The 247,555-nt window shown below is 47.4% G+C and overlaps 3 protein-coding genes, 1 long non-coding RNA gene, 2 other non-coding genes and 1 pseudogene across 14 annotated transcripts; 4 read left to right on the plus strand and 3 right to left on the minus strand.

The window, feature by feature from the left end:
- Window positions 1-7,066: 7,066 nt before the first annotated feature.
- RBM6 (RNA binding motif protein 6) lies at window positions 7,067-119,984 on the minus strand. Of its 4 annotated transcripts, none has more exons than XM_038771620.1 (21): window positions 119,960-119,984; window positions 108,568-108,681; window positions 103,812-105,135; window positions 98,889-98,978; window positions 95,664-95,733; window positions 65,920-65,993; window positions 35,296-35,370; window positions 34,175-34,235; window positions 33,034-33,327; window positions 26,703-26,863; window positions 25,084-25,181; window positions 20,770-20,812; window positions 20,497-20,581; window positions 15,140-15,225; window positions 14,027-14,179; window positions 11,403-11,486; window positions 10,727-10,990; window positions 9,914-9,988; window positions 9,483-9,580; window positions 8,315-8,435; window positions 7,067-7,308 (listed from the first exon to the last, which is right to left on the minus strand). In XM_038771620.1, the coding sequence occupies exons 2-21, from the start codon at window positions 108,609-108,611 to the stop codon at window positions 7,183-7,185; spliced, it is 3,426 nt and encodes a 1,141-aa protein (XP_038627548.1). In that variant the 5' UTR covers window positions 108,612-108,681; window positions 119,960-119,984; the 3' UTR covers window positions 7,067-7,182. The 4 variants fall into 4 exon arrangements, with proteins under 4 accessions (XP_038627548.1, XP_038627547.1, XP_038627546.1 ...); XM_038771619.1 differs by lacking the exon at window positions 119,960-119,984 and adding an exon at window positions 118,904-118,953 and having other exon boundaries at window positions 33,034-33,321; XM_038771618.1 differs by lacking the exon at window positions 119,960-119,984 and adding an exon at window positions 118,904-118,953.
- On the plus strand, window positions 64,132-66,737 carry LOC119949787. Its single transcript, XR_005457313.1, has 3 exons — window positions 64,132-64,206; window positions 65,334-65,492; window positions 66,573-66,737. It is a non-coding gene; the product is annotated as an uncharacterized LOC119949787 (long non-coding RNA).
- On the minus strand, window positions 72,487-76,269 carry LOC119949786 (annotated as a pseudogene).
- An 11,295-nt stretch (window positions 119,985-131,279) lies between the features above and the next one.
- Window positions 131,280-142,942, plus strand: MON1A (MON1 homolog A, secretory trafficking associated). The gene is made up of 6 exons (XM_038773029.1): window positions 131,280-131,447; window positions 135,612-135,758; window positions 137,584-138,027; window positions 139,081-139,846; window positions 141,743-141,890; window positions 142,577-142,942. Exons 2-6 carry the CDS (start codon window positions 135,629-135,631, stop codon window positions 142,715-142,717), a joined length of 1,629 nt encoding a protein of 542 aa, XP_038628957.1. The 5' UTR covers window positions 131,280-131,447; window positions 135,612-135,628; the 3' UTR covers window positions 142,718-142,942.
- Window positions 142,943-154,926: 11,984 nt separating this feature from the next.
- Window positions 154,927-185,080, plus strand: MST1R (macrophage stimulating 1 receptor). 6 transcript variants are annotated; one of them, XM_038740607.1, is made up of 21 exons: window positions 154,927-154,984; window positions 157,863-159,194; window positions 173,334-173,522; window positions 174,162-174,287; window positions 174,520-174,690; window positions 175,113-175,273; window positions 176,279-176,447; window positions 177,204-177,340; window positions 177,876-178,037; window positions 178,407-178,500; window positions 178,960-179,190; window positions 179,489-179,635; window positions 180,132-180,297; window positions 180,809-180,907; window positions 181,029-181,235; window positions 181,472-181,552; window positions 181,925-182,106; window positions 182,727-182,836; window positions 183,346-183,511; window positions 184,107-184,243; window positions 184,505-185,080. In XM_038740607.1, the coding sequence occupies exons 2-21, from the start codon at window positions 157,959-157,961 to the stop codon at window positions 184,776-184,778; spliced, it is 4,245 nt and encodes a 1,414-aa protein (XP_038596535.1). In that variant the 5' UTR covers window positions 154,927-154,984; window positions 157,863-157,958; the 3' UTR covers window positions 184,779-185,080. The 6 variants fall into 6 exon arrangements, with proteins under 6 accessions (XP_038596535.1, XP_038596537.1, XP_038596538.1 ...); XM_038740609.1 differs by having other exon boundaries at window positions 174,162-174,242; XM_038740608.1 differs by having other exon boundaries at window positions 154,955-155,009.
- On the plus strand, window positions 155,521-155,658 carry LOC119920549. Its single transcript, XR_005448286.1, has one exon. It is a non-coding gene; the product is annotated as a small nucleolar RNA SNORA7 (small nucleolar RNA).
- Window positions 185,081-197,001: 11,921 nt separating the features above from the next.
- Window positions 197,002-197,139, minus strand: LOC119920692. Its single transcript, XR_005448421.1, has one exon. It is a non-coding gene; the product is annotated as a small nucleolar RNA SNORA7 (small nucleolar RNA).
- Window positions 197,140-247,555: the final 50,416 nt, after the last annotated feature.

The following is a 247,555-nucleotide window of genomic DNA, read 5'->3' on the forward strand; positions in this document are numbered from 1 at the left end:
CTGTAAAATATGTGTATCGGGCGGGAGGGGAGAAGGGTTAAATACCTGTTCTCCCTCCTATTTAGACTGTGAGCCCCATGTAGGATAGGAGCTGTGTCCCATCTGATTACCTTGTAACCACTCCAGCACTTTGTAGTGCTTGGCATGTAATAAGTGCTTAACAAATTATATTATTGTTATTACTGGCATGTGTGACTATATGTATAGCATGCAAGAGCCTAAAAAGAACTCTTTCCACTACACTCAGGACAGATCAGGTCCACAGTGGGGTAGTCTGACCATTATAGCGAGAGAGTTCAGCTAGATATCAGGAAGAATTTTTTTGACCACGTACGTGACTAAACATCAGTACAGGTTATCTTAGAGAAGTTGCAGATCCTTCAACACTGGAGAGCTTTTAAAAAAAACTATGTAACCGCTTAACATGACTAGTCTTGGCAGCCCTGGAGGCCAGGTACAGATAGACTAGTTAGCCTTTTGAAGTCCTCTGTGGTTCAATGGCTATGAAATCTAGTTGGAAATGTGGACTTATTTTGTGCACCAGACCCTTTTCTCTGTATTTGCATTTTCCCCTGAGGGAGTCATAGGAGGGATACCGACTTTTCATTTGGGGCCTAAAGACAAACAGTTGGCTTGGTGTTGGAGTGGGAGGGTGGTACGAAGTGTCCCGGCCTATTCCACCGTAAAAGTTTAAAATCCACCGCAGAAGCTTGAAACGTCCTGTTCCCTTGCAACCAAGGGCATCTAACAGTATCCCCCGGGGGAATGATTGGAAGATTCACAGACTATTGCTCCTTCCCCTGCTCTACCATTTTCCCCCATTCCCATTAGGCTGCTGTTCAGTTTGTGCATCTTCCCAGGCTAGCAGTTAAAAGTGGCTATCATAATCCTCATCAAATTACAGATTTCTAGAGCCGGAAGGTACAGTGCCCAGCCCCCTTGCCAGGTAATGTCTAAACCATTCAGATTGTGAGCTCGTTGTGGGTAGGGAATGTCACTGGTTATTGTTGTATCGTACTTGCCCAAGGGCTTAGTACAGTGCTCTGCACACAGTAAGCACTTAATAAATGATTGAATGAATGAATGATGCTCAATTAGATGACTGTATTACCATTACAAAGGCCTATTTCTGTATGTAACTTTGTACAGTACTTCCCAAGTGCTTAGTACAGTGCTGTGCACACAGTAAGCGCTCAATAAATACGATTGAATGAATGAATACAGTAATAATAATAATTTTGGTATTTGTTAAGCACTTACTATGTGCAAAGCACTGTTCTAAGCACTGGGGAGGATACAAGGCGATCAGGTTGTCCCATATGGGGCTCACAATCTTAACCCCATTTTACAGATGATGTAACTGAGGCACGGAGAAGTTGTGACTTGCCCAAAGTCACACGCTGACAAGCGGCGGAGCCGGGATTTGAACCCATGACCCAGTACCAATGAGATGCCTGACTTTTGATAGTTGCATTTTTTTTCATTACTAACATCTCATCTAGTAGCCACTTTAACCATCCAAGTAGTCTCCCTCCCACCTCTTACCTTCTCCTTCCCACCTACCACTCTGTTCAACATTTTCAACAAATAGTCTCAGGTCAAGTTCATAAACTTCTGCAGTTGCCATATTTTTACCCCAGCTCTGCGCTCATCCTTTCTTTCCTTCATATCACTTGCATGTGTCTGTAAAATCTGTGGATAAATATCTACAAGTCTAAGTAGGTAGGTGTGAGTGGGTTTATAGCTGAAGAAACGACTGAGTAAATGAGTTCTATAAATGAAGGGGTTGCATTGGTGTAGTGGATAGGGCACAGGTCTGGGAGTCAGAAGGTCATGGGTTCTAATCCTGCCTCAGCCACTTGTCTGCTGTGTGGCCTTGTCACTTCACTTCTCTGTGCCTCAGTTACCTCATCCGTAAAATGGGGATGAAGAATGTGAGCCCTGTGTGGGACATGGATTGTGTCCACCTGGATTTGCTTGTATCCACCCCAGCGCTTAGTAAAGTGCCTGGCACATAGTAAGCACTTAACAAATACCATTATTATTATTCTTGCCAAACCTTATTTTAAGGAAAACTCATATTATGCACCCACAAGTGTGTCCAACTGTGTCTTCCATCACAGATGGATGGATGTTACTGGAAGAACGTTCCCTAATTTCACAATAGCATTCTATCCAAAATGCAGAGTGAGAACATGTATGGAACCCATTTCCTATGTAGGGTTTTGGTGATCGGGACAGAGTTTTTAAATTTGTTCCCTCCCTATTCCCCCATGGAATGGGGTGACCTGGGCAGGGACTCCATTCATTTGGTCATATTTATTAAGTGCTTACTACTTCTAGACTGGGAGCTCGTTGTTGGGTAGGGACCGTCTCTATATGTTGCCAACTTGTACTTCCCAAGCACTTAGTACAGTGCTCTGCACACAGTAAGTGCTCAATAAATACAATTGAATGAATGAATGTGCTGACCACTGTACTAAGCGCTTGGGAAAGTGCAATACAACAAGAAACAGTGACATTCTCTGCCCACAACGAGGTTCACCAATGGAGGGATTCAGGACCATAATGAGAGCCCCCCTTTTCCTCTGCTCTTCCTCCCCTCCCCAATGCCCCAACTCCCTCCCTCTGCTCTACCCCCTCCCCGCCCCATAGCACTTGTGTACATATTTACTATTCTATTTTAATGGTGTACATATCTATAATTCTATTTATTTACATTGATGCTATTGATGCCTGTTTACTTGTTTTGATGTCTGTCTCCCCCCTTCTAGACTGTGAGCCCATTGTTGAGTAGGGATTGTCTCTATATGTTGCCGAATTGTACTTTCCAAGCGCTTAGTACAGTGCTCTGCACACAGTAAGCGCTCAATAAACACGATTGAATGAATGAAAGCATCTAGGCAAGCTCCAGGTAACCCAGAGATGATTTCTTTTTTATCAGGGGCAGGTGCCCTAGAGTGGGGGTGGTTCCAGCACTGACTCTAACTCCCACCTCTTGGGTCTCACGCCTACAGTGAGGGAGTGCCAGTCTCCCTGAGGGGAGGCCCAGGGCCTACTTCTCATCTTCCCACTTCCTTCATCTCGAGTGGCCGTTTAGGTTTTTTCATTTATAATTGTGCTCTTTCCCTTTGAATTATTCCAAGATTGTGAGCCCCCCAGGGGGATCATGTCTGACTCCTACCTGTGTATTTCTCCCAGCACTCACTACACTGAGTAATAATTATGGTATTTGTTAAGCTCTTACTATGTGCCAGGCATAGTACTGGGGTAGATGCAAGCAAATCGGGTTGGTTATAGTCCCTGTCCCATGTGGGACACATAGTCTCAATCCTCATTTTACAGGTGAGATCAGTGAGGCACAGAAAAGTGAAGTGACTTGCCTGAGGTCACACAGCAGACAAGTGGTGGAGCTGGGATTAGAACCCATGAGCTTCTGACTCCCAGGCCCATGCTCTTTCCACGCTGCCATGCTGCTGCTCTAAATAATAATAATATTTATTATGGTATTTGTTAAGCGCTCACTATGTGCCGGGCACCGGGGTGGATACAGGCCGATCGGATTGGACACAGTCCCTATCCCGCATAGGGATCACAGTCTTACTCCCCATTTTACAGATGAGGTAACTGAGGCACAGAGAAGTCAAGTGACTTGCCTAAGGTCACAAAGCAGACAAGTGGTACTACTGCTACCATTACCCATCCTGCACAACACCATCAGGAACAAGGACAGGGCAGTTGTGGCTAGTGCCAGGGCTCAGAATCCCCGTGACCAGGGTCCTGGAAGAATTAAAGACCGGACAGCAGAGGCAGTATTTACAAATGGAATAATCCATGTAACTGAATGTGCTATTGAATAATATGAACACACATTGCTTTGGATGCATAGAGATAAGTATGTAAATACCAAATTGGAGTGCTGGGAACTAATCAGGAAGGAGGGATTTTAGGAGGGCACTGAATTTGGGGAGCACCACGGTCCGTTGGATCCCTCCTTCTGCCCTTCCCCCTCCCCACAGCACTTGTATATATTTGTACATATTTATTGCTCTATTTTATTAATGTGTATATATCTATAATTCTGTTTATTTTGATGGTTTTGACACCTGTCTACTTGTTTTGTTTTATTGTCTGTCTCCCTCTTCTAGACTGTGAGCCCGTTGTTGGGTAGGGACTGTCTCTATATGTTGCCAATTTGTACTTCCCGAGCTCTTAGTACAGTGCTCTGCACACAGTAAGCACTCAATAAATACGATTGAATGAATTTGGGGAGGGAGAGAGTTCCGGGCTGGGGGAACAGGATGAGTGAAGAGATGAAGTAGTGGGAGGAGAGAGCAGAGATGTAAGATTCAGCGAGTCACGAGCAGGACAGTGAGCATGAGTTTTTGCTTGCCGCAGTGGGTTTGGAGGAGTGAGGAGATGTGTGCCGAGCAGTGTTCCAAGATGATCAGTGTGGTAGCGTGTGGTATAAATGGGAGAGGGGAGAGGCTAGAGGCAAGGGAGACCAGTGATGCAGTAATCTAGTCCTGATATGTCAACAGCTTGGATCAAGGTGGTAGCAGCCTGGGTGGAGTGGAAGGGTGGGATCTGGGAGCTATTATGTAGGAAATAACAGCAGGACTTGGCAATAGATTGAATGACGCTGAGAAGTCCGGGATAATTTGAGGTTGCAAACTTCTGGGACAGAGAAGATGGTGTGTTGTTGACTGAGATGGGAAAGTTAAGAGAAGGGATGTATTTAGTGGGAAGGGGAGAGAATATGTCTATTGCTACTGCAGTTGGAGGCACAGGGTTGACTGTGTGAATTGCCCCCAAGTAGTCAGTTCCTGTGAATCAAAGGTACTGTGATTCAAATCCTATTCCCTTGGCCTCACAGCTACCTGAAGCTTTAGAGAATGGAGGATTCTTTCTTCACCGCTGAAGTCACAACATAAGAGGTTCAACTAGCCCAATATTCTGTCTCTTTTTTTATGGTATTTGTTAAGCGCTTGCTATGTGCCTGTCATGGTACTAAGCGCTGGGGTAGATACATGCTAATCAGGATGGACACAGTCCACGTCCCACACAGGGCTCACATTAGTAGCCTCCATTTTACGGATGAGGTAACAGACACAGAGAAGTGACTTGCCCAAGGTCACACAGTGGAAAAAGGCAGAGCCGGGATCAGAACTCAGATCCTTCTGACTCCCAGCCCATGCTGTATCCACTAGGCCATGCTGCTTCTCTGGCAGTAGCACCAAAGACTCTTGGAAGAAGTGTGGTAAGTAGCCCTTCTTGATGTCAATCTTCCTAGTTAGGAATGTACCTTCCAACATCCTTGACTTTTTCCTCTAATCACCGAATATGGATTGGCATTTAGAAGCATGTTTGCTTTGGCTTATACAGTCTGCCCTCTTTGCACTACCATAAAAGCTGATTTCTATATGTTGTTAAGCGTCTGCATGAGATCAGTTTGAAAACTGAACTGAAAATATCCCCCACAAAAAGGAATCAACGTCTCGAAAGGGCAAAGGGAGCTATTTTTGGTGATCATCCCTAGATGCTACTTTACACAGGCACAGTTAAGACAGCTATCGCAAGAGTTGAAACACCATGAATGAACATTGACAGACTTTTCATTCAATTTAAGAAGTGAAAAAGCCACCTGGGAAGGAAGGCTTGTGTCCCACTCTTTCTTCCACCAATCCGGTAAAATGAAATTTGTTTCAGAAGTGGAAATCAATAAACAGCTTTCTAGGGCCTCCATAGGCATTTAGCAATGAAATGACAAACCTCCCTACCATTACTGCCATCTAGGAATGCAGAGAGTAGTTAGGGCCCAAGCCAGTCCACCTGTAGGCACCCTTACCAGCAAAATAACTGTCAGAGTTACAAGACTGACTAGGAAATTAAACAAATCACTAGACCAACAAAGTACATGTGCACCTGGTAGACCCTCTTTTAAAATTATTAATATTATTATTATTATCTGTTAAGCATTTACTATGTGTCAAGCACCATTCTTAATGCAGGGGTAACTCCAAGTTAATCTGGCTGGGCACAGTCCCAGTCCCACATGGGGCACATAGTCTAAGTAGGAGGGAGAACAGGTATTGAATCCCCATTGTACAGATGGGAAAACTGAGGCACAGAGAAGTTATGTGACTTGCAGAGCTGGGATTAGAACTCAGGTCCTTTGATTCCCAGGCTGGTGTTCTTTCCACTCAGCTATGCTACTTCACTCTGCTTTTTATTATTATTTTTAATAATAATAATAATGGTATTTGTTAAAGACAATTGAGAAAGAGACCTGGACCCTGATCTCAAGGAGCTTACAGTCTGTCGAGAAAGACAGATATGGTGATGATGATGGCATTTGTTAAGCTCTTTCTATGAGCCAAGCACTGTTCTATGCACTGGGGTAGATACATGGTAATCAGGTTGTCCCATGTGGGGCTTACAGTCTTAATCCCCATTTTACAGATGAGGTAACTGAGGCACAGAGAAGTTAAGTGGCTTGCCCAAGGTCACACAGCAGACAGGTGGCAGAGCCAGGATTAGAACACACGTCCTCTGACTCCCAAGCCCGGGCTCTTTCCACTAAGCCACACTGCTTCAGGCTGCTGCTCTTTCTGCCGAATGACTGCCATCTGTAGTCATCAGAGTGCAGATTAACCTCAGGCAGCTGTGGTAGTGGCACAGGCACAGTCCAGTTGGTTTAGACAGGGTTAAAAGTAGTCTAGGCTATAGAAGACAACCCCAGTTGACAGCTTCCCAAAAAAGCTGGAAACTACTGGATAAAACAGCTGAAAATGAGAAGGTCACAGGACAGCATAGCCATCTCTCTAGAGCTGAAGTTTCATGGGGAAGGAACATCATCAGCAGAGAACTTTTTTGAGGAAGTTGCCTTTTCCCTTTGGGGTGGCCACTGAACCCCAGGGAGGACTGAGGTCCAGGAGGTGGCAGATTTCTGAGGTATGAACCACCTGGGAATAAGAAATATCCTCTCTCACCACCCCCCACCAATCCTTTTCACTTGGCATCCATCTTTTGGGGTCTTTCGGGGAAATTACAAATAGAATAAAAATCACATTGAAAAAAAACTTTTATTTAAAAAAGTTCTAGCAGCAAGAACAGTAACAAAACCAAAGGAGAAACAGACAGACAAAGAATGTGATGCCCTGGGGAACTCCTCTCCATTCTCTAATCGAGTTCCTTATAACGAGCAAACATGACTCTCCTCACAGCATCACGGTATGTCTCATTTGACTGCCTCTTGCTGGTTTTACCTTGGGTTCCTGCACCAGTCCCCTTTGTTCGGCTTTGAGCCTGAAAAAGCAGAAAAGAAAGCAGTGGCAGTTAACCCAGCACATCTGTGGCCCTGGACAGGCCCCCAAGACAGGAGAAAGTCAGTTATTTGAACTAATCAAGGCTAACTCAGATCATCCAAAGTTCGGATAAGCAGATTCAATTGGATTGGGCTATCTGGACAGTCAATGTACCCCATATGGTCTGTTTATCCAAATGGTTCTTTGAGTGCCCTGGCTAAGCCTCCACAGCCACAAGATTTGTGGACATTTGGAATCACAGAAAACCCAGAGTGAAAATAAAATTCACAATACAAATCTTGATTTGTGAAGCCCAAAGGATGATGCTGGGGAGAGGGTTAGAACTTTTGGAAGAACGGTCAAGGATTAGTGAATATTTGGTCCTTAAAATAAGTTAGTGTAGAGGAAACTTTTGGATGCCTAACTCAATTTAAGGTCCTTTTCAAATGTTTATCCCAGTTTTCCCTCTCTTTATGTCCTACAGGTAAAAACAGCATTGCCTTTATAACACCCTCCACCACATCCATTTTTCCACTAATAATAATAGTAATAGTAGTAATAATAATAATGATTGTGGTATTTGTTAAGTGTTTACTACATGCTAAGCACTGGGGTAGGTACAAGATAATCAGGTTGGACTCACCTGAGGCTCAGAGTCAAAGGAGGAGGAAAAACAGGTATTCATGCTCCATTTCATAAGTGAGAAAACTTTGTCCCTGAGTAACAGACTATCCCAACTTCACTCCTAGCCCCGATTTCTCTCCTCCCTTCGCATTCCCACCTCCAGGTTCAGAAAGTTCCCAGCAAAACTCAGAGGAATCCCGAGCCTCCTTTTCGAAAAACACTGTTCTAATATAACAAGGTGAGCAATTTTTGCCCTCTTGCTTCCCAAACCAGCAGAGAAGGAGCACAGTTAAAAGATCAGATTCATTAGTCCTCGAGAGCTAGAGTAAGCTGATCCCCAAAGACTCCTTTTACCATCCCAAACAATTTAGGGGAGACTTCACCTCTTCTGGTGAGACCAGACCCTGCTGACTGCTTCCCAGGCCTGATCCCTTTCTCCAACCTGGGGATTGCAGCACTCCTTCTCCCTTGTTGTTGCCTTCAAATCCTGGAGATTTAGGGTAACTGCAAAAGAAATGGTTCAATTTTACAGTCCCAGAGAGCTTTTATGTTCACATTGACCTTCACAGTTCAAAATGCCACGGTAAAGATGAATGAACAATTTCTATATCTATGCCAACAGTAAAGTCTCATCATGCTTGGTCGGTGTTGGGCTCAGGTCAGGCCCCAGGATTTCAACGGGGACTGGAATCTACTGTCAGTCAATCGATCAATCAACTGTATTTGTTGAGTACACACTGATATCTAGGGGTCAACCTTCAAAGGGCAGGTCCTTTATGCTAACTCGGAGTTATTGATCCACTGCCAGACGTGGCCACATGCGTGTGTGTACACACACACACACACACACACACACACACACACGTAAATACGTACTTACGTAATCACAGCTCGTGAAAAGCTAAGAATCTGATGTTACTCTAACCTGGAATGTCAAACCCACGCTGTGCCTCACTAGGGTCGGGGGAAACAATAATCTTAAGAACCTTGTGCTTTTGATGTCAAAAATCTTCAAACAAAAGAGAAAACATGGTAGAATGCCAGATTCATAGCCCGAAACCCTGTGTTTTTATACTCAGTTCCACCACTGACTCACTATATGAGCTTGTGCATAGCCATCTTCTTATGACTGAATTTTTTCCCCTGAAAACTGGCCACTCTTCCTTGTAGCTAGAGAGCATAGATCAAGCATTCAGAATTTCCTGGCTGCAAGGAATACAGAGGGCTGCCCTTGGACCTTTTCTTTCTCCAGTTCCAGAGAGAAGAGCAGTAAAATTATTATAAAGATGGGTAAGCACTTCAAAAAACTCAAATCACCCAAACCACTTCCCTTGCAAACCTATTCTCTGCGTAATGTCAAATAGAGAGAGGGGAAGCTTTAGGCTAAAGGAGCAAAGACGAATCACCCCAGCTGCCTGTCTCACAAGCCACCTTACATACTTCTAGTTCCCTATGTGCATAAAAAAACCCACATCCTACTCAGGATGGGAGAGAAGACAAAATAATATCAGATCTCAAAGCCCTAAATGCAGGGGAGGGTCACCGGCTCACCTGTCAAAGTCTCTGGAGTGTTTCATTCGCTTTCTCTCTGGAGAATCTGGAGAATACAGCTTCTCTCTGCGGTCATTTCCTTTTTCTTTAAATTTCCCCTGTTGGAGGCCAAAAAAAGAAAACTTGAGTCATTCCCCTACCCAGAGAGACCACTGGAGAAGGATTCTCTCACTTTTCCCCTTTTGAATCTCTCAAGGAATTTTCCCACATCAGCAAACAAACCTAGCCAGGCAGACCTGGGTTGAATTTCCTCCTACCTGTCCCGGCCAGGCCCAGGTGGCCAGTGTGAGACCTCAAGTTTAACTGAACCAGAAATGAGCACATCTGATGCATAAACTTAGAATAGTCTTTGTTTTGCAGAAGTCCTCCCCTCAGTTCCTTTCTGAGGACCTAGTAATGGTATTGATATGACTCTGTTCCCATGTGCTCACCTCCCTCTCTCTCCTCTCCAAATATGCCAGCTCCTGCTCAGACTGCTTTATCTTGCGGTGGATCTCCAGGTTTTGCTGCAAAGAAATAAAAATTAATTCTGAGCGAATGGATACTTCCTGGAGTACAAGTTTACAGGAGAGTTGTTCCTAGAGAACTTCTTAGGGTTACTGTCATTTGGCTGTGTTATTCCGACTAAACTGCAAGCCCTGGGATTTTTCCATGTGTGGCACAGCCACGCAGCTTAGAGGAAACGGGGATTGGGAAGTTTGACTTCCAACACACGTGGCATAGTGGATAGAGCACGGGTCTGGGAGTAAGAAGGACACGGATTCTAATCCCGGCTCCGCCATTTGTCTGCTGCATGATCTTGGGCAAGTCACTTAACTTCTCTGTGCCTAAGTCACCTCAGCTGTAAAATGAGGATTGAGACTGTGAGCCCCACGTGGGACAGGTACTGTGTCCAATGCAATTTGCTTGTATCCACCCCAGTGCTTAGTACAGTGCCTGGCACACAGGAAGCGCTTACCAAGTACCAGAATTATTACTATTAACAACACAGTCTCAAGTTTCTAGCATAGGCTGGTGGAGGAGTCTGGAGAGGCAAAATGATTCAGAGTGTAAAGTCACCAACTTGCCGACTGGGGGCACCCTAGTGGAACACTTGGCTCCTGGCATCCGGGAAGCCACTGAACAGAGATCACTTCACAACTCTGTACCTCTTTTTCCACACCAGCTGCGTCTTTCCCAGCGGAATACCTCCCAACCATGCCAGTGCCAGCAGGATGGGCTCCTGAGGCCAAATGCCTTCCTACCTTGTGCAAGTCTGAGAGCTGCTGGTGTTTGATCAGGACTTCCTTATTAGGAAACTGCCTTCTGCACAGTAGGCAGGCCAACTTGTTCCAATCAGTCAGTTTGTCCTCCTCCTTCTCTTTCTTGGCCAGATCTTCACGGTGCATTGACTGCACGGGGCGAGTTTGTGGCTGGGGAGGTGGTGGTTCCTCTTCTTCCTCCTCCTCATAGTCACTGTCGCCTCCGTACTCACCCAGCAAGCCTATCAGAGGGTTCACCACCTTGGGCTGTGAGAAAAATGATAGGGGGAATAATCAGGCTTAACTCCCAGCCTGGTTTACTTGAGAACCCTTTTACTGTCTGTCTGTCTCATTTCCCGGCTCCCTCCCTCCTTAGGAGCTGGTGGAAAGGTTTGGTTGCCATGGAGATAAATGCAGGCATTTGGCAGTAGAGACACAGTCAATTAAAAAAAAAAAATGGGACACGAAGAAAATCAGGGCAACGTGTCCATATACCACCCTCCTGCCTGTTCAATGATTCAGAGCTTTAAGCCTCCAATTTTGGACAGGGCAAGTTGAGTCAGGAAGGCTAAAGTCCAGACTCATCACACTGTGGAATTTTCCTTTCCTTCATTAAAAATGGCCAAAGGATACATGGAAAGGGCAAGGCTTTCCTAAAAGATACGGGATTAAATCTTACCGGGGGTGAGCTTTCTTCCTTCTTCACAGTGGGAGGTAGTGGTTTCTTGAAAACATCTTCCACAGGAGCCTCAGTGAAAGCTTCCTGAAAATGCCAAAAACCCCAGAGTTAAGTCCTTGGCGGTAACCATCTTGCGTGAAAGGTCTCTTGAGAAATGAATTGATAATTTGCTTAGGGATAACCTAGAAATTACATCCTGAGAAAAATGAGGACTTTCAACAACCACTTATAGGAAGCAAGCATTATTGGATGAATGAAAAGGAACGTGTAATCAGTCAATCATGCAATCAATCACTGGTATTTATTGAGTGCTTACTGTGTGCAGAGAATTGCACTAAGTGCAATATAACAGAGTTGGTAGACCTGTTCCCTGCCCACAACTAGCTTATAGTCTAGAGGACGAGCTTAGGGTCTAGAATCTACCTAACACAACAGGGAGGAACCAAGCAGACGGGAGCTTGGGGGTGAGAAAAAAAACTGTAAAGAAAGCCCAGCCTGCAGAAAACAATCGTTGTCTAAAACAGAGATTTTTTTCAATTGGGTAAAAGTATGCAGGGAGTACATCCATTGTGTTGCAGCAGCAGCATCTCTTGCTACAGTTCAACTGCTTCTTGCTAGGCTCTCGAAAGAGGTGAGAATTCTTGGGAGTCCAGCAAGAAGCAGAGTAGCGGCAACTGGAGCAAGTCAGTCAATCGCATTTACTGAGCACTTACTGTGTGCACAGCACTGTAATAAGCGCTTGGGAGAGTACAATACAACAATAAAGACACATTCCCCAGCCACAACAAGCTTGCAGTCTAAAGGGGGAGACAGGCATCAATATAAATGAATAAATAAATTACAGATATGTACATAAATGCTGTAGGGCTGGGAGGGAGGATAAATAAAGGGAGTGATGCAGAAGGGAATGGGAGAAGAGGAAATGAGGGCTTAATCAGGGAAGGCCTCTAGTAGGAGATGGGCCTTCAGTAAAGCTTTGAAGAGGGGGGAGTCATTGCCTTTTGGATAGGAGGAGGGAGAGCGTTCCAGGTCAGAGGCAGGATACTGGTGAGAGGTTGGCGGCGAGATAGACGAGAGCAAGTGAGAACAGAAACCGTTCCTCTTGCTTCTGCCGATTCCCCAGGAATTGGTGCCCAACAAGAAACAGCCCCACAATCCTGGAAGCCCGAACTCTGGGGAAATGGCAGTGACACCATCAGCAGCAGCAAGAAGCAGAAATTTCCTTTTACATCTGCAGTTGTTCTACAACTTGGGCTCTGACTCTGCTGAGTAGTCTTCTGGGTGTGAGAGAAGAGGCGTTTTTTTCTGGTGAACCCTGAGATAGTATCTAAAAATGCTTGAAAATTCTTGGGCTACAATAAGAGGTGTTCTACAGTCAATAGCTGGCCTTGCAAAGTTATGTCTGATTGCCAAATTGCAAATGATATTTAAGAACATAAGCAATGCCACATGCCATGTCAGAACCACGGTCTCCCCGCCAGCCTAGTATTCAGTCTCTGACAGTGGCCAACCAGATGCTGGGAAGAACTGGGTGATGGTTACCTGCCTTGACATCCATCTTAACAGTTATGAATCAATTAACCATTTACATTAATTAAGGAAATTGCTGACAAGCAATCAAACGTTAAGGAGAAGAATTAGATAAAATGATTCATCAGGGCGTATTTAATCCCATGAGAACCAAGGATTGGGCTCATTTGGTGCAAATGCAAAAAATGAGTCAATGAACACAAGACAGCGGACCTTCCTTGTGATTGGCTATTATTTTGCACCACTCCCCCACTAGACTAATTTTAGCAGCCACCTCTGAGTAGAAGCAAGGCAGGTCCATCAGGCACAAAGCAAGGGCCAAATAGGAGGCAGCTACAAGAATCTTCCCCACCAATTTTATGTACTGAAATCTCCCAAGCATTTAGCCGAGTGTTCTTCTCACAGAGCATGCTCAATAAATACCACTGAGTGATTGATTGGGAAAGCATTATTCCTCTAGATAATGATCATGATAATAATAATAATTGTAGCATTTGTTAAGTGCTTACTATGTGCCACTGGGGTGGACACAGGAAAATTAAATTAGACACAGTCCCTTTCCCACCTAGGGCTCACAGCATTAATCCCCATGTCCCAGCTGAGGTAGCTGAGGCACAGAGATGTTAAGTAACTTTCCCAAGGTCACACAGCAGACAAGCAGCAGTTAGAACCCAAGTCCTTCTGACTCCCAGGCCCATGATCTATCCACTGGACCACACTGCCTCTCTAAGACTAGCTGTGGGCAGAGAATGTGTCTATTAACTCTGGTACACGGTACTCTCTCCCAAGAGCTTAGTACAGTGCTCTGCACACAGTAACCGTTCAATAAATATGATCGATTGGGTTCCAATCCCAGATCCTCCATTTTAGGACTCCTGATCAAGTCACATTTCTTTGTTCCTGTTTCCCCAACATAAAAATGGAGTGACTAATATCTGCCATTGGAGTGGAGAAGAAAGACGCTGGGAAATGCAAGTCCAAAGGACGACACTACGTCCCACTCAAGTGATCCAGGTCTGACTTGTTTCCACCCACATTCCTATCAAACTGCTATCATTTTGACCGCAGAACAGCGAACCTACCCAGCTTCTTACCTTAGCAGATGTGTTTTTGCCTCTTTCTTTTCTCTCTCTGCTTTCCCTTTTGGACACATCTTTCTTTTCACTGGCCTTTCCCTGGCTAATGTGTTTCTTCCCTTTGCTCTCTATCCCAGGGAACTCCGGTTCCTGGGGCAAATAGACTTCTTGCTGAAAGGTAATTTGAAACAGATTAGTCTCGGACATTTCTCCAAAACTGGGGTCCAAAGACAAAAGCTTCATTTAGTTCATCAGATGGCATTTCCCTGTCACACTTGCCACGCGGCAGTCCCATTAATATCATTTACTAATCAAATCCAGGCACGCAGTGCCCAAAGAATGCCTACGAACCTTTGGGCACCTCAACCACCGCCTGCGTTTCTCAAATTGGAGCTTCTTGGCCTGCAATCCCAAAAGGGTGGTTTCTTCAGATATATAATGGTCACCACCACTCAATGATCACTATACAACTAAGAGGCTACTCGAACCTAAGAAAACATGGGATTTTTCACGAATGGGTCAGCCGGAAGAGAGTTAGACGAGCAGACTGGGATTCACAAAGCTTGTTCTCAAATCCCAGCTTTTCTCACCCAAGCTATTGCAAGGGAAGTCTTAATCCCTGCAGGAGCCGGGGATGGGTACAATGTACACAGACCCACACAGTATGATTAGGAGTTCTGGGGGCTAGCCAACCCCTGATGCCACAGAAGACCATGGCAATGGAACCCTAGCTTTAGAACTGATCAAATATTGGAGAGCCGTGGCAGCTATTATAAGGACTTTTGCCTGCAGCAATGAGGAGTAGAAGTCTTCTTCCCCAACAAGAACTGTCTATGAACTAACAACTGCTACCTAGGCTAGTTTAATTTGCAATTTCTTTTTGTCGTAACTTTACATTTATTCTCTTCGTCTTCCGCCTCCTAGATTGTGAGCCCAATGTTGGACAAGGGGATGCTGGAGCTAATAAACTGCATTTACTGAGAACAGAACTCATCGTATAGTAAGTGTTAAGTTCCATTACTGCTACTATTACTTCAGTGCTACCAGGGAGTTTTTCCAAATGGCAAGTTCACCAGGCTGCCCATTAAAAAATAGAAATAAACAATATAGCCGAGGAAAAAATAGACTTACCTGTGTTTTAGGGTCATAATATGTTCCCGCTAATGGGTCATAATAGTAACCAGTGGCAGAATCATATATGTAACAGTCAGATGAAGCTAAAAAGAGAGAAGCCAGAGTAAACATCAGCTACTCTTATATGTAACTTTTAAAGCAGACTCCCAAGAAGAAAACTTTAAGAAAATGTACATAAGCATTTGTGGGGCTGAGGGTGGGGTGGATACCCAGTGCCCCAAGAGGGCAGATCCAAGCACATAGACGATGCAGAAAGAAGAGGGAATCAGGGAAAAGAGGGCTTCATCTGGGAAGGCCTCTTGGGAATAATGTCTCAGTGCTCAATCCAAAACGTGAAATGACAACACACATTATGGCATAACCGACTAACTTTTCTCCCTTTGGCTGGGCAGCCAAGCTTAGTCCTAGAGGGACTTAATTCTCCAGGAGGCAGAATCCTGTGCTAACACAAAGGTTAAGAAAAGCAATTTTGGAAACAACTTCCCATCTCTTTTCTCTTTAGATGGAATCCTACTCTCAACAATGCCTTTCATCCAAGCCTAGAAAAAAGGCAGCTAAGACCTAAACTCTGTTTTTAGAATTGAAGGTTCACGAGGAGAAAGATCCTGACCAATTCTCCATTTCCAATGAGGTCCAAAGCAGAAAGAAAAGTGCTTAACTAAAGCTGACTTCTCTGTGCCTGTTTCCTCACCTGTAAAATGGGGGTTAAGACTGTGAGCGCCATGTGGGACAGGGGCTGTGTCCTCCTTGATTGGTTTGTATCATCCCCAGTGTTTAGTACAGTGCCTGGCACATAGTAAGTGCTTAGCAACTACCATTAAAAAAAAAGATAGCACCTGATCCGCAAGATACGAGATGCTAATGATCTTGTATCTACTCCTTTCTCCACTAAGCCCTCACTTCCCTATTCACCCTCCCTTGTTTCCCTATGCACCTGGGTGTGTACGCTTTAGGCATTTTGATATTTACCCCTCTCACAGCCCCACGGCACTTATCCACCTGCGATTTATTTTAATATCAGCCTCCCCCAGTCTATTCCGTAAGCTCCTTGCGGGCAGACATCCTGTCCAGTAACTCTAATGTATTGCATTCTCCCAAGAACTTTAAATACAGTGCTCTGCACACAGTAAGCACTCGATAAATAGCACTGATAGACTGGTTGTACTGTTGTGATCCTAGGATCCTGACAAAAGGGCCAATTATGGAAGCCTCCTCTGTGGATTGTGTTTCAAATTAAGAAGAATGCATGACCACTGATGCCAAAACTGAGGTAATCCAGAGCTAGTCAGCAACTACCAAACTAAAGACTTTTACATAGCTCTAAAGGAACCCATGGATCTTTCACCACAACACTTCTGAAGAATGTAGATGGTTCCACCCTCATCAAGGAAAAGAAAAGAATGTATAGAACATATCAGAGATCTCCTAAATTGCCAAGAGGAGGCTATGTAGTCCTGGCTCCAATTGAGTCATAAAGAAAAATCAAGACCCTGGAAATGGCATTCCTGGTGAGTGTTTCAAGTAGGAAGAGGCTGCTTTTCGATATGTGGAGCAATCCTGAGGAATGTCACATGATTCCAAATCACCACCTTCAAGCAGCTAGGTGAGCAAGTTATCTGCAATTCATTGCATTCTTTTATTGGTAGTTTCCTTACTAAAGTCCTTCTGAACTGGCAACTTGTGCAACTTACTCAACTGGGTACTCTAAGAATTTTAAGTTGGCTTCAGGCCACAACATGGAGCAGCAGACATGATCTTGACCATTCAGCCAGGATAGGAAAAATTCAGGGAAAAACATTCACATCTCTGAACTAAAAGACCTTACAAAAATATGACGCCTCAAACACCTCCAATCAATCAATCAATTATATTTATTGAGCACTTACTGTGTGCACAGTACTGTACTAAGCACTTGGAAGAGTATGATATAACAGAGTTGGGAGACGCTTTCCCTGCCGATGATCATCAAGCAGAAACTCCTGACCGTTGGCTTTATAGCACACAGTCAGCTCCCTCTTACCTATCCTCGTTCCTTTCTCTCTCCAATCCAGTCCACAAACTTCACTTTTCTAACACCCACTTTTCTCACGCCAACCTGCTAACCGTACCACGCTCTCATCTCTCTCGCCGTCGACCCCGCCTCCTCCCTGGAACTACGTCTGCTTCATATCCAACAGACCACTACTCTCCCCATCTTCAAATCCCTACTATAAAATCATATCTCAGCCTTCTCCGACTAACCTCTCATCTCCCCCGGCTATTTGCCCTCCCTTCTGTGTCACCTATGCATTTGGGTCCCTTAAGCACTTTTATATTCACCCCGTCCCCAACCCCACAGCACTTATATCCTTATACTCTGTGCTTCCTCTACCTGTAACAGTTTAAACAGCTGTTTCTCCTACCAAACTGTAAGCTTCTCAAAAGCTACCAACTCTACTGTACTCTCCCAAGTGCTTAGTAGAGTGCTCTGAACACAGCAAGAGCTCAATAAACCCCGGACTGACCGACTGATTAATTGCAGTACTTGAACGCATTATCCAAAGTCACTGAGATGGTCATCCAGGAGCTTCTTTATTTGGACGACAGTGCTCTGGAATTACATACACAAAAAAGCATGAACCCTATTGCAGAATCAGCATGTATTATGAGGAATACTGACAAAGACTTTCACTAACAGAACCCAAAGTTGTTGAAAATTCTGTTACCTGATAGTATGCTGAGCAATGACCCACTGCTTGAGAAAAGAGGTGAGAAACTGAATTAAGAAAGCCAGAGAAGCAGCATGGCCCAGCAGAAAGACCATGGGCTTGGGAGTTAGAGGACCTGGGTTCTAATCCTGACTCTGCCTCTGTCCTGAAGCGTGACCCTGGGCAAGTCACTTCACTTTTCTGTGCCTCAGTTTTCTCATCTGTAAAATGAGGATGAATTACCAGTTCTTCCTCCCCTTTAGTCTGTGAGCCCCATGAGGAACAGGGACTGTGTCTGCCCTGGTGATCTTGTATCTATCTAGTGCTTAGTACAGTGCTTGGCACAAATATCATCATCATCATGTCTTTTTGGGAGCACCCAATTTTCTTTATGACTGCATCTTTGATCTGAGAGATAATCCATCCAGTTCCCTCGAATAACAGTGGCACTGTATCACTAACAATGCAGCAATCTACCAGCGCAGAGTAACACTTCTATGGGCAGACAGGTGTGGACAGGTAACCCTACAATCCTAGATGGTGAGCTGAAGAGGGGCAACCACTAGCAAGATGGAAAACAGATGGGCCAGAAGAACAATCAGAAGTATAGCCTCAAGCAAGCAATGAGGCTCAACCGAAGGGGAAAAAAATAAAATAAAATCTGCCCAGCCGGGTGCTTTTGCTGCAGAAAAAGCCAAAAGAAACCATTGCCGGCAAATCTATCAACATGACAAATTTGTTGCCCCAACCCGCCAGCTCCAGAGAGGAGGGAGAACCCAGGGTGATTGAGCAGCACCTCCCCACCTTCCCGAAGGTACAAAGGTAAGCCAGAAGCAGTCCATTATTAACACTGTCTTTTTGTGGACTCTTGTGAAAGGACAGTAGCAGGAGACAAAGTTCGCATGCAGTGATTAAAAAGGAAGCAACCCTCTTTAAGCAAAAGTGTTTGATCATAAATGAGGTGAGGGGGCCCCCAACAGACTGCAAATATTGGCTCTACCTCCAGACCAAAGGGCAGTTTTCCCACAAAGTACAGTGGGGGCAGGATTGCTGAACACCCCCTGGGCTTTCCAACCACACTCCCACCCTTGATTTACAATGCTGTCAGCAAGGCCATGTTTGACTACGAAGGTCAATGACACACACCCCCTAGGGCTGGTCTCCATGTAATCTGGAGCCCTCTCTCCAGAGAAAACAAACAGCTCAGCAACCCCTCCTGAGTCCTTTTCCTCACTTCCTCTTCCACTCTTCCTACTTTAATTGCTGTGACCTCTCTTTGCCCTGGAACTCAGTTGAGCCTCCAGAGCCAACTAGACTGTTAGCCTCTTGGATGGGATGGAAAATGAGCAGGCACCTGTCTCCTAGGAAATTGACTTGAGAGGGGCCAACTCTGACATTAATGACTTTAGTTCCCTACTGGCCTTGGCTGTAAAAAGGTCCAACATCCTTCTTCAGGCAGGCTCTACATCCTGCCTTCCAGGCCAGCGTTCCTACTCCTAATTCTATTTTTCTACTTTCAGGAATCCCGAAAAGAGGTTAGGAAGGATGTTCTTAAAAATAGCTACCCACCCATTTCCAAGGACCTTTCAGTTCACTACTAAGCTCATCTTGAGTAGTATACCCTTTATTTTACCCCTAGTAATTTTCTAAACAGTCAGGAAAAAGGATTAGATCACATCTCTCTTTGGAGGAATTCCACCACTATAGTTCTTGCTCTAAGGCTGCTCGCTCCCCTTCTGAGACGGAAGTGATTCCAAAATGTGCACTGTGCTGGAAAACATACCTACTTATCCCCCCAACTCTGCCAATCTTTTATGGATCTGGGGGCGGACGGTGCTTCACTATGTATTTCTATAACAAGGCATTGTGTAAATACTTAGTTTTATCCCAGAAGCAATGAAGTAACTTCCCTGCTGGCTTGGAAACTATTTCAACCCTGGCAGAAAGTTGTGAGAAACCTAAGATTCTGTCGTAGAATGGATGCTACTGAAGGGCCAAAACTCAGAATTCTGTACAAAATCAAAAGCACTGTGGATACTAAAGTGTACCTTTATAAACAGGATGATGAAGGCCATTATTTCTTGCTTGGCCTTGATTTCTCTCTTCCCAATAAAATGCCATCAAGACTACTTGTTTCGGTAAGATTCTCTATTTTGAAGCCCACTAGTCATTCATTCCTTTGGTGTGACCCAGAACAATCTCTACCCTCCAGTCCTGCTCTCCCTTCTTCCCTGCACCTTCAAGCATCAAGAGCTGGATTTCACTTCCCACCAATTTTCAACAAATAATAATAACTGTGGTATTTGTTAAGTGCCTACTATGTACCACTCTTCTGTACTAAGCAGTGGGATAGAGACGAGATAATCAAGTGGGACAAAGTTACTGTCCCACATGGGGCTCACAAGCCGAGGGGGAACGGATATTAAATATGCATTTTACAGATGAGGAAACTGAGGCACCGAGAAGTTAAGAGACTTGCCCAAAGTCACACAGTAGGCAATGGCAGAGCCAGGATTAGAACTCAAGTCCCCGACTCCCAGGCCCGTGCTCCTCCCATTAGACCACGCTGCTTCTCTACGCGAAGACTGGCCGCTTGCCAAAGGTGCCTGCTGAAGAAAACAAGAGTACCGTACATCATTAGAAAGGCAAGTGAGTGGTTTCCCTTACATTGCTGTCCATGTTGGTTTGTGCATGAAGACCAGTCCGAGTTTCTGCTGCCGCCTGCCTTTCTGTCTCGAAAATACCTTTTACCCTGTAACAAAGGGGTCATGAACAATTCAGAGTTGAAAAGCAGAATGCCTGATAGTTACTGAATTTCACCAAGTGTCAGCTGCACTCAGGGAAGAACTAAAGATCACCAAGCTCTTTCAACCAAGAGCTAGGAAGACCAAATTTTATAGGGCATCCTCTGTTCCTAAGGGAACAGGGACTCCAGCCTACCTGGTTGTAGTGTGTGCTGTCCGAGTGATCGCTAGAATCATTTCTATGAAAGAAAGAAGAAAATGTGTTAAGGTTACGCCGTTCCCCTCCCCTTTACATTATTTCGACCAATTGACCCTTAAATAGGGATTCAATTCCAAGGTACTTTTCATCCTTCACAGCTTCCTGTTGTACTGGACTTCCTTTTCACTCTGTAGATATGGAAATTAAAACACAGGGTGAAGGGAGCATTATAAAGGTGGCAGGGACAAGCTGCATCCCTTTGGTGCCTCTTGGAGGCTTGGTAAGCCCCGGGTCCCCTGGTGAAAATCACTGGCACAAAGCTGAGCAAATGTGAGTTTCAGCAGCACTGATTCAACAGCTTGGGAGTTACAGAGTAGAAGTTGGGATGTAGAGGGAGAAACCAGGCGTCAGGTCAAGGGAGAGCCTTAAAATAAAACACGAGGACTTTTTGTCTTAAGCTAGTTCAGGGGGTAGGGCGTATGTTTTGTTTTGTTCTCTGTCTCCCCCTTCTAGACTGTGAGCCCACTGTTGGGTAGGGACTGTCTCTATATGTTGCCAACTTGTACTTCCCAAGCATTTAGTACAGTGCTCTGCACATAGTAAGCGCTCAATAAATACAATTGAATGAATGAATGGAATGGGTTCCAAATGGCATTTTATGAAGAGTATATAATAATAATAATAATTATGGTATTAAGCGCTTACTGTGTGTCGGGCACTGTACTAAGTGCTTGGGTAGATACAAGCAAATCTTGGACACAGTCCCCGTCCCCTGTGGGGCTCACAGTCTCAATCCCCATTTTACAGATGAGGTCCCTGAGGCACAGAGAAGTGAAGTAACTTGCCCAAGGTCACACAGAAGACAAGTGGCGGAGCTGTGATTAGAACCCAGGTCCTTCTGCCTCCCAGGCCTATGCTCTATCCACTATGCCATGCTGTTCCTCATATGGGTAGCTAAATGCAGCGTAAACCACAGAAAGGCGAGGCTTAAAGCAGGGAGACTGGTAAGGAGGTTGTTACAGTTATTCAACAGGAGGCATGAACCAGGGTGGTAGTATTAAGGATGGGTATGAAAGAATTAACCCCAGAAACACTACAGAGGAAGAACTGGCAGGATTTAGAGCCAAACTGAAGGTGAGCACTTATGAGGTTGGGAGTTTCTGGGACCGAGTTGTTGCTTTGTTTTTTTTTTATGGTATTTGTTACATACTTACTATGTGCCAGGCACTGTTCTAAGTGCTGGGGTAGATACAAGCTAATTAAGTTGGACACAGTCCCTGTCCCACATGGGGCTCTCAGTCTTAATCCCCATTTTGCGAGAAGCAGCATGGCGCAGTGGATTTGAGCAAGGGCCTAGGAGTCAGAAGGTCATGGGTTCTAATCACAGCTCCTCCACTTGTCTGCTGTGTGACCTTGGGAAAGTCACTTCACTTCTCTGGGCCTCAGTTACCTCCTCTGTAAAATGGGAATTGAGACTGAGCCCCACATGGGATAGGGACTGTGTCCAACCCGATCTGCTTGTATTCCCCACCCCCAGCGCTTAGTACAGTGCCTGGCACATAGTTAAGCACTTAACAAATATTATTATTATTATTATTTTAGAGATGAGGTAACTGAGGCTCAGAGAAGTGAAGTGACTTGCCCAAGGTCACCCAGCAGACAAGTGGCGGAGCTGGAATTAGAACCCAGGTCCTTCTGACTCCCAGGCCCGTGTTCTATCCATTAGGCCAGGCTGCTTCTCACTAAGCTGCCTTGAGTTGTGGAGAGTGATGGGAAAATTAGGAAGAAAAGGTTAAGAGGAAAGATGAGAAATTCAGTTTTTGACATAATTAAAATGCCCAGTGGCTCCTTCAGGCATCAATACTCTCTATAGAGACATGAGGCGAAATGGGACTGTAATGCCAGTGAGAGGCCACGGCTGATGATGCAGATTTGGGAATCAACTGTCCAGAGGTGGTCGCTGAAATCAAGTGAGTGGACGAGCTACTTGAGAAGTGGGACAGGGTGCAGAGAGGAGAGAACCTAGAATTGAGCTTTGTGGGACACACAAGAGTTAAAAGGTGAGGAGAGGACAAAGCACCAGCAAAGGAAACCGAGACCCAGACATGGGAGGAAATAAGAAGAGAACCAGGAGAGCATTGGGTCAGCAAAGCCAAATTCAGGGATTGTTCTAGGAGAAGGGGATGGTAAACAGTGCCAAAGGCAGGTGAGTGGTCAAGGAAGATTGGGAAAGAGTAGAATCCATTAGATTTAACCAGAAGAAATTAACTGGCTATCTATGAGAGTGCAGTCTCAGGAGGGTAAAAGAGGGCAAAATAAAGGGGGTCAAAGAGGGAGTTGGTAGAGAGAAAGTGGACGCAGGGGACTTATACGGGCATGGCCTGGCGGAAGGAACTCAGGCCTGAAAGTCAGAGGACCTGTGTTCTATTCCCAGCTCTGCCACTTGTTTGCTGTGTGACTTTGGGCAAGTCACTTAACTTCTCTGTGCTTCAGTTTCTTCAGATGTAAAATGTAAAATTCAATACCTGTTCTCCCTCTTACTTAGACTGTGAGCTCCATGTGGAACTGGGCCTGCGTTCAACCTGATTAACTTATATCTACCCCAGTACTTAGAACAGTACTTGACACCTAGTAAGTGCTTAAAAAAAATGCCATAATAGCAATAACAACAAAATACAGTCCCCTCGGTGAGTTTACATGGGAATAGGAAGACAGCTGGAGGCTGGGGGGGGGCGGGGGGAGGTATCAAAGGATGGCTTTTTCAGTATTGGGGTGGGGGTGGGGAAGAGCACTGGGCTTATGTGATGGCAGAGAGGAAGGAGCCAGAGGAGAGTGAGAGCATCTAGTTTGAAGATGTGAGAGGGGATGGAGTCCACGGAAGAGGGATCAGATTTGAAAAGATGTTGGGAGACAGTAGAGAAGGAGGAGAATAGAAGCAGTGTGGCTCAGTGGAAAGAGCCCGGGCTTTGGAGTTAGAGGTCATGGGTTCGAATCCCAGCTCTGCCACATGTCTGCTGTGTGACCTTGGGCAAGTCACTTAACTTCTCTGAGCCTCAGTTATCTCATCTGTAAAATGAGGATGAAGACTGTGAGCCCCATGTGGGACCACCTGATCACCTTGTATCCTCCCCAGCACTTAGAACAGTGCTTTGCACATAGTAAGTGCTTAACAAATGCCATCATTATTATTATTATTAGAATAAAAACATGGGAGCAGCATAATCGTGAGGAAAATTATAGGGACCACTGGGGAAGTTCGTGTCTGAGGGCCACAATCTGGAAAGATCCCTTCCCTTAGACCTCAAGTCACTTGATGGAATTTCCGGCATTCCCTGACCAATTCCCTATCTTCCTGGTTGTGCCACCCCATCAACCACCTTAGCATTTATGAATAGTTGCTATGTTTTGTTTCCTCATGCTTTTTTCATTATTTATATCAATTCTGTTACTGTTTCAATAATGATGTGGGCAATTTGCATCCATTTATGGCACCGATTAAATTAATAATAATAATAATGATGGCATTTATTAAGCGCTACTATGTGCAAAGCACTGTTCTAAGCACTGGGGAGGTTACAAGGTGATCAGGTTGTCCCACAGGGGGCTTACAGTCTTAATCCCCATTTTACAGATGAGGGAACTGAGGCACAGAGAAGTGAAGTGACTTGCCCAAAGTCACACAGCTGACAGTTGGCAGAGGCGGGATTTGAACCCATGACCTCTGACTCCAAAGCCCTGGCTCTTTCCATTGAGCCACGCTGCTTCTTCTTGGAGGCATGGCCTACACCTTTTATTTTAGCCCGTGTTCCCTAAGAACTTAGTACAGTGCACTGCCCAGAGTTAGCGCACAATACTTGCTGTTGATGAGGATGTAATGGAACATGGTCTTTTCTCAGAATCTCACATGGTCAGTCAATTCCTTCTTCAGAGAGGGTGCACAGTTATGTATCTTGTGATTATAAAGTCTGACTGGGTGCCAGGACTCCTGGGTTCATTCCAGGCTCCCACAGCATCACTGTATAATCTGTGTTTCAGTTCTCCTATCTGTACAATGCTCTCTAATTTCCTGTGGGGCCTCGTGAGCCCTTCAATCAATCAAGCCACTGCTACTACTGTACTAAGGAAAAAAAAATTGAATATGAAAGGCAGAAAAACAGCAAGCTCAGAAAAGGAAGGAGAACTAGAACCAGGATCGATGGCAGCACAGAGTAACACCCAGCCTCGGGGGCCTTTCTGATTCCTTCCATTCCTCTTCTGCGCTTCCCCTTCTCCACCCCTCCCCTCCCCACCCCCCTATGTCTCTCATGTTACCTTCGTTTCCCTGTGGCAAGATTCACAGCCACCAGTTTCCCATCAATGCTGAATGGGGGATCCAGGTTCTGCAGGATCTTCACTACACGAAGAGCCTCCTGGTGAGAAATAGATGCATTTTGATCTCACAAAAGAAGAATCAATCAATCAATAATCTATACTGTGTGCAAAGCACTGGACTAAGCAGTTGAAAAAGTGTGCTAGAACAGGGCTGATAGACATGATCCCTGCCCACAAGGAGAAGAAGCCATGGTTTCAGAATGTAGAGAGGCTTGGATTTTCCAATAAAAGTGGGAAAATTTAGAGTAAAAAGTATTTTTTCCAAATGAATTTAAAGTTTTGGTGCCCAATTTAAAGTGGAAGAATATCAAAAGTTCTTCAACGAAGCTTAAACCTTCAAAAAAATCAAGTGACCACTGATCTAACTGGGGGTTATATTCCACATTTTGCCCTTACCTTTTATTTTTTTTAATTGTATTGTTAAGTATTTACTATGTGCCAGGGACTGCACTATGTTTGGGGTAGATACAAAGTAATCAGGTTGGACCACGGTCCCTGTCCCACTTGGGACTCACAGTCTCAATCCCCATTTTACAGATGAGGTAACTGAGGCACAGGGAAGTTACGTGACTTATCCCAGGTCACAGAGCAGACAAGTGGCAGAGCTAGGATTAGAACCTAGGTCTTTTTCAGTTCAAATTCTTGGGCTTCATTGGAACCTGGGGGCTGCGGTCTTAAGGAATTTGATATTTGCCCCACCCTCAAACTCAGAGCACGTATGTACATTCCTTTAAATTATGTATTATAAATTATTTATTTATTTTAATGTCTGTCTCCCCTGCTAAACTGTAAGCTCGTTATGGGCAGAAAACGTGCCTGCTAATTCTGCTGTATTGTACTCTCTGAAGCACTTCATACAGTGCTCTGTACATGGTAAGCACTCAATAAACACCACTGATTGACTGATTAAGGAAACTTCACTCTGAGCTCTTGTCTATAGAGCATTTCACAACTCTTGAGCAAAAAGATCCATTTTTTTCTTTCAACTTTTTAATTACATTACTCTCCAAAGGGGCCTACTGCTAATCATTCAGAAAAAATAATCAACCACACCTCATAACCCATCCTGGAGTGAACTAGTCAAGCACAGACCATTTAAACTTAAAATGAAAGGTATGTGTCAAAGGTCTCTTGCCCCTCATTGAAATAATTATGATTATACACCATGTAATGAAAGCCTTTTATATTTAACAAAGCGCCCTTCTTGGGAATCACTCCAAACACCATACAAACACTGCTACTAACATCCAGAGACATATATGGGGAATGGAGAAAATTCAGGCAGGACAGAGTGGTGACTTCTGCCCTAGATCACAAATTGAGACAATGGAGGAAACAGCTCAAAACTCAGCAGTCTCATCTTCTAGGGCTACAATCTATAGTTAGTGAACCATGAAACCAAAATCCAACAAACAGAAAAAGAACTAGAACAGCTTGAATAGGCTCCAAATCCCAGAAGTCTTTCAAGTGCTTTCTGTGGCAGTCCCTCTTCCCCTCCCCAACTTTATCCCCTCATCCTCCCCTCTCCCCCGCATTTACCCAGAGATGAGATAACTCACGGAATGAGAATCCAAGTCAATGAAGCCATAGGTATGGCCCATGGGGCCTGTTCTGTTCTTGATGATGCGGACATTGGCTGTAGAGAGGCGCACGTAGGGTTCTAACACTTCGACAATTACCTCAGGTGGAGTGGAGCGATAAATGCGTTTCAGCATGATTGCTGAGTCAATCCATGCAAAGGGAGGGAGTGGGAATGGGACAAGGAGAGAAGAGAGATGACATTATGGCATCTTAAGACTCTAGTTGTACCACAAGTCCCCCTTATTTATTCCTTATATGCCATCTGTGCCTTGGTTTCCTCACTTTTAAAATGGGAATTCAGTACCTGGTCTCCCCATTGTGAACCCCATGGGGGATAGTGACTATTTCTGCCCTAATCATCTTGGTATCTACCCTGGTGCTTAGTACAGTGTGCAGCACCTAGTAAGTGCTTAACCAATACCACAATTATTAATTATCATTATTAGTTCAAACATTCCTATTCTTGGCATATCCACAGTCCCCTCCCTTCAGTTAGTTAGGACTCCTCTTGAAGTCAGGAAGCTTCCTGAGGTTGTACCCCAAAGTGTTTTCAGAATCTCATGTGACCCCCCTATACATTTATCATTTATCTAGTATAAAAACTTTCCTTAACAATATAAGCAGGCAGAATATAAATAACAGGTAGCATAAGCAAACCTAGATATAACCTATAGTCTCCAGGAGTGACTCCCGGAGTGATCACTGGGCTTGTCAGCAATCCCCTGGGGAACAGATTACAGTTAAATAGTAACCCTTTCTTCAACAGTGTTTGTGAAAATCAGATGAACAACTTAGTTTGTGAGGCACAGAAAGTTAAGGGACTTGCCCAAGGTCACACAGCAGGCAAATAGCAGAGCTGGGATTAGAACCCAGGTCCTCTGACTCCAAAGCCCAGGCTTGTTCTACTAGGCCATGCTGCTTCTCAATGCTAATATAAATGCTATAAATGTTATAAATGCTCTATATCTAAAGGGCCTATCAGAGGAAAGGAGTTGAACATGCTAAAATGTTCTAAGATCAAAAGTAAAAGGTGGAGTAGAAGTGCAGATCAGTTTGAAAAATAAAATTAATCCATGTTATTTACTGAGCATTTACTGTGTGCAAAGCAATGTACTAAATGCTTGGGAACATATGATACAATAGAGATGACATGATCCTGGCCCACAAGGAGGTTACAGTATACAGAGAGCACACAGTCTACAGCGAACTTATAGTTTACATTACCTGATGGTTGTTTTCTTCGGAATAAAATGAATTTAAAAGTACGCTTTGGCATTAACCTGAACAAACATATGGCATACCCAGCCACAGTTTAGGAAGTGGTATATGATTTCCATGTGATTTATAGGGTTGGCTTGTGTTACAAAGACTTTATAGGTTTGATAAAATCTTATTGATTGGCTTGTATTCTGCATGAATTTGCTGCTTTCTTCCAAGAGATTAAATATAATAATAATAATAATAATAATAATAATGGCATTTGTTAAGCGCTATGTGCAAAGCACTGTTCTAAGTGCTGGGGGGGGATACAAGATGATCAGGTTGTCCCACGTGGGGCTCACAGTCTTAATCCCCATTTTACAGGTGAGGTAACTGAGGCTCAGAGAAGTTAAGTGACTTGCCCAAGGTCACACAGCAGACATGTGGCAGAGTCGGAATTCCAACCCATGACCTCTGACTCCCAAGCCTGGCTCCTTCCACTGAGCCACGCTGCTTCTCTGACCATTTCATATCAGACTGTACGCTCGTTGTGGGCAGTTTTGTTTTGTTGTCTGTCTCCCCCTTCTAGACTGTGAGCCCATTGTCAGGTAGGGACTGTCTCTATATGTTGCTGATTTGTACTTCCCAAAGCGCTTATTACAGTGCTCTGCACACAGTAAGCGCTCAATAAATATGATTTATACCCTACCCAACAACGGGCTCACAGTCTAGAAGGGGAAAGACAGACAACAAAACAAAACATGTAGACAGGTGTCAAAATCGTCAGAACAAATAGAATTAAAGCTATATGCACATCATTAACAAAATAAAATAGAATAGTAAATATGTACAAGTAAAATAGAGTAATAAATCTGTACAAATATATACAAGTGCTGTCAGGAGGGGAAGGAGGTAGGGCAGGGGGAATGGGGAGGAGGAGAGGAAAAAGGGGGCTAAGTCTGGGAAGGCCTCCTGGAGGAGGTGAGCTCTCAATAGGGGTTTGAAGGGAGGAAGAGAGCTAGCTTGGCGGATGTGTGGAGGGAGGGCATTCCAGGCCAGGGGAAGGACGTGGGCTGGGGGTCGATGGCGGGACAGGGGAGAACGAGGTACAGCGAGGAGGTTAGCGGCAGAGGAGCAGAGGGTGTGGGCTGGGCTGTAGAAGGAAAGAAGGGAGGTGATGTAGGAGGGGGCGAGGTGATGGAAAGCTTTCAAGCTTAAGAGAAGCAGAAGGAAAAACAAATTCAACTGGTAAGAGCAAGAGTAAAAAAAATGAATAAATAAGTGAAATAAATAAATCTATATTTATACACATATGGGCTAAAGATGGGATTTCAGGGGGGCTTTGAAGATGGAGGGGCGGGGAATTCCAGGCTGGGAGAACAGTGTAAGGGGATGGTGATGGGAATGTCAGAGGATGGTTACCTGAAGAAGAACAAGGAGAGTGAGCTGGGGAGTAGCAGGTAAAGATAGCAGATATATAAGAAGGATGCATGGAGGAAATGGGCAGTCACTTGTGGTTTCTTGATGAGTGAGAGACATGGAAAGTGTCTTGTGTGCAAGTTGATATTTTAGAAAGATAAATCATGAAGAAAACACACTGAAGCGGTGTGAGGTTGAAGACACAAAGCCCGGTGAGGAGGCTGATTTAGTAGTGTATTTGAGAGATGTGAAAAGAGCTTTAACCAAGAAAAAAGCCACTTGGGTGGAGAGGAAAGGGGTAAATCCAGAAAATATCAAGGAGGAAAAATCAACAGGATTCAGCAACAGATTGAATGTAAGCGTTAAAAGACAGAGAGAAATCAAATATGACACAACACCGTGAACTTCTGGGAGCGTGACGATAGTTTTGTTGACTGCGATTGGAAAGTAAGAAGTAGGGATTTTAGGAGGGGAGAACGGTTCCATCGTGGCCATGTTGAATTTGAGGTGCCAGTGGGACATCCATGTGGAGATGGCCAGGAGGTAATGGAAATGAGAGTTTATTTTGTATTAATTTGCTATGTATTTAAGAGATTATAAATTTGCTGTTCCATCAAGCTGCTAATATTGATACATATAATACACTGAATGAAATTCCTAGGGGCCCTCTGCACACCAATCTGATATGGTCATACGGCCAGCACAATTCATGGTTAAGTCATAGTCATTGCCAGAATCCCCTTTCGCCTGGTGTTTCGCTCTCTGTGACTGTGGCCAGATTATTTCCCAACAAACTATCCACAAACCTTGGCTTCACTGACACTGTCCTCTCCTGGTTCTCCTACCAATCTCTAGACTGTAAGCTCATTATGGGCAGGGAACGTGTCTGCTAATTGTTATTTTGTACTCTCCCAAGCATTTAATACAGTGCTCCGCACATGGTAAGCACTCAGTAAATACCATTGATCCATTGATCTCTTTGGCTGCTCATTCTCAGTCTATTTCATGGGCTCCTCCTCTGTCTCCCACCCCCTAACTCTGGGAGTTCCTCAAGGTTCAGCTCTGGGTCCCTTTCTATTCTTCATCTACACCCACTCCCTTGGAGATCTCATTCACTCCCATGACTTTACCAGCCATCTCTATGCAGATGACTCCCAAATCTACCTCTTCAGCTCTGATCTTTCTCCTTTTCTGCAGTCTGGTATTTTCTCCTCATTTCAGGACAGCTCTACTTGGATGTCTCCGCCAACAATGCAAACTTAACATGTCCAAAACAGAACTCATCTTCCCTCCAAAACCCTGTCTTCCCCGTCTTTCCCATCACTATAGACAACACCACTATCTTCCCTGTCTCACAAGACAATAACCTCAGCATTATTTCAACTCATCTCTCCCATTCAACCCACAGACTAAATCTGATACCAAGTCTTGTCAGTTCTACCTTCACAACATTGCTAATAATCCATTTTCCCTCTCCACCCAAACTATGTTGATTGAATCACTTATCCTATCCCCACCTTAACTACTGCATCAGCCTCCTCGCTGACCTCCCAGCCTCCTTCTCTCATTCATTCATTCATTCATTCAATCGTATTTATTGAGCGCTTACTGTGTGCAGAGCACTGTACTAAGTGCTTGGGAAGTACAAGTTGGCAACATATAGAGACGGTCCCTACCCAACAGCGGGCTCACAGTCTAGAAGGGGGGATAGACAAAAAAAAAACATATTAACAAAATAAAATAAATAGAATAGTAAATATGTGCAAGTAAAATAGAGTAATAAATCTGTACAAACATATATACAGGTGCTGTTTATACAGGGGAGGGGAAGGAGGTAGGGCGGGAGGGATGGGGAGGGGGAGAGGAAGAAGGGGGCTCTGTCTGGGAAGGCCTCCTGGAGGAGGTGAGCTCTCAGTAGGGCTTTGAAGGGAGGAAGAGAGCTAGCTTGGCAGATGTGTGGAGGGAGGGCATTCCAGGCCAGGGGGAGGACGTGGGCCGGGGGTCGACGGCGGGACAGGCGAGAACGAGGCACAGTGAGGTGGTTAGCGGCAGAGGAGCGGAGGGTGTGGGCTGGGCTGTAGAAGGAAAGAAGGAAGGTGAGGTAGGAGAGGGCAAGGTGATGGACAGCCTTGAAGCCGAGAGTGAGGAGTTTTTGCCTGATGCATAGGTTGATTGGTAGCCACTGGAGATTTTTGAGGAGGGGAGTAACGTGCCCAGAGCGTTTCTGCACAAAGATGATCCGGGCAGCAGCATGAAGTATAGATTGAAGTGGGGAGAGACAGGAGGATGGGAGATCAGAGGAGGCTGATTCAGTAATCCAGTCGGGATAGGATGAGAGATTGAACCAGCAGGGTAGCGGTTTGGATGGAGAGGAAAGGGCGGATCTTGGCGATGTTGCGGAGGTGAGACTGGCAGGTTTTGGTAATGGATTGGATGTGAGGGGTGAACAAGAGAGCGGAGTCAAGGGTGACACCAAGGTTGTGGGCTTCTTTCCTTACTCCAGTCCATACTTCACTCTGCCGCATGGATCATTTTCCTAAAAAAAGTTCAATCCATGTCTCCCCACTCCTCAAAAACTTCCAGTGGTTGCCCATCCACCACTGCATCAAACAGAAACTCCTCACCATTGGTTTTAAAGCACTCAGCCATCTCGCCCCCCTCCTATCTTCTCCCACTGATTTTCTGCTACAATCCAGCCGACTCACTTTTCTCCTCTAATGCCAACCTACCTCCATCTCATCTAACTGGCTGACGACCCCTTGCCCACATCCTTTCTCAGGCATGGAACTCACCCCTCCTTCATATCTGACAGACCACCTCTCTCTGCATCATCAAAGCCATATTAAAATCACATCTTCTCCAAGAGGCCTTCCCTGACTAAGCCCTAATTTTCACTACTCCCTCTCTCTTCTGCATTGCCTATTCACTTTCCTATGTACTCTTTCACCCCACCCTCGGTCTCACATATGTACATAATTTATTTTAATGTCTGTTTCCCTCTCTAGACAGTAAGCTCCTTGAGAGCAGGGAATGTGTCTACTAACTCTGTTGCACTGTACTCTTCCAAGAGCTTAGCACGGAATGGAGGCTCTAGAAGCCATATCATTCATTCATTCATTCAATCGTATTTATTGAGTGCTTACTGTGTGCACAGCACTGTACTAAGCGCTTGGGAAGTACAAGTTGGCAACATATAGAGACGGTCCCGACCCAACAGTGGGCTCACAGTCTAGAGGGAGGAATGGGATCAACAGGAGTATCAACGGGAGGAGTCTTCTAGACTGTGAGCCCATTGTTGGGTAGGGATTGTCTCTATTGCCAAATTATACTTTCCAAGCGTGTAGTACAGTGCTCTGCACGCAGTAAGCGCTCAATAAATACGATTAAATGAATGAATGAATGAAGGAGGGAAGGTATAATTATATCCTTTACCTCTAGCCCAGACCAAAATTGTAACTCACCCAAGAAGAGGCTTGGGGTCCTCACTGTTGGGTGTCAGGAGGGAAGTTGGAGAGGGAATGGGCTGGCCTCCCTAAAACCATGGGCAGGGGAAAAACCTGTTGTTCTTCCAGCCTGTTGCCTGCTCCTGGGAAGAAGGACCCCCTACAAGCTTTTTAAAGATTGGTCCAAAGCACATCTGACTATACCTTACCTACCTTTAAGGAAATACATTTCCAACACTTTGCTTACTTTTGCTTTCCCCTTCTTGGTACGTTTCTCCAGACCACTGATCTTTCTCCATGTCCTTTCTTGGGGGAGCATCACACACTTCCCTTCGGGAAGGGTATTTCTCGGGGTCCCTCCTTGGCTCTTGACTTGGGAGTCTCTCCCTTCCTTCCTCTCGCTTTCTTGTCTCCAGTTCCTTATCAGCTGGCCCCTGTGGTTGGTTCTGTTGCTGTGGTGCTGACGGTTGAGCTGGTGGCTTGAGGGGCTCAGGGAGATCTGCCAACTCTTGCTGAGGCTTGGGTGCCTTGGACTCTGTAACTGGGAAAAAGACATGGAATGAGACGTCGTGAAATCCATCTCAGGGACACCCAATCTGGTTTTCTTCCCATCTTCCCAGAAATTCTGAGCTTGAAAAATTTCAGATCTGAATAGTTTCCTTATTGAACGTTTGCACTTAGTATCTAGAGAATAATTACCTAAAGACTAGAGAGCTAGTAAAGGAACCCACCATAATTCTGTAGAGGTCAGAATAACCAACTCATTTGGTCAATATGCCTACTCTTTCGGAATAGAGTCAACTACTCTCTCTTCGAATGAGGATATTGGTTCTATTCTCTGGATTCAAGTACTACAGCAATTCACTGGCCGGGAGAGCTGGCCCCACTCTCTGATCTCTCACTGCTGGCTAATGGGATCCCTGGGTACAGAACTGTTCCTTTTATGTATTTCCTTAATCCTCCTCAGCCTCTAAACACTTCAACTACAGGTTTGGGAGAGCTTTTTGCAGAGTTTACTACCAAGCCCCTCTCACTACGAAAGTGACCAATAACCAAAACAACTTGTTCTGTGAACTGCACGTTTATTTTTCTACAGCACTTTCAAATTATTGATCTCATTTTACCCCCACAACATCTGGGGGCTAGGGAGAAGGCAGGCATTATTCCCCTTATTAAAAAGGATTATAAAGCACAGAGAGACAGCAATTAAAAGGTTCCTTGCCCTCTCTTGCCACCCTGGGGCCAAATCATAACAACATCTTCACCATTGTCATTCAATGACAGGACAGACTCAGTGGTACCTGCCAATCAGTGCTCCCCCATTCTGATGCTAGAAAAGGCTCCAAATTGTTTACATCCAAAACAGAAATACAAAGAAAAACCCTCACCCTCTCTTGGGAACTTGCAGTATGAACAGGATGCTCTGTATCCCACAGTACTGACTTTACACTGTAAGGGAAGTAAGAGTGGATGGAGAACATTTATAAATTAAGACACTGTAAGAGGTTTTTGCACATCAAAACATTAACAGTTGCAGATCCATAAGAAAAGTAGACCCTAAACAACTATTAATTTCCTAAAACTGAGAGGTCTACATGGCCCCAAAGGGTAGATACTGATAATCCACAAATTGAACTTTTGGGGCTTGTTTTTTTTCCCCTGTGGAAATTATTAAGCATTTGCCCCGAACCCAAGCATTGTACTAAACACTGGAGTCGATGCTAGATAATCAGATTAGACCCAGTAGAACCTTCTGCGTCGTTCTGACTTGCTCCCTTTATTCATCCCCCCTCCGAGTTCCACAGCACTTATGTACATATCTGAAATTTATGTATTTATATTAATGTCTGTCTCCCCCTCTAAGACTGTAAGCTCGTTGTGGGCAGGGAATGTGTCTGTTTATTGTTATATTGTATTTTCCCAAGCACTTAGTACAGTGCTCTGCACACAGTAAGCACACAATAAATACAATTGACTGACTGATTAACATCCTAGCTACATCCAGTTACCTTGCAATATGTTTCTGGAGTCTTAAAAGGATCACAAAATCCATCTCCCCACCCCCTCAAGACATATCACTAATCACCTCTGTGCCTTCAGTGAAATTAGTTTCTACCATATTCCTTCTCAGGGGATTGTTAAATGGCCTGCAAAATGATTTACCAAGACACAGGAGCCTCAAAGTTGTTCAGTGAGCAGGGGGAGCTGGGAGCGGGGGAATGGGTTGGGCAGATCTTCAGGGTCAAAAGACAAACTAAGAACTGAGCAGAAAAGAAGCCTTAATGCCCTTCTCATCCACTGAAATGCCTCTATATGGTTGGGATAAAACAGACTTTGTGGAGGGAAGGGAAAGCTTTACCCCGGTCCCATCTGTGGAACCTGACCTCGGCCCTTTCCCCAGAGATAAGATTAAGGAACCCACCCCTAATCATGACATGAGCACTCCTTCATCCAGCCCATCCCTTCATACCTGCAAAAACAAGGCGGGAAAGAATCTCTTGGTACATACCCGTTTGCAATGCCAGAAATCTGGGCTTGGCGAATATTCTAGGGATACTTCTTTGTCACAGATCACTAGAGTTCCCTGTTAAGACAAAAGGATAAGTCATCAATATAAGACGCCATGGGAAAATGAAAAAAGGGACAGAGAGGCCCAGAAGCCCCTTCTGTAAGAAAGAAGGCTCCTGGTTTGGAGACCAGCAGAAAAGGCTATTTGATCTAGGGCCCTTGGCTTCATGGTTGTGTAGGCTTAAAGGAGGGGAACAAGGGCACGCCCAGTCCCTTGAAAGGGAAGAGCACAATAAAACTCTTCAGCGTGCATTTTTCCATCTTGAAGTCTGTGCTGGGACAGAATCTTCCAAAATGTTCTGATTTAATTACCTTCTGAATTTCCTAAATGGCTCCATGAACATCACAGTGCTTGAGCAGAATAGCACAATGCTGTGAGCAAGAAGCTAAGCGTTTCCCCTGGGGCGACCAGGGGTACAGACAAGAGGCTGTGTCAGTTACCAATGTCATCGATCCCTCCCCATCCCTGGCTAACCGGTATCCATATTGCGGGACCTAATTTGGTACAACAAGCACATGGCATGAGCACGAAGGAGAGGATCAAAGCTGTGGGCAAGAAGCACAGATGAACTGAAACCACAAGGGGTTTCAGCAGAAAGAAATGCCTGGGGCTCCTGCTGGCCCAGGTCAATCCAAGGTCTGGTCAGTCATGCAGAAGTATGAGTGCAGTCTAACTCTATGCTGGTTAAGTCCTTAACAGGGTGTATGGCTAAAAAATTCCCTTTCTTAGCCCCTTGGGATGTCAGGCTTTCTGTTCCATGTATGGAGAAAACAAATTCCACCTCTCCATTCCAGGGAGAGATACCCCTCAATGAAACTGTTGCTTTCATTACTGAAGTTGCGCAGGTGGATCATTAACCTCTGAAGGGCAGGTGTCCTTGGGCCTCAAAGAGTACTGCTGGGCATCGGCAGAGACACGGCATTTTAGCTTTCATTAGGAGAAACTAAAATTTGTTTCCAAGTCTCGATTGGGTATTTGTCAGTGGAGTGGATTGTCTCCTCACTCCTAAGGCAAAAGCAGCCGGCCTCGATTCAGGCAAGGCACAGAATGTCATCACTGTCATCCTGAAACAGGAAACAGGATCCCATACTTTACATTCCCTAAAATCTTGCAGAGCAATCACCATTCCAGTCCTCCAGGAATCAGAGAACTGAGTTGTTCCTGTGGGGGAAAAACAAAAACACAAAAAAACCCACCTTCTGCAGGCACAGGACCACCTGGCCTCCAAGTCCCCAAGGAAACATAGCCAGCCCAGGGCAAAGCAAGCAGAGGTCTGTATCTCTTGCTCTGGCCAACTGCTGACTTTTCCAGGCCTGACCAACTGGGAGAGAGCTGGAGCCACATGGCTAGGCCTCAAGAAGCAGTTAGAAGTCAGAAAGCAAACAGGAGCTCAAGGTATTTTATCTCATGTGGCCCCAAACCACACCTCAGGATAATCTAGGGCTCAGATGAGAGGAAAAGGGGTCTAGTGAGGGGGGTGGTCTTCCTAAGGTCACAATGCTAGGAGGTCAGTGCACTCAAAAAAGAGTCACTGAGTTGGGAGGGTCCTCAAGCCCATCATCGCACAGGCTACTCTTGAAGAGGGACATTCCACAACCTCCCTTAGTTACCTGTTCCCATGTTTAACAGGTCAAAGTTTTTCCTTTGGCAGAATCCAGAAGGCCGAGGCCAATGTTTTATCTGTTAAATCACACTGCTTTAGAAATACTACTACTACTACTACTACTAATAATAATAATGACAATTTGTTAAACACTCATTATGTATCAAGTACTATACTAAACGCCGGGGTAGATACAACAAAATCAGGCAGGATGCAGTCCCTGTCCCACATGGGGCTCACAGTCTAAGGAGGGAGAACAGGTATTGAATTCCCATTTCGCAGATGAGGAAATGGAGGAAATGACTTGCCCAAGGTCACACAGCAGGTACAATAGTGCTGGTGAGAGGGGAAGGCAAGTCAGTTCAAGATCCTGAGAGACTATGGGCCTCTAGCAAAGAAGGCTGTTGATACACTTCACAGCATTACCAAGCCAAGTTTCTCATGATCAGCACCAATGCTCAGGGGTTTTGAAGCAAGGCCAGGACACCTGCACCTGAAAGAAAAATTTCCCCACAACAGGTACACTCTAAATGAAAACAGTCATGGTTTAGGATTCACTTCAAATACTTTTTGCTTGAGAATATTTCCCAATCCATTACAGGATGAACTTTCATCATTCATTAGACATGATTGAGATTTAGTTCAAAGCAGCACATTAGAACCACATTCTATTTTCTTTAAACCTGACCCTGCACAGAGTTCCCAGCTTGTGGCAGTCACACAGGTACTGCTGACTGGCAGAAGTCCTCCCCAGCTAACAAATAAGGTGGCTGCAAATGGTGGCAGGTCCTTTCTGAGGCACTCTCAGGAGTCCCAAGAAAATGCAGTCTATGCCTCCCCAGTTAGAATGTGAGTTCCCTGTGGGCAGGGAATGTGCTATGTGCTTCTGTTTCTCTCTCAAGTGTTTAGACTAGACTGTAAGCTCCCTTCTTAACTTCTCTGTGCCTCAGTTACTTCAACTGTAAAATGGGGATTAAGACTGTGAGCCCCATGTGGGACAACCTGCTTACCTTGTATCTACCCTGGTACTTAGAACAGTGCTTGGCACATAGTAAGTGCTTAACAAATATCACAATTATTATTATTCTATAGACCATGAACTCGTTGTGGTCTGGGAATGTGTCTACCAACCCTGGTGTCTTGTACTCTCTCAAGCGCTTAGCATATCGCTTAGTACAGAGCACTGCACTCAGTTGGCACAATGAATACCATCACTACTCCTATTACTACTCGTAAGTGAGAACTGCCAGGAATTTGAGCTCTTTGGATTCCCAAATCCTTAACTCACCACACGGTGGGCCTTAAACTCATGCTCTCTATTTCCAACATAAAATATGGAAAAGGAGGTGTCAACTTAACATATGGCTTAATTGGGATTCTCTTGCCAGTTGGAAAATTATTCAAACTCCAATGTTACCATGTCAAATAACTAGGCCCATTAAAGGAACTGCTTTGGTTTGGCATCTTTCAGGTTCACTGTAGGGTGAGTGACAGTGGGCTAGGGCTATCAGGTTAGGATGTTAGTACTGGTCTTGAGGGGAGAAAGGTGACAAGTTTATTTCTATCCAACTAATGGGGAAACAAGATTCCAGAAACACTATGTGATTTTGTCTAAAGGCTCAGAAAAAATAAGTTGCAGAATCAAGTCTTGGGCCCTAAATTTCAGATTCCCAGGCCTAAGCCTTCCGATGCCATAAACTACACATAGATATTGACATAAATTTTCCAAAAGTGGATTTGAACATTTTTCACATTCACCCTATTCATCCATAAGCAGGTCTGTTCAAGATTTTCAGTCTTAATTCGACTGGGCAGCATATACAATCTTTCAGCCATTAACAAAAGGCTGACATCTCCAGCAATTACCTGTGACTTCTTCAAGTTCTAACCGAACGCTCTGTGAAGATAACAGCCTCAGATATCCCACATGCATGCCAAAATGCAATGGCTGACAAACAATGAGATCACACTATATGAGTGATGCATTCTCACTCTGCGTGAGACACAGTATTTGATGAGCAAAAGCAAGGGACGCTGCTTCAGCAGGTCCTGAAAATTTTCCATTTGCTTGTTACTCATTTGACAGAGTCACACTCAATTTCTGTCTGGAGGAACTTTACATCTAAGACAGGGAGGCTAACTGATGTTGCAGAAGAGATAAAGAGGGGAAAAGGGGAAATGGGTGATGGGGAGAGGAAAGGACAGATTGTAAAATCAGTAGAGAGAGAACTGCATTGATTTGGGATCTCTGCACTGTAGAAGCAGAACAATGTTATCAAACCTCAATAGCTTGAGAAAACAGGGGACTTTCACTGAGGAATTAATGTCTAATCTGGGTCCATTAGACTCGAGAAACATTAATATTCGAGCTGCTTTCCCCATCACCCTGGAGACAGTTTTCTCAACAAGATGGGCATGCGGCATTCTATTTTTAAAATGTGTTTTATAAAACCGGGTATTATTAGTAACCACAATAATAATGGTGGGATTTGTTCAGCGCTTACTGTGGGCCAAGCACTGTACTAAACGCTGAAGCACATCATAGGATAATCAGGTCAGACACCATCCCTGCCCCAAATAGGGCTCACAAGCTATGTCTAAGGCCACCTGGGAGATTTGCATTGTCACCTGGTAAGCATACAAATTACAGAACTTCCTTCTGAATTCAAGTATTCAGAACTAAAGAGGACAGGCCAGCTAAAAATCGGATAACCGGCCACCCTAGACATGGCCTACTGAGGGCTTGCAATGTGTCCATGAAGCAGATAGACACACAGGGAATGAAATATAGGGTAACGTCAATATGAAACAACAGTTCCCCCAGATCACCACGACAAAGGACCATGCCCCTGGAGGGAATAGGCTTCAGCTTCTTCACCAACTCCAATACAAGACCCATCCCTGCTTCAATCCACCATAACCCTTTCAGGATCAGGGCTGGGTGCTTCAGTGGTGGACGGTATCATGGTGGGGTTTAAAAAACATCAGGCTTCATATAAATCCTTGGGTCTTTTTAACTCACCCTCAATTATAATTCTAAACCAAAGCCCTGGTTGTCTTGGAACCCACCTGCCTCCTGCTGCAGTGTAGACCCATAACTACAGATTGGCTTACTCTGTATCATAATCTGCCGTAGATTGGAATTCTCATCTTAAATTTGGTCTGCAGCCGTTTCTTTGGGGAAAATTGGATGTTACCATTTTCACTTGCATAATTCCCCCCGTCCCTCCAATTTTTGAGGCAATATAAGATCATTTTGCTAAGCAGCGATAATGGCACACACCAGAGTACGAAGAGGAGTAGGGTCAGAACGCCGATGGATACAGGCTTGTGCAGCATGAGTTCCTTTGAAACATGTTCACATGTGCTGGGGTAGGAAGAGCACTAGGATCAGAGGATCGTGGATTCAGGCCATGGACTGTTCGAACTCCAGGGTAGGAGAAGAGCCACAAGAAGGTATAGATACAGGTGTGCCAAGACACGCAAATTCAGGGTGGGGGCTACTGTAATTCACTGAGTGCCTACTGTACACAGCACTTAGAGAGTGCAATAGAAAAGTCGCAGTCTCCAGTGCCCGCTTACCTTTCTCTTTCTTCCTCCTTTTCCCCTTCTTTTTCTTTCTGCTCCCCTTATTGCTAGACTTGATTTCCTGAGTAATAACCCCTCCTCGCCCCGTAACTGGGTTGCAAAAATTATCCCAAAAAGTGGGGCGGTTATTACGGTAATTGACCGATGAGATTCACTGCCAAATACCAGGACAGAATGGTTCTAAGAAAGGGAACTGTAATCATTACAGTGCGATGAGTGCAAAATCTTTTGTCTATTAACTGTTAAGATGCAATTCCATCATTTAAAAAAAAAATTCTCTCTGGAAAGGGCTATTCTGAATAACAGGAAAAACACCAGCCAAGAAAGCCGTTAAAGTTATAAGCCACAATACATTCGAAAAACAGCACAGCTGAGTTTATAACAATGACTCTGCAGTACTTGTACTGAACCTTGAAAACTTAGCACTTTTCCTTGAGGGCCTAAACACTGAAAATACCCAGTAATAGTCCATTCCCTTTCACCTAAGAATCTCAAAGTTCTGTTGAAGACAGGTGTTAATGTGGTGAGTTCCCTTCTCTTCAGCTTGTGCGAATGATTGCAGACTTTCCTTTTAGAAAGGCCTCCTGATGCTACCTTCTGAAAATGGAGGAATTAAGACTTGCCAAAACCTCAAACCAAGAAAATGTCCAGCCTTATAATGACTGGAGAAAATGTCACTGGATATCTTTATTCAGGATCTAAGGAGATAAAAAGAAGCATGGGTCTGGGAGTCGAGAGACCCAGATTTGTCCCAGCTTTACCACTGGCTTGGGCAAGTCTCTTAACCTCTCTGAGCCTCAGTTTCTTTATTTGTAAAATGGGGATGAAATAGATTAGGCACCTTAATTTGGTAATTTTGTATTTTACCTAAAGCCAATCAGATTCAGAGCTAGGAATTGACTGCCAGTTACCCATCTTGACCCTAGGCACCTTAATTTGGTAATTTTGTATTTTACCTAATGCCAATCAGATTCAGAGCTAGGAATTGACTGCCAGTTGCCCATCTTGACCCATCAGCTTTAAGGCACGTAGTCGACTCTCTCCTCTCTATTTACCCTCGCTCTTCTCCGGCTACCCCCCGAGCTGATATACTTTGCTCCCTGATCAACCCCTCATCTCCCCAGCCTTATTTCCTGTCCCTTCCTGCCACTTTGATATTTCCATGTCCCTTAAGCACTTGGTTACTCAAACCTACTGAAGAACTTATGTACATATCTCTGTACTTCAATGCTTCTTCCTACACAATTTCTTTTAGTATGCATCTCCCCCACTACAATGTAAACTGCTTGAGGGCAGGGATCATATCTACTAACTCTACTGTACTCTTCAAAACACTGAGTCCACTGACCTGCACGGAATAAGCACTCACACACTACTGATTGGTATCTACTAATTCTGGTGTACTCTTCCACGTGCTTGGCACCGTGCTGTAAAGAGACAGTCCTCTATAAATGCTGTTGACTGACTGAAAAAAATCTTATGTCTAACACATACACTAATGCACCCTTGCTAGAGTGTAAACTTCTTAGCAGTGTAGCCTCATGCACAGAACACAAGCCTGGGAGTCAGAGGACCTGGGTTCTAATTCTGACCCTGCTGTATGAACTTGGCCAAATCATTTCACTTCTCTGTGCCTCAGTTTCCTCATCTGAGGAATTAAGATGCTGAGCCCCATGTGGGATAGGGAATGTGTTGTGTCCAACCCGATTGTCTTGTATCTACCCCAGCCCTTAGTACAGTGTCTGGCACATAGTATGCGCTTAACAAACACCACAGTTATTATTATTATTACTGGGGCAGGGATCATGTCTACCAACTGTCCTGCCCTAAGCACTTAGTACAGTGCTCTGAACAAAGTGCTCAATGAATACTACTGGTTGACTGCACACAACTCTGTTCCTTCTACCATGTCGCTTGAGTGGGAAAGAGAGGAAAGGAACACAGAACAGTGTCTTGTGCTTCTGTTGTACTTCCCAAGCCCTTAATACTGCACTGCAATTCAGTAGGCACTCAGTAAATACCACTACCACTACAATGTCACTGAACCGTCGCTCAATCAGATCGCAAAAGCCAAGTGAAATGGGAATGTGAAGCCTTTGATTAGCAGTCATCTTATATCTAACCCAGCGCTTTGAACAGTACTTGACACACAGTAAGCACTTACCAAATACCCTAATTATCATTTGGTGGGGAGATCTTTTCTGCCTCCTGCATCAACGACAGGATTGAGTCGAGGTCAGCCTCTTCTCAACATATATTCAGCTAAAACGATTGTCCTGGAAATGTACTAAAGATGGACGGTCCAGGTCATGTTCAGGGCCGTGAGGACACGTAACAGGTGAGGCTCCGGATGTTTAAGAACTAGGACAGATCACTGTTGACCACAAGCTTACCATGAGGAGCTGTAGCAGCTCCAAAAGAGCCTGGAATACTGGGAAAAATCAGACACTTCAACTCCATTTCAGCATCACATCTTGTAGGTATTTTGTGACCACCTGGTGAGGGAAGTATTTGGAAATGATCTAGCTTGAGGTACAGAGTAAAGAAGTCTCACAGAGTGTCTGCTTCAGAGTCAGGATAAAAACATGATCTTAGTTCTCAAACTGGGGTCTACAGACAGCAGAGATCCCCGAGAATCAGGGAAGAAATGGGAGAGGTGGCCTAACAAAAAAGAAAATCATTCAAATCAACGAAGACCTTGTGGATTTAATAGACTCTTTTGAAGCTTTCCCTGTCATGGGACAACTGTGCCTACTAGTACTTGCTGAAATTTTGAAAGGCAGCAGCAAGTAGAAAGCTAATAATAATAATCATTATGGTATTTATTACACACTACACTATGTGCAAAAAACTGTACCAAACACTGGGGTAGATACAAGATAATCAGGTTGGACATAGTCTCTGGCTCACATGGATCTCATGGTCTAAGGGGGAGGAAAAACAGGTATTTGAACCCCATTTTACTGATGAGAAAACCGAGGCACAGAAGTCAAATACTTGCCCAAGGTCACACAGAAGGCGAGTGGCGAAGCTGGAATTAGAACCTAGGTCGTCCTCTGACTCCCACATTCCTTTCTTTGTTCCTTTTCCTTATACGCTCCCAACATATTGGAATTGGACTGTGCACTGGGTATGTTACCCTTGCCCTCCTCAGGCTTGGGCTTCGGGGCACAGAGATGAGCCACAGGGAGTCTCTAACATGGAGCCCCATCCATAGAGCCTTTGCTGCTGTGAGGCATCCCTGGGCTGCCTGGTGGTTTTTCCCTCTGCTCCTTCCCCTCCCTGGCTCCAAACGGTGGGTTGGGTTGAGCGCCATGGCGTGGGGAGGGCGATTCAAGCCGCACTGTTGCCCTCGCACTCTGAAGTGGCCCCTCAGCGCAGAGATGGCTCCGACCTGCTGACATCGCCCCTCTTCTCCTCCGTCCCCTTTTGTCTGCAGCACCCGCCGAGGGCCCGAGCCACTGCCGCTTTGGAGCGTCTCCGCGGGACTCAGCAGGTGCCTCCATGCCCGCACCCAGTGCCTCCCACCCCCTACCAGTCTCAGGGCCCGGCTCCGCTGTCTGATGGCTCCAGCGGCTAAGGATCGGCGCCCCTTCCCACACGCACACCCCCACACCAAAGGTGTCACTGCAAGTGCCCCAGTCCCAGAGTGCAGACTGCAGCGGTTTAGGACAACTCCAACCCTCACCCTATCACAGTTTGGGATTAATTTAGCACCCCATGTCTCTCCAATGCTTTGGTATTTTGGGGGTGCCTCCTGATCACCCACCCCCTGGCCAACTGACTCCAAGATGGCGGATCGGGCCACGAGGCGGAGTTCAAAGGACTTTCGGGGGGAGGGACTGAGAGGGAGAACGAGGGATGCCACCTTCCGTTCAACTGCCAATAGAGAAGCCTTGGAACCCAACGGACAGCATGGGGAGGATTTTTCCCATGAGGGTTTTTTCTGGTGGGATCATCTTCGGAAGGGACAAAGGGAGCTGACTGGGTCAGAGGGGGGCGGGATTATGCAAATGAAAGGACATAGTAAAACCCCGCCAATTTAAGCGGCCCGCACTTACAATCAATCAATCAATCAATTGTATTTATTGAGCACTTACTGTGTGCAGAGCACTGTACTAAGCGCTTGGGAAGTACAAGTTGGCACTGCAAGGAGACACTCAGCACCTGGATCTGCAGTCGTGCGCTGTGGTCTGTGTTCTCTACGCTACACCTCACAGGGAGTGGCAGCGGAGTAGCATGACCCCCGGAGTTGAAATACTTTAAAAGGAACTCCCTTTATTCTCCCAAAGATGAGCTGCGGGGTGGACACTTGGTCCCTGCCACTGCTCCTGGTCCAGAAGACCCCCTCTGTCGCCCAACTCCCACCCCCAACTAGAGATTAGATCACACTGGTTTAGGAGATGGTGGTACAACTGTAAATAAAGCTAGAACTGGCTCTTCTACTGTTAGGATGTTCTACTGTTGATGATTAACCGGGGGATAACAGAAATGCACATAAGGCACAGGCCGTGAACAGGAAACACAGACTAAAAGGGAAAAGTAGAGGCACTACAGAGATGATGGACGGGGGAGATGTCTGTCACTTCAAGGAGTTTGGGAGGAAAGTGGAAAGGGCATAAATGGAGAGCACAGCCAACAAAAGGAATGAAAACCAGGGTAATGAGAACAGAGAAGCAACCGGGAGATGGCTATAAAGCCAGTTCTCTAGCATCTGTTTTCACTTCATGTTTTGGACCAATCAATTGTACTTAATGAGCATTACAAAGGGGAACAGCACTGTACTAAGCACTTGGGAGAGTACACTATAACAGAGTTAGTAGCTGTGTTTGTTCCCTGCCCACAATGAACTTACAGTCTAGAGGAACGGGCTGTAAGGGACAGAACTCTGTTGGGGAGTTTCTGAAGACAAAAACCTTCTCAATAAACGCACAAGTGGCCCGACCTGTCATAAAGCATCTATGCCCCCTTTCCAGGATGCATGCCGAGGAGACCATGAGGGGAAGTTATTTGGACGATCGATCTTGGGGGCAGGTCCGGCCCACTGTGGCTTAAGACTCAGACAAATGGGACCTGGATAGACAGGGAAGGAAGAAGCATAGTCCTTGTTCATACACTGGTGGTTCTAGAAGAACTGACATGTGCTGTGGTAGAACTCAACCCAGAAACCCCAAGAGCTCATGCAAAATGCAGCAGGATGCTTTTACTGGTAGAACCCAACCGGACTGCATTACATCAATACCCTATTGTAATTGTGTCGACTTCTGATCCAATAAAAGGAACCAATTTCTTCCATAAGTTTCTGTGGGTATGGTACCAATGCTCCTGAGCAACAGGCTAACAACCTACACTCCTTTGTTGGTCACCAACTGCCTGATGCTTTATGCACCTAGAGGGAGAGTAGTAACTGAGGTCAGAATTTCCCAAGGCAAAATTTTATTCATTCATACAACTGTATTTATTAAGTGCTTACTGTGTGCAGAGCACTGTACTAAGCACCTGGGAGAGCACAACAATAAACAAAATTTCAAGACTCTACTGTTCTCTAGCCCCTTGTAAATTCCCTCTGGGCCTAGGTACTAGTTAAACTGCAGAGCTTGTTTCTGGCCTTTGAATCAGTCTTGGTTGACTCTAAAGATTAGCTCTCCTTTAGACCCTTAACACCTATCCTTCTTAGTAAAACAGCCTGTTTGTCAAAGCATCAAGGTTGCCTGGTAGGAGGAGCTATACAAATTCCTATGACCAAAAAGAGAACAAGGCCCTTAAAACGTCAAGCAGGGCTTGGGAAAATTCAAAGGACTTCTGCTAGTTCCTCCTGCCTAAATTAATATATTATGAAGCTAGAGACCGAAGAAGACGTGCATTAGTTTACCAGAGACTTGGACAAGAATCCTTGTGATTAGAATATGCATGTTTTAATGTACCTCCAGCAGCAACAGGCAAAGGGCCAGAGATACCAGAGACTATGCCAGTTGCGAAAAAGGAGAGACCCATATCTGGGGAGAAGAGAGACAGAACTTACAGCACATTAGGGGAGGCCTGTCTTCCAGGCTGGAAACTGGGATGTGAAAATCCTGACAGGCAAGGTTTTTTCAGGTCCCTCTGTAGGTTAGTTACAGAAACATACCCAAGAACCAACCTATGGAATCTCATTAATAGTTCAAGGAGAACAATGAAAGCCACATGACGTCAATTGAGTACTGCATGTGGTAGATGGAACAAGCTCTCAGCAGCAGAGAGTGAAAGAGGAAAGAGCTTCCGAAGAGACTGTACAAAAACCAATAAAATGTGGTTTCTATCTGTATAGCATGGCTAGACTTCAGGCATTCTACTTTGGAAAGAAAATGGATATGCTCCGTATGGGTTTTAGAATCCTTTTCAACCGCTTTTGTGGTCCAAACCCTCACCCAGTCTTCAATAAGTGGGTACCTATTTCAACCTCGGGGGCAGGGAAAGAACCTGAGGTCAAAGCTGTTTTTCCTGTCCACCTTCTGCCTGGGGGGTGGGGGCGGCTATGGGCAAGCACTATGATGTCCCTTTCCCAGCACCACCTATACAAACCCAGAAAAGCAAACAGATTTCAAAGTGATGCAGGAAAGGGCTGGAGGAAGGGGAAAGTGGACAGAGAGAAGGAGCAAACACAGCCGCCCCCCCAACCCCCCCCCCCAAATAAAAAACTAAAGGGTCTCTGCCAGAGAAGCAATGTAGCCTTGTGGGAAGAGCCCAGGCCTGGGAGCTAAGGAGACCTGGGTTCTAATCCCATATCGCCCACTTGACTGCTGTGTGACCTTGGGCAAGTCACTCAACTTCTCTGGGCCTCAGTTCCCTTATCTGCATAATGGGATTCAAATCAATGTTTGTCTTGCCTCCCAATTAGACTGTGAGCTCCATGTGGGACAAGGACTACGCCTGACCTGATTATCTTGTATCTACCACAGAACTTAGTCCAGTATTTGACACGTAGTAAGTGCTTAACAGATAACGCTATTATTATTATCGTTATTAGGTGCTATTGAAGGATTTGCCTGAGACCTCAGCCCTGTCCTGTACCTCAAACAACACAAATAAGTTATTTTGGGGTTTTCACATCTGAAAGAAACTCCAGGCAATGGCACTCAGTTCTTAGCCTGAATACTGAAACACAACAGATTTTGAGACAAGAATATTGAAATTATCTGGTACTCTCAAGCTTTATTTAGGAATCTCAAGCCATGGCCTTTATAGGGATTTTTTTTTTGTCTTTTATGGACATCTTTGAAAAACTGTCTATTCTTAGCAATCCAGTCAACATGCCTTTATCGAGGAAGCCTCCATAGTACAGTGATCTGCACACAGTAAGCACTCAATGAATACGATTGAATGAATGAATGATTATTTTTAATGGCATCTGCTAAGTGTTTACTATGTGGCAGGCACTGTACTAAGCGCTGGGGTAGATATAAACTAATTAGGTTGGACACAGTCCATGTCCATCATGAGTGTTTACAGCCTTAATCCTCACTTTACAGATGAGGTAACTGAGACACAGAGAAGTTAAGTGACTTGCCCAAGACCACAGAGGAGACAAATGGCAGAGCCAGAATTAGAATCCAGATCCTTCTGACTCCCAGGACTGTGCTCTATCCACTAGACCATGCTGCTTCTCCATAATGGAAGGAAAAGGCATTCACAAAATGTGACTTAACTATTGGAAGCAGCATGGCTCAGTGGAAAGAGCCCGGGCTTGGGAGTCAGAGGTCGTGGGTTCTAATCCTGATAACCTTGTGTCTACCCCAGTGCTTAGAACAGTGCTTGGCACATAGTAAGTGCTTAACAAATACCATCATAAGAAGCAGCGTGGCTTAGTGGCAAGAGCACGGGCTTGGGAGTCAGAGGTCATGGGTTCTAATCCTGGCTCCACCACTTGTCAGCTGTGTGACTTTGGGCAAGTCACTTAACTTCACTGTGCCTCAGTTACCTCATCTGTAAAATGGGGATTAAGACTGTGAGCCCCACACGGGACAACCTGATAACCTTGTAACTCCCCCAGCGCTTAGGACAGTGCCTGGCGCATAGTAAGTACTTAACAAATACCATAATTATTATTATTATTAGAAATGTGTCCATCAAGGTAAGCTCTCTCTGACTATTGTCAAGGTACACTCTCTCTGACTGTTGCTGTTCATTTGGATCTAAGAAGTATCTAATCAAACTGTGATGGCTAGGTGGAATTGGACATTGATTCAAAATGTATTGATTTAGCATTCATCTGTTGACAAAGAAAACAAAACATCTCTGATTTCTCTGAAGGAATATATGGCTAAGATTTCTGCACCACACTACATCTGTGCTGTGCATTTGCAATAACCAGGGTATATTTTTCTTAATTTAACAGTCCTTGGTCTTCAAAAGTCCTTTGCAAGCAAGGGCCAGTGTTGCTTAACGGAAAGAGCACGGGCTTGGGAGTCATGGTTCATGGGTTCTAATCCCGGCTCCACCACTTGTCAGCTGTGTGACACTGGGCAAGTCACTTAACTTCTCTGTGCCTCAGTTCCCTCATCGGTACAATGGGGATTAAGACTGTGAGCTCCACGTGGGCCAACCTGATTACCTTGTATCTCCCCCAGCGCTTAGAACAATGCTTGGCACATAGTAAGCACTTAACAAATACCATCATCATCATCACCATGTTTGACTTCTCTGTGGCAATACTAAATCCAGATCATCTAACTTTTCTGACTGATCAAAGGCTGCAAAGGCTCCTCGGAATATAGAGGAAACCTGAAGGCAGGAAGAAATGCGAGAATGTAGAGAAGGAGAGGTCAGGGCTGGAGAGGTAGATTTGGGAATCATTCTGTGTAGAGATGATAATTGAAGCCAGGGCAGTGAATGAGTACATGCTTTGGGGGAATTAATATTACCAGTGACTAAAGAACAACCTCATCTTGTTCAGTTAATGGTGGTGGAGGAAGTTAAGCGGAATAATCACCAGAGTTAAAAATGGCCAGGGCACCAGCTTGAACAGTTTTGTCATAAACCATAGCCCTTCCCACAGACGGTGTGTGGACTTTGTGTCTTAGGCAGATCATGGCCAAAGTATCAGGACTATACTGTTAAAGATCATTTACCCCTTACAGATTTCCTGGAACAGCTTCCCAAATTCCAGCTTGATATATTTTTGTGATATCCAATAGGATTTCAGTGTATAGGGAGTGGGGCAGTTATTTGTGAATTTGTGCATTTTGAGATCTTCAGAGCAAAGGCACTATATGAGTCTAAAACTGTTGCTAATTTTATTTGAAATATGAGAAGTATTCACACATTCAAATTCAATCTGGTGCTCGGAGAGCATCAAGGCTCATTAAAGCTCACAAACCCAGGAACAGATTGAGGTGACAATCAAGCATGTTAAGACTCTTCGTCCTTCTACCGCAGAAAAATAACACGATAGAAGCTGGAGAGAGCTTCATCCTACAATTCCTTCTAAGCCCACATCATTGTTAACTTTTTTAAAGTACCAGCTGTGATATCTAGAATCATTCAACTTCATAAAAATTATCCCCTGCTTCATAAGAAAATAGTAAGCTGCTTTGGGAAGCAACAGAATAATTTTCCCTCAGTTTGGAAGTTCACATCTACCCTGTTTTTATGCCGGGCAGGATGAGAATAATTGGCCAGTGGCTAGGATGCTATTTTCAAACTTATTTCTCACCCAAATTTGTCTCAGGAAGTAATGTGGAACAGACTCTTCACTCAAGAATTGCATAGGCTATTCTGAGTCTGAGCTAGTCAAGCTCAAAAACAAACAGCAAAATTAAAAAATGAAGCAACGTTTTAAAACAGATTTGCATATAAAACAAAACAGTTGAGGGGATTTTTGTTTGTTTGTTTTCAGGCAGTCTATCCCCTAGGCTCCACAATCTATTTAGCACAAAGGTTTTGGATATAAAAAAAAACTATTTTGGGACCAGCATAAATGATTACTGATCCCATGTGGCTCTCTGCAAGCCTGTTCTTAAAACAAAGCAAGCTGAGACGAGATTTCATCCCAAGCTTCAAACATTTCAGAAAAGGTTCATCTGTAGACCAAAAATGCACATTAAAATTTCACACTCCCTTCTGGCAAGGCTGGTGTCAGGATGTTCATATGGGAAGCCCTTCCTGAAATGCACCTGTAGGTCTTCTCTAGGGGTTCTTAGGTATGTCCAATCAATCGTATTTATTGAGTACTTACTGCACTTGCAGAACACTGTACTAAGCACTTGGGAGAGTGCAATATAAAAGCTGTTAGACATGTTCCCTGCCCATGAGCTAACAATCTAGAGGGGGGATAGAGACATTAATATAAACAAATAACTTGCAGATATATACATTAGTGCTGCAGGGCTGAGGGAGGGGTGAAGAAAGGATACAAATCCAAAAGCAAAGGCAACACAGAAGGGAGCGGGAAAAGAGAAAATGAGGGCCTAGTTGGGGAAAGCCTCTTGGAGATGTGCTTTTAATATGGCTTTGAAGGTGGGGAGCGTGATCGCCTGTCAGATACGAAGAGGAAGGGCGTCCCAGGCCAGAGGCAGGACGTGGATGAGAGGTCAGCAGCTAGATAGACAAGATCGAGCTACAGCGAGTAGCTTGGCATTAGTGGAGCGAAGTGTGCGGGCTGGGCTGTAGTGGGAAATCATGGAGGTAAGGTAGGAGGGGGCAAGGTGATTGAGTGCTTTAAAGCCGATGGTACGGAGTTTCTGTTTGATGCGGTGGTGGATGGGCCACCACTAGAGGTTCCTGAGGAGTGGGGAAAAAAGGACTGAATGTATTTGTAGAGAAAATGACCCGGACAGCAGAGTGAAGTATGGACTGGAGTGGAGAGAGGCAGGAGTCAGGAAGGTGAGAAGGAAGCTGATGCAGTAATCAAGGTGGGATAGGACAATTGCTTGGATTAACATGACAGCAGTTTGGATGGAGAGGAAAGAACTGATTTTAAGTGATGTTGTGAAGATGTAATTGACAGGATTTGGTGACAGACAAAATACATGGGTTGAATGAAAACGATGAGTTGAGGACAATGGCAAGGTTACAGATTTGTGAGATGGGGAGGATGGGGGTGCTGTCTACAGTGATGGACTTAGCGCTTAGTACAATGCTCTGCACACAGTAAGCGCTCAATAAATACGATTGAATGAATGAAAAGCCAGGGGGAGGACAGGGTTCAGATGGGAAGATAAGAATTTCTGGTTCGGACATGTCCAATATAACCTTTTATTGGGACCACACACAAGTTATCGATTTACATCTTTGTTAAATCTAGTGCCCATAACCAGACCCTTTGACTCAGGATTTCTTCAGAAATGAGAAGCCCAGGACCATTTTATACAATCTGACAACATAACCAATATGGAGGGCTGTTAGGGAGAGTGTGACTACCCTTAAATATATTCCTCGTAGGGAGTGGTTTGGAGTGAAGACATTTCTTCACGTAATGATGACTGTGCCTGGGACTATGATGACAGGGACTGTGTCTGCTCTAATTGTATTGTATTTACAATTAAGAAAGGGTACAATTAAGAAAAGGAGCTAGAAAGTATCATATTCTTCTTCTACAAGCTCCACAACAACTGAAGCACCAAAGAATATAACCATATGCACATAAATACACGGAGCAGGTGTGAGTGCTGAGGTGATGTGGAAGTGCTGAAGTAGCAGTTGGAAGTGGGGGACACAGGGTGGGGAAAAGAGAGGTTAATCAGGGAAGGCCTGGAGGAGATGTAATTGCAGAAAAGCCAGGGAGAAGGGGAGAAGTGATCTGAGTACCATGGAGTTTTTAAAACAATTAATACAATAGGTCTAAGTCATCAACTTCATCCACAACCAGGAGAAGCAGCTTAACCAGTCTGATGATCATTTTCTTCATCAGTGCAACTGAGAATGTAGCACTTAACACTGACACTGGTAAAATTAAAAATAGTGTTATAATCACTTACCACTACTCAATCCCACCTGAATGAAACACCTAGATCAATCCTATTCTGGAAACTCCTCCTCCCACCCACTGGAAGCAAACTAGTAGATTCTTTCATCTCTTTCTTCAAACTGAACATTTGCTTGGCTGTTGAAATCGATATAAGTGAATGTACCAATGTAATATCAAAATCATTTCAGTTGAAGAAGCTGGAAAGTCACAGGATTTCTTCCACCCTCTTGGACATCCAAGATTTAGTGTCACAATAAGAAAAAAAACTGCCATATTGATCAGACTGACTCAGAACAACTGTATATGTACCAATATGGCAAGATTACAGCAAGAGTGCGGCAAGATTCCACTGCCATCTATATTTCCATATATATATATATATATACACACACACACACAAAAGAAGCAGCGTGGCACAGTGGAAATAGCACGGGCTTTGGAGTCAGAGATCATAGGTTCAAATCTCGGCTCCGCCACTTGTCAGCTGTGTGACTTGGGGTAAGTCTGTGCCTCAGTTACCGCATCTGTAAAATGGGGATTAAGACTGTGAGCCCCCCATGGGACAACCTGATCACCTTGTAACCTCCCCAGCGCTTAGAACAGTGCTTTGCACATAGTAAGCGCTTAATCAATGCCATCATTATCATTATTACTATTATATTGCCTCTGGATGTGATGCCTCAGTGTGGCCAAATGGATAGAGCACACACCGAGGAGTCTGAAGGATTTGGGTTCTAACCCCAGCTTCTCCACTTGTCTGCTCTGTGATCTTGGGCATGTCACTTTTAACTTCTCCGTGCCTCAGTTCCCTCATCTGTAAAATTGGGATTAAGACTGTGAGCCCCATGTGAGACAGGGACTGTGTCCAACTTGCGTAACCTGTATCTACCCCAGCACTTAGTACAGTGCCGGGCACATAGTAAGCGCTTAACAAATGCCATGAAAAAAAAATACCTCCACGATACACCCAACAGATTCGGAAGCACTAGATTGTTAAGGACATATTCTGTCCTTTGCCCTTTTTCAAAGCACACACAAATACAGAGGACAAGGCAAATAAAATCTAAATTGAGATAAGAATTTACTACAGAAAGCCACATAATTCAAAGCTAATAGCTTCTTTTTACAACTCTTTTCTACTCTTATTTACTGTGTGGTTTGACAGTTCTCTTGTTCCATGTGATGCTATTATAGTAGATCATAAAATACAATTGGTAAATACAATTGGTTAGATGTGGAATGTAATCAAAGTAGTAGTGCTTAGAGCTTCTTTTTTTACATTTACATCACTATTGATAAAAAGCTCAAAACACTTTATATTCATCATCTCATTAATCAACCAACCAACGGTATTTATTGAGCATTTTCTGTGTGCAGAGTACTCTGCAAAGTGCTTGGGAGAGTACAGTACAGTCAATGGTATTTATTCATTTACTCATTCAGTCGTATTTATTGAGTGCTGACTGTGTGCAGAGCTTCTGGGAGAGTACACTACATACAGTTGGTAGACATGTTCCCTTCTCATAAGGAACTTACAGTCTAGAGGAGGAGACAGACATTAAAATAAATTATGGATATGTACGTAAGTGCTTTGGAGCTGAGGGTGGGGTGAATATCAAGTGCTTAAAGGGTACAGAGTTAAGTGCATAGGTGATGGAGAAAAGGAGAGGGAGTAGGGGAAATGAGGACTTAGCTGGGGAAGGGCTCTTGGAGGAGATGTGATTTTAATAACGCTTAAGGTGGAGAGAGTGGTGGTCTGTCAGATATGAAGAGGGGGGGAGTTCCAGGCCAGAGAGAGAATGTGGGCAAGGAGTCAGTGGTGAGATAGACAAGATGGAGGTACCATGAGTAGGCTGGAGTTGGAGGAGCAAAGTGTGTGGGCTGGGTCGTAGTAGGAAATCAGCAAAGTAAAATAGGAGGGGGCACGCTGACAGTGCTTTAAACCCAATGGTAAGGAGTTTCTTTTTGATGCTGAGGAGGATGGGCAACCACTGGAGATTCTTGAGGAGCAGGGACAACATGAACTGGATGTTTTCTTTGAAAAAGGAACCGTGCAGCAGGGTGAAGTATGGACTGGAGAGGGGAGAGCCAGGAGGCAAGGAGGTCAGCGAGGAGGCTGATGCAGTAGTTGAAGCAGGATAGGACAAGTGCTTGGATCGGCATAGTAGCAGTTTGGGTGGGGAGGAAACATGTGAAGGTTGAACCCACAGGATTTGGTGACATATTGAATATGTGGGCTGAATGAGAGAGATGTCGAGGATAATGTAATCACTCAGTAAGCAATTATGAACTTATTTATAAGTGCTTATTGAATGATTACATTTACAGACTTCTGCAGCACCCTTGTAGATACATGTTCATCTATTCAATCATATTTATTGAGCACTTACTGTGTGCAAAGCACTGTATTCATTGTACATTCAATTATCTATTTTGAATACTCTACTTGTATTTTCATGCATATTTTCCCTTTAGCATATAAGCTCCTGGTGGGAAGAGAACATATCTAACAACTCTGTGTTGTACTCTCCCAAGTGCTTAATACAAGAATAATAATAATAATGATGATGGTATTGGTTAAGCGCTTACTATGTGCCGAGCACTGTTCTAACAGCTGGGATAGATATAAGGTTATCAGACTGTCCCACGTTGGGCTCACAGTCTTAATCCCCATTTTACAAATGAGGTAACTGAAGCAGGGAGAAGTTAGGTGACTTGCCCAAAGTCACACAGCTGACAAGTGGCAGAGCCAGAATTAGAACCCATGACCACTGACTCCCAAGCCTGTGCTATGCGCTCAATAAATACCACTGATCGATTGATGTTTTGCACTTCCCAAGCACCTGCACCCAGAGGGAACTCAATAAATACTACTAATCATCCTTACTTCTACTACGTAGGCTAGGTGTGTAGCCCTGCATCAAAATGAGGCCCAAAGAGATGAATGTTGCCCCACAAAACAACTGCCAAACAGGAATGGGAGTAGAACCCAGATTTGGAAACTCAAGATTTGAGGTCAGTTTGTGTCAGTTATCTCATCAACATTACTTCTTAATCAAATGGCACAAACTAAGATGATGTCACCTTAATAAGCATTGGGAAGAGGGCTAAAAGTAAAGTTGACTGCACTTGCATTCAACTATACCACAACCAAAGTTATTCAAAGAAACCAGTCAACCAATCAATGGTATGTATTGGGTGCTTACCGTGTGCAGTGCACTGTACTATATGTTTGGGAGAATATACTAGAATAGAACTGGATTATGGGGTGTGGTTAGGTTGAATTAATCCTGTATAAAATGAGTTTGAGTTCAATCAAATAATCAACGGTATTGAGGGCTTACTGTCTGCAGAGCTCTGAACTAAGGGTTAGGAAAGTCTAGTAGAGTCAGTAGACATGATTCCTGCTCTCGAGGAGCTTACAATCTAATGGGAATTCCAAGTTTGCCATTCAAATGCCATTGCCAAGGCAGAATTGGCAATGCTGTCAACAGTGCCCCATCTTGTTATCTTGTGCTGTGCTCAGAACATAGTGAACACTTAATGAATACCCCAATTATTATTCTTCCCTCGCTATATCGTAAGCTCCTTGAGAGCAGGAATCATATCTACTTACTCTATTGGATTCTCCCAACTCCTTAGTACAGTGCTCTGCATGCAGTAAGTGCTCAACATCACTGATTATTTTATTGAACTTAGAAAAACTCATTTTAGATAAGTTTAACTCAGCATAAACTACCTCCCAAAATCTGCTTTTATATTGTTTTTAATGAACAAAGAATGCATGCTACCTGGGCCTTTGTGACTACAAATAATAGGACAAAACATGTTTACAATACTAGACAGCTGATGGGCATTCTATAAATAGTTACTGTTGGGCTATTTTATCACTTGCCACTCCCAAGTCTTGTTGATTTCACATCCATTCAGGCAGAACCCTCCTAACATGCTGAAAGGCCAAAAGTTAGATATGGATTTTCCACCAAAAAAAAATGTCCCAAGCACTAATTCTGGGGCTTGAACAGGAGAACATGCTTAGCTCACTGGGGTAATGATAATAATAATAATAGCAATAATAATGATGGTATTTATTAATTACTATCTCCCAAGCACTGGAATAGATAGAAGCAAAATAATCTGATCAGACACAGACCCTGTCCCACACAGAGAATACAAAATAAAAGGAAGAGCAGGTATCTTATTCCATTTTACAGAAGAGGAAATTGAGGCACAGAGAACAATCAGGAAGAGTGCTGCTTTGTATTTCGTGTAATATTCAAGGGTGAACTCAGGTACGCTCAGTTCTGCCATAAATCTTGTTTTTACTATGTGCTTTGGAGAACCTATAATGGCAGAACATCACGGAACATGATGTGGAATTATAATTTTCGTTTGAGGCACAAGTCGAGTTCTGGAACAAGGAGCAGTCATAATGCATTCATTATTGGCAAAGTGATAAGAATTTCCTCCATTTAAAGAGCCCCAGAAATTGTCCTGAAGATCTTTCTCCCAAAGATTGCTCTTGCCTCTGCAGCAGAAATTCTTAGCCAGCATGCATTCCATTCACATTGATTAGCTTGACCACAAAGTGAAAATAAGGAAACCTCACCATGTGACCCCGGAGTAGAGGAAGTGAAAGCTCTAGAATCAAAGGCATCTCGCCATTACCATGGCATCCCATCTAGAGTTCCTAGCACATGGGTTAAACAGAAGCCTAAGAGAAGGAATTAAGAGAGGCTAACACAATCAGGCAATTCAGAGTCCGGTGAGCAAAAGGATGTAGAAAAGGACTTTCCTTCTCCCCGGTATTTTTTTGATAACCGACTAAACTGATTCATTCTGCAGCCCCCGATACAGTGTGCTGATTACGTCACTACAAAACACTGGTCCTTTAAGAGAGTTAGGGAAAGTCAAAATAGGAATGCTGTCTGAATGACAGCGGGAGAGGTTCTAGCCACTGGACTAATTAACCAGGCCATTAGTCAATCAATCAATCGTATTTATTGAGTGCTTACTGTGTGCACAGCACTGTACTAAGCGCTTGGGAAGTACAAGTTGGGAACATACAGAGACGGTCCCTACCCAACAGTGGGCTCACAGTCTAGAAGGGGGAGACTCCTGCCAGTAGCCATCACAGGGGCCACCAAAACCCACAATACGCAACATGGCAAGCAAGTTCTTCTTAGCACCTGCTAAGGAGATAAATCAATCAATCCATCCATCAATCAGTAGTATTTACTGAGCGCTTACTGTATGCAGAGCACTGAACTAAGCGCTAGGGAGAGTACAACACAACAGAGTTGGTAGACACATTGCCTGCCCACCAGGAGCTTTCAGTCTAGAGAGGAAGACAGACATTAAAATAAGAACAGCACCAGATATTCTTCTAGTGGTACCTGCTCCCAATCAGTCAGCAATTCCCAGAGCCCCTTACTCTTCAAGAGGCTCAGAGTCCTCCCGAACAAGCTCCAGCTCCAAACTGCAGAAATTCTAGAGTGTTCCTTAAAACAATCGTGGTATTTGTTAAACGATGTTCTAAGCACCGGGATAGATACAAGATAATCAGGTCCTGCAAGAAGCCCATGTTCTAAGAAGAAGGGAGCACAGGTATTGAATCCCATTTTGCAGATGAAGCAACTGAGGCAGAGAAGTGACATGCCCATGGTCCCACGGCAGGAAAGTGGCGAAGCTGGGATTAGAACCCAGGTTCCCTGCTCTTTCCACTAGGCCATGCTGCTTATGGCAAGTAGTCTGCAGGCTTGGCTGTGGGTCAGGGGACTTGTACCTTATACCTATACCTCGATTCCTCCGACCCAGTATGCTTTGCCTAAATCCAAACCCTTTGATTCTTCCTTCTGCCACGGATGCTGCTCAGTACTAAAATAGGTCTGGAATGTGCAAAGGTACAGGTGTACTTGGAGAAGGGACAAAGTTATCTTAAGGACCACCCTGGCTTCCACTCCCCAGAGCTGACAAGAGCTTTATGCTGTCTCTGGACAAACAAAAATAATGTTTGCTCCTCTCTGCTTCAAGTACCCAATCCAAAGAACCCAGCTGCTTAAAAGCCCCTTAGGCCACTGTAGAACTCCCGAAAACACAGATCAGCTCATTACAATTCCACAATGACTGACTTACTCAACAAGAAATGAGAGCTAAGAGCTAAATGGGCATGTTGGCTACAACACCATCTGCATGACAAATATACATACACCTATGGAAACGTACGTTTCAGGGTAACCAGAGCTGAATTTCTTCAGATCACTTGGAAAATCTATTCTTGGGTAAAAGTATGCACCATTCCTGAATATAATGGTATTTGTTAAGGACTCACTATGCATCATGCATTGTTTTAAGTGACACTTCGGCAGATTTAATGATTTCTAAACACAACTCCAAGGGCCGTTTAAATCACAAACTTACTGGAAACCTATACCAAATGTATTGACAGCAAATGCTTATGCTTCACCCAGTGCATTCTCTGCTCCTTGTCCTATGAAGAGGTAATACACCTGTATGATACTAAGGTCTCTAGAAAAGTTTAGATTTGGAAGTTTGAAGATTAAAACCTGAAATGAACCTGTGAGTATCCCCTGGGTAATCCAAGTTTTACACACGAGGCTTTCCATTTTCCACAGTGCTAACGGAAAGTCCTCGCACTTGCAACATGATTTAAATTGACTGGAACCAGTTTTTTCACAGGAACAATACTATATATGGGGAACTGGTTCCAGAACCAAGGTTAGGTATCCTATTTTGACCAAAACAGCCCAGAATTGTGGACCTAACTAATCGTAGATGAGTAACATCGCTACATTAATGCATTTAGAGTCGGAGAAGTTCACAAAGAGGTAGGTGATTTTTACTTCATTAGAAGTAAAATGGACAAGCTGATCCTCCCTGGTGATTCCACCTGGTTAGACTCCACTTTCCCCCCACCCTCTTGAAAATTTTGCCACCCACCCGCGGCCCCCAAAACCCCATCGCAACACACATCACAACTGTACCGCAATGCCCTGAGGTTCCTTCGCCCACCCCACCCCCACCAACCCTCAACCCTCCGTGTCCCTGAAATTAGTGATCAAAAGGGGGCTGGTCCAAGTCAGTGTGTTGTAAAGCTGAAATGGAGTGTAAATATAGAAAGCTGGCAAATGTCGTTCATCTTAACTTCAAACATCTAACGAACTACCTGTAAAATAAAAAGTATTGCCAACATAGCATGGAAACTCTTCTTAGCACCTGTTAGGAAGATTAAATGTTAAGAACTGCACCAGACGCTCTTCCAATGGTACCCGCTCCCAGTTGGTCAGCAATTCCCAGAGCCGCCTTCCTCTTCAAAGGGCTCAGGGGCCGACCGCCTAAAAAATAGCTCCAGCTCCAAGATGCTGAAACTCTAGATGTTTGCTTATGTCCAAGGGGACTGCAGTCTTCGCTACGGGTCAGGGGACTAAATATTATAGCTGTTCCTTGATTCTTATGAGCTAAGGTGCTTTGTCTAAAATGACCGCCATTTTACTTCACCCATTCCTTCACTGGTCTGACTGCCTTATTTCCCAAAGGCCCAGAAGCCTGGAGTTTTCACCATCCTGACCTAATCCTGTCTCTTTCTTACGTTCATCTTTGCCATAAAGAATACATACCAAACGAAGAGAGAGGATTAGCTACGCAGCCCCTGTGGAAAGTCAGTGCAAAAAAAAAAAAAAAGGCCACTACTCAAAGGACAAAAAGGACTTCAAAGCAAGGTACAGAATTTGCTCTCCCCATACTAAAGCACCAGAGATGTGCCTGCAGTGACCTGAAACAGCCCTAGTTTGTTTCCACATTTCACAGTTAGACAACTACTCTATATTCACCTAGCCATGGCAGTGAATTTTCCTTAAGAGGGGAAATTCTGTGCAAGGGCGGTATACACAGAAAAGCAAGTTTGCCTAAGGCTTTTCAATCTCTTGGAGAACAGGGGAAGTGAAGAGCCAGTCAGCCAAGTTAAGTGTAGTTCTGGCTCTAGCCTCCAGCATATGATGATATCTCCGAAGTGACTAGCAATATGTCATGAACCTTTGCTTCTTTCAAGTTTCCCCTGCACAGGCCTGGGCATATCTTCTGATCATGAAGACCTGACTTCCTGCTAACAGAAGCTGGCCCACTGCTCTGACATTTAATCAAACTGCAGCAGAGAAAGTTCAGGATTCTGGGACTATCAGTTTCAAGGTTTTCACATTTTCGCAAAGATGCTTGCACGTATTAGGATTGTCCATAGTGTACTACTCTCCTAACCTGTGCTGGGAAGGAAAAAATCACCCTAACAACTTTGCTTTGTAATTGGTCATGATCTCCAGCCTCCTTCCCCCAACCTGAAATATCAATGTTTGGAGAAGAAGCGACAACACTGGGCTTCAGCTAGATGAGTGGTGTTCTCTTCCCCAGCTGGGATGGTCCATCCATGATGAAGTTAAGTTGTCTTTGACTACAGAACTCCACTGATGATTCAATCGTTTATTGCTGAGAAACTACTTTAGAGAACTGAATTCCTCTCCCAGCCATCCATGAGAAGGATTACTTCCAATGTGCCCTGAGTCACAAAAAGAACACTGAACCCAACTCAGAGTTTGGGGCAGCACTGAGTTTGTAAGCCAAAGAAAGGCAGTAGCTAGTATACCAAACTCAGAGCATCTGTTATCGCCTACCGTCACAGCAAAATGATGCACTTTAAGATGCCTCAATACTGAGCAGAAGGCCACGGAACTCAAACAGATCAAATTTCTAACATTTTGCTATATAAATCCATCCATCTCCATCAGCAAAGTCCAAGACCAACCACACACACTTGGCAAGAAGCGAAGACTATTTTCTTCCTCAACAGACAACAGACAAGTGATACCACAGACATTAAAACAAGGAAGTGCTCAAACTCAGCTCCTGTAGTTCAAAATGGCAGCAGGCTGTCTTCCATCCTCTCAATGGAGACCAAGCCTGCAGATCCAACAGCAAGCCGCACAGAATCATGAACAGAGGAGCCCGGGTGCCTAGATTAGATTTTCCACTTTGGCGCTCTGGATCTCAATAGCCTTTACCCCAACACTGGTAAAGGGGGCACCTGCATCCAGCTCCATCACCTGAATTTTAAGCATGACTTTTGGGAAGTTGCTAAAGCAACCCACGCAGGTATTGCTTCAACAATCCCATATCTTGGCAACGCCATGAATCCTAACATACATGTTGTCGAACAGAATGCTCGCTTCCTTCCCTTAAAGGAACAAAACCTAGCAAATGAGTTAAGAACAGCATCTTCACTGAACAAATTAGGGCAGCAGAGGACAAGATGAAAATTCTCCTTAACCCAATAAACTTCCTCGAAAACTCATACCAACACACAGGGCTCTATGTTTAGGCACATACAGTAAATCCTGGTGACTCTGAATCTGGGAATCTTCAATAATACTGGTTCATAAATAAAAAGAGAAAAAAAGGTTCATTTGGAAAGGAATGGGGAAGCAGGTGCACCTTAGTAGAAAGAGCACAGGACTGAGAGTCAGGAGATCCAAGTTATGGTCCTGGCTCCGTCACTTTCCTGATATGTGTAATCATGGGCAAGTCACTTAACTTCTCTGTGCCCCAGTTTCCCCATCTGTAAAATAGAATTGAATACCTGTTCTCCCTCCTCTTAGACTGTGAGTCCCACTTGGGAGAGGGACTGTCTAATCAGATTATCTTGTATCTACTGGTGTTTAACACAGTGCCTGACGCATAGAAAACACTTAATGCAACTATTATTAGTATTATTTACCCCAATGCATGGGAGATGGGGTATCATGTGACTTTCTTAAGAGCATCCTCCTTTATCTACAAAGATGTCCATTATCCCCCTGGAAATTCTCTTACCTCTAACCTCAATCTCAAGGGTCAGGGTAGAGTTTCTGAGCCCATATTGCTGTGTGTGCTAATCCAGATTCTTCTCCCAGGAGAAAAATGACTTGCTTATCAAAAACATTCCTGGGAATGATCCCAAAGAGTTGTTCGTTTTTTAAGTTGGCCCAATTGTGCTCAAAGTTCTTCTAAGGGAAAAGCTGAACTGTGGTAGATACAGTCTCAGGGGGACTATCATGCTCCTGAATTTTGCCATCTGTTTAGGATTTTGGACATCTTACTACTGAAAAGATATAAAAGCAACAGGGGAAAGGGGACAAATTTAAGTTCCAATATCAAAAGAGCCGCACTTGCATAGCCTATGTAATCCGTGAAGGAAGGCATATACTGCAAATAGTCTTCAAATAGCATTTCTGAAGGAGGGGGAGAGGAGAGGAATTCCTTATCCTTAAGAGGAGGAAATATGACCTTTGGCTCTTGTACAATTACAGAAAATTTAAGTAAAATATCAGGAAAAACTTCCTAATTGTCAAATCGGATTATGGAACTACCTATTGTGATGTGCTGGAGCTCCCCCTGATTGGGACGTTACAACTATTGGGTGTGGTGGTTTGGTACCTAAAAGCCTGGCTCTTTTCATTTTGGATACAACTAGAGGGTAAGGGTTTAGGGTTCATTGGTTTTACAGTTCTGACTTTACAAGGGCCCTACTAAGGTTTGTCTCTGGGCTGCCTGGCGGACAGGCTGGGAGGGGCAAAGACTCAGACCCAGTTCAGCCCTTGAAGATCACTAATTTTACCTCTGCCCGCCTGAGTGGCTGTACTTCAGAATGTCTAGGAGACAGGCGAAGAGCATTTGAGCCATCAATAGTGTAAACATCATTTGCCTGTAAAACAGATTCCGTGTGACTAACCTAACCTTTCCCACCTTGCATTCTTCTTGGCTTTCACTGTTGTGAAAGATGACCTGCTCTCCTCTAAAAGTGCCCCAGTCACACAGTCTCACCACTGGACCATTACCAGATCTTTCATGTTGGTGCCCCTCATTTTCATAGCTCTCTGAAAAACACACTCCTCCCAATCTCCGAGATTCCGATTAACTTTACACCAGCTGCATAGAGACTGGATCTCCTACCCTTGGGCCAAAACAAGTAGCTTGGAGTAGCTACAATGAAAATGGGAACAATGGGAAACGTCTTGGCCTGGTGGCAAGAGCACGGGCTCGGGAGTCAGAGGTCGTGGGTTCTAATCCCATCTCTGCCACTTGTCTGCTATGTCACCTTGGGCAAGTCTCTTAATTTCTTTGTGCCTCAGTTCCCTCATCTGTAAAATGGGGATTAAGACTATGAGGCCCATGTGAGACAGGGACTGTACCCAACCTGATTACCTTGTATCTACCTCAGGGCTTAGAACAGTGCTTGGCACATAGTAGGCACTTAACAAATACCATTATTATTAAAACTTTAATGAAAATGGGTAAATTTTCTTTCTGCCTATAGTTTCTGACCTCATGTTCTACTCCCGCCCCTCCTAAAATAATACCCAAGATAAAAGTAGTACTTATGGGTAGAACCACATCCACAACTGATTTAATGCAGAATTTGTCCACGAGTGATATTTAGCTAGATAGGCCATATTCTCCTTCTAAACAGGAAGAGATACACTAGTGCCCTGAGATTCTATTTTCTGTAACCTCCAGCCAAATTTAGTAGAGTGCTCTATCCAAACATGCTGTATCCAAACATGCTGCCTTCTTTTTTTTTTTTTTTTTTTAAGGTGCTGGAACTCTTGGCCTCTGGGCTCCATCTTGGAAAAGAGGCTGTGGACAGGTTGGATGGACAGCAAGGGACAAGGAGGTAAATAATGCTTCAAAATGTGGATGGAGATGTCAAGACTGAGGAGCTCTGAACAACTGTTTGGAGATGACTGTCTCTTTGTCCAAATTACTGTTTCCAAATGTTGGTGTTTGCTCTCCTGGACTCCCTTTGATGTGAACTATGAAAGGTTCCCTGAACCCCTACTTTGTGTTTTCCACCTCTTCCATTAACAGGCTATTTCCTGTACTGGTAACTTACTTTGTAGTGCTCTAGGAACACTTTCTAATGAGGAGCTCAAAAGGCTTTTGAGATATTAGCTAATCCTCACTTGCTAAGTACCCTGAGTTTTCCGTCAAGGGGTCATGTTCCTCACAGACCCCATTAAGGAAAGCTCACGATCCAGTCCGTGCACCTTGACTAATGCACAATTGTTTCTTCCAACGCTGCACCACTTTCAATCCAGACAGACATGTGTTGTTGGAGGCTGTTCCCTAATTCCCCAACTGCAATCTATCCAAAATGTGCAATGAAAACATGCATTATAGAAGAAATGAGTGTATGTATACACAAACTGTACAGAGGGAGAGAAGGCTTCATCCTGCCATACAACAGTGCTAGTCAGGATGATGATGATGATATAAATATGCACATACTGAGGCTCACGAAGAAATGAACCTGGACTTCAAAAGCACCAGAATGTGCAAGTAAGCAGTGAATAAACTTTTTTAAAGCAACCCAATTCTCTGGTACTATCCTACATGCTACCATTTCTCACTATCATCAGGTGCATTATTGCTTTGGCACCACAGTCTGGGCAGAGCTTTGGAATATTTTTGGACTGATGAAAACTTTTTTTAAAAATCTAGCTTGGTAAGTGAGTTATAGTTACTTTTCCCATTTCTAAAACCAGAGAACTGAGACTCAGAGAAGTGAGTGGATTTTCCTACAGTTACTTAAAAGGGAGAGCCAAGTCGGGAACGAAAGTCCCATTTCTCGAGTCCTGATGTAATGCTCTATCTGTTCAATGCTTCCTTTCTAGAAAGTTCAAAACTCATATTTAAGTGGAAGGGCCAGAAAATGAGTTTTCTTGCCACTTGGAAACTCTAAGTGGCAAGCCAGGTTCTTAAAATAACACAAAGTACCCAGGTATATTCTTCCTGATTCAGATTCACCAGGTCTGACTGTATGCAACCAAGCCCTTTTGAATGCAACTCCCAATTTGCCAGGGAACGACGACAAATACAAGAAGCATCTACTGTACATGAAAACTCTCTTCCCCATTATTCCTTGATGACGCATTTGGAAAAGTGGTTCACACATGCAAGGTATGCATGAAATCAGAGCTGCAGGTAAGTGGCGTTTTTTGATCGATCCAGGTATGGGAGAGCATACCTGAAACCTTTATGCCTGGGTCAGATCTTCAAAATCACTGAATAGTCAAGAGCTGTTTCCCACTAACGGGGTGTAAACCCCAAAGGACGCCACACTATGCCAATCATTTTTTCCAGCTAGTCAATCTGCTATTGGGCCCTAATTTGAAGACCAGACAACTCTGTGTCCATTAGCACTTAAAGAGGTCTTCCTACACCTCTCTGCAATTTTCTGCTTACACTAGCAATTTGGCTGAAATGTTGTATGCTCCATGGACAGATCTTCTTCCGCACCTTTCCAAAACCAAGTAGTTTGGATTTCCCCACCCGCCCCGTTAAAAAAAAATCCTTCTAGCAGCATTCAACCGAAGGGTAAAGCAACCTGGTTGGCTTCCATGCATCCGATGGCTTCTTCCAAGAGTGAAAACTCCACGCAGACATAGCCATAGTCGTAACCTGGGGACAGCATTTAAATACAGACGGGAGTCGTGTTAGTGCCTTGCAAACACAAAAGCCACATTTAAATCCCCCAGTTTCCACCCCCTCAATCACAAACCCTCCCTGGTACCCGCCTGCCCATCCCATTTACCAGAGATCACACCTCCAACCCACAACAGAAAGCAAAAGCTTTGATCTTGGAAATTTGAACTCCACAGTTTCATTTCAGAATGGCTTTCTTGCACGTTCAGTATGGAGTTCCTATGTCCTCCTCTCTTGACCAAATGGCCTGGGGAGGGAGTCTAAGAATGAACAATCCCACCAGCAGTAGTTCATATGGGATACAGTTAGAAGCAGGCAGAATTCCAGAAAAAACCATCAGCAGCAGAACTTGACTGCCAAAAGTAAGAGGCATTCCCCTGCCTACTAAGGCAGAGCAGAGGTGATTCCTGGGGACCATCCTTGCACAGAATGGAATTCAAGGAGGCTATTTTTTGTCTAGAAGTTGATGGGAGATTTACGGATGACCTAATGGTAGTCCGTTTCAGGCCTTTGGCTTCATATTTGAAACTAACTCCAATGTCATTTTTTCAACAGACTTTCTGCATCTGAACAGAGAGGGGGAAGAGATGAGGATTGCTCATTTCCAGAAGTGAAAATCACCAAAAGAAACAGAACATCTTTAGGTCATTCCCCTTCCCTCTCATTTTAGCAAACTCTTAATGAGGAGAGGAACCCCCCCGCCTTTTTAATGGCATTTATTAAGCGCTTACTATGTGCAAAGCACTGTTCTAAGCGCTGGGGAGGTTACAAGGAGATCAGGTTGTCCCACAGGGGGCTCACAGTCTTCATCCCCATTTTACAGATGAGGGAAATGAGGCACAGAGAAGTTAAGTGACTTGCCCAAAGTCACACAGCTGACAATTGGCAGAGCCGGTATTCGAACCCATGACCCCTGACTCCAAAGCCCATGCTCTTTCCACTGAGCCACGCTGCTTCTCTATTTTTTGTTTTCCTGTGTTCCACAAGAGAGTTTGAATTAATATTACAAGAGGCTGAGTTACAACCCCAATTCCTACTGATGGAAAAGGATTCCAAGACAGGCTTTGCAGAACAAGCTAATACTACTTCAGTGATTTTCATGCCTTCCACCTCAACTGCTTCACAGAATAAAGGCTTTCAAAATCAACCTTTATCTGAGAGCATTACTGTGTAAATAGAACACAAAGAAAAAAGATGTGACCTATTCAGATGACGGAGGAGGCAAAAATTCTGGGAGGTGGAAGTGTTATAAAACTCAAGGGTAGTTTGAGTTCAAGGCATGTAAAATTACATGACTCTGAAGCCACTGAGGTAAATGGACCACATAGCCAAAAAACAGATGAAGTCAGAGTCATGCAGCATGGCCGGAATAAAGTGGCAAGAGAAGGGGGAGACAAGCAATGATCCCACCATCTCCCCCCCTTTTCTGAAATCAGTGCACTTGGCCGGGTGGAATGAACGCACAGGCTCTTTTTGTTGCGGTTGCTGTTGTTGTTTCTGTGTGCACCCATTTGTCTTGGAGTGTGTGCAACCATACGTAACATTTATTTTGTCTTCCTACTTGAACAACAAATTCCTTGAGAAAGAGACTGTGTTTTAACGTTTGCTATATTCAGAGAAACCTCTTAAATTGGGGATACTGCAGTGTTCTTACGAACTGTCCAGTGGGCACTTAGGTGGGCGAAAGACAAGATACCTTCTTGGGTGAAGTGACCAGGAAGAGGAATGAAGTGCCTGAGAAACAAACAGCATCATTCCCAAACCAGAAAGTGGAGTTTCCATATCATCCCGGTGCCAAAGACTTTTGAAGGGACAGACTGAAGCAGAACATCTGACCCCAGTTCTTTCAGACTCCTCTTCTTTGTAGAAAAAGAAACCAACTCAATGAATGACTCAGCACATTGCTTGCAATATACTTGACAACTTTGAATTTGAGCAGGATTTTCAAAAAATGGGGAATAGGATGAAAATAGTTTTGTTCTTCCAAATAAACTAGATTGAGTGTAGTGAGTATCTAATAGAAGAACTGCAGCATTTGACACTTGGAAAGGTCACAAAGTCTCTGGAATTTTCCAAAAGGCAATATAGAGTAAAAAAAATAATGAGCTGTTCCCTATAAACCTCCCGGATACTTTTTGGAAATCCAAAAAAGCTGAACCCTTTAAGATCAGCTCCTCTCTCAGACCCTTTTGTCAACTATGTGAGAACTTCAAAAAGAAGAGAAGAAACCCAGGGGAGAGCCAATTCTGTTTCAACCCTGCAGGATGGTCTGTGATGGAACACACAAAATGAACCAAAGCCAGACCCAATTTCCAGTTTATTTAGTTCTGAAATGCTGATCACTGAGCATCCAGGCACCTTGCATATGGAAGCATAAAGAATCATGGCAGGGAAGGCCCCAGGAGGCCTGGAAAGTGGAAAAGTCTGATTTTACAGGAAAGGGTAACATAGGACATACCGACCTTGAATCTTGTCCCAAAAGTGAGGACAGTAGTGAGGATCACTACTTAAACACTGAATGCTTACTATGTGCCAGGCACTGTGCTAAGCACTGAGAGAAGACAAGGTAAACAGGTCAGACGTGGTCTCTGGCCCACATGGGACTCACAATCTAGGTGGACAGAAACAGAGAAGAGATAAATGACAGACAATGGAAACATTTAATAAAGAAAGAATAAACGATTCAAGGCAAAATAGATGAACAATACTAGAAGGGAGCAGAACTGATGTCTCTGAGTCTTTGCTTCCAAACTGGTGTGTGTGGGTGTGTGTAGGTGGGGGGAGCAGAAGACTGGGTGGCTGGACTTCCCACGTGGTGGGTGGGAGACATGAGGAGGCGATCTGGGAAATACTTCAGTGGTAAATTTAAAAACAGCCCCTAAAACTGAAATGGCTGCACAAAATCCATGAATAATAATTAAGCATATGAATTCTTAAATTTACGTCCAGATTTTGATTTTAGAACAGTCACCAATTCCCAAGACTTTCTGTCCTGCTCCTTTCTCCTGGCACGGGCAAAGCTGAGCAATTCTCTCAACCTCACAGGTAGAAACGCAATTGCTAATTGTGTGGCACTACACCCTGCCCACCCAGCAAGATGGGAAGTGGAGGATTAAAGAAAATTCCAAGGAGCCATTCATTTAAAGCAATTAACAAGATCAAGGAAAGGGGATTTCACTGATTTTACCACCCAAATGCCTTTTGGGAGGAAGGTCTGGAAAAAAAATGTCTTAGCAAGCTGCTTAACTTTTGGTACTAGTTTACAAGGCTATATTTTCAAGTTATCTGCTTCCAGGCTCTTACTGAAGAGGACTCTCATAGAAACAAGGATGGCTTCTTGAACTTCCGTTAGCCAATAAATGGCCTCATTAGGAAGCGGGAGTACAATAAAAGAAGAAATTTATGAAAAGAAGTTTTTTTTTAAATGGTACTTGTCATGCCCTATGTGCCAAATACTGTAAAAAGCACTGGGGTGTAGATACAAGATAATCAAGTTGGACACACTCCCTATCCCACATGGGGCTCACAGTCCAGATAGGAGGTAGTAGAATTTAATTCCCATTTCACAGATAACTGAGACACAGGGAAGTGACTTGCCCAAGGTGGAGCGAGGACTAGAACACAGATCCTCTGACTCCCAAGCCCATGGTCTTTCCACTAGGTCACGCTGCTTCCTGTGAGATAACATTTTTAAAGCCAGACTAAAGTTCTAGTCCCTCCACATACCATTTGGTCTCTCCTTAGAAGAAACTCAAGAGGGATATGTGGGTCCAGGGGCTAGTTAAGTATTATAAGGGGCACTAAATAAAGTAGTCCCAATGACCTCTATGTAGAGCCAACACACACACACAGACACATAAACGCATACACACACACTTGACAAAGGACAACACCAATCACCTCTTGGATATTTTTAAGCGTCCTATCATATCCAGGACTAACACAGTTTTTACCCTTCAGAAATACTTTACAGACAAATTTATGAGAAAAACACAAAGGGACTCCACATACACTGATTTGGTAAAGCCCCAATCGATCAGTAGTTTTTACTGAGTGCCTACTGAGTGCGAAGCTCTGTACTTAAAATGCTTGGGACAATACAACAGAAATGAGTTCCCTGCCCACAAAGAGCATATAATCTACCACTGAAGAGCTTACTGCACTAAGCGCTTGGGAGAGCACAACACAACAGAATTAGCAGAATGTTCCCTGCCCATAATGAGCTTACAGACCAGAGATGAATTTCCTATTACAATATTTGCAGACTTCAGGGAAGCCTAGGGCTCCAAAAGAAGATACAGTAGCAGACTGTTTCTTTTATGAAGAATCTCATTTATGATGGGAAATGATTACAAGGACTTACGGACTAGCTTCAGAAAACCTGGCCAGACTATTTGATCAGTATCAAAACTAATCCTTTAAAAATCGGAACCCCGCATTATGGATATGGAAAGTACCATGTAAATTTTGTCCTTAAGACTTTCAAGGCTCCCAAATCAGTTGTTTGCATCCAGAAACGACTGCCAAGCCATTCAGCAAGGAAACCTGAGGAAATTGGGTAGGGAGTCGGCAGAATCCTTGAGTGCACCTTGGCCACGGCCCAGCATTTCTAGGTCCACAACGTCTCTCCGCCACTCTATACACCCGGACCACCATCCCAACACGCTTGAGCCGTGGCAAATTGCACATTCCAACTGTGCCTTCCTACCTGAGCAGTGAGTGGCGGAGGCAGACTAGAGTAGCAATGCAAGACAATGGCGTGGTCTCTTAGAATCCTGCTAAATCCAGAGCCTCAGACCTGACAGACCTCTGAATGGCGGAACGGATCTTTGGGACTCCTCCAAACAGAAGTGTAATTGAGAGAGCTAGGGGAAGCTCCTGGCAAGTGGGGTGGCGGTGGCATCAATCAATGGCATTTACTGAGCACTTGTAGATACCATACTAAGTGCTTGGGAGAGTATAATACAGCACAGTTGGTAGACACGGTCCCTGCACACAAGGAGCTTACAGCCTAGAGGGGGAGACGGACATTAAAATGAATTACAGATATGGACATAATCGGCGTGGGGCTGAGGGCACGATGGATACCAAGTGCTCAAAGGGTAAAGATCCGAGCGCAAGGGTGACGTAGAATTGAGAGGGAGTAGGAGAAATGAGGGCTTAGTTGGGAAAGGCCTCTTGGAGATGTGACTTTAGTAAGGGTTTGAAGGTAGGGAGAGTAGTGGTCTGTTGTGTATGTAGGGAATCACATATCTGGAAGTCTTTTTCTGTTTGCTAGGATTTCAAGGCTCAGAGGCCCACTGGGGAAAACTACCCAGAACCAGGCACCCACCTGTAGGTTCTGGGACTCAGCCTGGACCCCTGAATTCAGGCAGGGCTCCAAGTGCTCTAGCCACCAAGACCACACAGTGCAAACCTCAAATAAGTAGATTCAAAAGCTACTATTTCTACCCAGACCATTTCAGAGAAACAGATAACAATGAGTATTATTTCAGAGGACCTACTGAAGAGGTACATCCACCTGGGTACAATGCTTGCGTAATCCTTTTCTGCTGATATAAACACCTGTCAACATTAAATTGTTTCATTCGGATCCACTTTCTTGAAGCTCAGGTATCAAGAAATAGGAAGTATAACTCAATCATTTGCTATTCTCCCCCAGTAAGTGCTATTGATTGCAAGGTCAGATTTGTTTGGCTTTTAACCTTGTTTTTTTTTTCTCCCCCTACATAGAGGAAAAAATAGTCTGATTAAGTGGACTACAAACTTGCTGATAGCCTCAGGTAAACCTAAGGATTTGGAATGACTGCATACACTTTGGCTGCCTAAGGATTCTCTTTCGATGCATCCTTTTATTTTTTAACCCCACACTTTTAGCCACACGGTTAAGGTGTTACAGATCAAGAATTCTAGATATTGCATGAGTACTTCTACTAAGACCAGTGGTTAAAAACAAGCAATAGACAACCAATAAGACCAATTTTTCCAGTGCCTAAAATGATTCCCTGCCGGTAAGTTAGGCACTTTGGGTGGAATATTAACTCTTTCAGGCCACCGGGGAACATAGAGTGCATTACTGTAGTATATATAAGCAATGCTCTAAATGGCCCCCTGGTCGCCAAAGCTAATGCTCCTCCCAAAGTGCCTAACTTGCTAAGGAGTAACTTGAACCAGATATGCAACATGATACACAACCTGAAGTGTGGAGTGAACGCCACAGTGCTCCACCATCCTCCAACCACTACAGGGCTTAAAAGCACTTCTGCCTGCAGTGGGTAATTTGTGGGTTCAGGGGAGCACACAATCGGGTCACCAACCACATATGAACACACTGCTCAGCCACCTCCCAAAACTAGAAACAGTGAACCCAAGTGCCAATGGGGTGGGGCGGGGGGGGGGGGGAACCTCTCTGGCAGGTGGCCCCAAAAGAGATAGAAGGCACAAAACAATGAATCTCAATGTTTTGAGGTTATAGGTTGTAGCTTTATTAATGACAAAAATATTAAGACAACATCATATGTACATAGCATACTAGACTGAACTGGGACTAAGGGCCATCAATAAAAGAACTTCACCAGGAAGGCAAGGTTGCAGATCAAGATAACCTTAACATCTGTGCAGACAGGGCCTGTGAGCTCTCACAGTACACAGAAACGCAAATGCTGCTAAAAATTCCATCTTCACATGAAGTGATCGACCAACTCATGATTACGGGACGCTCCTATTAAATCATGTTGAAAACTCATTTCATCACATAAATAAGAAGCAGGGAAGCAGACAAAAATAGTCACTGTTTACATTCTTAGTGAGAGGGGAAGGACTGTGGGGGAAAGGGTGAGCACAGCTCAGGGGGCAGATGCAGTAAAGAGGGGATAAAATCCTGGTGGCCACCCTTTAAGGTTCTGGTAGGAATCATTCCATTTCCCCATGTTAAAGCGGTGAATTAAGCTACTCTCCAGGCTTATTACTGAGTGCCCTTCCCTGGCTTCCTTCCAAAGAGGAGGAAGCCACCAGAGTAATTCCTCAAACCCACGGGAGGCCGAAGACTCCTACTGCAGCCTACGGAAGAACCTGAAAGACTTGTCGGAAGCAAACGGACAGACTGTCCAGCAGGAGGGGCAGAAGAGGACTGGAGCCAAGGCTGAGAAGCCGGGACCAATTTCAGCAAAAGAGGAAGGCGAAGAGGGCAGAGTTCAGCAAAGCAATAGACTTGGCCCTGCCCGTTTCCGGAAAGCTACAAGCAGGCTTCAATTGCCTCCCGCAGGTTGGCATTAAAAATGCTTGCCCCGATCTCTGACAAGTGAACCCCATCTTGGCTGAAAAGCTCCGGGACAGAATGGACAATCTGGTCGTGCCTTAAGACGGAAATGCCAGACAGGCTGCAGAATTTAGAGAGCTCGTTAACCACTGCCTTCCTGGTCTTATCAACGGCCTCAGGTTTCTGTGCCCCCAGCCATGTTCTTCTAGGCAACAATGTTGACCACACGATCTTTGCCATGGGAAAGGCCCTACACAATGTTGTCAGGTCATTTTTCATGGTGATCATTAACCCAAGCCCTGTCTGTTGGACTAAGTCATTTTCCCCAAGGTGTACGATTATCACATTTGGTGAAATTCCTTGCTGCACCATGGACTGAATGAGGGGCAGTAACTGGTCCCACAGCATCTCCCTTGTACCAAGCCAGGAGACGCGAGCTCTGCTGGAGGCTATTCCTAACTGGGTTCCATACGGTTGACACCACACTCTCTTCTCAGGCGAGACTACAGTGTGGCCGCACACCCAAACTTCAGGAGGATTAGACTGCTGGTGTTGAATCTCTCCTGAAATAAATAAATAATAATAATAATAAAAAGGGTTAATAAGTATTCTGCCACTTACCACAAATTCCCACCACCCACCCAATAGGACTAGAGGTCTCCCTTATGTGAGGCCCATATGAAAACATGGGCTTGACAAATGGAAGAGGACCCTGGGAGCTGCCCAAAGGCGGTACACAACCTCCAAGGGGTGGCAAATGGGGCTTATCATGAATCCCCACCCTCCAGATACAAAGAGGGATCTTATCTCAGAGGAGGCTGCAGAGATTCAATTCACATCCCTGACTGGTGGGGTGAAAAGGGGGCGGTCTCTAACAGTGTCTAAATCCCCTCTAACACACACATGCGCGCGCGCGCGCGCACACACACACACACACACACACAGTGAGTTCCCTTTCAAATGCACACCCACACTAAAAATTACCGTCCCTGCCATCTCAACATAGTCTATTTTAAAAACGAACAACTCTATATAAAGACATTCAATCGAACCAAGTTACTTTAAGCATTAAAATTAGAAAATTCAGTTTACTATCAGAACATTATCGAACTCTACTCCCCAAAGAGCTAATCTATCCATCCACTGCTCTGATGTGTGGTACAGCTACCTCCATGGTTCCTCTCCTGGACCAGTTCACCTATGGATTCTACAAACCAGCTCACCAAGTTGGAAGTGCTTATTCCAAACAAACAAATGGCATGGGCTGTGACCCCCAAAATGACTGCCCTGTTGAGGACAGGAGTGTAATAGTATTCTTTAGGGAGCTGAAGCAACACACTTTGAGGCCCATGTTGAGTGTGAGAACAAGACTGCGCTCCTGCAGGCCTGTAGAGAACCACCCCAGAGCCAGCATGCAGGGAGCCTGGGGAATAGCAGACGGTGATACAAAAATCCTTCCTCCCTGGCACCCATCGTCAGTGACATTTTTTGCTGACTGAACTATAGTGGTTCAATGGAGGATGGCTTCCAAGCTATGCTTCCAAAGGTCCCTATTTAGGAGCAGGAAAAGGGACTGACAAATTGCCAGAGTGGAGTAGGGGTTCATCTTTCGGGGGGGGAGGGGGGTTGGTGAAGCTCACCCCCTGCCCCCCACACCCTCCAAATGAAAACAAGTTATGGATGCCTTGAGAGACAGGCTTCTAAGGAGGTTACTTGAATCTTACATTAAAGCCAATACAAAAGTTAGCAAACACTAAGCAAAGTTCCCGGCAAACACATATGACCCAGCCACCCCAGTTAGGCAAGTGTACCCTCCCAGGTCCTGCTTTCCTACTGTCTGACAAAAGTGATCCATCTAAAGCTCCAAGTATGCCTGAAGTGCCTTAAACTGTCCCTTCCGTGTGGTCTCATCTTTACATTTCACCATGTGGCAACTATACTTTCAAAAGGACTAGAGACAAATGGTGTCTTTCATGCCATGGGAAGCAGAGCGGCCCAATGGAAAGAGCAAGATTCTGGGAATCAGAAGAACTGGGTTCTAATCTTGGCTCCACCACTCACCTACAGTGTGACCTTGGGTAACTTACTTCACTTCTCTGTGCCTCAGTTTCCTCATCGCTATGGTGATTCAATGCCCTTAGACTGTGAGCCCCATTGTGGGTCAGGGACTGTGCCTGTCCTGATTACCTCGTATCTACCCCAGTGTTCAATACATTGCTTGGCATATAGTAAGCACTAACAAATACTACTATTGTTATTATCATCTTTACCCAAAGCACTCTGAAAACAGCACTTTCTCCTCTCAATACCCAACCCACTAATCGCTCATGAGGAAAGTAGTCATTTACAAAGAGGGGACCTCTCCTAGCTTGCATCCACACCCTTCAAAGCTCCCTCCATTCCCCAACGAATACACCCTAAAGTAGAAGAAACCTTTATAAATCTTCCTGGTGATCCCCGTGGCCACTTTCACAAACCACCAAAATCCTCCCTCTACTGCCACTATCTCCACCCCGGGCTGCTCACCTGATCCCTCCAGCTCCGCTTCATGGAACTCCACTCTGGGTGTGCCGCTGTCCACTCAGCCACGGCGTCCATCCTCCGCCTCCGCGAGGGCTGCCCAGCACTGGAAGAATGCCTCTTGGCTTCCCAGACACGCCTGCAGTTTAAGCTGGCACCACCACTACCAGCAACCCTTCTTTGGGGCTCATCCCCTCTAAACAGCTTCCTCAAATGTTGGCAACAATCCCAATGTGACTTCTGGTTGAAAGCAGCCCCTTCTCAAAATGTTCACGGATTTTCAGGGCAATTTTGTTGCTTCCTCATCAGCCTACTCTTAGAGTTACCTATATTGCTCTAAAAATATTCAACCGTCACCTGCATTTAGCATGAACCAATGGGCTGAGGCAGCAGGAAGTGAATTTTTCCCAGTTTTAAGATGTATTTGTACACGATGATATATGCGGGATGATAAGTGGGCAAGTTTCGTCAACATCTGAATAGAGATCAGATAAAACCTTTAAATAAATGATCTATATGAATGATCAAGCGTAGATACAATAGAAAATATTTCTGAAAGAACTGAAGTACGTGGCTAGGCTTTGTTTTTTAAAAGGTAGAATGTGTTCATTTTCTCAAGCTGATTAGAAAAATCCACTCAAACCATTTCCGATCAGGTGTTGTATCAAAATTACAAAATGTGACTCCTTAAGAAGTGAGGCTCAATGTATTCAATTAGTAAGAGATGACTTTGCCATGACTGGGCCGACTAGGTGTTAGGAGCCCAATTCTCACAGAGCCAAAATCTACTCCCACATAGTAAATTTAGTCACCAAAGAGCTGGGATCCAAATTGATTCTTAAGGAAATTTCCCTCCGAATCAACAAAGCACTGAGTGGAGAGACTGTGAATTGTTTACTACAAAGACTCAGAGGATCATTACCTAAGAAAGAAGTACGTGATTGGCTCCCAGGTTGGAGACAGTACGTTGCATTCCCTAAAGAGGGGATGTTATTTCTTCATCTCACAGGAACCCTAGACAGGGCCCACCGCTGTGGTGAAGCTCAGGGTTAAAGCATCGAATGCGACAACAAATTTTCCAGAACTTCATCTCAGTTTTAGTTTCGAATCTCTTTGTAGTAAAAGGCAATCCAGGAACCAGCAACATAATCCTTAAATGATGAAGAGCAACTTTTGCGTGAGCACTATTTTTCAGCAAATTTATACAGTATCTGTTGGTGCACACTCAACTCTAAACCCACAGTCATCCTATTTAAATTTGCAAAGTTAGAAAAGCTCATAGTAAAGAGTCAAATCTACAAATTCAGGAGTCTATCACCAATGGATGGTACCTATTTCATGGGGAAGGTGTAAGGATAAATGAGATACCACAGGTCAAAAACCTTGAGTAGACCAGAGAACTGCATTCTCCAAGTTGAAGCGATCACTAATACTTGGGGCCCGAAATGATCTCAGCAGGGTGATTTAGTCCTGGAGTTTCCCTCGCTAAATAAAAGTGCAGGAGTAAATAAAACAGGTATCATGAGGATATGGCTTGGACATGATCCTGGAGTCCTAGAGTCAAGTATGTTTTACCCATCTCTCCTGCTACTCAGGGGTAACAACTGTCTGCGATGAAGATGTTAGTATCTGGGAACAGAGTGGGAGAGAGAAAAAGAAGAGCAGGAAGGAGGGGGAGAAGAAAGGAAGGTAAAAGTGCTCACCGGTGCTTCTCCTCCTTTGCCACTGCTGCTTTTCAGGTCAACGCTGGACCAAGTAGCTCCCACCACCCGTCCACCTTTCGCCCCAGCCTGGTTTGCCCCAGTAGCCCAGGGTTGCCAGCAGGGTGGGAGCCAACGCTTTGGTGCAACTGCAGTGTAGTCACCCTACAGGGTTCTATCCCAGGGCCAGAGCAGTGGAGCCGAGCTGCTTAGGCAACAGTAACAGCATCAGCGGCGGCAGTAGCTGCCTCAGCCGACATATCCAGCTGAAAGGCAGCACAATCCCTCTCACCCCCCACCAAAAGGGCTGTTGTGGACTGTTGGAGCCTTAAGGGACTGCACAAAGCACAGCTCTGCCATGTTGCTTTGCGACTAGATCAACTGCCACGGTCTCTAGTCCCAGGGTGGCACCTGTACCGTGGTGGCTCTGGAGTGTTCCTCCACAACCGAACCCCTAGGCTGCCTGGGAGGGCCAGGCAGAGGCAAGTCCAGTGGATGGCCCCACCCCAGAGAGCATGGAAGGGAGGGGTGATGCCCATGCCCACTGCCCAGGCGATGACCTGAGAGACTACACGGGGACCTTTTCATTTCCCTTCCTGCTCGTGGGCAGAGAAAGGCAAGTCTGCCATTGTAGCTCCAACGGGTGGGGGCAGGCTAACTTTGGCTGCCCGCCCTCCTGCCCAAAAGGCTTTTTGAGGAAAAACCCCCACCGACCCCATGGAGTTGGTGCGTATGTTCTTATGTCACAGCTTCCCATCTACGTAGCTTCAGTAATCACATCTCTTGTACAAGTGCTATTCTGACCAATCTTTCCTAAAACCAGATTATCAGCTCAACAGAACTCTTATTTTGAAAGGTAAATAATTTCAATTACAAGGGGTTATGTGGGACAAAGATGCAAATGAAAGCACAGTGGTAATTTGTATGTCACCCCGTACCCTCTGTTTCCCCACAGAGTTGGGGTGGGGAAACAGAATCAAAATAAGGGAGAATCAGCATCGGTTCTTTTCTGGATGCTGCTTAAAAGTCCTGTTGGTACTGTCCTTGCGTCTTGAGGCTCTTGCTGGCCATTTTGCCTGAGAGAATCAATGGACCAAAAGTTATGCCACATTTTTTTCTAATATAGTTCCACCAACTTTTGCATATAAATTGCCTAAGCAACTAATTTTGAATTCAGTTTGAGCGCAATGCATTGTAATTGGCAGAGTGCTGTGGGCAAAACGCTTGGGACAGTAAAGAAGCAAGACACATTCCCTGCCTGCTAGGAGCTTATAAAATGTTAAACAGTTAAATGGTCACCAGATAAGTATTAGCCAGACCATTAACATACTTCACTGCAGTTAAAGTTTAAAATAGACTCCTAAAATAAATGAAAGAAGGGGGAAGTCCTTTGGTCAACTTGTGTCAAGGTGTGGTTCTCCATTCCTCAAGAATCAGACCTAGGAGAGGAATTAACTCAGAGAACACTCAAATTTTGAGCAGTCTGCTTCCCCTTCCTGAAAGGTTTTGCAAATCCTAATTATTCTACCAATCAATGGTAAGTCGGGTTAAAAAAAAATGAGAATGCTTGACAGCTCAAGAACTTCACTATCTTAGTTTCCACATAAATATTGACAATCAGGAACAGAGTCAAGGAAATCTGGGGTTGCCTCTAGAGCCTATTCCCTTCCTGTTCCCACCTAAAATCCAAATAAGTACTGAATTGTCAATAACAAGTAAGCCAAGAGAATAAGTTTCAATCAACTCTCCTCCTTTCCCTAAGCGTTTGAATATTTTTGTCTGTTGAATTCTGACAGTTCTAACTGAACTGATATGATGGGTTCAAAATCTGGTCCTTTTAAAAATGATATTCATACACACCTATTTTGAATACATCCAAGCTACATATTCAACTCTGAGTATTCTCAAAACATCAATTATTATTTGGTCTACTAAAACCAATGGAGAAACAGCAAAAATGAACATTAGTCTCTCGACCAGTTCTATTCCTTTTGGGCCACCTCTGGCTGAAAGGACTGAATTCATTTCAATCATATTTATTGAGCGCTTACTGTGTGCAGAGCACTGTACTAAGCGCTTGGGAGCTGAATGGCAAGTCCACAATGCAGGTGCTGTTGTGATTACATAAAGAGTGATAAAAATGGCTATTTGAAATTTATATGAAACTACAAAGGTATAAATGACATCTTCAAAGGCTGACAACTTATCAGGCCAGTGTACTAACCAAGCTACTGAAAGAATGAAAGACATGGTTGTACAATGTTTGTTCATGAAATATATATTCAAAGACCACTATTGGATCAAGTCACCTCTATTTTGAAGCTTTAGTGAGAAATTCAACATCATTACCTAGAGAGCCCTTATATATACAATCCCTAAAGCTAAGCACTAAGGATCCAAATGCCAGAATAATAATCCCATCCATGATGTTGCCTGCAAAAATGTTTAGCCAAGGTGTTGCCCCGTATTCTCATTCCTAAAAGCAGGGGCTGTTTGAGTTTTCAAAGGCAAGTGTCTATTCAATTTTGAGATTCCAACCCTGTGACCCAAATGTTTGCAGAGCAGAAACCCACCCAAACCAACCTACACTTTACTTACATTTGAAACTCATCCCACCCATCAATAATTTTTAGCCCTCCAAAAATGTATTTCAAGAAAACACAATTAAAATAATCAGAAGGAGTCCTCCAACTCTCAACCTGGCAATTTTGTCAAAAGACAACAGAAGGCCACTGTGGTTATATACATCAAAGGAACCATTCATTCATTTAAACTCTAACGTATGAACATGTGTAGTGCTTAGTACAGTGCCTGGCACATAATAAGCGCTTAACAAATGCCATAATTATTATTGAATTTTGGGTTGATCACTGCTCCTTGGTTAGTAAATGGGTTTTCTAGCTCTAACTTGCATAAAGTATATTATTCTTCACTCTGTAGTGAGGAATAAATTAGCTTTCCCACTGCTTCCCTTAGTTGACATGTCACTTTTTGCTGCCTTTTTTGCCAAAGATGGTCCCTGTAGTCAAGTCTGCAAAACGGGAAAATTGTTCAGCGATCAGAACCAGCTTTACTTCCTTCCCCAGAGTCAACTGCCCAACTTGGGTTTTACCAAAAAGAAAACACTACAAATAAGTTTTGCTATGCAGAGCAAAGAAAAATGTTACAGATGAACGTGCAAAACCCAGGAATAATCTTCCAAAACTTTATCTTCCCCAAATCTCTTGGCTGTGGAGTAGCCTCAGGTAATTGTTCCAAATTTGAACTGTTGAGTTTATCTGGGGGTGAAAACGTCTTTAAATCAAGAAACTGACTTACCCATCTATCGCTCTTGCCCTCCCGTAAAGGGTAGCAGATTCTTACTCTGTGTTTCAATACCTCCCCAGGAAGTTGACTGTTTAAAGGTCTGGACCCTGCGAACTTGGCCATCACAGGCATGAAGCTTAGGTCTTTTGAGATTATTTCTACATCAAGCACAAAACCAAGGATGATCACCAACCCAAACCAACTTAAATACCAAATCTGATCGAGGGTATGAGAATGGATGGTGATCCATCCATATGCTGCTGCCCGGATTGTCTTTGTCCAGAAACGCTCTGGGCATGTTACTCCCCTCCTCAAAAATCTCCAGTGGCTACCAATCAATCTGCGCATAAGGCAGAAACTCCTCACCCTCGGCTTCAAGGCTCTCCATCACCTCGCCCCCTCCTACCTCACCTCCCTTCTCTCCTTCTACAGCCCAGCCTGCACCCTCTGCTCCTCTGCCGCTAATCTCCTCACCGTGCCTCGTTCTCGCCTGTCCCGCCGTCGACCCCCGGCCCACGTCATCCCCCCGGCCTGGAATGCCCTCCCTCCACACATCCGCCAAGCTAGCTCTCTTCCTCCCTTCAAGGCCCTACTGAGAGCTCACCTCCTCCAGGAGGCCTTCCCAGACTGAGTCCCCTCCTTCCTCTCTCCCCAGTGCTCTGCACACAGTAAGCGCTCAATAAATACGATTGATTGATTGATCCATTACAACTCTATTTTTGGAGAACAGTATGTGGTCTAGCGGATAGAGCACGGGCCTGGGAGTCAGAAGGATCTGGGTTCTAATCCCGACTCCACCACTTGACTGCTGTGTGACCTTGGGCGAGTCATTTAACTTCTCTGTGCCCCAGTTACCACCTCTGTGCCTCAGTTACCACCTCTGTAAAATGGGGATTAAGGTCACGAATCCCATGTGGGACATGGACTGGGTCCACTCTAATTAGCATGATTTTTCCCCAGCGCTTAGTACAGTACCTGGCACATAGTAAGCACCTAACAAATACGCCCTCCCCCCTGCAAAGAACTGAAAACAATTTCCTTCTTCCCCAAATGCACAGATTGTAATGAATCTTCAAGGCTCCAAGAATGTCTGGAAAATAACAACTCAAAGAAAAATGGCGCACTAAACCCCCCGCCCCCACCCCAGCACATCTGATGAGAGCTCTGGGTGACTCAATACATTAGCTTTTCATCCTCCCATCATGTTAACGAGGAAGGGTTACTTACCGCAACCTGAGTTCTCCGAAGGTTTGTAGACACTCGGGTAGCCATCCCCAGACATTCTCTGGACTTGTTCTCGTAAAGCTTGAGGGACCGCCTCCCTGGAGAGCGGGCAGTGTGGCCAGAAAGGGATCAGGCACTGCCCCTCCCATGCATATTCCCACGGAGGTCGGCCCCTCTTCCGGTCTCCAGACAAGACCAGAGCCCTCCGGAAGAGAGCACAAAGAGAAATAGGTGCCACCCTCAAGGGCAGGGAGGGCAAACCAACGTGTCACCTGACGTGCCCCATACTTTCCTTTAGGGAGCTCAGGTTAGGGTAAGTAAGCTTCAAGTTTCCACAGGTACAAGACACACCAGTAGATCGCTCTGGTGGACTCCATAGCTGGTCAGAAGGCAATGAGACTGAAGCTACTGAGGCAGGTACTGCAAGATGGATCTACCAAAACAGGCCTCTTTCCTAGAGGCTGTATCCAGACAATAACAGCGGAAGGATGTAAATGGAGGAGCCCACAGAGACTCAGGAAGCTCAGGCTCTAATCCCAGCTCGGCCACTGATTGGGGCAGGTCACTTAACCACTCTGTGCTGCAGTCTTCCCAGCTGCAAAATGGAGATATGATCCCGGCTCGCCCTACCTCTAGATCGTAAGTCCCATGAGAGACAGGGACTTCGTCTGATCTGATGATCTTGTTTCTATCCCAGGACTTAACACAGTGCTTGGCCCACAGAACACACTTAATAAGCACCATAATAACCAAGTGACCGTGGTGTCTGCCCAAACCCGAGGGAAGGGGCCGAGACAGCTGAAGAAGGCAAAGTCCTGCTCACTCGGTAGGCAAACTGCTGCAGTCAAGCCATTGCACCAACAGCTGGTTCGAGATGGCCCACTTCATAAAGTCAAGTCCCAGGAAGCAAAGAGCCACTTAGTGACTCTGAAAGTTTTGAAGCAATCAAGATAGGAAAAAGACCAATATCATGGGTGTGAAAAGTGGCTTCCCTTAGGGATTTAAGATTCGGAAAGAAGGGAGGCAAAATTATTCCCCGGTCGACATAACCGCTGGAGGCCACTTGGGGAAGAAAGTACGGGTATAGATAAATCCTTGAAGACCCTGGTAAGGAAGGGAATCAATCACTACCACCAGGAACAGCACTTTCCATGTAAGGAATCTGAGGTGACCCCTGTGTAGGACTCCAACAGCATTACTGTCCCCAGGTGTAGGAGTTGTGATGGACAGACTAAGCTTAAACAAGCCCTTCACGTCCACTCACCCACCCAACTCCACGTAAGCGGCCATCAAGTGCAACCTGTTAAAGGACTCCCACCACCTTGAGATCTGCCTGGTCCAAATGAGAAAAGGATTGTGGGATGGGCAGGACAAGGCACTCGAACATGCCAATGTTCCTAGGACAGCCCCAAACAGAGAGAGAGAGATCCATATTCACGAATAGGTAACCCTGGTGGCGTGCTTCCCAGCTGCCCATGAGATCCTGGATACATGGTCTGGCACATCCAGTCTGTCTGAACTGTAAACTCTTTGTGGGCAGGGACCATGGCCACCAACTCTACTGGATTCTCCCAAGTGCTTAGAATAATGTTCTGCCCACAGTACGCACTCAACAAATACCAATGATTGATTGTCTGTTCAGGAGCCGGGCCACTAGCAAAGGTGTCTACCGACCAGATGTATTCAGCCCTCATCCAGGGTAAGCTGAAGCTAACTGCATCCAGGAAAACTGGTGTGCTAAGTGATCAAAAGGACAACTCTTGCTTGGCCCAAAAGGGTCCACACCAAGGGAAGAGGGGGAAAGGGGCACCCTTTGAAAATCTGCCAGAGCATTTATTGCTGTTGCCCCTTTCGGAGTTCTGGAGCGAGTCTGTGCATCTTTGTTGAGACAAGAAAGCCAACTTCTGGCATTCCCCCGTGTTTGAAGGAATGGCCCTCAAGCAACTTGTGGATCTAGGGATCATTCATGGGGATCAAGGGCTTCTCCACTCAGTTCAGCCAAAAGCCTGGCAAACAAGTGGCAGAAAGTCACGTGCTTTTGGCCACTGCCCTGTTCTACACTGGTAGAGAGGTCCCAAGCACAGGACTCTGGAGGAACTGCCCTCTTCTTGGTTTACATACAACCCTGTGACTTGATTACCTGCTCAAACCAGGATGAGCATGTTCTCTACTGCTGACAGCCTTCAGAACCACTTTTATCTCTAGGACACTTAAGTGACCTGTCACTTTGTTCCCAGTTTCCTCAGGACCCACATGTGGGCTCCCCAAGCTTCCCGTGACATACCACCTGATATGGTGGGGGGAGGATGTGGACAATAGGATGTCTTTGGTGAATTTTTTTCTTCAGGACCACTACAACAAAGTGCCAGAGGGACTGGATTACCCTGGCCTGGAGGGATGGGGCAAAAATGCCCACCTCCATTGCAAACCGAGGGCTAGCTGTAAGGGGCATGTTCAGAGGCTTGTTAAGAGAAGGCAGTGAGTTGGGGCTGCCAGGAGGGACAAGAGTCTCTCTTGTGAACACTCAGCTCCACCCCAGAAAGCCCCACAGGCCCACTAAGACGTCTCGGTCCTGCTTTCACAAGGAATGTTGTCAATGTCCGAGTGCCCAGACCTTGAGAAGGCAGCTCGCAGACCTGGACTCTGGGAGCTGGAACTTGAAGCTCCAGTTGGAGCAATGCCAAGGTACCCTCCAGGTCCTGCGAAGTGGACAACATGGAGGCACTCTGGGTGGGTCAATCATCCAGGAAAAGAAAAGGATGGAGCCCCTGCCGTCTGAGCCAAGCTCCAGCAGCTGCCAGCCCTTTCAGAACATTCACGAGCCCAGAAGAAAGGGGACAAACAGTTAACTGTACGGAATGGAAGAATCTTTCGTGTATAGGGTAGAAAAGCACCCCCCATGTAGAGGGCACAAAGTCAGTGTCCTGGGGTAATGGGAAGAAGGGGGTGGGGGAACTCTCAGAGATACCAACTTGAACTTTACTTTCTCTATTTGCAACTTCTGCCCCAGAAGCTCAAACAGGGCCACTATTTCTTGGGTACAAGGAAGAAATGGGAATAGAACTCCTGTCCCCTCTCTGAGGGCAGTATAGATTCCACTGTCCATTTTCTGTCTTTCTTTCTTTTTTTTTTTAAACTAGACTCTGGGCTTCTAAGAGAGCTGCCAAGGGGTCACGCAAAGGAGGCAGTCCCACTGTAGACATGGAAGTAATGCTCAGCGTCCAGGAGCTGTGGGTAATACTTGGCCATTGAGAACAAAACCTGGCTGCACAGCACTCCCCCCACCACACCCTCCCCCTCTTCCCCCCAAAATGGGATGTTCTTGGCCAAAGAGCTGGTTGCTAAAACGTGATTTGAGATCCTGTTGGCCCTGACTAGCCTGCTGCCTGGGCATGCATTTAGCAGGATCAGTGAGGCACTTATCGTTCTGTAAATGTCTGTCTTCCCAGCTCTACTGTGAGCTCCTTATGGGCAGCGAAAGCCAGCTACCAACTCTATTGCATTGTACTCCCCCAAACGTTTAAACTGCCCTGCACATAGTGGGTGCTCAATAAATACCACTGAATGATTCATTAGAAATGACGCTATGTGGGTGGCTCCTGCAAGAGACACAGCACCCACTTGAAGCCCACAACCAAGATCTCTGTTTGAGGAGAGAAAAGAGGAGTAAAGCTAATCATCCTTCCCCATCCTGCTAATCCTGGGAGACGTTCTGATAGATAACCAACCCAAGAATGTCTCGTTAAGACCTCCCACCCTGGCTGTGCCATACCAGGGAAAGGAGTTAGCCTCAGCCAAGGAACCAACCATGATAGTCACTGCACTGTCAGTCTAAACTAACACTGGGAGGGATCGGCCAGATCTTAGCCGGCATGACTCACGGCTTGCACGTCCCCCTCTGGTTTAAGGGATGGATGTCCTCTGCAGGCACTGAGTGTTTTCTACTGGTCCTCTATCAATCGGGCCAAGCAGCTGGCCGCTCTGGCTGCAGGAGTTGGCGTGATAAACGCTCTACCGGCTCCGGGGTCAGAGCCCTGAGAAGACATGGGGTCCAGGGAGCTCCACAGGAGCCTCTACAGGTCAACTGGCCCTGCCCAGGGTGGAAACAAGCCCCTGGCCAGTGGAGTTAAGGAACCTCGGGATAAAGGGTGCCGTCTGTCCATGTTGGAAGACGGGTGGCCGGCCGCCAGTGTCCCGGGGGCCCACATGGGAAACAGTGACAGGGGATTTACTGGGCGCCAAGCAGGAACAGGCAAGCTCCAGGGTCAGGACAGAGGGAGGCCCTCCTCTGGGCCCTCCGGCAATGGCTTAACTCCTCCGGCCTGCTCCATTATCAGGGTGAAGTTCAAAGAATTGGACGCTTCCAACAGGGCTTCAGTTTCCTAATCTGCAAAATGGGGACAAAATGCTTGCTCTCCCTCTCCTCTAGACTAGGAGTCCCATGTGGGACAGGGCCTGCGTCTGGCCTAATTAACTTGTACCTACTCCAGCACTTACAGCAGTGTTTGGCATATACTAAGTGCTTGCACTGTACCATCCCAAGCATTTAGTACAGTGCTCTGCACACAGTAGGCGTTCAAATACCATTAATTAACAAATACCAATATCGTTATTGTCATTATTATTATTAGGAAAAACAAAAAGAAGTAAACCTAAATCTAAGTCTGACTTTTTTCTTTCAGTTTCATGAACAATGGAAAAAATGCTCTGGGGAGTCAGGGTGGAGGAGAGGGGGGAAGAAGACAGCATAGCTTGCATGTCCACCCAATGCTAGCACTTCCCCAGTGGAAGCACAGAGTCCATGGTGGTCAGCAGAAGGGGAAAAGAAAATGAGAGTACGATAACCTTTTCAACTCCTCCTAAGGTTACATCCTTTTGAATTCATGATCAGGAGGAGGGAAGCTGACCACAAATGATGCCAAAGACTCAAGTTATTGACCTACGCTGCATGGGCTGAGCTGTTTCGTCCCCAGGAAAGGAGGGGCAGAGGGATAATAGCAGGGAGAGAGTCCAGAGAACCCTGACCTGGAAAAGAGACGGGAGGCCCGCCCAGGGAAATTAGGATAAGGAGCCAACCTTCCTATGAACATAGGAGGGACCTGCTTGCTATCCAAGGAGGGAGCCCCTCCCCTCAGGTTTCAGGAAGAGACTACCAGAGTGATCATCTGGCATGTCCCTTGACCAACTTTAGAAAAATAAACAAAAGGCTAGATACAAGAATCAGGATATAAGAAACAAAGCAGAAACAAAGAATCAGAAGGTAAGAAACAGAAAAAAATGCAGCCTAATTAAACTCCACACACAGTGGGAACTGATAAATGTCAATTTTTATACCATAACCCAAAGAAATCAATCCTCAATTTGCACAAGCAGACACGTGATATCATCACACTTGGATTTGTACCTTTCATTCACCCCACCCACAGCACTTACGTACATATCCGTAAAATGCCTGCCCCCGCTTTAAACTGTAAGCTCCTTGTAAGCAAGGTACATGTCCACCAAATGTTATATTATATCCTCCCAAACACTTAGTACAGTGCTCTGCACAGAAAGCACTCAATAAACAGAATTGATTGTTGAGATGTATAGGGAAGCCCCTGGCCAAGTGGGAAGAGCATGGTCCTCGGAGTCGAAGGATCTGGATTCTAATCCCAGCTCTGCCACTTGCCTACTCTGTGACCTTGGGCAAATAATAATCATCATCATCATCATAATAATAATGGTATTTGTTAAGCGCTTACAATGTGCAAAGCACTGTTCTAAGCACAGGGGGATACAATAATAATAATTTTGGTATCTGTTAAGCGCTTACTATGTGCCAAGCACTGTTCTAAGTGCTAGGGGAGATACAGCATGGCTCCGTGGAAGGACCACGGGCTTGGGAGTCAGAGGTCATGGGTTCTAATCCCAGAGCTGTATGACTTTGGGCAAGTCACTTCACTTCTCTGTGCCTCAGTTCCCTCATCTGGAAAATGGGGATTAAGACAGTGAGCCCGTGGGACAACCTGACTACCTTGTATCTCCCAAGTGCATAGAACAGTGCTTTGCACATAGTAAGCGCTTAACAAATGCCATCATTATTATTATTATCATTACAAGATAATCAGGTTGCCCCAGATGGGGTTCACAGTCTTCATCCCCATTTTCCAGATGAGGTAACGGAGGCACAGAGAAGGTAAGTGACTTGCCCAAAGTCACACAGCAGACAAGTGGCGGAGTTGGGATTAGAACCCATGACCTCTGACTCCCGAGCCCATACTCTTTCCACTGAGCCACACTGCTGAGCTTCCCTGGAACTCAGGTATAAAATGAGGAATCAATACCTGATCTCCCTCCTACTTAGACTGTGAGCCCCATAATAATAACTATGGTATTTGTTAAGTTTTTAGAGGTTTGTTGTGGGGAGAGAACGTCTACCAACTCTGTTGTATTGTACTCTCCCCGAAACACTTAGTACAGTGCTCTGCACACAGTAAGTGCTCAATAGACATTATTATGTACTAAGCACTGGGGTAAATACAAGATAATCAGGACTCACATGGGGTTCACGGTCTAAGTAGGAGGGGAAAAAAGGTATTGAATCCCCAATTTGTGGAAGAGGGAACTGAGGCACAGAGAAGTTAATTGATTTGCCCAAGATCACACTGCAGGTAAGTGGCAGAGGCCAGGATTAGAACCCATGTCCTGATTCTTAGCCTGGGATCTTTTCCCTAGGCCACACCACTGTTCATAAGGGACAGGGCCTGTGTCTGACCTCATTATCTTTTATTTACCCCAAAGTTTAGTACAGTGCTAGGCACAAAGTGCTTACCATAAACCACAATAATAATTACTATTATTCTCATTATCCTTGCACTATAAATTGCATTGGTAAAAATCTGAGGTTACCAGCCACCAGGGATGTGACACTGACAAAACTTTGACACTGCTTTTAGGTTGTTGGGTCATTTTAGAATTAGAAGCACCATCAATTCTCTCCATTAAGGAAAGATCATTTTATACCTGACAGCTGATTCAAGAACAAAATGTTTGAAGAAATTATCAGTCAATGGTATTTATTGAGCGCTTACAATGTGCAGAGCACTGTACTACACACTGGGGAGAGTACAACAGAATTAGCGGACACGTTCCCTGTCCATAAAGAGCTTACGGTCTAGAGGGGGGCGACAGACGCTGACCGCTGCTCCTCCTCTGTGGGGCTGACCTGAGGGACAGCTGCCTTCCCCCTCCCCAGCCCATCACCCTCTGATGCTTCAGTGCTTGCCTGATGGCCCGGGGTACCCCCACAGCTTGGGGGGGGTCCACCCTCGCCATCCCCATCACTGTGAAGGGCCTCCGCCTCCCCCAAGCCCAGGAAATAATGATATTCATTTGGTCCAGATGAAAGCTGAGGATCTGTTTCACATCAAAGAGGAAAAAGAAGAGGGGGGAAAAAAAAACTACTGAAAGCATCAGTTGGGATTAAAAGTACTCTCACTCCCAAGCAGCATGGCTTAGTGGAAAGCATGGGCTCGGGAGTCAGAGGACGTGGGTTCTAATCCCACATCTGCCACGTCTGCTCTGTGACCTTGGACAAGTCACAACTTCTCTCTGCCTCAGTTCCCTCATCTGTAAAATGGGGATTAAAAGTGTGAGTCCCAGGTGGAACAACCTGATTACCCCGTGTCTACCCCAGCGTTTAGAACAGTGCTTGGCACATAGTAAGCGCTTAACAAATACCATTATCATTATTATTATCACATCTAAAAGCAGTGTGAGAAATTTCAGCACCCAGTTAGTAAGCCTATATTAGTTGTCATACCTTCATCAAAAGCTAAACAGCAATCAGATGTGATGTAAAAGGGGTTTTATGTCCCTTTAACTGGCGTATTTCGCTTCAGAAGAGGTTTACTTTAACTTATTCGTGGTCATGAACCCCACCCAGTTCAATCTGATGGCACTCTTCTGGCAGGCTTCTTCCAAGGACCTACCTAGTACTGGTGTCTTCAGTCCACTCCACTTATCTTTGGTGGATGCCAACAACTGATCAGCCACAGTGGCCCGCAGTTTCACAAAAATAAACGATAAGCTTTGGCCAACAGGTTTAAAAACCAATTGTCAATCAAAATGCGATAATGAAGGGAGTTCTTTATTAAGTCGATAATTAAGGGAGTTCTTTATTAAGTATTCAGAATAGCTGACTCTCTGACCTTGTCATATTTGTCTCTCCATGAGGTAAGATGTCCATGTTGTTAGACTGAGCCCCCCATTTTTCCTCCCCTCATCGCCCCCGTCCCTCCCACTGCCCTACCCCCTTCCCCTCCCCACAGCACTTGTATATATTTCTACATATTTATTACCCTATTTTATTTGTACATATTTACTATATTTATTTTTATTAATGATGTGCATGTAGCTATAATTCTATTTATTCTGATAGTACTGACACCTGTCTACTTGTTTTGTTTAGTTGTCTGTCTCCCCCTTCTAGACTGTGAGCCCGTTGTTGGGTAGGGACCGTCTCTGTCGATTTGTACTTCCCAAGCACTTAGCACAGTGCTCTGCACACAGTAAGCACTCAATAAATACGATTGAATGAACGTTAGCACCAGGGTCTTAATGTCCATGCCGTGTCCTGGCAATTTACCTCCAGGGAAGGGATGTTCTTGAGGCTTCTTGCTGGTGCACCCCAAAAATCGCCCTAGTGGCTTGCTGCCACCATCCCATACCTCTCGAATTCAGAACCTACGGTAGGCAGAAGCAACAGCTGGGGTTCAGCTTGCCAGTCCTTAAGAAAGAATGTCAAATGAGAAGCGTTTGACAGGAAGCAGCGTGGCCTAGTGGAAAAAGCATGGACCTGGGAGAGAACCTGGGCTCTAGTCCCAGCTACACTACTTGTTTGCTGTGTAACACTGGGCAAGTCACTCAGCTTTGCTGTTTCTCAGTTACCTCATCTATAAAATGGGAATTAAGACTGTTGGCCTCATGCTGGACAGGGATTGTCCCTAACCTGATTTTCTTGCATCTGACTCAGCGCTTAGCAAAGTGCCTGGCACAGAGTAAGCACTTAAATACCCCCCAAATAAAAATAATAATTTTTTTTAAATGCCTCAAGTTCTCCTATCGATAGCGAGTCTCTGACTGGATAAGCTCCCTACATACACACAGATCACTTCAGTCCACTCTGCGGTTATAAACGGAAAACTGGCATTCTACTTCGTTAAAGGTTAACCGCGGCAGCAGTTGGACAACAGAATCTTCAGCCAGATCCAATAACCACCTAAGCCTGATCCAAGGCCTTGTTTCTAATGAACCCAGGGATTACCACCCCCCATGGATTACCACCCCCCATGGACCAACTGCTGTATGTCCTTCGGCAGCAATTTGGGGGGGCATGCCATCCATAGGTCCTTCCCTGATAGCCCATCCTACTGCTCCTCTGCCTTCCTGGTGAACATCAGCTAGCCACGACGGTTCCTTTTAGGCACCTGACAACAAAGTGCTCCCTTCGCCTAGATGCCTCCTTCCGGTCCAAACCGTCCCCTGTAATTTGATTGTGCTCCTGACCTCATCAGGGGAGTGATTGACATGCCACACAAAAGAGTTTGCTTGCCCCCTGGAATAAGTCCTGAAGCAGTTTCTCTGTTTTTGAAATTTCTGACCCCTTATCTAGATGAGAAGTTAAGTGACTTGCCCAAAGTCACACAGCTGACAGGTGGCAGAGCCGGGATTTGAACTGATGACCTCTAACTCCAAAGACCATGCTCTTTCCACTGAGCCAACATTACACCCAACAGAGAGAGCCTGGCCACCATTTGATCACCCCTGACTGGCTGAGTCCTCTATTCCCTTAAACAATGGCTACAGTGCTTCAAGGCAGGGTTGGGGGAGAGGGAGGAAGCATTCATTCATTTAAATCAACCTATTGACTGAGCACCTACTGTGTGCAAAGTACTGGGGAAGGTCATAATGGAAGGATAAGTTAAGGACAGGATGCCTGGCACGCACAGTAGGGGAAAGAACGAATGAAATGATAAAACAAAAAAAAACAAAAAAATAACCTCAAGCAAGTTAATGTAACGGATGAGGGAGCCATCTTCAGGCTTTTCAACACTGGGGTAGGCCAGTAGAGAGCACAACAGGAACAACCTTCCCAACATACTAAATGTTCAAAAAGCTGCTTCTCCTTCCCATCTGGACTGGATAGGTCCCTTGCCCTTTGCCCCCACCCCGTCCCCCACCGAATGGTGTCGCAGGGTTAGGGTCAGGTTTCCTGGACTTCAGCAGGCTGTGGCACTCCAGTGAGGGAAGGAGCAGCTGAGTCCAGATGGTGCTGTTGCTTCTCCTCGTTCCCACCCAGACAAGCCAGGTTTTTTTTGCCTAATTCCCTGTGATACCATTATTTGGAAGGAATAAGCTGGAACTGACATTCGTCTCAAACCCTTGCGACCCAAGAATGCTAGTGTGGCCTCAATTACCAGTAAGACGTAGTCTTATTCAATAAATCTTTCACTTATTTAATAGTGAAACTGATTTTACTTTGACTTAAAATAAACAGTGTGTCTCAACCTAGTTATGCTATCTTCATCTTTAAGAGGGAAATGATCATTACATTCCTATATACCTCACAAGAAGTTTGTGAAGCCCTTCAAACTCTTCGCTTTTAAAGTGCTAGATTAAAAAACGCCACCCGATTCTTTGAAAGAGGAACAACTTGGGAACCCTCCTGAATGTCCCAAACTGCATTACAGTCTTCGTTTTTGTGGGCTTTTCCACTGGCCTGATAGAGGAAAGGGAGCTTCTTGGGAAGAACGGTTTCCTCACTCCTGGCTTTCTGGCAAGTAAGAGATAGAGTGTGGACTTTTAACCTTTTCTACCCACCTCTTTCACTATCTGTAAGTATCCCATCCCACTCTGACCAGGGTGTGGCACGGCAAAGAGAAGCCATCACCCGGAAAGTCTGCAGTCACTTGGATCAACTGGACCTTGGACATGGAAGTTGTAGAATCAACAGCACAGCACTGGGTGAGGCTGCACATTCTGGTGAAGGATCACTCACGGAGACGCGTGGTAGGCGCATCTTGCTTGGAAGCGGTCTTTCCTCATCAGAGCTCTAGCTGCCGTGGGGAGAGTGGGGGCGGGAGGACCCGCCAGCCAGAGGTCTTCCAAAACCACCCAGAGGATTATTCAGTGACTGCTGTCTGGGGCCACTGCCTGATACAAGGCTACCTGCTGAAACCTGCGTGTGTCCCGCTCTGAGGCTCCTGGCATTTTTCTGACTTCAGTCTGCCTAGATATGTGGAGAGCCATATTTTTTTTTTTGTCGCCGTTACAGCTAGTCAGTGCTTTGGACTGCTCTCCCCTTGATGTGGGAGTGATCTGTGATCCCTACTAAATCATTCTGAGGAACTTCCTCTCAGAGATGGCTCAAGAAATGGTTGAGGGTGCAGAGGTACTTGCTGCTGCTGCTGCTGCTGAAGTCGGGAATTTTGGGTACCAGAACCCCCTGCCAGCCAACTCTTATCGTGTGCCGTGGGCACAGGAGGATCAGGTGAATGTGTGGATGGCTCAGTGCAAACCATCACCACTACAGCAAAACATTTCAAGTGATGGAGAAGGTGCACTACTTACTGTATTTTGTTGGACAACATGTGCAAGAGATTCTCTCAGGAACACGCACACTTAAGGATACAGTCTCAACATCAGCAGCACAGGCTTCAAACTAACGGATAACTCTATTTTCTTCATCCCAACACTGAGTGTCTTTGTATGCATTCACATCTTCAATATGCCATCACGTGGATAATTTCAGGCAAACTGGCTGGGTCAACCAGGAGACCTAAAGCTTGCTAGATTGTCTAATCAACAGGCTTTTTACCCCACTGACCAGCTTCGCTGGCTACAATCGAGTCGAATGGCACAAGAGAAACCAAAGAGCTTATATGATTTTAAAATACACCAACATTCTCTACAAATAAAAGTGTTCACACCCCAAGTTTTCCTTACTAGATCATCTTTATTTTTACAGTTAGCAAAACTGAGGCTTGGTGAGATGAGAAGTTATGACCCTTTAAGGTAAAAAGTGATCTCAGCTTGCAGTTTCCAGGGTTGTTAGTGTCAAAGCTGGTCACATTTTCAAGTCACATTCCTGCAAGTAGCACTAATTCAAGGCACCATTCATCTACATGCACATGACGGAAGCAGCGACGGACTAAGAGGAGGAATCAGTATTGCTCCTTGAACTTTCACCATGAAAGAAACCCACTGCTAAGGCAAGAGTGAAAACAGAACCATACCGTACAAGAGAAATAATCTAACACTATATTTCTAAATTATATTTGCTTCATCCTGGAGCTACAGAAAAGCTACCTTGAGTGCTCTTGAGGCATGCATTTGAATTTTCTTCAAACTAAAACACTGCTGGGAAGTTATTTCCTGGGTAGGCCACCTTCTGTTCCCAGATACGAAAATTATTCAGTGAATTCGAGAAACATAGGAAAAAACTTCAATGATCAGCAAATAAAATAACCTGGGTATTTTTCTCTCTGTTTTAGAATCCTAAAGTTATTAAAATTCAAGTTGGAGCCAGAGCTGTCCAACGACATCAGAGCAAGGATGATCCCTTGATGGTAATCTATTTGAATGTCAATTAAATCTGGGAAATCATCCCAGCTACCCACAACCTCACACAACCAATGTCAAATCTTCCATCTGGGAACACTTCACCTACAGGTAAAAACGAATGTTTCTAAAAATGCCACCTCTTTTCCAAGGGCTGCAAATGACAGTCACCAAGGCAGTCAAATGCACCTTTCCTCTGGAAAGAGGAGGCACCCCTTCCCCCCAACCCCCACCCCCTGCTCACCTTTATGCAGTGAGATGGAGAATGGATTTATAACCACGGCAAGTTATCCAGATCTTTTAGGGAACAGTGCACAAATTTGAGATTTGGAAATTTGTCAAACATGAAATAGAGAGGGATTTGGATGTGTGTTTCAAGAGCACATGGTAAAGACTATTCATACTTTCTTTTTTCCTTTTTTCTTTAAATTAACAACCACCCATTTTCAGGTGGTGCCAGTATACTGAAAGGAGGATTGATCCAGATCAAATGTTTTTCAGGAAATATTTGCAACAATTTATGTTTCACCCTCAGAGGAATTATGACTTTGCATGTTTATCCTTTATACCTATAAAAGGAAACTTAGGATAATCTTACAAGTGGAACTTTGACTATGCCAGATTGATGGCTTCAAAGAATGAGACACCAAGAAGGAGTTCTGACATAGCACTTATGAACTCTAGAAGGTGTTACAAAAAAGGAAAATGCTATACACTCAGTTCTTCCATAATATGTGTTTTTACTATGCATTTTGGAAAGAATGATGCCGGGAGAAAGTTCTCCTGACAACACGCCCCTCCCTAGCCAGAACATTATGCAGTGTCGGAAGAAATGGTTATGCATCTGCACACGTGTCGGTAAAGACACACAGACTATAATGCTAGTTTTCCTCAGCGTGGGGTTTATCGGGAACGTCACCCCCCACTTTTGAGGTGAACTGAGTGTATTGAGCAGTCTGACAAAGACCCTTGATATTTAAGTGTGTGGATGGGGGTGGGTTGGGGCGGGGGAGAAAGGAGAAAAAGAACTCTCACCTGAGCTATAATCTTTCAGTCGCAAATCTTTCACAGGCATCCCATCAGAAGTCCGAAATGCGCCAAGGATCTGTAGAAATCAATCATTACAATCATTAACATGAGTCACAGCAAAGGTGACGGCACCATATGGAGAAGAAGCAGCGCGGCTCAGTGGAAAGAGCCCGGGCCTGGGAGTCAGAGGTCATGGGTTTTAATCCCGGCTCCACCACTGATCAGCTGTGTGACTTTGGGCAAGTCACTTGATTCTCTGTGCCTCAGTTACCTCATCTGAAAATGGGGATGAAGACTGTGAGCCCCACATGGGACAACCTGATGACCTTGTTTCATCCCCAGTGCTTAGAACAGTGCTAGGCACGTAGTAAGCACTTAACAAATGCCATCATTATTATTATTATTATAAGGACATAATCAACACTGTCAATAAATGATGGCCTACACTGACCCAAGCAATAAAAACCAGGTTACTCTAGAAAGGCCAAAAAATGGGGAGGGGGCCTTACTCGAACTCTTTTAAAAGAAATTATTTTCATTTTGAAATAGCCTTCCAGATATGGCTCTTTAAACTAATCACTGCAAAATTTTCAGAAACAAGATTATTTCACTTAGGTTGCTGAAGATAGAGCATTGAAGGGATGACCCATGGCAGACCTTGAGAAAGGGCAGCTCTTAAGGCATTTAAGCCCCTCTTTTATCCTGCAAAACTGCTTCATTAGCTGCAGAATGGCCATTTCTGACCCAGACCACTTGGTTTTTTTAAAGATAATTTTTCTAAAAGGAAATCCTTTTGGCGACTGACTTTACACAGGGCAAACCCTGTGCGGCTTGTTGTGGCAAGAAAGTCTGTCTACCAACTCTGTTGAATTGTACTCTCCCAAGTGCTTAGAACAGTGCTCTGCACACAGTAAGCGCTCAATAAATGTTTGATTGATTGACTGTTGGAAGCTCAAGGCCCAGACCCTTTTTTTTAAGATGCTAGAAGGCCTATAGAATCTCCCCATCAAGACCCAGTCTTCAGGGGAGAAAGACCCAGGATAATCAGCCTGGGTGAATCGACCAATCAATCCATCAATCAACAGTATCTATTGAGTGCTTACCATGCACAGCACACTGCACTAAGTGCTTGGGAGAGTACAATCCAACAGAGTTGGTAAACATGGTCCCTGCAGACAAGGAGCTTACAGTCGAGAGTGGGGACAGATACTGAAATAAATTACGATTATGTACACAAGTGCTGTGGGGCTGAGGGTGCAGTGACTCTCCAGGGCTGAAAGGGTACAGATCCAAGTGCCTGGATGACAGGGAAGGGAGAGGGAGTGGGGGAAATGAGGGATTAGGCGCGGAAGGTCTCTTGGAAGAGATGCTATTCTAATAAGGCTTTGAAGGTGGGGAGAGTGGTTTTCTGTTACATATGAAGGGAAAGGGAATTCAAGGCTAGAGGCAGGAGGTGGGCAAGGGGTCAGAAGCAAGAAAGACAAGATCGAGGCAGGGTACAGTGAGTAGGCTGGCATTAGAGGAGTAAGTATGAGGGACGGAATGGAGTAGGAAATCAGTGAGACAAAATAGGAGGGAGGAGCATGGCTTATCTTTTTAAAAATAATAATAATGGTATTTGTTGAGCACTTATGTGCCAAGCACTGTGCTAAGTGCTGGGATAGATATAAGACAATCAGATCAATTCCAGTTCCTGTCCCAAATGGGGCTCAGAGTGTTTAAGGAAGAGGGAGAACGGATATTTAATCCCCATTAGTCAGATTCAGAAACTGAGGCACAAAGAAGTGATCTGCACAGGGTCACAAAGCAGACAAGTGGCATAACCAGGATTAAAACCCAGATCTCCTGACTCCCAATCTTGTGCTCTTTCTTGAAGTTTCACTTACTTCCCATCTCCCCTGCCCCCTCCTCAAATTCCTCTAATGGATTCCCAATTCATTCATTCAATCATATTTATTGAGCACCTACTGTGAGCAGAGCACCGTACCAAGTGCTTGGGAAGTACAAGTTGGCAACATATAGAAACGGTCCCAATTCCCTCTGCATCAAACACAAACTCCTCACAATCATGAGCCTCTTCACTTGCTATCATCCAGATCATTCTCCTCACTCCTCATAACCCAATATTCTAGCTGTATCTTGCCCTCAGCTCTCCTGTTTCTTTCAATCAATGGTATTTAATGAGCACTTATTGTGTCTGAGCACTGTACTGAGAGCTTGAGACAGTGCAATATAAACAGAGTTGGTAGACTCGTTCCCTCTGTCCCAATCCCTCACTCACACAGTTCCACTAGTCTCTTACTCCCTCCACCAAATCCAGACTGCAACTCTCCCCACCTTCAAAGCCCTCCTAAAATCCCAACTCCTTCCTTGATTAACTCCCCAAATCCAAATCACATCCACCCATAAACCACCTCTAGCACTCTTCTATTTATGTATGTACTCCTTCTGCCCTGATGTACATATGTTCGATCAACTGTAAAGTCACTTCACTTATTTTGATGACCCCTACCGATAAAAACATTTATGCCTGTCTCCCTGATTAGACTGTAAGACTTTTGGGGGCAGGGGTGCGTCTTGTGTATCTGTTGTTCTTTCCAAGCAATTATTTCAGTGCACTGCATCCAGTGGGTGTTCCATGAATACCTTGCATGCTATTATTGATGAATTTGTATCTACCCCAGCACTTAGAACACTTCTTGACACATAGTAAGCCCTTAAACACCATGTACATACGTTCGATCAACTGTACAGTCACTTCACTTATTTTGATGACCCCTACCTATAAATACATTTATGCCTGTCTCCCCGATTAGACTGTAAGACTCTTGGGAGCAGGGATGCGTCTTGTATATCTGTTGTTCTTCCCAAGCAATTACTTCAGTGCACTGCACCCAGTGGGTGTTCCATGAATACCTTGCATGCTATTATTGATGAATTTGTACCTACCCCAGCACTTAGAACACTGTTTGACACATGGTAAGCCCTTAAACACCATTATGCTATGAGTCAGTTTATCATATATTTCTCCATTGGGTAACCTTTTTCAAAATAAAAAAAAAATCAATCAATGGCATTTATTGAGTGCTTTACTCTGTGCAAGACACTATACTAAGCGCTTGGGAGAATACACTATAACAGAGTTGGCAGAAAAATTTCCTGCCCATGAGGAACTCACAGTCTAGAGTGGAAAAAAGATATTAAAATACACAAATGAACCCCAAAACTCACATCTTCCTTTGTGGCATTTTCAGGCACTCCGCCCAATCGAATCAGCCGGCTTGGTTTGTCCTCCCCTGGGCAGGTCCGATAGTCCTGGTCCTTGAGTTCAAGATAAAAAGTAATTTTATACAGGCGAAACAGTTTGTGGAGGACAAGCTATAACAGCAAGTTGCCACGGAATGTCTGAATAAGAACACTGGGAATTGGTAGATGTCAAAAGGTTCTTGCTGTTCTCAAGGACTTGGGTTTCAGGAATAGGGAATTAACTGGGTCAATTAAACTGCAATGATGCAACAATCCCAAATAATAGATTTGAAACGAAAATGTATCCAGAGCTAACCCAGATTCCTAATGCACTTCACAATATGTTCCACACCGTTGGCTCTTGTACCCCAGTATTTATAACCTTCACCCCCACAATTCCTCCCCTGCCCCCACTTTTTTTTTTGGTATTTGTAAGAGCTTCCTATGTGTTGAGCACTGTTGAAGTGTCACACCTCCCAACCGCCCCCTCCTCAAATCCCTCTAATGGCTTTACATATCTCCCTGGAAAACTGTTCTCCCTTCCTCCAGAGACCTGTGATCTCATCCCCACCCTCCACTTATCCCAGGCGATCATGTCCCATTTGGCCTCTACCTAAACGCCCCTGCTCTGTAAATGCATAAATCCAGGCTCTCAGCTCCATCCCCTCCCTTCCCCTTCATCATTCCCCTGGATCCCTTCCACAGTTCGCTTCCTCCGCTCGTGTGCTCACACCACGGAGTGCTGCTGGTGGAAATCCAAGTACCCATGTCAACCTCGATCCTCTCAAACTCATCCTCACCTGCTGTAACTTAACCCAACAACATTATTTCTCCCTTACTGATTCCCATGCCCACTGCCCACACCAATTATTCCTGACTTTTAACTCCCTCAAACTCCCAGTGTCTCCCATTACAATGATCTAGCCATCTACTCCACTGACAAAATTAAAACCATCAGGAATGAACTCCCCCAAATCTCCATCATCTCAACTGCCTCCCATCTCTCCATCCATTTCTATCAATCTTCCCAACCTGCCTGCTTTCTAAATCTAGCCCCTCCAATTTTGCCTGACCCATCCACTTGTGCCTACTCCTTTTCCCCTCCTTGAACACAGTCTTCAACCACTCACTCTCCAAAGGCTCCTTCCCCTCTGGCTAGAAACATAAGCATGTCTTCTACCCTCAAAAAAATTCCCCCTCAACCCCACTGCACCCTCATTACTACCCCATCTCCCTCCTGCCATGCCTTTCCAAACTCATCAAATAGTAGTTTAGACCCATCGCCTCCACTTTCCTTTCCTCCAACTCCTCTCTCAACCTGACATTCCAGCTTCCGCCCCCTCCACACCATTAAACCTGCACTCTCCAAGGTCACCAATGACCTCCTTGGCACCAAAACGAACACTCTACTTGATCCTAATCTTCCTTGACTTCTCAGCAGGCTCTGACACTGTAGATCACCCCATTCTCACCTTACTTTCATGGACACCATCCTCTCCCGGTTCTCCTCCTTTCCCTCTGGCTGCTCCTTCTCAGTCTCTTTCACTGGCTCTCTGCCTCCCACCCACTAATTGTGGGGGTCCCTCCAGACTCATTGCTGGGTTCTCTATTTTCCATGGCTCAGTGGTACGAGCACGGGCTTGGGAGTCAGAGGTCATGGGTTCAAATCCCGGCTCCGCCACTTGTCAGCTGTGTGACTTTGGGCAAGTCACTTAACTTCTCTGGGCCTCAGTTACCTCATCTGTAAAATGGGGATTAAGACTGTGAACCCCACGGGGGACAACCTGATCACCCTGTATCCTCCCCAGCGCTTAGAACAGCGCTTTGCACATAGTAAGCGCTTAACAAATGCCATCATCATCAACACCCAATCCCTTGGGGAGTTCATCTGTTCCCAGATCAACTCCTCCACCTAACTTCCCCATGATAGTTGATAATACCACCAAAGTCCATAATGTTGTTTTCTTTTTCCCCTTGTGTCCTTGCTCTTTTTGACTTGTACATTCAGACCTGACAAAGCCTGTTGGTTTTGCTCTCTCCCTTCCTCCTGCCTGGAAGTACCTCCTCTTTCAAATCCGCCAAACCCCAGCTCTCCCCCATTTTCAAAGCCCTTCTGAAATCCCACCTTCTCCAGGAAGCCTTCCCCAATTCAGTTTTTCTTCTCCCCAACTACCACTTCAACACTTCTGTGCCACCTCTGCACATACACACTCACAACCACCTGGAGCACTTTTGTACATGCTGACAAACTGTCCTTAAACCTAAGCACTTACTTTTCCTCATAAACATCGTCCCATTCTCTTATTCCTCCTACCCGTAATTTATCTTTGCACCTGTCACCCACTAGACTTTAAGATGCTCGAGGGCACAGATCACGTCTTCTAAACGTAACCTAGTACAGTGCTCTGCACATAATAGGCGCTTAATAAACACTCTGGAATGCTTGACTTACATAGCATCGAAGCGCATCTTGAGCAACATGCAATGCCAGACAGCAAAGGGAGTCACTGGCTGTTGGACAACTGGGTCACTTTAAGGTTGGGATAAGGTTCTGGTTTTGCTGCATGTTTTATGCTCTGTATTTTAATACTTTTGCATAATTTCTTTTTAGAGCTTGTGACAAGAAGGCTCAGGTGACTGCTATGACGTTATGGTTCAAATTAACAAAGATTAAACAGTAGTTCAGAGGTTTACCATTAGAGTACACAGCAGAAAAAAAAAATTCACATTTTTCCAGGAGTTCCGGAATGAGCTCTAATTTATCATCTATAAATATGTGAGAAAATGCACCCCACGCTACAGCCACATTTTCAGACCATAACCCAGTTGTACTGGGAGCTATTCCTGTATTGACTAAAGAACTACGTAATCCCATGATCCAGTGTTCAATGTTCTAACCCCACTAAAAGGAGGTGCAAGCCTTGAAACAGGAAAAGAGAGCACTATTTTAAGGACAAGTTTTATTCTGCAGAAGTAGACAACACCTTTAGGTAAAGGACAAGGAACGACGGCTAGTAGAAATAAATCTAGACATCACTGTGGTCTCGGAATAGAAAAGGGATAACATCTGACCACATCTGAGTCATAATGACCAGCAAAGCAATTTGGGGACATGTGCCTGGCCCTACACCATTCTGGGACAGAACCAGCATCCTTCTCTTTCTTCAAAGGCACCAAAATTCTACACTTAGTCCAGCAAAGCCAGTTACAACAGTCTCTCTATTATCATGTGCTGGACTTTTTCTTCCAAAAGTCTCTTCAAAATGGCCATTTCACTCACTAGTGGAGGGCAAAGCCCCTTCAGTTTCTTTTCAACCAAATATTAACACTAAAAGTCATCAGCTCTCCAACACAACCTGCCTTCTTATGTTAAGCTATGCAGGGGGGAAAAAAACCCTCTCAAATTTCACAGAGCTTGAGTGGAATGAGCTTTTCTGATGCCAAAATGGATTTAGGTACCCATCTATTCTGCACAAATCAGATGAGAAAAAAAAAATCACATCCATCAACGCTGCTCATGGAGCACCTGCCATGCGCAGAGTACCGTACGAAGCCCATGTGCAGAGTGAGAGGAAAAATAATTGGTCCCTGGCCTCTGGGATCTTACAATCTAAAGCCAACTGAAGAGGAAATGATCCAGATAATTCTCTAAACCCCCATCCTCTGTGCAAAGGAACAAGAAGCAGAAATACACTGTTATTAGATTGTAAGCTTCCCTAAGTCAGCGATCAGGTCTTATTTCTACTGTAGCCTCCTGAGTACTCAGTACAACGTTCGGCCCACAAAAGGTGCTCAATAAATCCTACTGACTGACTGGATAACTCCCCAAACATCCTTTCACATCTGAATGAGTCCAAGTAGTGGCTTCTTACTGTCCTCCGGAACTTATTACAAAGACAAGGAAATAAGTCAATGGTGAACACCATTCTGGGCATGTTACTCCCCTCCTCAAAAATCTCCAGTGGCTACCAATCAATCTGCGCATCACGCAGAAACTCCTCACCCTCGGCTTCAAGGCTCTCCATCACCTCGTCCCCTCCTACCTCACCTCCCTTCTCTCCTTCTACAGCCCACCCCGCACCCTCCGCTCCTCTGCCGCTAATCTCCTCACCGTACCTCGTTCTCGCCTGTCCCGCCATCGACCCCCGGCCCACGTCATCCCCCGGGCCTGGAATGCCCTCCCTCCCAACATCCGCCAAGCTAGCTCTCTTCCTCCCTTCAAGGCCCTACTGAGAGCTCACCTCCTCCAGGAGGCCTTCCCAGACCGAGCCCCTTCCTTCCTCTCCCCCTCGTCCCCCTCTCCGTCCCCCCCATCTTACCTCCTTCCCTTCCCCACAGCACCTGTCTATATGTATATATGTTTGTACATATTTATTACTCTAGTTATTCATTTATTTATTTTACTTGTACATATCTATTCTATTTATTTTATTTTGTTAGTATGTTTGGTTTTGTTCTCGGTCTCCCCCTTTTAGACTGTGAGCCCACTGTTGGGTAGGGACTGTCTCTATATGTTGCCAACTTGTACTTCCCAAGCGCTTAGTACAGTGCTCTGCACACAGTAAGCGCTCAATAAATACGATTGATTGATTGAACACAATCAGTCAATGGTATCTAGTACAGTACCTGGCACATAATAAGCACTTAACAAATATCATTATTATTATTATTACTAAGCATTGACTATGTGCAGAACACTGGACTGAGCGCTTGGGAGAGTACGATTCAACAGAGTTGGCAGACGTGGTCCCTGAAAGGCAAACCTAAAGCTCTTTCTCCAGCTTGAGCTCTCCCACGTACAAAATGGCCCGAGAAGAGCATCCACTCAGGATACAGAGTTCCTCCTCCCTGAGGAAAATGGTATGCTGGACAAAAATAAGAACTCCCAATTTCATTCCATTTACATACCTGAAGATCCTGCTGGGCGTCTTTGACGCTTTTGCCTTCTGGAAAAGACTTATTCTGACCATAGTCAAACATCTGGTTCCCCGGCAGCCGGTGATCCACATCTCGATACTCCATGTTTCTATAGTCCGTATCTTGTCTGCCGAGGAAATCCAGCCCACCTTCTTCCTTGAACACCAGAGAGGTGGCATCTGCCCTTTGCTGCTCCCCTCCTGGAAGTTGCTGCTTGCTGGGGAAGATTTGCGGTGGCTTGTCTTGGTCCTGAAGGGAACCCCGGCTGTTCCGGAAGTCTAGTGAAGACTCATTCTCCAGGCCCAAACCGTGAGACTCGCCTTCTCTGCCTCTTGCCTCTGACTGCTGAAACTCCCCTTTCTGGATGCCAAAGGGAGGCCTCTCTGGGGCCCCGTCATGGGAAGACTCTTCTCTCTTGTTCACACTCAGGCCAGAACGTTCTCGGTCTTGGGCCGAGGGCTGCATGAAATCCAACATATTCGGGTCCCGAGGGGCTACCTCCCTGTCTGTAAATTCCATAAGAGGAGCCATCTCTCTGCCTCTAAAATCCTGATCAGTCCTGGACCGGTGCCTACCTCTGAAATCTGAAGGCGGGGTATCCCTGTCCCTAAAGTCGAGATCAGCTGAGCCTGAGCCTCTGCCTCTAAAGTCCATCTGTGATCCTTCCTTTCCCCTAAAGTCCAAATCCGCTACATCTCTATTCCTAAAATCTGAGTGGGCCTGGTCCCTACCTCTGAAATCCAGATCTGGTAAATCCCTTCCTCTAAAATCCGAATGGGGCCCATCTCGGCCTCTAAAATCGAGATCGTATGCACCCCGGCCCCTAAAGTCAGGCGGGGGAGCATCTCTACCCCGAAAGTTAGCAGAATGTGCTTCCCTATCTCGATAGTTCACATGGGATGTGTCTCTACCTCTATAATCCATAGAGGTACCATCCCCACCTCTGAAGTCCAGAGGTGGTCCCTCCCTATCCCGAAAATCTCCAGAATGCATCTCCCTGCCCCTGAAGTCCAACTGGGGGGAATCCCTGCTCTGGAAATCGGAAGGAGGGAAGTCTCCTCCCATGAAATCATGTCCAGGCCCCTCCCCTCCTCTGTAGTCAGAATGAGGTCCATCTCTAGCTCCATAGCTGAAACAATGTTCCTCTACATTGGCAAAGGAAGGATTGGGAGGCCCCGTGTGCCCCTGGAAATCAAAGGGAAGTGAATCTCTGCCAGGAAAGTTGCCAGAGTGTCGCTCTTGAGCATGACTCTTAAGGGGAGGAGGAGGATAATCCCTGTTCCACCCGGGAGCAAACCTTTCTTCTTGGCTCCCACTGTAGAAACAAACACAGCGTTATTCATATTGTCCAGAGAGTTTGCAATCTACACACCAGCATATTTCTTCTCTAATCAGACCACATTCTTCTGAAAACATTTTTTTTTTTTGGCAGAGTTCTTTAACATTGTCCTAGATTTGCAGAAAACAGGAATGGTTTGGTATTTTAAGACGAGGTGGCGGAGTAAACTTATGCTCCCATTTCAGGACACGAGGGAAGTCAACACAACGCATTCAACATGACCGCTGCAGAGATAGCTCTCAACCAGGCCTGCAACAGGGAAAATCCGCAACACCAGATGAGCTAAAAATGGCGACATGCTCCATATTTTTTTTCCACCTCCTCCAGCCAGCCAGAGAAGCTAAAAATGTTCCAGGCCAACGCAAAGACCCAGCGGAAGCTTTAACATACCAGCCAATTATTAAAGCAGGTTTTGTCCATGGCATATTCTAATGGCCACGCTTAAATTCCAGTTTTACATTAAATGCAAATGGAACCACTTCTGGGAGTGATCATCAATGGGCATTACAGTTCTTAACACCATCAAAAAACATTCATGGATAGCATTGACCTTGAAATTTGAACAGCGCTCACAAAGCGACTGAAAGTACAATTAAGAAGAGACATATGGGCTTGCTCAGCTTGGGTCAATATGCAATTCAAATCAACAAGACCTAAATAAAAATAAACGGATTCCATTTACATCTACAGTCTACTTAAGAGTAGAGAAAAAAAACTGGAGTGAAGACTGGAAAGCTCCAGATTATTACAATTGAAGTATGTGATGAGTAAAGTATTGATAGTTGGCTGGCAGGGTTCACAGATGCTTTATTGTGAGGGCATAGCCCGTCAAAAATCCAAACACACCTGGTGCAAAAATTGAATCCAATGATAGTGTAGGAAGAAAGACGTTATATCTTCTTAGCCAGACAACAACCCCACCAAGTTGCTTAGGCCTACTCTGTGGAAGGATTACTGCAAAATGGGCATCTCATCTAGCTGCTGACAAGCATCTTAGAAAATGATTCCACCCAAGGGTGCATTTCAGGAGAACTGAAAGACGGTCCACTGAAATTCATACATCACATCCTTTGTTAATTGTGCTCCTAGGCTTCAGATTTGATTAGCTAGTTTGTCTCTCTTCTGGTCGACTGTCGCAAATGACAAGCAGTGAGCACGGTCAAAGAGTGGGAAAGTGAGGCTGCAGGCAGAAGTGATGGTTTAGAGGGGATCAGAGGAAAAGACTGGCTACTCTGAAAAACACATAGGGACAGGGTTAGGGAGGAAGGTCATAAAAGGTTCCCTGACATCAGTGACCATTTGCTAACTTGTATTTTAATACAGCAATGAAGTAATTCTGGTGAACAATTATACCAATCTGCATGACCAACAGAGTATGATAATATGGGACTTGGATAATCTGAATACTTCCAAACCTGAGGCTACCAGCTCTTTCATCAATAGTTGGGCAATGTGAATTTTTTTAAATGACAACTACCACCACCACCCATCATATTATACTTTAAGATAACTACAAAGCCCCACTAACATACATTAGTTAATACTAATTCCAAGTAAATATTACAAGGCCCTACGAGAAACATAAAGAAAAATGAGGTGTCTGTTGAATGGATTTACTCCCAGTGAACCCAGACCACATCTGCATGATTTTGCATTATACAGCACCAACCCAATGCTGCTTCCAAGGGATATTTAATAATGACATTACTTTTAACATATCTCTTGTCCGTATAAAGGCCTCAGACAAGCCCAATGGAGTAAGGATGTAATGACACATTCCTGTTTTGAAAAGAGATCAGCAGTATATTTAAAATCTGGGCTTCAGAAAGGAAAAATAACAACCCATCAGTGCTTTCTCCTTTGGGTCTAAGTCACTGGTCTCTTGTCTTGAAATCACACCACTGGTCGACCATCTATCTCCCTACTTCTTCTCTACCTTTCTTAAAAACAAAACAAAACAAAAAAATGACAAAAAAAAACAAAACACAGGAATCAGAATCCAGGGCAAGTGGAAGTTTGGCTTGGAGAACCCTACAGACGGACCAGGCTGTAAAATGTTATGCCAGACTTGGATATCCTGGAGCCAGAGGGCATGGCGTAGCGGTCCTCGGTAAGAGTCAGAGAAGCAGTGCTAATACACCAGATGCATGAAGCAAGTTCCTGTGAGCCTCCTGGAGCTGCCAAACCCAGCAATCCACAAGGACAACGGCATGCATGAGATGAGACACCTTCCATCTGTTTGCTCCCACCCTTCACCTCTTCCACTCCCCAGAAGGAGACTGAGTCAGCCAGGCAGATATTAGGAACTCAGTCCAGTCTAGGGTGGATTTAGGGGGCTTCTTAAAGTGAGATTTTTTTTGGGGGGGTGGGGGGGATTTGTAAAGCATTTACTGTGTGCCAGGCACCATTCTAAGCACTGGGATAGATACAAGCTAATCAGATTGGACACAGTCCACGCCCCACTTGGGGCTCACAGTCTTAATCCCCATTTTGCAGTTGAGTTAACTGAGGAACAGAGAAGTGAAGTGGCTTGCCCAAAGTCACACAGAAGATAAGTGGTGGAGCTGGAATTGGAACCTGGGTCCTTCTGACTCCTAGGCCCAGGCTCTATCCACTAGGCCACGCTGTTTTTCCAGCTTGAGATTGAAACCTACCGGAAAAGGGGGTTGGAGGAGAAGATGCACAAGCAGAGACAAAAAGAGCCCAGGCCTCACTTTTGCTCTTTGGTCAGCACACACTATCCTAGGCAACACCCAACTTTTGGCACTTGAGGTTGGGAAAGGGAGGGACTTAAGCTGCCAAAGGATTTGAATGTAGTCATCTATCTTGCTATTTTAATAAAATTTTTCTGAGCGCTAAAAATCACCTCAAAATCTCATCTTGGTTTTGGAACAATAGAGTATGCAATTTGACCCACCTCGTAGAATTTTCCCCTGTCACTCAGACAACAAAACTGTGTACTGAAACTTTAAAGACTCTATCTTAGGGAAAGGAAGCCTGCGGAAAAGATTAGAAGACAAGAAAACGGTTCTGATGTCAGAAATCATTTTCTTCCTAGTAGTTGCGGGTTTTTCACTGAAAAGTATCTAACGACAACTCTTGGTGGAAGAACTGAGATATCAAGGAGCAGATAATTTCACGGGAAACATAAATTGCATTAATGAAATGCAAAATTACCATCAACTGATGAGAAGCCAAAAGCAGGGCTGTTGTGGAACCATTTGCTATAACAATATAGTTTACTCCTGAAAATGTTGACACTTTCAGAAACCTAGATAAACGGCCAGGTAGTAATCAAGATATGAAGAGAAGGTTTAGAGGTAAGTTTGGTAACGTAACGTAATGCTTTTAATGCATTATCTACTGGGACTGGACACCTGGTTGCAAAATTCTAATTCTGACACTTACCGGAACGGGCCGGTCCTGTTAACCGGTCGAGAGTCCCCCCACATCTCTTCTTGTGTCAGATGGGTCCCAGTAAAACTGATTTGTTTATCTACCAAGTACTGGCAACCGCAGGACCTGTTGGAGACAAACCATGACAATAAGATTCAGGAGATAATATTGAATCTAGGACGTCTACCCAACTTTACTTATCAATATTATGTCATTTCAGGGTACAATCAAAGATAGCGGTACAAGAAACGATCCCAAAACCAAGGCGGAGACAGAAATGATCCTCATAATCTCATCTGGTAGCTACCCGTTTTCGGAGAACTTCTCTTTTGCTGCTTAAGCATTTCTACTGTATATAGAAAAGGGCTTATCGGGACTGTGTCTGACCTAATTAACCTGCACCTAGCCCAGAGCTTAGAACAATGTTTGACACACAGTAAGCTCTTGACAAATACCACACAAAAAAGAAGAGGGATGAATCTCAAATACCCTGCCAAGAGTCAACTGGTCACCACTTTCTCTTCCTGTTGCCGGCCCGGCTCAGCAAATAAGTATACTCTGCCATCATTCCATCTCTCCACCTAGTGATGGGAGAATCCCCTTTCCAGTGAGTTGGGGGTGCAGGTGGTAGCCCATGTATCCCTGCAAATGATAGAAGTCCTATTGCCCAGCACCTCTTCAGAGCTCCACCTACCTAATGCCCTCATTTCTATTACGTCCCCTTTGGAGAAGCAAGGAATTGGGCACGGGAGGAGTGGGGGGTGGCGCAGGAGGGAGGTGAGAGCTATAGCCCCTCCGCTAATCCTCTTTGCCCAGTGCCTCTCCAACTCACTTTTGGACTATGCCACAATTCAGGGGTGTCCATAATGCCACAATACTAGTCCTCTTCTGCCATCTGCTTCTTTAAACCCAAGGGAATTATTTTGAAGGCAAAACTAATTGTTGAGGCTCTCCAACTACCAATCTAAGAGTTATCTATACAATTGATAGCAGAAAAGGGCATAAAAGGACGCATACTCATAATTATGTTCTTTTTAATGATCCTCCCCCTCCTTTAATTTTATGCCCATTGATAGTTCCCCTATATGCACCGAATAATCATAATATTCACTGTGGCATTTGTTAAACGCCAAGCATTGTACTGAGTGCTGGGGTAGATAAAAGATAAGCAGGTCCCACATGGGGCTCACAGTTTGAGTAAGAGGGAAAACAGGTGTTGAGTCCCCACTTTGCAGTTGAGGAAATTGAGGCAAGGAGAATTTAAGGGAGTTGTCCAAGGTCACACAGCAGGCCAGTGCCAGGGCTGAGATTAGAACCTAGGGCCTCTGGCTCCCAGGCCCATGCTCTTTCCACCTCTCCCTTTCCCATTATTCCTGGGATCTTTAACTTGGCCAATCCCAAATTCTCAAATTGTGGAAGCTCCAAGATAAATAATTCTCCCATCCAACACTGGATACAGCTACTGCCAAATTCTCTAGCAATGACTCTTTGAGTCGTCAAGGCGGGGAATGGTGGGGGTACTTCATCATAGGGAGACAAGGCACACTTTGTGCCAGGGGGCAGGAAGCTGTCAAATACATGGGCAGAGAAAACTGACATTAGCGTCACATGAGGAGACAGAGTAGTGCTTTAGATAAAGTTTCTCAAAATTATGCCAAAACTTAATTCCCAGCCAAATGTCATACTAGGTAGGAGTGGAGTAATAAAAAATATTTGCAGTGGAAGGCTGAGAAAGAGAAATTCATTCATTCAATCGTACTTATTGAACGCTTACTGTGTGCAGAGCACTGTACTAAGCACTTGGGAAATACAAATCAGCAACATATAGAGGTGGTCCCTACCCAACAACAGGCACACAGTCTAGAAGATGTAACCTCCTCTTCATTTCCCTGTCCCAAAGAACTATTTTACCAAAGAGAAAACAGGGCAACCTATTGGATAAAAATTAAAGGACACCATAACCTGTTATATTAATATCTGTCTCACCCTCTAGACTGTAAGCTTGTTGTGGGCAGGAGATGTGTATATTATAGTGTACTCTTCCAAGCTCTTAGTACAGTGCTCTGCACACAGTAAGCACTCAATAAATTCGATTGACTGACTGACCCCGACTTTATCAGTGCTGTTTAAAATTTCTAACTATGGAGAGGTCAGTGGCCCAGGACAAAAGTTTCATTAACTTCTAAAGTGAAGGGAGGAACCCAGTTGAGTTCTACCAAGCACCATGGTAATTCAAATCAATCAATCAATGGAATGTATTGAGCACCTACTAGAGCTGAACACTAAGTGCTTGGGAGAGTGCAGTAAAAGCCCTTTAGGAGCTTAGACTTTAATATGGGAGAGAGGCCGAAACAAATGATTCACAAATAGTGGGAACAGCAAGAAGATCTGGAAACAACTGACAATAGTAGGAGAATGGTAGGATGAAATGAAGAAATATGTGAATAAGAGGCAGAGAGTCGATCAATATAAACCACTGATCTTTATACTGCTATATATAGAAGTGGTGAGGATAGTACAAATGCATAAGGGGTAAACGGGGGTGGGAAAGATGTAATGTAAGGCACAGTTAGCGCACATGATTGAGACAGCAGATAAATCTGCTTCCCCTTCCTCACCCCAACCCTATTCTTAAAACATATATATATTTATACACACACACACACACGAAATACACACACATATACACCCACACATATATGTCAAAGATTGCTGCCAAATTGGAAATACAAACCTATAACATAGGCAAGGAGAGAAGAAACAGCTAAGATCTTGGTTGTACTGCACTAGCAACCCCCCAAGGATAATCCTAGGAGAGAAGCCTAGGGAGATTTGCCCTCTACATCCTGGCTTCCCATGGTCCCTGATAGCCTCCGCTGAAACCAAGCCAAGCGAGTCAAAGGCCATTTTTCCCTCACCACCGCGATGCCCTCAGAAGTCATCGCAAGAGCTGGCAGCCAGAAAGGGGAAATGAGCTACAATTTGGCTGTGGGGTAAGCTGCCGGGAGGGCCCCAGGACCAAGTAGTGGAGAAGCAGTGTGGGTCAAAAAGAGCTAGGTTCTAATCCTGGCTCCGCCATTTGTCTGCTGTGTGACCTTTGGCGAGTCACTGCAATGCTTGGGGCCTCAGTTTACCTCAACTGTAAAATAGGGATAAAGACAGGGACTGTGTCCAACCTGATTAGCCTGTACCTACCCTGGTGCTTAGTACTGTAGGCTTAGGACTGTGCCTAGCACATAGTAAGTGCTTAACAAATAGCTTCCAAAATAAAAAAAACTCAGGCTGACAGGGAAGACAGGCCCAGGACCAGCAGAGAAAAACTCAGGAGACTGGAGTTTGACAAGGGAACACAGCCCAGGAGGCAAGCAGCTCTTCCCTGCTTGGCTATGAAACAGATGACACATGGGAAGCAGAGGCTTCCTAACTTAGGGAAATGTTCATATAAAGGAAAATGGGAACAAGTGGCAATGCCCAAGCCCTTAATGGTGGAGACAGAGCTGACAACTGGAGGGAACTAGTTATGCCATTTTCAAGTTGCAGATAGTGAGCTGAGATTTCTGATATAGATTTAATATTCCCAGAATGTGGAATCAATGGTAAAGCAAATTGAGCGGGTGAGGGAGAAGGGGGTACATCCCTCATCTACTGTGAAGCAAATGTATCAATTTCGTTACCAACCACAAAAACCATTTTGTTCAACACCCAACATGCATGGTGTTATGCCAGTTTGGGGAAAGCCTAGTCTCTGACTTTTAGGAGCTTCCAATTTAAGAGACAATCTTGGCACAAAAACCCCAAAATCAAAATAAAATAAATAACAAATTTTCATTTCTTGCTGCCACTCTCCTCACAAAATACAGCACACAAGTTTGAGGCAATTGGCTCACCCTTCCACATAAAACATAACCCTATTCCTCCAATTTTTCCAATCCATCTGCTTCGCCCCAGGATTACCATAAATTTGTTGCTACACTTGTCCAACCTACCTTCATCATTCAGTCCATGATCCTCAAACAGAAACCCTAACTCCACTCGGTTTTCAAGAGTTACTCTTTTAATACTCAGCGAGGAAGTAGGCTCCCAAGTCCCCAGGCAGGCCCAGAAGCAGAAACATCAAATGAGAGAAAGTCAAGATTTTCCCTCTACAACACTGATAGCTATTTTCTGGGCATGTTTCATTTATAAAAGGCACTAGGATTCTGTGGAAGCAATTATGAAGAGTGCTATTCCTGCTCATGAGGAAAATGCTGTTGTGAATGCTCTTTCACTGTTAACGCTACAGAAAAAGAACATAACATAGACACCACCATATTGGGTCAGATCGGTATTTTCCAGCATTCTGCCTCCAACAATGTGACCAAAGGACATTTGGAAGAAGAATGGTTGTCCCCCATGACATCCATCCTCCTGATATTTTTTTTAATGGCACTTGCTAAGCACTTACTCTGTGTAAGACACTGTACTACATACTGGGGTAGATTCAAGCTACTCAGGTTGGACACAGTCCATGCTTCACATTCATTCATTCAACAGTATTGAGCACTTACTGTGTGGAGAGCGTTGTACTAAGCTCTTGGGAGAGTACAATACAATAAAAAGTCACATTCCCTGCCCACAATGAGTTTACAGTCTACATGGGGTGGGGGGGCACACATCAATACAAATAAATAAAATTACAGATAAGCGCATAAGTGCTGTGGGACTGGGAGGTGGGGGAGAGCAAAGAGGGCAAGTCAGGGTGATGCCAAAGGGAGTGGGAGATGAGGAAAAGTGGGGTTTAGTTTGGGAATGCCCCTTGGAGTAGATGTGCCATCAACAAGGCTTTGAAGAGGGGGAGAGTAATTGTATGTTGGATTTGAGGAGGGAGGGTGTTCCAGGCCAGAGGCAGGAGGTGGGCCAGGGGTCAGCAGCAAGACAGGCGAGATCGAGGCACAGTGAAAAGGTTAGCACTAGAGGAGTGGACAAGGTGGTGGAGTACTTTAAAACAAATGGTGAGGAGTTCTTGTTTGATGGGCAACCACTGGAGTTTTTTTGAGGAGTGGGGTGACATGTCCTGAACTTTCTTGTAGAAAAATGATTGGGGCAGCAGAGTGAAGTATAGATGGGGCGGGAGGCTGGGAGGTCAGCAAGGAAGCTGATACAGTAATTCAGGTGGGATAGGATGAATGAATGACTACATTTAACGTGGTAGCAGTTTGGATGGAGAGGAAAGGATGGATTTTATTAATAATAATAATAATGATGATGGTATTTGTTAAGTGCTTACTATGTGCAAAGCACTGTTCTAAGCGCTGGGGAGGTTACAAGGTGATCAGGTTGTTCCACCGGGGGCTCAGTTTTAATCCCCATTTTACAGATGAGGTAACTGAGGCAAAGAGAAGTTAAGTGACTTGCCCAAAGTCACACAGCTGACAAGTGGTGGAGCCTGGATTTGAACCCACAACCTCTGACTCCAAAGCCTGGGCTCTTTCCACTGAGCCATACTGCAATTATGGTATTTGTTTAGCACTTTACTATGTGTCAAATGCTGAAGTACATACCAGATCATCAAATTGGACATAGTCCCTGTCTCACATGGGGCTCACAGTATAAATAGGAGGAATTTAGAGGTACTGAATCCCCATTTTACAAATGAAGAAACCACGGCACAGAGAAGTTGACTTGCCCAAGATCACACAACAGGCAAGTGGCAGAGCATGGCCTAGTGGATAGAGCACATACCTGGGAGTCAGAAGGACCGAGGTTTTAATCCCAGCTCCACTGCTTGTCTGCCACGTGACCTTGGGTAAGTCACTTCACTTCTCTGTGTTTCAGTTACCTCAACTGTAAAATGGGGATAAAGACTGTGAGCCCCACTGGGAACATGCACTGTGTCCAGCCTGATTAGCTTTTATCTACCCCAGCACTTAGTACAATGCCTCGCACATAGCAAGCACTTAAAGAAGCAGCGTGGCTCAGTGGCAAGAGCACGGGCTTGAGAGTTAGAGGTCATGGGTTCTAATCCCGGCTCCACCCCATGTCTAGACTTCTGTGAGCCCGTTGTTGGGTAGGGACCGCCTCTATATGTTGCCAATTTGTACCTCCCAAGCGCTTAGTACAGTGCTCTGCACACAATAAGCGCTCAATAAATACAATTGAATGAACGAATGAATGTCTACTGTGTGACCTTGGGCAAGTCACTTAACCTCTCTGAGCCTCCGTTACTTCATCTGTAAAATGGGGATTAAGATTGTGAGCCTCACATGGGACAACCTGATCACCTTGTATTCCCCCCAGTGCTTAGAACAGTGCTTTGCACATAGTAAGCACTTAACAAATGCCATTATTACTATTATTATTAAATACCAATAAAAAACGTGTCTTCCAACACCTAGGACCATGGTCTTTCCACTAAGGCGCGTTGCCTCTTCAGGGGCGAGCTGATTCAGTGCTTTGCCTTTGGAAAGATGATACTGTTCTATGAGGAGATGAAAGGGCAACCATTGGGGAAATGTGTACAGGACAATTTTTTCAGAAAAATGATCCGGGCAGCAGAGTGAAGAGTGGACTGCAGTGGGATGAGACTGGATGTAGAGAGGTCAGCAGGGAGGCTGATGCAGTAGTCGAGGTGGAATACGATAAGTGCTTGGACCAGAATGGTAGCAGTTTGACTGGAAAGGAAGGGTCGGATTCTATAGATGTTGCAAAAGTTGAGGCAACAGGATTTGGTGTGTGGGTTGAATGGCGGAGGTGAGTCGAGGAGGATAATGCCCAGATTATGTATGGGCTTCTGAAAGAGGGAGGGTGGTAGTGTTGTCTACAGTGGAGGGAAAACAAGTTCTGTTTTGGATCTGTGGAAGTCTGGAGTGATAAGACCCCCTTACCCCCCAGACAAGTCGCCAGGCCACCTTACTACCCCTTTGTCTAGATAGGATTCACGCCCCCTTCCTGGCTTTTTAATGATTATAATGATGGTATTTACTGAGTACCTACTACGTGCCAGGATAATCAGATCAGATAATAATAATAATAATAATAATAGTGGCATTTGTTAAGCGCTTACTATGTGCCAGGCACTGAACAAAGTGTTGGGGTGGATACAAGCAAATTGGTATGGACACAGTCCCTGTCCCACGTGGGGCTCACAGTCTCAATCCCAATTTTACAGATGAGGTAACTGAGTCCCAGAGAAGTGAAGTGACTTGCCCAAGGTCACACGGCAGACAAATGGCAGAGCTGGGATTAGAACCCATGACCTTCTGACTTCTAGGCCTGTGCTCTATCCACTAGGCCATGTGGAGCTGGGACTAAGAGGGAGGGGATTATCCCCCAATTTCCCTTCATTAGCATGGTTTTAGCATTTGCATGCTAGTCAATAGAGTAGTCCTTTGATTTGTTTGCCATGTATAAAAAAAAATCAGCCCAAATACACTTCACTTAAGCTTCAATATGTATTTTCCATCAACTGTTTGTTTTTATCCTCGTAAGATCAGCAACTAAAATAAATCATTTTAACAGATGCTCCGATTGACATTTAAAACAAGAGGATGTGTTCATAGGAAATATCAAAATACTCATATTATTTTAAGAAACGGCCATTTATAATACATTTCTCACTAAGGCAAGATAATTTCAGAGATACATGAATGACGATGGGAAAGGGTGTATATATATATATTTGTTTGCTTTTTAAAGATTGCCTGAAACCAGTACTAATTTTACTTGGCAGTACCAGTCGGGCTTAGGAATATACTTTTTGTCTGTTCTATACAATACCAACATGGTTGACCTCCGCTTTTCGCCCCTCAAGTATGGTTAGTCGGCTTTGGGTGTACCCAGTTCTTCTATAACACCAGGACTGCGATCTTGCAAAACCTCACGTAACATTCACCCATTCCGAAGCTGCATACACAGTACTACATAATTTCTTCAATAATGGAGCCTGTTGGGCCCAAACAGACTCACTGTACTGGAAGGCTAGTTTCCCTTATCCTGCTCTAGCCAGAATGTTCATTAAAAGTGTGCATCATATGGTAGAACTGCCAAAATGTTCATTAAAAGCGTGCATCATATGGCAGAACTAAGTCTACAACGTCTCTGGAAGGTTCAGCATAGATTTTCCTCAGATGAGGAAGCGGACACTTAAAATGGAAGGCTGAGTACTGAGGGAAACAAGTTATTTCTCAATTTTCAGTCTCCCCCACTACCCATCCAAAAAAAAAAAAAACCAGGAAAAACCAATTTTCAGCCTCAACCCCACAAAAAAAAAAAAACAGAAACACCTTTCTATTACCTTTTCTACAGGCCTATAAATTCAGGCAGCTTACTCACTCTTTAGGTCTCACTGTTGTGAAATATTCAATGTACTGAAGGCAGACTTTCACATACAGATGGGGAAACAGAGGAGGAAGATTAAAAAAAAGCCAAAATCCTGGGGCCAGGCACCAGATGAGCCCTGAAAACCCTGAACTCATGTACCTGGCTCGACAGCCCACAGGGCCCAGGCCGACTTCCTGGGGGTGGGCGAAGAACTGCTCACATGTGCCCTGTGAGTGGCCGCTGAGACTTGTAGTTCCATTGAGGACCAAGAAAATTCCACACCCGTGTGACACCAGACCTCCATGGCCATATTTGCCTGGGCTGAAGTAGCCCCAGCCAAGGGCCTGGCAACAGGAAAACTGAGGGTGCTCAAAATAGAGTGGAAGGAAGTGAAAAGACCACTCCATCCCACAGTGAATCTAGACCATGTTTCTGCAACTCAGCCAGGCCAGGCCTAGTGCAGAATTCTAGCAAAGTTGCCTTAAGTAACTCAAGCAGAGATTTAGCGGAGTAACTTTTTAAGTCTCTTGCCCAAGTTTTCTCTGAATGAATGTGATTGTCAGAATCGGGAATGAATTAAAGCTCTCCAACCCTCCCTAAATCTCTTCGCCCATTTTCTCCAAGCACATCAGCCCTCTGCCTCCTCTGCCATCTTCTTTCATTTCACACATTCACAGTCTATATCTGTGGAACAACCCCACCCACCTCTCATTTAACAACCCTCTTCCTCTACATTCCTCAAAACCTACTCTTCTCAGGCGGCTTACCCTGAGCCATCTGGGGATCCCAAGGATGATAAAAATAAACTCCATGTGGGACACTCCACATCACTGTGACTTTTGTGACTGCTGGTCTGAGCTGTGAGGTGCCTGAAATCCTGCTGCTCTTTTCCCGGTTTTCACCTCTGTCTTTTGTAGTTTTGTTTGCCTTTTCCTCACATGGCTAGTCCAACATTCCAATTCCCCTCTTCGTTCTTAGACAGTAGCTGGGGGCCAGGGATCATACCTACACCTCATCCAAGAATTTCTCTCCCAGTGCTTAATACAGTGCTTTGCCCATAGCCAGCGCTTAATAAATACTATCAGAGAAGCAGTGCGGCCAATTGGAAAGAGCAAGGGCCTGGGAGTCAAGAGGACCTGGATTCTAATCCCATCTCTGCTGTGTGAACTTGGACAGGTCACAATTTCCCTGTGTCCCAGTTACCTCATTTGTAAAATGGGGATTAAATATTGCTCCCTCCTACTTAGATTGTGGGCCCCACGTGGGACGGACTGTGTCCAACCTGATTAACTTGTATCTACCCCAGTGCTTGGCACATAGTAAGCACTCAACTCATACCATAATTATTACTATTACTACTACTCCAAAGGGCTACCTCTCTATCCCCTCCATCGTTTGCCTCCGGTTATTTTCATTCTTTCCCTTTTATTTAGATTGAAAATTTGACAAGGTCCACATTCTACATCCTGTTAAGCACAAACCATACACTGGTGATAGATACTATTAGGAATACTGTGTTACTAATTCCATATAGCGTGGCTCGGTGGAAACAGGCCGAGCTTGGGCTCCGCCACTTCTCGGCTGTGTGACTTTGGGGAAATCACTTAACTTCTCTGTGCCTCAGCTACCTCATCTGTAGAATGGGGATTAAGATTCTGAGCCCCACTTGGGACAAGCTGATCACCTTGTACCACCCACCCCCCCCGCCCCCCCGGCGCTTAGAACAGTGCTTTGCACATAGTAACGGCTTAACAAATGCCATTATAATTATTGTTATATTCCCGGCCCCGAACTCGGCTACTTTGTCTCTCCCTTGGGCGCCTGCTAGCAATTTCGGTGAAGGGGCAAAATTATGGGCGGCAGCACATTACACAGAAGAGAAACTTGAAGAAAAACAAATCCACCCTATCGGGAGCACAAACGGAAATTCAATTAAATTCGTTTGCATCCGAAAAGCTACCGAATCGGCACGGCCATGGGGGCTCTCGGTTCCACAAGCGCCCCGGAAAACAGAGGGCACGGGCTAAAACTGTCCTCGTGTTTTATGTACCTTATGAAAGAGGTCGCTTTCATTTTCTAGACGCACCTCCGGGGACAACGGCAATGCTGTCAGCACCTCTTCGAGGGCCAAACGGGCCGCCAACATCCCACTCCCCCGTTAGCCGTGGGCGAGGAGCAAAACTCCCGCCCCGCCACGTTCATCCACACGGATCGTCCTCCTGCAACAGGCAAACTCCGTGACCTAGTTGAGCAGCGGGCAAGATTTTGCCGTTTGGAAGAGAGCGAGGCAAACGGCTGCCCCGAGAGGGGAGCGGCAGACGGAACCGAGGAAGTTCCCAGTTAGAAACGAGGGCTCACTCCCCTTTTTCACGAGGAGATCAATCGATATTTCTGAGTAAATAGCGCAGGATCAGCCCAACGCCCCATCCGGTTGGAGCTCCTCCTGCCTCCAGCCTAAACTACCTCGGGAGAAAGTGGGATTAGCGCTTAGTATACTGCTCTGCACACAGTAAGCGCTCAATAAATACGACTGATGATGATTAAAGACGAAAAGAATGGCGATGTCGTTGCAGGCCCCCCCCCCACACCCGACCCTGATTTTTCCCGGGATTCTCGGGCCCTCGGATGGGGCTGGAACGCCGGAGGACAATGCCCGCCGCCTCTACTCTAAACTGTAAATTCGTTGCGGACCGGGGAGGGGTCTGTTTTACTGTATTCTCCTAAGCGCAGTGTTCTGCACGCCGCCAAGGCTCACGAAATACGACTGATCGATCTTAGGCCCCCACCGAATTGGAGCCCCTCGGGGTTGGCCCCACGCGGTGCCTCGGCTGCGCCTCTCGGTCGGAGCTCCCTCGTTGCCAGGCCTCCTCCTGCTGTCTGTGACGTGCCCTCAGGCATGACGGCGGCAGGCCCGCCACGGCCTCCGCGTCAGGCCTGCAACTCCGCCGGGCGCGACGTTCCCGGCCCCCCCAGGCCTCCCGCCTCGCCGCGGAGGCCTCACACGGCCCCCTCCCCGCCGCGGGACCCGGGAAGGCGACCCTCTCCTTCCTCCCCCTCCTCCCGCTTCGGCAGGGCCTCGGTCAGCCCGACGGCGAGGTGCTCCCACCTGAGCGAGCAGCGCCGCCGCCGCCGCCGCCGCCACCACCACCTCCTCCTCCTCCTTCTCCTCAATCGCGGCCGACCCAAAGCTGAGGAGACCGGAACTTCCTCTCTTCACCCCCAACCCCCGCCGCGCCCGGGCCACCCGGCCTCCACAAAGGCGCTCCCTTGCCCCACCCCCCCCGCTTCCCAACTCGAACCAGCGAACTCACCCACCGGCCTCTGGGAACTGTAGTCCGACCACCTACTTCCCGGACTACAACTCCCGGCACGCACCGCGGGCCCAACTACCCTCCGCCGGAGCGAAGGAAGGGGCGGGAAAAGTAAGCCCACTCCTCGCCCTCCAATGGAACGAGGCCTAGCACGCTGCTTCTCCAAACGGGGAGGGGGTGGCCGTTTGCACCGAGAGGCATGCTGGGACTTGTAGTTTGGCTGGGCTGTGCCTCTGCCGCCGTGTTTCTGTTCAGCAGGCACCCGACGGACGCCATACGTACCTCGTCATCAATCGTATTTATTGAGCGCTTACTGTGTGCAGAACACTGTACTAAGCGCTTGGGAAGTACATATTGGCAACATATAGAGACAGTCCCTACCCAACAGTGGGCTCACAGTCTAAAAGGGGGAGACAGGGAACAAAACCAAACATACTAACAAACTAAAATAAATAGAATAGATATGTACAAGTAAAATAAATAAATAAATAAATAAATAGAGTAAGAAATATGTACCTCCCATTGACCCAGATCTAAATCCTAAAATCAGCTGCTTCCCACCTTGTCGCTGCAAGCCGAGCAGCGTGGCACGGCTCTACCGCTTGTCTGCTGGGTGACCTTGGACAAGTCACTTCACTGTGCCTCAGTTACCTCATCTGCAAAATGGGGATTAAGACTGAGAGCCCCACGTGGGACATGGATTGGGTCCAACCTGATCGTCTAGACTGTGAGCCCGTTGGGTAGGGATCGTCTCTATTTGTTGTGGAATTGTACCTTCCAAGCGCTTAGTACAGTGCTCTGCGCTCAATAAATACGAGTGATTGGGCGAATTAACTTGTATCTACCCCAGCACTTGATACAGTGTTTGGTACCTAATAAAAGTACTTAACAAATATTGAAAAAGAAAGTAACATTGACCCTCATTAGATCAATCATAGTTATTGAGCACTTACCATGTGCTCAGTGGGAAGCAGCGTGGCTCGGTGGGAAGAGCACGGGCTTGGGAGTCAGAGGTCATGGGTTCTAATCCGGACTCCACCGCTTGTCAGCTGTGTGACTTTGGGCAAGTCCAGGAGGCCTTCCCAGACTGAGCCCCCTCCTTCCTCTCCCCCTCCTCCCCCTCCCCATCCCCCCGGCCTTACCTCTTTCCCCTCCCCACAGCACCTGTATATATGTATATATGTTTGTAGATATTTATTACTCTACTTATTTTACTTGTACATATTTATTCTATTTATTTTATTTTGTTAATATGTTTTGTTTTGTTATCTGTCTCCCCCTTCTAGACTGTGAGCCCACTGTTGGGTAGGGACCGTGTCTATATGTTGCCAACTTGTACTTCCCAAGCGCTTAGTACAGTGCTCTGCACACAGTAAGCACTCAATAAATACGATTGAATGAATGAATGAAAAGTCACTTAACTTCTCTGTGCCTCAGTTCCCTCATCTGTAAAATGGGGATTAAGACTTTGAGCCCCATGTGGGACAACTTGATTACGTTGTATCTACTCCAGGGCTTAGAACAGTGCTTGGCACATAGTAAGAGCTTAACAAATACCATCATTATTATTGTCTCTGTTGCAAATTGTAGTTTCCAAGTGCTTAGTACAGTGCTCTGCACACAGTATGTGCTCAATAAATATGATTGAACTGAATGAATGAATGAATGTTTTGGATTTGTTCATTTGAGGTGTCAGCCTGATGTCCAAGTAGAGATGTCCTAAAGGCAGGTTGTGTTTTGTTGTTTGTCTCCCCGCTTCTAGACTGTGAGCCCGTTGGGTAGGGATTGTCTCTGTTGGTGAATTGTACTTTCCAAACGCTTAGTACAGTGCTCTGCACACAGTAAGTGTTCAATAAATTTGATTGAATGAATGAAAAATGAAAAATGAAAAATAATACAAAACTGCAGAGAAGGAGAGAGATCAGGGTTAGAGATGTAGATTTGGGAATCATCTGCATAGAGATGGTAGTTGAATCCATGGGAGTGACTGAGTTCTCCAAGGGTGTGGGGGTAGATGGAGAATAGAAGGGGACCCAGAACTGAATCTTGAGAGACTCCCACAGTTATGGGGTGGGAGGCAGAGGAGGAGCCTGCGAAAGAGACTGAGAATGAGCAGCCACAGAGACAGGAGGAGAACCAGGAGAGGACAGTGTCAGTGAAGCCAAGGTTGGATAATGTTTTCAGGAGAAGGGGGTGGTCCACAGTGTCGAAGTCAACTGAGATGTCGAGGGGGATTAGGTGGAGTCGAGGCTGTCGGATTTGGCAAGAAGGAGCTGATTAGTGACCATTGAGAGGGCAGTTTCCATGGAGTGTAGGGGGCTGGAGCCACATTGGAGGGGGTCAAGGAGATAATTGGAGAGGAAGTGGAGGCAGCAGGCTTACAAAGTACACTTATAAAGTGTAAATGGTTACACCCGGATTGTCTTTGTACAGAAACGCTCTGGGCATGTCTCTCCCCTCCTCAAAAATCTCCAGTGGTTGCCTATTAACCTTCGAATCAAGAAAAACTCCTCACTCTCAGCTTCAAAGCTCTCCATCACCTCGCCCCCTCCTATCTCACCTCCCTTCTCTCCTACAGCCCAGCCTGCACACTCCGCTCCTCTGCCGCTAACCTCCTCACTGGGCCTTGTTCTTGCCTGTCCCGCCGTCGACGCCCGGCCTGTGTCCTACCCCTGGCCTGGAATGCCCTCCCTCCTCACATCCGCCAAACTGGCTCTCTTCCGCCCTTCAAAGTCCTTCTGAGAGCTCACCTACTCCAGGAGGCCTTCCCAGACTGAGCCCCCCCTTTTCCTCTCCTCCTCCTCCCCTCCCCCCCGCCCTACCCCCTTCCCCTCCCCACAGCACTTGTGTATATTTGTACATATTTATTACTCTATTTTATTAATGATGTGTATATAGCAGTAATTATATTTATTCTGATGGTATTGACACCTGTCTACTTGTTTTGTTGTCTGTCTCCCCCTTCTAGATTGTGAGCCCATTGTTGGGTAGGGACAGCCTCTATATGTTGCCGATTTGTACTTCCCAAGCACTTAGTACAGTGCTCTGCACGCAGTAAACCCTGAATAAATATGATTGAATGAATGAATGAATAAACAACTCGCTTAAGGAGTTTGGAGAGGAATGGTAGGAGGGAGGATGGGGGTACATGTCATGTTTGAAAGCAGAGAGGAAGAATCGTTTGGAGAGTAAACAGTTGAACATGGTCAGGAAGGGAAGAAGGGAAGGGGCAAATGTTTTGATACAGTGTGAAGCGATGGGTTGGAGATGCAGGTGACGGGGGTAGATTTTGAGAGGAGGCAAGAGATAATCTTTTGAGATACTGCTGAGAATGATGGGAGAGCCAAAGAAAGGGCTGGCAAGACGGGGGCACTGGAGAGGAGCAGGTGAGATTTTATGTGAGATTTGATTATGGGAGATCTTTAAAGAGTGGAGATGGCATAGACAAGGAACTAGAGAGCTGTGACAGTGATAATGGTGATGATGGAGTCTTCCATCAAGAATGGCAGACTAGTCTCGGTCCTGAGACTACAGGCCTGAGAACCAGCACCAAGAAATTGATTCCAGGCATACCCCACAATACAGCCAGGTTATGTACATTCAAAATGTGACTACGTCATGAACGGCTCTATCATGGGGTACTTTTTCCCATCAGCTTGCTGGGAAAAGATGGCTGAGTCTCGATCCTAAGACTTGAAGATGGAGAACCTGCATAAAGGAATTAGTGGTGGGGGTTTCACACAGTGCCACCTGTAGTAATAATGATAATGATAATAATAATGATGGTATTTAAGTGCTTACTATGTGTCAAGCACTGGGGTAGACACAAGCTAATCAGGTTGGACGGAGTCCGTGTCCCACATGGGGTTCACAGTCTTAATTTCCATTTTACAGATCAGGTAACTGAGGCACAGATAAGTGAAGTGACTTGTCCAAGGTCACACAGCAGACAAATGGCAGAGTCAAGATTAGAACCCATGACCTGTCTACCCCTGTCTACATGTTTTGTTGTCTGTCTCCCCCTTCTAGACTGGGGCCATCACACCGCGTGGCCCCCGCTGCTCCCGGAAGGATCCTCTCCTCAGAACGCCGCCATAGACGCCCAGGACTCCGTTCCCGAGAGGCCCGCCCGCCATCACACCGCGTGGCCCCCGCGGCTCCCGGAAGGATCCTCTCCTCAGAGCGCCAGAGAGGTCCACCATAGAGGCCCGGGACTCCGTTCCCGAGAGGCCCGCCCGCCCGCCATCACACCTAGTGGCCCCCACTGCTCCCGGAAGGATCCTCTCCTCAGAGTGCCGCCATAGACGCCCGGGACTCTGTTCCCGAGAGGCCCGCCCGCCCGCCCGCCATCACACCGCGTGGCCCCCGCTGCTCCTGGAAGGATCCTCTCCTCAGAGCGCCGCCACAGACGCCCGGGACTCCGTTCCTGAGAGGCCCGCCTGCCCGCCCGCCATCACACCTTGCAGCCTTGCTGCTCCTGGAAGGATCCTCTCCTCAGACCGTGCCGTCATAGACGCCCGGGACTCCGTTCCTGAGAGGCCCGCCCGCCCGCCCGCCATCACACCTAGTGGCCCCCGCTGCTCCCAGAAGGCTCCTCTCCTCCGAGCGCCGCCATAGACGCCCCCTGCTTCCACCCCCACCCACTTAAGCGACCTTCCTTATAATGCCCCCCAATCCCCCTTCCCTGTCCGGTCCTGACTGACCCCCCCCACCACCCCCCCCCACCCCGGGAAAAATGCCCTTGTTATCACCAAGTTACATTAACGACAACCTCATTCGCACCTACTCAGCCTTCCTGTCCCGCCATCAACCCCCGGCCCACATCCTCCCCCGGGCCTGGAATGCCCTCCCTCTGCCCATCCGCCAAGCTAGCTCTCTTCCTCCCTTCAAGGCCCTACTGAGAGCTCACCTCCTCCAGGAGGCCTTCCCAGACTGATCCCCTTCCTTCCTCTCCCCCTCGTCCCCCTCTCCATCCCCTGCATCTTACCTCCTTCCCTTCCCCACAGCACCTGTATATATATATATATGTTTGTACATATTGATTACTCTATTTATTTTACTTGTACCTATCTATTCTATTTATTTTATTTTGTTAGTATGTTTGGTTTTGTTCTCTGTCTCCCCCTTCTAGACTGTGAGCCCACTGTTGGGTAGGGACTGTCTCTATATGTTGCCAGCTTGTACTTCCCAAGCGCTTAGTACAGTGCTCTGCACACAGTAGGTGCTCAATAAATACGATTGATTGATTGATTGATTGATTGACTGTGAGCCCATTGTTGGGTAGGGACCGCCTCTATATGTTGCCGACTTGTACTTCCCAAGCGCTTAGTACAGTGCTCTGCACACAGTAAGCGCTCAATAAATATGATTGAATGAATGAATGACCTTCTGGCTCCCAGGCCCATGCTCTATCCACTACGGCATGCTACTCCCAACTCTGCCACTTATCAGCTGTGTGACTTTGGGCAAGTCACTTAATTTCTCTGTGCCTCAGTTACCTCATCGGTAAAAAGGGAATTGAGACTGTGAGCCCCACGTGGGACAACCTGATTACCTTGTATCTTCCCCAGTGCTTAGAACAGTACTTGGCAAATAGTAGCACTTAACACATATTATTATATTATTATTGGAGAGAAGTTTGTAGCAGTGTGGTATAGTAGAAAGAGCATAGCCCTGGGAGTCAGAGGACCTGGGTTCAAATCCCAGCAAGTCACGTAACTTCTCTGTGCCTGAGTTTCCTCAACTATAAATTGGGGATTCAATACCTATTCTCCCTCCTACTTAGACTATGAGCTCCATATGGGACAAGGACTGTATCCCACCCAACTATCTTGTCCAGCTCTTAGAACAGCACTTAACAGATATAATAACAATAATGTAGAAAGAAAGGTATATGCATGCAAAATGCCACTCATATATGGAAAGAAGTAGCTAAATATGTTGATTTTTTTCTTTTGGGGATCATAAAATACGGGCATCAGAAAGTCATCTGGAAAGCAGGAAACTAGCCTGGTAATCAAGAAAACAAACCAGTGAAGTGGGCTCATTTTCAGTGGTCCAAAACCAGCAGCGTGGCTCAGTGGAAAGAGCACGGGCTTTGGAGTCAGAGGTCATGGGTTCAAATCCCGGCTCGGCCAATTGTCAGCTGTGTGACTTTGGGCAAGTCACTTAACTTCTCTGTGCCTCAGTTACCTCATCTGTAAAATGGGGATTAAGACTGTGAGCCCCCCGTGGGACAACCTGATCACCTTGTAACTTTCCCAGTGCTTAGAACAGTGCTTTGCACATAGTAAGTGCTTAACAAAAACCATCACTATTATTATTATTATAAATCACACCTCATGTAGCACAAGACAAATGAGAGCCCAAGCAGAATGGAGGACAAACTTCAGCATTAGAAGCCTCAGGGCCAGTTCCCTGTCCCATAAAATAGTCATTCTGGGAGATTCTGGAATTAAATCTTTAGCATTTATCACCCGGGATCTTTGCCAGTAACTTGCTCAAAAACATAAAAGTGAAAACAATTTGGGTTCTCTCCTCAGTCAGGGAGGAGAGAAACAAATAAAACAATAAACCCAGGGGAGATCAATAAGGAAAAGGCTCTAATTGTAGAAATGGACAATACTAGCATTAACAAACTGCTGAAAGCAAAACTGAAAATGTTTTCCAAGTACCCTGGGTTTGTTTCGTAATAACTGTTTCTGATTGACTCAACACACTTCACATGCACCTTGAGCTCATTTTGAATGTCTACAGGCTAAGAGGTACAAGGACACGTCAGCACACATTTATACAGGGGGGAGAATCAAAGGGGCTGTGGAGAGATCATATAAACCTGGCTGGAGAGAAAGACAGGAAGGGTAGATGGCTAGAGTTCTTTTGGGCTTGGAAAGGAGAGGTAAGCCCTGTCTTCTAACCAGTGCCTCATTTTTTTTCTATTGGTATTAGTTAAGTGCTATGTGCCAAACACTATACTGTGGTAGATACAGGCTTATCAGGTTGGACCCAATCCCTGTCCTACAAGGGGCTCACAGTCTTAATCCCCATTTTACAGGTGAGGTAACTGAAGCAGAGAAGTGAAATGACTCACCCAAAGTCACACAGCAGACAAGTGGCAGAGCCAGGATTAGAATCCAGATCCTTCTGACTCCCAGGCTGGGCTGTATCCACTAGGCCGTGCTGCTTCTCATTTGTAATGGCAGAAGTGCTCTGGCTCATACAAACAGGAGCACAGCACTCCAGACATGCTGTAGTATGAGACAATACACCTGGAGGTGCGAGGGCTTAGAATAACCACACATCCAGTTGCTCATGTTGAACTCTAGCAAGTCCTGGTACCAATTAAGTACCAATTTGAATGGCATGTGAGGGAGAGAAGGGAAGGGAATGGTACCTCAATTTTGCATAGAGGGAAATTTTGCAAAGAGAGGTTAAGGGACTATCCCAAAGGCACTTCAGAAGACAATAATAGCAGGGCGGGGAATAGCATTCAGATCTCTGGACTTCTAGTCCAGTGCTATTTCAACTTGACGATTCTGCCTCTTCCTGCCCAGTAACTGTCTGTGGGGGTGGAGGCGAGGAGAGGAACAGAGGCAAGGGGGTGGGTGAATGATGATTGTGCCACAGTGTACATGCATAAAATTCTGTCTTTACTGAGGGAACTTAGTTTCTATGACCATTACACAGTTATTGACACGAGATCGGATAATGGCCCCATTGAAAAACTTGGAATCAGGCATACCAAGGGTCTGAATACTGTACTTCCTAGAGAGACTAATGGCGATATTGAATATTGTATCATTTGGAAGAGAGCATGTATCATTTACCAGTGAGAGCATGTCACATCATATAATTGTGACTGGATGTTGTGTTAACATTAGAGAAGCAGCGTGGCTCAGTGGAAAGAGCACAGGCTTGGGAGTCAGAGGTCATGGGTTCAAATCCCGGCTCTGCAGTTTGTCAGCTTTGGGCAAGTCACTTCACTTCTCTGTGCCTCAGTTGCCTCATCTGTAAAATGGGGATTAAGATTGTGAGCCCCAGATGGGACAACCTGATCACCTTGTATCCTCCCCAGTGCTTAGAACAGTGCTTTGCACATAGTAAATGCTTAACAAATACCAGAATTAATATTATTATTATTATTACCGAATCTAGCAGATAGCTAAGAGGGCAACTCCATGTTTATTCAGTAGCAATACTAATCTCTGTCTTCTATTTTTCTTTTCAGGATACTGTGAGGATGAATACATTTATATCTGGAAAAAAAATTGAGCCCCTCTAAAGAAACAGATTTGAGAAATACAAGTTGTTAGCATCTTATGATCCATTTTCACGTTCTCTTAATATTTTCCAAAAAGAAAGAACCTTTATTTCAGGATTAATTAGCAAGGAAACTATTGTCTGTGAGATTTTTTTTTTTTTTACTTTTTTTGTACTCCCAGGTAAACTGTCAGAAAGGGTAAGATTTAGAGTACCAAAAGTAAAGATAGATCTAATGAGATCAGAATTTAGTTTTTGCAGATGAACACCTGGGTGTTTTAATATTTTAAGATATATCATCATGTTGCCTTTGGCACTAAAAATACCTAACAGCACCTCTTTAAAAAGTGTCCAAAAAACTTACAACTCACCCAATATTTAACCCTCTTTCCTTTCCCCCAGTGGGGTTCTTTCCAGAGAATGAGATCCTCATAAATTAAATCAACTCGTTGGGTCTAGCCGCCCTTTCTTTTAAGGTTGCTTTAAGTGCTATCAGCCATCCCTGTTGGGAGGGGCAGGAATTCATATCCTCCTCAGTTTATGTATAAATACATTTATTTATATTTATTGATACATTTATGTTGCATATTTATTTATATTAGTGTCTGTCTACCCCTCCAGACTACAAGCTCGTCGTGGGCAGGGAATGTATCTGTTATATTGTTATATTGTACTCTCCCAAGCGCTTACTACAGTGGTCTGCACACAATAAGTGCTCAATAAATATGATTGATGTCAATTGATGTCAATCAATGAATAGTATTTATTGAGCGTGTGCAGAGCATTGTACTAAGTGCTTGGGAGAGTGGAGGGGGAGTCAGACATCCATCTAAATAAATAAGTAAATTATACAATTTAAAGAGATGTACATAATGTACATCATGGAGGGGAAACTGAGGAAAAGATAGGGACGAATTACCCCGCATCATCTGAGGTGCCCTGGGTGGCCAGGGCAGAAGCAGCATGGCCTAGTAGGCAAGAGCACAGGCTTGGGAGTCAGAGGATGTGAGTGCTAATCCTGACTCCGCCTCTTGTCTGCTGTGTGACTTCACTCCTCTGTGCCCCAGCTACCTCACCTGTAAAATGGGGATTAAGATTGGGAGCCCCACGTGGGCCAGGGACTGTGTCCAATCTGATCAGACTGTAGACCCTAGACTGTAAGCCCGGCGTGGGCAGGGATTGTCTCTCTTTATTGCTGAATTGTACTTTTCAAGCACTTAGTACAGTGCTCTGCATACAGTAAACCTTCAATAAATAATAATAATAATGGCATTTGTTAAGCGCTTACTATGAGCAAAGCACTGTTCTAAGCACTGGACGGATACAAGGTGATCAGGTTGTCCCACGTGGGGCTCACAGTCTTAATCCCCATTTTACAGATGAGGTAACTGAGGCTCAGAGAAGTTAAGTGACTTGCCCAAAATCACACAGCTGACAAGTGGCAGAACTGGGATTAGAACCCAATCAATCAATCAATCAATCGTATTTATTGAGCGCTTACTATGTGCAGAGCACTGTACTAAGCGCTTGGGAAGTACAAATTGGCAACACACAGAGACAGTCCCTACCCAACAGTGGGTTCACAGTCTAAAAGGGGGAGACAGAGAACAAAACCAAACATAGCAACAAAATAAAATAAATAGGATAGAAATAATAGGATAGAAATAAATAGGATAGAACCCATGACCTCTGACTCCCAAGCCCATGCTCTTTCCACAGATCGAATGAATAAATGATGACCTTGTATCTACCCCAGCGCTTAGAACATAGTAAGTGCTTAACAAATACCATCATCATTATTATTATTATTATTCTCTGTGCCTCAGCTACCTCACCTGTAACATGGGGATTAAGATTGGGAGCCCCACGTGGGCCAGGGACTGTGTCCAACCTGATCATCATCATCATCATCAATCGTATTTATTGATGATGATGATGGCATTTGTTAAGCGCTTACTATGTGCAAAGCACTGTTCTAAGCGCTGGGGGGTATACAATGTGATCACATTGTCCCACGGGGGGCTCACAGTCTTAATCCCCATTTTTACAGATGAGGTAACTGAGGCCCAGAGAAGTTAAGTGACTTGCCCAAGGTCACACAGCAGACTTGTGGTGGAGCTGGGATTCAAACCCATGACCTCTGACTCCAAAGCCCGGGCTCCTTCTGCCGAGCGCTTACTGTGTGCAGAGCACTGTACTAAGCGCTTGGGAAGTACAAGTTGGTAACATATAGAGACAGTCATCATCAATCGTATTTATTGAGCGCTTACTGTGTGCAGAGCACTGTACTAAGCGCTTGGGAAGTACAAGTTGGTAACATATAGAGACAGTCCCTACCCAGCAGTGGGCTCACAGTCTAAAAATCAGATCAGACTGTAGACTCTAGACTGTAAGCCCGGTGTGGGCAGGGATTGTCTCTATTGCTGAATTGTACTTTCCAAGCGCTTAGTACAGTGCCCTGCACAAGTAAGCCCTCGATAAATACGATCGAATGAATCAGTGATGACCTTGTATCCACCCCAGTGCTTGGCACCTAGGAAGCGCTTAACAAATACCCCAGGAAGGGGAATTAGGTCTTCTGGATTCCAGAGGGAGCTGTAAACCGCCGCTCTCCTTGAGTCCGGGAGCGATCCACTGAAAACGGGGCCGAAAAGGGTCCAGTCGGCTGCTGGGTTCGGCGGGGTTTGGGCCTTCTTGCCGGTAGAGACTACAATCCCCACAAGGCAACGGGGCCAGAGCAGGAAATTGACCTTTCTGAAAAGTAGCTGATCCCTGTTTGCCTGGCTTGGGCATCGAGGGGGATGGCATGGCCCCCCCCTCCACCATCACCACGAGGGGCCGGCATGTCGGCTGTCACCATGTCCTGCATTTGGAGGGGTAAAGGCCTCCAGAGGCGGGAGCCCCTCCCCCTCCGGTCTGGCCCCGCCCGGGCACCGCTGCTGCACTCCCAGGAACCCAGCTCATAGCTGCGACCCGTTGGCATATTCCTTGTGGGCCTCGCCGGGGAACGGAGAGCCAACAGAGGTGGGTCCGAGCCGTCTTCTCTTGCAACTCCGCGGGAGCTGGCAGGACGGGATCGATGAGACGGGGGGGAGCCCCCTTGTCTGCTCCAAAAGGCTCCTCGGGGTGGCACCGAGATGGGAGGGGGACCGGACGCCCCCCACAAGGGGATGAGGAGTTGGGGGGAGAGGAAGGACAAAAGAAGGGTGAGCTCAGAACCAGGACCAGCCTTGGTCCTGTTAGCCTCTCCCAGTGGGGTGAGCGGTAGTTTTTTAGTGTTGTTGTTGATGGTGTTATTGTTTTTTGATGGTATTTGTGAAGCGCTTCATATGTGCCGGGCACTGTACTAAGCGCCGGGGTGGATACAAGCTAGTCGGGGTAGACATAGTCCCTGTCCCACACGGGGTTCAAAGTATTAATCCCCATTTTACAGTTGAGGTGACCGAACCACAGAAAAGTGAAGTGATTTGCCCAAGGTCGCACAGCAAAGTGGCGGACCTGAGATTAGAACCCAGGGCCTTCTGACTCCCAGGCACACCCGCCATCCACTAAGCTATGCTGCTTGTTCATAGCAGCCCGAGGAGGATTTGGGTTTAGGGCGCTGGATGCTGGTGGATGCCTCCACTAGCACGCGCCCCAAGGTAAAGCAGCCGATGCAGTGCTTACCTTCAGCACCTCCCCAGACCTCCAAGCACGAGGCAGATCCAGCCTTGCGAAGCCCACCTTAAAGGAACTGGGGAGAGGGGCGCCAAAGACTTCCCGAGGTGGAGGATCTTGTCTCCCAAGAAGATCACCCTGCAACCCGGGAAACTGGGCTTGACCTTTGTGTGGTGAAATGAGACTTGCTGTTTCCTGCAGTTGCTGTGATCGAGCACCTTTGTCAACGAAGGGAGTGGTTGACCTCAGGAGCCTGGAGTATGCAAACAGGGCCACAGTCCATGATCTGACAAGTCAACCCTGCCAGCCCCACTCACACTGACACCCTAGCCAGTGGCTTTCCCCACCACTCTCAGGAGCCCCCCTCAGGAGTCCTGGCCTCTGCTTCTTGGCTTCCAGTAGTATCTCCTCTCCTTTCCTTCAGCTCCATAAGCACCCCCTCTTACTCCATCCCTTCTGTCTCGGTCTCTCAGTGGGTAAAGCGATGGGGAGTCCAGGATGGGGTTGAGTACCCAGAATCCATATCAGGGGCCAAATTAGCTGCAGAGAAGAAAGGGATCAGGCTGGAAATGTGGTTCTCGGCATTTTCCTCCAACTGAAGGTGGCCCCGGAGTTCCTCCCCACCAAGCCCCGTGATACAGCTCAAAGAGGCAAAGAAAGCCACAGTTAGAATTCTTTAAAGTCATGTTTTCAACCAACGATATGACCGCTACTATTATTTCACAGCACAGCGGTAGTATACAGCCGAACAAAACACACGGTACATGGGGAAGTACACACCCTTAGGCTTCCCTAAGAGTTATCTGTGTACTTGTTTGCTTTAGATAGCTGTTCAGATCTTTTTTTATTAATGGAAAAGTGTTTTGTACTCTTAAAGCTTGCCATGCCCCTGGATGGGTTGTTTCGCTTCTCCATTCTAGGTCCATTCTAGGTTGTTCTCCCCGCCCCCGAGCCAGTGGGCTGAGAGGTAGAAGGTGGGGAGCTAGTTCTGGTGGTTCTCAACCAGAGCCTAGAATGGAAATTGGGCATCCGTGATGGGTACTCTCAAGAAGAAGGTTGGCAAGTCCTGTCCTTGTAGGCCCAAGAATGGAGGCTCTCCCCCAGGTGTCCCTTACTCACCCCTACTGACCCCAAATGGCAGAGACTGAAAGAGTTAACCTTGTGTCCCTGAGCTCAGACTCCAACCTCAGGGTAGGGGATGCAGGGGATGGGATGAGCATATTTTATCATCAGGAGGCGTTCACTTCTCTGACAGGTAGGAGAGACAGTGAAGGGACCTGGGAGGGCACCGTCCTGTTGTGTAGGGTTCTTGGGGCCCCGGGGAGAAAAAAGACTGAGCAAACAGCAAACCATCCTCTCGTTTCCCTGATCCCAACTCCATAACTGGCTCTCCGGAGCCATCACCCCAGAATCTGCCGAGAAGCAGCATGGCCTAGTGGAAACAGCCCGGGCCTGGGACTTGGAGGACCTGGGTTCTAATCCTACATGTGACCCTGGGCAACATTCTCTGTACCTTCATTTCTCTGTACCTCAGTTCCCTCACCTGCAGAATGGGGATTCTCCTACTCTGGGCCCCATGTGGTACTCGATTATCTTGTATCTACCTCAGCACTTAATATAGTGCTTGGCACAGATTAAGCGCTTAACAAATACTGCAATTATTATTATTATTTTCCCAAGACCTACACTATTAGAAAATATGCCAACAGGGACAAAATCTAAGGTTGATTGCAGCCTTCAGGTTGGCAGCATCGTAGCCAACACAAATGCCAAGTATACCTGTCAACTAGCTGGCAGATAATAAATGCTGTTTCCTCCCCTCCTGTCCAGAGCAGGCTCCCTTGGCCTGGGGGACCCACCCATAGAGGGCTACTCTCTGTCTTCTTGTGGTTGCTGACCTGCAAGATCACTTCTTGTTCCCAGGCAGTGTGCAGAGGTCACCATACAGGGCTCTGTTAGAAGAGACTTTCTGTGTGCTGGCAGGCCACTGTGGACTCTTGTTCTCTGCTTTCCAGACTCAGATCCATTGCTCATGCCGTTCCTCCCACCTGGAACACCCTCCCCCTTCAGCCTGACCAAACCACGCCCCTTCCCCCCCTTCAGAACTCTTTCCTTCCGCACCCCTTTCCAGTCATGGCATCTCCTCAGCCACCTCAGCATTCATCTGGCAATTTTTTTTTCCTCTTGTGTTTTTGATTTGTATCTACTCTCACACTTTTTAGACCCTTATATCCTCATCTTATGTCATTTTGTCTTCCCCATTAGGCTGTACATTCCTCGAGCATAGCGATCGTGTCCTGTATTCTTCCTGTTTGCTCCCAAACTCCCAATACCGTGGTTTGTACACAGAAGGCATTCATAAAATGCTGCTGCTGCTGAAGACCAAGTCCCAGAGTTCTCGGTTATACTGTTGGAGGAATATAGAGACCTCTTTCATGCCAAGTTGGGAGGGGAAGAAGGGGGATAGGTTTGGAGATGTAAGAGCAAGATCTCTCAACCTCAAAGCAGATAGGGGAATAGGGAAGAGGAAGCTTGCACAGGCGCCCCCAGGGCTGAGGTTCCAACTGGAGCCCTGCCAAAGTTAAGTCTGGCTACTTTGGCTTCAGAGGTGTGTGAGGGGTAGTGTTGGGAAGGATTTAAAGGGACTCTGAATACGTCCCAGTCCTGGTGTTCATCAAGAAAGAACATTTACAAAGGAGAAGGTCACAAGTTTCTTCCCCACTTCATCAACCTCCACTACAGCCCAAATGGAGTGTGGGATATGGGGCAGCCCCAGGCACATAAGAGAAGCTAGTGGGAGGGGAAGCAATCGATGTGTCCACATACACACACACACACACTCACGCTCTCTCCCCCCCCCCCCCCCCCGGGATGGGGGGGTGGGGAAGGGGAGATTGGGAGGAGACTCTTGCTACAAGCTGATCACATGAGAGATTAGTTCCACGTCTTTCAGTATGTTTCAAACCATGTTTTTGGCCTCCATTCTGCCAGGATCCCCAGCCCCGCAGGAACCCACCAGGCTCCTCCCTTCACTTTACTCTTGTTAAGGTATTAATTTATTGATTTGTTATCTGTACTGTTGTCTGTGTCCATCTGTCCATTTATTCATCCATCCTCCTTGGGTTTGTCCCTCTCAGACTCCGAGTGGGCCCGTGTACCTGTTCAGGTTTTTTTTGTCGTAGTTTTTTTTACGGTATTTGTTAAGCGCTTAGTATGTGCCAGGCACTGTACAAAGCACTGGGGTAGATACAAGTTAATCAGGTTGGACACGGTCCCTGTCCCACGTGGGGCACACAGTCTTAATCCTCATTTTACAGATGAGTTGACTGAGGCATAGGTCAATTAAATGACTTATTCAAGGTCCTCCAGCAGACAAGTGGCAGAGCCTGGATTAGATCTTCTGACTCCTAGGCCACAGTACTTCTTGCGCATAGGTTGTTGTGCCCAGCTGCCAGTACAGGGCAGCTGTGCCCACTGGTGGCTGCTGAGTAAAGCCTGGTTGCTGATGAGGTGTTTTCCCTTGGCCCACAGGGCTCGACCGTGCTAGCATGATGCCTGCCGATGTCCACAAGAAGAAAAGCTGGGACGTTTCCAATGGTTCTTTGATGCCTTCTGATGGGCAGCACATGGAGAGGTCTGAGAGCCCCACTCCGGGGCTGGCCCAGGGAACTGAGCCAGGTAGGTCAGGGCTCCGGGCCCTACATGGTCAAACCACCAGCAAACAGGACACAGGAGGTAGGGTGTGGTCAAGAGTGCTGGTCGTACTAGTTTTCTTCAGACTCTCCCCCTGGGAGCAAGACCCTCCTAGTGGGATGAGCGGCCAGTCAAGTTGTAAGAAGGGGAAGGACTTAGAGGCTGAGCCCACCCACCTTATCCGGCCTCGCCTCCTTCCCATATCCCATTGAGGGCCGCCAAAGACCAGGGGGCTCTGGAACAGTCTGTGGGTTCTTTGGAGATTACTGGCCCATCTGCCTGAAGTTCCTAGGCTTCATGAAGTCAACTGAAGGGTTCATGGGTCAGTGTGGACTTCTCTCCCTGACAGGGTTGGGGCTTTCCAGCCACACATTGGCCTCAGCTCCAGCCCAGGAAAGCCAGGCATGCCTAGTACTGGAAGGCAAGTACGGGTCAAACAGGTGAGACCTGACCTGATGAGGAGTAAGGTAGAGTTAAGGGGTGACCTCCCTGTCCAACTCTGCCCGGCTCGGGGGAAAGGGATGAGACGAACAGAGACCCCAGTTGGCCCAGGTCCCTCGATGTTCGGTTCATCTGAAACGCTTTGCTGAAGCGTCATTCATATCAGGCCAGCCTTGATGCCTCCCTGCCGGCACACCCCTCAGTGAAAGCTAGGGAATTGAGCCTCCGAGGGGTAGGTAGATCACATCCCCCAAAGACAGGTCCCAGTTCGCCTATCGATCCTTCCTCTTATTGGGCCATGTTTTCCTGTTTGTTCAATTTACACCGGCAACCTATTTCAGAGGATTAATTAAACTCCAGGAACGTTCCCCAAGCTCTACCAACCACAGAGCCCCTAACTTGGGAGCATACGGGGAGGGGAGGTGGAGGTGATGTCAGAAGGCCGCCAGACAGACAGGCACATTCCAGAGAGAAGCTCAGCAATCTCCTTAGGGACATAGATGGCAAAAAGGAATGTTCTTTAAATCCCAACGATCTCCAATCCATTCTGGACTGTCTCTAGGGACCTGTGCTTTTGGATCTCACAGAGAGGCTTTGGGGACCCTCTAGACTGTAAGTTCTCTGTGGGCAGGGAATATGTCTGGTTACTGTTGTGTTGCACTCCCCCAAGCACTTAGTACAGTGTTTTGCAGACAGTAAATGCTCAATAAATACGATTGAATGAATAAATGAATGAATGACCGGTGGGAGGTGAATGCCAAGTGATGGGAGTTTCAGATGAAGGTCACTAAGAGCAGGGGGTAGAAAGTTGACCCATGTTCCAGATCCCAGCATAGGAAGATGTATTGTCACAGAACCCTTTTCAGAAAGATAGTTGTAGACTCTTCAAAGACCCTCGACTCCAGCCCCGAGGTCACTAATAGAGTCACTTTTCCAGGGATGGGGAAGACTGTAAGTCTTCTAGACTGTAAGCCTGTTGTGGGCAGGGATTGTCGCTCTTCACTGCTGAATTGTACTTTCCAAGGGCTTAGTACAGTGCTCTGCACACAGTAAGCACTCAATAAATATGATTGAATAAATGAATTAGTGATGGTGGAAGTTATGCAAACCGTGCAGTGTCTCTTTGCTCCATGGTGGCTTTCCCAAGTGCTTCGTACATTGTTCTGCACCCAGTAGGCACTCAATCAATACCATTGATGATGATGACGATGATGAAAAGTCAATAGCAGGGATTTGCTCCACTACTCCAGAGCATCCAGTCAGGACTTCCCACTCCTCGTTCCACTTCCCACATCCCATGAGCTAGAGTAATCCTCGGTGGTGTTATCTGCCCATGCCTAGGCCCTGATCCTGGCTGTGTTGGTTTCAGGGGCTGGCCAGGAGGGTGCCATGTTTGTTCATGCCCGCTCCTATGAGGACCTGACAGCATCGGAGGAGGGGGAGGACTGTGCAGGGAGCCCAGAGGAGAAAGATGGGGCCCAGGCTCACCTGACAGACATGCAGCAGATCAGCAAAGATTTCAGCGAATTGAGCACCCAGCTGACGGGGGTGGCACGAGACGTGGAAGAGGAGATGCGGCCGGGTCCAGAGGAGCCCTCCGACTTCCTGGGAGAGGAGGCCAGGGAAGAGGAGGAAGAGGCAATGGAGGCCTGGCGGCAGCACCAAAAACACATCTTCGTGCTGAGTGAGGCAGGCAAGCCGGTGTACTCCCGCTATGGGTCAGAGGAGGCCCTGTCCAGCACCATGGGGGTCATGGTGGCCTTGGTGTCCTTCCTGGAGGCCGACAAGAATGCCATCCGCTCCATCCACGCAGGTACAAGCCCTGTGGCTAATGGTTTTGTGGGAGAGGGAAAGCCTGGAGCCGTGGGTGTTACGCAGGGTTGAGGCGGGGGGGTGTCCCTCAGAGGGCCGTTGAGCCCTGTGCCACAGAGCAGAGGATTTCAGCTTAGTGCAGCTTAGTGTAAGCAGGGAATATGTCTGTTATATTGTACTGTCCTGAGCACTTAGTACAGTGCTGTGCACACAGTAAGTGCTCAATAAGTATGACTGATTGACCGACTGCAGCGAACCTGTTTTTACTTGCTAGGTCACCCCCCCCCAAGACAGAGCAATCTCCTCAGGAAAACCGGGATGGGAATCGGTTGTCTTCCACTGTGGGTGGGTATAGCTCACCACCTTCCCCCATCCTGGCAGCTTTGAGAGCTTGGGTCCAGATGATTAGAGAGCGGATGCTTGTCAGAAGCGGGTGGGAGCTAGAGGACAGGCTTTGTTTCCTTCCTCAATTTTCCCTTCTGGAACGTGGGGTGAACCTCTCTCCTCCACAAGGATGTGGGAAGGAGATATTGGAAGAGAAGAATCAATCGATCAGTGGTATTTATTGAGCATTTACTATGTGCAGAGCACTGTATTAAGTGCTCGGGAGTGTACAGTACACCAGAATTAATTAGCAGACATGTTCCCCATTCCTAACGAACGTACCGCCTAGAGGAGGCTGGCAGCTATATTTGTAAAATCCTTCAGTTTGCATGTATCTCTTTCCAGCCATTCTCCAGGGTCTCAGTGATGGAAGGGAGCTTTGGGAGCCCCAAGATCTGCCTACTCCTATCTCAGTCACTGTGGGGTTACTGCTCTACCTGGGGTCACCCTGGCAGAGGAAACGGGCTCCCTGCCCTGAGCTGTTAGATGCATTTTCTTGCTAATGCAGGCTAATTTCTGTTGTAATTTGGTGGGTCCCTGGCCCGTGGGCCAGTGCCGATTTGCCATGAGCGGCATCTAGGGGCTGTCTCTCCCTCAAGGTTGGCCAGTGGGTCTGATGAGGTCTGTCTCTCTCTGCTTCTTTTCCTCCTCTGTCCACTTCGCTGGTCAGATGGCTACAAAGTAGTATTTGTGCGCCGGAGCCCCCTGGTGCTAGTCGCCGTGGCCCGGACCCGCCAGTCAGAGCAGGAGATCGCCCAGGAACTGCTGTACATCTATTACCAAATACTCAGCCTGCTGACCTGGACGCAGCTGAACCACATTTTCCAGCAGAAGCAGAACTATGACCTGCGGCGTCTGCTCTCTGGCTCGGAGCGCATCACCGACAACCTGCTGCAGCTCATGGCCCGGGACCCCAGTTTCCTGATGAGTGCTGCCCGCTGCTTGCCCCTGGCAGCCAGCGTGAGGGACACCGTCAGTGCCAGCCTGCAGCAGGCCCGGGCCAAGAGCCTGGTCTTCTCCATCCTCCTGTCCAGGAACCAGCTGGTGTCCCTGGTCAGGAAGAAGGACCAGTTCCTCCACCCCATCGACCTCCACCTGCTCTTTAACCTCATCAGCTCCTCCTCCTCCTTCAGGGAGGGTGAAGCTTGGACGCCTATCTGCTTGCCCAAGTTCAATTCCAGCGGCTTCTTCCACGCCCACATATCCTACCTGGAGCCAGACACGGACCTGTGCCTTCTCCTGGTCTCCACCGACCGCGAGGACTTCTTCACAGTCTCAGATTGCCGCCGCCGCTTCCAGGAGCGGCTGAGGAAGCGAGGGGTCTATCATGCTTTGCGGGAGGCCCTGCGCACCCCATACTACAGTGTGGCCCAAGTGGGCATCCCTGAGTTGCGCCACTTTATCTACAAGTCCAAGAGTTCTGGGCTCTTCACCAGGTGAGAGACGGCCATGGGAGGGCGCTACTGCCCCGCCTCTCAGTTTGGGGAAGAGAGTAGTTGAGCTAAGGGAAAGGAAAGCCAAGGGGGATGGGGTGCCAGGGGCGTGGGGATGACTGAGGAAGAAAGGACTGTTGGAGTGGGAAGCGAATCCTTGGGGGAATGATTGTGGGGGAGGAGATTGTTGGGGAGAGTGGGGTGGCTGATGAGAAGAGAGTCAAGTGGCTGAGAGGCCTACAGAGAAAGGCCTCCAAGATCATCGCGGGGGTGGAAAAGTTTCTGTAGCGGTCATACCGAAGAAGTCAGGATACTTTAGTCTGGAGAGGCGAAGGCAGGGAGGGGACGAGATTGAAATTTACAAACACCCGAAGGTATGGAATAGGTAGGCGGGACACGAGTGTACCCATTGGAGCTGGAAGGGTGGTAGGACTATGTACTAAACAAAAAGAAACCCTTCTCCGAACAGCGGATGTTAAGCATATGCGATTCGTTACCATAAGCAGAATCAATCAATCAATCAATCAGTCAGTGATATTTATTGAGCTCTTACTCTGTGCAGAGCAGTGTAACTAAGTACTTGGGAGAGTACAGCATAAAACAGTTTTTTTGGTAGACACGTTCCGTGCCCACAACGAGCTTGCAGTCTAAAAGGGGAGACAGACGTTAATATAAATAAATTATGGATAGGTACATACGTGTCGTGGGGCTGAGGGTGGAACGAATACCAGATACCCAAAAGGCACAGATCCAAGTGCAGAACATTTCAGTAGGTTCAAAAGGGCCTGGAGAAATTCACGGAGAAGTGGTCCGTATTGGAATATGAAAGGGAAAGCTGGGGAAGAGGGAAAAGTTGGAGGGCTTTCGATGGTGAAAGATCCTGAAACCAGCAACTTGTCATTGCCTACCCAGCTGGTTCTAGTCAAAGCAAAGGAGGTCTTGGGTTCAACAAACAGGATTGAGCACCGAAGCAGGCTCCGAAGCAGGTGGGAACTGATGGCTCCTCTTGGTTGTGGGGCTCTCTGGGGAAGAAGTCCCGACATCCCCGTGCCCCTTAAGCTGCTTCCCACCAACTGCTGTCAATGGCTCCATTCTTGCTGGCTTCTCTGGTTGGATGCCACCACCGATCTCCATGGCGATGGGGCCGGCCACTCCGCAGGAAACAGAGAAGCTGGAGGTTGCCGGGCTCTACCGGGGGGCCCTGCTCAGGAGCACCAGGGAAGAGTCACAGACATTGTCTGCGCAGCAATGGCGGCTCTGGCCCCAGTCGGCCTCCACCCCAGCTCTCCCCATCCCTTGAGGCCCCAGGTCCCTCTGGTAACACACCTCTAAACGTGCGGATGGATATCAAGGAGGGCAACCATCACCCGATGCCTCCAAGCATCCTGTGCTTCCTGTTGGAGACACAGAATATTTGCTTCACCCAATAACAACGTTAATTATGGGCATTTGTTCTCACGAATGGCCATCATCCCACTGCCTGTGTTGAGAAGCCAGACGAGGCAGGCTCAGCCCTGTGAAGGGCAGGTGGCCAAAACACTGGTTAGTCTTACGGACCCATTTCCCTGGGTCCCTTGGCTATGTGGTCATGCCAGGGTTATGGTTTCAAGCACCCTTCCCTATGGGAGTGGGTGAGGCAGGGGGAATCCCTCATACTGGAATCCCCCTCTGAAGTCCTACCCCATGGCCACCCCTCCCCTAAGCCTCTTCCCTTCCAAGCCCTGCCATCTCTCCCAAGCTTGGGGTTGTTTCCTCAGGTGGGAGGTCAGCTGTCCCTGACTCTCTCCCTGCCAGGGAAAATCCGACCTGACTTGGCCCCCAGAGCAGAGGGGGATGGATGAGGGGATTGACTTAACTGATCCAGATGGTTTTGTGTCATTCTCTTTTCCACCTTTCCAGCCCAGAAATCGAGGCCCCATACGTGAGTGAAGAGGAGCAGGAACGCCTTCTGGGGCTGTACCAGTACCTGCACAGTCGGGCCCACAATGCCTCCCGCCCCCTCAAGACCATTTACTACACTGGGCCCAATGAGAACCTCGTGGCTTTGGTGAGGAGCCTTGCCTCTGCCTGAACAGCCAGACACCCACCTTTGTCAATATGCCCTGGCCTGTGCACCCCCCTCCCAGAGTCAGACTGGCCAGCCTGCCAAGGACGAGGGCAAAGGAGGTGGAGAGGGAAGGAGGGAAGGTCCTGAGTCCCATCCCCCTATCCCAGTACTGCCTATCAACCCCACATGGGGGTTCAGATGTGGTTATGCCAGGGTTGTGGTTCCAAGCCCTCTTCCTTCTGCAAGTGTGTGAGGGTGGGGGCTTCTCCGGACTTGGGAGATCACCCAGGGTGGTTATCAATCAGTCAGTGGTATTCATTGAGTGCTTACTGTGTGTGGAGCAATGGACTAAGTGCTTGGGAGAGTACAATACAATAGAGTTGGCAGACACCATCCCTGCCTACAAAGCGCTTACAGTCTTGAGGGGGAGACAGACATTAATATAAATAAGTACATTACAGATATATCCATGAGTGCCGTGGGGCTGAGGGTGGGGTGAATACCAAGTGCCCAAAAGGGGACAGATCCAAGTGGTTATCAGCTTAGGCTAAGTTCCTCACACCCACCCGCACCTCTTTGCCCTCACCCCGGTCTTGAAGCTCATTTCTTCCCCCTCCATCATAGGGGAAACTGGCCTTTGCACTCCTGAACGGCTCAGGAACTAATGTTTGTTCTCCATCCCCCAGGTGACTGGAGCCTTTGAGCTCTATATGTGCTACAGCCCCTTGGGGACCAAGGCCTCAGCTGTCAGCGCCATCAACAAGCTCATGCGTTGGATCCGGAAGGAGGAGGACCGACTCTTCATTCTGACGCCGCTGACATACTGAGGGCTGGGGCTGCCAACAGGCTCTGAGACCTGCCTCTGGCTCCGTTCCTCCCTCTCTTTGGGTCTCACCAGGTGGCCCTTCCTTGAGAATGTGCATGGTGGAGAGGTGGCAGAACCCCCATGTATCTGTCCCCCATACTTGGGACAAGAGAGGGAGAGGGTCTAGGGAAGTGGTTTTTCTGGGCAGCCCCAGGATTCTTATTTGCATTAAATAGTAGGTGGAAAGTCCAGCAGCAGCTTCATGGGTCTGTCTCCCAAAGGAACGTTTCCCTTCCTCTCTTCCTCACTAACACACTCAAGCACAGCTTCACACCTCTTCCTATTCCCCATCCCCTCCTTTGCCCTGAACACACCTGTATCTCACGCTGGCACAGAAACCTCTTTTCTCTTCCCGGGACCATCTCTTCTTTCTTCCCGTCACCATCTCCTTTTCTCTGGCCATGTCGGGGGGTGGACACCCTGGAATACCTGTGCCCGGTGCCTTCCAATCAATCAATCTTCTTACTTATTGAGCACTACTGTGTGCAGAGCACTGTACTCAGCACTTGGGAGAGTACAATATGACAGAGGTAGTAGACACATACCCTGCCCACAACGAGATTACAACAGCAAGGTAAGTCTTCAGAAGTGAGACCTTGCTGAGGCAGTAGCTAGACAGACCTAGAAAGAGTTGGGTGGATGCTGTAGGAGATTCTGTCAACCAAACAGTCCATACCTTACCCCCACCGAAACTAATCTGGTTTGGGTCCAGTTTTTCTGTGGGTGCCAGATCAAACAGGGAAAGGCTTTTTTTTTTTAAGTGGTATTTGTTTAGTGCCTACTATGTGCCAGGGACTGAACTAAGTGCTGGAATAGAAACAAGCTAATCAGATTGGGCACAGTCCATGTTGCATATGGGGCTCACGGTCTTAATCCCCATTTTACAGATGAGGGAACTGAGGCATGGAGAAGTGAAGTGACTTGCCCAAGGTTACACAGCAGATCAGAACCCAGGTCCATCTGACTCCCAGACCTGTGTTCTATCCACTGGACCACACTGCTTCTCACTTGGGAGACTCCTCTGGTCTGAAACAGCCCCAGAACAGAAGACCCCAAAGTGAATTCTGATCAGGCTGCTCAAAAATATTGAGGCATTGTGTGTGTGTTGTGTGAGGGAGAGAGAGACACACACACCAAGACCTAGAACCATTCAGGATGTACCTGTTCAGACCCACCCCCAGATCTGTGCCAAACAAACTGGACTCTAGGGGGGAGAGGCCCAGACCCTCAAAGAGCAGGCCTTTACCTTTCTGCCTCCTTCCTTTAATGCTGGGAGATGTCAGGGAAATGGGTCCGTGTATTTCTCAGCAACTTTTCCTATTCTCAGTGGAATTTTCCTTCTAGAGGTGTTAGTGCAGTCCCTGGACCTCAAAATAGTTTGGCCCCTTCAACTTCAATAGTTTGGTGAAGGGGCCAGTACATGGTCTAACCATTACCATGACTTTGGCTCTCCTTCCTCTCCACAAGGAGGTAACCTGGTTCTGGGATTTGGCGTCTTGTTTCCGCTTTGGCATCAACTCTTGTCTCCTTCCGTTCCCCAGCTCTAGGAAAGGAAGGAAATGAAGTACCGACTTAGCAGTCAGGACTTCTGTGCTCTTGTACTGGTTCCACTCCCAACTTGCTGTGTGGAATCTTAGGCAAGTCTGGACTTTGGTGTTCCCCGTGGGGTGGTGGAAAATCGCCAGATGCGAGAAACATGAAACGCAGCAGAGGAGGAGGTGAGGGGCCGGAGAGAGGTAGAACCCCCAGATCTTAAGACTTCTGAACACCCCTGTGGCTGTTTGAGCAAGTCTCCAAGTTGCTCGTGCTCCCTTAGATCCCCTTAGATAGACGGGGGAATCAGCTTCTGTCACCACACCCTGGAACGGCCCATGTAGGGTGACTGTCTCTATATGTTGCCAACTTGTATTTCCCAAGCGCTTAGTACAGTGCTCTGCACACAGTAAGCGCTCAATAAATACGATTGAATGAATGAATGAAAAGGAGAAGAGGGAGAAACACATGCTTGGCCCCTTTAAGGAGGTTGGGGGCTGAAAAACAGCATGGCTCTGGGTGCCCTTGAGCTGGGTTCTTGTGGTCCCCCAGGATTGCAGGCCCGGGGACCCACTCCTTCACTCAATCTCTGAGCCTGTGAGTCCCATGTGGGACAAGGGACTGTGTCTGACCTGATTAACTTACATCAACTCCAAAGCTTAGAACAGTGCTTGACACGTAGTGAGCACCTAAAAAATGCCATAATAATAATACTCCCGGGATCACCGGAATTGGGTTGCAGTTAGATTATTAGGATCTGCTATGCAAGACCACTGCCCAAACTCATTCACCAACCTGTAAATGGAACCCGGCTCGTGTCAATAAGCGCTTAGTTCAGTGCTCTGCACACAGTAAGTGCTCAATAAATACGATTGATTGAATGAATGAATGAATATGACAGACAACCGCTGTTGTGGCAGAAAAATGACTGGTGCCAGTGTTGTGGGCAACAGCGTCTCACCCCTTCCTTTCTTGTACCAGACAAGAGACTCCCAGTGCTGTCCGTGAATCAGGCTCATCCCTGGCCTCATTTCTACTCTTCATGGAGAATATGGGTCTCTCAGTCAAATTCCAGAACAGCTTGCAAACACTCGGTTCAGGGAGACTCAGCTGTAAGGATCCAATCTGACCCGAATTTCCATGAAAACCCAACTGAGAAGGAATAGGAAGGAGAAGCAAAGCCGATTCAGTCATTTCTAAACATGCTATCTGATTTCTTTCCAGTTTTGGCCACCTGCTAAATCGCATCACTGCCTCAGGCCTCGTTTTTTTTATGGTATTTGTTAAGCCTTTACTATGCTGAGGGCTGAGGTGGATACAAGTTAATCACGTTGGACTTCCCTGTCCCACTAGACTCAAAGTCATAATTCCCATTTTAACAACTGAGGTAACCGAGTCACAGAGAAGCGACTTGCCCAAGGTCACAGCAGACCAGCGGTGGAGCAGGGATTAGAACTCGGGTCCTTCTGACTACGAGGCCCACGCTCTTTCCACTATCATCATCATCATCAATCGTATTTATTGAGCGCTTACTGTGTGCAGAGCACTGTACTAAGCGCTTGTGAAGTACAAGTTGGCAACATATAGAGACAGTCCCTACCCAACAGTGGGCTCACAGTCTAAAAGGCCGGCAGCACTAGGCTGTGCTGCTTCTCTTAGGCTTGTGGGAAAGAGGGCACTGTGATAGGACGGTTGCTGTCCCGGGGGTTGGGACTGCTGGGATTGATTTATAGTTGACTTTCCACTGTCCTCAACTTCAGTGTGCTGGTTCTCCCACTTGGAAGGGATGGGGAATTGGATTGGAATGGGAAATTTCAGAAGAAATTTCCAATCCTAACTGCTGGGAAACGCGCTGGTAAGAGTGTACCAGTAAAGAGAAAGTTCAAAGATAGGGTGGGCAGCTGGATGGGTGGGATAAGGGTGGTCCTGCTTTAAGACTTGAGACATGTGGGAAAGGTGGATCCTAGGGTCTGAATGCTGGCGGGGGCAAGAGGAAATGGGAGGAACTTGAAGGAACGTGTTTGGACGTGCTAAGAATGGGCCACACGGGGGCAGCAGAGGGTCACCCTCCGCTCTTATCAGGTCAGGTTTTATTTAGAACTAGTGGAAAATCTTAAGCTTCGTCCGGCTTAGACGTGTGCATGTACTCCTCCTCCTTTTTCCCGGCCTGCTTTTTCTTCCTCTAAATTTTTCCTGATATCCGTTCTTTGCTTCTGTCCTCTGGCCCCGAACTCTTTCATCGCTCTATCCCGTGGCCATGGGGGTCTCTGTGTCCGTCCCAACTTGGTACCTGCCTGTGTGTTTGAGTATTTGCATGGTTCCTAAGTATGTGTGCTTCATGTAGGTTTGGATTTGTCCTTATATAGGGGGAGATCTCTAGGTGTGTATTTGTGTGTGTGTGTGTGTGTGTGTGTGTGTGTGTGAGCTTGATACCTGCCTATGTGTTTGCATATTTGCATGGTTCCTAAGTATGTGTGTTTCACATAGGCTTGGATTTGTCCTTATAAACGGGGAGAGCTGGGTGTGTGTGTGTGTGTGTGTGTGTGTGTGTGTGTGTGTGTGTGTGTGTGTGTGTTTAGGTATGCTTATGAGAGGTGATAGGGATATTTGCTTATGTGTATTTGCAAGTCTAGTGTGCGTCGTTCTCTATGTATTGTGGGGGACATGAACTGCAGCTCCTAACCCTGTAACTTGCGGATTGGGGGGAGGAAACACACACACACACACTCCCCTCACACACACACACACACACACACACACACACACTCCCCGCACATAGATGTATATAAACATACCCCAAAGCACAAATTCATATAGATGCCTAGACCTCCAAATAGACCCACCACATTTACACATGTGCATATAGAACCTCTCTACTACATACATCATCATTATAATGGAGTCTACCATCAGGGGCAACAGATAAGCCTCAGTCCTGAGACTTCAGGACAGAGAACTTGCATAGTGGAATGGATTCTAATGCTAGTGGCTTGTGCACTGCCACTTGGCCTCCCTCATCCCTGTCAGTCAACAGAGCAAGTAGGCACAATCCCTGCCCTTAAGGAGCCCTAATGGATTGTAACCTCCATCTGAGGGAGGATATTCTAGGAGGGACTTTGGGCATGTCTGAGCCTGAGGAAGATTGTTTCCTCAACATGGCTCAGTCTGGTTGCCCTCTTATCCTCTCACAGGGTTGGGGGTTATCAGCTCCATTTTGCAGAAGGGGGAAATTGAGGCACAGAGAGGGTAAGGGACTTGGTTGGGGTCATCAAGCAAGGTACTGACAGATCTGAGAGTTAAACTGAGGAGCCCTGATTCTTCATCCTGATTCCCACCCTTACTACAGTCCTATGGCCTTCCTTTTAAGGGCTCTGCGAGGATCAGAGGCAGAGGAAAGAAATCCCCATAACCCGAGTTCAGGGGCTGCATTCTAGGACCCAACAGAACTCTTGCATTATCTCTACAGGAATAGCTGAGACTTCCCAGCTCCTTGGCCCCCTGAAGTGGGCCATGTTTTCCAAAAAGGTGGAGGAGCTGGAAACAGATCTCTCGAGTAACCACAGAAACCCGGCACTTTTGGGATGACCCAAGCAGACAGAGAGAGTTGGCACTCTAGAGGGATGGAGACGGCCTCACTTCTAGAGCCAAGTCGATATGAAGTCTTTCTACCTAGCCATGGGCTAGATGGTTATTATGTGGGGAAACAACAACACGAGGACTGCAAATCTACAGATGATGTTGTGACAACTAAGCTGTCACAATAACCACCACTCTCTGAGCCTTTAGTGAACCTAAGGATGGGCTGATCTGACTTGATTTCCATTAAAATATCACTAAGATGAATTTCTGCAGAGGGGTTGAAAAAGGATCAAGACAATTATATGGATTTAAAATCTGCAGAAGGAAAGAAATGGAAATTTTAGTTTTGGGTTTTGCCTCCATTTTGGAAAGCATATTTTTATGGTATTTGTTAAGCACTTACTATTTGCCAGGCACTGTTCTAAGTGTTGGTGTAGATGCAAGCCTGATCAGGTTGGACACAGTCTCTGTCCCACAAGGGGCTCATAGTCTTAATCCCCATTTTACAGATGGGGTAACTGAGGCACAGAGAAGTGATGTGACTTTCCCAGGGTCACACAATAGACAAGTGCCAGAGCTGGGATTAGAACCCAGGTATTTCTGATTCCCAGGCCTGTGCTCTATACTATAGGCCACGCGACTTCTCTACTAGAGATGGCCCCTTAGAAACCGGGTTTCCCTGCCCAAAGGGGAAAATATTCCCCTTAGGAATGGCCCTGCTCTCTCGTGATGCTTTCAGGTAAGTCAAACATATTGGGGAATGCTAGAAAAAGTAGAAGGGACATAAATCAGAGGCAAAGGATGTATTGCAAGGCAGCAGAGAGCAGCAGTCAGATAAGGGTAGCCAAAATGGACTATCCACTAATCCATCCACAGTCCTGCATGAGAGCTAGGACAATGGCCCTCCAGGATTGAGTTTTTTTTCTAGGTAGACGGGTGTAGGGCAAGGTTCAAACAGAGAAAGATGTTTTGCAAACTTGGGCCTGGGATGTTGGAGCAAAGGTGATGGCTCTATCTCAAGTGAACATTGGATTTCCAGAATACTTCTTCCCGCCTTTCCTCTCTCTCTCGCTATCTCTTGCACTTGGCCATGCAACGGGTAAGCTGCCCTTTTGGTTTGGAGCCACTCTAAAGGTCTGACTTCCTTCTAAGCTTCTCCAGCAAAGAAGGTGGGGGGTGCTGGTGAATCAGTCTCAGCTCAGCATCAGGAAGAGAACACCATCGGGGAGGGCATTGGACATTCAATTCCAACCTCAAATGTTCACCATCTGTCATACACCACTCACGATCATGGAAAATCAAATCCTTCCATCTGAGCTCTTCCACTGCCCTCCCTCTTTCCCTGGGCAGGATTTGCCCCTCCTGCTCCTGCCCCCCGAAATCATGTGTCTCTCCATGGACTGCCCTCTAGCTCAACTGGGCATCCTACATCATTGCAGGGCTTTCCTCCCCCTAAATGGAGTGGATTATTCAAAAATCACAATTGTCACCATCTCACAACCCAGGACTGAGATAGAGCCTCCATCTGCTGCCTTGCTTCCAGCCTGCTGCCGCAGATCCTCAGGCAGAAAGACTAGGAAAGGGGTTTGTCTAGAATAGCTGGTACAAATTATAGCAACTGTGGAGCTGGCCCCCAAGAACCATTAGATTTGGTCTCGCATTTCTTCCCAAGGAAGAAGGGCCGTTCTCTGTGTCCTCCTACTTCTCACACCAACTTCCTGAGAGTGGTGAATCCCATCTTCCTGATCAATTAATCAATAAAAAATAATAATAATGGTATTTGTTAAGTGTTTACTATGTGTCGAGCACTGTTCTAAGCACTGGGGTAGGTACCACCCAGAGTTTACAGTCTTCTAGACTGTGAGCCCGCTGTTGCATAGGGACCATCTTTATATGTTGCCAACTTGTACTTCCCAAGCGCTTAGTACAGTGCAATGCACACAGTAAGCGCTCAATAAATGAATGAATGAATAAGGAGGGAGAACAGGTATTGAATCCCCAGTTCAAAGATGAGGAAACTGAGGCCCAGAGAAGTGAAGTTACTTGCCCAAGGTGGCACAGCATGCTGAGAAGCAGTGTGGTCTAGTGGAAAGAGCATGGGCCTGGGAGTCAGAGGACTTGGGTTCTAATCCTGACTCTGCCAGTTGCCTGCTTTGTGACCTTGTGCAAGTCACTTAACTTCTCTGTGCCTCAGTTTCCTCATATGTAAAATGGGGATTCAGTACCTGTCCTCCCTCCTTCTTAGACTGTGAGCCCCATGTGGGACAGGGACTCTGTCCAATGTGATGAACTTTTATCTACCCCAGTGCTTAGAACAGTGCTTGACATATAGTAAGCCCTTAACAAATACCATGATTATCCACCCCATTTAGTACAGTGCTTGGCACACAATGATCACTTAACAAATACCACAAATTATATTATTATTGTTATACTTGGTTTCTTTCTTCTGTCTGTAATTTATTTTAGTGCCCATCTGCTGCACTAGACAAGTTCAGGGCAGGCTACTAACTGTATTGTACTCTCCTAAATGCTTAGTTCAGTGCTCTGCATATAGTAGCCACTTAATAACTACTATTGATTGAATGATTGATGGATTTGTTCTAGATCATACACTGCAGTTGTGCTAGAGTCAAGGCCAAAACCCGGGAGTCCTGATGCTCCTCCTGGGCTCTATTCATTCGGCCACAAAGCCTTGGATGGCTGAGGTCAACGGTGGCTTCGGGAACTCAACTCGGGCTTTCAGTGTCCCAGGCTAGTTTTTTTTTTGTCCTGTAACTGAACTATTATTGGCTTTGAGTCAGCCTCTCAGACTTGAAGATTTCTTTTTGTAAAGGAGCTTGTATGTATTTGCCCTCATGTGGGAGTCCATGTTTACATGTGAGGGCATATGCATTTGAGAATGTGCCAGGGAAGCAGCATGGCTCAGTAGAAAGAGCCCGGGCTTGGGAGTCAGAGGTCATGGGTTCTAATCCTGGCTCCGCCACTTGTCAGCTGTGTGACTTTGGGCTAGTCACTTCACTTCTCTGGGCCTCAGTTCCCTCATCTGGAAAATGGGGATTGAGACTGTGAGCCCCACGTGGGACAACCTGATCACCTTGTATCCTCCTTAGCGCTTAGAATAGTGCTTTGCACATAGTAAGTGCTTAACAAATGCCATCATTATTATAGTTATTGTGGTCACACATATGTATGCAGGTAGGCAAGCATATGTGTGTGACCACCTGTGTGTCTGTGGGTTTTGAGATGTAAACATCCTCCAGTAGTGAAATGGGAAAGGCATCCTGAGAGCCTGTTGCCCTCTGGGTACAAATCAGATAGTTCCGCCTTTGTCAGGAAGCTCTCCACCCCCCCACCCCCCCACCCCCACCGTGCTCCTTATACCCCAGGGCTGGTCCAGGAGTTGAGTTCAGAACTTCCCTGGGTGTGAGTGGATTTGGGAGGCAGTGGGAGCTGGGGTCCCTGCCTGGGATGAAGGCCAAGAAAAATGGCTATCGCAGATACATGTTCTTAGTGTTTAATATTCATACTGTTAGTACTAATGGGAAAATGCCAGAGAGACCGAAGGAGCGGATGAGAGCACACCCATCCCAGGGACTAATTACTAAAATGGTTGGCGTGGTAATAGAGCAAAGGAACATGGTTTTTTTTTCTTTCCAATTAACTCATTCATCTCTCAAACCCTCTGAGGAAGAGAAAGGAGCTGCACCCATATTCTTGGTGCTTCAGATGGGGAAACTGAGTCCCAGAGAAGAGGCATGGCAATAATGGGGACTCGAGAAGAAACTCAGGAGTTTTTGTCCACCATTTCCCACTCCTCAAAAACCTCTAATGGTTTGCCCATTCTTCTTCACATCAAGCAGAAATTCCTCACCATCGGCTTTAAGGCACTCAATCAGCTCTCTCCCCCCACCTAACCTCTCTCATCTCCCACTACACCCCAGCCTGCATACTTTGCTTCTCTCAAGATAACCTACTCATGGAGCCTTGATCTCATCTCATCTCTCTCATCCTCGACCCCTTGCTCACATCCTCCCTCCTGTCTGGAACTCCCTCCCCCTTCACATCCAACAGACCACTGTTCTCCCAATCTTCAAAGCCTTTCTGAAATTGCATGTCTTCTAGAAGGGCTTTCCTGGTTTATCTCTCATCTCTCCCTCTTATTTCCCCATCTAGTGTTCCCCTCTAGACTGTAAACTCATTGTGGTCAGGGAACATGTCTACCAACTCTGTTATATTGTACTTTCCCAAGTGCTTAGTACAGTGCTCTGTGCAAAGTAAAAACTCAATGCCATTGATTGATTGATCTATCCAGTGCCACTTCTGCATCACCTAACCCCCAACTACCCAGCCCCTGCTCCTGGTAACACCTACGTCTTTAAATTCTGTTGCTTCCCTCTACTTGCGATGCATTTTAATGCCTTTCTCTCCAACTAGATTGTAAGCTCCTTGAGGACAAGGATTGTGTCTGTTGAACTCTCCCAAGTGCTTAGTACAGGACTCTGCCCAAAATAAGCACTAAATACATACCACTGATTGAGTTTGAGCTTTAGAGCCCTATTAGGGCTTGGTGAGCCAGCAGGTTCTGTGGGTCCTGAGTCTGAGGCATAGGGTGGGGATGAAGTTGACCCTAGTTATGCTTAAATATGCCTCCAGTGCCCCTCCAGCATTCCCTGTTCCTTTCTGAGGAACATTTTGGTGCATTGCGACCATCAGCGAGCAAATCCAAGGCTGCAAGGGAGCCTGGGTCCATCTGAGTTCTTCTTCTGACTCTGAGTATGCAAGTTCTGCAGATCTCGGGCCCACCCGATCGGAGTGGGAACCAGGCATTCCCTAACTCTTCTGCAGCCCTGGACCCTGGGTGAGGGGATGAGGAAGTGGGGAGGTTCCCCTCTTTTGCTTACAGCTCTATAATGGGCAAGGGGAGAGGGGTGCAAGCACCTGCCTTGCCTCCCCCAGCATCTGTTTTGGAGACCCAAGGAGGTCTCCTGGGAGTTGAGAGTGGGTCAGGGTGGACTCCCCTTCAGCAAGCAGTGTGGCCTAGTGAGTAGAGCATGGTCCTGAGAGTCAGAAGGACCTGGGTTCTAATCCCTGCCCTGCCACTTGTCTGCTGTGTGACCTTGGGCAATTCACTTCTCTGTGCCTCAGTTACCTCATTTGGAAAATGGGGATTAAGACTGTGAGCCCCACGTGGGATATGGACATTGTCCAACCTGACCCCAGCACTTAGTACAGTGCCTGGCGCATACTAAATGCTTAACAAATACCATTAAAAAAAATTATGGGCTCATGTACTCTGGCTCCTTGCCTCCAAGCCAGACCACACCAACTGAGCTATCTCAGATTGATAATAGCAAAGGTGTTTAAGTGCTTACTATGCACCAAACATCAGGGTAGATATAAGATAATCAGGTCAGACACAGTCCCTGTCCCACATGGGGCTTGCAGTCGAAGTAGGAGGGAGTAGGATTTAATCCCTATTTTACAGGAGGAAACGGAGGCACAGAGAAGTTAAGTGACTTGCATACAGTGTTCTGCACACAGTAAGCGCTCAATAAATATGATTGACTGACAAGGTCACACACCTCACAAGTGGCAGAACTGGAATTAGAACCTAGACCTGTACTCTTTCCACTAGGCCACACTGCTTCTATTATTCTTATTCTCGTATCTTTAAAGATGTCCAGAGATGGAGATTCAGTAACTTCTTTTAGTAAACCTGTTCCTGGGACTAACAAGCCTTCAATCAAGAAGTTTCTCTAAATGTCTAATTTCAAATCCTGTTGCAGTGTCTTCCTATGTTTTGATTTTTATAGTGGTGAACCATATAAAACCCCTTTTAGAGTTGAAGGATGAAATTACCTCCCTGTCTTCTCTTTCCATTAAATAATCCCTATTCCTTTAACCCTTTTTTCTCAATTCAGTCTGGCCTTTTTTATGTGGTATTTGTTAAGTGCTTACTATGTGTCAGGCACTGTGGTAAGCTCTGAGAAAGACACAAGGTAATCGGGTTGGATACAGTCCATGTCCCACATGGGGCTCACAGCTTGAATCCCCATTTTACAGATGAGGTAACTGAGGCAAAGAGAACTTAAGTGAGTTGCACAAGGTCACACGACGTGACAGAATTAGAATTAGAACCCAGGTCCTTCTGACTCTGAGACCGTGCTCTTTTCCTCCACTAGGCTCTGCTTCCCTTTGCCTCTGTTCATTGAATTTTCAAGAATTTCATCTTTCTGATTTGAAGGCCATTGGAAAAAATAAGAGATAGGCAGCTCACCAATTAGGTATAGATTGAAAAAATCCATGAAAGGTCTTTTTTCCAACAGGGTACGCCTCTACTCGGCAATACCCCGGATCTAGAGCTGTACTATAGTGGAGAAAACCCCTGGCATCGGGAAAATTCCTGGCAAACTGAGCTTCTTGCTTCAGAAAAGACCTCTAGGGCGGGCGGGCGTCCCTCCATTCATTCAGTGGTATTTATTGAGCGCTTACTGCGTGCAGAGCACTGCACTAAGCGCTTGGGGAAGTACAATATAGCAATAAACATGACACATTCCCTGCCCGCCCTCCTCTCCTCTGCTCCCCCCATACTCTTTCTCCCTGCTACGGCAGGTCGCCCATCCACCTGAGCCTGGGACCGACGTCTAATGGAGAGCCAAGTCCCCCCATCCAAGCGCTGTAGGGTGCCCCTTTAGATCGGGTCTCAGGCTTCGGCACGGCATGATAACTGTTGGAGGGCGGAATTGGGGGGGGGGGGGGGGCGAGCCAGTGGGGCTGTTCCTCCCCGCCTAGGGACCGGCCGGACCGAGATCCCCGAAGACGAGAGGCTGGGGTGGGTGGCCCCTGTTTCCGTGCTTCACTCCTCCCCCTTCCTCGTTTTCCTCTTCCTCCTTCCACCTCCCAGTCCTCGCCCCAGTCCCCTCCCCGATCCGCGTCACCCTTCCTCCTTTGCATGCCTAGTCCAGGCTCCCTCCCCTTTTCTGCTTCTGCACCCCCCTGGCCGCAAAACTCCGCCCTTGGCCCGTCCCGTCCCGTCCCGTCCCGTCTCCTCCCCTTCCCGCAACCGTGCCCTAGGTGAGTTTTCTCTCTGCTTCTGGAGCCCGCGGCCGCCCAGGTGAGAGAGTCCGGGACCGAGACGGGTGAGCCGGGCTGCAGGCGGGAATCGCGGGGGGAAGTAAGCGAGGGAGGGGTGCCAAGAGAGAGAAGGAAAGAGGAGACCGTGAAGCCGGCAGGCGGTTTTCCTTGCTCTCCGTTGCGGGTCGGGGTCCTTATAATAATAATAATAATAATAATGGCATTTATTAAGCGCTTACTATGTGCAAGCACTGTTCTGAGCGCTGGGGAGGTTACAAGGTGATCAGGTTGTCCCACGGAGGGTTCACCGTCTTCATCCCCGTTTTACAGATGAGGTAACCAAGGCACAGAGAAGTTAAGTGACTTGCCCAAAGTCACACCGCTGACAAGTGGTGGAGCTGGGATTTGAACCCATGATCCCTGACTCCAAAGCTCATGCTCTTTCCACTGAGCGACGCTGCTTCTCACCACAGCACTCTGCCCCAAGGGAGGAGAAAGGCAGGTGGGGAAGGGGGAATTTCCAAAGAGTTCCAAAAGGGGACCTGATGGCTCTTTGAAGGTCGGTCAGGGAAGGAGCCCCTCTCAGGGTGGCACCTGGAGAGATTCCAGTACTCTACCAGACTCTACTACAGGAGGGAGAGTCAAGCAGAGGCCTGTCCATTCCATTCCTAGGTTGGCCAGTGGCTAGTGAATGGAAGGCAATCTGCTGCAAGTCAGAATTCTCCGGTGCTGGGCAGCAGTGGCATGGGAGAGAGCCGAGGGTGGAGACTCAAGTTTACTGCAAGGAAGGAGGTGATGGTAAACCACTTCCTTATTTTTACCAAGAAAACTGTATGGATACACCACCAGAACGATTGCAGGTGGAGGTGGGCCGTTCTGGGAGAGATGTGTCCATGGTGTCGCTGTGGATCGGACACGACTCGACAGCATAAGACAAGACAGGGAGGGAGCGGGGGAGATGTCGTGGAGGGTGACGCCCTTTGAGACTCATAGGTGGAAGCGAATAGACTATGGGGAGGGGTTCTTGAGGGTAAGTGCCTGTCTTGGAGCAAGAAGGTCTTTTGGAGGACCCGCACTGACTTGCAGGGTGCATGTGTTTATGGATGGGTCTGACAGGGTCAGGAAGGCAACTGGTCACGGTCAGCTGCATCCTTGGACAGGGACTGGCAACTTTACTTTCTCTTTCCCCATTCATCCCCCCGCTTCCTCCAATCCAAGCTCTCCACACCCTTCCCTCCCAAGGGCTGAATGTGGTCTATGCCAAGAGCAGGAAGAGCATCACCTGGGAGCAGCATACAGTGCTCGCCTTTTCTGAGGACCTAGCCCTAGCCCTCATTGTACCTCGTTCTCACCTGTCCTGCCTTCGACCCCCGGCCCACATCCTCCCCCTGGCCTGGAATGCCCCCCCTCCACACATATGCCAAGCTAGCTCTCTTCCTCCCTTCAAAGCCCTACTGAGAGCTCACCTCCTCCAAGAGGCCTTCCCAGACTGAGCCCCCTTTTTTCCTCTCCTCCTCCCCATCCCCCCAGCCCTACCTCCTTCCCCTCCCCACATCACCTGTATATATGCTTGTACAGATTTATTACTCCATTTATTTTACTTTACATAGTTACTATTCTATTTATTTTGTTAATGATGTGCATTTAACTTTAATTCTATTTATGTCCAGAAACACTCTGGGCATATCACTCCCCTCCTCAAAAATCTCCAGTGGCTACCAATCAATCTGCGCATCAGGCAGAAACTCTTCACCCTGGGCTTCAAGGCTCTCCATCACCTCGCCCCCTCCTACCTCACCTCCCTTCTCTCCTTCTACAGCCCAGTCCGCACCCTCCACTCCTCCACCGCTGATGTCCTCACCGTACCTCGCTCTCGCCTGTCCTGCCATCGACCCCCGGCCCACGTCATCCCCCGGGCCTGGAATGCCCTCCCTCTGCCCATCCGCCAAGCTAGCTCTCTTCCTCCCTTCAAGGCCCTGCTGAGAGCTCACCTCCTCCAGGAGGCCTTCCCAGACTGAGCCCCTTCCTTCCTCTCCCCCTCGTTCCCCTCTCCATCCCCCCCATCTTACCTCCTTCCCTTCCCCACAGCACCTGTATATATGTATATATGTTTGTACATATTTTTTTACTCTATTTATTTATTTATTTTATTTGTACATATCTATTCTATTTATTTTATTTTGTTAGTATGTTTGGTTTTGTTCTCTGTCTCCCCCTTTTAGACTGTGAGCCCACTGTTGGGTAGGGACTGTCTCTATATGTTGCCAATTTGTACTTCCCAAGCGCTTAGTACAGTGCTCTGCACATAGTAAGCGCTCAATAAATACGATTGATGATTTATTGACGACTTGACACCTGTCCACATGTTTTGTTTTGTTGTTTGTCTCCCCCTTCTAGACTGTGAGCCCATTGTTGGGTAGGGACCGTCTCTATATGTTGCCAACTTGTACTTCCCAAGCACTTAGTACAGTGCTCTGCACACCATAAGCGCTCAATAAATACGATTGAATGAATGAATAGTATCCCCTTCCTGGGGCTTGTTGGCATGAGATGTCTTTCCATGATGTCTTGCACATGGAAGCAGCATGGCTCAGGGGAAAGAGCCCGGGCTTTGGAGTCAGAGGTCATGGGTTCAAATCCCTTCTCCGCCATTTGTCAGCTGTGTGACTTTGGGCAAGTCATTTAACTTCTCTGGGCCTCAGTTCCCTCATCTGTAAAATGGGGATTAAGACTGTGAGCCCCACATGGGACAACCTGATAACCTTGTAACCTCCCCAGTGCTTAGAACAGTGCTTTGCACATAATAAACGTTTAATAAATGCCATTATGATTATTATTATTATTATGAGATCTGCCATCAAGGCCCACTGCTATAACCAAGACACGCTCACACCTGACCTTGTCTCCTCTCCTTGCAGCCCCATAGAATGGTGCCCCCCGGCCCTCTGCACATCCCGGACTCCCCCCGTGCTGAGGGCCTCAGGTGAGCCTTGGAGCAGAGTTTCCTCTCTGAGATGGGGCCTGTCATCGGTCTGCTGCTCCTGACACTGCTCCATGTCCCAGGAGGGCTGGGCAGTACGGATCCCTGGAAGTGTCCCCGGATTCCCTTTGCTGCCACTCGGAACTTCACCGTGAGGTACGAGGTACACAACTTCACTGCCAGTGGCCCCATTCAAGGCCTGTTGGCTTACAGGAGTGTGGAGGGTGCCGCAGTTTTTGTGGCCACGCAGAACCGGCTGCATGTGCTGAATGCAGCCCTGGAGAGCCAGGGAGTGCTGAGCACTGGCCCCACGAGAGACCCGACCTGTGAGACCTGCGCCTCGTGCAAAGATGGGGCTGCAGACCCATGGAGGTCTGATTCCAAGGACACAGACAACCAGGTACTGGTAATGGACCCCTATGAATCATGGCTGTTCAGCTGTGGGAGCACCTTACAGGGCCGCTGCTTCCTGCACGAGCTCAAGCCCCACAACGGTTCATTCCACCTAAACCACACCCTGTGTCTCTTCTCTCCAGAGCACAACAAAATCACCGCCTGCCCAGACTGTGTGGCCAGCCCGATGGGCACGCAGGCTCTGGTGCTGGAGCACGGTTACTCCGTGTACTTCTATGTGGCCTCGTCCCTCAACTCCACCGTGGCCTCCCAGTACAGCCCCGGCTCGGTCTCCATTCGCCGGCTGAGGAGCTCCCAGGATGGCTTCTCCCCAGACTTCCAGATGCTGTCAGTGCTGCCCGCATACTGGGACACCTATCCCATCGAGTACGTCTATGCCTTCCATTACCGCTCCTTTGCGTTCTTCCTGACCGTGCAGCGGGAGCACCTGGAGGCCAGCACCTACCATACACGGCTGATCCGGCTGAGCGCTAAGGAGAATGACCTGGGCCAGTACCGGGAGCTGGTCCTGGACTGCCGCTTCGAGACCAAGCGGCGGAGGCGCCACGTCCAGGGGCCGCCTACCCACAGGGTATACAATGTTCTCCAAGCAGCGCACCAGGCCCCTGTGGCCTCCAGACTGGCTGAGGAGCTGAACATCCCGGAGGGGGAGGAGGTGCTGTTCGGGGCCTTTGCTGTGAGCCAAGATGGCAGCTTGGCTCCGAGCCCCAACTCTGCTGTCTGTGCCTTTCCCATGAACATGATCAACCTGGCCATCGAGCAGGGCATGGATGGGTGCTGTGAGCCTGGGGCCCACGAGAGGAGGGTACTCCGGGGTCTCGAGTTCTTCCAGCCCAGAGGGTTTTGCCCTCACCCGGTGAGTTCCAGGAGATGAGCTAGGGACGGGAAAGGGGGTTGGATGTGATGGGGAACTGCTTCTCCTGTGACCACCAGCAAGCGATTGAGCAGCAATTCAGGCGGGGTTCTGGGTGGAAATCCTTCCTATTTTCTGTCTTGGACAGCATGGAGTGTTTAGGCGAGAACTCAAATGGAAGAAATCCCGCTATTTCCATTCCCTCCCCAACCATTACCCTCCTATCCTGGACCCTTCTCTTCCCACCCAAACCTCGTAAGATGGGCACCTTTCTGCTAAGCTCTGCTGGCCAGAGTTGATGATGATGATGATTGTATTTGTTAAACCCTTACTACATGTCAAGCACTGTTCTAATCTAAGCGCTGGAGTAGGTACAAGTTAATCAGGTCAGACACAATCCCTGTCCGTGTCACAGTCTAAGTAGGAGGGAGAACAGGTATTGAATCCCCATTTTACAGTTGAGGAAACTGAAGCACAAAGAAATTAAGTGATTTGCCCAAGGTCACACTGCAGCGAACGGGCAGGTCCTCTGATCCCTGGGCTTGTGCTCTTTCCACTAGACTATGCTGGTTCTCTTGAGTGTAGCTGGGCTTTCAGCTCCTTTCTGGGCCCCATTTTCAGTCCAGCTGTTGTACAGAGAACTTCCCCCAGGCCTTGGCCCAACCCTGGGTGCGTTTGATTTATTAGGTAGTTTCCGTGGTTACATGCAGACTGAGTTGCACCATGGATTGGGCCTCACCACACCCACTTCCTTTCACCCCGCTCCACTCCCCCTCCCTCCCTGTCCCCCCTCCTTACCTCATCCCAGCCGTTGAAGCAGTCCCCCAATTCTCGGTCCTGATGAGATTACTTTGATTCAGTATGAACACCCAGGAGGTAATAAGAAGGGGTGCTTTGGGGGGTAAGAGTTTCAGACCCCTTTACTCCCAGGCTTGGGGGCTGTTCAGGCCAGGTTAACTGCTTGGTATCCCTCAGGCAAGTGGGGGGAGTGTTGCCCAAATCTGTGATTGGCACAAGTGTTTGTTTTCCTTGTATAACCCCGGCTGTTTCCGAAGCAGAACTAAGGATGGGACAGTTAACACTTTGCCCTCACTCAGGCTTCTGCCTGGGAACACCCTGGAAGCCTGGAATGTTTCCCCTCTGGGCAGAGGGGGCCCCCCGTGTGTCTCTGGATTCCAGGAGCTAGGTTCTGCTGGCCACCACCCACAGTCAAGCTGAGGAAAGCAGCAAATGCAGTATGGGGTGGGGGGCGGGTGTGTGTGTGTAAAATGGGATGAGGAGGGTGGAAGAAGCAAGTTTACCATTCCTGTCAGCACCTCTCACTCCCCCAGGACTGCCGCTGCCCAGATGGTAGCAAGGAAATGGGGTAGGGGTAGAGGAGAGGGTAGAGCTTCTTGGGGCATGGTTTGCTCCTCCATCCATCAACCTTTAGCTCTATGCTAGGGAGGTGGATTCAGAGGGAGCAGCCCCTAGGGTCGGGGATCAGACCAAAAGTGTTGGTCAGGGAAGCTGTGGGACAGTCAGTCAGTCAATCATATTTATTGAGCACTTACAGTGTGCAGAGCATTGTACTAAGTGCTTGGGAGAGAACAATATAACAGGCACTTTCCCTGCCCACAGTGAGTTTACAGTCTAGAGGTGGAGACAGGCGGTGGGCCTAGCCTCTCAGGCTGCTGCTTGTCTCTCCATGGGCAGGGTCTCGGCCTTCAAGATGCCTTTTCTGGTTAGCTTCTAGGGGAGATGAGGCAGTAATAATAATAATTGTGGGATTTGTTAAACTTTTACTACGTGCAAGCACTATACTAAGCAGTGGGGTAGATACAAGATAATGAGGTTGGACACAGTTCCTGTCCCACATGGGGCTCACAGTCTACAGGGGTAGGAAGAATGGATATTGAATCCCCATTTTACAGATGTGGAAACCAAAGCCCAGAGAAGTGAAGTGATTTCCCTAAGCTCACACAGCAGGCAAGTGGCGGAGCAGGGATTGGAACCCAGGTCATCTGACTCCCAGGCCCGGGCTCTTTCCCCTAGACCACACACTGCTTCCTTAAACAAGGAGGTCAAAGAGAGAGGAAGGGGGATGGAGTCGATGGGGAAGGGGAGGGCTATGCTGAGGAGATTTGGGATGAAGATAGGGTAAATTCACCATCAAGGCAGCTTAATTAGGGCAACATGGTCCAACACTGGTCCTGTGGATCAGATGCACACACTGGATCATTCAAAGGGCTTCAGGAATCCCCTCCAAGTTGCCCACTTGCCCAGGCAAGCCCTCAGCCCCTTCCCCAAATGCACACATGCTTCCAGTCAAGAGATTAGAGTGTCAGGTGGGGAGTAAGGACTCCTGGGTTCTGCTTTGCCAGGGTGGATGAGTCCCAGTTCTCTTCAGGGTCTCGGGTTTCCCAATTGTAAAATGGGGAGAATGTAGTGTTTAGGCTCTGAGATCCTCTGCCAAAAGGGGCTAGAGTCCTAAAGGCCTCTGGGCTGGGCCACTCCCTATGTTTAGGGGGCAGTTCAGGGATGGATTCTGCTCCCAGTGAATTTTCCTTTCCCCTTACATCCATCTGGTTGGGGGACTGATAGGCTGAGTTGAAATTGGTCATCACCCTGCCCGTGTGTGTGTGTTTGTGTGTGTCTCTATGATTCTTTCTCTCCCTCCATGTTTGGTGTGTACATTCCGGGGCAGGAGGCCCCATGCAAATTCAGGAAGCTTATAAACATCTGGCCCTGTATGGAGCTGTTGTGACTGGTTGAGGCTTGGCCAGGGTGGGGTATATACGCTTGTCTACTTGGCAGGAAAAAACAACCTCCCTTTGGCAATAGGCATGCATGACGGTGGCCCACTGAACAGTCCAAAGGAGTTGTGCAAGAGCTGTGATTTACCTGAAATCTCTTTCTTCCCCTCCACTCTCTGCAGACTTGATTGTGGGGGGTGGGGGTGGGAGGCCAGAGTTCCCTTCAGTGGAGAGGCCGGCCCCTCAGGGGTCACTGACAAATGGGAACCTGGAGCAATTGTAGGAAGAGAAATTTACCTTCGGCTTAAGGAAGAATTTTTCGACAGTGAGGATTGGTGAATGCTGAAAGAAACTCCTGAAGATTCCAGATCGCTTTCCACAGAGTTTGGGAGCATATCAAAGAGCTCGAAGGAGTCTCTAGAGATCTTCAAGTATGGGCCTAGCTGGATCTAGGCCTGCTGAATTTTGGGGATCAGATGAAATCAAGCTCATTTCTGGGCAGGGGAAGTCATCTAGAAATCTTTAAGGGTAGGAGAGACAACCAGCTGAGGTGACTTCAGTAGTTCTTCATGGAGGCAGGGGATGAGCTAGTTGACTCGTTGAGGTCCTTTGTACCCTCAGGAGCTTAGGATTCAGTGAGTCCTCCTATTTAGACTGTGAGCCTCATGTGGGACAGGGACTGTGTCTTACCTGATTAACTTGCAACTACCCCAGCGCTTAGAACAGTGCTTGACTCAAAGTAAGCACTTAAAAATACTATAATAATAATAATAATACAGTCTAAGCAGTGATGCATGGTGAGTAGTGGGGCAGAAAGGGGAGAGGGAGGGAGGAAACAGAAGCAAGCATTTATCGTTCTTCTACACCTCTTTCTCCCCCAACTCCTGAGATGTGCCCACCACCACCACCCAATCCTCTAGGTATGAACTCTCTGGGCTCAGGGCACAGCAGAGTGCTAAAGCAAGTTCTGTACTTCTTCAAGCCAAAGTGTTGGTGGTTGGAATCGAGTTGGAGTGGGCAGGGAGGGATGGGGTTCTGTGCTAGAGGTCAGTGCTTAGTACAGTGCCCTGCACACAGTAAGTGCTAAATAAATTCCATCGCTACTAGCCACGCTGGGACTCAGCTTCCTGGCCTGAAGGCCCAGCATGGCCATCTTCTCTAGGAATCAATCTACACAGTTCACCTCTTCCATCCTTGCAACTCTCCCCTCTTTGGGCTGGGGCCTTGGTCCTCCCCAGCATATTAGGGGTTCCAGATTCCCCCTCCTCAAGTCATGAGGCACTCCCGGGAGCCCTAGGCCCCCACTTTCGGAAAGGACTTAACTGGTGTGTGCATAGTCTGGGCCTTGGAGGAATTGGGGAGAAGGAGGAGATGGAAAAGGTGATCAGGGGTACTGCGTTGGGTGGGACCAGACCCAAATTCGGTTGTCTGAAAGAAGGCTGGTGGTGGTGGCCATGGTGGCATATTGGTGAGCCTAGTGTGAGGTAGCTAGTAGGGGCAGGGAAGTGCAGAGAAAAGGCAGTAAGTGCTGACCCCCCACCCCCTGTGCAACCAAACCCTGCCATGTCAGAGAAGCAGCGTGGCTTAGTGGAAAGAACACGGGCTTGGGAGTCAGAGGTTGTGGGTTCTAAAGCCGGCTCCACCGTGTATCAGCTGTGTGACTTTGGGCAAGTCACTTCACTTCTCTGTGCCTCAGTTGCCTCATCTGTAAAATGGGGATTAAGACTGTGAGCCCCATGTGGGACAACCTGATTACCTTGTATCTACCTCAGCGCTTAGAACAGTGCTTGGCACATAGTAAGCGTTTAACAAATACCATCATCATCATCATCATCATCATGTCCTAGGTCACCACTGCTTCTATGGCCGCAGTTGTGGAAGTGGCAGCTATGACTATGGTGGCCGCAGGTTCAGAGACAACTTCAGTTTCTGTTTCTGGGAATTTACCTGTTGCTGCAGGCAGCCCTTCACTAAAGGTGTTATCTCATGGAATAAGTGTTGTTATCTGTGGTATGTGTGTATGTGTGTGCCTATCTGTGTTTGTACGTGGGGCGTTTTCTTTTACCCCTAACTCATTGGTTCTGCCTTGCTCTGGCTTTGACTCAGCCTCCATCCTGCTTCTCCTTCCAGCCTCTTCCTCTTTGCACCCTCTCTGTGCCCTCCACACCCTCCCATTCTCGGGCTATTGGTCCTACACCCTGAAAGCCTCACCTCCTGTCCTGCATTGCTGTTCCAACACTTTAAGGATGGGGGCTTTAGCTGTAAGGGATTAAAGGAACCCATAAAGTTCAAAGAGGAATGCAAGGAGCAAGGCTTGTCAGACAGCAATTCCCAGCACAATCAGTAGTTAAGACTCTTGGGTTCTCTCCTGGAGCATACCACCAACTGGGGGCCTCTGCATCCTAGCCACCCCTTCCAGTACCACTGTTTAAAGCCAGATTAAGACTCCAGAGGATCTTAGATAGCAGAAGCTAGAGGACGCAGTGGGTGGGGTGGTAGGGGATGGTCAGGGTGAAGGAGACAGGTCCTCGGACCAAAGTTCCTCCGACAGCTACCTTCAGGGGCTATGGCATTGCCCACATTGATCACAGCAGAAGTAAGGAGAAGGATGTTGTCAGGCTGGCACTGTGGGTTTGTGACAACGTTGTCTCTTCTCTGCCGTCCCCCGCTCCCCAGAAGGCTGGAAACCATTTGCCAGTGATACTGTTTGGTCTAGAAATAGTCCCCACAGCATTCTTGGGGGAAGATCTGTTTCCCTCATCTGATTCTGCAGTTTGGTGTAATCCCTATGGAAGAACTGCAGAGCTGTAAACAAGAGTAGGCTACAGTAGAGAGGCCTATTCTGGGGTTTCATCTCCTCAGGGTGAGCAGTTGAGGTTCCAGGAGGGTTTTATGGGGTGCTGCCTTTCCCCTATCTGGGCATGGCCTGTGCAATCTTATCAATAAATCAATGGTATTTATTGAGATCTTACTGTGTGCAGAGCACTGTACTAAGCACTTGGGAGAGTACAATACAACAGAGTTGGTAGACGTGTCTTCTGGCAGTCTTCTCTGCCATTTGGGCCCCTTCTTCAGAAATCATCTTTCTGAAGCCTTCCTAAACGAATCCCTCTTATCCATCTAATCCCTTCAGCAATCCCCTTACATCTGCGAAGGTCTGTGATTTTTAGTCCAACAATAAGTGATATTTTTTGAGCCCTTACTGGGTGCAGACCACTGGACTAAGCGCTTGGGACAGGACAGTACAACAGAGTTGGCGGACATGTTTCTAGTCCACAGGGAGCTTTTTCTGTTATATTTCCATTTGAGTTCCAGTATGTACCACACAGTGTGTCAAGATTTGTGTGGCATATGAAAGTGTATGTTTGGATAGTATGTCAATTGCTCTGATTTTTTAAATCTTCCTATTCCACTTGTGTTTGTCTTCTCCTTCCCACTAAATTGCAGACTCTTTGAGGGCTTCCTCTTTTCTCTTCTTCGTCCTCCCCTGGTGCTAGGCACGCAACAGGTAGGAGCTCAATTAGGGCTGCTGCCGATCATCTGACTGACTGCCTAGAGGCCTCCTGATTCTCAAAAGCCAGATTTACTTCCTGTGCAGTTAGACTGACACGTGCTGCAACCCATTCTGGCTCCAGGCTGAATCACCCTAAGCAAGCAAGCCGGGTCAGCTGCTGGTGATGCCAGAGAGAACGTTTTCTTTCCCTGAAAATGTGGGTTACCTTCCACTCGGCTGATCCCCCCGCCCCCGCCACCGCCGAACCCCACCACTCTTCCTGCTCACCTTGAACTGAATTGTGGTTGGATCATGTCCCCTCCTCTTCTCTCCCCAACCTCACCCCACCAAACCCCACCCCCTTCTTCTGGGTTGGGATGTGGCTGTGTAAAGTGATTGTGCCAGGTGCTGGCTTCACTACCTCAGAGGCCAAAGTCCAAAGGGTCTTCTAGGAGCAAAAAGTCTTAGTGTCTGAGACAGCCAGTAACTTCCTCACAACCAGTAACAGGAAGTGGGGGCTGCCTTATAGCTTTTGACTCTGCAGTTGAGGTCAGAGGTTGAGGGGAGCGGGGTTTCTTTGAAATCCCCAGGGAATGGCTGGGCTTTCTCCAGGAGGCTGGACTTCCAAGGGTGATTGTTATCCTAATCCAGCTCCTAATAATATTACTGAGGCACTTAAGTGCATACTATGTGTTAAGCCCTGGGGTAGATACAATCAGGTCAGACACAGTCCCTGTCCCATGTGGAGCTCACAGTCTAAGGGGGAGAAGGAGGGGGTATTGGATCCCCATGAGGAAATTGAGGCACAGGGCAGTCAAGCGACATGCCCTGTGTCACACAGCAGACAACTGGCACAGCTGAGATTAATAATAATAATAATAATAATAATGGTATTTGTTAAGCGCTTACTGTGTGCTAAGCACCCACCTCTTTGTTCTTTCCACTAGGTCACAGTGCTCCTAGTGGAATCATCAACTCTTGGTTCCTGGGGAATGGGGAAAATGAGGCCCAGAGAGAGAGAGAAGAAAATGACTCCCCAGTCAGGGAGAATTTGGCCTACTGTGGAGGCAGGAGAACAGGCAGCATGGTCTAGTCGAAAGGGCGTGGGCTTAGGAACCATAAGATCTGATTTCTAGTCCCAGCCCTATGCCAAGCCTGCCGGGTGATCTCCAGACAAGCCACTTCTGGGTCTCAATTTCCTCATCTGTAAAATAGGACTGATGATAATACCTGCTTCTCCCTTACAGGGATGTTGTGAAGACAAAATGAGCTCCCTTGAGGAGCTCATCTGCTCTCGTAGCTTCACACTACCACTGCTCCGTGGCTGACTCCCAAATCCACCTCACTATCAATCAGTCAATCAATCAGTCAAACTTATTGAGTGCTTACTGTGTGCAGAGCACTGTACTAAATGCTTGGGGGGAATACAACACAACAGAGTTGGTAGACACGTTTCCTGCCCACAAGGAGTTTATGATCTCGAAGACTAGCCTTGACCTCACTCCTCTACAATCTCACATTGCCTCCTGCTTCCAAGGCATCTCTGTATGGATGTCCCACTGGCTCCTCAAATTCAGATGTCTAAAACTGAACTCCTCACCTTCCCTCTGAAATCCTTTCCTCCACCTAACAAACTTCAATCACTGAAGACAACACCACCATTTTCCCTCTCAAACCCACCTCCTTGGCATTATCCTTGACTCTTCTTTCTCTTTCAAGCTGCGTATTCAGTCTGTACAGATATCACCTCTTCATCTCCATCCAGACACCCACCATGCTTGTTTAAGCACTTGTCACATCCCTTCTCGACAACTGCATCAGCCTCTTTGTTGACCTCCTTGCCTCCAGTCTCTCCCTATCTTCGGTTTATATTTCACTCAGCTGCCTGCATCATTTTTCTCAAACATTATTTTGTGCGTGTCCACTCAGTCCTTCAAAACTTCCAATGGTCACCCATTCCTCTCGCATCAAGCAGAGATTCCTGACCACTGGCTTTAAGTCACTCAATCGGCTCTCTCCCCACTATTTATCCTTGCCCCTCTTCTACTACACCTCTGTTTACATATTTTGCTCCTCTCAACCCAACCTCCTCACTGTGCCTCGTTCTTGTCTGTCCTGCTGTTGACTTCTTGTCTCATGTCCTCCCTTCTTCCTGGAACTCCCACCCCCTCTTCACATGTGACAGACCACCTCTCACCCCATCTTGAAGTCCTTTTTTGATATCCCATCTTCTGGAGGCCTTCCCTGATTAATTTCTCATCTTCCCAACCTATTTCCCCACTTCGGCTCCTTAAACAGTTGGGTACTCACTACTTCCACAGCACTTATGAACACATTTTTATACTCCATTGCTCCCCTTTCCTGTAACTTATTATCGTGTTACCTCCTCCACTAGATCCCTCCCTTGAGGGCAGGGATTTTGTCTACTAACTCTACTGTGTTCTTCCAAGCTCTCAGTACAATGCTCTGCATACAGTAGGTGCTCAATAAATGCTATTAGTTGATTGATTGTAAGTGATTTGGAAAAGTAAGAGGGCTGTACAAATGCAAGGTATCATTACCGAGGGCAACTGCTGGGGGAAAAGGATAGAAAGCAGAGGAAAGTGGCTGCACCAGAAGCAGTGTTCTTGGTTCCGAGATTGGTGTTTTGTTAGATCATGTCGAACCTGGAGTGAGGTTTCAGGAGGACCTTAAGTAATCAATCATTTAATGGTATCTGAGCGGTTATTGTGTCCAGAGCACTATATTAAGTGATTGGGAGAGTACAGTGCAATAGAAGCTGCATAGAACCTCCCCAGTGCTTAGAACACTGCTTTGCACATAGTAAGTGCTTAATAAATGCCATTATTATTATTATTATTATTATAGCCTAATGAAAAGAACATGGACCTGGAAGCCAGAGGATCTGTGTTCAAATCGCAGCTCCACCACTTGTCTGTATGTGTCCTTGGGAAAGTTACTTAACTTTAACTGTGCCTCAGTTACTTCATCTGAAAAGTAGAGATTAAGACCGTAAACCCTGTGTGGGCTAGAGACTGTGTCTAACCTGATTATCTTGTATCTACCCTAGTGCTTAGACAGTGCCTGGCCCATAGGAAACGCTTAACAAATACCATTAAAAAAAAGTAGGTAGACACAATCCCTGTCCATGGGGAGCTTACAGACTAGAGAAGGAGAATGCAAAAGAATGCAGAAGAGCAGGGGTAAAGGCAAAATGAGGGGAGGAGGGGGCCTAAGCAGAATTATGCTTGGGAAATAGCATGGCCTAGTGGATAGAGCACAGGCCTAGGAGTCAGAAGGACCTGGGTTCTAATTCCGGCTCTGCCACTTGTCTGCTGTGTGACCTTGGGCAAGTCGTGTCAATTCTCTGTGCCTCAGTTGCCTCATCTGTAAAATGGGGATTAAGGCTGTGAACCCCACGTGGGACATGGACTGTGTCCAAATTGATTAGCTTGTATCTACCCCAGCACTTAGAACAGTGCCTGTCACATAGTATTTCTTAAGTACTTAACAAATACCATCAAAAAATATGGGAGAAGTTGACATGGAATAATAACCTGTTGAAAGCTGCCACCTGGCTGACCCCTCTCACCCACCCATTAGAGCCTGTATTCTGACTCTTGAATGGCTCAAGTGGCTTCCAGATTGATTGGGCCTGAGAGGCTGGTTTGGTCTGAGCTTCCAGGCCCTGCTCCAGAGAGGATGAGAATGGATCTGACCCTGAAGTTGGAAGCTAAGGAAGGGAGAGACCTCAAGACTCATTTTTGTCAGAGGCAGGGATTCTCAGGCCCCAGTGAGTGCTTAGTACAGTCCCCTGCACAGTTAGTACTCAGCAAATTGAAACCAAGCTTTTTGCAGTCTGGGAGTTAGGTGTGGCACAGGCAGGGAATGGGGCCTCTCCCCCACCTAGCTCTTATCACTAGAGCATTGGTGGGCAAGCTACCTATTTCATTCTTTGCCAAATTAAGGGTGATTAGTCATTAGCCTACTTGAAGGCATGTGTGTGCGTGCACTTGTGCGTGGACCTCACTGCCCTACTTGGAGCTGAATCCCGGCTAAAAGACATTTGTCGTTCTTTTTGGCCTGGTGTTGGAGGTCAGGGTGGGATCGGTTTGGGAGTCAGGGTTGTTGGGTTTTGTTTCTGGTTTCTTTTTACCCCCCCCCCCCCCAGATTCCTTGAGACCCCAAGCCAACCTCTTACTCTCTGGGCCTCATTTTCCCCAGCTCACAGTGCTCCCTTGTGGGGTTCCATGTCCACAGGAAGGGCCCTTTGGAGATTGGAGCAGTTTTTGGTGTTTCCAGTAGAATCCTGCCTGGGCCCAAATCCTGAGACCCAAACCTGGGTCTCCACTTACTGGACTGCTTTTTCCCACTCCCATCCTGGCTAAGAAATGAATGTTGGGCCCACGTCACACCCCATGTGCATCGAGCTGGCAGGAAGGAGGGAGACAGGACAGTCTGGGGTGGAGGAGCGGTTTGGTGGTGGGGGGAGCTTGTCACCTTAGCCCATTCCTGTCTCCAAGGGTCTGGATCCTTGAGGTCTGCTGCCCACAGGTACGGGTCCCCCAGGGGATGCTTAATCCAGTCCACTTCCAATCTAGCCAGACCCCACTGGACACAGAATCCTTAGAAGGAAACCAATAAAGCTCTGGTTTTGCCTCCTTAGCTGGAGAGGGCTCTCTATATGTAACTTAGCTAGGCCCTGGCTCCTGACCCCAAGATGTCCCTCCCTGGGGACTCCCAGAGCCTCATAAGAGTAAGGATGAGAGCTGCTTTACAAGTCTTTTTGCTTCCCGTCTCTCTCTGGCACCTAGCTCTGGCCCAGGCACAACTGACCCTAAAAACCCGTAGGGCTGTACTTCAAACCCAGGTCTTGTTCTGGTTTGAAAGACTGTGGCTTTCCAGCTCTAATAATGAATGATTATGCTATTTGTAAAACACTTACTATGTGTCAGGCACTGTTCTAAGCCCAGGGGTAGATACAAGTTAATCAAGTCAGATACGGTCCTTGTCCTACATGGGGCTCACAGTCCAAATAGGAGGGAGAATAGGAATTGAGCCCCCATTTTACAGTTGAGGAAACCGAGGCATAGAGAAGTTAGTGACTTGCCCAGGGTCACACAATAGGTGCATGACGGATCCAGGATTAGAACCCAGGTCCTCTGACTCCCAGGCCCATTCTCTTTCCACTAGGCCATGCTGCTCCTCAAATTCTAAGCCTCGGTTTCTGATTAGTGCAGGAGAAGAGTCCCACTTCTTTCAGTGTTGGCTCCTGGATGGGCAGAGTCTGGGGCACTTATCAGAGTGTCCTCCCCCAATTCCTCCATCAGTTTCTTGCAGAGCTGAGAGTAAGGTGAAGAGAAGCAGCGTGGCCTAGTGGAAAGAGCCCAGGCCTGGGAGTCAGAGGACCTGGGTTCTAATCCTGGCTCCAACCAGTTGTCTGCTGTGTGACCTTGGGCAAGACACCTCACTTCATCTGTGCCTCAGTTTCATCACCTGTAAAGTGAGTCCCAAGTGGGACATTGACTGCGTCCAACCTGATGATCTCATATCTACTCCAGCGCTTAGTACAGTGCCTGGCACATTGTAAGCACTTAAGTACCATTAAATAAAATACATTCAATAAATAAAATAAGAGCCAGGCCTTCCCAGCTAGATGGTGATAGCCATTAAGTAGCTGGGGAGGAGGAGTAGTTCTGGGACCCAATGGGATAGGAACTGAGGAGATCAGGTCGGGAAGGATGGAAAGCAGAGGCTGAGTCATCTCAGCAGCACTGCTTAGCCATTTCTGGAGATTAGTGCCAGGCCTCCTTGCCATGAGTCCCAAAGAAGCTGGAGCATAGTGACTTGCAATTTTGGTCTTGTTTTCCTCTCCCCAGCCCCCAACCCTAAGCCCCAAGGTCCAATTGGGAGCAGCTCATGCTTGAAAGATCTTGGGGACTTGAGGGAGGGGGCTCAGACCACCCAATAGTGGCCTGGGAGCCATTCTAGGTTAAACCTGCCCTGCCTCAGAAGGGTGGAGGAGGGATCTGATGGGGCCATGTGTCAGGGTTGGCCAGGCAGACTCTTCTGGACTCTCAGCATTTTCTCCCAAATCTGATGATCAGGGCAGTTGGGGCCTGGGTGTGGTAGGGGTGATATCCTGTCCTACCTGGGCCCAATCTCCAGGCAGCCTCACCCATTAGCTGAGTCATCACTGATAAACCCCTTGGCTGGACTTCCTGCCTCAGAGCCATTGCCCTGGGGAACAGATTCCCCTACCCTTATTACAGGTGAGGAAACTGAGCTGCGACCAGAGGAAGGACCTTGCGTCACAGAGCTCCATTGGAATTTGGGTTTCTCGAATGTGTCTGTGTCCAGTGAGCTGTGGACTCTGGCCCTGGGACTGATGAACTGGGAGATTTTGGGTGGGATGGTTACTTCCCCATCCCAGGGCACAGGGCTGTTGCCCCCAGCCTCCTCCTCCCCGCTCTGAGGTGATCTTGCCTCTTAGCACGGGGTGGCAGGTAGGGGCCAAGGGCTCTTTGTTTCAGTTTGGGTCATTCCCTGGCAGGATTGCTCCTCCTCACCCCCTCTCTTCTCCCTCCCTAGCCAGGACCATGACCCACGGACTCTCTTTTTTTGGTATTAAATTAATCTAAACCCACCGAACTCTGAGACTTGTTCTGAACCCAAACCTGCTGCCCCACCTGGAAGCAACCATAAGGCCTCAATGACAGCCTCTCTGGGATCAGCACTGAAACTGGGCCTGGAGCTTAAAGGCAAGGGAAGGGGCTTCAGGGATTTGGGGTGAGGAAAGAGCCAACTCCATTGATTGTTTTCCTCTGCCCCACCGCCCCCCAAAACACACTCCCTCTGCCCCAGTGCAGAAAGCCCTGTCCTGCTGCTAGAATCCTGAAGGAAATCAATCAATCAATCAATCAATCGTATTTATTGAGCGCTTACTATGTGCAGAGCACTGTACTAAGCGCTTGGGAAGTACAAATTGGCATCACATAGAGACAGTCCCTGCCCAACAGTGGGCTCACAGTCTAAAAGGAAAGGTTTGGGCTTACCCCTCATTGTTTCTGGGGTGGAGGTGGCTCTGAGAAGAGCAGGCGGGGAGAGTGGGGCTCTCTCCCCCTTTCTTTTTCCCCACCCGTACCAACCCCACGGAGAGGACCAGGCCGAAGAAATAACCTTCACCTCTCCCAGTCCCAGCTCTAGCTGGGCTTCAGCCTCCCCATCTGCACTTTGGCGAAAGGGGGCTGAGGCTGAGGGGGTGTCAAGTTGATTAGAATTGAGAGCTGGCCCTCCCATGGGGCCAGAAGCACTTTGGAAGCTACACAAAATACCCTGTAAATACTTTATAAGGCTGCTGCTGTTCCCCTCTCCCTTCCCCCGCCTCCTCTGCTACCAAATCACAGCTCATTAACCCCCTCACAGCCAGGAGAGGGGACAGGCCATCTCTGCCGTGGGAGAACTCCACCATGCCCTGACCAAGGGCAGTCACACCTGCAGTCCTCCCTGCTGCCAACACAATGTCTAGACATGGCTTAGCATCGGGGCAGAGCTGACCGCCGGGATTGAAGGAGAGAAAGAAAAGACCATGAAGCAGTAGAATCACAAGGTCTCTGGGAGAAATCACAGCATGGACCCCAGAGTGCATGTGGGGTGCAGAGATTAGATTGGTGTATGGCATCCATAGCTAGGGCACCCTGGCTGGGGGAATTTAGAAGGGGACCCTGGCTGGAGTGGACTGTGGGTACCAGTGTCTTCTCTGTTGACTGTCCTGGGTGTGAGGTTGTTGGGGGCCAGGCAAGTTAAGCTCTCATCTGGGGGTGGGTTGATTGCAGAAAAGGCATTCTCTCAGGAAAACAGCAGTGGAAACTCTCTGACTCTCTGCCCCCCACCCCACCCCTCAACCCTCTGCAGCCAGGCGAAGTGTTTAAGGGCTCCAATGTCACCTGCCGGAGCTTTCCCACGCTCATCCCCGCCAACAGCTACCGTGTGGACCTGTTCAACGGGCGGCTGAACAACATCCTACTCACCGCACTCCATGTCACACCCCTGGACAATGCCACTGTGGCGCATATGGGCACCGCCGATGGGCGGGTCCTTCAGGTGAGTCGTGTACCTCTCCTCCCTTCCCAGGAAGCTATTCCTGCCAGAGATGGGCTCTGGGTAGTGGTGGGCATAAGAGAGTCACAGCCAGGAGGCTGATTCCACCTGGAGAGCTTACTCCAGCAGACAGGCACCCGGGAGAGTCCTGTGGGGGAGGAATTTGGGAACCTCCAAAGGGGCTGTACTCCCTGACAAAAGGAAAGGAATGTCTAGGTGCTGGATTGGCTTCCAGCTACCCTTTAGATCCTGGCACCCAGAGTCTCTCTACCATCCTCTTCCCTCCTTTCTTCCTCCTCTTCCCTCTCTCATTTCTTCCTCCTCTTCCCTCCCTTTCACTTCCTCTTCCCTCCTTTACACCTCTTCTTCCCTCCTTTCCTCCTCCTCTTCCTGCCTTTCCACTTTCTCTTCCCTCCTTTCCACTTTCTCTTCCCTCCTTTCCACTTTCTCTTCCCTCCTTTCCCCTTCTTTCCTTCTCTGCTCCTCTTCCCTCCTCTGCACCTCTTCCCTCCTTTATACTAAGAATGTCCTAGTGCAGGCCCAAACCACTGAAGTGCTTGTTCCTTGTCCAGATGGAAAAGAGCAAGAAAGGTTTGGGGTGTCTGGGGTTGGGGGGTGGCTCAACTGCTGCCTTGTCCCTAGGTGGAACTGGCAAGATCCCTCAACTACCTGTTGTATGTATCCAACTTCTCTCTGGGCTCAGAGCAGCCTGTGAAGCGGGAGGTGAGTCGACTTGAGGATCACCTGTTCTTTGCCTCGGGCAACAAGGTGAGACTGGGACCCCCTCCCCCTTGATTCCCCTCCATCCGCCTTCCCTTCACTCCCCTCCTGGCCCTCCTTCTCCCTTCCTTGTTTCCCACTGCTCTTTGTTCAGATGGTCCAACCTGAGGACAGCTGTTGGTTTGGAAGCAGGGATGGGGTGGGGGTGGGGCCTAGCTTCCTTGCCTGATATGTTGCCCTCTCTCTCCTCTCCCACATCCTGGCCTTCCTTGTCCCACAGGTGTACAAAGTGCCCATCAAAGGGCCCGGCTGTCGGCACTTCCTGACTTGCAGCCGGTGCCTGCGGGCAGAACGTTTCATGGACTGCGGCTGGTGTGAGGATATGTGCACCCGGCAGGAGGAGTGCCATGGCACCTGGCAGCAGGACCACTGTCCCCCTGTTATCACTAAGGTACAGAACTGACTAGGGCCTGGACTGGAGGTTAGTAGAGGGGAACTGGGGCCTGGGGTCCTTGGGGTTGGGAGTGAATGACTGCCTTAGATAGAGACTGGGGTCTGCCTGTCCTCAATCTGAAGTCTGGGGAAGCCCCCTACTCCCCCCCCCACCCCTCCCCGCCACAACTGTCTGGCCTGCTTAAGGCACAGATTGTGTCAGGGAGGGTACTGAGAGCATGAGTCTGGAAGGACTGGATTTATTTTTTTGAGTCCGCCTGAGAACCAGGGTCCTGCTCACCTTCCATTGATGTTGTTGTTGTTGTTGTTGTTCACTACTAGGAGGGGCCTGGGCCTCTTGATGCCTGGGGCATGAGGAGGTGAGACTTGATCTCGATGCCCCTGCCAGCACTGAACTTTTTCCTGCATTGTCTCTGGCAGTTCCACCCGCATAGCGGTCCCATACGAGGCAACACAAGATTGACACTATGTGGCATGGACTTCCAGAGCTGTTTCCATTGCAGTTCCACCCCAGGCACCCAGAATGTCACCGTGGGCCAGAGTCCCTGCAGGCTGCTGCCCAAAGACAACCTAGATCTCAGGTATGAGGATAGGGTGGGCAGAGTGGATGGAGCCCATGTCCGGGAAGGGACATGATGGTGAAAGTTGCCCTGGCCCTCTACAGCCCTCAGCCTGCTGTTGAGGGGCAGTATGACCTAGTGGAAAGAGCATGGACCCAAGGGTCAGAGGGCCTGAGTTCTGATCCCAGCTCTGCCACTTGTCTGTTGTATGTCACTGGGCAAGTCACCTAAATTATCTGGGTCTCGATTTCCTCATCTGTAAAATGGGGGTTCACTACCTGTTCTCCCTCCTACTCAGACTGTGAGCCCCATGTGGGACAGGGACTGTGTCCAACTTGATGAACTGGTATTTACCCTCCCATTTAGAACAGTGCTCTAGTAAGTGCTTAACAAATACCATAATGTTGTATGTATCAGCAGACACATTCTGGGTGCATAGTTAAAGATGGAGGAGATTTAGACACCCAATGGAGAGAGGCAGTCTGACAAATGAAGGCCCAGGGAAGCAGTGTGGCCTAGTGGAAAGAACCTGGGCCTGGGAGTCAGAGGACCTGGGTTCTAATCCTAGCTCTGCTACTTGCCTGCTGTGTTACCTGGGGCAAATCACTTAACCTTTCTGTGCTTCAGTTACCTCATCTGTAAAAAGGGGATAAAATGCCTTTTCTTCTCTCTTTGACGATGAGCCCCGTCTCAGAGGACCTAGGTTCTAATCCCAGCTCCACCTTTTGCTTGCTGTGTGACCTTGGGCAAGTCACTTACATTTTCTGTGCCTCAGTTTCCTCATCCGTTCTCCCTCCTGTGTAGATTGTGAGCCCCATATGGGACAGAGGGTGTGTCTTATTTGCATATCTATCTGTATCTACCCTGCTTTTTGCAGGGCATAGCACATAGTAAGTGCTTAACGAATACCACAATGTTATTGTTATTATTAGTATTCTTCCTATTATTATTAGAAAGTCCCCAAAGGGAATCAGTTTGGAAAGGGTGAAGATCTCACCCCAGCAATTCCCTCTGTTCTGGCTCTAGATTCCACCAGCCCAAGAAGGACTTTGTGGAGGAGCTGGAGTGTCAGCTGGAGGCTGCAGGAACGCAGGTGCCAGGCCCTGCCAATGTGACCCTCAGCATCTCCCAGGAACCTCATCATCACCCCTTCCGAGTAGATGGCTCTTCTGTCCTGGGAGGGTTCACGTTTGTGGTGAGTCTCCTCACCAGATAGAATGGGCAGCCTTGGATCGCGGGCAGGGGCCGGGAAAGTCAAACAGGGAGAGGGAACTGCCTCTGGTGCCGAGGAGTGGAGAAATGAATGAAAAATGAAGCAAAACTATGGAGAAGGAGTCAGTGAGGAGGGAGGACCCCTGAAGCCCATTGGTATAGTAAGTGTGCCTGGGCCTCTTCCAGACTTTCTGATTACTTTCCCCCTGCTCCAGCTCTTCCAGTGTTGTCCCACCTAAGGCTCCCCCAAACCCCCGACCTCAACCTACCTACTTTGCTTTGTGCCACACTCTTTCTCACAGACATGGCGAGGAGCCCTGACTGCTCCTTTCCCTTGCCAAAGGCACTAGGAATAGAGCCCATACTCACTGGAACACCCCTTTCCTCCTCTCCACCAACTTCCTGCCTGCTCTGACCCCATCTGCCCTGCTCAGGGGCTAGTGAGGGCAAGAGTCAGGGTTCCTATAATTGGCTCCCTGGCCCGTTTTGACAAAGTTAATAATGGCCCCTGGCAGTCTGTTCCCACCTAATTGTAATGAAAAGAGACTCAGACTCTTCCCTGTGGTTGGCCACCTGCCACACTGTGTCAGCCCTTGAGTTGTTCTGGACTCCGGCCTTCCGCCTGGGGTTGCCCGGTACCCAAAGCAGCCTCTGGTTCCTGATGCTCAGACTTGCTGCTCTCCTAGGCCCTTGTGCCTCTGGGTAGCTGACCAGATTACTTCCTTTTCTTCTCCCCCAGGAGCCGGTGGTGACGTCCATCCGGCCCCTGTTTGGCCCACTGGCTGGGGGCACCCAGCTGTCCATCCAGGGTCAGAACCTGAATGTTGGGGATGGCCAGCAGGTGCTCATCAATGAGACCGAGTGCCACCTGGACAGGTACCTTCTGCTCCGGAGTAAGGGATTGGGGGAAGTGTACATGGGGCGAGAGTAGGGAAGAAGAGGGCTGGGTGCTCAGAACGGCCCAGGGAAGGGGCTTCTTGGTTAGAGGTCCCCTGGGGGAGCAGGAGCTGGACCCCATTGCTGTTGTCATTATTACATTCTGACAGTACAATAGGATAGTGCTCTTGAGTCTCAGCCCCTTCCCAGGCACACCTGGGGCCTCAAGAGGATGGCAGGCAGGCCTACTAGAGGGTAGCTGGGCACAGAGACAGGATGAGGGGGGTCCGTGCTGCCCTTCCTTGGGGAAAGAGAGGTCCTCATCCGACTGTAGCCTGCCCCTGTGTGTACTTGGTTAAGACTGAAGTGAGAGTCCAGTTAAGACACCAAAGAGAGAGTGAGGGCAGGTGGAGTCGAGAGATGTGAGAGGAGCAGGTTTGATGGCAGTTTCTCATTTGAGTATGTTGAGAGTTGATGGAGGAGAGGGCCAACCATACTAGAGGAGCCCTCTTAATTCCCATGCCCATCTCTCCAGCCAGACTGAAAAGCTGCTACTCTGCACCATTCCCCCAGGGGGGCACCTGGGCAATGCCTCCATCACCCTCCGCATTGGGGGAGCCTTGTTCCACACCCCCAAGCCCTTCCAGTACCTGAAGAACCCCCATATCATCAGCATCACACCCAACTGCAGTTTCAGGTGAGTTTGGCTGCTTCCTCCTCCTGAGACCCCAAGAGTCTTCAAGTCTCTGATCACTCTCCTTACCCTGGGCTGGCCTTGGCTAAGGCCCAGGACCCACCCCAGTTGTTTCGGATGAGCTCGAGAGAGGGAGCAGGAACCCTCAGCCCTAAGACCCTCCCTTCAGATCTGCCTCTCCTCCAAGCCCTGTCAGACTTCCCCTGTCCCTTAGGTTTTTAGTGGATGTGTGGCAGGTGAGGGGAGGGGCCTCTGGGAGTTACCTTGACCCATGCCTCGAGGATGCTGACATCAGTGCCCGGGGTTGAAGAGATGACCCTAGGCTGCCTTTCTTTGCCAGGAAAATGAATGTTCATCCCCATTTCTCCCCAGAAACTCTCACATCACTATCCAGGGCACCCACCTTTCCTCAGTGTGGCACATGGCTGTCTCGTTCAATGATGGGAAAGAGGAGGTAAATAATCTGGTAAGTGGGCATGTGCCCTAGACCCCCTTGTGACTGCCCTCCTTTGCTCTTTCATCCCTGGCTTCTCCCACTCCACCCGTTTCACCACAAAATGTCCCAACGTCGGAGAACTGGACCGTCCAGTTCCTCTACCTCATTTGAGGAGATGCCAAGCCCCCTCTGTACCCCAGACCGCAGCACACTCCTCCTAACTCCTGGTAACTCTTCTGCCACTCCTCCTTGGGAAAGGCTGACCAGTAATGATTTCCCAGGACCCAGAACATCAGAATATGATAGGCTTCTAAGAGCTCCTGGGGTCCCTGGGGCAGGCTGACAATGATCTTGTTCCCTCCCCTCCTCAGGCTGGCCTGTGGTTGTCTCCCCACCCCCACCCGCCTCCCTCCTCCCTCCAGGAGGTAGGTAGGTAGGCAGGAGAGGGTGCTGAGAGACCAGGTGGAGATGGTAATGGTGTCCCCACAGGAATGTGAAGGGTCCCTGAGCACAGAGCGACTCTGCAAAGTTCCAGACTACACTGTCCTGGGCCAGGCGGGAGTCGTCCTCGGGAACCTGAGCATCTGGGATGGCAGGACCATCCTGTACCACCTCCCTCGCTTCCGTTACTACCCTCGGCCCCAGTCCCCCAACACCAACGACAGCCAGTACGAGAGCAGGATCCCGTTGTCCCCTGGGATGGACACGGTGGCCATCAAGGTGTCTATGAGACTGGGGCATTTAAAGTCAAGGGCTGGAAGTCAAGGAGGGCCAAGGGAATGAGACTAGCCAGGAGCTGGGTAAAGTCCCGTGAGGCTCAGCCTCTTCATGGGCTTCCAAGGGCTGAGGATTCTGGAAGTGAGGCTTCCACAGATTGCTGAAGGGGCCTGAATGTCACTAGGGGTGGGGAAATGATGGAGGAGGAGATGAAGGAAAGGAACAATGGGTGATGGGTGGAAGCGTGGGCAGGTATAGGGTGGCCGACCCTGGGGTAGTATATGATCATCTGTCCCCACAGTATTTCGGGATGGATGCGGTGGCCGGCTGTATGGAGGTCAACATGACAGTGGGTGGGCAGCACTGTCTCTCCAGAGTATTGAACGACGTGGTCATCTGCCACCTCCCAGAAGGCCTGGACATCCCTCCGATAGGGGCCCCTGTTCAGGTACAGAGCCAGTGAGAGGCCTGCTTCCCCGCCCTGGCCAGGACTCCAGGGTTCTTGCCCCAGAGCTACCCAGCAGTGGGGGTGGGAAGGAGTGTGGAAGAGAAGGGGAGAGCAGCCCTTTCCTCTTCCTGGACCTAGACCTCCACAAGATGGCTCACTGATCTCCTTCCCTGGGGTGACCTGGCTTTTGGGAGTCCAGTCAGCTGGCTCCCACACCAGGGGCAGAGTCTACAATGAGTGGGCACCCTGGTGCCCTTACCCTGCTGCTCAGCTAGGCCTCAGCTCCTGGGTCCTCTGCTTCCTCCATAGTGCTGCCCAGGCCCAGCTCCAGCTCCACTCTGGAGCGTGAGAAAGAGAAGCGAATTCTTGGGCTGGAAGGGACCTCAATAGGTCATCTAGCCCATCTCATGCCTCCAAGCAAGGACTGCACTCAGCCTTTGGAGCCTCAGCTGGGGTGGTGGCCATGACTCAGCCATGGCTCCTTCCCCATCTCCAGGTCTGTGTGAATGGGGAGTGCTGGGGACAGGGCCGGGTGGTGCGGGAGAGCCTGGCCTCGCCCCTGCCAGGCATCATCGTGGGCATACTGCTGACCTTCGTCCTGCTGGCCAGCTGTCTTCTGGCCATGCTGATGCTCAGGTACAAGAAGAAGAAGAAGGAGCTGGGTGAGTTCTTCTTCCTCAGGGTTCTCATCCCCTCTTTCCCTCTGTCCTGGAGTCTTGGGCCACAGTCACCTCACACTCACACGACTCACACTCACCCTTGGGCTCTGGTGGCCCCCAACCCCGGAAACTGTGCCCCGAGGCCCCTCTGGTCAGTTGTTAGCCTGGTTGTGGGTGTTTTTGCGCTCCCTTGTCAGATCTCCTTGGCCCCAGTTTAGTAGCTCCTCTTGTAGCCTCTCCCCCGTGGCATTTCCTGCCTTCCCAGTCTGTGGGGGATGGTCACTTCAACCCAGCTCCAGTCCTGAGGGCCCACCAGAGCTCTAAGCACACGCCAGCTCCCTTGCCACGGAAGCTGGCATCTTGGCAGTCCTCCGGGTGGTTTGGGGTTCCCTAGGAGTTGGGGAGGGGTTGCCTCTGCTTGGCTGGGGGAGACTCCCAAGATGGGGCTCAGTGGTTGGGGGCTCTTTGGTGGGAGGGCCAGTGGACCCATCCCAACAGAGTGCTGCTCTCACAGCGATGGTACGCCTAGAGACCCTGGGGTCTCTGGAGAGGACTGACATCTCCTACCCCCTCCCCCTGCTGCGCTCAGGTTCAGACTACAGGAGTGGCTCAGGTAAGGAGGGAGTGAGTAGCAGGTTGGGGAGACAGGGCCAGAGGGTGGGACAGATGGTGGAAGATCTTGCTACCCTAGTTCCTCATTCTTCCTCTTCTGGGGACCCCATTATTTCTTGCAGGAGTCTCGGACAGCGAGGGCCATAACCACGGCGGGCAGGATCGGGGCCCCTCATCCACTGGCAGCAGCAATGGCTCAAGTGTGCCCCTCAGAAGGGTTGTGTCCATCCGTATTGAGGACCTGAGCCCCGAGCTTCTGGCCGAGGTGAAGGATGTCCTGATTCCCTCGGAGCAGCTTCAGACACACTGCGATCAGGTCATTGGCAAAGGTTAGCCTGTGCCCTCTATCCTCCGCCCTCCTGCCTCTGGCCTCCCTCTACCCCGTTTGTTCCCTGTTCTCCACCTCCGGGCCCTCAGCTCCCCACCAGCCCACCACGGGTCTCTGGCGTCCATACCCCCTCAGGACAGCACGGCCGCGGTCGGAGGTTCTCGTGGCCCGTGCTGGGATCGTCCTCTCCCCCGGCCTGTGTGATCTCCCTCCTCCCCCTGTGTCTGCTTTTCTCAGGTCACTTTGGAATCGTCTATCATGGCAAGTACACTGACCCATCCCAGAATTGCATCCACTGTGCCGTCAAGTCTCTGTACCGTGAGTATGCCCAGGGGATAGGGTGGCCGAGGAGCCCGCTGGAAGGGATGCCTTTCAGGTGGGTCCTAAGGTGGGGTGGGATTTGGGTGGGATTCCTCCCTCAGGTCGACCCTATCAGAGCTGCTGTTCATCCTCAGCCCATCAACACAGACTCCCTGGGCAGCCCCGAAGACTCTGAGCTAGGACAAGGCAGGGAGACAGACTGGCAGTGTCATGGCTTCCTGTCCACTCCCTTGGTCCCAAGCAGCTGGCATTCCCCCCTGGGAAAGAGGAGGGGGAATGGCCAGATGGGGAAAGAAAGGCCAGGTGCCTAGTGTGGGTGCCCCACTCATTCTCCCACACCCTGCGCTTTTGCTCCCCGACCCCTACCAGGCATCACGGAGGTGGAGGAGGTGGAAGAGTTCCTGCGGGAGGGGCTGATCATGCGTACCTTTCACCACCCCAATGTACTCTCCCTCATCGGTATCTGCCTGCCCCCCAATGGGCTACCTCTCGTCCTGCTGCCCTACATGCCCCATGGGGACCTGCGCCACTTCATCCGCTCCCCAGATCGGGTCAGTGCCTTCCTCGCCCACCCCAGAGCAACTGTGCCCACAGTTGTACGCTCCAGCCCTTCCCAATGAGTCCACACCTCCTTCCTGAATCTCTTCTTTTTTTTATTTTGTGCTGAGCTTCCCTTCCCCCTCCCTCAGGCCCTGCATACCTTCCACCCTGTCCCTTTCCTCACCATCCCTCCCTCCCTCCCCACACATTGTCCATGATGTAGGCCAAAGTTCTGGACACTGGCTCATCCCAGCCCAAATCACATCCAAGGAGTAGGGAGTCCTTTCCTGACCTGACTAGGTCAGATCTCATTTTTCTTTTGACCAGACTCATCGAGGGCAGTGACAGTGTGGAGGTGGATAGTCATCACACCCATGCAATGCTTGTTCCCATACAGCTGTCTTGCCTTTCTGCTTGCAGCGAAGGCCACCGTCCCCACCGGCCTGGGCCTGATCTTGGGAGGTTCCTAAATCCTGCCCCCCCAGCTTCCATCACACATATCTGTGATCATGAGCTGTCTCCCCCTTCCATTCCCTGGCCCCCATCTGGGATTCGACCTCCCTGGGGCCGCCTCTCCACCCTCCTGCCTGCCACTGAGCCCACCCTGAGAACAGTCACATTTTCTCCCCAGAACCCCACAGTCAAGGATCTCATCGGCTTTGGCTTGCAAGTGGCCAGAGGCATGGAGTACCTGGCAGGAAAGAAATTTGTGCACAGGGACCTGGCAGCCCGGAACTGCATGTGAGAGCTTCAGGGAGGGGACATTGAGGTGGGCGGTGGTGGGGAAGCATTGAGGTGGGCAGAGTTGGGGAAGACCAGAGTGCAGGAACTGGGGGCAACAGAAGAACTTGCAGGCTTCAGGCAATTTCCCAGATAGGCTCCTGGACCAATTTCCTACTTAGACCATCAGCCCCTTGTGGGAAGAGGACTGTCTGACCTGATTATCTTGAATCTACCCAGTGCTTAGCATAGAGCTTGATGCCTAGAAAGTGCTTAACAAACACCACATTTCTTCTTCTTCTTCATCGTCGTCTTCTTCTCCTCCTCCTCCTCCTTCTTATTCTGCTCCTTCTTCTTTATAATAATAATAATAATGATAATAATTAATAAGAGGCTATGGTCTGGCCAATCATCAGGTGGCTGTCTGGGCTCTGTCCTACTCTTGCAGTTGAGGAGCAGGGGAGTGGTGGGGGTGGTGGCAGAAGGGGCTGGAGCCTCTTCCCCTGAACTGAGTCCAAAACCTCCCACAGGCTGGATGAGTCATACACAGTGAAGGTGGCTGACTTTGGGCTGGCCCGGGACATCCTGGACAAGGATTATTACAGTGTCCGGCAGCACCGCCATGCCCGTCTGCCCGTCAAGTGGATGGCATTAGAGAGCCTGCAGACCCACAAGTTCACTACCAAGTCAGATGTGGTGAGGAGGGTCTGTGAGGTGGTGGAGGAGGGAATGATTCTAAAGTCCCCCAGAGGGGTAAAATAGGTCTGGGGCTTTCCCCAAAGCTCCCCTCCCCACCACCCACCCGAGTATTTTGGCTCTCAGCCTGGGTCCAGATACTGGGAAGCTGATTTTTCCACCATCTAGTTCAAAGAGCTGGAGATGCACTTTCTCCTCTCCCTAGATGTCAATCTCTCTCTTTGTGACATCAGGTCCTTCCCTCTGACCCCCCACTCACAGGAGTTTGGGGGAGGGGTGGGGCTGGGGGTGGCTGAGGATCTAGAAGTCACAGTTGGTAGGGCAGAGAAAAACTGGGGGTTCAAGGGAAATAGGGAAGGGGGTCCCAAGAAACACACAGAGGAGGGTGGCTGGGGCAGAATAGGAAACTCCAGACTCCTAGCTGGGATGAGATTCTGAGCACATCTCCACTGAAGGAGAAGTTGGGTTTTAGAGGTTGATTTCTTTCAACTTTAAAGCAAGAAGCCCTTGGGAGAGGCCTGGGGATCGTGTGTCTCAGGGTTAGAACAATCCTGGGCCTGAGCATGCCAGTCCTGATGCTCCTTCTCCTCCCCAGTGGTCCTTTGGTGTGCTGCTGTGGGAGCTGCTGACCCGAGGAGCATCACCCTACCCTGATATCGACCCCTTCGATATCAGGCACTATCTGGCCCGGGGTCGGCGCCTGCCTCAGCCTGAATACTGCCCACACTCCCTGTGAGTTCATCAGGGGGACCAGAGGGCTGGGCGCTGCCTGCCTGGCTGCCTTCTAGGGGCGGGAGTAGAGGTCACGGAGGTTGGGAAAGTGGAAGGGAAAGAGGAAGGGGAGGCATGTGGCCATCGCCCGTGTTCTCCCTGTTGCTGAGTAACAGGGATGAATGGGTTAGGGCTTCCGGGGATGTGTTCGGGGCTGAAGGGAGTGCTCAGGGACAGTGGAATGCCCAAACATGGGGCCTGACACTGTCTTGCCGGGCCCAGGTACAAGGTGATGGGACAGTGCTGGGTCCCAGCCACCACGGAGAGACCCAGCTTCAGGGACCTGGTAGGGGAACTGGAACGCATCTCTGCCTCCCTGCGCGGAGAGCACTACGTCAACCTGAACGGTGGATACGTCAACTTGGAGCTCAGCCCCCTACTGCCTCCCTGCCCCAGTTCCGAAGATGAGCTGGACCAGACTGACGACGAGATGGAGAAGAAGGCAAAGATCAATCTCCGCCCCACCCTGAGTAGCCCTGCCTCGGCTCCTCTCTAGGCAGTGTCACAGTAGCTTCCTTTCTCATGACAGTGTCCATCCTCCTCCAGGTCCCTACCTGCCTTAACAAAGCTAGCTGGCTAGGCTAGGGAGCGCAGAACAGTTAGCTCAGGATGGCTGAGGAGGGAGCTAGGTTGGGAAGGAGAGCTCTGAGGGGCTGAGCTTTTCCATTCATCTTCCTTCAACCTAGTTCCCTTGAGGGGTGTAGTGGGGCCAGGAGGCCAGGTTTCCACCCCCTAGGGGATTTGGGGTTCTGGTGTTGGGGTTACAGATAATGTCAATAAACATGGTCAGGAACACTTGCCTTGGCTCCTTTGGACTCTGTGGGCTCCAGCTTCACCTTCCCTTAAACTCAGTGTTCTCCAAGGAAGCACTGCATCATCTGTTCATCATCATCATCTGTGGGTACTGGGGAGCAGGAGGGTGATGGGAGAGGGACGGTGCAAAAACTGAGATACACAGTGAAGAATTGGTCACTGGCCCCTGCCCATACAGCAAACCAACAAGGGGAACCTGGAAAAGCACTCATTGGTCCTGTCATCTGATTCCTACCCTGTCGAGTGCCCTTGCTCCCTCCCCTTCCCCAGCATCCTTCTTACGGGAGATTCCCTTATTAAGCGCTTAGTACAGTGCTCTGCACACAGTAAGCGCTCAATAAATACGATTGATGATGATGATGATCTTCACTTGGAAGAGCAAGCAGTCAAAATCCTCTTGCCCACTCTCGCCCACCACTGGACTGGTCTGGGTTGCAGCATGGCCCATGGTGACCAGCAGGGGGAGCAGCGGTTCCCTTTGGGTCCCGGAAGGAAAGAAGGCAGTCACGTTTTGCTCCCGTTGTTGGATTTCATGCGTCTCCAGTGAGCCTCGCCCCCAAGCATAGTTTTGAGGCCCAGAAGGATCTAGCCCTATTTGTCTTGGGGTGGAGACCAGCTGGCACGTAAGGAACTGGGGAATGAAAGAGAAACACAGTCTAGCTCCCAGCAGAGCCCTCAATGAGTCTGGCCTGAGGAATAGAATGCCAATCCAGACAGCTAGTGTATGTGTGGGGGGGGGGGAAGGGGGAGTAGTACCCCAATGTGGCACAGACGGGTTGCTACCCACTTACCTGCTGTGTGACCTTAGGCAAGTCACTTCTCCGGGATTCAGATTCGTCATCTGTAAAACAGGGATTCAATACCTGTTCTCTCTCCTACTTAGGCTGGGGGACAGGGACTGTGTCCGAACCGATTGTCTTGTATCTACCCCAGTGCATTCGAGAAGCAGCGTGGCTCAGTGGAAAGAGCACGGGCTTGGGAGCCAGAGGTCATGGGTTCTAATCCCAGCTCTGCCACATGTCTGCTGTGTGATTTTGGGCCAGTCACTTAACTTCTCTGAGCCTCAGTTACCTCATCTGTAAAATGGGGATTAAGACTGTGAGCCCCACGTGGGACAACCTGATCATCCTGTATCCCCCCAGCACTTAGAACAGTGCTTTGCACATAGTAAGCGCTTAACAAATCCCATTATTATTATTAATAAACAAACAGTATCATCATCATTATTATTATTATTATGAGCTTTAGGAATGTCTCAACCTCCTGCTGTGTCTGACAGTAGCTCTCCTGCCTTCCAGTGTTTGGGTCCTGAGCATTCAGTCAATCAATCATTGGCATTTATTGAGCGCTTACTATGTGCATAGCACTGTACTAAGCGCTTGGGAGAATTAGCAGACACATTCCCTGCCTATAATGAGTTAGTACAGTGCCTGGCACATAGTAAGTGCTTAACAAATACCATCATCATCAACCAGTTTACAGTCTACAGAGAGGAGCTTACAGTCTAGAAGGTATTTACAGTCTAGTCAATCAACCCAAAATATTTGTTGAACACTTATTGTTTGAACTAAGCACTTGAGAGAGTACAATAGAATAAGTAAACATGATTCCTGTCCCCAGGAAGTTTACATTCTGAGGGTGGATGGTTCCCTCCCCGAAGCCAAATTCATTCCAACCTTGCCCATCCTATAAGGCCCAGTCAGCAACACAGAGAGGTGGCAGAGGGTTTTGCTGCTTGTCATTACGGAGCCCCAGCCAGAACTCTCATCTTGCAACCCCCGATCCCACTGCCACTCAGTGATCTGCCTCTATCATTACAGGGATTCCCTCTGTTTTCTGTTGCCTAATGTTAGCCCTGGGAGGGGGCAAAGGATCTGATCCTCTCTGAGGACCAGCCAGGCCTAGTTTAACCCCCCACAGTCCACTGCTCATAGGCACACAGGGCAGTGAACTGTGGGGGTTTGAACTAGGCCAGTCATCTGGTTTTCAGCAGGTCTGTCCCCCGTCTGGTACTGATACAGTGCTGGATGCTTTTCTGTCCATATTTTCAGTTTAAATGCTCAGCCTCCCTCTATCTCTGCTGCCAAGTCTCCGGCTCAGGAGTGGCTCTGAAGCCTCTGTTTACCAGGAGGTGAAAGGAGAACACAATAGCTCTGGAGCAAGTGGGAAGTAGCCGGAAGTCTTTCTCTCCCCTCCCTCCCCCACCCCCAGGCACGTTCTCTGTTCTATGGATTTCTGCAAAGCATCTATCCGTGGTCCTTATGACGCCGTTACATTACGTAACCTATGTAGCGTGTGTCTGTGACATCCAATTTGGCAAAAGGGTGTTCGGGATTCTCGAGTCCTGTCGCGGCCACCCTGATCCACAGCCTGTTCCAGTTTGGCCTCAAACCAAATCTAAAATAGAGAGAGAAGCAGCATGACTTAGTGGAAAGAGCACGGGCCTGGGAGTCAGGACCTGGGTCCTAATCCTTGCTCTGCTACTCATTTGCTGGGCAAGTCACTTCACTTCTCTTTGATGCAGTTACCTCATCTCTAAAATGGGGATTAAGACTGTGAGCCCCATATGGGTCATGGACTGGGTCCAACCTGATTATCTTGTATCTATCCCAGCACTTAATACAGTGCCTGGTATGTAGTAAGTGCTTAATAAATACTATAACAAAAAAAGGGAGGAGACCCAAGAGCCAAGATCTGCCAGTTCTCTGGTTCCAACTCATCATGACTCACCTTGTTTCCCATTCCCTGTCTCTCTACTGCAGTCTTCCCAGTCCGCCTCTCTCTGCCTGCCTTCCCCAATTCCTGTTCTTCACTACAGCCCTCTCTTGTTCTCCTGGTCCTGACCCAAATTGCCAGGCCCCTCACCTCCCCTTCCCATTGAAGGTGCCATGGTTGGGGATGCTGGGGATGTGGATGCCCAGGATGAGACATCCCCTCCTCCAAGCCACACAGGATAAGCCTTGCAATCAATCAATCAATCAATCAGTGGTATTTATTGAGCACTTACCATTTACAGAACAGTGTACTAAGCACTTGGGAAAGTACAGAGTCATAGGGACTGGGTTCTAATCCCATCTCTACCACTTGGCTGCGGCGTGACTCTGAGCAAGTCATTTAATTTCTCTGGGCCTCAGTTTCCTCAACTGTATAATGGAGACTCAAATTCTGTTCTTCCTCCTACTTAAGATTGTGAGTCCCCTTTGGACAGAGACTGTGTCCTATCTGCATATAGTCTATCTGCCAAAGTGCTTGACCCATAGTAAGCCCTGAACAAATACCACAATTATTAATGATTATTAGAAGCCCAGGAGAGGAAAGTGTGTTTGATCGTGTCCCATTAAGCAGGTGTGCATCAGTTGTGGGCAAGAGAAAAGGAAAAAAGAAGATGTGCATGGAGGGAAGCAATTGCTTCACTTCCTTTTCTTCTTCCTCCCAGGGTGAGATTGTGATCAGGGTAGGAAGGTTTGGAAAAGTGACCCTCACCTAGAAAAGATCTCTCTGCTCAGCATTCAGGAAAACCACAGTTCTATTTTTTACCTCCAACTCAAGGATAGGGATACAATGGACCATTGTGCTGAATGGAAAGGACCTGGTGGGGAGAGGGGCCGTGAAGGCCAACATTTGTAATGTAACAAGTGGAATACTCTGCTTCATCACCCCCACAGCCAAGGCAAGGCCTTTTCTGAAGGCCTTTCATGAAGACTACCTGTAAAATGCTCTCCGCTACTCTCCCATCCTTCCCAGCAGTATCCTCAGAGGAGATCTCCTCCCTCCTCTCAAGTGCTACTCTGGCCACCTGTGCTTCTGACCCCATTCCCTCTCATCTTATGAAATCTCTCGCTCCGTCCCTTCTCCCCTCCTTAACTTCCATCTTCAACCGCTCACTCTCCACTGGTTCCTTCCCCTCTGCATTCAAGCATGTCCACGTCTCTCCCATCCTAAAAAAACCCTCTCTTGACCCCACCTCACCTTCTAGTTATCACCCTAATTCCCTCCTACCATTCCTTTCCAAACTCCTTGAATGAATAGTCTACACGCGCTGCCTCGAATTCCTCAACACCAACTCTTCCCTTCCCTTCCTCGCCCCTCTCCCCCCTCCCTCTCCCCCTCCCCTCTGCCTTATCTCCTTCCCCTCTCCACAGTACCTGTATATATGTATATATGTTTGTACGTATTTATTACTCTATTTTATTTGTACATATTTATTCTATTTATTTTATTTTGTTAATATGTTTTGTTTTGTTCTCTGTCTCCCCCTTCGAGACTGTGAGCCCACTGTTGGGTAGGGACCGTCTCTATATGTTGCCAACTTGTACTTCCAAAGCGCTTAGTACAGTGCTCTGCACACAGTAAGCGCTCAATAAATACGACTGATTGAATGAATGAATAAAACAGCTCCCATGCCTTCCCCTCGACACTCCTCATTCCCACTGAGCTCTGTTTTGAGAAGACAGTGATCTCCCCACAATCAACCAATCAGTCGAATTTACTGAACACTTACTGTGTGCAGAGCACTGTACTAAGCATTTGGGAGAGTACAATATAACAGAGTTGATAGACACGTTCCCTGCCCACAGTGAGTTTAGAATCTAGAGGGGGAGACATTCATTAATATAAAGAAATGCATTACAGGTACATAAGTGCTGTGGGGCTGAGGGTAGGGTAAATAAAGGGTGCAAAATGTAAGGCTAAATGTAAGTGATCCATAGGGGTATCTAACCTGTGCCCATGGCGTTATTAGTGCCTCAAGCTAACCAGCTGAACTACAGCACACTGGGCAATGCACACTCACACCCTCTCCTAGTGAGGATTAGCTGTTCGCCACCAAATCCATGGGTGTGGGTGAGGTGGGGAGTGAGGTGAGATGTAAGGTAGCTTTCCTGGCAGGAATTTCAAACACTGGAAAGAGACTGTGCAGTTTCCTTTTCCTCTCTGGAGATTTCTCAGAATTAGAGTCTCACCAGCCTAGGATGGTTTAGTTTAGTCCTGTAAAGGTAGGGGTTTAGCCCGGTTTATTTTTCAGGGTCCTTTCCAGCTCTAATATTCCTTGTTTTCCATTCAGTCAATCAGTCAATCAATCTTTAGTATTTATTGGAGAAGCAGCAGCATAGTGGCTAGAGCATGGACCTGGGAGTCAGAAGGTCATGGGTTCTAATCCTGGCTCTGCCACTTGTCTGCTGGGTGACCTTGGACAAGTGACTTCACTTCTCTGGGCCTCAATGACTTCTGACTGAGCCCTCTCCTTCCTCCCCCCCTCCTCCCCCTCTCCTTCCCCCCTCCTTACCTCCTTCCCTTCCCCACAGCACCTGTATATATGTATATATGTTTGCATGTATTTATTACTCTGTGTATTTATTTATTTTATATGTACATATTTATTCTATTTATTTTATTTTGTTAATATGTTTTGTTTTGTTCTCTGTCTCCCCCTTCTAGACTGTGAGCCCACTGTTGGGTAGGGACCATCTCTATATGTTGCCAACTTGTACTTCCCAAGCCCCTTAGTACAGTGCTCTGCACACAGTAAGCACTCAATAAATACGATTGATTGATTGATTGATTCATCTGGAAAATGGAGATCGAGACTGTGAGCCTCACCTGGGACAGGGACTGTGTACAACTCAATTTGCGTGTATCCACCCCAGGGCTTAGTACAGTGCCTGGCACATAGTAAATGCTTAACAAATACTATTATTATTTTTATTATTATTACTGAGCACCTATTATATGCAGAACACTGTATTAAATGCTTGGGGGAGTACAATGCAACAGAGATGGCAGACATGTTCCCTGCCCACAGTGGGCTTACATTCCTTCTCTTGAGCTCCACTTTGTCCTATTGGACTCTATTTTTCCTCTCAACACTGAATTTCTGCTCCAGCTCTCATTAGCCTGAGAGACTGGCTAATGGTTGGTGCTGGAAGAGACCTCCAGAAGTCATCTCCTCCCCAATATGCCACCCTCTCACCTAAACTGTTCCAGGCCTTTCTTCTTTCTTCTGGTCAGTTCAGGCTTACTTCCAGCACTCTTCTTTCCTATCTAGACCAGACGGGACAGATCAGCTGAAAACCAGACAACTGGCCACCCTAGAAAGACTGGAAGGGCCGGAACATGCTTCTCCAGTCTGGGAAAGATAGATCCTCACATGCTGAAGAATCATCTCTTAGTCCATTCTCACCTCCCACTCCTGGCAACATGGATCCACTCTCTGCCTGGGGAAGACTATAGGACCCTCCTGCTTTGCCCAGAGCCTGTCTTCAGTGGCAGTTTAACAGCTCTGAATTGTGTCAATTGGGTGACACGTGTCAAGGGAGATTAGCGAGGAATTATGCAGAGAGAAAATTCCCACAAAGCCTGAAGCAGAGAAATTCCTGCCTTAGCTGTTGAGAGCTGCATGGGAACAGTTTGTATGAAGATAATAAACTGTCTCTGGCTTTAAAAAAATATATATGTGTATATATATGTATCTGCAATGCTGATCCCAAAATTAGCATTTCAAATTGGATTTAGTTCCCTTAGGGGGTTGTTCCCACAATCCTTCCCCCCAAACCACCAATACTTGTTCAACTATGAAAAAAAAATGATGGTGAACAAAATCTAAAATCAGAAAATAATCCTTCTGAGCAAAGGCTTTTTGAGCATGGGGCCTGCAGGGATTCCTGAACACTGAGCTAAATTTTGGAGCCTGCTATTATCCCAGAGGAGCGCCCTGGATGAAGGAGAGATGAAGACAGAAAGAATCATTGTGGAAGAAGGAGTCTGGGAGTGCACTGAAGCCACAGACATTGGGTTGTGAGCAGAAGGAATGCCCTTGACTCTGATGGGGAGACCAAGAGCAGCAGTGATGAGGAAGCAGCAAGGCCTAGGGATAGAGCACAGGCCTGGAAATCAGAAGGACCTGGATTCTAATCCTGGCTCTGTCATTTGTCTTCCACGTGACTTTGGGCAAGTCACTTTCATTCATTCATTCAATCATATTTATTGAGCACTTACAGTGTGCAGAACACTGTACTACATGCTTGGGAGAGTACACTTTAACAATAAACAGATACATTCCCTGCCCACAGTGAGTTTACAGTCTAGAGGGGAAACAGATGTTAATATATATAAATAAATTACAGATATATTCATAAGTGCCGTGGGGCTGGGAGTAGGGATGAATAAAGGAAGCAAGTCAGGGCAATGCAGAAGGAAGTGGGAGAAGAGGACGGGAGGGCTTAGTCACACTTCACTTCTCTGCCTCAGTTACCTCATCTTTAAGATGGGAATTAAGACTCTGTGTGCCCTATGTGGGACAGGGATTGTCCAACCTAAATAACTTGTATCTACCCCAGAGCTTAGTAAAGTGCCTGGCAGAAAGTAAGTGCTTAACAGATACCATAAAGAAAGAGCAATAGAGGCCTTAAGCATTATGAGGAAACAACCCCAGCACAGGAACAACTTAGTTTTGTAGTTTAGAAACTGCCATCATTTACAAACTGAAAGAATGATTGGCTGGTGGACAAACTTGCATCCCCCAGGGAGTGATGATTCAGGAGAGGCAGACCCCTACAAATTACTGACACATCATGGATTTATACTTATTCATGAAGCCGCCTTCCTCACTCTCCCCGTGGTTGAAAGTTTGGTCTTCTTGTCTTGGGTATGACACAACTTGAAGCATGATAACACTTTGGGGTTTCATGCTTATTTGAGCTCTAGCTCCTCTGAGCCATCCATTCAGGTCTGGCACTACTCAACTGTTCCTGGACCCTCTGAGGAAACGGACTTGCTGTTAGACTGGCTAAAGGCACTTTCTCAAGGTGCATTTGCAAGCTGAGTGGCTAGTCAAGTCATGGGGACATATACTTATTCAAAACTGATCTTCTGGGTAACTGGAAATGGGAGCTACAAGAGCCCAATTCCAGGCTCTTTCTCCCCTGTTATTCACGTCATGGGTTTGAATCCCAGCTCTGCCGCTTGTCAGCTGTGTGACTTTGGGCAAGTCACTTAACTTCTCTGGGCCTCAGTTACCTCACCTGTAAAATGGGGATTAAGACTGTGAGCTTCATGTGGGACAACCTGATTACCTTGTATAGCCCCAGTGCTTAGAACAGTGCTTGGCACATAGTAAGTGCTTAACAAAAGTCATCATTATTATTATTATTAACTCTCCAACCCCTAAGGCCCAGCTCCACACCTTTGGCCTTTGCCCACCAAAGTCCCAATCCACACCTTTTCATTGGAACTTTCAAAATCTGAGAAATCTTTTGTCCGATCCTGACTGTACATTGCTTAGCTTCCAGCTTTTCATTCAGTCTTATTTATTGAGCACTTACTGTGTGCAGACCACTGAATTCATTTATTCAATCGCATTTATTAAGCACTTACTGTGTGCAAAGAACTCTACTAGCACTTGGGAAAGTAAACTACAGCAATAAATAGGGACAATCCCTGCCCACAATAAGCCCACAGTCTAAGTGCTTGGGAGAGTACAATGCAACAATAATCAGGTCCATTCCCTGCCTACAACAAGTTAGCTCCTTAGTAGGAAAATAAAAGGCAGGGTGGGAGGTGCCTAGTGGTTAGCCCAGTGTTTACTTTGTTTAACTTATCACCTTCAAGCTTCAGTGGATGCCCTCTTGTCAATGAATGAATCAGTTGATCAATCCATCCATCAGTGATATTTATTAAACATTTTTGTAATCCTGGTGTTGTGCAATTTGTGGCTTTTTTATGGTATTTCACAATCTCCTTCATGATTTTGTAGACAATCAGTGGTATTAATTGACACTTTACTATGTGCTAAGCACTTGGGAGAGGACAATACAAAAGAGTTAGCAGAAACATTCCCTACCCATAATGAGCAAGAATCAACATTCAATTTTCTAAACTGGAGATTCCTAGCTTTTTCAGTCTATTTTCATTTGCTCATCTTGGTTGCCTTTCTGTCTAACTTCTCCAAGCTTCCCAAGATGCAGTGGCCAGGTGTGGAGAGCCAATGATTTTATATAGTGGCAAAACTGTGCCTTTTTGTTTTGTTTTCTATCCTCTTCCTTTGGCCCTTTGGTTGGCCTTTTGGGCTACCACTGCCCATTCAACTAACATCTGTAAAAAACAGGCCACAATGACTCGGAGATCTCTTTCCTGAATCCTGATTGCTAGCTCTCAGCCCATCAGCATTTGAAGATGACTTGTATCATTTTTCCCTAGGTGCCTTAATTATCTTGCACTCCAGCTCACAATTTTTGTTCCTCTAAAGCTAACCTACTCATTTTTTTTATGGTATTTGATAAGCACTTACTGTGTGCCAGGCACTGAACTAAGCACTGGGGTAGATACAAGCTAATCAGTTTGGACACAGTCCCTGTCCCATATGGGGCTCACAATCTTATTCCTTATTTTACAGATGAGGTAACTGAGGCACAGAGAAGTAAAGTGATTTGCCCAAGGTCACCTAGCAGATAAGTGGCAGAGCTGGGATTAAAACCTAGGTCCTTCTGACACCCAGGGCCACATTCTATCTATTAGGCCACACTGCTTCCCCAGGCTATGTTGCGTCTCACTGTAACCCATTTTCATCTCTCTCACGGCTGACCTCTTATCCACACCCCTCCCCTTACCTGAAATTCCCCCCCCTTCACGTCCTCTGGACCTCGACTCTCTCCATCTTCAAAGTCCTCCTGAAATCACATCTCCAGGAGGCCTTCCCTGATCAATTTCTACTCTCCTCAGGCTATATTCCTCTAGCTGCCTCTTCAGCACTTCTGTTCCCTCTGAGCACTTATGTTCTCATAACCTCCCATAACACATGAACATAACTATGTACCCTATTACTCAAGCTCAAACTCATGAACATAGCCTCTTTTCCTTTTTCCGCCTACCTGTAAATTCTTTTAGTGTCTTTCTCCCACTCTAGATTTTAAGAGCCTTGAGGGCCGTCACCAGGTCTACTAATTCTATTTTACTCTCCCAAGTGCATAGCACAGTACTCTGCACAGCTTAGGTGCTCAATAAATACAACTGATTGACTGACTGATGCTCATCTACCATCATCAGCACACTTAAATCAGCTGGGTGCAGTCTTCCTGAAGTTTATCTTTGTCTTCATGGAATTTCACTACCTGGGAGAGCTTAGTGTCATCTGCAAACTTGGAGACTTCCCTGCCCACTCCTTCTTCAAGATAATTTATGAAGATGAAAAACCAAACTGATTTAGCACTGATCCTGGTGACCCCAATATTTCTACTTCTCCATCCTGAAAAACGGCCACTTATCCCCACACGTTGTTTTCAATCATGGCAAAATATTCCCTCCAACCCCATGATTACTCAGGTTTTCTAGAAAGGCTTTGTTGTTTACTAAATCCATTATATTGTACTCTCCCAAGCACTTACTACAGTGTTCTGCACACAGTAAACACTCAATAAATACAATTGATTGATTGATTAATCTTAAAGAGCCTTTGGATAATTTAAATATATTGTGTCCACTGGTCCCCCTCTATCTATTTTTACTTCTTCAAAGAATTCCAGCAAATCCTGGGTTCCCCTCCATGGTTTATCTTTCCCAGAAAGAGCTGTAGTTTTCTAAGTGCTCATTGAGCCTTAACTTAATTCTAGATTTTGTCAATTAATAGGTATAGAAGTAAGACTTGCTGATCTATAATTTCCAGGGTCATTTGTCATTTCTGGAACCCTTCTTGCACATGAGTCAAATAGGCAATTCTAATGTTCAGTGGCCATTTGTAACGATAGGCTATACACTCTTGCCTAGATTTCTGCAACTTTCCTTATGAGTTCCTTCAGAGCTGTGGGATGTGTGTCGATGCCATCCAGTCCCAGTGTCTGCTACAAAAAAACAGTTTGGCCATAGGAATCTCTCTAACATCTTCCTCGGTAAAGACTGAACTGAAGAATTCATTGAGTTTCTCATCTTTCTGTTTTTTATCCTTGAGCTCATGTTACTCAATGATCATCAAGCGGCCCCACTGATTCCCTAACTGACTTCATCTGAAGAATCTTTTGTTATCAGCTTTGGCATCCCTCATGCTGTGCTCTTCAAATTACTTTTTGCCTTTCCTAATTTTCTTTTTGCAGAGTACTTGCCCAGTTTAAGGACTGTCCTGTTCTTACTCAGGCAAGCTTTTAGCGTGGCTCAGTGGAAAGAGCCTGGGCTTGGGAGACAGGTCATGGGTTCTAACCCAGCTCCGCCACTTGTGTGCTGTGTGACCTTGGGAAAGTCACTTAACTTCTCTGGGCCTCAGTTACCTCATCTGTAAAATGGGGATTAAGACTGTGAGCTCCACTTGGGACAACCCGATTACCTTGTATCCCCCCTCCCCCCCAGCGCTTAGAACAGTGCATGGCACATAGTAAATGCTTAACAAAAGCCATCATTATTATTATTATTTTACAAGATTGACCTCTTCCCCCTGATTGATTATTTTTCTCTGTCAATTTGCCAGTTTCTGCTTGGTTGCATGGGGGATAGAGCAGCTTCCTGATGAAGATAAACAGAAAGATCAGGACTTTTCCTACTTAAAATTTGAGGATTAAGAAGGGAGATGATTGAAGCTTACAAAATCATGAATGATGTGGACAGGGCAAAGGCAGAATTGTTCAAATCCCATAACAGGATGAGGGAGCACCCGTTGGAGCTCAAGGGTAGTAAGTTCAAGACACACAAACAAAAACTCTTCTTCACCTTGTCTTGTTCTTCACCTCATTTCCAACTCCTAGGGACTCCATGGACACATCTCTTCCAGAACGCCCCACCTTCATCTGCAATTGTTCTGGTAGTGTATCCACAGGGTTTTTGGTAAACATACAGAGGTGGTTTACCATTGCCTTCTTCCCTGAAGTAAACTTGGGTCTCCGCTCTCAACTCTCTCGCATGCCACTGCTGCCCAGCACAGGTGAGTTTAGACTTGTAGCAGATTGCCTTACACTCACTAGCTACTGCCCAAGCTAGGAATGGAATGGCTATCCCTCTGCTGGACTCTCCCTCCCATAGCCGAGACTGGTAGAGTACTGGAAACTCTCCAGGTGCGATCCTGAGAGGGGCTTCTTCACGTAGCTGGAGGTAATCATATGAAGTTCTGCAGTCAGTGATATCAGTAGGTTCAAGGGGATTTGGATAAATTAATGGACAAGGAATCCATAATGGGTTTCTAGAGGAAAATTTGGGCATATTAGATGGCACGTTCCTAAACATTAGGATGGATTTTGTGGAAGGCTGCAGGCCTCCACTCCAGGGGTAAAGGGATTGGCTGGGAACACTGCTGCCATTTCCGTACTCTTGCCTGGGTTAGAGCAGGGGCTGATGGGAAATCCCAATGGAATATCTATAAACTTTCCTCTCTTGAGATATCCTACTGCTATATCTACTGACAGTGCTGAGACAACATTGGGGAGAGGTACAATCTCTATTCCTAAATGCTGCTATAGGAGCCTTCATTATTTGGAACCATGGCCTAGTGGATAGAGCATATCCCTTGGTGTCAGAAGGACCTGGGTTCTAATCCCAGCTCTGCTACATGTCTGCTGTGTGATCTTGGGCAAGTCACTCAACTTCTCTTTGCCTCAGTTGCCTCATCTGTAAAATGGGGGTTAAAACTGTGTGTCCCACATGGGACATGGATGGTGTCCAATCTGATTAGCTTGTTTCTACCTCAGCGCTTAGTACAGTGCATGGCACTTAACAAATGCCCTTAAAAAAGATTGCAGTCTACTCAAATGGTTTTGATTGTCCAAATTCTTTTCCCTGTTTCCAGTCATCTGCACCCTTCTTCCTCCCACTAATAGGAAGGAATCAGGGTCACCTCCCAAAATATGGTAAACCTAGAATTTATCCAAATATGCCTGACTGCTGGGGGTTTGGAAGTGAGGAGTGTGAAGTGGAGAAGCAGTGTAGTCTGATGGATAGAGCTTGGGCCTGTAAATCAGAAGGACCTGGGTTCTAATCCCGGCTCCACCACTTGTCTGTTGAGTGACCTTGGACAAGTCACTTCACTTCTCTGTGCCTCAGTTACCTCATCTGTAAAGTGGGGATTAAGATTGTGAGCCCCATGAGGGACAGGGACTGTGTCCAACCTGATTACCTTGCATCTATTCCAGCGCTTAAAACAGTACCTGGCACATAGTAAGTGCTTAACAGATACCATAATAATTATTATTAGTGGAAAGAGCATGACTCTTGGAGTCAGATGACCTAGGGTCTAATTCCAACTCTGGCATTTGCCTGCTGGGTGACCTTGGGCAAGAAACTTCACTTCTCTGTGCCTCCATTTCCTCATCTGTGAAATGGGGATTCAATACCTGTTGTCTCTCCCTCATAGATGGTGGCCTTATGTGGGACATTCTGCTTGTTTAATCTTCTTATATTATGTCACCTTGAGGACTTAGTACAATGCTTGGCACACAATAAGCACTTTAACATTATTGTTATTATTATTTATTATTATTATTATTAATAATCACTCAGCTTTCAAATATGTTTATCATCATCATCATCAATCGTATTTATTGAGCACTTACTGTGTGCAGGGCACTGTACTAAGCGCTTGGGAAGTACAAGTTGGATTATGTATGCCCTATTCTTAAAAAACCCTCCCTTGACTCCGCGGCTCCCTCCAGTTATGGCCCCATCTCCCTCTTACCATCTCTCCAAACTTGGTGAGAGAGTTGTTCACACCTGCTGTCCCCACTTCCTCTCCTCTAATTCTCTCCTAAATTCCCTCCAATCTGGCTTCCATACCCTTCACCCCACAGAAACAGCCCTCTCTAAGGTAATCGATGACCTTCTTCTCCCCAAATCTGAAGGTCTCTATCTTGTCTTCTGTCGTCGAGTTGTTTCTGACCCATAGCAACACCACGGACACATCTCTCCCAGAATGCCCCCATCTCTATCTGCAATCATTCTGGTAGTGTATCTATAGAGTTTTCTTGGTAAAAAATGTGGAAGCGGTTTACCATTGCTTCCTTCCATGCAGTAAACTTGAGTCTCCACCCTCTACTCTCTCCCATATGGCTGCTGCCCAGCACAAGTGAGTTTTGACTTGTAGCAGATTGCCTTCCACTCTATAGCCACTGCCCAAGCTAGGAATGCAATGGTTATGCCTCTGCTTGACTCTCCTTCCCATAGCCTAGACTGATAGTCCTGGAAACTCTCCAGGTGCAACCCTAAGAGGGGTGAAGGGCTTTACTCCTTCCTAATCCTTCTAGACCCCTCAGCTGCCTTTGACCCTGTAGACAACCCACTTCTCCTTGAAACTTTATCCATCCTTGGATTCACTGTCCTCTCTTGGTTCTCCTCCTATCTCTCTGACCATTCTTCCTCAGTGTCTTTTGCAGGCTCCTCCTCTGCCTCCCACCCTCTGACAGTAGGGGTCCCTCAAGGCTCAGTTCTAGGTCCCTTTCTAGTCTCCCTCTACACCCACTCCCTTGAAGAACTCATTCGCTCCCATGGCTTCAGTTACCATCTCTATGCAGATGATTCCCAAATGTACAACTCCAGTCCTGACCTCTCTCCTTCCCTGCAGTCTCTCATTTCCTCCTGCCTTCATGACATACCTACTTGGATGTCCTGCCAATACCTCAAATTAAACATGTCCAATGCTGAATTTCTTATCTTCTCACCCAAATCCTGCCCTCCTCCTGTCTTTCCCATCACTCTAGATAGCACCACTATCCTTCCTATCTCACAAGCCCATAACTTTGGCATTGTCCTCAAATCATCTCTCTCATTCCACCCACATATTCAATCTGTCATCAAATCCTGTCGGTTCTACCTTCACAACATTGCTAATATCTGCCCTTTCCTCTCCATCCAAACTGCTTCCATGTTGATCCAAGCACTTAACCTATCCCACTTCGACTACTGTATCTGCCTCCTCACTGACCTCCCGGCCTCCTGTCTCTCCCTACTCCCTACTTCACTCTGCTGCATGGATCATTTATCAACAAAAACTTTCAGTCCACGTGTCCCCACACTTCAAGAACCTTCAATGGCTGCCCATCCACCTCCGCGTCAAACAGAAACTCCTTAGCATTGGCTTTAAAGCACTCAATCAGCTAGTCCCATCCTACTTTTCCTCACTAATCTCCCACTACAGCAAACTCTGCTCCTCTAGTGCCAGCTTGCTCACTGTGCCCTGGTCTAATCTATCTCACTGCTGACCCCTTTCCCACATCCTCCCCCTACTCCCTCCTGCTCTATATATGCCAGACCACCATTCTCTCCGAAACATTCAAAGCATTATTAAGGTCACATCTTCTCCAAGAGGCCTTCCTCGATTAAACTCTTTTCCCCTACTTGCCTTCTTTTTGCATCATCTATGTACTTGAATCTATGACCTCTGGACATTTGATATTCACCCCAATCCCAACCCACAGCACTTAAGTACATATCTTTACATTATATATGTTATAAATTATTTATTCATATTATGTCTGTCTCCCCTCTAGACTGTAAACTCATTATGGGCAGGGAATGTGTCTGCTAATTATGTAGTATTGTATTCTCCCAAGCCCTTAGTACAGTGCTCTGCACATAGTAAGCACTCAATAAATTCCATTGATTGATTAATTGATTGATTAGGTGGGGAACAAGTATGGGAAAAGGTAAACCACGGTGACACTGAGTTGAGAGGATAACCAGCAGGACATCAATGTTCCTGCTTCTCGGAGCAGCCAGCCTGCCAGGCCTTGGAATAAGGATTTGGGTTTCTTTGGTTCTTCAGAGACAACAGGAGAGTTTTGATTTCTCAATAAACAGCCCTTTTCCAGCCCCAAGGGAAGCAGCATGGTGTAGTGGATAAAGCACAAGCCTGGGAGTCAGAAGGTCATAGGTTCTAATCCTGTCTCTGCCACTTGTCTGCTGTGTGGTCTTGGGCAAGTCACCTCACTTCTCTGTGCCTCAGTTACCTCATCTGTAAAATGGGGATTAAGATTGTGAGCCCCATGTTGGACAGGGTCAGTATCCAACCAGATTTGCTTGTACCTACCCCAGTGCTTAGTATGGTGCCTGGCACATAGTAAGTGCTTAACAAATACCACAATTATTATTATTATTATTATTAATGATAATAATATTCCATGGATGGAGAAGCTGAGATCCAGCAAAGGGATGAAGTTTGTTCCAGGGCACATACCTAAGGCAACCAAGAATTGTAACTTCCATTCCTAGACACATACTTTTCAAGGCATTTGGGCAGCCTCTGGAGTGGTGAGGGAAATAGTCTCTCAACTCTGAGCAAGGCTGGGCACTGAAAAGCCCTCAGAATTGAAGCTAACCCCATGCCTTTGGTGGGTCTGAAGCAGCAGGAAAGATGTGCTCAGCATTAGTCCTGCCTGGTAGAAGTCTGAGCCGTTGTTGGGTAGGGACCATCTCTATATGTTGCCAACTTGTACTTCTCAAGCTCTTAGTACAGTGCTCTGCACACAGTAAGCGCTCAATAAATATGATTGAATGAATGAATGAATGACACAGAGCCCTACCCTTGCTACTCTCTCTGATTTGTGTCTTTTCATTTTGCATTTTAAACCAAGAAATATTTGACCTGCAGTTTGGAGTGAGTCAGTCTGACCAAAACCCCTGGAAAGGATCATATTATTGCATTTTCATGGGTCCCAAGGGTTTTTCACTAATTCAGCTTCCACACAACAGCCAGGATGTGCACGAGTGCGTGTGTGCACACACACACACACACGCATACAATTCAGGGTCAGCTGGCAATAAATGGCAGCAAGGATACTAACTTCCCTAGCCATCATATTCACTTCCTGCCTCTGCCCTTTCCTTACGCAGAGTGGGTGGTTGAAAATCTGTGTGATTGTCCCATAGAGTTCCTGCTCAGTCAAGGAGGCAGAAATCACAGGAAGACAAGGCAGAGGGAAGGGGAAGAGAAAGCAAAGAAAGAGGGGCAGGAGGTAATGTTGGTTTTGCCCCCAATTCAGGCAGCTGGCAGAGCAGGGGTCACGGATAAGGTACCTACCTGTCAGTCTGGGTCACCGATGTCACCCTGGGGTAGGGATAGGGGCAGTACCACACCAGCCCCGCACAAGCCACCCAGAGAGAAGAACCATGTTCAATGACTGGCCCTGGCCAGGGGGAGTGAGGAAGAGCAGAGGCATGTAGAAGAATGTGCGTTGGGGGGAGGATATAGGGGTGGAGTGGTGCTGGGGGCAGTGGAGCGATAGAGTGGGATAGTGGGGATGCCGTTCCTGAGATTTTGGTAGGAGTTTATCCAGTTGCAGTTCCAGGCTGCTTAGGCACAGGGGGAGAGTCAGGCTTTTGAGATCTCTGACTAAAAACCCCCTGGATCCAGACAGCAGCCTCATCAGCAGGAGGCCAAGGGACAGGTGAATCAGCCTCAGGATCAGCTCTACCCCTTGTTCAGCCAGTTGGAGTGAGCCAGAAACATGTTGATCAGCCCTCTGTTGACCATCTCTGCTGCTTCTGCCCAGACTCAGGGCAAGATAGCCTTTGAGAGGGGCCTAAAGGATATAGCTCCTGAGGGAGAAGACAGAAGGCAGGAAGACTAAGAAAAGGGGGATGGGGAAAGGGAAAGTGGGAAGTGGAAATGGAAAAGGTGGATCAGGAGAGACGAAAGGGTTGAAAAGGGAGAGGGAGAAGGAAAGAGCAGGAAGAAAATTGTTCTGATCCTTCCAAGGGCTCCTGTGCCTAAAGCCAGATAAATTCCCACCTTGGCTCTCTTCTCCTGAAGTAGGGGAGCTATTTCTGGGAGGGAAAGTCGTCTGCTGGAAAGGGGCCTGGACTGGGAGTCCGGCAGGACTCACGGGTTTTCTGTCTGTTCCTAGTTTTGTGGCAGACAATGACCCTTGATCAGTCACTCCTTTGCTCGGTCTCTCTATTTCCCCATTGGCACTGTGGGGTTAATGATCCTGCCCCTTCTCTCCATCTCCTAGTTACATGATGAGGAGGAATAAGGTAGCATCTGGATAGTTCTTAGGGCTACTCATAAGGAAGCGTCAGCAGGCAGAGATAGAGGACTCCAGGGTTCTATTTTTGGCCCTGGTACTGAACTTCTCTCTTGGAGCCTCAGTTTCCTATGTCCAGATTAAAGGGAGATAACGATTCCTGTTTGTAAAGCTTTTAGAGTGGCCTGATGAAAGGCACAGTATCACCACAATATTTGATTGTTCTTCTATTCTCCTCTCTACAGGCTCTCGCTTTGGCTTCTACAATGAGGAGAAAGAGCCCATATGGGAGGAAAATCTCATACGGCTTTCTGCCACAGCTGCAGATCAAATGACAGAAACTTGTTCTTAGATGATTTTCTGGGAGTGGAGGTTGGTTCAATGAGCCTTTTGCTTAAAGGTTATAAAACCAAAGGCCGGAGGGTGGGTGGGTGGAGGGGCAAGGCAGACACGGGAAATAGATCTGTGGGGAAAAACAAAGAACAGAATGTTCCCCAGAGCCCCCAGTCTTTCTCCTCCCCCGCCCCCCGCCCAGCCTAGGCCTCTTGTAAGTTCCATCATGACTGCAGGAATATAGGTCTGGGCCAGGGAAGTCCTCAAGATTTGCCCCAAGCCCAGGTGATCCCTTACCTGTAGGATCTCGGGGAGCTTGGCCCAGTGATGGTGCCCCGCCACGATTTTGGACCTATGACACGTGGTGGATCCATCTCTGGTTCCCTTTTTTATGGTATCTCTTAAGCACTTATTCTGTGCCAGCACTGTACTAAGAACTAAGATGCAAGTTAATCGGGTCGGACACAGTCCCTGTCCCTCACGGGGCTCATGGGAGAACAGATCCTTATTTTACAAATGAGGAAACTGAGGCCTAGCGAAGCAAATGGAAAAGTTAGGATTGGAACTCAGGTCCTCTGACCCTCAGGCCCATGATCTTTATATTTGGCCACGTTGCTTATGTAGAGCAGGATGTCTTGAGTTGAAACCAGACCTGTTTGTGGAGGATATATTGAGGTTGGACAAGGTCTGAGGCAAAGGGCTATTCTCCTCTATAAGTGTTATTCTGCATAGGACTGCCTTGTGACCAGCACTCGTTTCCCAGAGGAAAGGCTTGGAAAGCTGCACAGTGGCTTGGGGCCTTAGTTGTTTTGGAGAAGCCCTGAAATGGACAACAGGATGGCCGGATCCTTCCTAAGTGAACCTTCTCTGGACCTCACTGTTCAGTGTCACCAGTGCCCCATTGTCTTCCTCCAATTCTTGTTCACACTCCCTGAACAGGTTGTATATATCCACGGCCTCAATACCTCTCCTTCAACTCCTTTCTTGACCCTCTACAAACCAGTTTCTTTCCTCATCGCTCCACTGAGACCACACTCTCCAAGGTCACCCATGACCTCCTTCTTGCTAAAGCTAGTGGACTCTTTCCTAATCCCCTTTGACCTCTCACCTGCCTTAGACACTGTGGATCATGCCCTTGGCTTGGAAACACAATCTGACCTTGGTTTCTCTGACCTTGGGTTCTTCGTCTCCTACCCATCTTGCTGATCCTTCATGGCCTCTTTCTCTGGCTCTTCCTCTGCCTTCCACCCAGTAGGTGTGGGAGAACCATGAGGCCCATTTCTGGATCCCCTTCTCTTTTCCATTTACACTGACTCCTTCAGGGAGCTCATCCATTCCCCCAGCTTCAACTACCACCTCTATGTAGATATTTCCCAAATCTGCCTCACTAGGCCCGACTTCTCAGCTGCTCTGCAATTTCACATTTCCTCCTGCCTCCGCTACCTCCCTACATGGATGTCCTAGTAGGAACTCAAGCTCGATATATCCCAAACTGAACTCCTCATCTTCCTTCCCAAATCATCTCCTCCACCTAACGTTCCCATGACAGTTGACAACATCACCATCCTCCCTGTCTCTGAAGCCCACAATCCATGACGTCACCTTCTCTTTCAACTCCCATATTCAGACTCTTGCCAAATACTGTTGGTTCTTCCTCCACAACATTTCCAGGATCTGCTCCTTCCTCTCCATCCAAACAGCCACCACGCTGGTCCAAGCACTTTTCATATCACTTAGAGAAGCACTTCTTAGTGCTTAGAGAAGCACCTAGCACTTAGCACTTAGAGAAGCAGTGTGGCTCAGTGGAAAGAGCAGGGGCTTGGGAGGCAGAGGTCATGGGTTCTAATCCCAGCTCCCCCACATGTCTGCTGTGTGACCTTGGGCAAGTCACTTAACTTCTATGAGCCTCAGTTACTTCATCTGTAAAATGGGGATTAATCAATCAATCAATCGTATTTATTGAGTGCTTACTGTGTGCAGAGCACTGTACTAAGGGGCTTGGGAAGTACAAGTTGGCAACATATAGAGACAGTCCCTACCCAACAGTGGGCTCACAGTCTAAAAGGGGGAGACAGAGAACAAAACCAAACATACTAACAAAATAAAATAAATAGGATAGGTACAAGCAAAATAAATAAATAAATAAATAGAGTAATAAATATGTACAAACATATATACAGGTGCTGTGGGGAAGGGAAGGAGGTAAGATGGGGGGATGGAGAGGGGGACGAGGGGGAGAGGAAGGAGGGGGCTCAGTCTGGGAAGGCCTCCTGGAGGAGGTGAGCTCTCAGTAGGGCCTTGAAGGGAGGAAGAGAGCTAGCTTGGCGGATGGGCAGAGGGAGGGCATTCCAGGCCAGGGGGATGACGTGGGCCGGGGGTCGATGGTGGGACAGGCGAGAACGAGGCACGGTGAGGAGATTAGTGGCAGAGGAGTGGAGGGTGCGGGGTGGGCTGTAGAAGGAGAGAAGGGAGGTGAGGTAGGAGGGGGTGAGGTGATGGAGAGCCTTGAAGCCCAGGGTGAGGAGTTTTTGCCTGATGCGTAGGTTGATTGGTAGCCACTGGAGATTTTTGAAGAGGGGAGTAACATGCCCAGAGCGTTTCTGGACAAAGACAATCCGGGCAGCAGCATGAAGTATGGATTGAAGTGGGGAGAGACGCGAGGATGGGAGATCAGAGAGAAGGCTGATGCAGTAGTCCAGACGGGATAGGATGAGAGCTTGAACGAGCAGGGTAGCGGTATGGATGGAGAGGAAAGGGCGGATCTTGGCAATGTTGCGGAGCTGAGACCGGCAGGTTTTGGTGACGGCTTGGATGTGAGGGGTGAATGAGAGAGCGGAGTCGAGGATGACACCAAGGTTGCGGGCTTGTGAGACGGGAAGGATGGTAGTGCCGTCAACAGAGATGTTGGTTCTTAAGACTGTGAGCCCCACGTGGGACAACATGATCACCTTGTATCCTCCCCAGCACTTAGAACAGTGCTTTGCACATAGTAAGCGCTTAACAAATGCCATCATTATTATTATTATATCCCTTCTCGACTGCTGCATCAGCCTTCCTGCTGATCTCCCTGCCTCCATCCTCTTCCTTCTCTAATCCACACTTCGCTCTGCTGCCCAGATCATTTTCTAAAATGACATTCTCCACAAGCCTCCCCACTTCTCACAAATTTCCATGGTTGCCCTTTCCTTTCCACATCTAGCAGAAATTCCTGACAATTGGTTTTAAGGCATTGTCAGCTCCCTCCTTCCTACTTATCGACTCTCTTCTCCCACTACACCCCAGCTTGCAATCTCCTTTCCTCTCAAGCTCACTATCCACTGTGCCTTGTTCTTGTCTCTGCCGCTGCTGACCTCTTGCTAACCCCCTCCTCCCTGTCTGGAACTGATGGAACTTCAAATCTGACAGACCTTAGCTTTTTCCATCATCAGAGACCTTCTGAAATCACATCTCCCTCTAGCTTCCCTTCCCCAATTATTTTCCAATCTCCTCAAGTCAGCACTTTCGTGCTACCGAAGCACTCGTGTACTCATCATCTTTGCAGCCCTTGTAAACATATCTTATATATTCTATTACTTCCTCCTTCTGTAAGGTACTTTAGTGTCCGTCTCTCCCACTAGACTTTAAACTTCTTGAATGCAGGGAACGTGTCTATTAATTCTTTTGTTCTCTCCCAAGTGCTCAATACAGTTCTCTGCACACTGTAGGTGCTCAATAAATACTGTTGATTGACTGATGATTCCTCTGCTCCTGACTCCATGTTGGATGTATTGTGGTGCACTGGGAAAATGGCTGTATAGGGCAAAAGATCAGGATGATGGGAAGACCAAAGGTCCTGTCCTGTAATAACCTCTCTCTGGGGCCAAATTTGGGTAGAGGAGTAAGCTTGAGAAGGGGGACCCAGAGATCCAGGTGTGTTTCTTCTGCCCATTTCTAGTCTATTCCAATCTCTACTGATGCTTCCCCCAGAGGAAGCGCCCCAATTAATGGTTGTGCCCCTGGGGGAGGCGGCGGGCAGCCGCACGTCACTCTGAGGGGCTCGGGGGAAGAGGCAGCCCAGGCTCACGCACTTGCAGCCAGCCTACTTTCTTCCCCACAGCTGCTGTGCACGAGGCAGACAGCGTCAGCAGCCTCTTCCGCAGCAGATCTCAAAGGAGTCAGAGAGCTCAGAGCCCATCGGGGGGGATCAGAAGCCGGAATTATTTTAGGTCTGAAAATCCCAAGCTGCACAGAACAGCAACAGGAGGGAGGAAGGGTGTCTAGTCAGTTTGCTGGAACCACGATGCCAACTGATAGCTCAGTCAGAATGCCTCTGGTGCCCATTTGGCACTCGTGCTTGAGGGGAAACAAAGAGGGTCGTCTTTGATGGGAATCAAGGTACCCTGCCGACCCCCATATGCTTCCTCCTCTGCCCTTGCCCAGCTGCTTTGCCGGGGGAGCTGACTGAGTGGGAGTGGGAGGGTCTTGACTGCCACAGTTACAGAATCGGCCTGTGAACCTTTGCTCTCCCATCAACAGCTCTTTCTTCCATCAGGGTGCAGGTGCAATGTGGGGGGGGGGGGGGGAGGTGGAGGGAGGGAGAAGTGATGCACTCCCCTGGAACTCTTCTCAGTAGTGGGATCGCCAATCAGCTGCTGGGTGGATGAGCTGTTTAGGGGAGTGAGGTTTCTGTCAATCAGCTGTTGAGTGGGAAGTCACACACCTCCCCCTAATCTACCCCACTCAAAAATCTCTCCTCTCTGGTAGCTCCTTGAGGCTCGGGAGAAGTCGGGGTTATCATAGCAGCAATTGCAACCAGAGGCATTTTAACTAAGACAATAGATGCTTTGGTGTTTTTACCTTGGCCTAAGGCGAGGGGAAAGGAAGGGAACCTTCCTAGGCTGGGATCTAGGGGCAGAGGGGCCTGAGGCATCTCCAAAGTACCTCCCACTTCCACATGGCTGCTCAGTCTTGCCAGTGACTTGGCCCAGACCCCAACCTGCTGCTTAGCTGCCTCACTCAGCATTGCCCCCTCCCACCCAGTAGCACCAGGAGATTCCCTGGAGCAGTTTGCCTGAGGTGGCAAAGCTTTTCCAGATGGTGTTTAGCAAGTCCGTTGTTGGGTAGGGACTGTCTCTATCTTTTAACTAATTGTACTTTCCAAGCACTTAGTACAGTGCACTGCACACAGTAAGCACTCACTATGATTGAATGAATGAATGAATGAAGTCCTCTTCCCTGTTGTCCTGGATCAGTTCATGACTCTCTGTGTCCCTCTCTGAAGGGTAACATTAGCATGGATAATGGAGATGGCAGAAAATCCACTTCCTCATGCCCATCCCATTCCTGGACCACCCTTCCCATCTCTTTTCTCTATGGCAACTGCGGGACTGGGATTGTCAAGACTGGTGGTAGGTGGGGCTGGGAAACAGCCTGGCCTTGATAGCCCAAGACTGCCAAGAGAGTCTCTCTTACCCAGCTGCTTCCAGAGTCACTCTTTCTATGCACTCTGGTTTCCTGTGGTCTCAGAAGGTCTCTGCTACAGCCCAGCTGAGTGCAGAGTCTGTTCTCCCTCCCTCAGATCCATGATCCTGGAAGTCACTCTTAAGCAGGAGGAACCCAAACTGTCTGAGTTATCATAGGAGCCACTCAGGATTGGGGCCAGCTGGAAGGGGAGAGGCCAACAGATGCAGCTGTAACAGCTGCCAGAGAAGCTCTATGGGGCTGTGATAGGAGGCGAAGGAAAAATGGCCCTGGAAACAAGCAGATAGTATGGGATCATCCAAGAGGGTCAAGTAACCAGAACCAGTAATGAGAAATAGCATGGCCTAGTGAAAAGAGTACGGGCCTGGGTGTTCAGAATACCTGAGTTCTAATCCTGGCTCTGCCACTTGTCTGCTGTGTGACCATGGACAAGTCACTTCACTTCTCTGTGCCTCAGCTCCCTCATCTGGAAAAAGGGGATTAAGACTGTGATTGTGCCCAACCTGATTATCTTATACCTACCCCAGCTCTTAGTACAGTGCCTGGCACAAAGTAAGGGCTTAACAAATACCATAAAAAACCTGTATGGCATTGTTATTGTTACTACTGCTGGGAAAACCATGGCATACAGTTACAAGACTGTGGGCCCCATGTGGGACACAGACTGTGTCCAACCTGGTTAGCTTGTATCTACCCCAGTGCTTAGTATACTGTCTGGCACATAGCAGGTGCTTAACAAATACCATAAAAATATTGATCAACCAATGATCTTTACCGAGTGCTTACCATGTTCAGAGCACTGTACTAAACACTTGGAAGAGTACGATACAACTGAATTGGTAGACACATTCCCTGCTCACAAAGAGTTTACAGTTTGGAGGGGGAAACAGACATTCATATAAATAAATAATTTACTGATACATACATAAGTGCGGTGGGGCTGAGGGTAGGGTGAATAGTAAATGCAAAGTGACTAGCCTCAGGCCCTAAGGCCATGTAGTGATGGAGCAGGGTTGTCAGCTCCTTGAGGACAGGGACTGTTTTCTTTTACTTCTAATGTATGTTCTTAAGTCCACGGAATATGCTTGATAAATATTTTGATAGTGATGATGATGGTTGGGGGCAGGATTTGGATAAGAACCCCACATCTGGGAGAAACTCTGCTTTTTTTCCAGAGGGTGAGGCCCCCTTTTTGGAGGTCTGGGGGTCATATGCAACACACAGCTAGTGGGTCCTTGGATAGGCCAGTGAGCAGTTTCCCAGCCCACCGTGGCCACTGGCTCCATTCAGTCTGGAGGTATCACCACAGGGTGCACCACTATTTGTTCCAGAGGGTGCTGGGAACTCGGGAGATGACGCCTCTGAAGAAAGAGAGGTCCAGGAACAAAACCATCCACATCCCAGAGAGCAAAGGTGGAGAATGCAGCCTGATGTGGCCAAATGAAGCCTTGGCAGAAAGAAATCCCCTTATCAAGGAGCCTTTCCAGTTGCTAAAGCCATTTTTCCTTGGATGCGGGGGATGATCCAAATGTTCTGAGAAGTGGAACAATCTGAGCTGCTGACAGCCACAGCCTGGGGCAATGCCAAAGCCACAGAATCCAAATCTGAGGGCAGAACGTTCTGAGTCCTGCTCTGCCACAAACACGCTGTGTGACTCCAGGTGAGTTACTTAACCTCTCTGGACCTCACTTTCCTCAGCTGTAAAATGCGGATAGCAACAGCGATCTAGCTACTTTTCAGACTTAAGGTGAAGAGTCGCATCTGAAAATGGACTTTCCACTGACAGGTGCAAAGTGACAGTGGGGTAATGGAGACCAAGAAAGGGTTATGGTCACCCAGCAAGCCAGGGCAGAAGTAAGATAGACTCTAAAGGCTGGGATTCCCAGTCTACTGCACTCGTGCTACTTTGCTGTCCATTATTCACAGTTCAGTTTGCGTGTTTGTAAATAAGCAATTACTCTATAATGCATTGCTAATGAAGTTACTCATTTCCACCAAACATTAACTAATTGATTTTGGGTACATACGAATCAACACCAGTAAACATCAAGCTATTTTACTGAGTGGCAGCAATTACATGTCCTAAGTTGTCTGTGCTTTTTTTTTTTTCAATGCTCCTGAGGTGCTGATAAGGTAAGGCCTGGAATTTAAAACACCTGTTCTTCTTCCCTCTTAGACTGTGAGCCCCATCTGGAACAGAGACTGTGTCTGATCTGATAATCTCGTATCCATCCCAATGCTTGGCACAAAGTAAGCAACTTGACAAATGTCACTATTGTTATTATTCAACACTATTATAATAACATTTGTGGCATTTGTTAAGCATTTACTATGTGCCAGGCACTACACTAAGCTCTGGGGTGGATACAAGCAAATCAGGTTGGACACAGTCCCTATCCCACATGGGGTGTACAGTCTAATCCCCATTTTACAGACGAGGTTACTGAGGCACAGAGAAGTGAAGTGACTTGCCCAAGGTCACACAGCAGACTAGTGGCAGAGCTGAAATTAGAACCCATGATCTTCTGACTCCCACATCCGTGCTCTAGCCACTACACCGTCCTGATTTTATCAACAAAAAGGATTCAAGTGCCATTCTGCTCAAAGTGCCATGTCTTTGCCCAAGTTTTACCTTCTCTATTGAACAGTACTTCTTTATCCAGGCCCCTCTTTCCCTTCTTTTTATACATGACACCTCCACGAAGAGTGCCTAGCTCTGTTTGGGGGTCGGGGAGGGGAAAGAAAATTCTCCAGGTAGGTCACTCCTTGATCTGTTTCATTTAGGCCATCTCGGGTTGAGGGCAGGATGGATCCAAGGTGGGTGGGAGTCGGCAGCAGAAGAAGAGGATGAGGGAGGATGGAGAGCAGGTTTTTTAGTGGTAGATGCAGAGGAAATGAGGGATGGCTGGGGGGGAGTGGAGAGCATTGTATTCTCCCAAGCGTTTAGTGCAGTGCTCTGCAAATGATAAGCATTCGATAAATACCATTGAATTATTTTTAATTTCAGGACCTGTGCCTATTTTCTTGGACCCCATTCACCTGGAGCAAGTCTCTGAGGACCTGAGTACACGGTAAAAAAACTCAGTGAATTTGGTGAATGACTACTAGATGCTCTATTTTGGTACATTGCTTACACCAAGTGACTTACACAGACAGAGTCCCTGCCCGCCAAGACCATCCCGCCAGAGCAGATTGGTGGGGTCTTTCCCAAGGGAAGGGAGAGAAGCTGCATTGTTTAGGGCATGTCTTTGACCACTCCTATTCCTGCTGCTTGTAAAGTCCAAAGTTGATTGGATCTAGGAAGACCCCAAGGAAGTGGGGCAAAGCTCGGGGGTGGGGGGCCCAAGCTGTGAGGCCCTGATCCCATATCGAGGGCTCAGCAGTTGATCTTCAGTCAGAACAGAGCCAAAGTCAGTTAGTCAATTGTATTTATTGAGCACTTACTGTGTGCACAGCACTGTACTAAGTGCTTGGCAGAGTACAATACAGCAATAAACAAATACATTCCCTGCCCACAGTGAGCTCATGGTCTAGAGGGGGAGACAGACATAATATAAATAAATAAATTACAGTATGTACATACGTACTGTGGGTCTGGGAGGGAGGATGAATAAGAGGAGCAAGTCAGGGTGATGCAGAAGGGAGTGGGAGAAGAGGAAATGAGGGCTAAGTCAGGGAAGGCCTCTCGGAGGAGATGTGCCCTCAGTAAGGCTTAGAAGTGGGGGAAAGTAATGTCTGCTGGATAGCCAGAGGACCTGGGCCAGCTTTCTTGAATTCTCTTGGCTGCCATGGGGCCCTGCTGGTGACCACGTTGAAGGCAGGAATTGATCAGTTATCAATAATAATAACAATAATAATAATAATAATAATTGTGGTATTTGTTAAGCACTTACTATGTGTCAGGCACTGTATTAAGCACTGGGGTAGATACAAGCAAATCCAGTTGGACACTCCCTGTCCCATGTGGAGCTCACAGTTTCAATCCCCATTTTACAGATGAGGTAACTGGGGCCCAGAGAAGTGAAGTGACTTGCCCAAGGTCACACAGCAGACAAATGGCAGGGTTGGGTTTAGAACCCATGACCCTCTGACTCCCAGACTGGTGCTCTATCCACTGCGCTAGTTAGGGTAAGGAAGGGATTGCCTCAGAGAAGGGTGGATCGCTCGGTAGGGAGATCAGCCAAAGGGAGAGCCAAGGAATCACCTGGGAATGGGGGTAAAGTCCTAGACTGCGGGAATAGGAATCTGAATTCCCGGCCCTCTAATTTCCTTTTAACTTCATGGATCAGAGTAGGGCATGTGCCAGCAAAGGTTGGGGGATCTCAGGGAAAGTAGATGACCTAAGTTCTAATCCTGACTCCACTGCTTTTCTGCTGTGTGACCTTGGGCAAGTCACTTCACTTCACTTCTCCGTGCCTCAGTTACCTCATCTGTAAATTGGGAATTAAGACTGTGAGTCCCATTTGGGACAGGGACCGTGTCCATCTTGATTAGCTTTTATCCACCCCAGCACTTAGAACAGTGCCTGGAACATTCTAAGCACTTAACAAATATCGTTAAAAGAAAGGGCTACGGGATCTGATGTCCACTGGGCTCCAAGTGCTAACTGGGAAGAGGAGTGCTCCAATCAACCAGTCTATCAATTGTGTTTATTGAGTGCTTGCTGTGTGCAGAGCACTATACTGAGCACTCCGCTCTCTATTTCCCAGACTGCCTTCAGGGTAGATTCCCTTGAGCTGGGGAAGTGGCTGTCCCTGGGGAGGACACCCTACTTACCACTTAGCACCTCAGCAATCATCACTGTGTCTGGCAGTGGGAGGAAGTGTAGAACCGCTTTGAACAGCACCTTTCACCTGGGGTGGAGCCCAGAATAGTGCTTTGCACATAGTAAGCGCTTAACAAATGCCATCTGTGGTCCTTAACATTGGCCTCTGGTTTCTATTTTACTCTCAAGGTGGTGGGGGGGGGGGGGGGCGTGTGTGCGTGTGTGTGTGTGTGTGTGTGTGTGTGTGTGTATTTTCTCTGGATCTCCATTGCTCTTTCCTTCCATTACCACCTCTCTCTCACTCATCACTCTCCAGTGTGGCTCAGCTTGGATTCAGCCCAGGGAGGCTGCTCAGTGGCTCCCTGTGGTGCCAGGCATGCTGATTGCTTAGTCAAGCAAGAAGTACCCTGGCCTGGAAATCAGAAATCCTGGATTTTCTTCCCACCTCTTTGCTTGCCAGCACCTGGCAGAGCTGGTCTTCAGGCTGCATATCTCACCCATGACTTTTCTGGTTCCTGAGAAATAAGCTCTGTGGAAGATGGGACCTTCAAATCCCCAAAGAGCGCCCCAAAGCACTTGCCCCCTAGTCGGGAAGTCTGGAAACACCTTTCATTTCCTGCTCAATTCCATCCATGTTGGCTGACTGCACTGTTTGCCACATTCCTGTGGTCGGAGCACAACAGGAACTGCTTCACAGTGGGGAATAAGGAGTCACAGTAGCCTGAAAGTACTTTTCTTCCTTTCTGATATCCTGGTCTACAGTGTCCTGTCTGTATTTGGGCCTACCCCTTGGAAAGGTGGGCTAGGCTAGACTCTGACCACAGATGAGGGGCCCTCAGCCCTTTGGGCCAGGTCTCCAGGAGTGCCCTTCTGGTGGGTTTGGCTGGGGATGACTGTGGCTCCCCATTTTGAGATCAGGGTCAGTCTTCTTCCGACAACAACCTTGAGCAAAGCCCTAATCCGGGTGCTGAGGGAAATTATAGAGGGAGAAGACGTCCCCTTGGCCTTGCAGGAGCCGAAAATTCATTGGGGACCATGGAACAGGCATAGATACATTAATGTAAACAAAAGTGACAGAAACATGTAAACAGCCCCATAACCAACTGCAGCTGCCCAGAGATGGGCACAGGAAGGGAGTGTTAGGACTTGGGGTTCTGAAAGAAGGATGTCTTCACCCCTTTTTCATTAATTCATTCAATCGTATTCATTGAGCTCTTACAGTGTGCACAGCACTGTACTAAGCACTTGGGAAAGTACAATACAACAATAAACAGTGACAATCCCTGCCCTCAGTGAGCTCACGGTCTTGGGAGGGGGGGTGGGGGGAGATAGACTAAATGAAGTAGCGTACAGTTGTGCTTGTACTCTCCCAAGCTCTTAGTACAGTGCTCTGCACACAGTAAGCGCTCAATACAATTGACTAGAAAAAGATTAGTGATTAAAAATATTCATTCACTTCATTCAATCATATTTATTGAGCACTTACTGTGTGCAGAGCACTGTACTAAGTGCTTGGGAAGTACAAGTCAGCAACATATAGAGACGGTCCCTACTCAATAACGGGCTCACAGTCTAGAAGGGGGAGACAGACAACAATACAAAACAGGTAGGCAGGTGTCAAAATCGTCAGAACAAATAGAATTATAGCTATAATGCACATCATTAACAAAATAAATAGAATAGTAAATATGATTTATGTAATCGAAAATCATGTCTCACAATCTGCTAGGGTCCCCCCATGGCACCAAGTTGGGTCACTTTATCCATTGGGCAGTTGGGGACTGCCTGTGGGGATGCCATTAAGGATCCAGAGGTATGAATAGTCAGCTGGGGAGAGAACCTTAACCATAGGGCTCCTTGCTGCCCTAGTCAGTAAGTCAGTTAATAGCATTTATTGAGCACTTACAGTGTGCAGAGCACTGTGCTAAGCGCTTGGGAGAGTACACTCTAACAAGAAACAGACACATTCCCTGCTCACAACAAGCTTACAGCCTAGAGGGGGAGACAGACATTAACATAAATAAATACATTACGATATGTACATAAGTGCTGTGGGGCTGGAAGGGGGAATGAATAAAGGGAACAAGTCAGGGTGTTCCCTGACAGGGAAGGGAGTGGGAGAAGAAAGAAGGGTCTTGTCCAGGCTCTGTCTTCTGTCTGCCCCCTGGGGAGGAGTATTTGCCAGAATTCCTCTCCCCAGTAACCCCACTTCCCCTTCCTACCCCAATTCCAGGGGCACATGGTGGAAGGGGCAAACTGGGTCAGGGCAGGGGAGGGATCAGTAATTCATATTTAGCCTAGGGGCCATCATTGCTTTCATAACCACAGTCAATGGTGCAGGGCCATTAAAAAAATGCCAGGGTGAACTGTTCAGAACATTTATTTGCATCTTATTTTGCATGAATTTGCATTTTGAGATCACTAACCCCCTAACTTCAACTGCTGAATGTAAAATAAAGTAATTACTGCGGTTGTCTTCCAGTCCGATGTTGAGAGAACGACAAACATCACCTACATAACGGAGTTTCAAACAACCGTTTTAATCTCTTCTTGGATGGGGAGATGCTGAGGGAAGGCTAAAGGTGGCAAGAAGAATCCTGGCAGGAAAAGAGAGTGTCAGGCCAACCCCCTGGTCCCACAGCTACCCTGCCCACAGTGATATTCTGAATCTTTTCTCGCCCTAGGAACAGCTCCACCCTGCTCCTCTCCACTCCTCTTATCTCTGCTCCTTGGGGAACTGGTCAGCTGCCATCAGAAACAAACAAAAGTCTCATGTGCCATAATAATAATAATAATGATAATAATAATAATAATAGTATTTGTTAAGTGCTTACTGTGGGCCAAGCACTGTTCTAAGTGCTGGAGTAGATACAAGGTAATCAGGTTATCCCACATGGGGCTCACAGTCTTAATCCCCATTTTACAGATGAGGTAACTGAGGCCCAGAGAAGTGAAGTGACTTGCCCAAAGTCACACAGCTAAGTGGAAGAGCCAGGATTAGAACCCACGACCTCTGACTCCCAAGCCTGGGCTCTTTCCAATAAGCCACAAAGAGCATGGGCCTGAGAGTCAGGTGACCTGGGTTCTAATTCCAGCTGTGCCACATGTCTGCTGTATGACCTTAGTCAAGTCGTTTAACTTCTCTGTGCCTCAGTTGCCTCATCTGTAAAATGGGGATTCAAACTGTGAGCCCCACATGGGACATGTTAATCCTACTTCATCCTACTAGATTGTGAGCCCAACATGGATCAGGAACTGTGTCCAACCTGATTCACTTCATTCATTCAATTGCATTTATTGAGCGCTTACTGTGGGCAGAGCACTGTACTAAGTGCTTGGGAAGTACAAGTTGGCAACATATAGAGATGGTCCCTACCCAACAACGGGCTCACAGTCTAGTCACTTGTATTTACTCCAGAACTTAGAACAGTGCTTGGCACATAGGAAGTGCTTAACAAGTACTATAATTATTATATGCACCTGAGAGTTCAGAGAGGCATCAGAGTATGTGGAGTCCCACAAAGCAAACACAGGAGTGACACAGATCCTGCACCACTCTGCTGGAGGCTAGTGGCCTAATGGAAAGAGCACAGGCTTTTGAGTCAGGAGGTCTGGGTTCCAATCCCACGTCCACCACTTGGCTGCCATGTGACCTTGGGCAAATCACTTCACTCCTCGGTGCTTCAGTTTCCTCTTCTGTAAAATGGGGATTCAATACCTGTTCTCTCTCCCACTTAGACTGTAGGAGAGGGACTGTTTAACTTCTGCTTGTATTGCACCTACCCCAGCTCTGGGCACAAACTTAGGGCTGAACAAATACCGTAGTTATTATTATTATTTTTATTATTAATAATGTGGGGATGAAATACCTGCTTTCCCTTCCCCTTAGACTGTGAGCCCCGTGTGAGACAGGGACTTAGTATGATCTACCACAATGCTCTGCACAGTGCTTTGCCCCTAGTAAGTGCTTAACAAATGCCACAGTTATTATTAATTTGGTTCTGGCTGTCGCTAGAGCCAGGAGCATTCTCAGGGGGCTGGGAATGGTCCCTCCAGTCTTCAGTCATCATCCCTGGCCATCAAGCCAGGCTAGCAGAAGTCCAGGCTCTTTCTCAAACTCCTCCCCCAATGATTCCAGGTCACTGTGCCCGGGTCCCTAGAGTGGATGCCCCCAGAACCGATTCCATCTCCCAGTCAATTGATCAATTGTATTTACTGAGTGCTTACGGTGTGCAGAACACTGTATTAAGTGCTTAAAATATCTGCCTGCGTTGGCTGGGAATTGAACCAGAAGCAGAACCAGAAGCAGCATGGCCTAGAGGAAAGAGCATGAGCCTGGGAGTCAGAGGCCCTGGGTTCTAATCCTGACTCCACCACTTGTCTGCTGTGTGACCTTGGGCAAGTCGCTCAACTTCTCTGTGCCTCATCTCTCTCATCTGCAAAATGTGGATTCAATACCTTCTACTTGGACTGTGAGCCCTATGTGGGACCTGATTATCTTGTACCTACACCAGCACTTAGTACAGTGCCTGGCACATAGTAATCGCTTAACAGATATTACAATTAACCCAGGTCTCCCATGCTCTCAGAACAAGGTATTCCTAACAAGCATGATCTGGAGAGTTAGAACCGACCCGAAGTGGAAGGATGGGGCCCTGTTCACTGGGGTGCATCCCTACCGATTCTCCCTCACCACCCATACCATCTCGCCTGGAGCCTGACATGATTTCAAGAGTCAGGTGTTCGAAGGAGGCTGGGTTTGGGGATTCTGAGGAGGATAAACAAATCTTTCAAAGTCTCATCTCTATACTCACACTCCCTTTAGGGAGAAGAAGGTGGGGCAGGAGTCCCTTTCCCCTGTTTTCAGAGGGGTTAACCGAGACCCCAACTAGCAAAGCATCATTCTCCGGGGTCCCACAGTCCAATCAGGGGCAGACCAGGGGCAGTCCTGTCTTTCAGCTGTATTTTCACTGATTTTCTAATTTATCCTGTGATTCCTGGCCAACCCCAGAGACCTCCAGTTGAAGATCCCTGCCTCCAAAGATGCTTCCCACCCCATCACAGACTCTTTTCCCCTGACTAGCCAGGAAGCTTCCAGTCTGCATTGTGACGTGATGTCTCCATAGCCCCAGTCACTGGCTGAGCTCTGACTTCAGCGGAGATGCAAAAAGGCAAAGGAAAGAGGCTGGGAGCAGTGAAAGACTGAAAGACCCTCTGCTTTCTCCCCCAGGACCCAATTCATATCTTGGGAAACTATAAAGGGTGGGTTCCTTCCTGGGACCCAGGTGCCAGCTCAGGGAAATTTGAGTAGCAGAACCTCGGGCCTAAGCGATGCCTGTCAGCTTCATAAAGGAACCGGAGCAGAGGGAGTTGGCAGCACTGCCCTAGGGGCTTCACTGAAGCCCACACAGACAGCAGCAGGAGCAGGAAGAGAGAAGAGGTCACTGTGTGAGCTTTGAGCACTGTTCTGCATTGATCTGATTGGAAAGGTGGAGATAAACATTTGGGGACCATTCTTTCTCCCTTCCCCACCCCCACCGCTCTGTGTTCCATACAGGCTGCTTACCCACTTCTCCCTTTCCTTCCCCTTCCTTCCCATTTCTCTCCTCTCTCCCTTCTAGCTGACTGCAATCCTCTGCCTCTCCTGGTCTCTGTAACAATAATTGCAGTCATGTTTAGCACTTACTATGTGCCAAGCACTGTGTTAAGCCCAGCTGTAGAGGCAATCAGATCAGAGTAGGCACAGATCAGACACAATCTCTGTCCCCCACGGGGTTCACAGTCTAAAGGGGAGGGAAAACAGGCATTTGACTCCCATTTGACAGGTGGGGAAACTGAGGCCTAGAGAAGTCAAATGACTTGTCCAAGGTCACACAGCAGAAGAGTGGTGGAGCCGGGATTAGAACCCAGGTCTACCGGCTCCCTGCCTCTGGCCTCTTTCCACTGGCCATGCTACTTGTCTACTTGCTCTGTTCCAGGTCTTCCACGTGCTCTGTATTCATGTCTCCTGCCTTCCTGGCTTCACCTCATCTGGCCCCAAATCTCTCTAAGATGCTGCCCCATTCCTTGCTTCTCCGAGCCTTTTTCATGTCACTTACTGAGTCTATAAGCCCTCTTCTAACACCTTTGTCTTCCCTCCCACAAATCCTTCCTCTAAGCACATTCATATCTTCCAGGAAACCACAGGCAGATGGGTAAGCTTCTTGAGGGCAGGGATCATGTCTACTAATCAATCAATCAGTCATATTTAGTGAGTGCTTATTGTGTGCAGAGCACTGTACTAAGTGCTTGGGAGAGTACAAAATAACAATAGAATGGAAATATTCCCTGCCAACAACGAACTTACTGACTCTATTATATTCTCCCAAGCCCTTAGCCCGGGGCTCTTTGCAGTAGACTGTAAGCTTCTTGAGGGCAGGGATCATGTCTACTAACTCTATTGTACTCTTTCAAGTGCTTAATACAGGGCTTTGCACTCAGTAGGTGCTCAGTAAATACCACTGATTAATTGATTGACTGTGGGAGAGTGGATGCTGCTTCATATGCTGGAGATAGTTCTGATTCAATAGTGAACTACTCAAACAACAGCAGACACCTGGGCGAAACCAGATGGAAAACTCCAGGCTCCTGGAGCTCCATCAACAGCTCCCACAACCCTGGTGGTTCATATCCTGTAGGTTCAAGTCCGGTATGTCTTGCCTCTCATTGTCTATATTTACTGGGAGACCTTGCTTGAAGACTGCTCTCCTAGGGCCTCAATTTCCCTATCTGAAATTGAGTTTATTGTTCCTCTTCTCTCCATATGATTCCTGATCACCTCCTCTCTCCACTCTCCCCTCTCTCCTCCTCCTCCTCAGCCCCACTCCAGCTCCCATTTAGCTTCTCTAGACTCACCACATCCCAGTTTGGAGAGATTCCCAGGGAACCTGAGGCCCAAAGGAGAATGGAGAACAAGATGAAGAACCTCTGGATTCCCTTTGGATCCAAGCACACCTTCTCATGAGGAAGCAAAAAGAAGGCAGAGGTCTAACGAATGGCGGTGCCATTTTAGTCCAGCGCAGTTACAACACAAAGGGCTCCTGGAACCTCTGGAGTTGCTACTGACCATTACTCACTACCTGTTATGTAACCGTTGAGTCAATATAAGAGCCTCATTTCATTAAAAGGCTATTTTTAATCTCCTAACACATCACGGTACAGATAACCGAAACACTCTGGGATATTTAAAAACATCTGTTATTTAAATTTTTCTGTATTTTAAAGTTCAGATTCAAAATCCTCTAAACTCTGTTCAATTCTGCATTTAATGTCATTCAATTTGCAATTAATTAGCATTCAATCAGGCTGTTTTGCCAAAATCGAGGGTGAGCCACGTAAGCATCTTATCACCGTTGTCAAAATCTCTGCAACTGTGTTCAATCAGTTTTTTTCCCTGTATCAAAATGGCAGATAGGGGCCTAGGGAGTGCACCCTGGACAGAGAGATGGGAGTCGGCTCGGTGAGGCCGGGAGGGGGCTCAGTTTCTCCATTCAGCAAAATGGGTTAAGCCCCTAGGGTGGGGAGGGAGACCAGGCGGAAAGCAGAGACTTCATTCTGAGTTTCGTTCTAGAAGCTCCACTGATACAGGGCTGGGAGATGGGTGAGAATTTTTTAATTGGACATAAAAGTCATGCTGTATTTGGTGAAAATCAAGGAGAAATGGAGCATTTGGTGTTTAAAGAAGATGATAGAAATGGCAAGGAGAGGGCCTTCCCCTAGCTGGCCTGACAGTGGCTTTGGACTCAATGGTGGGCTGAGCTGGGCCCTGGCCAGAATCTGGGAAACTGCATCTGTAGTGCCCCAGGGCCTAGGCAAGACCCAAGGACCCAGCCAGGCTCTGGGGGCAGTGAGGTTGGAGGGGCTGCCCCTGGGGCTTTTGAACCTGCTGGAGGAAGTCCTGGCAATGGGGAAGAGTACAGGGGTGGCACAGAACAGATCAAATGGTGCCTACCCCCCCCCCCCCCCCCCCCCCCGGCTACCGTTTGCTAAAGTGACCTGCTGTGCAATTTAGAGAATTGTCTTTCCATTCCCCTCTGCCCTAAACCCCTGCTCCAGAGAATTAGGTCCATACAAACTTCACTTGAGTGTAGGGAGGGGAGAGGGCCAGGCTGCATGGGGTTGGGCATACAAGAGTGCCACTGGGGGCTACTGGGACTTGTAGTCGCAGGAGGTGCCTAGATGAAGTGCTCAGTACAGTGTCCTGTACACTGCAATTTCTCATTAAATACGATCAACTGATTGGTTGAATGAATGATGCACTGCATGGGTGTGGTGGCCCCCAGGCACCACAGCCACTTCCTTGCTGGACCGCTTTGCCCCCAAGCTAAATGGGAGAGCATGAGCCACTCCGTGCTGGCCTTCCAAACCACCGTTCTGTGGTCCAGGTCTTTGCAGGCCTCTGCTGGAGTGACTTCAGGAGGCTTTGCCCATCACAGTCGCAATCCATCCAAGAGACTCTGAAGAGACTGGGTCAGGCCCAGCACCACTCTAATAATACTAATTATGGTATTTGTTAAGTGCTTACTATGTGCCGCCTGTGTCTATGTGTCTCCTGTGTGACCTTGGGCAAATCACTTCACTTCTCTGTGCCTCGGTTACCTCATCTGGTATATGGGGAGTAAGACTGTGAGCCTTTTGTGGGCTAGGGGCTGTGTCCAACATAATTGCCTTGTATCTACTCCAGTGCTTAGTACAGCACATGGCACATAGTAAACACTTAACAAACATCACAATTATTATTATTATCATGAACTCACATTTGGAGGCCTTGAGAGCAGGGATCATGTCTATTAACTCAGTTGCATTGGACTCTCCCAAGCACTCAGTACAGTGCTCTGCACCCAGCAAGCACTCAATAAATACCATTGATGGATTGATTGATGGATTTAGAAGCTGTAATTTGTTGATCCCACCCACTGGTGGGGATCATCAGGGAGGGCAGAATGGCCTCTTTCCATCCTCTAACCCAATTTATGAAGACCTGGCTCCATCCTGGAGCCTTGTACCTCCTCCTTCCTTTCCTCCCTGGGCACTATACACCAGCCCTGGTAGGGATCTGGCCACCGTCCCCGGGGGAGCCTCAGACACAGAGAGGGGTCAATGTGAGGTGAGTCAGCGGTGAAGCGGGATTTGCGGCCCAGGAGTCCTAGAGCCCAGTCCTTCAGCCCTCCCACCCTGGGCTGAGGGCATGTGGGCAGGGGGATGCCCAAGAGGCACTGTGGGTCACCAACCAGAGGCAAGGGTCAAGGCAGGAAGGGTGGGAGGACATAACCATGCTCATGGGCCCAGCAGGGCAGGAGTGGGTGGCCGAGGAGTGAGCTGAGTACAGGCAGCTGCACTGGGAGTAGCAGAGAGCACAAGGGATTGTCAGGAAGAAGGCTTGTTAGCAGAAGAGTCTGTCACCGAAGGCTGGGTTGAATCAGTTTGCCTGTCAGTCAGGTGGGGGTGGCAGCTATGTGGCAGGAAGACAGATAGCTAGCTGAGTCTTTCTGACAGCTTGCCCTAGAAATTCCGATAGGGAACAATGCCAATGGCTGAAAAGGCCAGGCAGGAAAGGTCAGCAGGTCTTCTCAGGTGACACTTGATGCCAGGAGGGACCAGGGATGCAGTGGGCAGAGAAGGTATGGAAAGGAGACAGGTAAGAGCTGCCAAGGAGGGCAAGGAAAGCAATGGGGTGGCGGTGGAGGGTCAGAAGAGAGGAGGAAACGAAGCAGAAGAGGATGAGGGGGCGGAGCCTTGAAGCAAAACCTGGATGAAGTATAGGAGTCCCAGGTAGGGAGAGGTGCCTAGATACCTAGATACCTATGTACAGATCCGTAATTTATTTATTCATATTATTTTCTGTCTCCCCCTCTAGACCATAAGCTCCCTGTGGGCAGGGAACATGTTTACCCACTCCGTTGTACTGTACTCTCCCAAACACTTAGTATAGTGTCCTGCACACAGTAAACACTCAATAAAAGCCATTGACTGGTTGATTGATTAGATCTCTGAAAGCACATATTGACTCTTTTAGACTGTGAGCCCACTGTTGGGTAGGGACTGTCTCTATATGTTGCCAATTTGTACTTCCCAAGCGCTTAGTACAGTGCTCTGCACATAGTTAGCGCTCAATAAATACGATTGATGATGATGATGATGATGACTCATGGCCATCTTGGGACCCACTCTGACCCCCAGATCTGTTTCTGTCATTTTCCATTTCTGTCTGATATCTGAGTAGCTTGGTTGCGCTTCAGTAAAGTGCACTATTTTACTAGTCCCTATTGACTCCCAAGCAGTTGGGAACTGCTCAATTCCTGCTACTTCTCCTTTCACACATTTCCAAGGTCTGCTCCTTCCTCCCCATGCCACCAAGTCATCACCCTGGTTCAAGCACTTGTCATATCACGATTAGACTCAGTCGTGTCAGTCTCCTCAATGGCCTCTCAATCTGCAGCCTCTCTCCCCTGTAATCTCTCCTTCCCCCTGCTACTCTGATCATCTTCCTAAAATGTTGCTCAACACGCATCTCACCATTCCTCGAAACCTCCAATGGCCACCCATCTCCCTCTGCCTCAAATAAGACCTCCTTAGGGTTGGCTTCAGGACTCTCCAACAGCTTTCTCCATTCTGCGAAACGTATCGGCTCTCTTTACCCTTGATGTCCCAGCTCCCCTTTCTTCTAGGCAGGTGCATAGCAAAACTATTCAGGATGTCCTATTCCTTTCATCAATTTCTCCGGGGATAAATTGCCCACAACTTCCCCCACAGAGGTCCTGTGTGGTTTTTGCCCTGACAATTAAGTCCTTTCTTCCACCCAGTCAAAATAATCTTATTTAGTTGAAACCAAGTTCCACTTGTCCGGTCCTCTATGGACATGGACGACACCTAGCCAGTGTCCTAGTTATACAAATAATTATTGTTATTATAATTATTATTATTCATATATTTGCAGAGAGTTCCTTAAGCCTTAGCTTTCCTTAGCTTTCCTTAGTTCCTTAGCTTTCTCTTCTCCAGGTTGAACAGCCCCAGTTCCCTCAGCCTACCCTCATTTCTCGCACTCTTCTCTGGACCCTCTCTAGTTTCTCCACTTCCTTTGGACTGGGAAGCATTCTAAATTGGACACGGTTCTCTAAATTAGGTCTCCCCAGGGTGAAGTAGAGCCAAAGGATTACTTCCTGACCCCTGTATGTCACCCTTCTGCTGATACATCCCAGTTCAGTATTGGGTGGGTTTTTTAAAATAATGATACTAAATTGCTGACTATTGTTCAGTTTGTGGATGACTGTGATCCCAGGTGTGTTTCTCCCCATCCTATATTTGTGTTTGTTTTTTGCCCTTGCATTATCCCCTGTTGAACGTTGAGAGCACGAGCCTAGGAGTCAGAAGGTCATGGGTTCTAATCCTGGCTCGGCCACTTGTCTGCTGTGTGACCTTGGGCAAGTCACTTCACTTCTCTGTGCCTCAGTTACCTTATCTGTAAAATGGGGATTGAGACTGTGAGGATGGGGATTAAAACTGCAAGCCCCACATGGGACTGTATCCAACACAGTTTGCTTATATCCACCCCAGGGCTTAGTACAGTGCCTGGCACATAGTAGGTGCTTAACAAATGCCACAATTATTATTATTATTTATGCTTTTATAGGACCATTTGTATTACCCATCAAGGGCACTTTTAATTTTATTCCTACTTTCCACATTTAGAGCCATTATTATTACTAACGTTTATTAAAGTCTTAACAATGCACAAAGCAGTGTACTAAGTGATCTGGTGGAGAGAGTCTGGGATTGGCAGCTAGGAGACTTGGGTTTTAATCCCAGCTCTGCCACTGACCCACTGGGAGACCTACAGCAAGAACCTCAGTTTTTTCATCTGAAAAGGGGGATAAGATAATAATAATAATAATAATAATTTTGGTATTTGTTAAATGCTTACTACATGCAAAGCACTGTTCTAAGCGCTGGGGAGGATACAAGGTGATCAGGTTGTCCCTTGTGGGGCTCACAATCTTAATCCCCATTTTACAGATGAGGTCACTGAGGCACAGAGAAGTTAAGTGACTTGCCCAAAGCCACACAGCTAAGTGGCAGAGCTGCGATTAGAACCCATGACCTCTGACTCCCAAGCCCATGCTCTTTCCACTGAGCCATGCTGCTTCTCAAGATAAGATACCTGCCCTCCCTCTTCGATTCCGATCACCATGCAACATGGAGTTTGTGTCCGATCTGATGATCTTGTATCTATCTCAGAGCTTGTCCCTTAGTAAGTGCTCAATAAATACACTGATTATATTATTATTTATCAATTCAGAGCCAGCCTCTGACTCCCAAGGGGCCTCACAATATAAAGGGGAATAGACAGACATAGTGTAATTCAGACAACATGAGAAGCAAGTTAAAATTAAACAATTCAAAATATCAATGCTGTTATTATCATCATCTGAAAATGGGATTAGCATACTTTCAACACCTTTATCCTGACTATTTTTAGCAGAATTGGCTCCTAGTTTGGGCCCGGGAGAGTCATAGGGAAGGGTACTTCCCTCCAGGTTTACTCTGAGCCGAAAGTACTCTAGCTCAAGGATGGAAATGTAATCTGAGATGGAATCCCAAACCTTAGTGAAGTCTAGGAAGATTAACATCTTTGGCTTCTCTCTTCCCTTCATGGCTTGTCACTCTGTCATAGACACTAAATGGGTCTGACACAATTTGCTCTTCATGAAGCCAGAGTGGTTGTTTTCTAATATCGTGTGCTCTTCTAGGTGGAAGGAAATTGACTGATAATTTGTTCAAGTATCTTTCTAGGAATCAGTGGTAAGCTGACTGGTCTGTAATTACAAGGGTTCACCATTTTTTCTTTTTTAGAGGGCCCACCATTTGCCCTATTCTAATCCTCCACCCTCTGTGAAATTCATCCAGTGATATTTATTTAGTGCTATGTGCAGAGCACTGTACTGTGCTTGGGAGAGTACAACAGAGTTGGCAGACATGTCCTTTGCCCACCAAAATCATGACCATGGCTTTGCAACAATACCTGTCAATTCTTCAGTCCCTAGGAGGCATGTCATCGCTGATTGAAATACAATACATTTTTAAGGTTTTCTATGACTATTTCTCTCCTTATTCCTGTGCTTGCCCTAGTTTTAATCTCCTGTTGCAAGTGGATCCTACTCTGTCAGTTGAACTTTGCTGTAAATAGAGAGAGAGAGAGAGAGAGAGAGAGAGAGAGAGAGAGAGAGAGAGAGAGAGAGAGAGAGAGAGAGAGAGAGAGAGCTGCCCTTGCCCTTCGGGTCTCAAGATGATGTTTGTGATGGTGAGGTTTTTATCAGTGGGTTTGAGTGGAACTATAAAAACCAGTTTGTGACTGACCGACAATCCCCTTTGCATTGTGTGCCTGTAAAGATTGCCTCTTGCTGCACTTTTGCCTTTGTTGCTCAAGATGTCTTACAGCGTTTTTTTGTTTTTGTTACTCTCTCGGGTCACTATCTTCTGAAGTCCCTGCTCCAAGAGAGTCACCCAATTTCTGAGTGCTGCATGCCAGGTTGATCTGTCTTCCGCTGCTGCCTTCCAGCTGTCCACTGCTATGTCACATTGAGGGTTAGCTTCGCCGTGTCATTAAAACATTTCTTCTGTCCATCCTGTTTAGGGTTACAGTACTCCACGCTGAGAAGCAATGTGGCTTAGTGGAAAGAGCACAGGCTTGGGAGTCAGAAGTCATGGGTTCTAATCCCGGCTTTGCCACTTGTCAGGTGTGTGACTTTGGACAAGTCACTTCACTGGGCCTCAGTTCCCTCATCTGTAAAATGGAAATTAAGACTGTGAGCCCCACATGGGACAACCTGATTACCTTGTATCTACCCCAGCGTTTAGAACAGTGCACATAGTAAGCGCTTAATAAATACCATCATCATTATCATTATTATTATTACTCCATTATGGCTCACCGTAGAGCAGCTGTTCGGGTAGACTGTCATCCATTCTCCTCAAATGACCCACCCAGTGAAGACATGATGTGACAAGCCTTGCTTGGATGCTGGAGGCCTGTTCGTGTTCCAGGACCTCATTGTCTGTGCTCCCATCTTACCACTTGACATTAAGTATTGCATGAAGGTGACGGTGCCATGCTCGAAATCAAATGTGGCATCTGTGGTAGGTCCAAGCCTCATGACCCCAAAGAAAGCCAGATGCTACAGTTGCCCTCTACACCTTGAAATTGGCCTGAAGTTTGATGCCATATTGGTGCCACATTCTGTCAGTCTGTCTCCTGAAGGGTACACTGGTCTTCTATCTCCTCGTCTTTTCTTGCATCATTGGACAACTTGCTGCCCAGGGAACAGAATTAAGTAATTGCATTCAAACCCATGCCGCCGATGGAGATCCTTGATTGTATGGAGGGTTTGCCAGGTGTAGATTAGTACCTAACTTTGGACTTCTTTAGATTAATTATCAATCCAAGGTGTAGTTCTGATTCTGATAAATGGTTCCTCATCTGCCTGTCTCCTGGGCTGTATGCTTCCAAAGCAAAGTTATCAGGGTATTGGAGCTCTTCGTATGAGTCATTCAAGAGCTATTAAGTATGCTCTCATCTTGTTGAGTTGAAAGATTTTTTCCATTCTGACACCAGCTTCTGTATTCCTTATTGCATCCTTGACTCTGGCTATAGGTTGCCCAGATGAGGAAATGGGCATGTGGGAATGTGTTTGGGGAAAGCGGAGTGCGCTTTGGCTCAAAAAAAAAAAGAAAATGAATATGGATGAGTTTTATCCTGGCCAGCTACAGAACCTAAAATTCAGCATGATGAACCCAGCATAGTTCCTGTTAACACCTGGGAAACTAATAAAAGTCCAGCCCTCAGCCCATAGTGGAAAGAACACAGGACTGGAAGGTAGGAGGCCTAAATTTGAGTCTCAGCTCTGCTGCTGACCTACCTTGGGCAGCTCACTTAACCTGGACCTCAGTTTCTTCATATGTAAATTGGGGTAAGATAGATTGTGTGCCCCATATGGGAAAGGGATTGGGTCCAAATTTCATTACCCTGAATCTGCCCTAGCACTTAGCACATAGTAAGGTACTAAATGCCATCGATAGGGCAGACCCCAGAAAGCCATCCATAAGGAGCAGGATCCAGGAAGAGTTGGAGTTCTTTGGGCAGGTGATGACCCAGCCTTCTCTGGGCAGTACTGTATGAGGATAGAGACTCTCTCCTCAGGAGAGAGGCCCATAACCATCTGCACTGGGTAAAGATCCAGGGTGTGGATGCCCAGGTGCTTGTGTTTACCTGATCCCAATCTTCAGGTGTGAGAGAGAAAAAGAGCCCGAGAGAGCAAGAGAGACAGACAGAGAGAGACTCAGGGCTATCTGCCTTAAGTCTTTACTTAGATAAAAGGAGCAGATGTCAGGATACTTGTGCCCATAAAGATCCTGAGCACATCAGAAAGCTGGCTAATGTGGGTGAGAGAGAGAGAGAGTTTTGGGTTCGCTGTAGGACCTCACTGACTGTGCAGCCTGCAGCTCCTTGAAACATGGATCCCGCCCAGGTAGCAACTAAACTTTACCGAACTGCAACTCTGACAACTACCTGCAGAATTCAGGTCTTGGGGATTGCCACAAGGCGGTGGATGAGTCCTTCAGTGGATGATTAGAAGAGGTCAAATCAGACTGTTTTATTCCACTGGTGATAGGGAAAAGATCTGGCAAGGCCCTTCCAATTCTGATGTGGCTGGCCATGTCATTGTTGGAGAATCTTAGGATCTGCAAAAATCTCTCAGGGCAAACGTTTTTAGTTGTCTACTGATGGTGTCCAGTTCTTGTGTAAGATCTATGAAAATCAAGAGGTCTTCATGTTGTTCTCTGTATTTCCCCAATACCTGAAGTACAGAAAAGATCATGCCCATTGGGTCCCGCTGTGTTCTGACTCCTTGTCGTGATTCTGGGAGCACATGGTTGACAGTGTTCTTCAGTATCCAGTCCAGAAGGACTCTGGGTAGGCTTTTGCCAGCAACGAGGAGCAGTTAGATTTCACAGTCCTTTACACAGTCAGCTCTCTCCCCTTTCATCGATTAATCATATTTATTGAGGAATATTCCCTGCCCAAAAAGCGTTGTCTTGAAGGTGGTACTAATGGTGGCCTCTTTAAAATCATGGGCAAGCCTCTGTATTCCATATGGCAAGAAAGAGCCTGTGGAGGCTTTTCAGCAGCACAACCCTTCCCTGTTTGTCGAGCTCAACAGGCAGGTGTCATCAGCTTCAAGGGTATATACTGAGTGTGTGTAGAACACTGTACTAAGCTCTTGAGAGAGTGCAGTACAACAGAGTTGGCAGGCACATTCTTTGTCCACAACAAGCGTACAGTCTAGGTACACCATCAGATTTGGGAGCTTCACCAGTCTTCCTGGCTCTCACTGCTGGGGTGACTTCATTAAGTATTGGAGCCAGAGCCAGGTCTTTCCATGTTGGCAGGAAATCTATTCTTAGGAACCGCATCATACTCAGTAGAGGAAAGGGCTGAAAGGAGCTCACAGAAATGTTGTCACGAACTCTTTGTCTCCTTTTTTGTGATCAGTGTGGTGCTGTCTAGTCTTCAGGGGTGCTGTGGGGGTCCATATTCAATCTCCAGGGGGATGGAAAAGTCCTGGACTTGGTTTCAGTGGGCAGAGCCTCCCACTCCTTCAGCCTGGGCATCCCACCACTTGTCACTCATTGTTCTTAATTTGTTCTGTCTTCCATAACACAGGCTGCAATAAGCATCCCTTTGGTCATTGTTGTGAGTCTGTGAGGATCTGTGAAATATGGTTAATGTATTGCTTGTTCAACTTCAGGTAGCTCTTTGATCTCCCATTATTCTCATCAAATCGGTCCAGGTGTTTCTTCCATCAACACCCATAATCATAAAGAATGCCTGGTGGGGAGAATCCCAAGTTGATAACACTGGTGCAAGTGAATGAGGTTTCTTCAAGTGAGGCAGCTTTGATGATGTCAAAATGTTTCTTTCATGTGTCTTTATTCTCCACGAATTTTCTTGCATGTGTTGTTATTCTCCAGGAGTTTGTTGGTAAAATAGGAATCATCAAGTGTGAACTTTGCAAAATCCCCATTTTGCCTTCTCATAGCCCTATAAAGTCCTCCTCTTTTCTCTCCTCCTTGCCAGCTGACTGTCAGGAGATCTCACACCTGCTCCCTAAAGCTACCCCTTTCCCTGCACCTCTGACCTTATCCCCTCTCAGCTCTTAAAAACACTTTCTCCCACTCCCCTCCTTTCTCACACAGCTATCTTCATCCTCTCACTCTAGGATGGCTTCTTTTCCTCTGCCTTCAAGCACACTCAAGTCTTACCTACACTAAAAAAGACTTCTCTGGGTCCCACAGCCTCTTCCAGCTACTTTCCCAACTCCCTCCTCCCATTCACCTGCTGTCTTCATTTCCTCTCCACTAACTCTCTTTTACCTCCTTCACTCCAATAAAACCACATTCTCTAAAGACACCAGTGCACTCTTCATATCCAAGTCCAATGGGCTATACTCTGTCCTAATTCTTCCTGGACGCTTTTGACGCTGTGGATCACCCCTTCTCTTTGGAATCCTATCTGATCTTGGTTAGACTGACATGGTACTCACCTGATTCTCTTTCTGCCTCTCCATCTGCTTCTTCTCGATTCCTTTCCTTTGTATTTAAGTGCTTACTATGTGTCAAACACTGTTCTAAGCACTGGGGTAGGTACAGTTCAGTTAGTTCAGTCATAGTTCCTGTCTCACATGGGGCTCAGAGTCTAAGTAATAATAATAATGGCATGTGTTAAGTGCTTACTATGTGCAGAGCACTGTTCTAAGTGCTGAAGTAGGAGGGAGAACAGGTATTGAATCCCCATTTTACAGTTAAAGAAACTGAGGCACAGAGAAGTCAAGTGACTTGCCCAAGGTCACCCAACAAGCAGTTGGCAAAGCCAGGACTAGAACCCAGGTCCTCTGATTCCAAAGCCCCAGCTCTTTCCACTAGGGTCTGCTGCTTTTCCATGCTGCTTAGTTGGAGGGGGCTGGCGGGAACTGGATCGCCTCTGCAGCAGCTGGCTTCCTCTTCTGAATTCCATTCCCTAACTGTGGGAGTACCTCAAGGCCCTTTTCTGGGACCCCTACTCTTCTCACCCTACACTCACTCCCTTGGGGAGTTCATCCACTCACATCATTCAGCTTTCACCTCTACGATGATAACTGCCACCTCTACATCGCTATCCCTGAATGGAGGAAGCTCCATTCAATCATATATTTCCCCTCGCCTCTTGCAACATCTCCATTTGGATGACCTCAAACTCGACATGTCCAAAATGGAACTTCTCACTTTTCCTCCTTAATCCTCCCTCCCAATCAATTAATCAATTGTATTTATTGAGGGCTTACTGTGTGCAAAGCACTGTGCGGTACTGTTATATTTACTCTCCCAAGCACTTAGTATAGTGCTCTGCACACAGTAAGTGCTCAATAAATACGACTGATTGATTGATCCACCCCTGCAGCAAACAGAAACTCCTTACCATCAGCTTTAAAGCACTCAATCAGCTCACCTCATCCTACCTCACTTCACTGATCTCCTACTACAGCCTGGCCCGCACACTCCACTCCTCTAGTACCAGCTTACTCAATGTGCCTTGATCTCGTCTATCTTACTGCCGACGTGTGGAACTTCCTCCTCCTCCATATATGACAGACCATCCATCATTCTCCCCACTGTCAAAGCATTATTAAACTCACATCTCCTCCACGAGGCCTTCTCCAATTAAGCCCTCTTTTCCCAGACTCCCTCTCCCTTCTATGTCATCTATGCACTTGGATCTGGGCTGTTTGGGCATTTGATATTCTCCCCACCCTCAACCTCACAGTACTTAAGTGCATTTCTTTAAATTATATATTATAAATTATTTATATTAATTTCCATCTCCCCCTCTAGGCTTTAAGCTCATTATGGGCAGGGAACAAGCCTGCTAATTCTGCTGTATGTATTCTCCCAAGTGCTTTGCACATAGTAAGCACTTAATAAATAGCACTGATTGATAGCTTGAGTACTAGGCATCTGGGAAAGTACAATAGCATTGGTAAGCAAAATCACTGCCTTCCAAGGAACTTAAAATCTAGTGGAGGAGTTTACAATCTAACTTTCCCATTACTATCCATAACACACCATTTTCCCTGACCAAAAGCCTGCAGACTTGATGACATCTGTGACTCTTCATGGTCTTCCAGTTCTCAAATTCAATCAACTTCATAATTTCCCTGATTCTTCTGTCACAACATTTTCCAGATCTTCCCCTCTCTCTCCACCTAGACTACTACTAAGAGTTAAATCGAGCAAAAACATGAATGCTGGTTGTTTTCTTGGTTTTCTTTACCAGGACCTTGTCTCTAAGGCAATCCAAATCTCTGTAGATTATCTGAACTGAACTGCTTTTACAGAAGATATCTGAATAGTTTGAGTCTGTCTCCCGCCACCACCCAATCCTAGCCTGAAACCATGCTGGCAAATGAGCGAAAGAAGGCTTCATCTACTTTCTACTCCTGTGTTTGTAGTTTTAGAATAGTTTCCTACCACAGCTTCATCCTTATTCTTTTCCCTTTTTACCTAACCAAGACATTCTCTTCCTGTTGACGTCTTTCTGTTTCCTAGGCCTCTGACCACGTGGAACAAGTCTTGATGTCCAAGAAAAACCCACCTCCTTTGTCACTGTCCTCCTTTACATAAGATCAATCAATCGTATTTACTGACCACTTACTGTATGCAGTGCATTGCACTAAGTGCTTGAGAGTGTACAGTATAACAACATCCTCAACATCTACACTCACTCCCTTGGTGACCTCATTCGCTCCCACGGCTTCAACTATCATCTCTACGCTGATGACACCCAAATCTACATCTCTGCCCCTGCTCTCTCCCCCTCCCTCCAGGCTCGCATCTCCTCCTGCCTTCAGGACATCTCCATCTGGATGTCTGCCCGCCACCTAAAACTTAACATGTCCAAGATTGAACTCCTTGTCTTCCCTCCCAAACCCTGCCCTCACCCTGACTTTCCCATCACTGTTGACGGCACTACCATTCTTCCCATCTCACAAGCCCGCAACCTTGGTGTCATCCTCGACTCCGCTCTCTCGTTCACCCCTCACATCCAAGCCATCACCAAAACCTGCCGGTCTCAGCTCCACAACATTGCCACCCTTTCCTCTCCATCCAAACTGCTACCCTGCTTGTTCAAGCTCTCATCCCGTTCAAGCTGTCTCTATCCAGTAGTCTGGACTACTGTACCAGCCTCCTCTCCCATCTCCCATCCTCTTGTCTCTCCCCACTTTAATCCATACTTCATGCCGCTGCCCGGATTATCTTTGTCCAGAAATGCTCTGGGCATGTTACTCCCCTCCTCAAAAATCTCCAGTGGCTACCAATCAGCCTACGCATCAGGCAGAAACTCCTCACCCTCGGCTTCAAGGCTCTCCATCACCTCGCTCCCTCCTACCTCACCTCTCTTCTCTCCTTCTACAGCCCAGCCTGCACCCTCCGCTCCTCTGCCGCTAATCTCCTCACCATGCCTCGTTCCCACCTGTCCCGCTGTCGACCCCCGGCCCACGTCATCCCCCTGGCCTGGAATGCCCTCCCTCCCCACATCCGCCAAGCTAGCTCTCTTCCTCCCTTCAAGGCCCTACTGAGAGCTCACCTCCTCCAGGAGGCCTTCCCAGACTGAGCCCCCTCCTTTCTCTCCCCCTCCTCCCCCTCTCCATCCCCCCGCCTTACCTCCTTCCCTTCCCCACAGCACCTGTATATATGTATATATGTTTGTATGTATTTATTACTCTATTTATTTATTTATTTTACTTGTACATATCTATTCTATTTATTTTATTTTGTTAGTATGTTTGGTTTTGTTCTCTGTCTCCCCCTTCTAGACTGTGAGCCCACTGTTGGGTAGGGACCGTCTCTATATGTTGCCAACTTGTACTTCCCAAGCGCTTAGTACAGTGCTCTGCACACAGTAAGCACTCAATAAATATGATTGATTGATTGATCAGGGCCTCGGTTTGTGGGGTTAAACTTATACCAATCATATTTTTTTTGCTATTGAAAAACTTGGGGATGGCATCCTAAGTATGGATGCTCTTTCCTTTGCTCTTAGTCATCATAAGAATGGAAAAGGTGTGAAGCAAATATGAGTTTACAATCCACCAGCCTTCTGTTCCATCCAAATGACAGTCCCAGAATGCTTTGGCTTCTAAACTGAGCAACTGAGCATGTACTGACCATGGACCCATCCTGGTTGTAGAAGTGTAAGCAGTTAAAATGAGTGAGAGCTGCTGGGGTGATTAGTGAGAGGTAGGGTGACCAGTTTATCCAGGCACAGTACCAATCTCAGGGCACTGGTTCAGCTTTCTAAAATTGCCAGGGACGGCTTATAAAATCCCAGGATGCCCTGGCCAAACTGAAAAGTGGTCAGCCTGGACAATCCCCTCTCAGTCCCTTGATTGTTTGCTTGGCATGGGCGTCTGGGTTCAGGGAGGTGGCAGAGAGAAATCTGTGGAGCCGGGGTGGCAGGTGGTATTTCTGTGTTCTCTTCTCCCCCCACTCACTGGGCCTCTGAGCTTCAGCTTTCCCCTTGGTAAAACAGGCAGAATGCTTCCAGAGCAGTGAATAGGACTGAGATTCCAGTGGGCTGGGGTCTTGGGGAGAGAGTTGGTGGAGACCCCCACCAGGCTGCAGTTTTATTTCTAAAATGGTAAAAGCCAGAAATGACAGGGGGTGGTGTGTACGCCCTGAATCCGAAGGGACCGGGGTTGGGGTGGGTGGAAGGTGAAGGTGGAAGTTTCCAAAAGCACATCGGTTCTGCATTTTGAGAATTAAATAGGATGAAAATTATGTAGTGCATTTGGAAAGCCAATTCTTCCCAGACCAATGTCGGTAGGGGCAGCTGGGGGTTGTGCTCAGGAAATTCCAGGTTATGAGCCTCTTTCTGAAAGCCACGTTTATTAAACCTGATCTGGAGCCTAGGGGGTTGCAGACTTGAAATTTTACGTTTTCACATGCTGTTCTCTGTGTGTGTGTGTGTGTGTGTGTGTGTGTGTGTGTGTGTGTGTGTGTGGCCCTTAGAGGCTGGATCTATGCTTGTGGGCTCTCTTTTTCCTTCATCAATAGTAGTATTAGTATTAGTAATGGTATTTTTTAAACACTTATTTAGTACCTAAGTATGTAAAGTGCTGGGAAAGAATTTACAGGTGAAAATAAGACCCAGGTCCTGGCCCTCAGGGGTCTCTCAATCTAAGTATAAGGCGAGGAGGGCAGAATGGACGGGCAAGAGATACATAAGGAAGGATGAAACACTAAAACCACAGAAACCATCTAGAAACACTAGAAATTACAGCCTTAGTAGGACTGAGCTGGGTCTGCTGCAAGCTACTAAAGCAAGAAACATCCATGCTCCTTTCTAGGCTCTTACACTGATCAGGCTGGGTGAGTGCTCATCTCTTCCTTGGGGGTAAGGTAGAAACCACTGGTTGGTGCACTGTGGTATCTCTCTTCCCCTCCCTCCTCCCCCAGGTTAGCCAAAAAGGGCATCCAGAAATAATAATAACTATCAATAATAATAATATTAATGGTATTTGTTAAGCACTTTACTATGTGCTAGGCCCAGTACTAAGCACTGGGGTGGATACAAGTGAACTGGATTGGACACAGTCCCTGTCCTGCACAGGGCTCACAATCTTCATCCCCATTTTACAGATGAGGTAACTGAGGCTCAGAGAAGTGAAGTGGCTTGCCCAAGGCTGCACAGCAGACAAGTGGCGGAGCTGGAATTAGAACCCATGACCTTCTGACTCCCAGGCCCGTGCTCTATTCACTACACCATGCTGCTCCCCCAAATCGAGACCCCTCTGGGGTTCAAGGGGACCACGCTGGGCTCAGTGATGAAAGTCTCAAATTTCTTGGGGCCAGTCTTGATCCCTCTTTCCACTAGGTCACAGCTCCCACATAGCGTGGCTCAGTGGAAAGAGCCCGGGCTTTGGAGTCAGAGGTCATAGGTTCAAATCCCGGCTCCACCACTTGTCAGCTCTGTGACTTTGGGCAAGTCACTTAACTTCTCTGTGCCTCAGTTACCTTATCTGTAAAACGGGGATGAAGACTGTGAGCCCCCCGTGGGACAATCTGATCACCTTGTAACCTCCCCAGTGCTTAGAACAGTGCTTTGCACATAGTAAGCGCTTAATAAATGCCATAATTATTATAGCATTTTCCTAATTAAAAACTTGGTAAGGGACCTTAGAGATGGGGATGGGGCAGACAGAAGATGGGTGGCGTGTGTACAGGTGGCATCACTCTCTTCACCTCCTCGACAGTGGGGGACTGTGCCAAGGGGAGGCAGGCTGAGAGCCTCTCCAAGGGGGCCGGAGGGCTGCATCCTCTGAAAGTGCAGGATTAGGAGGCAGCCTACCTGCTCCCCAGCCTCAGGAGCCAGAGATGCCAGAAGCTGCTGGGTTTTGAGCAGCATCTGCTGCTGTGGGGAAACAGCCAGCGGCAGGAACATCTGAATCCAGAGTGGTTCCTCAATGATAAATATACCCGGGGATGGACCACTGGAAATGGATGGCCCAAGAGCCCAGGACCTATTTTCAAGTTGCCAGCTCACTTTTCATCCCTTGGGTCATCTCTTTTTGGGATCTTCACACTTCTGAAGGTTGGGCAGGTGGCAGGGGAGAGTAAACTGGCCTGGGGGAAGGGCTGGAATGTCTGGGCAGTTCACCAGAATCGGGATGGATCCTGGGTAACTGGCTTCCAAATAGATACCTGAGGGATAACATGAGAGGATGGAGAGGATGGTGATGGTGACGTGCTTACAGAGAGATCAGCCAGAGTCTCAACTACCTCAGTTTGTAGGCAAACAGCACTGTGCAAACACTAATTAGTGACTCTGTCCAACATCCCTGAAGGGGCACTCTACTATTTTCATCTGATTTTCAGATGGGGAAAACAGACCCAGAGAGGGGAAGGGAAGATGGTCAGATTAGAACCCAGTGTTCCTTCCTCCATCATTATCATCAACATTATCACCATTATCCAGGGTTCTGAGTGCAGTGATGTACTGGGAGTTGAAAACAATGTGATTAAAACACTTCACTCTCCATCCACTAGGAGATTTTCATCTAATTGGAGGCACCAGATAAGACAGAAAGAGAAGACAAGGCATGGGCAGGCGGTGAGGCCAGTCAGTGAATAGAGTGGCAGGGGTTCGTATTGGGTTGGTGGGTAAGGCAGAGGGGCAGGCAGAAAGGACCTCCTTGATGAACATGAAGAAAAGAAGCAGTCTAGTGTGTGGACGCTTTTCACAGAGGACACAGAAAATGTTCTTGCATCCCATGCTACTCCTGGAGTTATAAGTTCTGGCATTTGTTCTGGGGAGGAAGCATGAGGTGGTTTGAAGGAACTGAGCCCAAAAGGAATTCCCCACTATTAGAGCTGGCAACTGAATGGGTAGGGCAGAGAAAGCACCCAGTCTGCCTGCTTTCTGCCCTCTCTCACTCCTTCCCCTTCCTGGAGAGGATGCTGGAGAGCAGGGCCCCAGCCAGGCAGTTCTGGGCTGGGATTAAGAATTTCCATGCTTTGTGGCAGAACTCTTTTATTTGCACATTCACCACCCTTACCTCCCTTCTTGGGCAAAATGGCTTCTTCCACTCCCTTGCATCCTCACTGATCCTTACCCATCTGCCCTCATAGAACAAATTCCCTAGGACTTACCTGTAGAGGCTGAAGGAGAAGCAATGGGAGGTACCATTAGCCAGTAACCAATTTTAACCTTGGTCCACAGGGTCATAGCTCAAGGCAGAACATTTTTTGTGGAAGGAAGAGGGATAGAGGTGAGGGGTTTTTGGCGGGGGGGGGGGGGGTAGGGTCGGGGGGGGCAAGAGGGGGGAAAGAGAAGGGAATGAGAGAAGATATACGGTGAAAGGGATAGGAAGCAGCATGGCCTTGTGGAAAGAGAACAAGCCTGGGAGTCAGAGCACCTGGGTTCTAATCCTGGCTCTGCCACTTGTGTGCTCTGTGACCTTGGGCAAGTCACTTCACTTCTCTGTGCCTCAGTCACCTCATCTGTAAAATGGGGATTAAATCCTCTTCCCTCTGATTTAGAACTGTGAGCCCCACCAGGGACATGAACTGTGTCCAAACTGGTAATCTAGTAGCTCTACCCCAGAGTTTAGTGCAGTGCCTGTCACATAGGAAGTGCTTCACAAGTACCATTAGGAAAAGAAAGGCAAGAAGAGAATCAGAGTGGGAAGGAGAGGAGAGGCAGGCACGGGGAAAAGAGGCTGTGGAAGAGAAGTGGAACAGAGTGAGGGAGAAAGGAAGTGGGAAGGAAAGAGGGAAATGGGGAGGAAAAGGAGAGCAGGAAAGAGGGAAATGGGGAAGAAAGGGAGAGAGGGAAAGAGGGAAGGGAAAGGAGATTCGGGTGTGGGGAAAGGGTAGGGGAACATAGCCCAGAAGCCTATATTTGACAGTGGTTAGCCCTCTCCCCCATCATATCCAAAGCCAAACCATATCGGTATAACTCAATGGGACAAGATTCTCTGGATCCTGAATCCAGCAAATACAGGAAAACGGTTGGCCATGAGCACCCAAATATGTGCACTCACATGTCTAGGCAGATACAGTACTACCTCTCCATCCATCACCAAACTGCTTAAAAGCCCAAACACCACTCAGCATTAGACCTGCCCAAGTCATTAATTATCAAGACAAAACATCACCAAAGATGACCTGGTTTCCATGGTAGGGTGAAGATCCCAGAGTAGTGACTGGTGAGAGGCTGAGAGAAACCCATAGGGGAGGCTGAGCAGAGTCCATGGTGGAGACTTAGGAGAATGGAACCGGGGTGGGGAGGTGTGCTCTGGGCATGTTACTCCCCTCCTCAAAAATCTCCAATGGTTGCCTGTCAACCTACGCATCAAGCAAAAACTCCTCACTCTCGGGTTCAAGGTTCTCCATCACCTCGCCCCCTTCTACCTCACCTCCCTTCTCTCCTTCTACAGCCCAGTCTGCACCCTCCGCTCCTCTGCCACTAACCTCCTCACTGCACCTCGTTCTCACCTGTCCTGCCATCGACCCCCAACCCACGTCCTCCCCCTGGCCTGGAATGCCTTCCCTCCACACATCCGCCAAGGTAGCTCTCTTCCTCCCTTCAAAGCCCTACTGAGAGCTCACCTCCTCTAAGAGGCCTTCCCAGACTGAGCCCCCTTTTTCCTTTCCTCCTCTCCATCCCCCCTGCCCTACCTTCTTTCCCTCCCCACAACACCTGTATATGTTTGTACAGATTTATTACTCTATTTTACTTGTACATATTTACTATTCTATTTTGTTAATGATGTGCATTTAGCTTTAATTCTATTTGTTCTGACGACTTGACACCTGTCCACATGTTTTGTTTTGTTGTCTGTCTCCCCCTTCTAGACTGTGAGCCTGTTGTTGGGTAGGGACCGTCTCTATATGTTGCCAAGTTGTACTTCCTAAGCGCGTAGTACAGTGCTCTGCACACAGTAAGCATTCAATAAATACGATTGAATGAATCGTATTGAATGAAACTCCTAACCCCCGGCTTCAAGGCTCTCCATCACCTCGCCCCCTCCTACCTCACCTCTCTTCTCTCCTTCTACAGCCCAGCCCGCACCCTCCACTCCTCTGCTGCTAATCTCCTCACCGTGCCTCGTTCTCGCCTGTCCCACCGTCAAACCCCAGCCCACGTCCTCCCCCTGGCCTGGAATGCCCTCCCTCCCAACATCCACCAAGCTAGCTCTCTTGCTCCCTTCAAGGCCCTACTGAGAGCTCACCTCCTCCAGGAGGCCTTCCCAGAATGAGCCCTGGAGTGGAAGGCGGAGCCCCTTCCTTCCTCTCCCCCTCGTTCCCCTCTCCATCCCCCCCGTCTTGCCTCCTTCCCTTCCCCACAGCACCTGTATATATGTATATATGATTGTACATATTTATTACTCTATTTATTTATTTATTTTACTTGTACATATCTATTCTATTTATTTTATTCTGTTAGTATGTTTGGTTTTGTTCTCTGTCTCCCCTTTCTAGACTGTGAGCCCACTGTTGGGTAGGGACCATCTCTATATGTTGCCAACTTGTACTTCCCAAGTGCTTAGTACAGTGCTCTGCACACAGTAAGCACTCAATAAATACGATTGATTGATTGATTGATTGATTGAATGAATGGAAAGCTGAGGAGGAGGATCTGTGGGGGAGACTGAAAGAGGCCTGTGGGAAAGCAATGGAGAAGACCAGACATGGATCTTTTCTGACATAGAGGAGGGGACCCTTTCTATCTGACCACTAATAGGCCTCACTAATATGAGACAAGGGGATGCACATGATGTCCCATGCAGGCAGCATAACATGATGCCATCATGGGCACCATTTCCCAGAAGAACACAGACTTGATGTAATCCTAGAACATTTTTCACTGGTGGAGGGGCAGAGGTGGGGGAAATCTCTGAGCTCTCCCACTTCCTCCAGAGCCTTTGTATTAGACACTCAGATCGGTGTGAAGTCCAGTGCAACATCTGAGCTGCAGAATTCAGCAGCAGGAACCACGGTGAAGCGAAGCTTGGCAGCAGAACTGAAAAATACCTGGTTCTATATTGGTCCTGGGCAGGAGACAGGCAACCTAAAGACTGGACAACTGGCCACCTGACCCACAAGGAACACAAAATTCAAGCTTCTCCTCCATTTTCACTTCCAGATTGGAGGGAAGAAGTCAACCCTCTCTCCGTTTTAGGCTTGTGGGAGTAGAGGATTGGAGGCCTAGACTTTTTCTCTATGATTGCTTTGCTGGGTAAGCAGGAGATTCTAGCTCAATTCCCCTCCCTGAATTTCTGGCCCTTGTTGTCTGAGGCCTAGGGAGATACAAATCGACCTTCCCCTCAACTCTAAGTTCTCAGTGGTGGGACAAGGGTCAGGCATTTTCCTCTAGAGTAAGGGAAAGCAAGCATGGGGCTCGGGGACTCAAGGCCTTGTGACTTTGACATTTGGATTAATGGTCACTGGGGAGTCTAATCTACCAAAGCCTGGAGCTGGCCCCTTTGGCTAAGGCCCCAGTGACTGGTCCCTCTGGTGGCTAGCCCAGTGCTAGTAGAGGAAGGTGCTGTGCAAGACCAGGATTCTGTGCCCTGGGCAGAGCTGGGAAGTAGAAGAAGGTACTGAACTATTTTTCTTTCAAGGTGTCTTTCCTAGGTGTGGCCTAGGGCCTGGAGGCAGGAAGTCCAGGTCTCTGCTGAACAAAGCCAGGAGCTCCCCCAGTCCCATCCCCCCTTCCCCCTCCCTGCCCACCCATCCCCCACCAAAGCAGGACCAGAGTGGAGTCAGTCATTTCACCTCTGTAGTCCTCAGTTTCCTCATCTGTCAAATGGAGATTCGATACCTGTTCACTCTTCCCCTTAGACTGTGAGCCCCATGTGGGACAGGGATTGTGTCTGATCTGACTGCATTTTATCTACCTCAGTGCTCAGTACAGTGTTTGGCACATAGTAAGCATTTAACAAATACCCCAATTATTATTAGTAGTAGGAACGGGCCCCTTGGGCTTGAGTCTTTGTTCCTTCCTTCAAGGTAGAGCTGCTCATCTGCTGAATCCCAGAATGTCTCCTTAGGTGAGATTCCCACCTCACAGAGTCACAGGGCAGCATGGCCCAACTAGGCCTTCCATCTGCCTCTGGGAAGGACTGGGTCTAAATCATTCAGATGCTGGCAGGAGTCCAGGGGGAAGATGCCCAGCCCCCTTCGGAGCCAAAGAAAAAGCAGCAGCCCTGAGGGGACCAGGGTTTCATCCCTGGACCCTAGAGCATCCTTGGTGAAGCCAGGAAGAGACTCAAAAAGGAAATGCCAAAACCAACCATAGGATGCAGAGGCTGAGCTGTGCTTATGGTTCAGCTGCTCAGGGAGGATGAATGATTCATCTCTCTCTCTCTCTCTCTGACCGTGGGTTCCAGATAACACAGCTCTGCACTAAGAGCTAGGAGAGCCAGATTTCCCTCTAAGCTCTAGGGCAGCCTCTCTGGGTGACCGAGAGCATTGCTCCACTTGAGAGCTCTATCCTCTTCTCCCAGGTAGATATAAGGAGTTAGGGACCGTCTGCCTAGGAAAAACCTGGGTGGCAACTGGGGCAGGGGAAGTTTCTTGTGTCCTGGAAGCCAGGACAGCAGCTAAGTTTCAGGTCCTTCTCAGAAGCCTTGCCCAAGAGATGCCAAAGGATCCCAATCTCCTGGGTTTAGAATTGGGAGGCAGAGCTTAGCGAACCAATCTTGATCCCAGGACCCAGACACTATGTGGATTGGGGCTCAGATCACCTGGGTCCATGCCCCCAAGTGAGTATCCATTTCCTTCTCTGCCCCGCGAGTGATAGAGTTCAGGCAAGACCTTCTCTCCAAGGGACCCAGGGAAGCTGGGAGAGCAAGCCAGGCTCAGCCTGGGGAAGATGCGTGCAGGAGGAGGGAAGGACTGAGGACCAGAGTTGGTAGTGGGGATTGAAGATGGAGGAAGTGTTTGGGGAAGGGTGAGGTATAGGCTACAGAAGCCTGAGTCTGGACTTCAGTGTGGGATTCAGAGAGATTATGTCCTGAGTACCAGTTTGAGATGTGGACTGGAGCTATGGTGGAGGGAGGCTGACAGCCTGCTCTAAGAGTGGAGAATCATAATAATAACAATGGCATTTGTTAATAATAATAATAATGGCATTTGTTAAGCGCTTACTATGTGCAAAGCACTGTTCTAAGAGCTGGGGGGATACAAGGTGATCAGGTTGTCCCAAATGGGCCTCACAGTCTTCATCCCCATTTTACAGATGAGGTAACTGAGGCTCAGAGAAGTTAAATGACTTGCTCAAGGTCATACAGTAGGCAAGTGGTAAAGCTGGGATTAGAACCCAGGACCTCTGACTCCCAGCCCCATGTGCTTCCCACTAGTACGAGTCAGCTCCTGAATCCCATTTCCGCCAGGGTTTCTGTTGGTTGTCAGGGATTTTGCTTAGAACATGCCAGAAACCTAAGTATCTTGTCTCTACCCCAGTGTTTAGTACAGTGCTTGGCACATAGTAGCACTTAACAAATATAATTATTATTATTCTTATTATTACTCTTGGGTGGAGCAGGGAGGGCTCTTATCATTAAAATCTTCTCCAGCCCCCTCCACCCATCCCAGCCTTAGTTTTCCTGCCTCCTGGGGGGGTTAATGACCCAGCCCGCCATCCAGGTTTGCCTTTTCTGTTTCTCCTCCCCACTCAGCCGCTGCTGCCACTGCTGCCAGCACACTGGGACAGGAGAGTGGGTTAAGCTGTCAGGGACTATTAGGGTTGCCACGGTAACCTGTGCCCGGCCCGGCACTGCACGCTCATAAAGTTCCCGAATCAGAAATAGAATTGCGATTAACCATCTCGTTGTCGACACGCGGATGAAATATCCCAATGAAGGCTTTCTGCGAACCCAGGATTCACGTGGTGTCAGAAAGCCCCCCCCCTCCCTCCATCCCCCCAACCCAAAGAAGGATTCCAGTCTTATTCTACCCCTGCTGGGGGCTGGACTTTCCCCACCCTGCCATAACCTCAGCAGGAAGCAGCATGGTGTAGTAGACAGAGCACAGGCCTGGAAGGTCATGGGTTCTAATCCTGGCTCGGCCACTTGTCGGCTGTGTGACCTTAGGCAAGTCACTTCACTTCTCTGTGCCTCAGTTACCTGATCTGTAAAATGGGGAATAAGACTGTGAGCCCTTTGTGGGAAAGGGACTGTGCCCAACCCGATTTGCTTGTATATATATCATTATTATTATTATTATTGTTACTGGCAGGGGCAGCATGTGGCAGCAGGCACAGGTAGTGTGACTGAATGCTGTGCAAGAGTGCAGGAGGGCACTTCTGCTACCAACCCACCAACTTATCCTGCCTCTCAAGCCCTCACCCTGACCTGGACATACTGGCTCTAAAGCCCCAGGAGCAGGCCAAAGACTTTACCAGTAGACAGTTGCAGTTTAGGCAAGTGATCATGGATTACTCTTTACATATTACAGGGAAAAACTGAGGCCCCATTAAGGAAGGGGGTTCCCCAAGGTCTCCTACTGAGGGGCACCAAGGAGTGGAAGCGGAATAACTAACCAACCAGCCCCCTGCAACAATCCTGCAATGGCAACCACTGCTGGTGAGGAGCAGAAGTGTTGGTCCAGGAGGCAGAGGGAAGAGGGGCCCCGTTGGTGCCGGAAGAAGACCACTGGTCTCTAAAAAGAATGCTGATGGGGTCAGAAGCAGGGAACTAGATGCTGTTTAGCTGCTGCTGGCTCTTTGCAACTCCATTTTTGCCCAAACCCATTTGGGTTGGGTGAAGTTGATCTGGCTTGGGGTTGTCCTGGTTTTGGGGGTGGGGAGTCCATACCCATCCAGGTCAGCAGCATCTGATGGTCCAAAGCAGTTCTGCAGGTGAGATTAGGACAATTCTTTGCTGCCCTCCCTCCCACGGAGGTTCCAGTCACCTTTCCTGGGTTTCGGGACCCAGTTTAAGCCAAGATTCCTGGGCTAAAAATAGGATGTCGTGCTCTGAGGTTGAGTAGGTATGGGGGACATTAGGTTTGGGTGGTTAGGATGTAGGGCCAAGCTAGGAGGTCATTAGGGTCAAAATGTTGGTGGTGAGGGATCCATCTCCCCTATCCGCCAGGGAGTTCTGCCTCAGTGTAGCCTAAATTCTCTGTGCCACATAGATTCTCCCTTCCTTCAAGGCCCAGTGCAGGTAGGAGGCAGGGTCGAGGCCAGTAATGGAAAACCTCTGGGAAATTTGGGATGGCAAACCAAGGGGATAGAGAGGTGTCTGGGGCTGGGACCAATGCGGTGGAAGGATGGGCGGCCACGTTCCCCAAACAACCACCCACCGCCTCCTCCTGAGAGTGGCCCCTCACTGGGGCTAATTCCCTCAGTGCCAAAGTTCTTCAAGCCTCACAAGGTGGGTGCACCCCCTCCTTCTGCCCATCCACCCAAAGTCTGGTCCAAGTGGCAGCTGCAGTTGAATGGAGACATGAGCTGGAATCAAGTCACGCCTGCCTGCCTGTCTGCCAGCCTTCCTTGGGGAGGGGGAGGCAATGGGAGTTGGGGGAGAGCAGAGAAGCTATTTTTAGGCAGTTGAGTAGTGCTTATTACAGAGTTCTGTCACTGGCACAGCCACTTGGCAAGTTCCTGCAGGCAGGCAGGAAGGTGGGCTTGGAAATTCATCCATAGCTCTGGCAAAGCACCTGGATCTCAGCGGGAGTCTGGTTAGGGTCCGAGACAGAATCAGATCCAGGATCAGCTTTTCCCTGGACCAGACTTCAGCGTGGCTCCTCCAGACCCTTCCCTTCTTCTTGCCTGCCAGTCCTCATGGTCAACCCTGAGTCCCTGGCAGGTAGGGGAGAAAGAGAGAGAGGGTGAAGGTGGTGAGAGGGAGGAAGAGAGTGAGAGAGGGATGGGGCTGGGGAAGGGAGAGAAAAAGGAGGAGAGAAGGGAAGGACAGGCCCAAGACTGAGGGTTTCTTGAAATGTATATCTAGGTAGTTATCCTTTGTATTGGAAGAAGATATGACTGATAGCGAGGTTCACCTATGAGTGTGGGGGGGACTGAAAAGTCCAATGCAGGATCCATGGTCCTGGCCACACTGGGCACAAAAAAAGGTTGGGTTGTACTTTCATGAACTATGGGATGGGAGGTAACAAGGGCCCAGAAAAGTGTAACAGTTGGCCCAAAGCCACACAGCAGCTCAGAAGCAGGATTCACATCTCCCAGTCCAGATTCCAAGTGTAATGGGCCCCATGGTGATATCTCTGGAAATGGAGAGGTGGAAGGGTAGGGGGAAAGGTGGCTATGGGGCAAAGCTCACTAGATCGTAAGCTCCTTGAGAATGGAATTCATATCTACCAACTTTATTGTACTCTCGCAAGTGTTTAGTACAGTGTGCTTTATAGAGTTGGTGCTCAAGAAACACCACTGATTGGTTGACTGACCAGAGGCAGTCTCTGGGCCCACTTGTTTCTCAAAGGTCCTCAGGGTCCCAGAGCTGGGGGCATCCAGCTGGACTGCTTAGCCCTGTGCTTGGCCCAGAGTGAGGCTTCTGCTCACGTCTGGGACCTCCAGAGTGGCCCTAATGCCCATGCTACTGCTCAGCAGTTTCTTGGTCTCTTTGGGCATCAGACTATGTGGGCAGCTTTCCAGGTGCTCCTCCTAAGTGCCTGGGGCCCTGGGACTCGAGTCTGATGATCTTGGTGATCTTCCCCAGCTAGTCCCTGTTTCCTGGTGCAGTTGACAGCTATCAAGCTAATCTGCATTTCTCCTGCTCTACTTACCCGCCCAGGCAGGCAGCCTCTTAAAGATGCAGAGACTAGACCCCCGCCCCCTCCCCAGCCCCACCATCATGGTGCCTGATCTCCCCCCCGTCCCCATCCCCCCGGCCTTACCTCCTCCCCCTCCCCACAGCACCTGTATATATGTATATATGTTTGTACGTATTTATTTATTTATTTTATTTGTACATATTTATTCTATTTATTTTATTTTGTTAATATGTTTTGTTTTGTTGTCTGTCTCCCCCTTCTAGACTGTGAGCCCACTGTTGGGTAGGGACCATCTCTATATGTTGCCAACTTGTACTTCCCAAGCGCTTAGTACAGTGCTCTGCACACAGTAAGTGCTCAATAAATACGATTGAATGAATGAATGACTGAGGATGCTGAGCCCCTACTCTCTGGGCAGGGAGACAGTCTTGTCTAGCACTGAGTTGTCCCCACCTATCAGGATGTTTCATCTGCAGATCTCAAGGCACCTGATAAATATTTCTTTCTTCTCCCTGTCTGGGGAGCTGACAAAGAGGTAGACCCCTGGCCCACCTCCCTGCCCCAATCATGAGCTTTGCCTTCTTGGAAGAAGCGAGTGGGCCATCTGGAAAGTGG

The sequence above is a fragment of the Tachyglossus aculeatus genome, chromosome X1, assembly GCF_015852505.1.
Source record: "Tachyglossus aculeatus isolate mTacAcu1 chromosome X1, mTacAcu1.pri, whole genome shotgun sequence".
In the NCBI taxonomy this organism is placed as follows: domain Eukaryota; kingdom Metazoa; phylum Chordata; class Mammalia; order Monotremata; family Tachyglossidae; genus Tachyglossus; species Tachyglossus aculeatus.

What these genes read in the sequence shown, in the direction of transcription:
- RBM6 (XM_038771618.1), bottom strand. Translation starts at nt 118,926, where the DNA reads ATGAAAGCGACCTCTTTCATAAG. An exon ending in AACAGGACCGGCCCGTTCCG is followed by an intron (nt 105,136 to 108,567) that starts GTAAGTGTCAGA and finishes TTGTTTCTACAG; the next exon opens with TGGGAGCCAAGAAGAAAGGT. An exon ending in AGCTCTCAGACTTGCACAAG is followed by an intron (nt 9,989 to 10,726) that starts GTAGGAAGGCAT and finishes ATTTCTTTGCAG; the next exon opens with CAAAACCTGGAGATCCACCG.
- MON1A (XM_038773029.1), top strand. Translation starts at nt 135,629, where the DNA reads ATGATGCCTGCCGATGTCCACAAGAAGAAAAGCTGGGACGTTTCCAAT. An exon ending in CATCCGCTCCATCCACGCAG is followed by an intron (nt 138,028 to 139,080) that starts GTACAAGCCCTG and finishes TTCGCTGGTCAG; the next exon opens with ATGGCTACAAAGTAGTATTT. An exon ending in AGTTCTGGGCTCTTCACCAG is followed by an intron (nt 139,847 to 141,742) that starts GTGAGAGACGGC and finishes CCACCTTTCCAG; the next exon opens with CCCAGAAATCGAGGCCCCAT.
- MST1R (XM_038740607.1), top strand. Translation starts at nt 157,959, where the DNA reads ATGGGGCCTGTCATCGGTCTGCTGCTCCTGACACTGCTCCATGTCCCA. An exon ending in ACCGAGTGCCACCTGGACAG is followed by an intron (nt 177,341 to 177,875) that starts GTACCTTCTGCT and finishes CCATCTCTCCAG; the next exon opens with CCAGACTGAAAAGCTGCTAC. An exon ending in CGATAGGGGCCCCTGTTCAG is followed by an intron (nt 179,636 to 180,131) that starts GTACAGAGCCAG and finishes CCCCATCTCCAG; the next exon opens with GTCTGTGTGAATGGGGAGTG.